At 41.7% G+C, this 237,486-nt stretch overlaps 8 protein-coding genes and 1 long non-coding RNA gene across 17 annotated transcripts; 2 read left to right on the forward strand and 7 right to left on the reverse strand.

The window, feature by feature from the left end:
• Nucleotides 1–11,127: 11,127 nt before the first annotated feature.
• VPS13D (vacuolar protein sorting 13 homolog D) lies at nucleotides 11,128–115,654 on the reverse strand. Of its 4 annotated transcripts, none has more exons than XM_064730926.1 (70): nucleotides 115,536–115,654; nucleotides 113,009–113,176; nucleotides 112,089–112,166; nucleotides 111,670–111,860; nucleotides 111,273–111,353; nucleotides 110,811–110,927; nucleotides 110,506–110,610; nucleotides 110,006–110,176; nucleotides 109,293–109,393; nucleotides 108,040–108,208; nucleotides 106,226–106,318; nucleotides 104,768–104,978; nucleotides 104,059–104,238; nucleotides 103,707–103,837; nucleotides 102,979–103,051; nucleotides 102,316–102,480; nucleotides 101,024–101,154; nucleotides 100,552–100,684; nucleotides 97,762–99,984; nucleotides 97,276–97,427; nucleotides 95,500–96,534; nucleotides 94,714–94,804; nucleotides 94,025–94,151; nucleotides 92,328–92,508; nucleotides 92,007–92,189; nucleotides 89,278–89,494; nucleotides 88,608–88,818; nucleotides 88,323–88,494; nucleotides 87,237–87,349; nucleotides 86,486–86,695; nucleotides 83,899–84,161; nucleotides 83,562–83,695; nucleotides 83,099–83,254; nucleotides 82,317–82,527; nucleotides 81,919–81,993; nucleotides 80,560–80,763; nucleotides 80,018–80,107; nucleotides 78,580–78,720; nucleotides 77,284–77,406; nucleotides 76,610–76,684; nucleotides 74,133–74,238; nucleotides 72,694–72,846; nucleotides 71,995–72,130; nucleotides 70,885–70,932; nucleotides 69,981–70,131; nucleotides 68,424–68,634; nucleotides 67,069–67,316; nucleotides 65,048–65,239; nucleotides 62,737–62,863; nucleotides 62,140–62,282; nucleotides 61,207–61,337; nucleotides 59,734–59,909; nucleotides 59,495–59,618; nucleotides 58,709–58,944; nucleotides 57,834–57,942; nucleotides 57,057–57,217; nucleotides 56,217–56,325; nucleotides 55,274–55,453; nucleotides 54,846–54,965; nucleotides 54,386–54,535; nucleotides 54,086–54,235; nucleotides 53,172–53,268; nucleotides 51,491–51,639; nucleotides 48,332–48,466; nucleotides 47,824–47,991; nucleotides 34,634–34,766; nucleotides 32,132–32,327; nucleotides 17,385–17,516; nucleotides 12,998–13,238; nucleotides 11,128–12,127 (listed from the first exon to the last, which is right to left on the reverse strand). In XM_064730926.1, exons 2-70 carry the CDS (start codon nucleotides 113,103–113,105, stop codon nucleotides 11,996–11,998), a joined length of 13,158 nt encoding a protein of 4,385 aa, XP_064586996.1. In that variant the 5' UTR covers nucleotides 113,106–113,176; nucleotides 115,536–115,654; the 3' UTR covers nucleotides 11,128–11,995. The 4 variants fall into 4 exon arrangements, with proteins under 4 accessions (XP_064586996.1, XP_064586995.1, XP_064586998.1 ...); XM_064730925.1 differs by having other exon boundaries at nucleotides 89,278–89,497; XM_064730928.1 differs by lacking the exon at nucleotides 76,610–76,684.
• An 858-nt stretch (nucleotides 115,655–116,512) lies between these two features.
• On the reverse strand, nucleotides 116,513–131,293 carry TNFRSF1B (TNF receptor superfamily member 1B). The gene is made up of 10 exons (XM_064730560.1): nucleotides 131,009–131,293; nucleotides 125,313–125,415; nucleotides 123,333–123,461; nucleotides 122,105–122,254; nucleotides 121,274–121,367; nucleotides 121,004–121,191; nucleotides 120,221–120,295; nucleotides 119,635–119,672; nucleotides 118,827–119,094; nucleotides 116,513–118,255 (listed from the first exon to the last, which is right to left on the reverse strand). Exons 1-10 carry the CDS (start codon nucleotides 131,120–131,122, stop codon nucleotides 117,957–117,959), a joined length of 1,458 nt encoding a protein of 485 aa, XP_064586630.1. The 5' UTR covers nucleotides 131,123–131,293; the 3' UTR covers nucleotides 116,513–117,956.
• An 848-nt stretch (nucleotides 131,294–132,141) lies between these two features.
• Nucleotides 132,142–153,883, reverse strand: TNFRSF8 (TNF receptor superfamily member 8). Its single transcript, XM_064730628.1, has 13 exons — nucleotides 153,770–153,883; nucleotides 152,631–152,717; nucleotides 151,820–152,029; nucleotides 144,712–144,802; nucleotides 142,353–142,475; nucleotides 141,310–141,459; nucleotides 141,120–141,213; nucleotides 140,359–140,633; nucleotides 139,997–140,107; nucleotides 139,349–139,396; nucleotides 137,688–137,713; nucleotides 135,308–135,515; nucleotides 132,142–134,203 (listed from the first exon to the last, which is right to left on the reverse strand). Exons 3-13 carry the CDS (start codon nucleotides 151,889–151,891, stop codon nucleotides 133,959–133,961), a joined length of 1,443 nt encoding a protein of 480 aa, XP_064586698.1. The 5' UTR covers nucleotides 151,892–152,029; nucleotides 152,631–152,717; nucleotides 153,770–153,883; the 3' UTR covers nucleotides 132,142–133,958.
• A 7,050-nt stretch (nucleotides 153,884–160,933) lies between these two features.
• MIIP (migration and invasion inhibitory protein) lies at nucleotides 160,934–168,776 on the reverse strand. 2 transcript variants are annotated; one of them, XM_064730574.1, is made up of 11 exons: nucleotides 168,648–168,776; nucleotides 167,123–167,272; nucleotides 166,839–167,010; nucleotides 165,839–166,300; nucleotides 165,120–165,222; nucleotides 164,580–164,691; nucleotides 164,332–164,390; nucleotides 163,771–163,900; nucleotides 162,882–162,978; nucleotides 162,067–162,174; nucleotides 160,934–161,169 (listed from the first exon to the last, which is right to left on the reverse strand). In XM_064730574.1, the coding sequence occupies exons 3-11, from the start codon at nucleotides 167,007–167,009 to the stop codon at nucleotides 161,098–161,100; spliced, it is 1,314 nt and encodes a 437-aa protein (XP_064586644.1). In that variant the 5' UTR covers nucleotide 167,010; nucleotides 167,123–167,272; nucleotides 168,648–168,776; the 3' UTR covers nucleotides 160,934–161,097. The 2 variants fall into 2 exon arrangements, with proteins under 2 accessions (XP_064586644.1, XP_064586645.1); XM_064730575.1 differs by having other exon boundaries at nucleotides 167,123–167,221; nucleotides 168,648–168,763.
• Nucleotides 168,777–170,177: 1,401 nt separating this feature from the next.
• On the reverse strand, nucleotides 170,178–182,446 carry MFN2 (mitofusin 2). Of its 4 annotated transcripts, none has more exons than XM_064730521.1 (19): nucleotides 182,384–182,446; nucleotides 181,355–181,509; nucleotides 180,680–180,858; nucleotides 179,881–180,016; nucleotides 179,383–179,545; nucleotides 178,763–178,887; nucleotides 178,359–178,467; nucleotides 178,160–178,267; nucleotides 177,657–177,810; nucleotides 177,304–177,371; nucleotides 177,046–177,167; nucleotides 176,592–176,718; nucleotides 176,317–176,421; nucleotides 175,813–175,915; nucleotides 174,957–175,177; nucleotides 174,669–174,818; nucleotides 174,242–174,438; nucleotides 173,758–173,892; nucleotides 170,178–173,118 (listed from the first exon to the last, which is right to left on the reverse strand). In XM_064730521.1, exons 3-19 carry the CDS (start codon nucleotides 180,852–180,854, stop codon nucleotides 173,049–173,051), a joined length of 2,268 nt encoding a protein of 755 aa, XP_064586591.1. In that variant the 5' UTR covers nucleotides 180,855–180,858; nucleotides 181,355–181,509; nucleotides 182,384–182,446; the 3' UTR covers nucleotides 170,178–173,048. The 4 variants fall into 4 exon arrangements, with proteins under 4 accessions (XP_064586591.1, XP_064586590.1, XP_064586593.1 ...); XM_064730520.1 differs by having other exon boundaries at nucleotides 182,266–182,399; XM_064730523.1 differs by lacking the exon at nucleotides 182,384–182,446 and adding an exon at nucleotides 182,080–182,096.
• Nucleotides 182,447–183,081: 635 nt separating this feature from the next.
• PLOD1 (procollagen-lysine,2-oxoglutarate 5-dioxygenase 1) lies at nucleotides 183,082–202,396 on the reverse strand. Its single transcript, XM_064730770.1, has 19 exons — nucleotides 202,209–202,396; nucleotides 197,744–197,835; nucleotides 196,306–196,442; nucleotides 195,505–195,668; nucleotides 195,187–195,299; nucleotides 193,856–193,919; nucleotides 192,689–192,786; nucleotides 192,274–192,375; nucleotides 192,038–192,169; nucleotides 191,666–191,787; nucleotides 190,906–191,010; nucleotides 190,340–190,465; nucleotides 189,386–189,527; nucleotides 188,341–188,454; nucleotides 188,004–188,069; nucleotides 187,586–187,690; nucleotides 187,061–187,207; nucleotides 186,041–186,166; nucleotides 183,082–184,849 (listed from the first exon to the last, which is right to left on the reverse strand). Exons 1-19 carry the CDS (start codon nucleotides 202,291–202,293, stop codon nucleotides 184,694–184,696), a joined length of 2,196 nt encoding a protein of 731 aa, XP_064586840.1. The 5' UTR covers nucleotides 202,294–202,396; the 3' UTR covers nucleotides 183,082–184,693.
• A 2,810-nt stretch (nucleotides 202,397–205,206) lies between these two features.
• On the forward strand, nucleotides 205,207–210,533 carry KIAA2013 (KIAA2013 ortholog). Its single transcript, XM_064730674.1, has 3 exons — nucleotides 205,207–206,247; nucleotides 207,223–208,076; nucleotides 209,550–210,533. Exons 1-3 carry the CDS (start codon nucleotides 205,281–205,283, stop codon nucleotides 209,574–209,576), a joined length of 1,848 nt encoding a protein of 615 aa, XP_064586744.1. The 5' UTR covers nucleotides 205,207–205,280; the 3' UTR covers nucleotides 209,577–210,533.
• A 543-nt stretch (nucleotides 210,534–211,076) lies between these two features.
• Nucleotides 211,077–218,217, reverse strand: LOC135456614 (uncharacterized). Of its 2 annotated transcripts, none has more exons than XR_010442582.1 (3): nucleotides 218,138–218,217; nucleotides 212,889–213,038; nucleotides 211,077–211,345 (listed from the first exon to the last, which is right to left on the reverse strand). It is a non-coding gene; the product is annotated as an uncharacterized LOC135456614 (long non-coding RNA). The 2 variants fall into 2 exon arrangements; XR_010442581.1 differs by lacking the exon at nucleotides 218,138–218,217 and adding an exon at nucleotides 215,011–215,141.
• On the forward strand, nucleotides 213,387–220,313 carry LOC135456613 (chymotrypsin-like elastase family member 2A). The gene is made up of 8 exons (XM_064730583.1): nucleotides 213,387–213,632; nucleotides 213,856–213,944; nucleotides 215,029–215,126; nucleotides 216,020–216,148; nucleotides 217,414–217,550; nucleotides 218,235–218,380; nucleotides 219,297–219,449; nucleotides 220,162–220,313. Exons 1-8 carry the CDS (start codon nucleotides 213,590–213,592, stop codon nucleotides 220,177–220,179), a joined length of 813 nt encoding a protein of 270 aa, XP_064586653.1. The 5' UTR covers nucleotides 213,387–213,589; the 3' UTR covers nucleotides 220,180–220,313.
• Nucleotides 220,314–237,486: the final 17,173 nt, after the last annotated feature.

The following is a 237,486-nucleotide window of genomic DNA, read 5'->3' on the forward strand; positions in this document are numbered from 1 at the left end:
TGGAGTTTAGGAAACTTTCTCCATGAATGAGGGTCAGAGTCAGTGCTGCCCTGGGGGTCAGGGCACTCCGGAGCAGACACAGAAATATTCCCAGTGCTCTCGGTTTCCACACGTACTGGAGAGGGCAAGGAGCAAATGTGAGTCCAAACAGCCATGATTAGGGATTCTTTGTGGGAAAACACAAGACTGGTGGGAATTCTGGTGTTTATTTCTCTGACTTCTCTTCTGCATTTGCAGTGCAAGTAAATACAAATAATTGCTGACAGATGTTGTAAAAACAGAGCATTATGCTAACCATTAAGGTTAATTTTTTTAGGTTAATGATAGATGCTGATAACTCAACATGGTGTACTTGGCTCGAGCTCCCATTACCTTGCTGCACTGGGCTCTGCTCCAGGTGCATGTGTGGAACCAAGAGCTGGATTTCTTCTCTTGACCCTTCCCTCAATCCCCTTGGTCTCCACTCCCTCCTCCCTAGGAAGCTCCAAGCAAATTAAAGTTCTGGGGTTTAAGGAGTTGCTCCACCACAATCAGTGCACAGTGGTGAGGCCTGAAGGTTTTTATCTTTTCTTAAATCTCTGGTTTGTCAGGTCTGTTGGAGAGCAGGACCTTGCATTGCTTCAATCTTGTGTTGAAAACCATTGTGTTGAAATTGCAGCTCCAGGGTTCTCTAATCTTCCTTTTCCCTTTTCTCTCATCATAGGTGTGGAAGGTCTGAGACCAACAGCAGCTCTCTAATGCACAATATTTCCAGGAGCCAAGTCCTGTATTTTATTCTGTGTGTGCCTAAATGCCACAAAAGTCCAAAAAGTAAAAAAAATTGCTGTAGAGCCCTCTGAAGAAGCTCCTTCTGGCAGTGAACTTCTGGATGGTGGATGGGAGCTGTGTCTGGAAAGGGAGGAGCAGCCTGGAGATCATCCCTGACTTCAGGAGGCTCAGAGCATCCTGGAGCACTGAATCATTTCAGCTTTGCCCCTGCCCTGTTCCTCACACAGGGATGGTTCCCATTCCCATTTTGGAGCTGGGAAGTTCTCTGAGCTCCCTGTAAATGTCTGTTCACACCCAGCTCCTCCTGCCAGCTGCAAAGGAGCATCCAGAAATGTGCCCACAGGTGAGAAGCAGGCATGGACTGGGTGATAAAGATTTTTTTTTTGTTGGCAGAAATGTCCATGGCTCTGCAGGTTGGGAACAGAGGTGTGTTATGTGGAAGGTGTGGGGAAAGGAATGAGGTTGTGATGTGGTTACTGCTGAATTCCTGAGCCTGCTGATGCTACTGGTTGTTAATCAAAGAGTTTTTCCTTCTCCTGCAGATGTTTAAGAAGTAAAAGGAGCTGAGATGTGCACAAGGCAGCAGCACCTCTGCTCCCCTTCCCCTGCAGGGCTGGGAGCTCCTGGGTGGGTTTGATGAACCCAGAGAGCAGATTCTGTTCAAACTCTCTCTGTTTGCTTGCTCTGGGCTGTTGTGGTGCTGTTCTGGTGTGGGTTTGTTCCCTCAGGATGGTTCTGCCTGGCTGATTTTACAACCTGCAGCTTCAAATCCAAATTCCACCCCTGGGGAGGGGACAGGGCAAGGACAAGGCCATCAGATAAGTGGGGCTGCTCCTTCTCCAGCAGTTCAGGAAGATTCATCAGAGCTCCAAGTAACACCAGGATCTTGCCAAAGACAAATTTGCCTGTCTGATCTGTCAGAGTGTGTACTCTTCACAAAGCCTGCTCCCTTTTGGATGTGTTGGTGAAGTTTCCCAGAGCAGTTTGGCCAATCACACCGTGGCTCCAAACCCCTGTCAAGGCTTCTGCTGTATTTTTCACTGCCCCTTGAGTGACATCATTCAAATGATGAGTCTCTGAGATGATTCATACCAAAAATAAAGATCCTAATAATTGTTACCAGTTCTTCAGATCACTGTTCCTGATTCCCAGCATCCTCCCACTGGTCCCTGGAGCTCCCTCCTCCACCCACTCCTTTTTCCTGATATTTCCCAGGCTCTGCCTGTGGGCTCAGTGTGCCCTCTCCTGAGGTGAGGTGTGAGTGTCTGAGTGTCTGCCTCTCCCCAGAGCAGCATTTGGGGCTTGGCTGCTGCATTTGGGGTTTGCTGTAGGGGCAGATGCAGCTGGGGTGGGACAGGGAGGCAGAGGGACCCTGGCAGCTCCAGGGGAGCTTCCAGGTGTGGGAATCCACAAAATCAGAGGGTTTTGGGAAAGCTGCAAAAGGCAGGCCCCAGAGACAGCAGAACTGTGATTAGAGCTGAGCAGCAGCCATGAGATTGGTCAGCAGAAAAATTATGTAAGAAGTAGAAAAGTAAGAACAAATAGAACAATGGTCTGTGTATTAACGCTTGTCTAGAATAACTCTCTAAGCTACAGAAAAGTTTATCTAGCAAGATATTAGCAAGTTTTAAGCTTAATAATGGAGCTCTGTGCATTGTGTTTCAAGGCTCCCAAGCAGGTATTGGATTTGAAATAAGCCAGCATTGTTTTTTAACCAAAGGTACATGTGCTTATAGTGGTTGGATAGAACTACTGTCAATGTGCTTTTGCTTTGTGTATTTGGCCAAAAAACTTATAAAGTGAGTTGTAACATTAAGTTCTTGTCTGCTGCCTGGGATGTGAGCTGATGGCATCTTCCCATTGTCATAACCATGGAATGAGACTGATGCTGAAAAATAAAAGAGCTCAAGGCAGTTCCCAAAAAGAGAGCTTTTAATTTCTGACTTCAATATTTAGAGATTTTTAAAAATATTTATATATATCTATTTTTATATATATATTTAAAAATAATTTTATATATAATATTTTAAATATTATATATAATATAAATAGACAATATATTTGTATTATATTAATATATTTATATAATATAATTTTATATTATATATTTATATATAACAATATATAAATATAATATATTTATATAAATGTAAAAATATTTTTATTTTTTATAGATTTTTCAAAGTGACAGAGGACTGGAGGGTGACAGTGCCACCTCTCCAATGACACTGGGACACCAAATTTCTTCTATAAAATAATGCAAAACAAGGAGTTATTTACATAAAGTGTGTGAGAAAGTTTGTTACGAGAATGTAAACATCAGAAGGCTCGGAAAATCTTAAAAAATCAAGACAACTGTGTTGGCTCAGCAGAATGAGCTCCCCAAAAGAGAACCCTGAGAACCTTTCTGGGCTGGGTTTCTGGCTGCTCTTGTGCAAGTGCTGGAGCTGGCACAGGGCAGCCGAGGGGAAGGGAAGCTTGGCATGACCTTTGCTGTGTTATTTATTAACACTTTGCAGCCCCCTGGAAAATGAACTTTGGAAAGGCCGGGAGAAGGCCGGGAATCAGCAAATCCATTGTGCTGCGCTGACAGAAAGATCCTGTTACAACACACTTCAGCTGCCAGCTTGCTGCAGTCACTCAATCCATCACGGTGGGCCGGGGGATCACAAGGCAGTGAAACTCAGCCTGGCGTGTTATTTTAGTCTTACATGGGCTGTGAGATAAACGGGGCATGAACCGGCCCCCTGGCAGGGGGGCGACCCCCGGCGCCCTCATTAAAGTGCCAATCAAAAAGAGTAATGGAGGGGGAATGGGAAACTCCTCCGGCTCCTCCAGCCTCGCTCTGTCCCGGCAGCTCGCACAGGCCAAGGGAAATATTTCTGTTCTGAGCAGGAGCCAGGCCCCAGAAATGCTCTCGGTGTGTCCTGGAGATCCGGGGCTGCTCTGGGGTTGTGGGGTGGAAACCTGGGCCTGTGGCTGGCTGTGAGCACAGAAACACCAAAGCACCAAAGCACAGAAACACCAAAGCACAGAATCACAGAGTCACCCAGTCACAGAATCACAGAGTCACCAAATCACAAAAGCACAGAATCACCAAAGCACAGAATGACCAAATCACATAATCACAGAGTCACTAAGTCACAGAATCACCAAAATCACAGAATGACCAAAGCACAGAATCACCAAGGCACAGAATCACGAAATCACAGAGTCAGAGAGTCACCAAATCACTGAGTCACAGAATCACCAAGTCACAGAATCATCAAATCACAGAAACACCAAATCACAGAATTACAGAATTACAGAATCACAAGATTGGAAGAGACCTTAAAATCATCGAGTCCAACCCAGCCCCAACCCCTTAACTCAACCCTGGCCCCCAGTGCCACATCCAGGCTTTGTTAAACACACCCAGGGATGGTGACTCCACAACCTCCCCGGGCAGAACGTTCTATAACTTTATCACCCTTTCTGTAAAAGCTTTTTCCTCATATCCAACCTGTATTTCCCTTGGCACAGATGAGAACTGTGTGCTCTGGTTGTGTCAGTGCTGCTGGAGAAAGAGCCCAGCCCCAGCTGAGCTCAGGCACCTTTCAGGAGCTGCAGAGAGTGACAAGGTCACCCCTGAGCCTCCTTTTCTCCAGGCTGAGCACCCCCAGCTCCCTCAGGGGTTCCTCACAGGGTTTGTGCTCCCAGCCCCTCTCCAGCCTCGTTGCCTCCTCTGGACGTGCTCAGGGGAGCTGGGAGGGTCCTCACTGGGTGCACCCTGGAAAAGGTGTGGATGTGGCTTCTGTGGATGTGGATTCTGTGGATGCCCAGTCCCTGGGATGGTGCCCATGGTCACCCAGTGATGGGTTTCTGTCAGAAGTGGTGCCCAGTTCAGGATTTGTGTGGGAAGCTTCAGTGAAACCTCTCTCAGTGCTGCCCTGCTCTGTGTGCTGAGGTGTGGATGTGAATCCCTGTGCTCTGGGGGGTTATTTCCACTGGAACCCACAGCAAATGGACACTGGATAACCTTGGGGTGAATACAGACATGAGCTGAGGCACAGGAGCAGAGCTGAGCTGTCAGTGATGCCCTGGGCCCTGCTCTGACCATGGGTGCTGCTCTCTGGGACTGGGAGAGCTCCCAGCACTGCTGGGGGATCCTGCATGGCCTGAGATGTGCTCTGGGTGATGGATGTCACAGACATCTTTTATGGAAAATCCTTTCCTTGGGATCTTTCCTCCTGAGAAGCTGAGAGGCCTCAGGAACAAAATGTAAACATTGATTATCTGCTGCTGTGGAATGCAACAGGTGCATCTGGGATTGGTCTCATGTGGTTGTTTCTAATTAATGGCCAATGACAGTCAGCTGGCTCAGACAGTCAGTCTGAGCCACAAACCTTTGTTATCATTCTTTCTTTTTCTATTCTTAGCCAGCCTTCTGATGAAATCCTTTCTTCTATTCTTTTAGTATAGTTTTAATGTGATATATATGATAAAATAATAAATCAAGCCTTCTGAAACATGGAGTCAGATCCTCGTCTCTTCCCTCATCCTAAAACCCCTGTGAACAGTCACAGATGTATTAATTCATGTTCTTCTGCATGTTGATCTCCCTCTGGTGTGTGCTCAGAGAGGGAAAAGGTGTCTGTGGAGAGAAAGGTGAGTGAAGTTGTGCTGTGTAATGTGGATTTTTATTGTTAGAAATCAGGAAGCTGAAAGTGGGGGAGTTGGCTCTTAAACCTGCTTATAAATGTCAGCTCTGGTGTGATCTCGCTGTGATTATGGCCTTGGCAGCTGTTTATTTTTGCTCACGAGGATTTATCAGCAGCACAGACTTTCTCCAGGTAGATACTGGTCTTATTTAAAATATATGTTTTTTTATGGGCAGGATCAGCAGTTGGGATTGGAGTTAGTGAAGCAAAATGTGTGAGTAATAACATCAAGGAATGGCAACTGCCACAAAACAGGGTGGTCCCACATGAAGGTGACATCTCATTGTCCACTGAGGCTGGTACAGATTAGAGGCACCCAAAACAGAGAGGAAGGAAATCCTGGAGCCCTCAGCTCAGGAAAATCATGGAACAGATCCAGAGAGGCCACAGAGATGCTCCAAAGGCTGGAGACCCTCTGGAGCCAGCCTGGAGCAGAGAGGGCTCCAGGGACACCTCAGAGCCCTTCCATTATTACTACAAAGATGGGGATAAAGCTTTTGGCAGGGCCTGCAGCTACAGGAGAAGGGAAAGTGGTCTGAAAGTGAAGGAGAGCAGACTCAGAGCTGATGTAAGGAAGGAAATTTTGCAATGAGGATGAGGCTCAGTCACAGGTTGCCCAGAGCAGGGGTAGATCCATGGAAATATCCAAGCCAAACAATTCTGTGAGTATAAATATCATGATTGGTGTCAGCTTTGTACTGAGCCGGGTCAGAAATTATGCTTATACCCATTTATACACAAAATTCTGGAACATTTGCTGGTCTGAACTGGGGGATGAGGATGTAAGGATTCTCTCTCTGGATAATCCTTTGAGGGATCATGAAAGTGCTGTTACACCACAAATAAAGATATCTTCTGGCATAGAAGGTGTGCTGAATAGAATCCTCACATTTCTGGGATGTTTACCTCAAATATTGTTTCCTTCATACTTTGAGAGTCAAAGAAATCCAGAAAAGGATGAATGGAAGGGCCTGGAATTGCCCATTGGCAGGGGGGAGATGCCAGTGGTGGTGGTGCTGCTGCTGGACCTGCTGTAGGGGCTGGGGCAGTCTGGCCATGCAAATGGTGAGTTAATTGTAAAAATTATTTTATTTCCCCCTCCCATTAAAGCTGCATGCAGGCACAGGTTTTTGCTCCATCATTATTTTGATACCCAGTGGTTTGTGGGGCTGGATGTCAGCTGTTTGCCAAAGCAGTCCTCAGGAATGGTGAGTCACCCTCCTGGGGCAGAGCAAATGTTTGCTTTTGTGGTGTCTGCAGGGCTGAGGGATAGCTGGTATGATGGATTTCTCCTTTATTTATTAGAATTCCTCTGCAGCTGCAGCATGCAGGGGACTTTTTTTTCTTTCTTTTTTTTTTTTTCTTTCTGCTGGCATTATCAGAACCCATTGTTCTGCAGCTCCCATCCACAGCCTTGTCCTCTGGGTGACCCAGCCATTTATCCAAAATGGAAATGCACATGGAAGCTGTTTACTTGGCCCATGGCCTTTCAGTGCTTTTGAGTCAGCCCAGAGCAGCCTGAGGTGCTGCTTTTACCCACACTTTGTGCTGAGCACAGGGCTGGGCAGTGCAGAGTCAGGGAGAGAAAACCCAAAAACCCAAACACACACCAGCCACCCCCTGTGACACTGTGCTATGGATAAATTATCTATTATAATACGCCCTGCACCCTATATATATATATGTGTGTGTGTATATATGTATGTATATATATAATGTATATAATAGTACATAATACACTCTGCACTCTATATAATTTATATATATAAATTATCTATATTATAATATATAATATATGTCATAATATATAATTTTATTATATACTATAATAAAATTATATAACATATTATGTATTATAACATATTATGTATTATAACATATTATGTATTATAATATAATATATATATTATACATAATACTCCCTATAATAGTATTATATAATATATAATATATAATATATAATATACAATATATAATATATAAATATATAATATATAATATATAATATATATATTATTTATTATATATTATATATTATATTATATATACAATGCATAATACTCCTTATTATAGTACCCTATATTATATAATATATAAGATTATGTATTATAGTATATAATATATATTATAATACGTCATACACCCTATAATATATAATAGTACCATATAATATAATATAATATAATATAATATAATATAATATAATATACCCTATAATATATAATAGTACCCTATATTATATATAATATAATATATAATGTTATGTATTACAATATATTATATAGAATACATAATACACCCTATAATACATAATAGTGCCCTTCACGGGGTGGGCAGGCCCTGGCACAGGGTGCCCAGGGAAGCTGTGGCTGCCTCAGAAATTTCCAAGGCCATTTCCATCCCTGGAAATGTCCCAGGCCAGGCTGGACAGGGCTTGGAGCAGCCCTGGGCAGTGCAAGGTGTCCCTGCCATGGCACAGGGAGCGTGGGTTGCTCTTTAAGGTCCCTTCCCACCCAAACCAGTCTGGATTTTGGGATTTTGGTGCTCTCTGCTCATCAAGAGTGTCCCCAGGCCCTGAGCAGAGCTGAACCCTCTAAGGGAACTGCAGTTTGCACCCACAGCATTTTGTATTTCTGGCCAAAAATGTGCTGTGGTTCTGCTAAGCAAAACAATATGATTATTTTCCCCCCAGTGTTTGTCAGTGGTTAATGAGTAACCTTTTCTTTCTGGCAGGAATCCTTGTCAGATTCTGCCCTCTCCTGCACCAAGGCTGCTCACAGACCCAGCTGGGGCTGAGCTCTCAACTCCAGCTCTCAATTCCCAATCTCCCACTCCAGAAAATCTGCTCTGGAGAGCCACAAAAACTCCACAGTTTGGTCAAACTGCTCTGAGTCCTGTTAACAAAATTTCCTCAGCCAGGGATGGTTGTGGCAGGGAAAGCAGATGGGTTTGAGCTGCCCTGAGCCCTCTGTCACAGCTCCCAGACCTGTAAGAAATGGGCTGCAAGAAAATCAAACCTGTAACACAAAGGGAGTTGGAAGTGCTTGGTCCCAGTCCTGCATTTGATAAAATAAAGCAATGTGAAGTAAGAGTGTGCTGTCGAGCTGGAATGCTGCAGCAATCCAAACTGGAGTCTGAAGCTCTGGGCAAATTTATTATTATTATTATTATTATTATTATTATTATTATTATTATTATTATTATTATTATTATTATTATTATTATTATTATTATTATTATTATATTTTGCTTTATGGTATGTATTTTCAGAAAATTAAGGTTGTTCTTTCTTTGCAGCAACCTTAGGAAGTTTAGGAGGGTGGAATAGAGAGTTTGGAACACAGCCTTTGCTTTTCAAGAGAATTTTGAAGTATATGTACATTTGGGGGTGGGTGTATATATTTAAAGTACTACAGATGCATACAGTGCACAGTGTTATTGTCAGGTGAAAATTTTATAAGTGGATTTTGAGCAACTCTTGACTTAAATATGCTTCAATTCTGCTTTGCTATTTTTTTTTTAATATCTGTGCAACAATCTAAAGAGAGTATATTCACTGAAACCTGAGTTTTCAGCATGAGGTACCCGAGGTGAAGTCATTGTGAGCAGCAAATCAAGGTGGGTTCCTCTGAGAAGGAAGAGAGAGCAAATCTGAGTGGGTTGTGCACTGGAGGAAGCAGGTTTGTACCAAACAGTGCTTTAGAGAGAAAAAGTTTAAAAAATATGAATAGTTGGGCTAAGATGTTGCAAAGTATTTTACGGAAAAGAGATAAATGTTGAAAAGCATCATGCAGTTCAGGAAGTGAGACAGTGGAGAGATCAAGAGGTCCCTGTCACTGGGAGCTGTCTGCGGATTGCTCTGCTTGGAGATGGGGCCCATTTGGCCACTCAGCTGCTCCCCACAGAAATGTAAACACTGCCCTGCTCTGAGAGCAGCCCTGGGGCTGGAGCTGCTCCTGGGATCACCCTGAGCTCCTGGGATCATTCTGAGCTTCTGGGATCACACTCTGAGCTCCTGGGATCCCTCTGAGCTCCTGAGATCCCTCTGAGCTCCTGGGATCACCCTGAGCTCCTGGGATCATTCTGAGCTTCTGGGATCATTCTGAGCTTCTGGGATCCCTCTGGGATCACACACTGATCTTCTGGGATCCCTCTGAGCTTCTGGGATCCCTCTGAGCTCCTGGGATCATTCTGAGCTCCTGGGATCACACACTGAGCTTCTGGGATCCCTCTGGGATCACCCTGAGCTTCTGGGATCATTCTGAGCTCCTGGGATCATCACTCTGAGCTCCTGGGATCATTCTGGGCTTTTGGAATCACACACTGGGCTTCTGGGATCACACTGAGCTCCCGGGATCCCTCTGGGATCACACACTGAGCTTCTGGGATCACCCTGAGCTTCTGGGATCATCACACTGAGCTGCTGGAGCTGTGGCAGGAGCAGAGGGCAGGGAAGGGTGCTGGTCATGTCTGCCCCATGCTCCCACCCCTGCAGGAGCTGTTGGGAACAGGAGCATTCCTGATCCAGCAGGGATGGATCAGGATGGATCCCTTCCTGATCAGGCAAGGAAATGGAGTTTTCAACTATGACCATGCCATAGATGCAGGACACAGAACTTCAGCCCTGGTTTTGGAACCTAAAATTTAATTTCTTTTTTTCCAGTTACTTCCATGCCTTGAGAAAGTGAAGACATTTTCTGTCTCAGGAGAGGGCAGCCAAGCGATGCCTGTCTGTCTGTCTGTCTGTCTGATGTCTGTCCTGGGGCTGTTTCCAGCAGGGACAGTGGGGACACACCTTTGGAGTTTTTCACCTTTGCAGGAGCACTGGAGTGAAACTGGGCCAGGGAAAAGGGCAAGGGAGGAGAGGGCAGGAGGAGAGGGCAGGACAGAAAAGGGGAGAAAAGGGGAATAAAGGGGAGGGCAGGGAAAGGGGGAGGTCAGTAAAGAGGAGGAAAGGTGGAAAGGTTGGGAAAAGGAAGGAAAAGGAAGGACAGGGAAGGATGTGATGGGTAAAGGGGATGAGAGCACTGGGAAAACAGGAAGGAAAGGGGAGGAGAGAAGGAAGACATGGAAAGGGGTCATTTCCATGCAGGCAGAGACAGTTCTTCCTTCCTGCCCTGCTGTGTTATTTCATCTACTCTTTATTACACCTTGAAGCTGGGCAGGATTTTTCACACAAACTGAGTTCAGAGCACCCCAAGGGTGTTCAGTGGCTGCTCTGGTGCTTCACATCATCTCCTCATGGGTGGTTACACACCCCAAGCTCTCCATCCATCCCCTGCAGTGCCCCACACAGCAGTGAGAACTGCTCCTTGCTCTCCCTCCCCACCTTTGGCAGCCCAGGATTTTACAAGAGCTCAGAAGTGGCTTCATTCTAACCTTCAGCAGCAAAATATTCTCATGAAGGGACTTCACCTTCAATTGATTTTACCTTTTAAAAGGTTTGCTTACATTGAATCAAAAGGTTTATGAAGTCACACTTTAAAATGCAGGTTACTCAGCAGAGAGTTGTGTTTCCATACCCAAACCTGGCACCTCCAGGGAGTAAATGTGACACTGAGGGCTCCAGTTCCTGTGGCTCAAGGTGTTTAAAGCACTCATTGCTCCCTCTTCAGTGTGGTCACAGTTAATGAGACAAATACCAATGTGCTGTACAACATCAGGGAAACAATTGTTGGTTTTTTTTATTTAGAAGTTTAGTTCTCAAGATATTGTGAAGTCCAACAAGCTGGTAATCTCCTCTCCCCCCACCCTTCCTCCACCTGAGGGAAGGAAAAATCTGAAGTGAAATGTTCAATTTCCAAGGCTGCTCACTTCAACTACTTCAAAAACAAGTCAGAAAAGAGGCTTTGAGATGCAGACTGTGAATGTAAAACTGAATCTTCCCTGTATTATTTACCAAAATACAATTTTTTTGTTAAAAAAGAGGCTGACATTTCAGTGCAAGACCAGGTCTCCTGTATTTACCTGTATTAGTGAGTTAAGAGAAAAAAAAAACCAACAAAAAGCCCACCAAACAACCCAACCAATGCCCCCATATCACAGTGTTAATGCACCCTATTCATGGTGTTAAAGCTCTAAACCACAGGACACCTGTGCTCCAAAAGCTGAAATTAATTCTTGATTTTATTTTTTAAAGGTTTATCTACATTCCTGTACTGTGAAAATCAATTTTCTCAAGGAAAAAAAAAAGAGAGAGAAGGGCTTCTGTCAGGTAGTGCAGTATGACTCAGTAGAGCTCCTTTAATTTCTTTACACAGTAAACAGACTCATATTTATACCAACACCCTCTGCAGTTGTATTTACATGACACTTGTACATATATACATGTTAGCAAAATACAGGGCTTCTCCCAGACCCAAAGCTGTGGCAGCTACACCTCTGGTGTACAACTAGTGCTTAAAAAAGAAAAGCCACCTCTTTTGTTTTCTCTAAATACTAAAATTATATTTTTTCCTTCTCTAGTCACACAGTCCTGGCTCCAGCCTGGTACTTGCAGCTCTTTCTGGCAGTGAGGAAATGGATTTTCAAGAGTCCAGCTCGAGATGCTCTTGATTTTCACTAAGTCTCAGCATCAGCTGCTGCTCATAATAAAGGCTCTTTGCATAGTTGATTTCTTGGGACACCTTTACTGCCAGAGCTTCTGATTTCACTTTCACCTGCAGAAAGAAAGGGGATTTTTCTTAATGTGCTCCTGCTGTCAGCTAAAACAGAGTAGATTTTAGATTTGAGGTAAGGGACAGAAAGGTTTCACTTAGGCTGGAGCAAGCAGGAGGGTGAGGGAGCACCAGGTACACACACAGATATTCAGGAACACGGTGCCACATCTGAGGGTATTTCCTTTGCCTCCCCTCCCACCTTTTATCTGGCTGCTCTGTTTGGAATGTGAATGCCCTGGGTCAGGGGTGAGCCTGTAAAACAGCCCCTGAGCAACTCCTGAAATGGCACAGAGCACAAACACTGCTGCCAGCACCAGAGACCGCACAGGAAAACTGCTGTGGGGAGGAGGAGACTGAACAGACAGCAAAGTGCCCATGTGGCTAAAAGTTAAAAACATGTCACAGGTAAATCCATGTTTCTGCCAGTTACTTTGCAGCCTGTGGGAATATTTTAGTGTTTTCCTTTCTTCAGCTTTCTCAGGAGTTTAGGGAGCCACTGAAACCTTGGCAGCAGCTGTTTCCAGTGCTGGCAGAACAAAACTTGTGCCTAAATCCCTTTGCTCCCAGGGGCAGGGTGCCTAAATCCCTTTGCTCACAGGGGGAAGGTGCCTAAATCCCTTTGCTCCCAGGGGCAGGGTGCCTAAATCCCTTTGCTCCCAGGGGCAGGGTGCTACCTGAAATCCTTTGCTCCAGGGAGCAGGGTGCCTAAATCCCTTTGCTCCCAGGGCAGGGTGCCTAAATCCCTTTGCTCTCAGGGGCAGGGTGCCTAAATCCCTTTGCTCCCAGGGGAAAAGATGCCTAAATCCCTTTGCTCCCAAGGGGTAGGGTGCCTAAATCCCTTTGCTCCCAGGGCAGGGTGCCAGTGCTCACCATGGGCCGCTGCTGCGAGGGGCCGGGCATGGCCAGCCCGCTGCTCGTGTTCACTGCCTTCTTGGTGAGCTGGATGTAGACGTTGCCGTGGTCCTTGGACACCAGGCAGTGGTACAGGTCATCGTACCTGACCTCCAGGAAGATGCAGTCCCTGTCTGTGAAGTCTCCACTCTTCAGGAAGTACACGGCCTTGGAGGAGATGAGCACGCAGTAGCTGTCGATGTTCTCCACTGCAATGAAGCTGCAATAAAGGAGAAAATATTGTTAGCTTAGAGCTAAAAATAGCAAATTAACAAGGGTCATCACCTGTTTGTGACCTTCAGAATGCCATCAGAAAATTTAGTGGTGCAACATGTACAATTCCTCTGTATTTAATTTAAATTGTTTGGATATGGAGCTTACGAAGGACGCTCTCACCTATTTATAAAAAGATTGTGCTGTAAATGAAATATTGGTGCAGCCTGCCTGGCCACCAGCTTTGGGCACTACAGGTACACATAAAAATGTCTTTTAGGAACAGTAATTTCCATGCTCTGGAGCACTGCAAATCCTAATGCTGAAGCTTAATTGCAACTAACTTCAGTAAATGAAATTGCTGTAAATGCTGTAAATGAAATATTGGTGCTGCCTGCCTGGCCACCAGCTTTGGGCATTACAGGTACACATAAAATGTCCTTTGACAAGGACATAGGAGCAGTAATTTCCTTGCTCTGGAGCACTGTAGTTCTGATATTTTCTGAAAAAATTTTTGTTTAAGATTTTTTCTCTTAGGAAGCTGAGAGACTTCAAGAACAAAATGCAAACAATGGTTATCTGCTGCTGTGGAATGCAACAGGTGCATCTGTGATTGGTCTCATGTGGTTGTTTCTAATTAATGGCCAATCACAGTCAGCTGGCTCTGACTCTCTGTCCAAGCCACAAACCTTTGTTATTCTTCTTTCTTCTTCTATTCTTAGCCAGCCTTCTGATGAAATCCTTTCTTCTATTCTTTTAGTATAGTTTTAATGTAATACATATCATAAAATAATAAATCAGCCTTCTGAAACATGGAGTCAGATCCTCGTCTCTTCCCTCATCCTCAGACCCCTGTGAACACTCACAGAGCACTGCAAGTCCTAATGCTGAAGATTAACTGCAACAAACTCCAGTAAATCAAATTGCTGTAAATGCTGTAAATCAAATATTGGTGCTGCCTGCCTGGCTTTGGGCATTACAGCTACACATAAAAATGTCCTTTGACAAGGACTTAGGAGCAGTAATTTCCATGCACTGGAGCACTGCAAGTCCTAATGCTGAAGCAAATTGTAACTAATTCAGTTCCAGAGCTGGCACATGAAAAGTTTGCAGACATTTATGACAACAGCTATCCTGTAATTCTCCTGTGCTTCTCTGCTCCCCACCCACACCTCCCTGCCTTCAAAACCAAAATCAAGCTGAACCTGCTGCCAGGATCAGTAGCAGAAAAGAGAAATTAGCTGTTTAACAAGGGGTGAGAGGTTAAGCAGCAAGCAGGTTTCCCCAGGGAGATTAGGCTGAGTGATGAATAGGAAGAGGGAGAGAAGAGTGAGTTAGGAATACTGAGAGTTATGATGGCTGAAAAGAATAAATGTAAGGTGCAAAATGGAAATGGAAGTTGAACACACAGATGTTTCTCCCCCACTTCTGGTTTACAAATGAAATGAACCTCATTAGAGGGGCTTTTAAAAAGCTGAACAATTCAGCATTGAATGTGGAATCATAGCTAAGCAGAGTAATAGAGCAGTGCTAAACAGAGTAAAAAAGCTCTGCCAGCAGCCCCCAGGGCTGTCAAGCATCTGTAAAGGAGGATTCTGCTGCTGTCAGGCAGGTTCCCAATTGCTGCCCCCTGAGCCACTGCTCACACAAACCTGCCTGCTGTCCTCACACCCTGCAGAATCCTCCACTGGCTCAGAAATCTGTGACCTCTGTCACCAACTCAGTGTTTCTGGTAAACAGAAGAGTTCCCAAATCTCCAAATGCACCCTTGGCTCTCCCAGTTAAATATCACTGCACACACAAGCTACTCTGATCTGTAGTTAAATAAACCCAGAGCTATAAAAGATATGTTAATAGCCAAAAATATGGCAAGAGGTCAGGCCATAGTTTCTTTTTGTGGTATAAAAGGATAACTGCAGGAATTCTGTATTCCAATCCTCTCAAAGACACTGCTCTGCACTTTCCCTCTGTGCCTTCACTCCCCTCACACCAACTCCAGCCCACACTGTCCCCACACTGTCATGTGCTGAGGACACAGCCTCATTAAAAAGGGTCTGGAAAATGCTTTGCCCAGCTCTAAGCTTGGATGAGGCTCCAGGAAGATAAAAATCTGTGTTTCTTCAAGTAAAACAAACTGGGAGAAAAGTGGAGTTTGGCTTAGAGGAACCCAGGTGAAAGACAACATGAACAGAGCTCCAGACTCAGCACCTGCCCTGCAGTTTTCCATCAGAGCTCAAACACTTCAGGGTAAAGTTCTGCCTTTGAAATGAGTTAAATAGGATGGAGAGTGACATTTTTTATGAAGTGTCACAGAAAACTTAATTTGAACTCAGAGCAGCTGCAGAAGAACAGCCTGGTGCCCTGGACAGGCACATCAAACACAGAGTTTGAGGGAGGCAGCAGATCCAAGCAGGTCAGGATGCCACCAGGGCCACCAGGACACCCATGGGGACAAAGGGGGCACTGAGAGCTGCTCCCAAGCCCAGGGGATGCACTGGGCACTGACCAAGGGCTGCATTTGCTCTGAAAGAGCAGCACACGATGCATGAACTTCTCCTTAAAAGACTTTTACTGGTGGCATGTATATATTCTGAGGAATGGAAACAGAGGTCAGTGAGTTAATGGAGAAGCCCAGAAACATTAGCTAATTTGTAGTTCAGGCTCTACATTTTGTTCTAAGTTTGAGTCATGCACCACTACCTTTGCTCTTGCCAGCTGTTTCTTTTTTCTCAGTGTCAAGTTCTTAAAACTGGTATTTTTAACCTTTTCAGATATTACTGCAAGATACAACTTTTTTATTTAAACCCATACATCTACACTATTAAAAATATCTCAAATTAATAAAATGAAAAATTAAATGAAACATGATCCAGTAGAACAAAGTAGAAGCAACCAGATCTCTGGAGAATTTGTGGGGTTCTTAACAACATCAGGAAGTAATTACACAATATTTTCCAGAAGTGAAACAGCGAGCCTAACTGGAAAAAAATGTGGAAACATTTAGTTAGAACAGTAGAGCAAGGTATTAAACCCCCTTTTATGGATTTAACTCTGAAGGAAAATATGCAAATAATCAGGTCTTCAAATGTGTTTCTGATTATGATACTAGGATAAAAGTCAGAGGCATAATTTTGTATTTATTTTCCATGACAAGAAACACTGTGTTCCTGCTGAATGATGTTTCTAATAGCCAGAGTCACAGTGAATGAACAGTGTGACTTGGTGACAAAGGCCACTGAAGGGCTATGGGCTACACCAGGGATTGGTTTTGGTCACAAATTGCTTTTTCCAGAGCCATCCTGAATAGGCACAAAGATCCTGAAAGGAGATGGAAACAGGATACCCCAAATGTGAACTCACAGGGTGACAAGTGGCAGACTGCAATCTCTTCCTGAGGCAGAACCTGCAGTGGCACATGGACACTGGTGACACCAAGTGACCCTGCTGAGCCTGTACCCCCCTCTGGCAGCCCCACCAGCAGCAATTCTGACCCTGTGCCTTGGCAGATGCTCTGGTGGGTGACAGACACAGCATCTCACACCCTGCCCTGACACAGCTGATCAGTAACTATGGTGGAGATCAGGCAAGTGATGAATTCTGCATTTAGACCCCAATCCACCAAACTGATATTCTCCCCCTGTAGAATCACAGAATAATTTGGGTTGGAAGAGCCCTCTGAGACCACCAAATCCAACTGTTCCCCCACCACTGCCCAGGCCAGCACTAACCCATGTCCCCAAGTGCCACATCCACATGGCTTTTAAATCCCTCCTGAGATGGTGGCTGCACCATTGGAAGCTGTGCCAGGGCTTTATGACTTTCCATGGATAAATTTACCCCAATATCAAACCTGAACCTCCCCTGGTGCCACTCCAGGCCATTTCCTCTCATCCTGTTCCCTGTTCTGTGGGAGCAGAGCCTGTCAGGGAGCTGTGGAGAGCCAGAAGGTCCCCATGAGCCTCCATTCCTCCAGGCTGAGCTCCTCTATCCAGTGCTCCAGACTCCATTCCCTTCCCTGAGCACACTCCAGCCCCTCAGTGTCCTTGCAGTGGTGAGGGCCCAGAACTGAACAAGTGTTTCAGACATGAAGACACGATGGCAGCAAACAGAACAGAAATGCTCAGGGCAGCTGTGGAAGTGGCTGGGTACTCACAACTCATCCTGGATGTTGTCTGTCAGCTTGAAGAGCTGCTCCTGTCCCTCTGCTTGGCTCTCCAGGTAGCGGGGCAGGAGCCCCTGGGGTCCCCTGCAGCACCGCGGCTTCCGCACTCGCTCGGCCTTGGTCCTGCAGCCAGAGAGAACAGAGAAATCACCTGCTGCAGCTTCTCCTGCCACTGACACTGCCTGCACACTGACTTCTAGGCTTCTTCAAATGCAAAGCCTTCAAAAATCCCAGGTCTGCACAAACACTTGGATCTGGAAGATGTGGTGTCTACTCACACATTTCTATGAGACGCAGAACCATACAATAATAAAAACAGAAGAACTTTATCCACAATGAAGTAGCTAAATTAGTAGGAAGAAGTGACCTAAGAAGTACACAATCTCTTAAGGTTTTGGGATATATTTATCAGCAGTTTTACTGATTTGATAATTTATTCTTACTGCTCTAAAGAAAGTGTGCAAAAACCTAGAGAGGGCTCTCATCAATGACAGTGCCAGGAGATTGCAAACTCTATGGTTATGGAAATAGGAACATGAAGAAGTAAAATCCTCATTAATTAGGATCCCCATAGCAGGGTTTAACACACTTTACCCTTCTGTGTGGCTATTAAAAATGACAACAAGAAGGACACACACTTGTGGGCTGGCAGCTTCACACATTTCTATGAGACACAGAACCATACAATAATAAAAACAGAAGAACTTTATCCACAATGAAGTAGCTAAATTAGTAGGAAGAAGTGACCTAAGAAGTGTACACTCTCTGAAGGTTTTGGGTTGTATTTATTAGCAGTTTTACTGATTTAATAATTTCTTCTTACAGCTCTAAAGAAAGAGTGCAAAAACCTAGAGAGGGCTCTCATCAATGGACAGTGCCAGGAGACAGCAAACACCATGTTTATGGAAATAGGAACGTGCAGTTAAATTAGGACAGAAGAAAAATCCTCATTAATTAGGGTCCCCATAGCAGCGTTTAACATATTTTACCCTTCTGTGTGTCTATTAAAAATGACAGTAAGAAGGACACACACTTGTGGGCTGGCAGCCATCAGAGGTTGATATTGGCCACAGCACTGCAGAACTGCAGGCTCGGTTCCTCCCTTAGCAGAATTTTGTTAAAAAATAATACTCTGAATTCCTTCAAGCTCCTGGAACGCCCTGCCCCTGAAGAATTGTGTTACAGGCTGCTGAGCCCTGCTCATTTTCCCTGTCCCTTCCCAGCAGCATCACTCTGGGGCTGCTCCATGCTATTTCACAGCTCCTCCAGGCTACTGCTGTTACAAATTTCCCAGCCAAATGCACCATTTTGGGTCAGTGCTCTCCCTTCCCACCCTGACTCTTTGTAAAACCCTGCACAAGGAACTCCAGCCTGTGTGATCCAGGGACAGGAGGAAGGTCCCTGGAGCATTACCCTGCTTTTCAAGCTGCCCACCATCAGGAGAGAGCACTCACCTGCTGGGGTCCATGCTCTGCAGATGTTTTCTCTGGAGCCTCATTTCCTTGTCACCTCTCCCCCTCAGCAGCCCTGACCCACATCTGAAGCCTGGGCACCCTTTTAAAAATTGTTTTCCTTCAAGTTTTTGACAACTCTTAATGCAGTGGTTAGAGCTTTGCTATTAATGTTCTAAGGCTCTAGAACATCACCTCTCCTGCCCCTTAAATTCCTTAGGATTCACCTGAACCATTCTTGTCTTTCTAAACCTACACAAGAGGTGAACAACACATGCCTGCTTTTACCTATTAGAGTCTTACAAAGTAATAAACAAAGGTGTTTGCCTCCATGAATGCAAAATGTTGAGACAAAAGTTCCAGAGAAATTAAAGAATTCCAACCAGTATAATTCCCACCTTCCTGTCTGTCCCACTTTCTAACTTCCAAAAACAGGAAAATGGCAAAAAATCACCAATCAAAGAAGCCCCTGTTGGGTCTTAAACCTCTCTATGGCACCTACTGACAAGTTCAAAGAGTGACTGCCTGCAGCCTTAGGTGGGTTTTAATTAACAGTGGCCAATCAATAATGTTTTACTGAGACTTTCCATCTTGGAAGGCTGGATAACAGGGACAGAGCAGCTACACTGTGCAGTGGGTTTTACATGAACCATCCTGCAGACAAACACTCCCCTGTGCCAGCATTTCTAATATTCTGTAATATTCAACACACCAGCCTCTCTAATATTCTGTAATATTCAACATACCAGCCTCTCTAATATTCTGTAGTTCTGTAATATTGAACACACCAGCCTCTCTAATATTTTGCTATTCTGTAATATTCCACACAGCAGCCTCTCCACTATTCTGTAATATTCAGCACACCAGCCTCTCTAATATTTTTAGTTCCTTGAGAACAGGGATCTGAAGCATTGCAAGCAAGACTACCCCAATGGTAATGGGATAGAATAGACCTTTTAATCCCACAGACACTGTAATTTCAGGGAACACTGGTTTCTAATGTTTGGCTCAAAGCAGGTCAGAGAAAAAGCACCAGTGCTACAAAGGGCACCACAATGGATTTCCGAAGGTTTGGCAATTTCTGAGCCAAGGTTTTATGTTTTGGTTTTGTTTTTAAAACGGAAGAAGCATTTCAGAGCACAAGTTCAGTGTTCACTGTGCCCTCAGACATGATCCTGGTGATAACAGATCACTCCCTTCCTGGTGATAAGGCCAGCAGTTCTCCAACCCAGTGCCACTGGTGCTGGGCTCAGACTGCATGGATTGAATCCATCTCCCCCTTGGCAAACTGCTTTGTTTGGTCTGCACAGCTAAAAAACATTCCACACCACTTGATTTTTTTTAATCTAAAAATTTGTTCTACTGTCTCAAGTTACGTTCTGTAAATAATAAGCAAGCCTGGTGAAATCCCAAAAGCTGCAGATTTGTCAAGCAGAGCGGGCAGCAGTGCCCACATCTGGCTCCCATTAGCCAGGCACTCAGCAGATCTGCTGATTCCTTTTTAATAAGCACACAAAAGCAATCCAAGGCAGGAATGGCACAGCAGGGAATGGTGCTGCTGGATGGAGGCACAAAGGGCTGGGAGAGGGTGTTGGGAGCTTGGGATGAACACTGCAGCCCTGCCCTGTGCTGAGCAGTTCACAGAATCCTTGGAATGCAGCTGCACAGTTTTAAGCAGAAGTTTTGTAATCAAACACATCACCAACCTGATGAAGGAAGTGGTCAGATATCAGTGAGGATAATTATTGACCAACTTAGGTTGAGAAAACTCTCCAAGAGACATCCCATGCCTTCCAGAATCACCTGCCCTTGCTGCTTCACTCCATGTTCATCCACCCCACCAGGTTCTACCATCAGGTCTGCAGAGCACAGATCAGGATCTGTGATCCCTGCACAACTGCATAAATACACTGTGGTTTTGAGAACAACAACTCTTACTTATCTCTGATGGTCTCTTGGACCTCAAAAGTTTCCCTGAAGTGTAACTTAAAACCAGCAAAAAACAAAATTTAGAAGGCCTCAAACTTTATATCAAAAGATGTTCTGCTAAAACAAACCATCCCTATTCTAAAATGATTTAGAAATTATTTACAAATTTACATCTTTCAGTTTCCTCAGTATCACACCCAGAATAATTTTTCATCATGATACAGCTTCAGGAAATGTAGCAACTTCTGAGAAAAACCAACATGGACAAAACCCCATGACCAACACAGTAATCACTGGATTTCATTTAAAATGTGTATCTGGGGGATTTCTCATCTGGGTGAGGGAACAGCAGTGGCAACAACAGATGTGTTCAAAAACCCAGCCTGAGCATGCACATCCCAAATCCTTCATTGTTATTTTGTTTTTTAAGTTAAGTTTTTTGATGTTTACATTTTTGTAACAGACTTTTTTATGCACTTCATGTAAATGACTTATTGTTTTGTATTTTTTTATGGAAGAAGAGGAATTTGATGGACTGTTGGTTTGTTTAGTGTCACTGGAGAAGCAGCACTGTCATCCTCCTATCCACTGTCACTTTTGGAAATCTATAAATGTTAGAGTCAGAAATGACTTGGTATAATGACTTTCAGCATGGCAATGATTTTTATCCCCTTGAAATAATTATAAAACAATCTTAATTCAAACAAAGGAAAACGACAGGTAATGTAAGACACAATTCAAGAGCTGCTGGTATTTTCAAGAAATAATAAAATCAAACTATTGCTGGCTCTGAAAAAAGTCTGCTTCCTAAATACAGGGAGTGCTTTGTCTGAGGAAGCTTCAGTGCATTTCAGACATTAAAAGTGACATGATCTGGTAAATTAAGGGCGGAATAATCTTTATTTTCCACCATAAAATCCACAAGTAAAATACCTGGTCCACTTGTTTGAGTTGCAGACCAGGCACATGATTTCCATGAAATGCAGAATGAGGACAGTGCTTGTGGCACACTGTGCAAAGAACACTTGGGAGTGCCAGAACCAATTAAATGCTGAACAATGTATGCCTTAAAAATGGAGCTGAAAACTCAGCCATGACAGAGACAAACTCAATGCTGCAGCCATAGCTTGAGAACACATGGATAACAAATGAAAACAAACGTGTGCCACTGGTAATGGGGTCTGTAGTGCACACTGCACCTCTGCACAGCACTAAAAATCCACTGTTCTCACAATTCTTTCCTCACAGATGCACTTAACTTTGTTTCATGTGCTGAAGCCATGTGATGAGCAGGAATATTCCCTGAATTCACTGAACAGAAGGGGAGAGACAGCAGGTTTTTGATGTGCCAGTTCTCAGCGCCTGAGAACATTCAATGCCTTGGGCCTAATTTCAGGAAAACATGTGGCAATCCAGATTCCCTATTCCCTGGTGATTCTACTGCTGCTCTGCTTCAAGGGGTCAGTGCAGTTGCCTCCCATCCTGTGCTGGACTTTGGGGTGCAGCCACTGATCCCAGAGATGCAGCAAAGCTCTGCCACAGGATGATGTGGAAACCCAGAATATTTCTGTGTCTGCTCTGGGGTGCCCCGACCCCCAGGGCAGCACTGACTCTGACCCTCATTCATGGAGAAAGTTTCCCAGACTCCAAGATAGACTGGAATCCACAAAAGTGTAAAGTAGATTTTTAGTATGTTGTGGATGGAAGCAAGATGGAGGGCACAGGGTGTCGTCCTGGGTTTCCTCTTCATGGGTTTGGGTGGCATTTTGTAATTGGGCAGAAAAATCTGCATTGCAGCTCTGTGGGATCAGTTATTGGGTTAAAAGGGAAAATAATCCAGGTGTCAGCTCTTAATTGGACAGTTTAGTCTGAAAAGCCCTTGTACCAAGAGATTGTGGCCATTTTTGTGGTGCTTTTCCAGCGCGCCGAGCCTGGTGTGGACAGCGTGCAAAACTTTAGATAATAATAAATAAGAACCTGAAGACTAAAATAATCCAGTGTGTCTCTCTTTTGTGACACAAAACCACTCCAGGAGGGTCTCCCCAAACAGGGGAGCCCCCTGGGAAGGCCCAGCCTGAGGCCCAGAAGTCAGAGAATCAACAACAGGTACCTGGCAGGATTCACTGGCTGGTCCCAGCACAGATGCTGTTAAGGTGTGTTAAAATGCACACATGGTGCAGTCAGTTGAGTGCTGGATTTGGCATCAGAACATCTCAGTTAGATGCAAGAATGTGTAAAATCACGGGCCAGACAGCTCCCTGCTGACTGCACATCTGAGGAAGCTCACATGCACCGTTTATTCCAGCAAACGCATGGAATATATGGTGCTTGTTAAACGTGCTCCCAAAATGCTAGTTTGAGGCAGAAACATGCAAATAAATGGTGCCTAGGGTTAAAACCTCCCACTTACAGTTAAATCCCTCCTCTTTGGAGGGATCTCCCAGCTCAGATGCTGCAGACCTTTAGCTGACCCGACGTGCCTTTAGGAGAGTACAGCATGCTCAAGGAGCAATTGTTTATCATGGAACTTGTTCCTGCCAGTTTCTTGGACATAGAGCTTTTCTCCCCCTTGCCTTTTCTTTTGTACACCAGATAAAAACAAAATTAAGAATTATTCCCTGGGTTTGCAATTGTACATAACCTCATCATGCTCCAAGTTCAAAAGGAATTAAGAGATTAATTAAGACACAATTTAATTGTGACATCCATATTACAAATCCAGCATCTGGACAAGGTGTATGAGCTTGCAGTATAGACAAAGCACTGACACCAGCTGCACTCTGGGCATTAACTTCTGGCCCTTGCCCCACCTGTGCCTGTAACAGCTGTAAACTCACACTTTCTCAAGCACTTTGGGAACATCAAGCTTAAGAAGTTGACAAAACACAACACTGCCATCCCAGCTTCCAATTCCCCCCAGACTCCTCCTGTACTGATTACAGGGATGAAAGCAGCTGTCACCTTCAAGGTTTCTTGTCAAACCAATGTGTTGAAAAATGCTCCCATTCACCTCCTGAGTGGATGTAAAATATGGTTCTCAGCAGGGATTTCCTGCAAACACCTGTCTGAGAACAGGAGCTGAGCAAAGTGAAACCAAAGTGCCCAGGAGCAGAACACTGCTCAGCCTCAGGGCACTGTGTGAGGGTTTAAAATATTAAATACTGTCTGCTGCCAGGCAGGGCCTATAGCAGATGGAGCATTGCTCTTATGTCTGTGCCCATGGAATCCCAGACTGATTTGGGCTAAAAGGGCCTTAAAGCTCATCCTGGGACCCAGGGACACCTTCCATTGTCCCAAGCTGCTCCAAGCTGGCCTTGGACACTGCCAGGGATGGGGAGTCCTGTTAATAATGGTCCCATCAATGCTGGTCAAGAAATATCCAGTTGCAGCAAATACAAACAAGGTCACTTCAAGTGTAAAATACTTCAATCTAACAGAAATGCTTTCACATTGTATTCCTGCCTTTCTGGGAAAGGAAGAAAAACCCAAATCAGGGGCCCTGCCCAGCATGGCTGTGCATGAAGGACTGTGTCAATCAACTCTAATTACTAACTTCTTCTCTTTCCAACCCTCCTTTTATATTTCTCAGTTACTACAACTAGGGCTGCAACAGGCACAGCTCTAGCACAAAGCTCACCCAACAAACAGCTGCTCACGAGGTTTGTTTTGATTTTTAAAGTTTGCAGTTGCAAGAACAATTCAGATCAACTGGCTGTACTTACAAAACTGATAAAGAGCATTCCACATGTTAACAGCAACATTAGGTGAAAAAATTATCTATAAAAATACCAGCCACATGCTAAATGAGGTGACATCAAGGCAATAAATAGCTCCATCTGTATGAAAGAGTTTGCAGAACAACCCAGAAGACATCTCTGAACAAAAAAAGTAACACTGGATGAAGTAGTGCTGAAATAAAAGCGAGTTGGGCTAAAAAAAAAAATAAAAAAAAGATCAGTTTTACATATTTTTCCACGATCACTTTATAAATCTGCTGCACATTAGAAATCAGACACACATGTACATTTTCCACAAGTACGGAAAGTTGAAGGTTTACATTTTAATAGCAGAGCGCCTGTTTGTGAATGGCAGCAGTGTATATTACAGGCAGTGTGAGAGGGTTAAACAGGACAGCCTCGACTCTTTATAAACTTTTGCCCTCTGGATATGTACTCATTGGCTGCTGTACAAGACTCGAGCTGTATTACACGCCTTAACGATATGGTTCAACTGTCGGTCAGGCTCGGGGCTGGCGCGGGGCCAGACCGCAATCAATGGGACACAAACCTCCCCCTTTCAGATCATCACGAAGGCTCACATTATCTCCTTTTTGTCGTGCTGGTTAAATTTATGGAGCAGAACCCCGAAGCTGCATTCCTTGGCCTGGGCCGGCCCACGCGGGCCTCCCTTTGTTTGGTACTGTAAGGAGCGTGCTTTGGAGGATTGCGGGGTTGTTAGTTCAGGCACTGACTGTTTGCTCATGACTGAAATGAAAAGAGTTCAGGGGAAGGGCAAAAGGACAGCACAAGTGTAAAACCCCATCCCAGCAGGCCCTGGGCTCCCATCTACCGCTCTGGTCTGGGACTGAACACAAAACCTGATGTTCATGACAAAGGGGAAAGTGTCTGCTAACAGGTAAACACCTGAGCAGCATCCGAGCTCTCCTGATTTCAGGCAAGCCTGTAATTGCTACATGTGGGGGTCCCAGTTGGTTTTTTTGGGTTTGGATTGAAAGCACTTGAGACAGTAATTTGTGTTCAAACTCGAATATTTTTTATTTTACTTTTTTAAAAATTTTATTATTTTTTTAAATTTATTTTTTGCTATTTTTATTAGTAAAATAGTCTCACTACTGTGAGTTCAGCAGCTTTTCATTAGAAGGCACAAAATGGCCAACAATCTCTTGGTACAAGGTTTTTTAAGACTAAACAATCCAATTAAGAGCTGACACCTGGATTATTTTCCCTTTTAACCCAGTAACTGACCCCAAAGAGCCTCCAATGCAGACTTTCCTGCACAGTTACAAAATGCCCCCAAACCCATGGAGAAGGAGGAAGAAGAAGAAACCCAGGACAGCACCCTGTGCCTTCCATCTTGCTGCCATCCACAACACACTAAAAATCCCAAAACCTCAATTTCTCACCAAGTGATACACCTACACTGCTCTCTAGAATCTATTTCCCATTTTTGTGGATTCTGGTCTATCCTGGAGTCTGGGAAACTTTCTCCATGAATGAGGGTCAAAGTCAGTGCTGCCCTGGGGGTCAGGGCACCCCAGAGCAGACACAGAAATATTCCCAGTGCCCAGAGGTTTGGGGATTTTTAGTGTGTTGTGGATGGCAGCAAGATGGAGGGCACAGGGTGCTGTCCTGGGTTTCTTCTTCATGCTTCTTCTTCCTCCTTCTCCATGGGTTTGGGTGGCATTTTGTAATTGGGCAGAAAATCTGCATTGCAGCTCTGTGGGATCAGTTATTGGGTTAACAGGGAAAATAATCCAGGTGTCAGCTCTTAGATAGATCGTTTAGTCTTAAAAGACCTTGTACCTTGTTCCAGATAGTTTAGTCTGAAGCCCTTGTACCAAGAGATTGTTGGGCATTTTGTGCCTTCTAATGAAAAGTTGTCCAACTCACAGCAGTGAGACTGTTTTACTGATAAGAAATAATAAACACCTGAGTGTGAACATGAACTGCTGTCTCAGTGCCTTCAATCCAGACCCAGAGAAACCCACAACTGGGACCCCCACACTTCCCTGCTATTTTTATGAAGTGAAAGTCCTAGAAAAAGGGTCAGAAGAGATGGTGAAAACTCCCAGAATGTGCATGAGATGTTTGTCAGTGCTGGGGCCTGAGCCTGACTCTGGCCTGCAGGGCTGTCCTGGAACATCCAGCAGGCACTGCTGGCCTGAATAAAGCCTTTGTTCCTTCCTGCTGGGCAGATGCTCCCAACTTATCCCACCTCATTCTGAGCAGGCAGATCTGTGAACTGGAACTGCAAATACTTTATGGCCCATCTTTGATGACTTTTAGCTGGTTCTGCTGATGCTCATGCATGAATATAATTATTTTCTTTTCCAAAGACTGTGCAATTCTATTCTAGGAGGCACCAATGCAGATTAATTAAATCTGCAGCTCTCTGGAACTGTTTCCCACAAAGCAAGTGTTACACAGACTACACCAAGACAGCAGTAACCTTTAGCAGAGATGCTGTGATCTAAAAATCACAGTAATGCCAGAAAACAGGAAACACACAAAACACTAAGAAGTGTTCCTTTTACTTTTTGGCCTTTGTGTCCTAAAGCTTTGGATGAAATAGAAGTTAGACAGAACATGCAGGCTCTAGAAATACAAATATTTCCAGAAGACATCAAACTTTCTCCCTGTCTAGCTGCATTGGAGTTAACAGTTAAATACTGTGAAGTGGGCACTCAGAATAAGAATTCCACTTTGTGAAGCAAATATTTCATGTCACACAAAATTTAGGTAGTAGAATAAATCTGTAGTAAATCCAACAAAGGATTTATCTGCTCTTTTCAGAAGGAGGTTCATAATTGCTTCTATTTCTGATGGACTATGCCAGGCCAACATTACATTGCCCTGGATTTAAGTGAATTGGGAAACATTAGTCACCTCCTACAAATGTCTGTGTGCCCCAGAAACTTTCCCATGGCCTCCAGAAGTGCTGCACTGGAAAGGGAGCAAGTTCTGTACCCATTTTCAGCCAGCTCTCCTTTCACACCTGACCAGACTCATGCCACACAATGCATTTCCCTCATTAACTTGCACCTTTTCCAGGCCACTTACTGCACACAGTAACATCAATCTGAACCCAGATTTCTGCACTGAGCCCAGCCCAGGCAGCAGCTTAACAGGAGCTGGGCATGGCTCAGTGGATGCAGCACCTTCCACCAGGAATGGAAATGCAGCTGCTTTTACCTGGAACATCATGGCACTGCTAACACGGCACATGTAACAGCATGGTGCTAATGAAAGAAGAATGTAAACCATAAAATCCAGTTGGACACTGGAGGTTGGGTTAACAATGAGGAAAAGCCCATGGCTACAGTTGTGCAACAGGGAGAGGAATGGACAAATCTGCTCAAAGAAAACAGATTATCATGGAGACCTGTTATCCCACAGGGAAAAGGAAGAAAGGATTTGAAAAATCACACTGCTCAAGTAATTTATTGATTAGACTCAGGAAGGGCTTATCAGGATAACAGCAACATCCCCTTGACCAGAAGGGCCCATACATGACTGACATTATTGTGAAGACTTGTAAAGTCAGACCTAGATCAAGACCAAGGTCAGGACCAAGTCTGGAGCACACACAGAAGTGTAAAGGTTCAAACAATATTGATGTGTTAAACCTGAGAACCTCATGGCAGTAATTGGCTGAGTTGGTCTCCACACAATCAGACACTCATTTCCTACTTCTGCTCAGTGTCACTGATATTCCTGCTCTCAACCACAGTGCTTTTGACCTCACAATGCAAATCACAGCTAACAGAGAAATGGATGCAAAAAGGCAAAAAAAAAAAACTGAGTTATAATCATCTGCTTTTGACATTGCATCAAACTTTTCAACCTCACTGCACAACTCCAAGTGATGAGCAAAGGAACAACTAGCACAGGTTGCTGCTTTCCACATGAAGTACATTTAAAATAATAAAATATTTACATAATTTTCTCTGATTATTAATGGCTTTTCAATCTCAAACTATTCTTTACTAATAACACTCTAGTTCATGGACAGAATTAATCAGAATTGAGGAGGTCACAGAATTATCTACTTCTAATTTTCACACTGTGACTCAGAAAAGAACACAAACTCTTGCAGTAACAGTCCAAGAATAATCTTAAACTTGCACTGATCTGGCAGAAGCCTGAGAGAAAGCCATAAAGGCACTTTCCTGCACTACTTGTTAGGTTAGACACACATCTAAATATAAATGTTCTTTACTTGTGCTGCACCAGGACGTAAAACACGTTTCTAGGCAAGAGCTCTCCAAGCATATCCAGAGACATAACAGCTTTCCTGTTCTGAACTGGGCTTTAAAACTTTTGGCAGTATATGAAAAATATGGAAATAATCAGAACTGTTGTATGTGACACTGGAGTACTTGGAACACATAAAACCCTCTCAATAAAGGTATCGAATCATAGGCATTAACTGTTTATAAATCAGATCTATGCTGTACTTTCCCCCACTGCTTTATGCACTCTTCTGCATTAAATTTAGAATTAGTAGGGCATCTTTATGATTAAATAATAAGTTTATAAGATTAGCCTTGAAAAAGTCCAGCCTAAAGTCAGATGAAAAAAATATTTCCTTGCCCTTTAAACCAATCAGCTTTGAAACTACACCCTTCAGGTCTAAAGCCTTCACCTGTGCCTCAGCCATGCTGGTCTGGCTCCGTGTTCCCAACTTATGCATGTGCCAGCTGCAGGAGTTCCAACAGAAATCAACACATCTGAAGGCAAAAAATACTCCTGTCCATGTAGCCTGATCACAGGAACACATGATGCAGACTGTTCCATTCCATTCAAGAATTTGATGAAGTGGATTTGCTGGAATCAGACTACGTCCTTTAGGAAAGCCAAGAGCCTCAATTAAAATTCCTCATCCCACTCAAACCTGATCCAATGGTTAAAGTCAAGCAGCTGAAATTCAGAGCTTTTTTTAAAATTCAACCATGTAATTAGAGAATTGCAAGGGGCCTGTAATTTACAGTTACGTATCCTGCTATTTAAATGCAACTTGCAATTAAATGGCTGAGTCAGCTTTGCAGCAGCACCAGAACAGGCACAGGGTCAAACAGCTCTTGTCACACTCATGAACTCAAACAGCTCTTGTCACACTCATGAACACAAACAGCTCGTGTCACACTCATGAACTCAGCCCTCAGGTGCTGGAATGTTGGGGGACACAAAGATAGATGATGGACTTTGGACTGGTTAACATAAGAGATTTGATAACAGAATGCCTTGGTAAAAGCAAATGGAACTTTGAACGTTAGACCTGGATTGCAAGAAGAGTCAATCAAACGGGTTTACCAGAAAAAGGAAATCCCATTAACTCTGCAAGCAAGAGATGTTGTTATATGCACAGGTTTGTGTATGGATTTTAACCTGATCATTGTAGTACACATTACTGGTCTCCCTGAAATAGTATATAAGTGTTTTATTGTGTTTTATTCCTATCCCACAATAAAATCAGATTCTGATCACCGAGTCAGTCTCCCCATCCCTCTCCATCGCCGACACTGCACTGGAGCTCAGCTCCTGCCTTGCCTTTCCAGTGCCATCCATCAGGGAAGGCTGCTCCTGTGTGCTGAGCTGGGGAGAGCCTCCACGGCCCAGCAGGCTCCAAGCAGAGCCAGCAGCTCAGGCTTGGAACGTTGCTCTGCTGCCATTCCAAACCACACATACTTGAGCAGTGACAAACGCAGTGAGGGGATAGCGGACACAGCAGCCCAGAAAACAGACAAACCCCGGGGCCTGTGGGGCTTTCTAAACCCCCAAAAGAACAATTTGGCTCCTTCTTATACAGGCACATAAAACCCACACACCAAACAAAATGTGAATGCAAGGTTGCTTACAGATGGAGGTGGCACCTCTCCCCACACCCCTTACACTATCTACATATTCTCAAGTACATTTTTTTAGCTAACAAAAGTTTTGATCAGACTTTTGTAGACTGGAGAACTGTGGTAACTGAGTAACCTGAGAAATGTTGGGGCTTTTTTCCCCATTTTTCTTTTCTTTCATCTTGTAAAAGGTTGTTGGGTCACAAACTTAACAGACTGTGTGCAGACACTAAAATCATTTCACAATACTCATCTGTGACAACTGGATTTCAAAATCTAGGGGAAGCAAAAACATGGTTCAGCTCATCTGTCTTAACCTCTTAACTGACAGTTAACAAGGCAAAGAGAAATATTTCCCAAAGGAAACACAATGCCAAAATCAGGCTGCCTGGAGATCTTCTTGCCCTCTCTCCCCCAGCTGCTGTCCAGTTTACAACTGTTGATAACACCCACTGTGTGCAGGCTTATCTCACAGAAGCATGTCAAAACATGAATTTTAAGATTCAAATTACAATAGACACCCAGCTCAACCAGAAATCCAGCTAACAGCATAGACAGGTGTGCTTCTCCCCACCTTTAGATAAATCAACCTGCACAGTCACAAAATTAAGACATGCACAAGTGAAACACTGAATTTTCTCAGGGATGCACTTTGATTTCTCAGTTCATTTTGTCCATGCAAATACACTTACTAAATTTCAATCCCTGACCTCTTGGTTTTACAAATCAGGGTAAGTCCCAAATATCTAAGACACACATGTACAAACTTCCATTTTCAGAACAAAGCTCACCTAGGGTAATTCTTCAGGCTTCCTGCACCTCACTCACACTTCATCAGACTTATTGTTTACTGAAACCCTGATGTAGACCCTTCAGAATTCCAAGAGTGGCATAATAAAACACAGGAAATGGAAAAGCCAAATGGGAAGACAAAACAAGCAGAAAACCCAACATTTTTCAAACATTTTTCTCCAAGCTTTCTGACACCAAAACCTGCTTAGGGCTTTCTTTCACTCCAGCACACAGGTCTCATGTACGTGCAAGAGGACTTGGCACAGTAATACAAAGCAAACTCTTGGCCACAAAGAGCACCAAGACTCTTCTCTCAGAGCAGCCCTTTCAGAAATTGGTCCTTTCCCTCTGCCACACTCACAGTCAGTGCTAATCAACATTTATTTTAAGCAAAACCATCATTACTTTGCTGAGCCCACATTACAACAGTAACAGACTACAAGAAGAAGCCAAAGCATCTGTCCTGATGTGCTGACACCTCACAGCCACAGGAGCATGGGCACATGCACATAAGGGCACACAGCCACCCCCTTTCATAACTGAGAACTTTGCACTGAATAAAAATTAAAACATAGTGGCACTGTATTGATGACAGAGCTCTCAAAATGTTTCAATAACTTTTTCTACAGTAAAATGGAAGCTGGAGGTAGAGCAGGGAGAACTTCATTTCAACTCTGTGCAGATTCAGTGGTAGAAGTTAAATTTTACTACATACAGCCTTTCTAAAAATTTTGCTTCATCTAATGGTGTAGGTGAATAATTCCTACTTTATGTTGCAGCTTTTCCAGGCAAATTTCACTCTTGTTCAAGTATCAGCAAATGCCATCTATTAAACAAAAAGCAAATGGAATGCAATGGGCTGGTAACAGCTTGTGCTAACTTTGCTTTGCCTGAGGAAAGAGAATCAGCTCAGAAGCTAAAGCAGGCATTAATAGACAGTTTTGGAGTGTTGTTGATGAGAAACCCCAGCTGGGGCTCACCTGGGGCCGCTCAGGGTCGTGGTGTCCCTCAGCGCCTGCGCGGTTTCCGAGGCGAAGTCCAGCGCTCCGGCCACGGGTTTGGTGACAGTGCCCACCAGCCCCTTGCCCAGGCCAGATATGAAACCACTGACCCCTCCTTCCGTCTTCACACCTTCCACTGTCGATGTTATCACACTTGTCAGTCCTCCAACGATACCTGCCAAAGACAAGAGCAGCAGAGAAATCCAAAATTAGGGGCTCTAGAACTTACAGAACCTCATCCACCTGGTGCTCCCTGCTATTGCATTGGGGGGATACCCTGATGAAGGAAGGAATGATAAGTGTGATTCCATGTTCTCAGAAGGCTAATTTATTATTTTATAATACTATATGACATTAAAGAACACTATACTAAAGAATGCAGAAAGGATACTTACACAGTGCTAAAAAGATAATAATGAAAACTCCTGACTCTTTCCAGAGCCCTGACACAGCTTGGCCCTGATTGACCAGAGAGTGAAAACAACTCACAGCAGAATCCAATGGCACAATCACCTGTGGGTAAACAATCTCCAAACACATTCCACATGAGCAAAACACAGGAGAAGCAAATGAGATAAGAATTGTTTCCCTTTTCTCTGAGGCTTCTCAGTTTCCCAGGAGAAAAATCCTGGGCAAAGGGATTTTTCAGAAAATGTGAATGCCACACTCTGCCTACAGGGTTTATTGTGCATTTAATTTAATACACAAACTCAATTACATTAACCAGTAACTTTATACTTTGTACATGTAGTATACATATGCATATGTACAGACCATATTATCCCACAGAAAAATATTTAATTAATCATTAAATATGTGTATTTAAAAGTGTTTCTATACTGGTTCATTTCCAGCTGCACTTACACCAAGAGTCCTCATCTATTGCACAGGTTAAGTGGTTACTTAAGATGTGATAAAATTCCATCACCACAAAAGCTGGTACAATTTGAGACAGAAAACAGTGTGCCTTTCTCCACTGGATGAAGTTAATTATTTTAAACTGGCACTTTAAATGTCTTTAAAGTAATTTTAAGTGACTTTAACTGTGATGCTGCTGACAGACATTTTTGTGCACATTTCCCTTCCAGAGAACTTCAATGCTCTGAGAAATCAAGCACCTCCTGAAGTTTCAAAAGACTTGGAACAGTTCACATTATGTGAGAACACACTTTGGAGATTTCACATCTCCATGACTAAAATATCAATTTCTAGTGCCCTGGCTGAAGCACTCACCTGCCCAGCTTCCAGCAGCCCAGGGCTCCTCTGAGGTCTGCAAGGACAGACCAGGCAGATCTGAACTGCCAAACTCAGGAAGCACAAAGTATTTAAATCTCTCCTCTTGAGTAACTATAGTTTATGATTAAATCCTGTCTGTTGAAATGTAGTAATTAGCAGTTTCTTTATTTTTTAAGAAAACAGAATGGGAAGCATTTAAAAATGCCACAGACTTAGGACTAGAAGAGTCACAGTAATTACTGGATAATACAACACAGTGAAGTGCTTTTATAATGGACTTTTCAGCAGAGATTCAGATAATTTGGATTTCCTGTGTTTCCCCCAATTTATGGCAGACTGTTCAGCACATGAGTGTGAGAGGAACCTTTCATGATTCATTTCACACCTACACAGTGTCTCTGTGTGACCAAAGCAAAAGGACTTTTCTCAGCACAGAAAAGATCCTCTTTTAGTCAAAGCCAAATCAGCTTTGCACAGGCTGCAACAGTTACATTTAACATTTAAATAACTGAGCCAAGATGATGCAAAATATAAATATTTGATTTAAACTTGGCTTGTATTGATTTAACCTTCTTCAAGAGATAAATCATGAACTAAATCGATGTGAAGTTCTGGCCAAATTAAAACTAGTTCACTACCCTTTACACAAATAAATGTCTCCAGTTCCTAGTACTCTGAAAAAACCCACAAAATAACCCAACTGGTGAAATGTAACTTTAAACTGATGTACTGATTCCAAGGAAACTCAGGTTCCTGGAACTAAAAGCAAATATAAGAAAGCTATAACCCAGTCATACTAATTTTTTTTTAATGTCTGGCCCTCAAAAAAAAAAGTTTCTGTGGGTATTTCATGTCTCTACAAAGAAATGGATACTTTGGATGAACTTTCTTTGTAATTCTCATTTTAATTTGAAAAAGAAGCTTTTACTTACATGTGAAAAACTCTGATTATTAAATGTAGTTTCTGTTAGTAGTATTAAATGTATTTTCTGTATACATTTAATAGTATACTTTAATTTAATACTACATTTTAGAGTATTAAATGTAATTTCTGTAGGTTCTGACCTGAAGACCAAAGAATGCCCCCACCCTGACCTGCCAGCATAAAGCTGAAAAGCAGAAATTCAAGCATAAAGCCCCTGACAGCTCCACTGCCCAGGCTCCCAGCAGTAACACCCACTGCTCTCTGCAATCTGATCATGCCATTTAGGAGAGAAATGAGTTAAAATTACAGCTAAGGGTTACCATGTGCAAGTCCATGGATTCCAGCCACCAGGTGCTCTCCACTGGTTGCAGCGTGGTACCGGATGTATTCCCGCTCTGTCTGGTGCCTGTTATCCATCATCTTCCCCAAACCATCTGACAGAGTCCCAGCAAACTGCAAGAGAAGATCATTTCTGTTACTGGAAGAACAGAAGCGGTTTCTCCTCAGTAAATTCACTGCAGAAAATTCCTGGATCCTACTTGAGAAATGCACAATTATACAACTCATTTTGATACACAACAGAATCCATCCAATCCTTCTGCCATGGAGAAAGCTCAGAATTGTATCAGCAGGTGCAACTGGAATGCTGAGGTGACAAAGAGGTAGCCCAGCTACTGTGGCCAATCCAAACCAAATCAAATCTGTGAAAGAGCAAATCTGAGAGCAAGAAAGAGCAAGTCTGTACCAAAAGCGGTGCCCATGACCCAACTGCAACCCCTCAAAACCTAAAAATAAATGTTATTTAGATATAAAGCTTTTCCTCTGCAAAGATATGTGCAAAGCCTCAAGGTAAATATGCCTGTCATGAAACTATTTCTAAGATTTCTCAGAGCTAATTAAATTCTTTTCAGTAACTCAGGGTAGAAGTGGCTGTGTTGTAGGAGTGGGAGCCAGGCCACACTCATGCACAATGTGGGGAGATCCCTGACAGGATTCCCAGCTGTGCTGAAGTGTTGTCCTGGTTTAAAGGACAGATATCTACCAAGGAAGGCAGGAATTGGAGAATGCAACACCTCCTTCCCTCCAAATTATTATAACTTTGAAATGACTGGACTTTCAGGAAAAGATATAGTATACTAGCATATCTTTTGCCTTTCATTATCATTTCTTAGGCAACAAATGGGAGAAAATTCCCTGAGGGAAAAAAAAAATAAATCCTAACCTCCAGCAAGTGTCCACAGGTACCAAACCAAAGGCTCAGGGGAACCCTGAGTGTGTGTGGAGCATTTTGAGTCCTTACACTTACCTTGAAAAGTGTGGGGGAGGACAGGAGACATGCTCATGGATTAAAGGGAACATTATGTCCAAACAGGATTTGTTCTGAGAACTCTGATCATTGCTGTGAGCAAGTCAATGAGAAAGCACCAAATAAAAATGATCTGTTGTGATCTGCTGACCTTTAGTCTCATGTAATCAGATAGAAACCAGAAGCTTGGTGGATGTAGGGAAGGAAGAAAAGGAGACAAAAAACCTGAAACCTTGCCTTGTATTCAGGATATTATTAGAGAAAAGGGCTCCTAGGAGGAATTTTCCTGGAATACTCTCCAAAAACGATCCGGTTTTTGATTATGTGTAATTGGACACTTCTTGTACCACTATCAACTATCAGCACTTGTATTTCCTTTCAAGAAATGAACAGCCTTCATCCTCTCCACCCCTGTGAAGATCATTTAAAGCTTTGCTGTGTGTTTGACAGGGGCTGGGGAATGGAGCAGGTGCCCCAGGAATGTCAGAGGCACTCAGGTGCTGATGTCCCCTGTCCTGCATGGCAACAGGACTGCAAAGGACCAGCCTGTGTCTCATGGACCATCCCCTCTGCACCCACAGCAAAACCCCTGCATGGCTCAGGTGCGCCCCACAGGACAACTGAGACCTGCTGGGAAACCCTGATACACTGAATATTAAAAAAGAACCAGACAAACAGTTCATTTATGGGCCCAGTGCCACAATGAAGTTCCCCTCCTTTCTCTGCTATTTCTTCTAAGGCTGTGTTTCTTTTTCACTAATGACACAATGTCCTGGTTTGAAACACTCATTTTCAGCTTAAAGACAAACCAGTCCAGTGGCTCCAATTATCTAAACAAATAGATTTTAACAACAGGGATGAAAATGAAATCCCATGACCTTTCTTGTGACTTCATCATATGGAGACTAAACAGTGATCATGGACTGAGATACTTCTGACCTTGGTATGAACTTAATGCAGATGTTATTTAAAAAAAAAAAATTAGCCCAGAAATACAAACTGACCTGAAGCTATCTATGAACTGTGCTTAAGGTTAGGGCTTTTTCCTAGAAAAATACTTTGCTTTTGTGGATTAGAGTAGTTGCTATAAAGACTGAAAGGCTCAACAGGTCTTCAAAATTCAAACCTCATTACAGAATCTCAAGACCTGAAAATGCTTTTTCAAGAACATGTTTTAGAAGTTACAGTAGTGCATGACTGGGCAATCAGCCTGAAGGAATAAACCAACTTATTGATGAGAACTGGTAATCTCTCTTTACAGCTTTCCCCCCACCTGCACCCACACTTTCCAGCTCCAATACCCCAGCTCTTCCTGTGAATACAATCCAGTCTTTCCTCAAATATTCCTTCCTCCATTACACAGAATCTGACACCTCATTGTCAATAGTAATCCTGTTTATATGTAGACAGAATTTTAATGTAATTGTGTATTTTTCTTAGTAAGGAGGAAAAAGAAAAAAAATCCCACGCACATAGTTTAAAAGTCAAACTCCATTAGCTGTAAACCCAAAGCTAAACAGGGACATTTTTGTTTGTGTTATTTAGAAAATAGCACTAAATTATAGATGTAAGCAAAACAATTTAAGGATTTTAACGTACCAAACGTACCATGAAGTGTTTCCATTCTGCCCTGACTCAGGTGACAAAATCCGAACTCAGCACACGTTAGTTACAAAATGTAAACTTCATGGTGAATTGTTGAATTACATTTTGAAGCAGCTCCTTCTCCCCCTGCCCTGGGACTGTTTGTTTCCTGGCCTCATCTAACACAGCCTGCAGCCAGACCTTTGTCAGCATCTGCTCCATGAGCAAACCAAGGGGATCCTCAGTGAGCAGTGAGAGGGCCCCTCCTCAGCCATTTCTTGCTCTCCAGTGCAGAGTTTGCCAGTTAGAGGTGAAATGCCAGAAAAGATAAAAAAAGGGGATGTTCCACAGGTATCAGGAAGGGCTGCTAGGAAATGGGGCAGCTGTGTGAGGTTTAGACTGGTATTTGAATAAAGGGTCAGACTGTGGGGTCAGAGTTACCCTGACTCCCGATCCGAGTCACCCCTACATCCATCCTCATCACCCACTACAGGTGACACCACCTGAGTGAAACAAATACCTGCTGGGGATCACAATCTGACACTGCTTTTTATCAGAAAGACTTACCCTGAAATGGTTTTTGAAGTCTGTTGCAGTTAATAGGATTGTATCTACCTATACAATATGGAAATTAAAGATTTCTAACATTAAAACCCCACAACTAACAAAACACCTGCACAACACCTCCAGCTCAGTCTATCTAGGTTATATAATCACTGTATAGAGAACAAGTTCCTCAGCTGTTACCTCATGATCAGAAACCTAAGCAAGCATTAGAAATGGAGCATAAGAAATGGAATTTAAGGAGTTTAAGTCCAGCTTAAGCTCTGAAGGGAGATTTAAACAAGCTGAAGCACAAAGGCAGACTTACCTTTGCCCCCTATGAGTTTTGCTTTTAGATGCCTCTTTTGGGGAGTGCAATATCAGCTGCTGAGGCTGAGGGTTTAAAACTTGTGAAAGAGCAGAGATGGTGCCTTATTGAGCTGTTAACCCAATCACACGGCAAACAGGCTCCAGATAAATGAAGGTGACACCAAAAGTGTGACCCACCCTTGTCTTCCTCAGCTTTTGTTAATAAGGTGTGACCTGGGAACTTCAAAGCTTACTCAGGACCATGTAAATGCCAACATAACCAAACACAACAGTCTGTGAACAAACATGAAACTAATCAAGGGACTTGTAAATATCAGCTCCCTCTTCTCTACCCTAATTTTCATGATTTCTTTGTCTACTTGCTGATGAAAAAGAAAAATAAAAATTAGTCACTTGGTGATTTATCTCTGCATTCTTCTCATTTCAGATACCCTGTGCCTTGAAACAGAACTGCACCATAATACATTAGTGTCAGCTAAGGGAAGTTACCTGCTTCTAGGGCAAAATGCTCCTGATGTTTCTGGATGAAGCCAATCTGCACAAGGCACATGCAGAAATGGGTATTTTACTTGGCAACTTGGCCTCTCCAAACAGAGGGGAATAGGAGCCTTCCAGACTACTCACTAAAAGCTCTGTCATTTCATGTACTTAAAATATTTCAACTTATCATCAGGATGTATTGTTTAGTGCTTTGCCAGAAGGAGAACCTCTCCTAACAGCCCCAGGCAGCTGAGCATTTGTGCACCTCCACTGACAGATACCCCCTGCCTCCTCTCACCCTGTCTGTCCCCAGAGCACATGGCTCTTCCTGCACTTTCCTTCTCCACAGGGACACTGATCTTTTCTTCCAGATCTACACTCTAAAGACCCTTGGATCCCTGGTTTCCATCCCACACCAGTCCATGCATGATATGAAGCTACTGACTGACATACAGAGAATAACCCCCACTGCACTTCAGCCTAGCTGCTGGAACACAAACTCATCCTCCTGAGGAAGGTGAAATCTGACATTTTCCCCAAATCCCAGGACATTGTGCTACTGTGCACACTATGTTTGGATGAGCAAGCTAAACCACTCTCAGCCCTCCACAACCATTGAAGATGTTTCTGCATTTCTGCAAGCCTGGGCCATGCTGGGCTCAGCCTCCTCCTCTGCAGGCTCAGTAAATCAATGATTCATCATTTCTTGTTTTACATTTACACAGTGTCAACAATCAATACCAACCATTCACCAAGATCTGCAAAAGCAGATGAAATACTATCTGTACAAGAAACTGATTTATTCGTCTTTGGGGTTACTTGGTCTTTTGTTTTTCTTTTTAAAGGCACAAAAATTAAGGAAGTTTTACCACAAAAACCTTTTACCACTGACTACATATCCCTTGCTGTTTCAAGCAATAGAAGAAAAACAAAACCACCCATATACAGTGTTTGTGAACCAAAGCTGGTGCCAAACAATTAAGGCTTATGGGGCACAAAAAGAATTCAAAGCAAATGAAAACTCGACTTTGGACTGCATGTTCCCTCTAAGCCAGATGCATGAAGCACACAGCATGGAAATAAGTTTTAAGTAATCTTTTAAAGTCTTTTTAAGCTCTTGGCAGTGCCTGGTTCTCTAAGGACATCCCAAAAGGATAAATACACAATTATGACCTGAGTCCAAACATTCCATTGTAATTCTAGCATCAGAGAACGGTACATCTACAAATATTATTGACTGAGCAAAGCAGAACATTCCAAGATGGAATGTTAAGGGAGAAAGTGATGAAATTAAATGTAGATCACTTAAAATTTCTGTGCAAACCTCACAATGAACTGTGTTTAAAAAAGAAACCAAAGGGTTTATTTGGTTCTTATCTTTGCTTTGCAGAACTCATTTAGGAAGGAGTTCAATCCTTCATGGTCATTTGTGTTGTAGCAACATCATTAAAAATCACTTTTATTCCTACAACTCTGTAACCTGTTAAAGGTATTTTAGAGGAAGCCAATTTTTATGCTGATGTCTGGTTTTATGCTGATATCTGATAAATTATAACAGTTACAAATCAAGCATTTGCCTATGGAGGCAAAAAATCCTCACAATGTACATGTTCCAGGCTAAGGAGACAAATGTATATGCTGTTAGGATTTGTGGTTAAAAAAGGTCATCCTCAAATCTTGCTGCTATTCTTTGCAAAGTGCAAAAATCAAAAAGCCCTGCCAGATTCTTGGATATACACAAGCACTGGGTGCAGTGGGACAGATAAAGCTGTCCAGTAAATTCTGCAGCCTAAATTCCCCTGCTTTTACTGCAATGTCTCAGGATTGATATGTAATATAGTTCTGTGACTTACCGTAAAAATAACTTTTAGAGCAGCTTCTTGGCTCATCAGTACACACACTGTTATAGAGTGGAAGCAGTATATATCCAATTTTACACATTAGCTATCAGGAGGCACAGACAACAAAGGTTCCTTGCTTTCTATCACTGTGGTCAATGGTGTGTTATACTGGGACTAAAAAGTAAAATGCCTTTATTTGAAAACATAACAGGTGTGTGTTTGTCAGGTTTCAAATGAAGCTGTTCCCCAAAGTACTTTTGCAATGTCTTTGGTCAGTCTCTTAAGAATTACTTGGGGCAGGGTAGTCTCTAAGAATTACTATTTCAGCAGGGAAGATGATTGTGAATTTAGTTATATTTATTTACTCTAGACTTTTGCACTTTCCTTGACACATCAAGACAGACCAAGCCAACTCTTCAATCCAGTCCTAACCAGAAAGGACAGTTCAGGCTGAGCCTCCAAGGCTTTTACAACCCAGCCAAGCCGTGCAGACAGAAACGAGTCCTGGCACTCTGAACAGCACCAACACACTCTTAATTTAGAAAACACCAAATCAGCAAAAAGCCATAATCAGCTTCTCATTTTCAGAGCAACATAAACTTTGACCCTCTCCAAATTACCGACAACCACGAGGAGCCGCCGGCTTTTCCTACTGAACAAACACCATTCCTTGAGATTCCCCACCCCTATTTAATGTCACACCGGCCAAAGTAAAGCAGCTTTAATTAGCTCACATCCCATCGTTAACCCAGCTTCCTAATGCATGCTGACAGGGGCTGCCGGCGGCCCGGGGACCCCCGATGGGCCGGCTGGAGGAGCCCGATGGGCCGGGGGTCCCCGGGGAGCGCAGCAGCAGCAGCAGCAGCAGCAGGTGCCCGCTGGCAATAGTTTTGTGTTACAAGGGCTTGAATGAGTGATCCCTGCAGGAACCGCCGGCTGTTTTCACAGACACACAAAGGCAGTCAAAAGTCCACAGCGTGAACTTGGAATGACCCCAATTGCGGAGTCACTGGCGGGTTCATCTGGAGGACAACTGTGCTTTATTAAACAACTAATACTCTTAACAGATAATTCCCCTCCCCCCGGCCTTAACTCTTAGCAAACCTGAAGCTCTTCATGTTTGTTTATTTTTTGGGAATGGAATTATTTGTCCTCCTTCCCCCCCCCTTCCTTAAACCCCTCAATACACTGAAAATCAGAGAAAAAGCCTCAAGAGATCCAGTACCTTGAGTTAATAGGTAACAACAAAGAGAGAGCACTTTAGGTTTGGTTTTAACATCATCTTTACCAGCTCTCTTGATTTTGATTTCCAAAAGCATTTCCATCTGCACTAACTGCAGCACTTCGGCTCTTTCCAGACAATTTCTTTTTCTGCCATGACCACCTGTGACCACACTTGGGATCTGAAAGAACCTCCTGTTTAAAAACTAACAGGCTTTCCATGTTTCTAGATATTTTGAAGGAAAGGCCATGCAAGCACATTAATTGGACCTGCCATCCTGTGTGTGTGCAAATAGTGAACATCTCTGAGCTGTGTACAGCTTGCCCTTCTCCCCTGCACACAGAAACACAATTTTCACTCCTCATGGATACACAGCTAAGGAGCTTCAAGTTTAAGTCTGTACTATTTAATATTCTACTCAACCCCACAACTTTAAATACACAGTAGGGAGGTGCAGTCAGCCATTAATCAAGACTGAAATGATGAATTTCAAACCCACACCTCATTTTTTCTCCTTCAGATGCTAATGGTGATATATGGGATAGATGTGCCTGTCTGCCTGACATGTAACCCCTCAAAAACTGCAGGTTAAAACTAAATTTCATTTCATTTCTGATAAATGCATATTTCCAGTGTCACAGTTTATGACTTGGCAACTCTTTGCATACCTCATTTTAAATTCTCCTTTGCTCACTGAATTCTCCAATGAGTCAGCAAAACAGGAACAGTACATTTTATTTTACAGGAAAATCAGCTGATAAACCTCTTTGAAATGAAGCTCTAGAGCTGGTGTAAAACCTGAAACTCTCTTTAATCTCTTTTTTTCAGTTGTCAGTGGTCACCTGTACATTCCTCTATCCAGCTGTGCATCTCCATGTGTGCAGTTGCTGCATTGTTACAGGACTCTCATGGTCAATTGAGCAATTTCTCCTGGGTAAGGCTCATCCAATGTGGAGTTTGCTTTGCAATGGGGTACATTTAGGATATTAAGTCCACATTAAACCAGTTCTTCCCACAGAATATATGTGTTCAATCTACTTATACCCATTTCTCCACATAAAAATACACTGGAGTAAAGTGTTCACTTTGTGCAAGAAAGGCTGAATTTAAACCAAATTGAGAAGAAAACTTTTAACCTAGATGCTGGCCACACACGTTTCATCCCATGGTACAAATGAAAACCAGGAAGAAATGCTTCAAACTTCTCAAAGATGATCCTTTATCCCAAAACCTCTTTCAAAGATACCAGTTACAGATACCAGATGTTGTGCACATTAAAACTGACACTTTCCATGGCTTTTGATTGCCACTAATTGGTCATAAAACTTGTTGCCTTTTCAAACTGGCAGGAAATGGGGAAATGGCCTCATTTGAAATATCCCTCATGTACTCAGCATTTTTGCCTGGGAATTTCAATTGCTTTCCACCTCATAATTGACACATTTTGATAGAGATTCTCACTGCTCATGTGAAGCTGCAAATCTGTGGATGAAATGCAAGTTAAACTGAAGATGATCTGCAGTGCCACCTGCACAGGCTGCAGCAGCCTCTATGCTACACTGGGAAAGATAAAGATTACATGGAAGAAAACACAAAAAAAGCTACATTTGACCCAAACTGTATAAATCACAGCTGGAATACAAAAAATTACAGTAAATCCCACTATTTCAATGCCTCAACTACCCTTTGTAAGGGATGACTGCCAGCTTTCCTGAAGGAAAACACAAATTCTAATCTGTAAGGTTGCCCAGGAAGATGAAATGTATTCTGGCCTTGCTCACCTTTATCCAGTGAGGCTGACACTAACCACACACATTCTGCTCTCAGGAGTTAAGGAAAAGAGCAAGGAATCAAACAAACACCATGGAAATATAGAGTGGTAGGACACTCAGCAAACTCAGAACCCAAAAACCACCATGACCTTTCTACAACATAATTTGATGATTTTGTTTAAGACTCTACTGAGGAAAACACCACCATGTATTTCTATTTCTTTCTCAGGCTTCAGATACAAAGGCTTTTGTTAGAAGTTCCCTGACACAAAGCTATGATTTTATTTTCAGCTACTTCCTTGGCATTTTGATGTTGCTAGAGCCCAGCTGCAGTTAGTCCCAAGATGGGAGAATGGTAGTTGTTCTTGCTTTTGAATGAAAGAGGAGTGATTAATTAAGTGAACAAAAAACCACTTTAAACAAAAGGGAATCATCAGCTTTGATTGTTTTAGAAACCTTTCTGTCTGGTTTTGGGTAGAGCCTGCTCAAACTGGACCTTCCTTCTGTGCTCTGGTACGGCCACTTCTCATTGTATTTGCTGCCAACTTTGTTAAACTTAACATTCATGCAAGTCAAACACATATTCAAGATTTGTTTTTAAATAATCCCTTTATTACTTCCTCTTTATTTTCCATTCAGTTATCTTTATCTTCCTGTCACTGCCAACCACTTGAGATTCTGCTTTGATTTATCTTACAAGGAGGGTTAAAACTTCCATTTCTCTTTGTGGTGCTTTCATGAAGGGTTAAAACTTCCACTTCCCTTTGTGTTGCTTTCATGCTCCAGTTCTACAAACACCTCCAGGCCAAACACTCACCTGGAGCATCCTTACTGCTCTTAAAGCTTTCTTATCTGGTTCTAACACCTCACCTCTTTTCCTATCTCTGCCATCAGTCTGAACTCACCTGAAATAAACAGATGGAATGAAAATCCAGGGCAGAAAGGTTCATCAGCCATAAAAGAAAACAGACACTCAAATGCAATTTGCTGCAACTCTGCTCTAGGGAAGTTTTGGCATCTCAGGTGCCTCCTTCTGGAAGGAAGCCTGGCTCCCAGAACCCTGCATGCTCCCCAAAAACCAACAGGGCAATGCAGCTCTGACTGATGGCTTTACCTTTCCTTAGGAAGCCTAATTAATATAGAAACTTCAAAGTTCAAGATGAAAATTAAGCTCTTTCATGAAGTCCATGACATTCTTTTTCTCAAGAGGAAGGGAGGTACACACCAATTATTTCCATCCTATATCCCATGACCTAACAGAGTCTTAACAGCTACACTACTATCTGCTCATAATTCCTAAGATAAGAGAATTTATGGTAGAGAGAAATCAGAGACATTAAATACAGTATTGACAAGCTGTGAATCTTTTCAATCCTTTACCCCCACTGTGTCAGCATAACACCTATTTGCCAGTAACAGATACAACCACACTTATTTTCCATTTGGAGAACACAAGCTACAGAACAGTTTTGTTCAGCTGCTAATTCAGTGTTCAATATTCATTTCTAATTGAAACACCTCTGAAACAGGGGAAATTTAGGATTTAGTTCTATCATGCCTAACGGGGGAAATAAAAAAAAGTGTGGATGCCAAGAATGTGAGACATTTCCACGCATATGGCAACTATAGAAGGCTCCATTCAGAGGGAATGTAATTCCCTCTGGTGTCTATATTTAGGATCAAAGAACTTTTTAAAATACAGAACTTGGAATCTCCAAGGGATAAAAACTACAAAACTGTCTGGAGTGAACTTTATTTAACCTAAGGTTTTGTGCCAATTTAAATACACTGCAGCTCTCCACTTGAAAGAAGGCATTACCCACTGCATGCTCTGAAATGCATGGAAAAGCCATTACAGGGATAATCAGCACAACTATAAAATAGAAAAGCAATAAAATGACAAAACCAGATACAACTCCTATAGCTTACTTCTCGATTCACTTGAGCAGTGGTACTTTAAAAGCCATGATTACAGTATTACTCTTTGTTTATCTATCTACTCACACCTCAATAGCTAACTCATCTTAAAATCTAGGATAGATTTTTATTTTAGACACTTCATAAGTCAGGTAGTCAGACAATCAAAATGGAGATTTTTTCCAGCCCTCAGTGCCTGTGCAGGACACAGGTTTCTCTAAGTTTTGGCTGCTTTAGTTACCAGATCCACAGAATTAGCTGCAAAGACAAGAGGCCTCTGTGGCACAGCTGAACCAGGTGAAAATTTATGCAGTGAAAATATACTTTAAAATACCTTCCTGGAGCACCAACAGCAAGATGAAAACGACCTATTGTTTCAGTTTTGTTTCTCTTGACTAACTCAAATTGTTTTTTCTCTCCACATAATTTTCTTTACCAATGCTTTACATATACTAGACACACTCATAAGGTACAAAGAAGGTAGAACAGAAAATAAAAGACAAATTTCTGTGTTGTACCATGAACATAACATATCCCAAACTGAACTTGAAATGCCAATTTTTTTATCCTGTGGACATTCCTGGCTTAGTTTTCAAGTAGATTTAAATGCCTGAAAGCAGTGCAACACACAAGGAAGAATTCAACCTGACTATTTGAGCCTTTTGTACCATTGTCTTCTATGCAGCAGAATTAAGATTCAACCTTTGGAAAGAGGATTAATCAAGGAGCTCCACAATGTACTACTAAACCTTTTTAAGTTATGGATTTCTCTCCTTGTTCCAAAAGGACAAATACATAAACCATGTAGAAATCTTGGAAAAGGGAACTGTGTGAGACTTGCATCACAGAGCCATTTCTGATATATCAAGGAGAAAGAAAAAATACCTGGGAAGACAAATAAATAGTACATGGGGTGATTTTCAAAGGTATAAATGGGAAGCAGGCACTCAGCTCCTGTTGAATTTTGAAAGGAGTTCAGCATCCAACTGCCCTTCAGCCTTTGAAAATCTTCCTTCACAAAGCCCTTGGTTACAAATGACTGCAAAGTTCAAAGAATGACCTTGCCCTTGTGGGAAACAGAGGAAGGCTCGTGCCTTTTAAAGGAAGATTTATGAGACTGTGGCTGCAGATGTGACTGCAATGAGGAAACACCACTTTGTGGAAAGGAAACTCTAAAGAAACACACTCCATTGGGTGGAGGGGATGGGTCAGCAGAGAGCACAGCCACGAGGACACAGCATGGACAGAAGGACTCATCTGCACACAGACCCAGCTGCCTTGCAGAAGCTCAGCAAGTCTTCTACCAGACTGCTTGGATTTGCAGTGCTGAGATTCACAGCAGCACCCACCAGGAGATTAAGGCAGGAATATCAACCTAGAATTTTCTTTGAGTTTCTTGAAATTGTGCAAAATAAGCTAATGCTGCAATCAAGGTAATTATGACAGAGAATGTGCTTGTCATCTTTGCTCATGGCTCAGCTCTCTGGGTCAGATCCAGCTCTGCACTTGGTGATGGACTAGGTTTGATAATGATAGTCTTGACCTCTCTGTAATTATCCAGGCTCTGCATTTCACATCTTCTGAATTACCTTTTTTCACTAAGGAAGGGAAAAATCAGATTGCCTTGTATACAAATAAGTGGGAAAAGTTATTAAAAGATGAAGCATGACAATACACATAAAATTACCTGTTAGGAAAATGAGAAAAACAGAAAGTAAAGAATTTTTACAAAACCAAACTTACCAACATGTCCTTGTGTCAAAAACATATTATTTTAGTTGTATCCATGAAAGGACTCATGCTGACACACCATGTATGTAACAAAACATTTCAAGAACATGTTTGCTAACTACCAAGTACAGCACCAACCATGATCCAAACTACTTTGTGTTTCTGACTCCTGCCTCAGATCATCCCTCTCTTGGGCACTAAATGCAGTTATTTTCACTGATATAATTGAATTCCTTCAGCTGTTATCAGGAAGGACAAAAGAATGTTCACCATGCAGAGACTTTGGAAATAAATTACAGATAAATACAGAGCAATCTGGAAATTCTTTAGTTTGTTGCTATGTGGCACAAAACCCCCAAAGCTCAAGTGTCAGCATAATAATTGCTGTTCACATCAGCTTAATAATTTCTTAAAAATAACAACTAACAACTCCTGTTATACTAAATAACCCCTTAAATACCCCATCTTTCTCTAGTGCTCTCTCTCTAGATAGATTATATACATTATTAACACAGCTTTGTTCATTTGCATGTAGAAGCAAATTATTTCTCCCTGTGGGTAGCTGTTGATTTAACTTGCAGGTATCTGTACAGCAGTAATAGGGCTTTGAGTGCTTCCTCACTCCTGTTATCCCTGGGATGTATAGAAAGCATTTAAGAAAAACAAAATCTACACTTCAAATGCCATTTTTACAAAACAAAGATCAAGCAATTCAAGCACGGTCAATAGTTCTATTTGACTTTTTGCCTATTTTTATAGCAAACTTAAATATCACAATTTTTACCTTTGCAGCAGAGTTTGATACTCCATGAGTGACATTTCTGATGAGGCCACCCACATTGCCATACTTTATAAGTCCAGTGACACCTTCTGAAACATCATTCAGCAGGCCCATAGGGTTGCCAAGGAAATCCACAGACCCTAGAATGCTTGCTGCCTGACTCAGAAGCTCCTGGAAAATCAAGAGGAAGAATGAAATATTTCTTATGGATCACATTTACACCAGCAAGGTTGAGAGGAAAAAAAAAATCCCACCCACAACAGAAGCTTATGCCAACCCAGGTGGGTTTATGAGAGAAATCAACACACAAATACCAGTCAAATTAACAACAATTTCATCTTAAAATGCAGTGTATTCTTAGATTTCTTCTGGGATACTACTTCTCCATAGACAAAGAAGCCACACAGCACTAACACTTGATAGTCAGGAAAGAGTTCCCACATCCCCAGTGAGAACTCCTCAACCAAGAGAAGCTCAGCCTTTGCCACAACATCATCTCAGCCACACTGACCTCCTGGAAGTGCTTCAGGATGTCATTAATGATGAACTCCTGGGTTTCATAGGGATGGACCCGAGTGAAAGGATCCAGATTAATCACAGCATCTTCAAATCGGATCAGAGGGAAGCCCAGGGTGCTTTTCAATGCCTGAGGAAATAAAAGATATTGTCACTGTAATTCTTCTCTCTGCTTCTCATTCACAGCATCCTTTCAATGGGTAACAAACCAAAATTCTGTGAAGCTGCTGGAGTTCTCAGCACTGCAGTGTGGACACTGATATAGAGAGCAGTCACCCACAAACCTTTCAATTCCAAGCTTCTGAGCACTGCATTTCTTCAATAACTCAAGAGTCACTAACTTCTCAATGCAATCTGCTTCCCACACTTGATAGGAATATTTCAAACCAAAGTATGTCTAAAATTCTATATACACCTTGGCTATATTGTTCTAATGTTCAATTAAACTCCAACCCTAAATGAATTTTCTTGACAAAACTGGCTATTTTCCACCCTGCTGAACTTCTGTGAAGGGATTAAGTGTCAGGATGAGCTGGAATAACATACATAATTTCCTGTAAGCCTGAGGCTCATTTCTTAACATTATGTGGTCTAAAAAAATTCTTTAAACTAGCATTTCCCATTATTTTTCAAGGAAGAAAACTAAGATTGCAATTAGTTCATAGGCCATCTGTACTTTGTACAATTTATACATAAAAAACACAGTTAAGGTGGACAGGCTATACATCCAAATAGAGACACACATAAATAAAATAATTTGGAAAAAAATATAAGAAAACTAATTTTTCAAGACTGAAAGAGGACCCTTCTTCTTCAGGTCTTGATAATGGCATCTGCACACTCACCAGCATCAGACACTGAAGAAGGCAAGAAGCTTCAGGCTGATGTTTTATCTTTACACATTAACCACCAAAGCTGCCTGCTCTAAGGAACACGAGTTTTTGTGCCATCTGCAGGCAATTAAGGCAAGTTACAGGTCTGAGTTAAGTTTGTGTGTAAGAAAAGAGCTATTTATTTTTTCAGTAAATGGATGGCCAACCAGAATAGTCCTCATTATTCACTTGGGTAGGAAGTAATTTCCTGTTTAACTATCAGATATTATATAAGACAACTTTGTTAATACTGGTACCTAATAAAAATAATCTGTCTACACCAAATTACCAGACAGCCATGTCCAAGCCAGAAACATTAGAGGTAGTTAGAAAAACTTCCACAAAGGCTCTACTGTGATTATTCTCTCCCTCCTACCCTGAACTCTCCTGGGCTACAGAACTGAATTGAACTCTTTCTGTGAAAGTCAATATACAGAATATGCAGGGACTGTTAGCATTATGGAGAAAAATGTATATGCCAAGTTTTTTCTTGGGAAAGCTGCCAAGATGGATCCATGTGCAATCCTATACCAAGGGTGGTAGAAATCCAAACAGAACAGTGCACAGTGCTGGGTTCTTAAAGGCACTCACCACCAGCTCTGCTTCCTCAGCCTGCATTTCAAATAATGCAATTACAAGGGTATTCATGTTGAAGCTGAAGTGCAACTACATATTCACTACAGGGCTGCTGTTACTGAGCAGTAAGGAACATCACAGCCAAGGAATATTCTAGCTAGGAACATCACAGCCAAGGAATATTCTAGCTAGGAACATCACAGCCAAGGAATATTCTAGCTAGGAATATCACAGCTAAGGAATATTCTAGCTAGGAACATCATAGGCAAGGAATATTCTAGCTAGGAATATCACAGCCAAGGAATATTCTAGCTAGGAACATCTCAGCCAAGGAATATTCTAGCTAGGAACATCACAGCCAAGGAATATTCTAGCTAGGAACATCTCAGCCAAGGAATATTCTAGCTAGGAATATCACAGCTAAGGAATATTCTAGCTAGGAACATCACAGCCAAGGAATATTCTAGCTAGGAACTCATAGCAAGGAATATCTAGCTAGGAATATCCAGCTAAGGAATATTCTAGCTAGGAATATCACAGCCAAGGAATATTCTAGCTAGGAACATCATAGGCAAGGAATATTCTAGCTAGGAATATCACAGCCAAGGAATATTCTAGCTAGGAACATCTCAGCCAAGGAATATTCTAGCTAGGAACATCACAGCTAAGGAATATTCTAGCTAGGAACATCACAGCCAAGGAATATTCTAGCTAGGAACATCACAGCCAAGGAATATTCTAGCTAGGAATATCTCAGCCAAGGAATACCCCAACTAGCTGTTGAATTGTCCTTGGCACAAGGATTCAGTAAAAAGAATACAACAATGTAGGACTGGTGATTTTCTGGATCATCTGGGTAAGACTCCATGACAGACATTCATTACACAACACTAAATTTCTTTAGAAGTTTACTCATCATGATGTCCTTAACATCAAGGACAGAAAAGCTCAGTTGGTGTCTCAGTTTTGGCTTTTTTAAAGGCAGCAGCTCAGTTCCTCCACAATGAGGAGGGTTTTTTATGGTTTGGGTGGTTGGTTTTAACTCTTCCACCTTGGAGGGAAGTAGTTTATTAGCTCAGAGAGAACTGAATGTTAAATTAATCATTTTTGAAGTGGCAACTGACTGCTGCCACTTGATTGTGTCCAGGAAGGTCCTAACACAAAATTTGGGAACACTGGGTGAGATTATGTTCTGGCCATAATCTGGAATCCCTGGTTCACTCCCCAGCTGTGCCAGATTTATGACCACATGAAAAAGACCAGACTTCCCACTGATTTTAAGTTCATACTCAATCTCAGTTCACTTGAATTTTCAACTATATTGCACAGTCCTCATGCAAATTCTTCAATTCCAATGAAACAACATTTTTTGGATGAAAACACTCAGAGTTGTCCTGTATTTGTATAAGAAGTTGAATAACTCTTTTAAGACAGTAAATTCCCTTTAAGCTTTTACACTTCCATCATTGTAACTAAGGTCCTTTGTAAAGCAGTGAGTCATTAGGTCTGTGGCTGTGCTTCAACTGAAATTACAAAAATGAAGGACTATTACAGAAGAGACTGGAAATTATGCAAATTCAATGTCAGAAGTTGCTGGAACTTTTATTATTTTTAACTTGGATAATGCAAGAGTAAATGGAAACTGAGAGTGTTAAGTTAAAGCATCTGTTCCCCTTGGAATCCACACTGGGAATGCACTGGTGTACCTTGAGGTCCAAAGGGAGCTTGTTGGAAGTGAAGACACTCAACTTGATTTGAGGCACACTGATTTTCAGATTTTCAAAGTAGTATCGTTTTTGTGCTCCGCCTTGTTCAACAACCTTCTCATGGAGGTTTTCATCGTAATTTTCAACCTCTGCATCCAGACAAAACACAGGAATCAGAACCAGTTAAAGATAAATAAATATGGGGTTAGGAATGCACACTGTGGTAAGAGTTAACAATCCTCTGCACAAATAAAAAGTATGTGTGACTGCTGGTGGAGCCAGCAAAATTACTCATGCCTTGTGACACCAAGTTGACCTCTGAGGCTCAAGAATTTTTGTCAGATCTCTCTGCATCTCTAAAACCTGTTATTTGAGCTTTTAATCTCACTTCTAATTTCTCTTTATCAGCACAGAGAAACAAGGAGATAACACATGATTATGCAATGTTCCTACTGTGCAGTCGTGCTCTTACAATCTGTTTTCCCCTCTCTGTAATTCCTTACACAGTTAACCAGGAATATAATGTACAAAGCAAGCTTTCAAATATTCACTACAAAATATCCAACATGCCTACGTGGAAGACATCCAATAAATCAATTTACATGGAAAGTGCCTCAAATTTGGTTGACATTAATAGGTTCATGTTATTTGTAAGAGCACCTGGGTGGTGTGAGGAAGCAGGGCAAAGATGAAAGATGACCAAGCCTTATGAACTCTGACTTATGGACAATAAAACATGCTGACTAAAAATAAGAAATTTATTTTTGTTTGAATCTAGGATAACATCAGCAGACAAACTACAAAAAAATGTACAGTAAGGAAAAAAGAGCAAAAGAACAGGGTAAATCAGAACAAAGGAGAGATTAGTTAAAAGGCTAAGAGCAAAAATCTCTCCAGATGAAGAAGAAGTACGAATTTTGAGTTAAGTCTGAAAGTCCTCTGTGAAATGCAATTGTGTCATTTTTCCAGAGACAATTCAGAGGATGCTGTGGATTAGCAAGACAGAACTCTGGAGCATCATTTGTAGGCTTGGCCCCATTTGGAATCATGCCAAAAATAGTTCTTTTCCTGTGACAGTGATTATGTAACAGTACACAGGCTACTGCATAATAGAAGTGACTTTTTCAACTGCCACTCCAAAAGAAACATTTCAGAAAGTTTCCAAAGCACAGATAAACACTAAAATAGGAGGATTAGAGTAGCACCTATGAGATCAGAAGATTGAAAAGGTCTGTCTTGCCTCAGTGAATGAAAGAAAATTTACATTACAATTAAAACCAGGGGTATGGATGCCACAACAAAGGTCAGACAAAATTTTCTTGCAGTGAAGCAAGAGGAACTGCCCAAGGAACAAATTAACACAGATCTTCTAGCCCTGGGTTAAACAAACAAACTAAACAAGTCACTAAACAAAGTGGCTTGCTAAATTAACAACACAATTTCTTTTATCCCAGTTCAGATGAATGCAGACACAGAGACAGGCTGGGCTTGGGCCATCACCTGAGCTCTGCCACAGGCACAACACCATGAGCAGCTTCACAGGGGCCACTGAGGCATTTCCAGCTCTGCTCAAGAGTGGGAGGTTCCTCACAGCCAAGAGTGTGCTGCTGTTTTCTACTTTACACACAAAGATCATGATATTGTACATTGTAAATCTGGGCTGTGCAATGTTATACCACACCTGATTCCGACTGGCCGTAGCCAAAGAAACTCAACAGCTTCAGAAGCAGCTTCTCCTCAATTTGAACTGTGAATTTTCGGGCAGTGATCATCAGATGCTACAGAGATAAACAAGTCTCAGTTTACAGCATTAACACCAGATACATAATCCATGTAAACCAATAAAAAGGACTCTATTTCAATGGAATATTTTCACTTTTATGGATTTGTAGCAAGATTCTCACCTTCAAAATGTCTTTGGTAGCTTTCTTTGCTTCAAGTCATCTACTAGTGATGATTATTTCAACTAGTGATGATTATTTCAATTTTCTGGAAGGCCTTGTGCTTAATTACCTAATCCTAACACTTCAAAATCTTAGCTGCATTTCCAGCACTAAAATCAGCTGCTTTTCAGAACAGAGTCAAAAGACATGGGTGAAGATTCCAAGTGAGAAAGTAAGTCTTGACAACCAACTCAGTTTTGCCATCACAGTATATTTATCCACAGTTGGTGGATAAATTTGCAACCAATGTTCCCAAATGACTGCAGTGCACAGAACCAGGTTTATGAAGCAAGAATTTATAACCTTGTATTCAACTCTTGAAGAGCAAAACATAGATATTCTGGTTCACTGTGCTACAGTTCTCAGGAGAGAATAACTGCTTTAAAAAGTAAGGTCAGACATGGACAGACAGGGGTCTGGACTGATTTGTCACATTTTTAAACATATTTATTACCCTGTTCATCACTCTACTATAGCTTTAAACAGTGTGAACATGAGAAGGTGGACACTGTGTCCTTTAAGCTTCAGAATTGATTCAACAAAGTGTATTTCACAAAGCACCGAATTCAGATTGCAAGTAAAAATTAAGAACAGGAAAGGTCATTAAAGCAAAGTAATACCTATGTTACACAAACAAAACATTGTGGTTTACCTTGTATATATCAGTCAGTGCATTTTTACTGGGAAATTTCATGGCATTGACTTGCACAGCAGGAGCAGGGTCCAGGGGCCCATTCTCAATCCTCCTGGGTGTCAGAAAGAGCATAAAAGGCTGTGTGGTGCCAAGAAGTTGGTTGTCCACCTACATAATGGACAGAAAATGGCATTGAAACTCCAGTGATATTTAGGAATGAAAATCTCAGTCATTGCTCTAAACATTTTTCAAACCTATTATGAGTCAAAAAAACTGAAAACCCATGAATAAATGAATTTATTTCAAAATGACAAATACCTGTATATCTTGCACACTGAGCTCTAGCACCTGACCAGTTGACAGCTGAGTGTAGTGGACATTAATGTTGGTGAGGCTTGCAAACACGAGCTCTTCAGGGACTTTGTTGACCAAAGACAATCCTATTCCACCTTCCAGTTTCACAAGCACCTGAGAAAAGAAGGGGGAAAAACCCACCACTAACAGAGCAGCACTGAAAAAACCTATGATATCACATACACATTTCTGCAAAGAAATTATTTTTTGGGATCACCTCCAGAGAGACTGAGCAGCTCTTTAACAATCAGTCTTAGACTCAGGAGGGTTAAGACATATTAACCCAAATTCTAAGAACAAGAAGCTGTAGCAGGAAAATCTAAAGTTCATAACACAAGGAAAGATTATTGACCATCATCCCCCTTCTGAAATCTAGAAAGGAAAATTAAAATAAAAAAGACAAGTACTGTTTGTCAGATCTTACTTCCAATTCCTGCTCTGTATCTGGATTTTTCAACTTGCGCAGATCTTGGTCAGAAACTGGAAGTTGTTCTCCTTCACTGAATGAACGATCACTTCTACGTTGGTTACAGTTATCAGTTATCTGAAAACAAGTAAATTACTGCAGTGATCCCTCTCATATATAAATATAATGATAAATAAATTACTACATGATCCCTTTCATATATATAAATAGCAGCTACACTGCCCTATCTTAGCAAATTATCCTTTTTAAAAATTAAGGACAAGGAAACTTTTGTACTAACTACTTCTGGTTTATGATATTCCCATCCCCTTCATGTCATTATAAAGGCAGCTTTTCATAAGGATTTAAAGATGTAATACTTATAAAGAGTATTTCCAGTATAAGCAAAGACTGTAACTAGATTCTAGGTAATGAAGGAGTGTCACCTGCAGAACTCTGGTTGGCCCATCTGGGATGACTCTCACAGCCAGCACTCCTGAGCCAGGCCTCATCTTCTGGTTTGTGAACTGCTGTTCAGGTGGAACTGGCCCCAAAAGTTCAAGTGAGTTTTCAGGACCTAGAACAACTTCAGCTCCATCATGAAGACCCTGCATTCCACCCTTTGCCTGGAGAAAGAAAAAAAAGGAAGGAAAGAAAATTAAGTAATTAAGCAACAGGTAAACATTTCAGATAACTATTTACATATATAATTTAAAATGGTATTTTACTTTCCTCTCCTTATTCTTCAGAACTAAAAGAAGAGCAGTCCAGCACCATTTTACTTGATATTACTAAAGTTTCTACTCACTCGTGTTTAATTAGTTGGCAGATAAAAGGAGCAGCCAAGATCAATAATTAAGTAATTGATAATTAGGCAGGTAATAGATAATTAAGTGGGAATTAAGTATTCCCACTGCACTTTTAAAACTGAAGCTATCACATCATCAAGGGACATTGGAAAATCCTTCCTGAAAAGCCTTCCAAAATGATAGGAAGCTTTTAAAAGATGAACTCTGGACCTGTACATGAGAATGTAAATCCTTACTGAGTCAATCCTGACTTAGTGCTGTCTAAAGACAGCAATACAGAGCTTTTTTTGGTTGTTTCAAGTAGCAACTTACTACACTGCAGTAAGTGATCAATGCAATATCATGGTACTAATTAAAATACTTTTCTAATTTCTAATTAATAGTGCAAGATCTTTAATAATTTGAAATTAATAAGAACATTCAAATATAAACTTAAAACACAGGGTGCTTGCACAAGTTTGTTTCGCTCTGTATTCTGAACTTGTCTCAAATATTTTAATTCCCTTCAATACTAAGCCCAAATGACTGTGATCTACATCAGCAACAACCAAAACAGGTTTGACACATGATCAGTACTGACCTGGACAACAAGGCCAGGGATGCCACAGGTCAGCTTCCCATCCTGGAAGCTCCACGTCTGGGTGGTGCTGCGCCGCCGGTCCGGCCGCCTCAGCATCAGCGGCTCGTACCTGCAGGGGAGGCCTCAGAGCTCACAGGATGCACCTCAGAGCCTTTACTCTGCACTTGTGCTAATGCTGAACATTTATTCTGCCCCAGTTAATTTGCCTAATCTCTCTTCTGAAGTGCTCTGTCAAGAGTCACCTGCTGAAAAGGCATCAGCCATGCTTTTACAAGTATTTCCAAGTCACACAGGTGACTGTGAGACTTTCTAATAAAACCAGACAAAATCCAGCTCTTTCATACTCCTTCAGAACAATTCTTTCTGTATTCAGAGACTATCAGATTAAGCATGTTTTCAGACATTGCTAGAAACCCTCATCAGTTTCCCGAGGAACTGTATTCAGTAAATGTATTTCAATGTTTGAACTGTATTCAGTGTATGTATTTCAATGTATGAACTGTGCTCAATGTACGTATTTCAATGTATGAACTGTGTTCAATGCATGTATTTCAATGTATGATTTGTATTCAATGTATGTATTTCAAAGTATGAACTGTGTTCAATGCATGTATTTCAAAGTATGTATTTCAATGTATGAACTGTGTTCAATGTATGTATTTCAATGTATGGACTGTGTTCAATGTATGAACTGCATTCAATGTATGAACTGTATTCAATGTATGTATTTCAATGTATGAACTGCATTCAATGTATGGCCTGTATTCAATGTATGGCCTGTATCCAATGTATGTATTTCAATGTATGAACTGTGCCCAATGTATGTATGCATTTCAATACCTGTTATTGGTGACAGCTGCTAGGCCTGCAATATCCAAAATCATACTGGAGTCCTCAGAGCGAGGGGAAGGTTTGTGGGGGTTGTGAGGAACTGAAGAACCTTCATGGCAAAGCATTCCTGAGTCTGTCATCCTCCAGAGCTGGGATCGCTTTCCTGGCTCCTGTTACAGAAAAATTCAACATTTAAATACAGTACAGAGCAAATATTTTTGTTCTGTTTTGCTATCAGAGGCTTTGAATTATAATTCTTGGAATGACTTGTATATATTTAACTTCAGAGCCCTGAATTAGAATTAGGAACTAGATTGGATAAAAGCTCCTGATTGAACCCTGATATTCAATGAATACACAACAGCAGCTAGATGAAGAGCAGCATTTAAAAGCTGTTTAATCTCAGCAATATTTAAACACAGTTTCTGTTTCTTAAGAGCTCCAGAAATAGATGACTTCACTTACAATGCTCCCAAAAAGGAAGCATGTCCTACCTTATAACTTCATGAGAATATCCAACACACAACTACCATATTCTGCTGTCTAGGAGGCATTTACAACCTTCCTTGCCACTTCATTCCAGTTCCCTGTCACCTTTACCCCTATCAAAGTTTTATACAGAAGCATCACCACAATCCAAAATAACCTATCCGTTTGGAGTCTTTCTCTACCCTTTAAAAGTTAGAACTTTTTTTTTTTTAATGTTGTCCTACTCTCAGCATTTGATTTTACTTCAGCACATAGCAACAGTATTATTAAAAAAAAAAATCAAATTTGTCCTGGTACCTTCTTTTTCAGCAAAACTCGTTGAGTCTTTGGAGAAACATCGAGGACAAGCTCTGCATTTGCAGCATCCTTATTTGAAGTAACTGGTCTTACACTTGGCTCCTGTGACCTGGAAGCAAGAAAACAGCATCATGTTTGCTCAGCAGCTTCTTCTGTAGCACAAATTAGAGTTGCATCAAAATTCAGCTGGAAGTTTACACTTCCAATACAGTCCATCACACTAACATTTATACTGGGGGTTTTTCACCTCCTGTTAGGAATTACTATGGCAAGCTGGTAACCTGAGTATATTCTTAAAAGGGGCTTTGATTTCTCACTGGAACTAGGAACTTCACAGGCAAAACAGATGAATTAAAAGACAGTTTCCTATCTCATTTTGAGAAAAGCAACAAAGCCCTGTATCAACCTCCCAGAGCTGTTTTCAGTAGCATATAAACCAGTGCAAGCCTAACCCTCACACGCATGTTGTAAATAGGTGTGACTTGTGGTAAAGAGGTAAAGTGTCCTTCATACACCAAAAAGCATTAAGTCCCCAGAGGGGCACCCCAAACATCCCAACTCTTCCAAGACTACAGAGTGGGGTCACAGCAGATGCCAGGTGCTAAAAATCCTTCTCACTGTGTGACAGAGTAACTGTCAATCTGCACCTCTAAAGCAAAGGCACTATGTCCAAATGAGGTAAAACACACAAATTACTAACAGCCAAATAGCCTCTGAATTTGGCATTTCTTCTGCTAGCTACAAGGCAGACAAAAGTTTAACTCCATGTGAAAAACTTTTGAATGGTAACCATAAAGAGAATAATAATTTGGTATTATTAACTAAAGCTTAATGTGAACATTAAAAGTATTTCCATCAAAGATATCAAGAATTACCCTGAGAAAGTATATGTAGCAGCAATATAGATGAAGTTTTCATAGTAAAGCAGTTTGCTGTCTTGGAAGTCATTCATGCAGCACATAACTTCTGAGGAGCCTGCTCCCTTCACTGTCAGGGTGATGTAGGGAGGCAGGATGGGCTCATCCCAGGCATAATCCAGGGAGGTCATGGGCTTCACATCAGTGGACAGCCTGGGCTCCACCACCCCGTGCTGCTTAAACACAACTGGGACCTGCAACAGTCAGCAAAGAGGAGTTTGCTCATACAGGAATTGTTGATCACACTGACTTTTTGCTATCATTTGCTCATTCACCAGGAGCTGATGACTGAAACATGTTCAGATCACTTCTTTTTTCCTCCCTCAATAATTTCAATATGCATATTCTTCCATTCAGGTCTCAAGTAAAGAGAGTCATAAAGGGATGATAAATATCATCTTTGCTTTTAACTGTGTGAAATGTCTGCAAAATGTCAGCAAAATCTCAAACCCTGCTAATCTAAATTACAAGATTAGAACAGATTAAATACCATCCCTCTCATTGATAATGCTTCTCTTCCTTGTAAGACAAAGCATTCATGCAAGCCACAATGTTACCACTATTATTTGAAAAAGATGATGTAGCTGTTACTACCAATTTTTACTACAACTTCAGAAAATCGCAATTACTACAGACAAATACAGATACTTTCATTTTATTTCATTACACAAGTTAGTCATCTCCCACTCGTAACACATATAGAAGAATTACTTTTTTGGTACAAATGGGGTTTGGTTGTTTTACCTTGGAGAAATTGTCGATGCGGAAAGGCGGCGGCAGCTGGTCGGTGTCGCTGAACGCAACGCGGTACGTGGCTCCCTGAAGGGTGATTTCTACTCTTAAAAAGTAACATTTTCCCAGGGTGTCCCTGAAGAAGATCACAGTACAAGACATGTCAGCTTCTGATCTGCGTTATCTGCAGTGTTAAACAGCTGCTTCTATCAAAACACAGCAGCTGCAGAGGATTGCCAGGTCACAGCTACCTCATATTAATGTGGAACGAATTGTTCTTGTTGACCTCAAAGCCCCCAGACCAAATGCAGTTTGGGACTTCCATCAGCCTCACACACAACAGCTGATCATAATCATTCCGTGGCCAGTGGAACACAACACTGGAACCAGGGAGGGTGGAGATGTAGCCATCAGGGTTGGATGCTCCCTAGGAAAAGAAATTGGGAAATAATTAGTAAATAATCCCAGCACTGAAGAATCCAGAACAAATTCCAATCAACTCTGTGATTAGTATACTATAAATATTTTCTTAGACAATCAAAAAAGATGTCATTGAAATTCAACATCTTCTTTAGTTTCCTATTACATATTTCTAGATTAATATTCTTAGCGTGTTAGCTGAAATTTCTCATTGATATTCCTAGGCACTCTGACCTTGAGATGTTCATCTGAACACAAACATTTATCTCAGCCTTGTCACTGTTTTAGCTTGTGTCTTATGATCAGTTCTCTTAGATGGGTGGATATCCATCACTTTGCTGCCATTGGCCTGTGTTGATTTATAGATGACATCTCAAAGCAACAGTTGTTTTGAACCATTCAATGCTTCATAAAATAAAGCAAGAAATTTCACAGTACTCCTGTGCTCTGGTAAATACAACTATTCAATATTTCTTCTAAAATACTAAATCCTCTAAAATACAAACACAGCCATTCTTCTGTCAGGTGGATGCTGCTATTGGAATAATGAGAAAGATCCTCATAACCAGCCAACAATACTTAGAAGAACAATGTCTGCTCTTGTTGGTGGACAGATGCTGTCACTAAATACAGTCCTGGGGTGACTTTATGATGTTTGCATCCCCATTTGTCTGCTTAGCCCAGAAATGAGTTTTGCACCCTAAAAGACTGGTTCTGAGAGCAAAGAGGGGGGAAGAAGGAGCACAGAGTGTGTTTTCAGACACTGCACTCACTCTTCCACGTTCCTCCTCCTGGTTGTCTGTGCATGGACAGGCAGCAGGACAGAGCTCTCCTTTGCTTTTAGTTAGTTTTTATAGCTAGCTGAGGCAGAGAAGTTCCCTGGATTGTGGTTTTTCTTTTTCTTTGGAGCTGTTTAAACCTGCTCTGGACTGAGCACTGGCAGCTCCCACCTAGAGCCCACCAGGCTGGGCTTAGGCTGTGGCATTTCCAGCACTGGAGGGGCTGATAAGAGACTGAGTGAGCTGAGCTACAGCCCATGGAGGGGCTTTCTGAGTTTGTCATCTCTTTTGGAGCAGCAAGAGGTTTTATTGGTTAGTATTGTTAATTTTTGTGCTGGTGAATGCTTTGCCTATTAAATAAACTGGTTTTTTCCACTTTTCTCCAAGGAAATATTTTCCCAAACTGGCTGAGGGATGAGCCACTGAATCTGCTTTCTAGAGGAACCCCTTTGGAGGTTCTCACCCAAATTTGCCCTAAACCAGGGCAGTACTGGACTACAAAGTCACCACCAGGAAGTTTCTTACCTGCCCTCTGGCAAACTCCCGCTGGACAAAGGCCAGTTTGTAGCTTGATTTATTGTCCAACAGGTACCGGGGAGCAAAGGTGACCATGCAGGTGTCAATGTAACGGCCTCTGCCTTTTTTAACATCAATACCTGGTCATAAAAACAAGGTGAAAATATAGCTATTATTTACAAAAGAAAAGACAGTCCCACAGTATGTTTCAGAGAACATCAGTTCTTTCTTGTGCTGCTGAAATGAAGCCTTTGTGCCATACAACTGCATTGCATTAGAACATCATTTTATTTTAAAAAGTTAATGTAATCTTATGCCATCTGTTACCCTCTATTTCTCAAGTACAACTTAGATACTGAAGACAAATGAAGATAAAAAACCCAAAACCAATTCCCAATCACGTAATTATTTCACTTTCAAACATATAAAAAATTCCTTGACAATCACTGCAGAGTAACTTCTAGACTCTCATTTAATTCAAAACTAAAACCTGCTTGTACTTTATGTGCACCAGGAGCACAAGGAATCCAGAAGCTGCACTCCTGCACATCAGCCTATGCAGGCACCACCAGGCAAACCCCAGAGAAGCAGCACATGGCTGAACAATTACACTCAAAATAATCAGAGTAATGTCATGGGATTTAGAATTAACATAGAGAGGCAATAAAAACACAGAAGCAGACAGAACAGTTTGACAACATAGTTATTAACACACAATGATTAAATGTAAAATTAAAAATAACTGAAAGCTGGTAAGATATAAAAATATATAAATATAAAAATACTTAGAACACTATATTTAGTTTAATGATTTTCTCTGGACCCTCAAAAGCCTTTCAGAAGATACATTTCCCTGCTGCAATTGTTCTGTTTCTTGTGTCACTGCCATTGCATCTCACCAAGAGCTCCACAGGGCTTTCCAGTGTTCCCATCACCACCTACCAATGTTGTAGATGAGGCCTGGCCTGTTCCCATGCTGGATCACCTTGAGGGCTCTGACACCACTGCCACCATCCAGGGAGAAGCCCTGGCACCAGCCAGGCATGCCATCAGGATGGATTCCCTTTCCAACCCGCATTGTACAACTGAGGGCGAGAAGAAAACACAAAGGTTTGGTCATTTAAATGAAGGATCAGGTAACAACACAATGCTGGTGATCAAACACATGCCCAGATGGAAAAAGAACATCTGTGGCTGGATGCAGAAGCATTTGAAGCCATGATAAATCTCTTACTGAGTGGCTCATTCTGCATTTTGCCATAAACCCTTTCAACAAGGAGTCAATGGCCATGTCCTGTAAAAAGCTTGGCAATTTCCAGAGTGATTAATCATGACAGCATTTGTATGTCTTTTATGTTTGAAATAAAAATTAAAATTTGGAATAAATTGAGACACAACAGAATTGGCCAACCAAGGAGCTTTCAGTAGGAAATGTCTAAGACCCCAGTATGCTCAACACAGTATAAAAACCAATCATTTCACAGGTCATCTTAACACTTTCATCTTTGTCAACTCCTCCTGATTGCCCTTGTTACTTACAAGTTTGGCTGTTCTTTATCAGCATAGCAGAAGAGCAGTGGGCTGAGGCTTCTAGCAAGCTCATGCTCCTCAAACTGACCAGCTGCATCTGTTTTTGCATTATCTTGTCTGAAGATAAGTGGCAATCCTTTAAATGAAAACAGAAGAAAAGAGTGTTAAACTACACATCACTTTAGTACAAATTAAAATGAGAACTGTAAAAATTTCAAATTAAGGAACCCAAGATATTTTTGTTGTAGTATTTTAGCCATTACTGTGCATGAATTCTCCTTCAAGTTGTTCTTAATCTTCTTAAAACTGCTGTTCACAGCTGCAGGTGAAGAGATTGGTCTGTGCAGACCTGAAGTGCCAGTGGAGCTCACACAGACTCACTGCAATTCACACTGCTGCCTTCTGAAAGCATTTCAGTCTTTGAAAATCACAAATTCTAACAGTGATCTAATCTATATTGATTTACTGAGAGGCACAACAGCTCATGTTTGAAAAACTGTCACACAGCAACTCAATGTCTAAGTTACCTGCTGTAACATGCATCAAACACTGGCTGCTGGCACTATTAAAAATATAAATTCTTACAACCTTTATTCCTCTTAAGTAGCATTTAAAAGCTTTATTTAGCTAGAAAGCAAATGAAAATACTGCAGGAAATCCTTATTTCCCACTTGATGATTACAAGAGAACTTGCCTGTTGATTAAGCAATATGGAGCTGAAATGAGTATTTGAAGCCATGATAAATCTCTTACTGAGAAATGATATAATGATAAATAATGATAGTGATATAAATACTATACATAAAAATAATACATCTATAAATAAATAATATATGAAAATAAAGAATATATAATCTATAAATAAATAATGAAAATTATAGTATAATGATAAATACATGATAAATCTCTATATCTATATTAAAACTATAAATTCTTATAATCTTTATTGCTCTTAAGTAGTATTTAAAAGCTTTATTTGGCTTGAAAGCAAATCAAAATATTACAGGAAATGTAGAATATATATTCTACATATATAATAGAAATATATTATATATATATATATATCCATCTCTATTTCCCACTTGATGATTACAATAGAACTTGTCTATTTTGTTGATTAACCAATATGGAGCTGAAATGAGTATTTGAAGCCATGATAAATCTCTTACTGATAAATGATATAATGATAATATAATGATAGTGATATAGATAATATATAAAAATAATAAATATATAAATATACAATAAATAATATATAATATAGGAATAAATTATGATAATGATAGTAAGATGATAAATACATTATAAATCTCTACTTATATGGAAAATATAAATTCTTACTTGCTAGCATTATTCCTCTTAAGCAGCATTTAAAAGCTTTACTTGGCTCAAAAGCAGATCAAAATACTACAGGAAATATAGAATATATAGACTAGAATATATATTCTCAATATATAATAGAAATATAGAATATATATCTCTCTCCTTATTTCCCACTTGATGATTACAAGAGAACTTGCCTGTTTTGTTGATTAAGCAATATGGAGCTGAAATGAGTATTTGAAGCCATGATAAATCTCTTACTGATAAATGATATAATGATAATATAATGATAGTGATATAAATAATATATAAAAATAATGAATAAATATATAAATAATATGCAATAAATAGATAATATATAATATAGGAATAAATTATGATAATGATAGTACAATGATAAATAAATGCTAAATCTCTATTTATATTTACATGGAAATATAAATTCTTATGAGCTTTATTCCTCTCAAGTAGCACTTAAAAACTTTATTTGGCTAGAAAGCAAATCAAAATACTACAGGAAATACAGAATATATAGACTAGAATATATATTCTCAATATATAATAGAAATATAGAATATATATCTCTCCTTATTTCCCACTTGATGATTACAAGAGAACTTGCCTGTTTTGTTGATTAAGCAATATGGAGCTGAAATGAGTATTTGAAGCCATGATAAATCTCTTACTGATAAATGATATAATGATAATATAATGATAGTGATATAGATAATATATAAAAACAATAAATATATAAATAATATGCAATAAATAGATAATATATAATATAGGAATAAATTATGATAATGACAGTATAATGATAAATAAATGCTAAATCTCTATTTATATTTACATGGAAATATAAATTCTTACGAGCTTTATTCCTCTCAAGTAGCACTTAAAAACCTTATTTGGCTAGAAAGCAAATCAGAATACTGCAGGAAAGTATAAAAATATAAAAATACTCCATTTCCCAGGTGCTGAGTGCAGGAGCACGTGCCTGTTTTGTTGATGAGCCAGTAGGGAGCTGAGATGAGGATTCTGAGGGAGCCCTCGGCGCGGCACACGATGCGGATGGTCAGGCTGAGCAGCCGCCGGTTGGCGTCGTACAGCCGCATCCTCACCATGTAGTTCTGCGTGCCTGGGGGAATCAGCAGCTCTTTGCAGATTGGGAAGTTCTCCAGCAACACCCCTAGGAAACAAAAAGCAGAGCAAAATAAAGCATCACCCACACAAACAGGAGTTTGGTAAACATTTAAGCTGGCATTTCTCATCACTTGATCTCCCTAAGTATTACACAGAGCTCACCGTGATCAACTTTTATATCTGCCCAGTATGGTGAACTCTGATTTCATGAAGAAATTCCTCAATTTAAGTCACAAACACCAAAACTAGTTCTGTAAGGGACCCCGTTTAGGGCTAATTATTGCTTTAGGCATTACCGGTCTAGCCTATGTTGAATAACTTCACTGTCACAGAGAAATGAGGGCCTTTGTCGGGGATGAGCCATTTGTCGGTGAGGGGAGACTCAGACACTCAATAGGAGTGATAGCAAATTCCGTTTATTGAAGAGAGCATCAGACACTTATACAGCGAGTAATAAGCTTATGAATATTCTGTAAGCTAAGCAATCTATTGGTTAAACTATACTATCAACTCTTCCTCATTCCTTAGGGGTTGCATCTCTCTTTTCTCATGTCTCTTTCACTGTTTGTTATCCCACCACAGCCAGGCCCAAGGACACTGCTGTCTGTGCAGGTGCAGGGCTTGGAATTAGCCATGGTTTTGTACTTTTCCATTTTCTAGCAGCTAAATTCCCAAAACTTCACGCTCTCAGCAATTATTTCTGTCAAAAAGAAAAAAGAAAACCACCCACAATATGAGGAGCTTATTCCCCTCTTTACCACTGTTCTCTCCAGTTTCCACTCTCAGGAAAATAAGAACTGAACAAGGAACATTCTAAGTGACAGCTTAGAGGAGGGACAAACCAGAAGTAACAATGGCAATACTGGGTTGCTTTTTTTCCAATGCGTTCACTTCATTAAAAATAAGAAGTTCTGCTGTTTGTGACTTAAATGGAGGAAGAAATTCCTCCATTTAAGTCACAAACACCAAAACTGGTTCTGTAAGGGACCCTGCTTAGGGCTAATTATTGCTTTAGGCATTGCAGGTCTAGCCTGTGTTGAGTAACTCCACATACACCCTCAAAACCAATTATTGGGGTCAAAAAGAAAAGAGCAAAACCACCCAAAATATTAGGAGCTTATTTGATTTATTCCTCTCTTTACCACTGTTCTCTCCAGTTTTCACTATCAGGAAAATAAGAACTGAACAAGGAACATTCTAAGTGACAGCTTAGAGGAGCACAAACCAGGAGTGACAAACCAGGAGTGACAATGGCAGTACTGGGTTGGTTTTTTCCCAATGCCTTCACTTCATCAAAAATAAGAAGCTCTGCAACCCAATGAAATAATAACTTAAATGCTTTCTATTTTTCTATTCTGTGCCACAATTCCTTGCAGAACAAGGCACCTGGTGGTACAGAGAGGAGCAGCAATGGTTCCTGAGCAGGAACCTTACCCAGCTCAATGTTCTGGGCTATGTAATACAACCCATTGAAATCATAATTTAAATGCTTTCTATTTTTCCATTCTGTGCCATATTTCCTTGCAGAACAAGCTCCCTGGTGGTAGAGAGGAGCAGCAATGGTTCCTGAGCAGGAACCTTACCCAGCTCGATGTTCTGGGCTGTGTAATGCAACCCAATGAAATCATCATTCAAATGCTTGCTATTTTTCTATTTTTCTATTCTGTGCCACAATTCCTTGCAGAACAAGTGTCCTGGTGGTACAGAGGGGAGCAGCAATGATCCCTGAGCAGGAGCCTTACCCAGCTTGATGTTCTGGGCTATGTAATACAACCCCTTGTAATCATAATTTAAATGCTTTCTATTTTGCATTCTGTGCCATATTTCCTTGCAGAACAAGGCTCCTGGTGGTCCAGAGAGGAGCAGGAGCCTTACCCAGCTCGATGTTCTGGGCTGTGTCAGCTGTGTGCAAGGCAGCCTCTTTGCCAGGTTTCAGTGTCCCACTGATGGGCAAACCCTTCACGTAGAACTCCAGCTCACAGGGCAGCAGATTGCAGATCACCACCGTTGGCAGCAGATAAATGGTGTGCCCAGGCTGCCTGAAAATCTGCTTAGCACTGTCAGAGAATATGCTGGAAGGCATGTAATCTGGGTAATTTTCTTTCTTTATAGCCACACAGAACCTGGGAATGAAGATACGTGTGAGAGTCAATGAATTTGACAGAACAATTAAACTCCATCTTTCTGTATTGCACTAAGTCCTCAAACTTCAGGATGAATAAGAAAAACAGCATTTAGAGTTGTTCTCAACATAATCACTTTGTAGGTTATTATAAGGTATTTTGGATTTATGTCTGACATTAAGACAACATGAGTTTTCTGATTTTAATCAAAGACTGAAGTTAGCTCCCCAAAAACTGATCTGTTTAGAGACCTAACAGAAAATTAGAGATTTCCACATTTAAAACCAGCTTTCATAAACTTGCAAAAGCATGCTCTTAACTGCTACTAAAAAGAGATTTTTAACCATTAAAGTAAATTGTAATCATGTTCTTAAACATAAATGCTGAATGTCTCCTTCACAGTAGATATATCCTTGCTCTAACCACTTGACATTTCAGTTTTTCATTAGTTAAGGTGAAAAATTGAGTTGGTAAACCTTCATTTTAAATAATTTGTTTATTTTGTTCCCTGTGATACATTAAAAAACAGCATATTAGGAAATGAATTATGAAACAGACAAACAGCAATAACTATATAGTGGGCAAAGGTCATTTCCTGACACAATTTCCATAATCCCTATCCTAGTATTTCCTAAATTCAGAGCAATAAATAAAAATAAAATCAATTGTATCAGAAAACTACAAAACTCCATTAAGTCCTCACTATGCAGAGACATTTTTGGCCTCAGAACTGAGCAGAGGACATTGAGGACAAAGAATGAATATTTGTGAACATTCTTTTGGAAAAACCACTCATTATCCTAAGTGAGACTGAGCAGTCAGTTTAATGCAAGTTCACATTCTATTTTCTGAATTTCCTTTTTTTTTTAACAATAATATTCATAGCATGCTTTGTATTGTCAGAGGTTTAGCAGGCACTGCCAGAGGAGCTTCAAGGAGCCCTGCAGAAACAGAGCAGCCACACCTCACTGCTTTCTCACTATTCAACAGACCCAATAAAACATCCCCCTAAACTGCAGCAGCTTTCATCTCCAGCATTTTCTTTCCTGTTATTTACTTTCACAGGATTTATCAGAGCTTACAGAAAAAGAATTAGGCTTTGATTACCTGAAAAATCTGCTGTTCTCAGACTCCATGGAATGACACTCCCTCTTGCTGCTGCACACCTCTGCTGCCTTCTGCACATTGGTCCAGTGAATGGGAGCCTTGGAGAAGAAGAATCCCATTCCTTTGGGCCTGGCCTGCAAACGCCAGGATGTGAGGTGCAATGGAATGGCAAAGGAATCTCCTGGCATCACTGCTGGAAGCACCACAGGCTCTGCAACCAGAGAAGAAAACACATTAAAAGAGGCTCCTTTACGGAAAACCATAACATTTTGAAGTAGTAAGTCTCAAATTTTTAAGGCAATAGGTTTAATTTTAATGTAAATCACTTCCTCCTTTATGCATGTTTCAAAAACCAACCCGTTATTTTCAGCTCTATCAACAATCTGGCAGCAGACTAATTTCAGTGTGTAAATCTGAAACAGCCTAAAAACTTGCTGGTACTCAAATTCTTCAGTGGAAATGCTTGTTTAAAAAACCTCATTCTTCAAACCTTTTGGGTACATTATCAAGTATCATTAGATTTCTACACTAAATCTTTGCATGGTAACACCAAAGGTGAATGCTTTGTCTATTAAATAAAGACTTTTTTCCCACTTTTCTCCAAGGAAATTTTTTCCCAAACCAACTGCTGCTAAAGACACAACTTTGCTACATACAGAAATAAGATGAAGTCTTTACAGAGTCTCAGCTTTTCTTTTTTATCTGAACAACAACTGAAAATCCTACTGGAATCTATCTCTTGTTGACTGTCTTCTTCTTAGCATGACCCATATCCTGTCCAGGGAGGTCTGTTCTGGTGTGAAGCATTACAGACAGTGGTGAATCTTCTTGGGGAGAAAGCTGGACTCCCCACAGCACATAAAGAATGACAGCAATATGAATCACAGTGTGGTTATTAATTGTTGTGGTGTTGTGAGGGTCCCAGGATGAGGTGAGAGATGAGAATTGACTCCAAGTTCTCAGAAGGCTGATTATTACATTATACTATAATATACTAGACTATACTATACTGCATTATATTATACTACAATATTTTATAGTATATTATACTATAATATATATATTATATATTATATATATATTATATATATTATATATATATTATATATATTATATATATATTATATATTATATTATATATTATATATATACTATAAATTCATTATATTACATTATATTACACTATATTATACTGTATTATATTGTAGTATATTATACTATACTGTATTATATTGTACTATATCAATATTGTATTGTAATATTATATTATATTGTATTACATTATATGAAAATTATATACTAAAACTATACTAAAGAAAGAGAAAGGAGACATCAGAAAGCTAACAAAGAATGAAAAATAAAAACTCATGACAGATTCAGAGTCTGACACAGCTGGCTATGATTGGTCATTAATTAAAAACAATTCACACACTGGGTAAACAATTCTCCAATTCGCATTCCAAAGTAGTAAAACAAGGAGAAGCTGAAGCTTCCCAGGAGAGGGAATCCTGGCAAAGGGATTTTTCAGAAAACATCCCAGGAGTGTCCAGCACGTACTGTCAGGGGCAGAGGGACTGTCCAGTCTGAGCTCCATTGGGATTTCCAGTTTGTTCTTCAGCATCAAGGCCGAGCGCACCGTTATCACCTTCCGGGCGCTGCCCTCCATGGTCACCTCAAACACCACACGAACTGGAGGCAATGAAGAAAACTGGAAGATATTTAAAAGCATTCAAAAGCTCAGGTAATGAATATATCTAGAAGAGGGACACCTCCATTATGAAGCACTAACTGCTGGAGAAAAACTTGCCAACTGAGTCCAACCATGTGTGACTATCAGGTGTATAAACAGTTTCATAATGGTGGTTTATAATCCTGTTCCTTCCCCTCAAAGCACAGTAAAATTATAAAAAAGCAATTCCACCTACCACTAACTCCATTATCTTTCTCAAAATAATCCAAGTTCAAATAAGAGCAATACAGATCCTAAGAGAAGAACTTTATACATCTTCTCACTATTACATTATTTAATAAATTCATGGACTCTGAAGTCTAAGCTTCATATAATTACCAGTCACTCATTCCTATCTGTCAAAACTGAAAAATAAGTTGGAGCTTTCTTAACATATTCATACTTTGTTCACTCAGAGCTGCCCTTCTGTTGTGGTGTTTTACCTTCTACATTACACAAAGTGATTGCCACTGTGATCCTGAAAACAACATTTACTATGTGTTTACATGCTAAAATTCATATACTGGAATTTAAGACCCATTCTTCACACATTTATACTGGTGAGGAATAGTAAATCATAAATATTTGTTCTGATTTGACAGTGCATTTTGTTTGCTTAAATTTTCTTTCCTTTCTATTGAAAAGGTTCTAGAAGGATGGGGAAGTCAGTTCTCTTGTAGTTTCCCTACTCTTACTTAAGTAGCTCTCAAAAAAATGAAAATATATACTCACGTAGACTTGTGGATGTATTATATTTGTTCTACTTATTGGGCTTCCAAGCTGAGAGGAAAGTAAACAAGAAGGTTAAAGTAGTTCAACTTTTAAGATACTGTTCTCAGCTTTAACACAGAGCTTTACTACAGAAGAATAAACTTTCATCACTTTGTGTTTTGATCTTCAGTACAGCTTGGAATCGTATCAGAACTGGATTAGCAAAGCCTGTTTGTAATACTGTTTTGCAAAAAATTGAAGCTTAAGGAGGGTTGTAAAGAAAAAGTCTACAGGAGATGCTGCTGAACAGGAGTTCTCATTAATTTATCATAATCTCATAATTGGCATCCTTTTCCATCAATATTCAACTTACAGAGAGATGATCCTTTTTATGCTTCAATACAAAAACATCAGAAAATTCAAGTAAGAGATCACTGGCTCTTGTCAGCAGCATTAAATCAAATTTAATTCTGCTTTATATCAAAAAGATCTCAACCTCCTATTTGCCCAGTGCTCAACAACTCCCAGTAGCAAGTCTCAAAACATGGTCTTGAAATCCACAAAACCATTTTTATCACTGAGCCTCCCCCAGATGCCAGCCTGCTCATTATTACAACTGCATTTTCCCTTCATGACAAGTATATTTTGTCTACAGAGCCACATACTTAAAAACCAATCTCTAGGCTTACAGGAAATTGCCAGTGTTGTTTATTCTAAGCAAATTAAATACATGAAAAGCATTCCTGCAATAAAAGAAATGAAAGTAGCTGCTGAAATGCTGGGCTGATTTAAAGCTCAGTCTCCATGAGTGCATGGCCTGTCATTAATACATTCATCCTGTCCCTGGAAGCTCTGCCTGCCAAGCTCACATTAACTGCTGGCTGCTCTGCCTGTGCTCTGGGTACCAGTTAAAAACCCAGCTTCTCCAAGCTCTCCCAGTCCAGGATCACTGGAAAGACGAAAATCTCATCCAGCAGATGCTTTGAGATCAAAATCCTGAAGACATCGTTATTCCTAATTTACAGATTCTTTTAAAACACTCAAAATCAGAATTTACAGTATTTTAGATCAAAATCTTGCAGACATCACTATTCCTAATTTACAGATTCTTTTAAAACACTCAGAACTTACAGTAGAAGAGGAGGAATTCTTATCTGGTGCAGCATATCGGAAAAATGTTCCAACTTTGTCCACAGACACTGGACTCACTTCTTCCCAGCCATTAACTCTCACTTGCAGCTGATGGATCCTTAGGTCATGTGTGTGCCTGCAAGGTTAGATCATGTTAAATTATTATTATTATGCATTATTATAGAGACTAAATACCAAACAGTTAAAACCACAAACATCCTCTGGATTCTATTTAAAGAATCTTACTGAAGCATTAAAAAAATCCCAAGAGTTTTCCCATTTCATGGATAAATGGACTTGGTTTTATGTTTATGTTTCTTTCCTAAGGAACATACACATTAAAAAATAAAAGCATGCTACATATTTGTTAACAAGCTCTAGTTCTTATCTCTGATAACAACCAACACTGCCCCAACAGTCCTTTAAAATAAAGGACATTGATTTGTAACTGAGGCCCCCAAGCTTATAATGATCCAACTCACATATAGGAACAGCTGCCACAACAGCAATATTTGCTGCTTTACCAGAGAAGTTATAATTTCACTCCATACAAGAGTATTAAAAATAGAAACTAAACATTAACAGTAAATTACACAGAAATCCACTTTTAATGTGACACCTGCCAGTGCCCTCACAACTGTGAACCTGTGAGTTCCATACAGGAGAGTGTCAGAACATCTCATGGCCTGGTCCCTTCACCTGTGTCTGAGTTTCCCTCTGGTTTCAAACTCAAACGGAACCTCTTCCCCAGTGATAACCTCCTGCCATTCACTGACATTATGGGCATCACCCAGCAGCGTCCCGTTCTCCTCAGGAACAACACCTGGACTCCCACTATGAGACAGCGCAGCCCTGGGGAGAGAATCACAGCATTTCACAAAATGACCTCTGGTGGAATTCACATTCTCTGAAATAATCCCTTCACCCAGGATTGTTTCTGCTGAGAAGCCTCAGAGAAAAGGAAAACAATTCTTATTTGCTTCTCCTCTGTTTTGCTTATGTGGATTGTGTTTGGAGATTGTTTCATTGCATTCTGGTGTGAGTTGTTTTGACTCTTTGGCCAACTGGGGCCAAGCTGTGTGGGGACTCTGGAAAGTCACGAATTTTCGTTATTATCTTTTTAGCATTCTGTAAGTATCCATTCTGTATTCTTTAGCATAGTATTCTTCAATATAATATAGTATTATGAAGTAATAAATTAACCTTCTGAGAACACAGAGTCAGATTCATCATTCCTGCCTTTGTCAGGGCAGGCCCCACAAATACAATAAGTACTTCAAGCTGCAAGTGCTTTTTAAGTCTGCCTCAGTCCTCATTCACACCATGAACACATGTGAACACATTCACACCATGAATGTGCTTGACTGGTTTCCACATTCTGCTAGGTCTCTTGAAAAAAAAGAATCTTTTTTGTTTAATAATAAAACTCTCTCTGTGTCAAAGAAGAGGCTCTTAACTGAGTAAAACTGGGAGTTGCCTACATGTGTCTGCAAACAAAAGCACTGACAACAACAGAGATTGGCTGCCATGGAAGAGGAGCCAGACAAATGTGTTTGAAGGGATCTGTAGTAAACCCCTCAGGTTTAGCCAGGGCCCCGTGGAGAATAGAATGCTGACACAGCGGCAAAGAAGTTTCCTGTCTCCAGGGACATCCGCCTTGTACCTCATCCCTATAGCCATGTAAGGCAATATTGTGTTAAACCCTACCATTGGTCACTTATGGTCACTCTAACACCTTTGCCATTGGTCAGGATTGGATCCAGGCCAAGGGTATAACAGTAGCACACTGTACCCCTACTAACTCAGAAGAAGAAGAGCTGAGACCCTTCACAGACCCTCCAATAAAGCCATACTTGTGGAACAGCCAGCGTCTTCTGCTTCTCCTCTCTCTACCATCTGCTGGAGCCTTAGGCCAAGGGAAAAGCTACCTAGCAAGCAAAGCTGAAATCACAAGAGCTGCCTAATCACTAAGAGCTGAATATCTCCCTGCTTGCTAGGGGCTGACCCACGGCCTTGGTCTGAGAGCGAGCTGGCTTCTGGCACCCAGTGCCCTTGGGGACTGAGCTCTGGAGCGGTAACAGCTTGCATAGGATATGACCAAGCAAGGCTCATTTAGGGATCCCCAAAGAGCTCCTTACCTGGTTGGGGTTGTGGTGAGGGTGGCAAACCAGAGAGTGCAGCCGGTGTGATTCCTCAGAGCAAAGGGGACAAACGGCTGCCTGCGCTTTGGGGTCTTCATTTCAGCTACAAAACACAACACACACTGTCTGAGTGCCCATGGAAAACGTTCATCAGATCTTTATGTGGGATGAGATACAGGGGCTGGAGAACCACAGCCTGCACTAACTACAAATAAACAGGATATCAGATTATCTGCAAAGCTTTTACTGATAATTAGTAACTGCTACAGAAATGGCACAAAACTAACAGACATTCCTCCCCTACACCAATCCCCCTTGAACTGAGCTTAATCTACACATTCTGTTTCTTTATATCAAGCCTCATAAAATACTACGCCTTCAGTTACACCTAACATGCAGAAAATCTAACTAAAAACCAATCTAACTAAAAACCCAAGCATAATCAGAAACCTTTTATGTACATCCAAATGCTCATGAAATACTAAACACACATTCACTTGTAATTAGGATTTATGCTGTATTTAATGTGACAAATACAGGGTTAGCCAGTATTCCCTTTAAAGGGACTTTTATTCTCAAAGCCTGAATGAAAAAAAAAAAATTCCTATTTTTAAAGCTACTGAAATAGGCTTTAAAATAAAGAATACTGAAGGATATTGAAGGATCCTGAAGGATCCTTTAAAATGAAGGATACTACTGAAATGTGGAAAATAATTTGAGAGCAAACAAAGGCAATCTGGTTTTGTTAAACTGCTGGGACAGCAAAACACCAGAAGAAGATACTTCTCCTATGTTCAGCTTTTTCTAAGCACAAATTTCTAACAGGCACACAAGTGCTACTCTCGTTTTCCACACTGCAGTGCATGAAATCTGTGAAAATACTTACTGAGTTTGGACACAGCAAAACCCCTGTCAAAGCCCAGTAATTTACTTAAAAAGGAAGATAAATGGCTGCTACCTCAATACACAACACGTTTAGCATGAGGGAAGTGGAAAGAAGGCACACACAATAAATCAGCTGCTGAAACAAAAGGCAAGACAGAAATCTCTTCCCCAGGCCTGATCTGAAGTCATTCCAAAAGGTTTGCAGAGGCAAGCAGGGGAGATGTGGGGAGGGCAGCAAAGTTTCTGAAGGAGTTACAGATCATGACAGATGACTTTCTGTCAGACCAACAAATCCCTGTGCACCTCACACTGCCCATGGAGATTTAAATCTGATCTGAAGCTTACAGAGAAAGTTATTTCCAATTAAACAGCAAGAAGATGAAATCCTTGAAAATTAAAACTCTGATTTTTCTGCCAAAAGCAAATACATGTTTTTAGTGTTGAGTTTCAGTTTATATAATGTTTTGGCTACCTCAGGTTCTACAAAATCAGACCAGAAGCCAAATGAACTTTTACTCTGGTGTTTAATCTATTGCCAGCTTATCTTTGGAGACTTCAAAAAAAGGATTTCTGGGACTATGGCCTGGTTTTCAAAAGAAATGTAAAAGCTGCATTTTGAGACTACTGCCTAAAAAAAGAAGACTCTCATTACCAGAAGGATTTTTTAATCATTGGTTTAGTAATTTAGCTGCAACCCCTACTAAAAGCCAAACAATGAATATTAGATGTTTTGCTGCTTGTTTGATTTTTGGGGGAAAAAAAATCCCAGAAAATATTTCATTAAAAATCAATCTAAAATTTTCCATTTTTTTTTTCCTTTAAGCTCAGAGAAAATATTTCTAATGGCACTTGGAACAGGAAACAGATGTAGATTTCTAGAAAATTCTGTCCTCCCATCCATTAACTTTTCCATAGGGCTATGTATTTATGAAGCATGTTCTTTGTCTTCTATAATGTCAAAAAATTAATATCTTACTTTATCCTGCATGGTTTTGCCCCAAAACCTGTCCTGTCAAATAGAACCCAAACAAATTAACAAATTATTTATTAGGAATGCTTTACCTTCTAAAGCTTACTGAAAACATCCTGTGCTTCTGAAGCATCTCAAAGTTACAGTTTTCAGTAAGTTTTAAGTACATAAATATGCTAAATTAAGTATAAATATGTATATTGAACATAATGGTGGATATTTTTCGAATATAAATTAAATATTGTGATATTATTACACAATTTTTAATTGTAAAAAAATTGAATTGTAAAAATTTTCAGTTGTAAAAAAATCTAGAAGAGGGACACCGAATAGTCAACAATTCACATAATCTTCCTCACAAAGACAGTTTTCCTTCTTTGGGTTGATTTCTCCATTCTTTCCTGAAGAACCCACAGAATGACAGGATGAAATACTAAATTCAGCAGACTAAAACAAAAATAGCTGTTGTATTATTTGGCTTGAGGGTTTTTTTGGGTTTGATTATTTTTAAATAGAGAGGCCAATCTAGCAGCAAGTCCCACATACAGCACAAAATTTATTGTGCAAGAGCCTTCCAGAGCAGAAAAGCAGCTTTAGTTGTCTGTGTGCTGTACAGTACCTCTAGCATAGATCTGGTGCTCTAGGTTAGTCAGACTGGCTGTACTCCTAGTTCTAAGGTAGACAAGAGGAAGGCCTGGCAGACAGGAAAGACAAAGTCAGCAGGTAAGAAAATCACACAAGCACAGGTCAATCTTCCCCTGCATGCATAAAGGAAGATACACATCATGCAATTATTAGTCTCTACTTGTTTGCTTACATTAAGCTGGGATTTGATTGACAAAGTTCCTTCCAGGAGGAACTTGGGGAGGAAATAAGCTGGAAAGAGCTTGGGTGATTATTTCACAAAGAATACAGTAATTTTTTTCCAGAAATTCATTTATTTAGGTCTTTGGGGTGCAGAAAGAAAAAGATCCTCTCTGAACTGCACACAGCCAAAAATCAACACTCTGACTTAATTCTTCTCATTAACTGAGAGTGGCAGACAGAAAGGAAGCAGAGTTAGCAGTGCAAAGCTCTTACTCAAAGCTAAGCACCCAAAAAGCTTTTTGTTTTAAAATAATTCAACATAACTGAACAGAAAACAGCTTTTTTGTCTTTTTTTTTCTTTGCCAAACATATCTAACAAATCACTGTATTCTGTGAAGTCAAAACTCTTATGTTTGTAATACATTAGACAGATGACCCTGTGTGTCAGGTCTGTTTCAAATAAAGTGTGATTAATGACCAACATACTCTGCCCAAAACATGGGGGATCCACTGAAGAACCCATCCAGTCTTCTGAGCTGATTACATTCACTTCTTTGTCCTGTTTACAGTAATCTTCCATCCACGACTGCTTGGTACATTTGTATTGCTCTGGAGGAATGTAAGCACAGACAGCCAATGTCTTCAAGGTGGCAGTAAAACAAAGTCATTGAAAAGTGTGTTAAATTCATCACACTCAAGTTACTCCACTTTAACAGCAGAAGTTTCATTTTGCTGCTTTTTCTCTGAGTCACATAAGTTAAAGACAAACAACAGCTCATAAAATCACAGCAGTGTCTTAAAAAAATACATATCCCTAAGATTTTATTTTTTAAAAAAACTGTCAGTGGAATTTCATGTTCTTAAGATACTGCTATGGCAATCTAAGAGCCCTCCCTGCTGAGGCAATTAACCTTAAATATTTTCATGTTAGAAACTGTTAACTTCCTGGGGGTTTTGGGGTTTGCTTCATTTTAAGAGGCACATACACATTCCTGCATAAATATCCAGACACCAATTGAGTCCTCTGGCACAGAATTAATCACAAACCAGCCTCACCACTAATTATCACTGCTTTTAAAAAGCACCATCTCAGGAATCAATGATTTGCTTCTCCTCCTGCCACCTTGGCTTCTTCTCTTTCTGCCAACCCCTCCTTGGGAGAGAAAGACCAACAAAGGCTTTTCTCTCACATCCACAAGCTCAGCTGCTGGCATTTCTTTTATTGTGCCCACCAAATAATTCTGAATGAGCAACAATGTTCCTGGGAAAGGCACACAACTGGAGCTCCACAGTGCAGAAGCTCACATGAAATTGGAGTTACTGATGGACAAAATATTTTGATTTCCAAAGGTGGATCATTGACAACTCAGGTGCTGAAGAACTGAAATGAGTAGCTCTCCACTACACCTGTCAATGTCCTGAAAAATGAGCTTATCAAAATATTGTTAAGTCCTATGAAAGCTTTAGATGAGAGCCTGTTTCTGATTAAAAATAAATTTCAAATCCCATACAAACTTGATAGAATTCATATGACCAGAGAAAGAATTCCTACTAACCTCTAACACATGCAGCTCATGTCTGAATTTTCACAACACCTGACAGAACAGAGGCTGCCTAAACACACACCTGGTACAGAATCCTGCAAAGCATGGAGGGACGTGGGCCAATCCCACTTCCTCCATGGGATGCCAGCAGCACTTTAATAATTAGAGATGTCAGTCATTTTGAGCAGTGAAAATGCTGAAAAGCAGAGTGCTGCTCCCAGGGAACATTCCCACATACCTATGAGCACAGAGGTGATGTTGATGTCCAGGCGTGGCTTGGCCTTCACCTCCAGCTTCAGGCGCGAGGGCTGCAGGCGGCTCGAGGCCTCTTGCTGCCAGGACACTGAGCATGGCCAGGGCTCAATAAACGGCTCCCACCCTGACAGAAACACAAACCAGCATCTCTGGAGGCCACTCTGGAATGCTCTTTATATATTTAATAAAGAAACTTTCATCATTAGGTCCTTTATTTTTAATCTGTCCCTTAATTTTAATCTTCAAGATGAAGTTGCAAGCCTATGGATTTAATTTATTATCTAATACAAATTTGGTCCAGCCCCTCCATTTAGTCCATGTATACTCATAGAAATATCTTAGTTCCAAATTAAAGCACTAGAAGGCAATTACTGCTCTATATTTAAGCTAGCTGGAATTAAGCTCTCAAATAGCTTTGACAATGATTTTCACACAATTATACATTAAGTTGGTGATTATTCAGTATCTCAAAAGATAAAAGTCTAGAAGCTATTAAAATAAACACCCTATGTCACCCTGATTTTTTAAGATTTTCTAAGCCTTCTGATGTTTACATTCTTGTAATGAACTTTCTCATATTCTTTATGTAAATAACTTATAGTTTTGTATTCTTTTATGGAGGGGAGAAATTTGATGGACTGTTGGTTTGTCCAGTGTCATTGGAGAGGTGGCACTGTCACCCTCCAATCCACTGATTCTTTTGGAAAACTATAAATGTTGGAATCAGAAAATAAACTTCCTTTTTCTTCACCTTGAGAGCAGCAGTGTGTGTGCTCGTGTTGTTTCATGTCCTACAGTGATAACTCTACATATTTTTAAAAACAAAGTGTTTTTTAAAACAAAACCAAAAAAACCCCATCCCATGTTAGCGACAGATAATTCCTGAGTGCTTGTCACCAGTGATGTAACAGAAAATTTATTTTCTAAGTTAAAAAAACCCCACACAATCAGGTTACTTCTTTTGTTAGTGTCTGGCCTGTATTGAGGCCTAACCTGCATTTTTGTATCTAAACCATAAATTGTGATGGTTTTCTTATGTTAATCCTTTGTCTTCAGTCTGCACATGATTCTCCTTCCTGAAATATGTAATAAACTGAATCCACCAAACAATTACAGAGAAGAGAATGCAGAGAGAGCTTGTTATAAAACTGTTATTTTGCTGGATAACCATTTTATGGAGTTCCATTTGAAAACCTGAGTGCCACTTTCAGATCAGCCAAATCTCCACTTTCCACATCCCTCCAGTGATCTCACCTCAGGATCCCTGGTCTAGGATCACACTGTCTCACACACACAGTCCCAAAAGTCAACCTTTCCCTATTCCCTTAGAGGTATTTCACAGTGGGTAAACTTCATGCTCCTGTGGTAGGAAAGGCTGTTTCCTAAACCTAAATAAGAAAACAACCCCCAAGGTATTTCACCTGAAAGCTCACGGTTGTAATAATCGCCAGAGAGGGTAAAATGAGCATAACCTTCAGGGCTGGTTCTCAAATGCTGGAGAAAATTCAAACCTGTGAGGAAAAAAAAAAGGAATTAAATTTAAACTAATGCAAAACAATCAAGCTTCCTGATTTTGTGAAGTGTCCAGTAAGCAATGAAAGGTTTTGTTTTGTCTTTTAAACTGAAACGGTACAAAAAAGCTTTTTATAATACTCTTCCAATAACATTTGCAGACAGCCACACCTCACAAAACAGAGCCTCCCTAGGATTCTGCTCAGGACAGATTTCATTTCTTAAATGATGTAAAAAGGGGAAAACAGAATCTTAACCCTACAGAGACTGTAATCTTCTTAACCAAAACTTAAACCAAACAGAAATAAAGAAAAAGGAACCCCCAATATCCCACACAACCACCACCAAGACACTGTCAGTTAAAATTTGACAGGCCCTGACAAACAAGAGCACGATGCTGAACCCACCCAGAACTGAATCATCTCATGCCAAGGCAGAACCAGACACTCACATGAAAAGGTTAATTCAGCCAGGGGAACGTCACAGTCCATGCAGTCATCTATGAAGCAGATGCAAACACTTTCTGCCTTTATTTCCACTCCAGAGATGAACTGGAAAGGCAAAATCCCCTGGCTATCTCGAGCAGAAGTCTGGGAAACTGATTTCAGAGGTTCAGCATTCTTAAACAACCAACTGGCTGCTTTCTTCAAGTCACCTTAGATAGAAGCAAACAACCAATCAATCATCACCTGCTTTCTCAGACATGTACTTAGTAAAAATCATAGAGAAGAAAACTAACTCCCTTTCTCTTAAGAAAATATTCTCAGCAGTACTTCAATATGCTTATTTTGTAACATAAATATGAGAAGATTATAAAGACATTGGTATATCCTAAGAGTGAGAAATTTTGTAGTTCACAAATGTAATAAAAATCTAATAACAAAATGTAATAAAAATCTCAATAACATTATGCATGCCTATATATAAGGTGGGAAGCATGACAGTGCTAAAGGAAAAAAGAATCACTTGTGGTAAAGCTTTGTTTTCTTTTCAGGTACTGCATGTAGAACTAGAGAAATATGATTTTAAAAGGGAAATATGACTTTAAAAGGGAGATTCTTTTAAAAAAAATAATCACTTGTGGTAAAGCTTTGTTTTCTTTTCAGGTACTGCATGCAGAACTAGAGAAATATGATTTTAAAAGGGAAATATGACTTTAGAAGGGAGATTCTTTTAAAAAATAATCACTTGTGGTAAAGCTTTGTTTTCTTTTCAGGTACTGCATGCAGAACTAGAGAAATATGATTTTAAAAGGGAAATATGATTTTAAAAGGGAGATTCTTTTAAAAAATAATCACTTGTGGTAAAGCTTTGTTTTCTTTTCAGGTACTGCATGTAGAATTAGAGAAATATGATTTTAAAAGGGAAATATGACTTTAAAAGGGAGATTCTTTTAAAAAAATAATCACTTGTGGTAAAGCTTTGTTTTCTTTTCAGGTACTGCATGCAGAACTAGAGAAATATTTTAGAAGATTTTAAAAGGGAGAGATGAAAACACATGCTGTCAAGAGGAAAAGATGTGGAAGAGCAAGAAATTGGTGCACCATAAAAATTACCAGCCTGAACACAACTAAAACTCCCAAACAAAAATACACTCAAGCACCCACACAATCCTTGGGAGGTGGAGTTTACACAGGAGCAGAACAGGAAGAAAAATGTTTAAGACCACAGAGCAGCACAGAGCCAGAGATGCTCTAAAGAAGGGAACAGTGCCTGTGCATGACCACCTGACAGTCTAAAGGCTTTACTTAATTGCAATTAAGGCAATATGAACAATGTGCAAACCCCTGCTAAGAACATCTGATGTTACCTTGGCAGATGAGAAGAGCTTTACGACAATCTTCCATGCTGAACCCCAGCTCCTGCAGGCGAGCCAGCTGGGCCTCTGGAATGAACAGTTACAGGCAGAAATCCTTCACAGTTAGCTACTTATTTCATTTTAAAATCAAGCTATATCTGCATGAAAAATGGGGGATTGTTTATTTAAAAAATGGGGGTTTGTTTATTTAAGATTGCAACTATAACAAAAGCACGATTCAGCCCTGCTTTTATGATTTTTTACAGCACCATCAGGACAATGCCATTATTAGGTGGTCTTACCCCATAAGATACCAACATCTTTTGTGTTCAGCACATAGATTAGCTTCACCTTGTAGAAAACCCCCTTAGATATAAGGAATGGCTTCACTCCAGCAGTGAAGAACATACCAAGAACAGGATCCAGCACACGCTTGGAGCCATCTCTGGTTTCATGAGCCAGGGAGTTCTCATGGCCCAGGGCTGAGCTGGAGGAATCAGCAGCTGAGGCAGCTGAGTCAGGCAGGGCTGCACTTGTCTGCTGGGGAATTGACTTTGCAATGGCCAGGAAGAGCTGAACATCATTGTAGGACAGCCTGATATCCAGGGCTTGCAACTGAATCTAAATGAAAAATTAGAATATAAGATTCATTTGCCTTTTTCTACACATTTTTCTTAAATACTTCTGATATTAATAAAGCTTTTCCCAAAGGAAGACAAAATTTAGTGTTACAATCTGATCACCATGCTGTTTTAAAGATCCAATAATTAATTTATCAAACTTGTTATTATTTACCAACAACTCAAAGCATTGTATCTCAGGGAAAAGAAGTTTTACTTTGATACAATGGTAGAAATCTTTAAATATAATTCCCCTCTAATATGTCCTAACAATTAGAAAGAGAAAATATAGAAAAATATTATTTCCTTTCAGCTGTTAGTAACTATCTAACATCATCAGCCTACATAATCAGCCCATTTCTTTCCCCCACTATTACTCTCTGTAACATGTCCCATAAATCACTTTTTCATTATCACTAAGAGCATTTTCTACATGCTTCTTTCTTTTCCTTTTACATCTCAGGAAAAAAGTTACCTAACTCTCTTCTTATGCATTTGAAAATCTTCTTGGGCATAAAAATATCTCTGCTAGCATTCTCTACTGCACAGTTTAATTCAGGTTTTAATATTACCTCTAGAATAGGAGGAAAATCTTCACTATTGAAAGCATCCAGCAGTCCTGAACCAATTGGATAGGAAGAATTCCCAATAAGTTCCATATGAATCTGTACTGGATCAATAATTGACAGTGCAGTCTCTTGCTCATTTCCTAACCGGCATGAAAACACCTAAAAATTGCAAATTATTTTTAAAAAATTATGAACAGAGATAACAAGCCTGGCAAGAGCTAGTAATATTTTGAGGCTACAGTCAAGTCTTATGTTGTAACAGAAAATATAAACATAAATATATTTATATAATATAAATATAAAACTATTCTCAAAACTGCTGTAAAACGAGAGCATTTGATGAGAAACCAACAAACTTCAGAAAGCATCTGAGGACTATTTCTTTTGTATATATGTTTATAGTAAAGTATCTTCACAAACTCCTCTAATTTTAGATGTTATAAAGAAGAAAATTTATTTTTCTTACCTCAATGCCAAACAAACTGCCAGAGAAAGGACGATCTATCAGCTTGGGCTTGTAAGTGAGCACAGTTGTTCCTTTTAGAATAATTGCATTGGTATCAAAGCAGGACATGTCCTCCACAACCACAAATTCAGTTCCTTAACAAAAAAATGACAAATAACTAACAGGGCAGTTGGCAATATCATTAAGGTATTTTGGGTATTTGTAGCAAGTTTCTTGATTTCTTTTGATGGAGCTCTCTTTACACCAGCACACAGCTTTTAATGAGAAAAACTCCTCAATGAGAACAACAAACTTCCTTAATGAGAAAAACAAAAGCATCAGAGAAGAGCACATTTACCTGTGACATTAACCTTGACTTCCAGCTGCTTTTCTGCTGTCACAGGGAGTGAGGAACGTTTGGTGACCACTCCCCTTTTGACAGCTTTGGGAAGCACACTGCTGTCACTGATGCACGATCGCTGCCGGCAATGGGCATTCTCCCTCTTTCTGGTGTCCCCAGGAGTGCACAGGAAGTCATGGACCAGTAACAGCCAGTCAAATATCAGGAACACACGAAGGTTGTTCAGAACCACTGTGAAACTGGAGGAATCCTTAGTAGACCTTTGAAGAAGAGAGAATCACACAGGTGAACTTTAAAACCTGTAAATATTTAAAATCGTGCTGACAACTATCAGTATCTAGTAAGACTCATGTGGCATTTTATAGGCATGGACTTGGTTTACAGTGTCTGGCCTTTAAAATACATACATACATTTTTATATATATATTTATTTATATATATATATATATATATATACACACTTATTTTTATATACATACACATTTTATATATACGTTCATATATTTTCATATATACACATTTATATATATAAAAATTTATATATTTTGTATAGCTATACATTTATATTTAAACTCCTATATATATATGAGTTTGAACTCCTATATATATTTTATATATATCTATATATATATACACACATACATTTGATATATTTTTTTTTAAACAGACTGAAATTCAAGAATTTGCTATACCCACAGAACCCCAATAGGTCTTAACTGCACAAATTCTAAGCCATAATGATACAAGAGATGAACTGAAAAACTACATGACAGGAAATTTATAAAAGCTCCTTTAACACACTTATATTATCAAGATTAATTTTCAAAATCTCAAATTTTAAAACCTTTTTTTATTATCATTTATATCTTTGTTTTATTATCATTTTGTCTTATGTTTTTATTATCGTTTTATGTCTTCTGTTTTTATTATCATTTTCTGTCTAACATTCTGTGTGTGAAACTCAGATCTGGCTCTGAGATAAGAGGTAGAACATGAATTTCCTTTCCTACCCTGCCACCATTTTGCAGCACAGGAAGCTGCTTTGTCACTCAGAAAAAATTTTATATTTATATATAATTATATAATATATAAATATATATAGAATATAAATATATATATATTTATATATATATTTATATTCTGCCTGAGCTTCCAGCACCCCATTGTGAAGGTCTGGCCAGCAGGGATAAAGTGTTTGGCTTTGTGATCTGGAATACCTCTTCCATTTGATCATGCTAACTGGAAAATCATCCAAGTGCTTAAATAGCATGAAACAATTTTCAATCCAGCACACTGTGAGCTATAAAATCTCCAAAGAACTGTGAAGCCTTAGTGGGGAGCTTCCAACAGCAAAGCCGATAACCCTGCCTGGCTCTCCAGGATATTTCACAGGCACCAGGCTCAGCACCAGCACTGAGCTCTGCCAGCCCTTGCATCTCCTGCCAAGGATGCTCTCACCACTAAAACCAGCCCACATGCTGCTGCAGCTGAAACTGAAAATCACAACAGTTGGGAAGAAGATTCCTGAAACTCTCACTCCTAGAGCAGATTAGGCTGTACTGTGCAAGCTCACTGACTGTGTCTAAGCTGCCTACTGACTCAACAGTTCTGTGAAAACCATCTGGGGTTTTTTTAGGGTGTATTTTTTAGTAAATCCCATTTTAGTTTTAGTCAAATTGAAGTGTTGGCTTCTTTCTGAACATATTTTTTAGGTACTTAAAACTGTAATGCAGCATCTAAATCATAAAAAAATTCTCTCAGTTGCCAAGATTCTTTAGCTGGTTTTTATGAAAAATTGTCTCTAAAATTTTCTACTGGACTAATATAATCCTCAATTTTTTTTCTACATTACTCCTGCAACTGTTCCAGAAGGCATCACACTGAGAGAGGGAGAAAGCTGAGCTTGGTCAGCAAATCAGATCAGAAGTGAAAGCAGCATCTCCAGACATCTCACTTCACCCTCTTTTTTGATAGTCAGCATTCCTCAAAAAACCACCATACTGATACAGGAAAAATACTGACATTATACTTTATATTCCCAATTTCAATACTAAATTAGATCAAAACAGATAAGAAAAAACAAACAGGGTAAGAAAGAACAGGACAGGATGTAGAAAAGAACACAGAGATTGCTTTTGCAAGAGGTGCTGTTTCTGTCTGTATCTGATGCTCTCAGAGAACCACGTGTGACACCTGCTGGGAAACAGCTTTTGTGCCTCTCATATTAAAATTCTACAAACTGGTTTTATGCACACACACAAGTGACAGGCCAGACTTATCAAGCATTAAGCACTACTGATTTTAATAGGTCAAACCTTCATCTGATCCATTATACATTCAAACCTAAATTTTATTGCAATAACTGAAAAAGGGAAAAAAAAATCCAACAATTTCCAGAGAATTAATAACTGAAGATTTCAATCTATCAAGTACCATTGATCACCCCAAAATACAGTGAATTGAAATAGAAATAGATTGAAATACAATGCCCCCAAGTTTATCTACAATAATAATAGATGTATTAAAATCAGGACAATACTGATGATGTCATCATTAAAAACAAAAAAATCCCAGAATTACCAACCTGAAATGCAATTCAATCTGGATTGCTCCTGGGCTGCTGGTGTTCTTGGATGACTGGAAGATGCAATTGAAGACATTTGGGGGGCCTGTGGCATATTTCTGTCCAGCATAACGAGTGTCAAAGGCCATCATGGAATGAGAGACCAGATTTACAGACTTGGTTCCATCTGAAGAGCTTTCAAAAAGCAACTTGGATTTCTTAAAATCAAACCTGGGAGAATAAAAAGAAAAACATCACACCAAAAAGACTTAAAGTTTGTTTATTCCTTGGAGTCACTTATTTTACAAGTATGGCACACTGTTGAAATCTTTCATTTAGGTATTTTCTAAAACAACTACAAACATGTCATAGAGATAGAAAATAGATCTGTACTAAATGTAATAATATTTTCCACTGATAAAAAGCCTTCTGGATTAAAAAAAAATCCAACATGCTAACATAGCAAAAATCTGCTTTTTTTAACCTTCCCTTGTTTTGCTTTAATTAAAATACTATTTCTTTTGGGCAAGTACTCATTGCTGGACTGTTATTTCAAGGACAAGTGGAAAGACAGACTTTATCTTTTGAACAGTGTCATTCCCTTTTATCTTTCAGAGAAGCTAAAACTCTCAGTTTGGACTCTAATTAAGAAATTCCATTTCACTGCATTACTAAATTGTAATTCCACATATTATTTTAATTCTTCTCCTGTATCTTTCACATGGGCACAGTATTTAGGACGAGGTATTCAGTAAGAGAAGAACATTCATACCTGGCTAAAGAGCTGCTTCCATCTTTTCCCTTTGGATCCATCAGCTCCAGGCTCACATTAACCATGTCAATGAGGAATGACATGGAAGTATACACTTCCCCACTCAAAACTGTCTGAAAGTGGAAAACACCAACATTGTTTATTAGAGCATCTGTGTAAATTTGATCTCTGAATAAACCTGCATTTCAGAAAATGCAAATAGCTTTTGTGTGATGTCCTTCTTCTCCAAATGGTTTCATTAACCAGTGCTGGGGAAATGTTACATTTCACAACACTGTGGCCTTTAGCTTGAAAAATGACCATTAACCCATTTTCACAGTACTGGTCCAGAGCTTCTTTGTCCTTAAAATATTGCTGCCATCAGCAAAATCAGCAACTACCCTGTTCCAGACTGCAAGGCAAGATGTATTCTATTACCACCTGGATGGCAGTTGTCTTCTGCTCAGTGGGCAGTTTTCCTTATCTCTCTCTGAGTGCTCACAATCACTCCTTCCTCAGGAGGGGACATTGCTGATAACAGCCATTGAATGTCCCTGGATGGCTGATAAGAACTGCAGCATCCCATTGGGAGATGTGAGCCCAGGGGGAGGAGCCAAGCATTCCTGCCTGGATATAATCTGGAGATTCTGTAATACCAGCACAGCTTCTGCACTGGATTCCCCAGAGGAGCAGCAGCTGCCTCTGCCCCTGGACCTTCAGAGGCAGAGACTGCACCTTTCTCCAGGATCCTGCTCCAGCAGAGCCAGCCCTGACACTGCAGGAGGGCTGAGCCACAATTCCAATGGCACTGCTGCCAACAGCCTGACCCACAGGGTGTCAGGTTGGGTTCTGACTCTGCCAGTGTTAGTTTAGTTTACTGCATTGTTTATTTTATCCTTTTATTTTCCTCCCTATTCAAGAACTGTTATTCCTGCTCCCATATCTCTGCCTGAGAGCCCCTTAATTTAAAATTCATAGCAATTCAGAGGGGTTTATATTTTCCATTTCAGGAGAGGCTCCTGCCTTCCTTAGCAGACACCTGGCTTTCCAAACCAAGACACACCCCCAGCCATCTCCAGAGAATTTCAGGTGCACAGAGATGCTTACAAGAATTCTTGGATCCTGCAGGTCGTAGGGGCGCATGAACTCCTCGATGGGCTCGCCCAGGTTGTTCTCCAGCAGCCCCCGGATCAGTTTGTACTTGTTCAGATCCAGGGAGCAGTGCACTGAGGACAGGTTGCCATGGATTGAAATGTCTGCAACTGCATGACTCAGCTCTCTGCAACAAAAAGAGAAAACCTCAGAGCTTCCAGGAGCTCCAGCAGCAGGCAAGACCTTTAGGATAAAAACACCACTCTAGGTGACAGCATAAGTGACTCTGTTTAAACTCACTTGTCCAAATTCCTCTCTACTTTTAACTTCAGTCTGAAGGGTTCTGTCAGCAGGCTCCCTCCTGTCTGCCTCACCAAGTAGGATGGAAAGCTCAAATCTGCACTGCTATCTTCCACAGCCTTGGAATATTCTCTCTGGTATCTTTCAGCAGCAAAGATGTCCATGTCCTGCAGATCAACTACAATGCAGTCTAAGAGGCAGATGTGATCCTCTGCAAGCACACAGGAGGTAACACGTTAAGAAATAAAAACAGAATCTGTGCAAAACTAATGCAACCTACTTTTAAAAAAAATTTAATTTAGTTTTGATTTTGTTCCACTTTTTTTTTTTTTAATTCATGTTCAATATCTGTAACTAGCAGATACCAAGCTCATTCACAGGTCAATCTAAATTCCTAATTAGGAGACCAAGCACACTCCTTGTATGTGTGCAACATGCATCTCAAAACACACCCAATCTGCAGGACTGTTCTTCCAGAAACTGAACCACAACCCCTTAATCCTTTAAGCTTCAAAAAATCACCCTTAAAGCTCAGAAGTCATTCATTCTCCAATCTACAATCTTCAGACCCAGAGCTTCATATCTTTTCAGAGTCACACAAGATGAAAGCAAAATGTCACTGCGCTATTTCACAGCAAAAGCAGCTCCATGGGTTTCCCAGAGCTCTCACCTGGGCTCTCAGGGTTTGGGACAGCAGGCAGCTTTGGGGGCTGCCCCTGCTGCTTATTCACTGTGCTCACTGCAGGCTCGTTCTTCAGCCTAGAAATGTTTGCTCCTGATGGTTTTTTCATGACCAATCCTTCTATTGCTGATCTGGACTCATCAGCACTTGTTTTCTTCACACTGTGTTTTGGGGTTCCCATAGGAGAGGAAAATTGAACAGAATCCTGCTAATGAAAGAAATTTTGTAATTAATATCAGATTTTTGACTTGAATTCTAAGGAACCAATGCATCAACGTTCAAGCTGTAACAAATTACTGGAATGCCAGTATCTTCTGCTGTAGAAAGTATGTGACTGGAATGCCAGGATTCTCTGCTGTAGAAAAATGGCCAAACTTTTCTCCTACAGCCTTAACAGCAGATGAGAACATTTTCTTTGTAAAAAAAAGTTTATTTCAGCAACCTTCCTCAAAAAGCTGTAGAATCTTTTCAAGGAGAAACTAATTCAAAAGCAGAGGGTTTTGCATAAAACCAAAATATTCTCAAATTAATTAAATTAATACCAAAGTGAAGGGGTAAGACTGTGACAGTATTAAACATTTCTGCAGAATAAAGACTGTTAAATATTTAAAGCTGTTTTTCAGGTGATGAAAAAAACATTTACCATTATTTCTGCAAGATCATGTCAGCAACTTCATATTTTAGTACAATATATGAACTAACACAGCACATGCACATTTTATGCACTTCAAATACTTCAGTTGTCACAAATGTGTCCCAAAATTCTCCTGCAGTTTAAGGTTGGATAAATCCCTACATTTAATGTTAAATTCCTCACAGGTGAAGAAAGAAAAATTCATTTATATTCATTTAAAACATTTTAGACATCTCCCCACCACCACAAATCCAGTGGAAATCCATGAGCTGTCTTGCACCAAAAACCTGCAAATTTCACTACACAAAAGAGTCAGATCAACATCAGAAATTTATTTTCTCAAAAATCCTGCTTGAGCAACCTGACAGCCTTCTGTGATGGAATGGCCCCAACCACTGTGGGATCTGTCTGGTGGGAGAGGTTTGCACACCCCCTTTATAGCCCAAAGGTACTTTTGGAATTAATCTGTCAATCATTTCACTTAATTAACATCATGTTCTACATACAGGTAGCAATTATCTTCAGTGGTTACTATCACTTAGTGTTACCATCATTTCCCATCTTCCTTCTGGATCCAGCTTCTGATGTCACATCAATCCCTATCACAAACTTCCCTTTCTGGTTTTAATTGTTAATATTTTATTGCTTTACATGTTTTTTAAATATTAGAAAAAATTGGAAAAATTAATTGTAAACACAACCAAGGATTTTAAGAAAAAAAAATTTTGAGGACATGAACATTTAACTTCATACTGTAAAGAAAAGACTGAAAAAGACATGCAAAGGAAAATCATCACATCATCTATAAATCTATGAATTTATGCAATTAAATCCAAATTAGCAGCTCCTCAGACATGCATAAAGAGCACACCACAAAAAGTTTACATCCAATTCTTATAGAATTCAGCAAAACCTTTAGAACAGACACATCGTTTTTAATAAATGAAGTAGCTTTTTAAAGTGCTGAATTCCAGAAGAATACTTTTTTTTTTACAGAATGAATGAGGAGCACCTGAACACTGCCATAAGGATGGGAAATACCTCAAATAAAACAGGATCCTTGTATGCATTGCCTTGTAAAATCCGATCCTCAAAAATAAACATAGGACAGAGGAAAAATGAAAACAAAACCAACAAAAAAAAGCCAAACCCCACCTAAGTCCATTTCAAACACCTACATTTCTACAGTGCAACATAATACAGTATTTTTAGGCTGAAATAAAATTATTGTGCACAATTATTTTAATTTATAATGTTAATGTAGGTGTTTACTGCTTACAAACCTGTATTTGTATCAACACCCTACAGTACAGAAAATAACATCACAGTCACTATTTCCTTACAGCAGATACCAACCAGATGAAGGCAACACACACACCACAAATCCAATTTAGTCCATCTAACTTCTAATCCCTTCAAAATGGAATTAGAAGGGATTCTGTTAGGTTCCCAGACACCCCCTTGTTTTGCTGAATGGGTTCGATATAAAAAGCCATCCAAGATGGATCTTCCTTCTCCCAAATTTTGTGGCTGCATCCTGGAAACCTTTCCCATGGTTTCACCCCATCAAAGCAACTACACACACTCAGTTTTCACTGAGAGCAGAAAATCAACCCCAATTTTATTCTCCAGTGTGTCAGAGCAAGTCTCAGCCAACAGAGATTCCTGTTTTTTGCTGTTCACACTGTAGGAAATTTTGATGGTGAACAGGTGGAGTAACCAAAAAGGGTGAGCTGAGAGCCCATCCTGGTCCCACACTCAGGTGTGCACCTGGGTGGGTCCTGATCCTCACCAGAGCAGCTGGAGTGAGCTCAGCCTCCTTTATTCCCTCTGCTCTCTCCAAACACTCAGTTCAGTCTCTCCTCTGCCCCAGAGCCTCAGGCAGTGAGCTCAAGACAGGAAGGGCAGCACAACATGAAAATCTCTAAGATTTGTCCGCACGCTAGCATAGACTCTCATTAGCAGAACTATAAAGTCAATATATAAAATAAAACTTAAGAATCATTAAAAATTTTTGATTTAGAAATAAAACACAAGAACTAGCAAAACTGCAAGCTGCTAAATGAAGAAGCAATGCTCCTACCTTGTTCTTTAATGAAAAGGTGCCTGGCATTCCTGCAAACAGGAATCTGTTCTTCACTTTCAGCTTCCCCAGATTAGCTACAATCAGGCTGTTGGACTTGGAGCTCTCAGGTATAAGCAGAACAGGAGCCCCAGCCTCAATATCAAGAAGAACTCTGGAAGCTCTCTGGGCTTTATCTCTCACCTGGAAAGAGCAAAAATACATTTTATATATTGCAGGAAGCAGGTGATTATTGTCCACTGATTAATACTGAACTCAGGATCATTACCCCTTGATTACCAAAAGAGGCTGGGAAAGAATAGAAAAAAGGCCCAGACATACTGTTTGTCCTTCAATTGCTGCTCTCTGCCTGCCCAAGACATCTTGGAGCTGAGTGAAATGCTGGATGAAGGAAACCACCTCGGCCTGGAAGCGCTGGGTGTGCACGTACTGGACAGAGGCCATCCTCAGGGTGACACGGATGTCACACTCCCTCTGCAGCAGAGGGTCTGGCCTCCCATACCTGTGAGAAGGGGTGAAAGTAACATTTATCCATCTTAGCTGCATTCTAGAAGCAGCACTAGACATTTTGCTGCATTCAAAATAGTAATATAGAGGATTTTGTGGAAACCCAGGGCACTGGGAATATTTCTGTGTCTGCTCTGGGGTGCCCTGACCCCCAGGGCAGCACTGACTCTGACCCTCATCCATGGAGAAAGTTTCCCAGACTCCAAGATAGACCAGAATCCACATAAGTGTGAAACAGATTCTAGAGAGCAGTGCAGGTGGATCACTGGGTGAGAAATTTGGGTTTTGGGATTTTGAGTATGTTGTGGATGGCAGCAAGATGGAGGGCACAGGGTGCTGTCCTGGGTTTCTTCTTCATGCTTCTTCTTCCTCCTTCTCCATGGGTTTGGGTGGCATTTTGTAATTGGGCAGAAAAGTCCCCATTGCAGCTCTGTGGGATCAGTTATTGGGTTAAAAGGGGAAATAATCCAGGTGTCAGCTCTTAATTGGACAGTTTAGTCTGAAAAGCCCTTGTACCAAGAGATTGTTGGGCATTTTGTGCCTTCTAATGAAAAGCTGCCCCACTCACAGCAGTGAGACTGTTTCACTGATAAGAAATAATAAACACCTGAGTGTGAACATGAACTGCTGTTCAGTGCCTTCAATCCCAGAGAAACCCACAGCTGGTGCCCCTTGTGAGGATGGAACTCCCAACTTTCAGATTATCAGACTGATCCAGTCCCAGGACAGATGTAACAAACGCTCACAGCGTGTAATTAACACTATCTGAGTTGCAGACATGAAAAATTTGTTTTGTATTAATTACTTCTAAATTTTGTACATGTAAGTGCTGCTGAGTTTTAAATAAGTACATAGAAATATTCTGCATTTGGAATCTCTGCATAGCAGTTAGACCTTTGGTGATGTTATACCAAAACAGTGGCTTTTAAGGTAACCACTCCACTGCAGGATAACGGGTACATTCAATTCTGATCAGTGTGCTGTCATATTTGATATTAATTCCATGATATTACTTGGATAATTTCTAATCTGATTAATTGGAAAAACAGAAAACATCACAAGATAAGACCTATTCCTTAAAACATAACAAAGAAATTCATATTTACATTATGATAAAAGCAAACCCCTTCTTCCAAAATCAAGAAGCAAAGGAAAATCTATTTCGTCAGTTGAAAACTTCTTCCAACTTTAAAAAAAGAATCATTTTAGATAGGAACAAACTATCATATAATACTACTAAGAACACCTTTAGAGGTAAATAAAAAACTACCTTTCCTTTTCCATTTCTTCATACATTGCAAGACAAAGATAAGTTAGAATATTTTCAGTTATAAACTTAAGATTTTTAAGTCCCACATAAGTCCCAAGAGGCCAAAGCAGAATCATGCAGTCATGACACTTGTGGGCTTGGGTTTACTGGGTTTGTTCAACTTTTGGGGGTTTTTGGAGGGGATTTGGAAGTTAATGGAGTAACAAGCTAATAGTGAGTAACAAAAAGTTTAAATTCATACTTTAAGATTTGAAAAATGAGAGCCTCTTCACCACTTGTAGTGAAACGTTCTCTGTAGAATTCTCCATGAGATGTGAGGTCACTCAAGGACAGACTTCCAATACTTCCCTGCAAGGCCAAATCTCCCTCTGGAAAACAAAGGACAGACAATCAGCATCCTCAAACACAGATCAGTTACTAAACCCCAAAAGTTTCTATTACTGGAACAGCCTCACTACAAGTAATTAAATAAGTCAATTCAATTAAATATTAAACCTCATGTTCAAAGAAAATAATGTGTTTCTGCTACAAAGATTGTATTAAGCCACACATTACCATAGGATTTACACACATCATGTGATCACACCACTTTGATTTGTGAAACTTAGTACAATTACTTTGTTTCCTCTAGAACAGTAATAAAAACTATTGTACTATTCTGTGAAAGTGAAGTATTAAAATCACAGCCAATCACAGCTAAAATGATGAAAGGTTTGACAACTGGGAGGAATGTAAAGATTTAAAATAAACCCTAAAAAACCAAAAGAAGCAGTGGGAGGAGAATGTACATTTTGCCCAGAAAAAAATACACAAACCCCAATGAGCACCAAAGGAAAAATCACTTAAAATCATAATTCCAGTGCCCATTTTACTCATGTACACTCATTTTATTTTAAGCTGTGAACAACCTGAGCCCCTCAATCTACTCACCAATCACTTCCAAGTGAGCTGCCAGCTTTGCCACACTGGCTTTAGCAAGCTCACTGGTTGTCTTGTTCAGGACTAGGGATAAAGAATGGACCTGGTCAAATAAAACAGGAACAAACTGGTATGAAAAACATGACTTCAGAGCTTGTTTAGTTTTTTTCCAAGACAACTGCACTGTAATACACGAATAGCAAACAATAATTATCTGATTGGGAGAAACTGAATGAGAGCAACATTTTTACTGCTTTGTTTGCATATTAATGGGTCTCCCAAGCAATTCAGAATGATCAGATCAAGAACAAATCCCAGCACTGTTACCTTCATCTTCTCTTTTGTCCCTTGTAAGTTAGACTGCAGGGCCTCTGGGCAAAGACTGTATTATATACACATACAACATGTGTTTTTTAAAAAACATGTTTATACATGTAGATGTATAAACATACATGGATATATATATTTATAAAATATAGACTTTTTGCATAAATAAACTCCACAGTACCTAGAGCAGCACAGTGCCAATTGCAGTATGTTAGCCCTTTAATATTGAAGCAACCTTTTCATCCAAGAGAGGGTCACAGAGCAAGGGAGCCAAGCATTTTACAAATGTTCTGCTTTTCTACAACTCCTTTTTTCTTTAACTACATCTACACACATTCTAATTCTGTTTCTGCATTTATGTACACTCCCCACCAGAAAATAAAACACATGATGTAAATGTCACCTTAAGTTGCTATAAACCAGATGCTTTATGACAGACAATCCAATTACTGTTTTCCATGTCAAGTATACCTTTAGATCCAGCTTAGTGTTTACAGGCTCTTGGACTTGAGAGGCTGACAAGGAATTTATTTCTGCTTTGATTGTCTGCTGAGTATCTTCAGGCTGCGGCTTCATAGCATGGTTATCAGCAGTGGATCCAATCCCAAAGAAATCCAATATTACTACCCAAGTTTGCAAAGTAATTAACACATCTAGACAATTAAAATCAACATCTACGCTACGGTTAATTTTGTTATAGCGAGAAGAAAATTCAGGATGTTTCCTATCCACTAGAAATATATTGATATGAACTAATGAATCATCAAAGTTACTTTTTCCACAGGGCAACTTGGATCTGTCTGCTGATGGAGAAGGAGGTGGAGTCAGAGGATACTCAGAATCAGCATCTTCTTTTTGCTTCTTACGGGAGGCACAAACTGGTCTTTGGTACAGCTGAAAGACATTGGGTGCTTCTTCCATATGGGAAGGGAGGGAACGTGGCATGTCTGGATATTCTGCATTGGACATTGAGGGGCAGGACTGGGAAAGATATTCCTTATGGGCTAAACTGGAGGGTTTGGGTGCTCCATGGGACACCATGAGGTTCTTGTACTTAGAGTCTGGTTTCTTTTCCAAGAGATCTTCCATCAGCAGGGAACGCAAGGCAATCTGAATGGACAGGGTTTGAGGGTGGTCTTTGGCAAACTCAACATCAAAATCCTGAAACTTAAGGCTGACAAGACCTTGTGCTCCAAGTGTGAGATCACCACTTAACTGAACCTGGAGCTCTGAGATGTGAAAGTTTGCTTGAATTTGAGTAAAGGATTTTGTTTCCCTGATAGCTAAGGGCTTGCTTGGAACAGAATTAAAACTAGAGTGGCTGAATAAACCATTTTCCTTCCGTTCACTCGAGAATTCTGAGCCTGTACTATGAAGTGATGCTGAAGGAGAACTAAGACTGGCTGGAGATACAGAAGTGGTTGAAAATTTGTTCAAGTCTTCACTGTAAATTAAATTATCCAGAGTCTGAAGGACTTGTTCATATACATGTTTTGCTAACACCACCTACAATGTAGAGAAAAGGAACAATCATCACACTGGAGCTCTCTGTATTAATGGAATCAATACATATAGTCTAAAACTCGTAAGTGGAATTTCAAACCACACAAATTTTAAGTTCATCCAAGATAAATAACAATAATAACTCAAAACAAGGTACAATGCAAAACTGAAGCAAAACAGTTCTTTTGTATGAGCTCTGCAAAATGACACCACCCAGAAACACATGGGATGGGATCCTAGAACAGGATACCTTCTATTCCTGGGCAAAAAGCATCCAGACAGAGTTAATTAAAAATAATTAATCACCTGAGCTTACACAGTAATTAATGAAACAAACCTTCTACATAGCCATCATGGTTTGTTTCCCAAGTGTTACAAGTTCCAGTTCTCTCTATTTAAAACCTCTGCTCTTGCACAGATTTTTTCAAGATAATGGCATATTAATTCTTAGTTTCAACTACAACTGCAAATAAACTTGTTTGGACAGAGTCATTTGGATAGTGACACATTTACTTTTCCTTCTGTATTCAAGATAAGCAAAAGTTATACTAATTCATAAAGATGTTTAAAATGTCCCCAAACAAGGTAAATATTGCTCATTATTATTATGACTTAAGACTGTCTCTTCTAACCATGTCTATAAGGATCTGATTTCTAAACTACTAACATGTTAAACCTGAAGATACTGAAAAATGCTTATCTTCTATGCAGGGAAATATTTTTATATTGATGGAATTTCTGTACCTGAAGAGGGTTCACAAATTTCCCTTCAATTTTCATAATGCTTGATATTCCCAAGTCTTCGTTACACAGAGGAAAAGTTAAATCCAAATCTTTCTCTAGTGGTATCTTTTCCAATTTAAACTGGATCGTGGTGTTATTCAGAATGTGGAAAGCTGTAAGAGAAATTAAAGCAACATTAGAGCAAGTGAACTGATCAGCCCATAAATACTGAATGGAAGAGATAACACAGGAGCTACTGAACTTGCTCAGAATCTGAGCAATGCTGGACTCAGGTTCTGTGGTTATGTTTTGCTCAATTTCTGCTTACAAGGCACCATTCCATTTTTGGTTAGGAGACTAAAAATGGATATAAATACAGTAACTAACCCATTGTCATTAAAAGTAACCACAGTGTTTTAGTAGGATGGATGAAGCAGAATATATTTTATATTTTTAACATACATACTACTCATATTATAATAATTAACACTCCTCTAATTAACATACCATGACCTTTATGCAATGATTCAAAGAAGTCATGACGAGTAAAACGAGATTCTTCCTGGCTGTTCATGCTGGCAGGACCTGATGAGGAGTGGGACCCTCGGGGTATCCCACTTGCAGGCTCCTTCTTGTTTGTAGACTGACTACTATTTAATGAATACATCTTAATATCTTTAATTTCAACTTGCAGCCTATCACTTGTAGACTCATCTTCTCCTGGAACAAAATTCTGAATAGATATTTGTCCTAGATGACCTACAAGCAGTTCAGAGCTACCAGGCTTTCGAGGTATGGAGACAATTGGGGATTCAATGTTTACATTTAATATAAGTTTGATAGTATCAGCTTTGAGGGACTGTGACCCAAATGTGCCACCTTCATTATCTTCTGCACTGCCAACATCTCTTGATCGTGGTGTGGTATCAAACAAAGAAACCATTTCACTGTATTCAGCAGTTTTAGTTGCCAAGACTGTTGTAACTTTTGAAGCTGCACTTTTCAACATGCTGCGGAAATTCTCTTCCAGCTCATCCATGGTCAAAGTCAATTCTTTCAAAAATTTGGCTGAGTGGTTGTAGTGTAAGGAGGCCATTTTGAGGTTGAGAGAACACTCCTCTTTTGACTTTTCTGTGAAAGTGAAACTTAAAGCATCTGGAAGGTTATTTCCATCATCAAGCCTAAAGAGCAAAGATTCAAAGAAATTCACATCACCAATGAGATTTTCAGACCTCCCTGTGCTCCCTATGCTCACCACATACTGGTTCTTCACATTGTCCTCAATCAGATCCATCAGGTGAAGGCATCCTAGAGAGCCATTCACATCCAGTTTACTGCACATGGACACATTGACCTTGGTGCCACCAATACTGGCTGTTGCAATTTTTCTGCCATATTTTTCTCCATTTGTCATGGCAACTGTCCTGAGGAGGAGAACATTTAACCAGTGGATATCAACTGCTACCTCTGTGTTCTGTGCATAAGTAGACTGGAATGTTTCCTGTTCCCTCCAATCTCTCTCCAGGTCAGCTATTAAAGGCTGAGGACTTGAATCTTCTTTCTCCTTGGGGAAAGATTTCTGGAGAAACCCAATCAGTTCAACAATAGTCTCTGGGTTCAGGATGATATCCAGGTTGTTCACCTGCAAAGAGATCACCTGCAGACTGCTATCCAAGTTCATGGATGGGCATTCTGCACTCACAAACTGATACTCCAATTTTATCAAGGACTCTTGATCTTTTCCATTGTTACTGGGTGAGGTGGTGGAGGATGTACTGCACCTCTCTGCCAAACCAGCAACATCAATGGGATGTGCATCTTGTGGTCCAGACACTGGGGACTGAGCCCTGCTGTCTCGAAGGCTTCCTGTTGGTACACAAAAGCTCAAGTTCTTATGAGAAGCCATCAAAAGATCAAAATCTGTTCCATATGTTTGCATAGTATCAACCAGTAACAGGCCATGGACAGTCAGGGACACCTCTGCATCATAAGGCCTTTTCACAAAATGGGCATTGGTGCCAAAAACCTTGAGCACAGAGATGTATCTCCCATTACTCTCAACACCCAGCTGCATACAGTTGACTTTGAACTCAGCCAAAAGCAGCTGGGATTCAACAAGAACTTCCCGGGTGTGCTGCTCCAGCATGACAACACTCTGGGTCAGATTCATCACAGAATCGTGCAAACTGCCAAACTGGTCAACCTCTGCAAAAATCTTGTCTTTCCCTAAATGCAGGGCATCTGAAGACTTAGCTTCAGATGTACTCAGCTGTGTCAGACAGTTCCTCAAAGCCAGCACTTTGTCTTCATTGATGTGAATTTTCAAGTCTGGCAGGTTGCCAGACAAGACAGCTCCTGGGTATTTTGGGTCAGATGTGTAGATCAGTCTGTGCTCCAGCTGCAGGTGAACATTGAATTTTTCTACCACGTGAGTTGGACCCACATCACTATCCTGAACGTGCTTCCAGTTGTCTTTCACTCGGCCCACCATGATCTGAAGGTCCATAAAAGAAAGTGTGTATCTCTCATACATTTTTTTACTCATCAAGTGTGCCTGGAGCTGCTCTTCACTTATTTCTACTCCAGTAAATTCAGACATTTTGATGCCGCTATTGGTGTTGGATTCTGGTGGTGGAGTATTGGGAGGAGTTGCAAGAGGTGTTTTATATTCCTCATCACTCAGCTCATTGACTTCTGAAGAAATGGCACCTGTACTCCTCTTAGAATCTTCTGTGGATTAAAAAAACAGTAAACAAAAATAAATGAAAGTATTCTTCTCAGGTGTTTCCTATGATTATCTGATCATTCTGTCTGAAGTTCTATTTTTTTTAACACAGAGCATATCTGGTACTGCCCTTGCCTCCTGCCACTTCCTTTTTCCTCAACAAGAAACCTACTACACTTCTACATTCACAAAGGTGTCAGTCACAATGCAGTACAGAAGCTACTAAAATACACTATTGTCTCATTTTTAACCCACTTCCTGCAAGATTCACTTTTGACCAAGCTGTCAAAAAAAGAACCCATTACTCTGCCCACACAATTCTTCTGATCCTCAAAACTAAATGAAAGACGAGATACTTAACTACAGTATTTTTATCATCATCAGCTTTTTTCCAACTGGCTTTCCTGCCTAATATTAACTTTCATTTTATTATCTTAAGGAAAGGGGTTTTTTCTACTTTACAAAGCAAGAGCATCCCCCAAAACTTCCCTGTACTTTTTTTGCCCCTTTTTTTAAGTTCTGACTTTCTGAAAAAGACAGAAAAGGAAAGCTGCAATATTTCTAGATCATACCTTGAGAATTTGTGAGTAATATTCTTCCCAGATCCACAACAACTAAGACAGGATCCACAAACTTGAAATCATCGGGAAAGATCACCTGAGGGGCAGAGATATCAAGGCACACGGACCAGCTTTTGCTGTTTTCCTGAAAGTTTAGAAGAAAGACATAATGGCCCACAAGAAAACAAACCAAAAAAAGCCATGTGAAACATCTGATCTGTCACTTTTTCTCCTGATGAGCTGATTGTCACAAACTCCAGCCACACTCAGGTTTGGTACCTTGTTAAACCCCAGACTCTCACATGGCTCAATAAAACAGAACATTTTCAGCAGGTGAAAACATGCCCTGCACCTCAATCCTGGAAAACTCCCCTCCTGCTCACAAAGACCATCACACAAACAACAAACCTCACTCTTCAGAGCTCTAAATCCTAAAGCAAAAAAGGTAAAAGTCTACATAAACATTCAGGGGGCAAAACCTTACAATGAAATCTCCAACCAATAAACGATCGATGGTTTGTCTGATTTCAGCCTTTGTCTGCATTTTCAGCTTGTTGTATTGTCTTCTGGCAGCTTCAGCCACTCTGGCCTCCAACTCAGACTGATAACCAAAACCTGCACAAGAGAGGCAAAACTCACTAGGTGTAACTTTGTTCACCCTTCATTGAATCAGAACAAAAAATGAAAGAAAAAAAGATAAAAGATTTCTTTTAAATTTTAGCAGTAAAATACAGAACAGGAAAACAAAGCAGGTGAAAGTCACTGTTCTGTGCCATCACCAGGCTGCTGCACAAAAAAAAAGGAAGTATTTCAGCAGAAAACAAATAATCACCCTAAAAAAATACTTCCCAATCCATTTTCTGGTCTTTCTCTGGAGGTCTATCCTCTCACAGACCTCCAGCCCAAATAATTAAATTTGAGTAATGCAGAAAGGGTGCTAAGTATGGCCACAGAGGAAATTCTGACTAAACATTAAGATGTGCATGTGTAGGCAGTGGTTTTTTGTTTGCTTTGTTGGTTTGTTTGTTTTAAATTTGAATATTTATGGAATATTCTCACCTTGTGATAATAGATGCCACATGCATCTTTATACAAGGTAACTTGAATGTTTTGGTATTTATGATAATCAGCAGAAAAACAAACTGGTATTTCAAGAATATTTTCATGTTCCTAATGTTACTTACTGTCACTTCTCATCTCAGAAACTGCAAAGGTGGCCACTTTACAGTGTTACAGGCTTAGGTACTAGAACCCTAAATCCTGTGTTTAGAAATTTAAGGAACAAGTATGTTCAAATCTAAAAATCAAGGTATCAAGATGCTGTAACAAAGGGCAGCCTTAATCTCATCAACAAAAAAAAAAAAATACACCAGGAATTAGAATATTATTTCCTCTGTATCATTACTACAGAAATAATATAAAACTTTCAACTGAAATAAACTCCATCAATTGCCAGAAGAGATTACAGGAACAAATCCCCTCTCCTTATTTATGCATTTTAATTTAGGGGACATGAACATCCACCATGGGCTGTAACACCAACTTGCAATTTTAAAGCAGAAGTTGCCATGAGTCTACCAAAGCAAAATCCCCGATTTAATTAAACAAAGAACAAAACAAAGGAACAAAACTCTCCAGACAAGACTTGGAGTATTGTTAAACTTAAAGTGAAGATTTTTTGCTTTATATTTCTAAGAATGAAAATCAAAGACAAGAAAAGATGCAATTCCACCAACAAAACCCCAACCCCAGCAAAAAAACACATTAAAGGTTAACCTGAGGTATGAACCCTTCCCTTGTAGAAGAAGTCTGCTACTTTCTTAATGGCTTGTGGATTGTAAATGATATTTAATGGTCTGGTACTGACTTCCAGGCGCCTCTCAAAAGTGCTGTGAATTGGATTTCTTTCATAAAGCATCTCAAATACTGGGGCATCAGGGTCTGCAACAGAATAAAAAATTACTTTAAAAAAGCAGCTGTAAAAAAAAACCAAAATAAACAAGTAAGACAAAAGCAAAAAACAACTCCCACAGTATTTAATAACTGATTTTTAACTGGCACTACTGGGAAAGTACAAGTGTCTAAGGATTCTTCAGTAATAGAAAAGGAAATAATATTATCAACTTCTACAATCAGCAGAATTCAACAAATTATATAAACAAAAACCTTTGTATAATTGGGGTTCTAATGTTGAACTCCTACTTCTTTTTAAACCACAACAAACAGTAAGTGCCAACTCCTGTTGTCCTGAAATACATAAAATACATAATTTCTTCCTTTTTTTAAAGACAACCTGCATGCACCTCACATCTTGAACAAAGCTTCTATGATTTTATCTTTACCATGTGCAAAAAGCATTTGCATTAATTCAAACTCTTGGTATTTATTTTCAAAATTTCTGGTTTGTAGGAATTATCAAACATAAAATGAAATCTTTACCAGTGTTGTGATTATTCATTTCTGAGGACAAACTTTGGAGTCCAAAGGAAGACATGCAGCCAACCTCTTTTTGCTAATAAGAATTTAAAAGAAAAAGACTGTTCAGATAAAATCAACCAAGCCACCTGATAAACATAAAAATCTTTTCTGTTGAACTGTATGTATAGTCTGAGATTATTATATGCATTTTTTCCCCTGACATGGTCAAGCAAAAGAAGAAAATATAACTAAATAGCAAACACCCTCCACTCCTGAAGTGCAAATTGCAGTCGGTACAAAGTACAAAATACATGGGAAATCCTCATGGCTTTAGATTCAAATTTTGTTCACTCAGAAGAGAATTTTGAAATCTTTTCTAGAATTTATCTGTGCATTTAGTTCACCAGCATACAGGTGCAGAATCATTACTTGGGCCACGCAGCTTTATGGAAAGGAACAATCACTGATTAAGCAGCAATGCTGATTGCTCCAAAAATCAAATGCTGTTCAACAAATTTTCTTCTTCTCAACACATAAAACTGAAAGGTTGAAATCACAAGCATAAAGTAAAGCAGAACAAATGATATTTGGAAGGAGAGGGGAAAAGTAAATTCAACAGGTGGAAACTTTTCCTCAATACTTTTATTTTCCCTTTCTGCGATAAGAAATGTGTTGAGTTCTGGAGTATGGCTATTTTCATACACAATTATGCATCTCACACAGTAACTTATAGGGGTTTTGTCACCTACAGGATTTGGAAAAACAAGAACAGGAAATATGGTCCCTTCTGTTGCCAAATCCCTCAGGAAAAGACCACCAAGCTGAACTTTGAGAAGGGAAGACTTTCTGCGAGGAAGGGATTCTGCCAACACCTTTACACCTGGAATATAAATACATAAAATTATTTTGTTTCTTTTAGTACAGCATACATTTTATTTAAATGTTACAAATAAAAAATACTGTCCAACAAACAAGTATTTTTGAAGTCTTTATATATATTTACTTCTACTAAAAAATTTAAAATGGAAATTTGTTATACAGTACAATGGTTGTGAGACAGCTCTCATCTTTTTTAAGAAAGAACAGAAATGGGCTTAATACCTGAAAACTCCAGCTGCATAAAAGCAGTCTCTTCAGCATGCAGTACCTTTTTCTTCCTATGCAACAGAGTGAAAGAGCCACCCTGCAGCTGTAGATTTAATTTAGCAAAAACATGATCTCTCTTGGTAAAGGTATTCATGCTGGAAGCATCTGCAGCAGGATCAAAAAATTCATCCGTGCCTAACAAAAAACAAAACCAACACATTAAATAAATGAAGTTTCTGGAGGGCTACTGAAGAACAAGTATGAAAATGAAAATAAAGATTTCTCTAGCTTTTGGGGGGGGAAAATAGAAACAAAATTTAGAGCAGATAGACCTTTTTCCTCTTAAAAGAAAGAATTTCATGGAATATTCTATTTCAATCAGGGTAATGTAAGCCTGAATTAACAAAGACCCCACAAGTCAGTACTATTCCTATTACACTCAGCACATGACCCACACATACACTTGAACAGAAGTCCCAAAACCCTTTGCAGAATAATAATAATAAATGAATTTGCACAATTAAGCAACAGTGACAGCAAATCTATTCCCTGTACTGCTTTGGAAACCAGCAGGTACCCAGGCACTGACACACTGCCCAGGCTGCTCAGCCTCAGGCAGGCTCTGCTGCCTGGGCACATCAGCTGGCACAGAATCCTTTAACAGAACAAGCCCAGAGCTCTCTCTGCCCACCTGGAGCAGGTACCAAACCCTGTGTTCCCATACCCAGTAGATCTTCTGGATTCCACTGCTCCTTGGGGTCTGGCAGCAGCCCTTCAAAAGGTTCCCCTTCATATGTCTGCTGAGCATATCCATACCAGCCTCCCCAGCCAGGAAACCAGGACTGCAGGTACTGCAGCATCCCAGAGCTGCTGTCACGGGCAGGTTCTGCAGGAGGGGAGCCTCCAATGGAATCAGGCAAGGGCTCTTTAACACTCTGTGTGAACATTCAATGCATACACGTTACTGCTGCTGAGTGAGAGTGTCACAGTGAACAAAACACCACAATAAAAACACAATTTCATCTTCTGTTTACTCAGTGATATTCTCAATCCATATTCAGATAAACCTCCAATGGAATCAGGCAAGGGCTCTTTAACACTCTGTGTGAACAATCAGGACACACATGTTACTGCTGCTGAGTGAAACAATATCACCAGTGTATAAAAACACCACAATTTCATCTCCTGTTTACTCAGTGATATTCTCAATCAATATTCAGATAAACCTCCAATGGAATCAGGCAAGGGCTCTTTCACACTCTGTGTGAACATTCAATGCACACACGTTACTGCTGCTGAGTGAAAATGTCACCAGTGTACAAAAACACCACAATAAAAACACAATTTCATCTTCTATTTACTCAGTGATATTCTCAATCAGTACTCAGCCTAGAGGAGAGCAGCAGCAGAGAAGTAACAAACATTTCATCACTTAACTGCATATTCATATAGAAATATTCATGTGATTATGCACATATGAAGTCATATATCACCATTTAAATCTTAGCCTAGAAACACTAAACTAAAGAAGTCATTTGAAACTATAAGGCACAGCTCTACATTTTAGCATTTGTATTTGCAAGAGATTATGTTGTGTTGTTAGGGAAATTAGTCCATATTTAATGAGGTGTGGTCCCCAAGCTATTTCCATGAGGCTCACTTCTGTCACGTGTTTATTTTGGGAAATATTCATTACAGGCCTTCATTTCTGCTCTGTTTTTAAGATGGAGAGTGGAATTGATTTTCTGACTGGGATTTTCAGACTGGGATTTTCCATGTGAACAAATTCAGAACCCAGCTGAGGTGGGGAAATACCTGAAAGGGAGGTGGCCAAAGCTCTACCTCTACACTGCTCCATGGAAGGCAGCCAGTGCTCTGTGGGGTGGCTGCAGAGCTGGACAGAGGCTGATTGGCAGCACAGAGGAAAACCAATTTGGGTTTTCCTGACCTAGGAATTCTGGCAAGGATCCTGCTGGGGAGCATCATCATATGGTGAGACAAGATTGCACTGTGCAAGTGACACAACAGCAAAAACTGCAGGAACTGAGCATTTCTGCAATTTTAGCATTAATGCCACACTTTTAAATCAACAGAAATATATGTTCAGGCTCTCCAGCAGAACAATACCTCAGATAATCACTTAAAGATTCCAAATATTACCCTGTACAGAGAATGTTCTCACCTCAGCTAAGTCATGAAATTTATTATGGACTATCTCATACAGAACCTTCAACTCCTCATAAGTCAGCTCATCCTCAATACGATGCATTTCTGCCTGCAAAGACAAAAAAGGTAAAGGACCTGCATTAAAGGAGTACAGAATCTTGTTCACAAACATGCCAAGTATCTCTGCACTGATTTACAGACTTGTAGAAAAAAGTAACATGGCATTAATGATCATATCCAAGTGCCTCAGCATATGAAAATTAATTAAAGTCATGTAGGTAATTGAAACATTGACATTCCTCTGAATTATAAATAAAGCTTATTTGCATTGCAAAATACACTATTTTAGCACTGTAAAAAATTCAGAACTGTATCCCCCTATTACAAATAAGAAGTAAGATTTGCAGCACAAAAATTAAACCAGGGAAAACTGATTTAAGAGAATGCCTTCCTTAGCTAGGAGCAAAAACAGATTCTATCTTGAGTAAAGCAGGTGGAGGAAATGAACTGGGTAAATTAGGACAATGTAGTATTGATAGTCAGTTACTCAGACATGTTGTCTGCTTTGTACTGATTAACAAGTTGTTTGAGGGAACTGATGATTCACCCAAGTCTAAAAAAATCTATCATGAAACAACAAAGCAAAAGACATTTTTCTAGTCCATTGCATTACCCTTGCTACATTTCACAGCTCTGCTGAACACAATATGTGCTCTTTAAGACCTGTCTTTGCCAAGTACTATAAAAATTTTCTGTACATTAAGATACTCCTACAGTTCATACTCAAATAACAAAGGTAAAGATCACATCCAACTTAAAAGTATCAATAGAATTCCTTTAATCCTTTAATACAGGTGTGGTACAAGGTGCCCTAAACTGATTTGAAGAAAAAGTTCCAATACACCTAAAGATAAAAAGCAGCTAATTATAGTTCATGGGTTTTTTCTTTCTGAAGTAGGTCACAGGTTCATTATCAGGGGCACTAAATTCTTCATCCTCAAATAAACTTGGAAAAACAAAACTAATAAACAACCTCAACTGTCAAATAGCCACAATTTTCCCCAATTATCTACCCAAGCATATGGGCAGCCACATTTCTGGTACTTAAATACCTTCTGGATCTAGAGAGAACATGAGTTAAGAAAGCATTTTACCAACTGTCACAGGCATTCTGCAGCAGTTAATGCTATTTTTGGTGAGCACTGCTTACAGATCAAAAACCAGACAGCTTTTTGCAGTGCAAAACAAAACCACATGAACCCTGCAGCTCCCACATCTCATCATTAACATCTCAGCAGCAGACAGTTATTACAGTGACCTTAGACGGTCACTGGGGTGAGAGAAGGACGAGAATTTTGTTTCTTGATCAGAAGGCTTGATTTATTGATACATGATATACAATACATTATAACTATACTAAAAAGAATAAAGAGAGAAGTTGCAGAGAGCTGCTCAGCTAAGAATAGAATAGAAGGAATGAATAACAAAGTTCTGTGTGCAGGGAATCTGTCCCTGAGCTGCTCCTGTGATTGGCCTTTAATGGTACACATGGAAGATGAGCCAATCACAGGGACACCTGCTACATTTCACAGCAGCTGATAACAATTGTTTACATTCTTCTTCTGGGGCTCTGCTTCCCAGAACATGGACAAATGTGAAAGAAAGGATTTCTATGAAAAAATGTCTGCGACAGACAGTCAGTTCAGTGAAAAGCCTGCAGTACAACTGAAGATGTTTCTTAACTCATCCAGGTTTTAAACATGGAAAGATGAAACAAACCGAGAGTAATACCATGAACCATCACTGTAGAAGAAACTCAGGTGTAAATACCTGGTCTGCAGCAGACAGTGGCTCTCCCTTCAGCTTGCTGTAGTACATGTCAGTGTAGGCCACGGCGTCCCGGGCCCGGTGCAGCGCAAAGGCCCAGGTGGAACGCTGCCGCTGCTCCCTGATCTCCCACAGATTGGCATTCAGGGCAAAGATCCACCATTCCCGGCAGCTGAAACAATGTTTAATTACTGTAGTATCAGTATTTAATTAAAAAAACCTAAGGCAAGTGCATGTCCAGCTGGTGAAAGGTCCAGGAGAGGCAGTGAAAAGCAGCGGGCCAGCAGCCAGGAGCAGCAGCAGCCCTGGAGCCAGCACAGGGCTGCTCCTACAGGACAGGGCTCCCCAAGGCCCTGCCAGCCCCTGGGACTGACTCCAGCTGCCACACAGCAGGCACAGACAACAAAATTCAGACTTACACAGACTGACTGAAAGGCTCAGGTAAGGATAATTTTACATTTGAATTACATCTGAATATTTTTAACTGATTTCTGAGGTGTAAGAGCCTAAATGAGAGATGCAGGACTCCAGGCAGCTCTTCCAAATGCAGTTTATTACATCCAAGATGTTACAGCAGCCCAGGTCATGGGTGACAGAGCTGTGCCTGTCAGCTCCAGCTGCAGGCAGGCCTGGAGACCCTTTGGTTTTGGTTACAATGCATTATTTACATTTCTTTGCTGAGCATCTTAATACAGTAGAACCAATCTATACCTTAACTATTCTCTATAGCCCATCATAACTACTGTAATTACCATATTCATGTTACTGTTCTCCAATCACTAAAAGTCAGTACATTACAGTTTAAGCTAGAAGTTGAAGCCTGCAGTAGAAAATTCTGAGAGCTTTTTTCCACTTGCAACATTGGCAGGCTTGTTTGCCTGTGCTATCTTTCTGCTTGGCAGAAACATCTTGTCTGAGGTGGGTTTATCTTTTGCTCTAAGCCATAAAAGCCCCTTCTAACTAACACACCCTCTGCTTCCTTGGTTATCCAGTGAGACTGGCTCAGCAATTCTTTTCTTCTATATCAAAACTTGCTTTCACTTCTATTCCTTCATCAGCCTCTACATTTAAAAATCCTTCTGCTAAGCACAAATATCTGTGAGACTTTCTTGTCAAACTTTCATCCTTCCCAACACTGAGTTAAGGAACAAAACATGAGAACTGAATCTTTAACATTTGATTATCATGTATGTTTTTGTATTTCTCTCTAGTTTTTCTAATACAGCTGACAACACCACATATGGAGATGTACTTACTTTTCTGTTACTGTGACCTTTGGTTTCCACTTCCTGTATTTAAGCTGTCGTTCCTTTCTATCCAGCTCCTTTAAAAATCCTATGATCTGCTGATACTGCATCTTTTAATGAAACAACACACAGATCAGTGAGGTGGTACTGGAGTGTTTTCCCAAGAAAAGAGGAGAGGAAAAAACCCAGCCAGAAACCCAACCACAGGTTTGGTTTACTGGAGGCAATGGCCTGTGCAGAATTAAGATTATTGTTAATTCACTATTTTGTTCCCCAGTGTGACATATCTACTCCCAGTCACTTGTAGTTCATGTGTGACATTCCATTTATGGCTTTATTTACAAATAGAATGAAATCTTCCATGGCAGGTTATCAACAAAACATCAGCTGCTTTTGTACACTGTACAGAGCAACCCTCCCCAACATGCACCCTCCCTATTACTACAATAAACAATTTAATTCTTTTTGCAGTAATCTGTTTCTGTAAAATAAATAAGTAATTCTGAATGCTTGACTTTAGAACAACTTATTCAATATATCTCTTTGAGCTGCCTGTCAGACAAAATCTTTCAGACAGTATTAATTCTCAGAATAATCATTATTAATAATAATGAATGCAGAGAGTATCTATGCTACAATAACAGCATTTCAATTGGCACAAACACTGCCACAGTTTTATGATACCTGTTCCAGTTACTGGCAGGTAAAAGGTTGGTATTTACCTGGGAAAGCTTCAGGGGTATTGTCTCCAGCTTAATGTCACACTCCAGCCGTGGAGTATGGCGGGACCTCAAAGGCTCCTTTGAGCAATTTCTCTTGAGGAGAGCAGAAGTGCAGACAGGCTCCATGATGTAATTGTGAGCACGACTTTCCATACTCCTATCCATTGCTTCCTGGGGGTTACAAGCAAATTACTCTCTAAGAAGTGAGTGTACAATATTCATTAGGATGCACTTGTTTCTTGGACTAGAATGTACTTTATTAGCAGGCCAGTCCATTGGAAAAAACTTCTTGAACATGTTCTCCCTTCAAAAGGAAAACAAGCTATTTCACAGCACAGCCTTTGTGGGTTGCACATGTATCCTGTCAGTAAAGCATGCAACCATAGACTTCTTTAGCTCTTAAAAGACAAATCCAATAAACTCTACACCAATCAGGTCTGTAGTGCAGAAAGGAGACTAACAACAACCTCTCTTTCATATACAAAACCTCCTTCATGTACCTGGAGCTGAGCAGGAGGCAGGTCACCCAGTAAAGTGCAGTTGGTATCCCAATAAACACTGAAATCAGCAACATCCATCTGCTTTTTCCGCATCCGCTTCTCCACCTGCAGCAGAAGTGGAGAAAAGTCAAGATCACACAGCACGTGCCATTTAGTTTTTAGTTTTACACACCCAATAAAAAACATTAAATGCACAGAGTCAATTTATTACAACAACCAAAAGATTTTTAAAATGCTGTATGTTTTCTTGAATATTTGCTAGCACCCCATCTAAGCTGCTCTTGCACACACAAGTTTGCACTTACTGGTTCAAACACTGCATTTTGCATTGAGACGTTTTTGATGCAGACGCCAAATGCAAACGGCTGCGAGGGATTTGTGACACCATCCTCAAACCTCAAATGCACATCCTGGATTTTTAACTGGACAGAAAAAAAAAAACCATTACTATCATTACTAGAGATATACTATTTACATCATTATAGCCAACAGTAGTATTTTCACCAATGCTGGAACAATTTAATATTTAATTTCTGTAATTTTCCAATAAATATCTACTAGATATTTACCCTACTAGAAACCCTATTCCTCATTTCTGATTTGTACTCCCTGGTTCTACCTTCTCCCCAGATACCAGCAGTCCCTGCCCTTTTCCCCATAAATGAGTCACTTTCACAACACACTGTACTTTTTTTTGCTATCCTACAATTATTCTCCATTTTAAAGGCAAATGTGTAAGTGCCAAGCACTCAAAAGCAAAGACTCACTTCAATGTTTTCTACAATTCTTGTGACTACAGATGCAGTAACTGAGTACCAGTAAGACTCCCCTTTCTGTTGTTGTTCTTTCTGAAAGAGAAAACAGGGATAAGCATTACTGCAAATGTAAAACCTGGTAAGGAGACAATATAATTTGTTACACTGAAATCACTGTTAACAAAGAGAAAGAAAAACTAAACAAGTTAACTTAAGAGATTTATGGATCTCTGACATATGTGGGACATACCACATAATGGTGAGGGGTGGTAGGACAGAAACTGCACTATGTCAGCATGTGAAAATCAAATTTCAACTCCATCTCCCGTGCATTTGTTCTGTCTCTTGTTAGGAGACTTAAATACAATCCACAGAGGTTTCTTCATCATGAAACACAGGTGTGACTCACCTTCCATTTTTCTTCAAGTGCCAGCAGAAGGGCTTTCTTGTGTTCCCTTTCTTGCAACTTTTCCCTTTCCTCATCAAACTCTTCTCTTTTTTCTGGTGCACCAATTAAGTGCAGTTTTGAGACAGAGATCACCCATGGATCCACATGTGGACGATAAAAAGGGATCTGCAGTGTTATTTTGCCAATGAAACCTGAATAAACAAAACAGAAACACCCTCAGATTCCTGTGAAAGATTACTTTATCAACCTTGAAAATCCCCAAAGAAAAAGTGGTATAAGAAACAAACAAGCTAGAACAGAAATAACCTAAAAATCAGGCTACCTCATTTGTTCAAGCCTCTGACTCACAGGTACTCTAAAACAGGCAGTACTTCCTGCTTAGAAAATATCTGTCCTGCACACACAAGCAAAATACAAACCTGCCTTTACTTCAAATGGCAATTCCAGCTCCTTTAAGGCATCTTTTTTTAGTGGCAAGTTCTCCAATTCAACAGCACCTACACAAAGCAGAAGAAAAAGACAAGTCTGCTAAACAAAACCATGTTAAAGAAAGCCAGCTTGAACACTGGAAGCCTAAAACAACTGGCATTGGTTTGTTAAAAAATTAAATGGGATTTAATAAGAACAGCCAACCAATCACTTCAGGTTGTGTTAAGATCACAATGGTTACTTAATGCACTTGTTAATTTTCCAGTGTCATGTGCTCAAATTATTTCATGATGTCATCCAGAATAATCACCTGTGGGGTTTTAGAACTGAACTTTGTGGTAGCCACAGACAAAACCTCTCCCCATTGTCTTTTCAAAAGGGATACTTATTTTCTTAGTATTGTGAAAAGCACACCCAGAAAAGCCTTGCACTATTACAAAACATTCTCAGCAGCAGATAACAGCAGCAAAGGGTGGACACAAAGCATTGATTTGAGGACTGTACAAAGTACAAAACTCGTGGATGCAGCATGACACAAAGCAGAGCACAGGGGAGCACCTGTGAGCACTAAAAGGTAAGAGGCTGCAGGACACTTCCTGCCATGGTCCCTAGGCAGGAAAGTTACTGAACATTTTCAAGAAAAAATGACATAAATTCAACATGCTAAGGTAGCTAAGCATAGCTTTGAAAATTTATGTAAATTGCTTTAAGAGTGTAGATAAAGAACATAAGATCATTTACTGTTCATTATAAAGTCTAGTACCAAACTCTATTAAAAGGGTTTATATAGATATTAAACACAATATTAAGTGATTATTTCTATTCCACCTTTCAGTTATCACAAAAAAATAACACTTTTCTAAATCACAATATGAAAACAGAACAGAAGATGGCACAAAGGCTCCCTCACCCTTCAGAAGTGCCACTGAAAGTTGGTCTGTGTTCAGGTTATTGACATATTTGCCCAGGTAGGTGTTGAGGACCCAGGCTACCAATCCTTCCAACATGACTGTCCTGGAAGAAGAAACTAATGCTTTTCTGTCATTTTTTGGATTTCTCTTCCATAATTAGTCTCAGTCTGAAAGAAAAAAAACCAAGAAAATTATTGTCTGAAATAAACACTCAGCAGAGCTGACATTGCTGTCACTTCAGTTCTTACTGTGATCTATCTAAAGAGAAGTAAAAGCACCAAGGTTGATTTCTACCTTTAAAAAAGCTTTGCCCCATGCCCTTTAAGTGTCAAATCAGCTTCAGAGAGAGATTTGCACATAAAGTTCATCTTTCCATCCTTTATCTAACCAAAACATTATTTTTGGTGCAATAATCAACGCAGGGAATCCACAATCCTCCTGCAGAAAAGGAAAGGACAAAACTCCACGTTGATCTGAAGTTTGCACCGGCTCCTTGACCTCTGCTGCCAACATTTCACCACGCTGGCCTTGGCAGCTGCTCTGAAGTAACAGCCTGAAGCCTTCTGGATTTTTGTAGAATTCTTCCACGCCACCTATGAAGCAACTCACCCTACTCAAAGCCCTTTTTGGGAGAGCGGGTGTGTGGGCAGTAATCAGATCCAAGCCCCAAAAATAGCTCATCAACAGTTACTGCAACAGGTTTTCAAAGTGGCAGCAGAGATTATTGCACTGAGGAGGGAAAAAGCTGCATCAGAGAAGCACCACACTCCAGAACGTTTCCCTTCCCTCTTCTCCAGTCACTTCTGTTTCACCTCTGTGGCAATCAGGGCAATAAAATCCCAAAGTCCCTGTTCAAGTTTTTAACCACAGAATTACAAAACCACTCACAGCTCTTGCAAGGGCAGGGTGAAGCCTGGTACAGTAAGGAAAAAAGCATGCAGGCCACTCCTTGTGATTAGAATGGAATAAATGTCTTGATTTTGTGTTTAAAAAATTCTCCCAATCCCATATACCTGCCTAAACCATTGAATTCTATACAGCAGAAAAAGCAAGATACATCCTTTATTTACAGCTGACAATAGAAGGGAACAACAGCTTCAAGAGTCCCATTTTAAAATTTACATTAAGAGTTAGAGTTTTCTTATTATGAGATTTGGTTGATTTTAGGCAACCCCATTTAAACTTTTATTTCTTTCTTAAAAATGCAGTGAAAATATTTAACTAATAGTTAAATTAACTAACCAGAATTAAGAAAGCAATGGAAGGCCTTTTCTAAAGGCTGAAAGTGAAACTGTGCTGTCCTGAAGAATGAAACAGAAAACAGCACAGGAAAGTTCGATTCAATTCAGTCACATGACTTCTTATAAAATGTGTTTTAATAGTTTTGCCTTTGTAAGATTTCTCAACAATTTTCAAAAGCAATACTAATAAATAAAGCATTTGTGCTCTTGGGCCGCCAGTTTACATTATAGCTTTTTATTCTAATGAAAGTGACAAGAAAGTCAAGATCAAACAAAAGTATATGCACTCATTTTTGTTACACTGTCATTAAAAAAAAAAGTAAATAAAAGAAGGAATCTACAGGTGTTTGGAACCAAAGCAAAGGAAAGACTTTGTAGAAACATTTAAGCACAGTTCAGCATCCCAGTGACTGAAACGCTCTGGTGCATGAACCATGCCTGAACTCACCCTAAGAGCTGTAAATGAAGCACATCACAACCTTAACCTAAACTCGTGGGACATAACTAACCATACACAAACCTTTCAAATCCTTTAAGACTTTTATATTTTTAACTCTCCAGTGCACTGCTGTGCCCTGGGGAGAAAAACGCGGCATTTCTTTCCTATGGCAATGTTTTAATTTCCTTAACGCACACAGTACAAGAACTGTCAGGGTGAGCACCAAAGCCCAAAGCAGGCCCTGGCTCCAAGCGAAATTAGGATGCAATTTTCCGCAGGGGGAGACAGAGCAGGCCCGGGAACGCCGGGGCCAGGGCAGGTGCCCGGGCAGCGCTCAGAGGGGCGGGGGGCCCCTTTATCCAAAATCGGGAGGGAAGGAGCCTCCGAGCCAGCCGGGACACGGGGGATCGCCAGCAGCGGGCTCGCCCGGCGTGCCGGGGAGGAAGCGAAAGGTCACCTTGCCCGGCGGGGCGGGAGGGACCCCGGGCAGCCCCGGGGAGCGTGAGACGGCGAACGGCCCGCGCCGGGCGGGGAGGCCCAGAGGGACCCCCAGGCCCCGCCGCCGTGCTGAGCCCCCCGCGCCCCGCGGCGGGCGCGGGCACCGGGACACACCGGGACACTCCGCGGACACACCGCGGACGCACCGGGACGCCCCTCGCCCACCCTTCCCGGGGCGGGGCGCCGCGAGGGGCGTGCGGCAGGGAGGGGCCCCTCAGGCCGGACCCGAGAAGCGGGAGCGGCGGCTGACGCAGAAGGGAAAAGGCAGCGGGGCCGGGGGTGCCCCGAGTGTCCCCCCCGTACCCCCTCGGGACCAGCTGAGGAGCCCCCCGGGAGCCCCGGGCTCACCTGCGCGGCGCTAAGGGCGGGCGGGGGGCGGCGGGCGCGCGCCGGGCGGTCGCGGGGGTGCGCCCGAGTGCGGGAGCGCCGAGCGATCGATGGGGCGGCGGCACCGCCCCCTGCAGGCGGGGCCGGGCAACGCCCCTGGGCTGGGCCCGAGCCGGGGCCTCCGCTCCGCCCTCACGGAAATGGGCACAAACGGGGCGGGTTTAGGATTGGACACGCCCCCACGGAAATGAGCTCGAACGGGGCGGGTTTGGGGTTGGAACACGCCCTCACGGAAATGGGCACAAACGGGGCGGGTTTGGGGTCAGAACACGCCCTCATGGAAATAGGCTCAAACAGGGCGGGTTTGGGGTCGAACACGCTCTCACTGAAATGGGCTCGGACAGGGCGGATTTTGGGTCGGAACACACCCGAGGTCTCTGTGCTGCCCTCACAGAAAAAGACTCAAACTGGGTGGATTTGGGGTCGGAACACGCCCTCATGGAAATGAACTCAAACAGAGCGGGTTTGGGGTCGGAATACCCCCGGGATTTCTGCACCGCCCTCACGGAAATGGGCTCAAACAGGGTGGATTCGGAGTGTGAACACGCCCTCACGGAAATGGGCTCAAACAGGGCGGGTTTGGGTTCGGAACAGCCCCGAAGTCTCTGTGCCGTCCTCACAGAAATGGGCTCAAACAGAGCGGGTTTGGGGTCGAACACGCTCTCACAGAAATGAGCTCAAACAGGGCGGGTTTGGGGTCGGAACAGCCCCGAAGTCTCTGTGCCGTCCTCACAGAAATGAGCTCGAACAGGGCGGGTTTGGGGTCCGAACGTGCCCGCGGCCTCCGCGCCGGCCTCACAGAAATGGGCTCAAAGAGGTTCAAAGAGCTGTGAAAAATGAGGTTCTTACCTAAATCCTTCAGTTCTGTAGTAGTTTCAATGTGCCCATTTTCAAAGTCTTTACTGAAAAATGCCTTCAAGTGTAAGTTTAATACAGATTTGCAAACGGCTTCTTCATAGAACTACAGACCTGTTTGTCCGTTCCAGAAATAATTACAGTTTATATAATACCATGGCTTTTGTCGAAGTTTAAAATTTGTTATTTTTAGAATCCGAATACTCCTTTATAGCAATTTTATTCCAAAAGATCCTTTTACATCTCAGGCCTCACGAATAACCACTGTGTCTGACTTGAGATAGATCAGGACAGTTCAGTGGAAGTACAGGGATTAGGATCACATAGCCCAGCAGTGTTTTTATGGCATAACACAAGGGTTATGTGTCACTGAATGACTTCACTCCCATGGAATTCAGACTCTGGATTGCAGATTCTGGTTGAACACAGCCACCACAATTGACAGTTAAGTCACAGATGTAAAATATAATTATGGGAAGTGGGTTCTTAAATATTGGCTTCCAAACCACTTCATTCAAGGAGAACCTCCACTAATGTTCTGTAAGAGGTGGTTGGAGCTGCAGCATCATCAAACAGTGAGGGAGAACAGGATTTTCAGGTTCGGAGGTTTGAGTAAATTCCATTTATTACAGATGATGCTCTGCCACCTGAGGGCAATGAGCTCTCTGGCAAAGATAATCACAGGGATCTGCTCTAATAGTCACTGAACACAGGGAAAATATTTTGGATTTATGGTTTACCTCAACAATGAGGTCAGGATCAATTGGGGAAACATGTTACCTCAGCCAGGACACAAAGGTGACAAACTCTAGGGTTGTCAACAAAAGGAACTTCCTTCCCCCAAGATAAAAACAGTTCAATCTGGATTTTTTCCCTTCTAAAACAAAATGAACTATGTACAGGCAATGAAATGCTGTTGGTTAGACATAACAGTTGTAATTTTAGTTGTAAAAAAGAGCTTGTGTAAAAGATTTCACTTCCTGATATCCTAAATGTTGTTAAGAAATTTTGTCTGATAATGAGAAAAAACAAACTGTAATAAAAAAGAAATATCCAGGAGGATGAGGGAAAGTATGACAACTAAAATACGGGATAGGAACTGATAGCTTTAAAATTTAAATCAAATGGATGATTCCTGAGCATTGAAAGAATGATATTTTAACCTCAGTCCCTTAGAAGTGCTGTCACAGCCATGTTCTTGACATGTGGCAGACCTTGAATAAAAATCATCATCACAAGAAGTCTCAGGAGAAAATTTAACAGCATAAAGTTTGAAAAATATTACTTTTCAAGTCTGATAAAGGTCCTCTTAGAGTATCACAGAAGAAAGGGAGTTGGCCATTCAATTTTAAAAAGTTTCAATGCTTTTAAACTGCAAAGCAACAGAAGACACTAAAAAGCATCAGTGTCTATATTCATCTGAAATTTCAAATCTCTGTGAGAAAGCTACATTTCCCATAATGTTTGTTTTATAAGACAAGAGGTTGTTTGATTATCAGTCAATCTGCATATTATCTGTAATTTCCTTTAACTGGTTTTCATCCCAGCATCTTGAATGCCCAGAGGAACCTTCTTTTCTTCTGGAAGTAAGTCTTGAAGTAAATTGTCCTCATTTTCCACAGCGATGTGAATTTCAGTTTCTTTGTTCAAGGCATTTTCTTCTTTTGAAGGGAGGGTTTCTTCCCCTCTTGGGGAACCCCAGGGACTGTGCCCATTATCCCTGACAGTTGAATTTATCTGCTCAGGGCACTGGGAGCTGCAGTCTGGTCTGCAAAATTTCACAATGCACGTCACGTTCACCTGCGTGCCTCCATTACCAGAATGTTCTGTGAAATAAACACAAAACACAGAAGAATTAAACCAGAACAGGGCAGCTGGATTCTTTATCCAGCTCTTTGAGTTACAGATAAAATAGACAATAAATATCTTTTAGCTTCACTTAATTCAGTCAAGCTGGTTGAGTTGGTTCTGTAACATTTTGGTGCCATAAAATTCATGTATCTCCGCAGAAATAAAAAGGCTGCCAAAATTAATGCAGAGACCTGGACTGCAAACAATTCCTTGCCCATCTTGCCCATTCCTTACCATTTGTTGTCAATTCAAATGTTTTTACAATGTTCTTTTGTAACTGCTCCCTTTGGCTCCTACTCCCACCCACAGGTTAAGTGCCAACCACCTGATCCCCCAGCCCCTAAATCCCTGTTTGTCCACTGAGAAAACTCTCTTTACTGTCTCAGGATGGCAACTTAAAACAATCATTTTTTCTTTTCAAAAGCTACTAAATTTTCTCTCTGCTGAACAGGACTCAGATGTTTTATCCTGCCATTTAGACTTCTGCTAAAAAGACTCATAATTTATAATTTCAGGAGGTTCTGGATCATTCAGAATCATTACTACCTGAACTTGCAGAGCTGTGTCTGTCTCCACTCAGGAATTTAGAACCTTCAGGAGGTGAATGCTGCTGCTGAAATCCTCCTGAGTTTTTATTTTCATCATTCTCTTTACTTATTACACTGCTGGTTGCAGATCCAGTTGGATTCAGGATACTGCTGCTGGACCCAGAAGTTTCCAAGAGATGCTGTTGTTCCTGTTCAAAACTCCTGGAGTTCTGCAATTCTGCATCTCTGCCTTTTTTGTCACACTGTTTTTCTGGAGGGGGAAAAGGCTGGAACATTTGCAGAGAAATGCAAAATGTTAATATTAAAAAAAAAACCAACAAAAAACAAGCAACCCACTAGCAAAGAACTGGTCAGTATTTTGGCAGCTGAAGAAACCAGTGATGATTGGAACTAGAGGAGCTTTAATGTCCCTTCCAATCCAAGCCATTCTGTCATTATTTTCATTTGCATAGTGATGGGTGCAAGTAAAGTCCATAACAGCTCATTAGGGGTTCAACAAAATGAACCCATTTCCTCAAGGCACACACAGCACTGCTCTCATTACTTAGGGACCAAATTTAGTTTTCAAATTTAGTTTTCAAAACCCCACCTGGGTTTTAGTGCTGTTTTCAGCCTCACATAAAGTGAGGGTGGGACATTATGTGGGATATATAAGATACATCTTACACCCTGGATTGGGGGCCAAACCACCCTGTTCTCACTCCAGATTTCTTGCTGCTCTGCAGTTTTTTCTACTGGTAATTAGAGTTTATGATTTCTGTGTAACTTTTAAAGAAATGGAAGAGATGGAAAGAGAGGACACTCACCAAACCTGCCTCTGTAGCTGCTGCAGAGTACACAGGGGCTGCCAGTGAGCAAAGACAGTTTGTTAGCACCCAAACCTGTCCCATTTGCAACAGCTGCACCCTAAACTAGGCTGTGATCCCCTGCTCCTGGAATAAACTTCAAATATACATTTATTTCACAAAGTTTGAACACATTGGAACCTGTATTGCATTAATTTCGTGACTTAATTAGCCAGGAAGCAAAGAGAAGCCTCAGCATTAATTCATCATTTTTCTTGTATAGTGTCAGTGAGAAAAGGTATGGATGACAATAAACCACATTCATGTCTGTTTAATTATAACACTTGAAATTGTCTAATATTTAAATGATGAGGTACCAAAAATTTAACAAGCTCCAGCAGAAGCACAACTGTTGCACAGTTGTCCAACTCTAAGGCTGTTGTGTGTTTAGACAATTACCTAAAATCTGAGGTACAAGACAGATTTGAAGAAAGCTGGCGTCTTCTTAGACACTAATTTCAGTCAACCACCAGGCTCAGGTAATGGGAAATCAGGCAACACTTCACAGTTTTTACAGATTTGCTTGTTTTCACTTAATGAGTCTTACCTTTTTTTTTAGAGACTAAGCAATACCCCAAAATAGCAATTACCAGGACCAATAACAATGGCCCTGCTACTGCTCCTGAAAATAAATAAAAAGAAGAAATTATTTAGCAGCTTGATCTAATTAGAAAAAGGTAGTTTTGTAGTTTCTGTGCCACACTACAAAAGCTAAATTTACAGGTGTTGTGTATGTCTGACATTCACATTTGATGCCTCAATTGTCAGACACCAAGGTCTCATTTCAGTCACCACCACTTCATAAAGCTGAATTCTCTCATGAAAAATGAGGACAGATTTTTGGCCTTGGTCCCAAAAGGTATTTCTCCAGGCAAGCAGGAGTTTGTCACATACAAGGCCAAGTAGCTCAAAGTGCTCCTAAACATCTCTGCCTGCTCCTGTGAACAGGAGAGAGCACATCCACACCCAGGAATGCTGTCAGGACATTCTGTCTGACAGAAGACTCACAGACCTCTCACCAGCTCAGGTTTGCCTCAATCCAGAATTTAAGATACAAACTTTTCTACCAGCTATAGCAGCAATTATCAGGAAATGCCTTGTATAAACTAGTTTGTGGTTTTTTAGAAATATTTCCAGATTTACAAGGACCATAGAATGCAGGTGTACAGGTAAAAATGCAGTTCACTACAAGCTGTGTCACATTGAATTAATTGAGCTCTTCTGAGGTTGTTTGGTGACTGGTTTTGGAAAGACACTGAGAACTAAATATAAACTAAATATAAACTTGGTTCCAGCAGACAAAAGTGACTTTAAATGAGTGAAAGCTCACCAGTGATGTGGGACAGGTCAGGTACAGAGTTTAACATGACAGGTTGAGTTATTATTTCAGCTTTGTGGGAAGCTGGACTTTGGGTCACAAGTAGCTTCCAAATGGTGTGAGGCAGAACTGTGGCTGTTCCTGAGTCACTGCAAACAGTGTCATTCCTGCTGGTCCCAGGGACAGCCACTGATTTACAGCTGCAAGAGACAGAAAGAGAAGTCAGGAACAGCAGAAAGCCCTGCACAGCTGAGGCTGCTGTTGGACAGAGCTCTGGCTCACACGGTATGGGGCGTGCAGCTGGTGTTGTAGGATTCCTCAGGGGAAAACGTGCCAGGAGGACAAGGTTCACATTCTGTGTCTGTGCTGTCTGTCCCTTTAAACAAAGAGGAAAACTCCAGTTACTTATCTGGTGAGAAACAAGGATGAATATTCAGGGTCTGCAAGAGAGATCCCAGCAATGATATAGAAGCAGTGCAAAAATGCAGTCTGTGACTGTCACAGCAGACATTCACTTGATGCACCCAACCCAAAAAGATTAACCAGCTGTAAGTTTGGTGCCATTAAAGGTTCAAATGTGGTGCTTCAGACAAAGCTTTTCACCGACTGACTACCATACTGGTGAGTTCTGCATCTTCTCAAAATGATTCCTCATTTTTTTTAATGTTTCTCATTTCAAGTATTTTAAAATTATTTATCATTTTGACACAGATGTATTATCAGGGCGGTAGATTCCATCAACCAATAAAACCAGATCAATTCTGCAGGACAGCATAGAGTCATCATTATTTACTGTACCCAAAATTCCACCTGAAGCCCTTTTTCAAGGATTTTAAGAGTGATTAAGTGGTCTTGTATTTCACAAGTCACTTTTACAGAATAAATCACCCAGTAGAGCAAAACAAAGATTAAGTTGGATTGGGAACTTTTTGATATATGACAGTAAGAAATTGCAATGTGTTGTCACTTTGAATATACCTCTGGAGAACACTGTTACTCTGGTTAGTGCCCACTTGCTTAGAATGTAAAAATAAACCCTAACAGGAATGCACAACTGTAGGGAATTAGGCCAGAATAAATGTGCAGTATGCAGAGTGTTCAAAATCAAATTACCTTTTCTGGAAACCCGGTAGCCTTTGCCACATTTTTTGTGTGTTCTACAAACTTCACAGTACTCATCCAGCTTGGAAACACAGTACTTGTGGGGTGGGCAGCTACAGATCCTGTCCTGGGACCTGGTGCACGTTTGATTCTGTACAAGCCCTGGTTTTAAAACAAAAATAAAGCAGCAAGATGTCATTGACAGCATTTAAAATCACAGCCTGCAATGTTTCGAGTGAACATGAGTTGATGTTCACGTACAAGTTTTGTATAGCACCATAAACCAAATGTGTTATATGCCCCAATATCTACAATTTCAGAAGAATTTTCTCTCACCAGGCAAGGAGAAATTTGCACCTGCAGAGTGCCCATTTAAAACTCTGTGCCTGCAGTTATGTTATATTTTGTCATCATTCCAAACGTGGCCATTTGTGTTCACCACTGCCATACCTGGGGGCCACACTGAGATTTTCAGTCTGAGCAGATCATGTCACTGTATTTAATGTGTTTGGAGATTTTACTTCAGATATTTTCATATTGTAATTAACCAGCTTTGTAAGATTATCTATTTAGACATGACCAAGGGTCCTTTCAATTTAGACTGTATCCTTAAAACTTACTTCTCAGTGAATCAAGTACATAATGTTCTACACCAGTTTCTATTAGAAATGATGGAGAACAGCATGACTGAGTTCATTAATGCAGGTGATCTATTAGCCCAAAGTACAGGTGTTGGTACACTGTTCTACCTTAGGTACTGTTCAGCTGCTTCAGTGAACAGAACCAGTGTGCTCTCACTGACTGCTGCTTTGCAAAATAAACCAATATCTATTTTGCAAAATAAACCCATGTTTAGTGTTGTCACTTCAGCAGACAAAATGAGAAATGACAGGATGCTGGAAATGTAATTATCCATTTACCCATGTCCAAGTCAGGTATTAAAGTCTCTTGATGGGATGTTATAAGCAGGAGCTTATTCTACTGATGGCATTTGGAATATTTTAGTGATGTAGTGCCTTAGCTTTTAATAATAAGTCCTCATTTTTAAGACTTAAAAATAAAAAGAGCCAGGGCTCCCTGCAAGATTTTTTTCCTTGATTCCTATCCCTAAATCTTACACATTCCAAAAGCATGAGGGCTATACAAGTGATTGACAAAATCTCCTGGGTTCCTTAGGAGAAAAGACAAGGTTCAACCAAGCCCAGTCTTTGAGCAAGCCCCTTTCCTAACCCAGGCCTACCTTTCCTGCAGGGTGCTGAGCAGGCAAAGCACAGTGGAGAATGATTCCAGATGGCTGTGTAGGTTTTAGGTCTGCAGGGGCTGCACTTGGTGTCCGTGGTCCGACTGCAGCTCCCTGTCCTATACTGACCTATTAAAAGAAAAAAAAGCCCAAACCAAATCAGAGTAATCATCTCACTGGAAAAGATCACTAGGAATTAAGTCTCATTCTGAGCTGTGGAATCCTTTCCCTTCACTGACATGATCAGGTTGGTATCATACACCATGCATTGATGTAGAGAACTGCATGTCTCTACAGGGAAAGTCTGATTTATGTCCATCCATGTTTGACCCCTTTTCCTACATTCAGTTCAGTGGATTCCAGACCCATTCAAAACAAGACAAACCAAAATCCCTCAGCACATACTTAGATGCAGCTACCACAATAAAAAACCCAAATATTTTACCTTTGCAGAAGCTGTTTTGTGGTGAACACGTGGAGGTGTTTCACAACCAAAGTCAGGCATGTGCTAGAATGATGTGCCTGAGTGAGACCCTTTATTACAGACAGTGGGTGGAGAGGGCAAAGCTTCCCAGCACCAGCAGAGTTTGTACTATTTCTCACATTTACTACAGTGATGGGAGCATGTGAGTTCCAACATTAATTTTGGAGAAAACACCTCACTTGCCATTTCCCTTTCATGTGAAAGGGGAAATAAAATAAAAGTCAATGTCTCATATCCTTTAAAAATATCCTGGAAAACATAATCGGGAAGCAGGAATAACACTGAAAAATTTTTAGAGGTGCTTGGAGAATCTGTTTTTCAAAAGAAGAGGCCCTGGAGGTGAGCCAAATTAATTATTTCCAAAGACTTTGTTTTCCCCTGTACTTAATTAAAGCTTTACATTCTGCATCCTACATCTTGCTAATGATCTAGGCTGATTCAGTGAGCACTACATAACACAACTGAAAAGTTTTATTTGTGAATTCTCATCTTTCATCTGTCATGAACAAAGGAAGTCTGACAGATCTATCTAGATAATTTCAGTTAATTCAAGAAACTGCAGCTGTTTCAGCAAATACTGATTTCCTGTTTGAACTTCCGGATCTGACAGACACTCAGCATTTATGGAGACAAGTTTTCTTTGCTCAGCATGTAATGAGAAAAAAAAGGCAGGTTTTTTCCCCTATCTAATATAATAATATGGTTGCAACTTCTTTGCTCAGCATGTAATGAGAAATAAAAAGCAGGTTTTTTTCTGTATCTAATATAATAATATGGTTGCAACTTATTGCATAAACTCTACAACCAAAATCTCCAAAGAACGTTACTATCCCCTCCAAAAAAACAATCCCAAAGCCCACAGACAATGACTTTGGCTAACTACAGGTCACTTATAATCACTCCTGGAGTGCAGGATGTGACAGCTCAGAGCAGTGTCTGCAGTCCTGTCCCCAGCGTGACAGTGCTCTCAGTGTCTGATTTACACTAAAAGACAACAACTCCCTCAATGAGCAATGACAGACTGACCTGTCCAATGGAAAGCCCGTTAGATAAGTGATATTATCATAGCACAGAAACCAAGCTTTACTTCATGCCCTGTTTTACAACACGTATTTTTATTAATGGGCTAGGGTCTGTGTTGCCTATTTTTTGTAATTTCCCTAGTGAGTGTTGCTTCCCCTCCAGTGTTGACTAAAATTACTTTAATTACCTTAATGAAAACCTCATGGAGAACTGTGCTTAGACAAGCTCAGAAGCTACCTTCTGGTAAGTCTTAGCCCAGTTAACCTTGAAGGAGAATTCCAGTTCTGATGGACAATGTGTCTCTTTTGCAGGTGTTTTGCAATCATAGTGTTTTGTTGTCTTTGTTGAGGAAGAATGCATTACAACAGCAAAAATCTGATTCACTTTATATATAAATAATCAAAATACACTATGATCATCTGAAAACTGAGTGAATTTGGCTGTGTAAAGTAATAGTTTGAATGATAACCTACCTGGAGGGCACTGGCTGCAGCATTTATCAAGTTCTTCATCATAGAATTCAGTGCTGGGATCGTTACATTGTGCAAACTGCGGTGTGTAAGGCAATGAATACTCCTAGGAGAAATCAAGGGCAAGTCATGAGTCACAAATCCATTCTGATCCTGAATTAGAGACTCAAAAGAGACAAATACCTAAAGAGCAGTGCAATTACAGGCACCTTTCCTTCCAAGGCACCAGTGCAGCTACAATGAAACAGCACAGAGCAGATGCCAGGAGCTGCAGGGCCACGAACAGATAATGAGCTGCATGTGACCCTTCTGAGGTTCCTTTGTTTTCCAAAGATGCACCACAAACCAAGTGATTTCTCTAGGTTTAGGTTCAAAAGAGTGCAGTGGAACCAAAGCGCTGAGTGCCTTATCCCCAGCTGTCATGGCTCAAACAACATCTGACAAAACCCCAGAGAAACCGAAATTCCGACCTGTGGGTTTGTGGGAGAAACATTTACTGTAAAGTGGCTCAAAAGCTTCAGTCAGTCTTTCCAAAGAAAAGGGAAAAAGGCTTTTATCTTTCCAGACACTCTGTGATTCCTTCCTGAGCGAGGAAGGCCTTGATGTTTTGAAAATGATGTCTCCAAAAACTTCTGAGAAGCAGCACCTTTGCAGAAGGTGCAGACAAATATGCAGGTTAAATGCATTAGAGACAATCACGAAATAAACACAGGGTGCCTAATTTCAGCTCACACTGATCAGCACAGCTCAATGAACAAGTGTCAAATTATTTAATGACTTACAGACTATTTTCAAAGGGAAAAATACACTCACTTAAAAAGGTTCCTGTTAGGTAGGACAAGTGTAGGAGTTTCCTGCTAGACCAAAAAGGCACTTAAAAAAGGATGTTAAAAAAGGATGTGACACTGCTCAGCTTTAAGGCATCATTGCAGTCTGAAGAGATTGCTCCATGTTTAATCTACACACATTTAGAGGAATCATTACTAAAATGAAAAATCAAAACAGGAACAAGATCTCGGGAGGCCGGTAATGAAAATATCCTTCCTCCTTACTGAAAAACATCTTGAATATCTATTGTGTCTTCATATTACTGACAAAGGAAATTAATGATTCTCACCCTCAGCAATTGCTTAAAGGGAATTCAGCATTTTCTTATGCAGCTCATAGAAATATTCTACCTTTTATTTAGCTGTGATCAGAAACAGGATTTTGTCAACCAACTCAAAAAAACCCTTTTCTGAGAATGTGAAGACAGAGAAAAGTCTAGATATCATAGGATGGACAATGATAAATTATCCTGTTTGCAAACTTGAGCTGACACTAAAATTTGATAAAGGAGAAAAGGGCCTGCTCACACCAAAAATATTTTTTATTAAGTCACTTTTTTATTAGAAGAGGAAAGATCAAGTGTTGTCATCTCATTTTTGCAGTCACTATGATCAACTTCATTAAAAATAGCAGTTGAGAGCCTTTTCAAAACATAAGGCTTCACTGCAAGAGCAGACACAGGGGGAAAAAAAAGCAGAAATACAATAAACCACATCACACATGACCCTGCTGGTGAGGTTTCCTGGCTAAAAAAAAAAAAATAAAATATCTCATGCTCTTCCCTGTCTGTTGTAAATCCTGCCCTGTGAGCTGCAGACACAGGAAAACCTGTCAGTTGCTGGGTTCACACCTGTTTCTCTGAAGTTGTGCTTGGAAGGATCTCTCTGCTGTCTGATACCATCTCCTGAAATTTTATCTGATGAGCTCTCAGTGACTTACAACTGACAGTTAGACACAATTTACACACACACACACACAGAGCCACACAAACGTGCCCAGCTTGGTTTGCCCAAAAAATCCTTCCAATTCCCAATTGGAAGGATTCAATTCATTTACTAGACCCCAATTTTCTAGCAATTTCACCAATCCTAAAATCTGAGTTGGGCCATATAAAATTTCTGTCTGGCATCCAGATGCACTGGCTACTTTGGACTGAAAGACTGATGAGTAGAGGCCACATTCTATATTTCACAATCTTTGCATTTTGTTAGCGTTCGTATCTCTCACAAGACTTCATTTTATCCTGTTTTTACTGTGATTCAGTGTTCTACAAGCAGATTGTGTGAAGGGAAACTAACCTGATGCTGCACATTTTGCATTACAGGCTCAGAACTTCTCAGTCTAAATAGCAGTGCCTAATGGCAGCTGATTTAAAAGAAATTTATAAGGACAAAATAAAGACTTTGGAAGATTTCATTTAATTTAACAGGTGCAAGAAGAAATAAAATGCCTCATCTGTCCATCAGTAGAGGCACAAACATTCTTAAACATGAAATTTAGTGTAGCTCTATGCACATCAAATTAAGAAATACATTTTGGCATAGAAATGGGTAAACTATGTTTGCCTTTGACTTCATAACTCACTAGGGAGATTCTTGCAATGCCTCTGCATTAAGCAATAACCAAGAAGTTACACACACAAAGTCAGTGATTCCAGACTCTCTGGAGTTCCTGCATTGTTTGGATCATTTTCCTGTTTGCACTGCAGATATTACTGTACAGGTGGCATAATTTGTCCCTGGAGAGGAGTGAGAGGAGTGGGCTAACAGTAATCTCCACACCAGCTGAAAGAGCTTTATGTGTAATTAAATTTAAGCATCTTAACATAAAATAAAACATGTTAATACAATGGATGAATCTATATAAATCCATTCATATAACACTCATTTTCATTTTCACTCAAGGCCATTTATACAAAGATATATAAGCATATATTTTAATCCTAATTCACATGTCTACATTTCTGTTGATCTCCTTTTCAAACATTTGCCTTCAAACCCAAGCTGTCAGTCAGAGGACCTGCAGAGGAATTGCATTTGTGTGCAGTGTTCTTCACGCACGTGAAACCACAATGAAGTCACTGAGGTCTCTGGTGTAAAATCTGTTTCTATGGAAAGGACGTGACATACAGAGACACTATTTGCTGAGCTAGCAGACTTACTGGAGGCAGGAAAAAACAGAATTCTGTCTGAAATATTTAAACTTCTCATTTTAAAATGAGTTCTGTTGAATTTCAGTTACCAGATGCAGCGTCACCCAAATCAGCTGCAGTTGTGTCAGCCTGTACCAACTTCACTCAAACTATAAAGTTTCTTTCAAAGCTGTTGTGCTGCACATCTCTCAAAGATTATGGTCCATTATGTGAATTATTCTCCCATCCTATATCACCCTTTATTCTGTGAAGCAGGAGTCCTTGCACAGCCACACACCCACAGATTTACAGTTCAACATTTCCCCTCCCTGAGGAAACAGTGTCCCTGATTTCTGCCAGGAATTCTGCTTCATTGCCACTCACCACCAGCATATGAAAACATCTTCCCAGAACTGGAAAGCAGAATATGGAAGCTGTTCACAACAGGCAAAAATTATAGTAGTCCCAGTTTGTAGGAAGAGAAGGTATATTTTATTATATATGTATTTGGGAAAACATACATATGTCACCAGTTCTTCTCTTTGAAAACTTCAGGTTATTACTGATAACCTTGGTGATTCAATTGTTCAAAATGGCAAAAATAATGTTCAGTTCCTGTGTCTAACACAGGGACTGAGGCTGGGAACTTTCAGACACTTCCAGATGAATGAGATAAAACCCAAGAAGTGTCACTCAAGAACTATTGCTTTGCCACTTTGTCTCCCTCAAAAATAAAGTTTTCTGTAACAAATCACTGTTAAAAATTGATATAACAGGCATGGGTTTTTTCCAGCTCTGTGGCAGGTGTGGTATTACTGAAACTACTGTATTTGTTTTTCTAACTTTACATATAAGCTTTTCCTTATTTTGTCACAGTGCAAAAAGTGATGCTGAAAGTTTCTGTCATTATTTCCATCACTATGTTTCAGTCATATTTAGGGTGAGCGGAGAGCTAATTCCTTTTGAACCAAAGCCCCTTGCTCAGCATGAAACATGACAAACTTAAATTCTGGTGGTAAGTTCTGCTACAATTCTGAGATTATCCCTTCTCTGTCTGCTTTATCCTATCCACTGCAAGGTTCAACACACTCTCACCTTAAAACCAGAGCTGAATTAAAAATTAGTGAGAAACAGTTAAAATAATTATTTTAATATATTATCAGCTCGCTGTAGCACCCCATGCTCCTTAAAAGACCACAGTGTAATTCCAGGTTCAATTCTGACATCCTCACCTGATTTCACTGAACCTTTGCTTATCCAGCCTCAATTCCTATGATTAAATAAACATGTAAATAACATAAATATCCCATAAGAACACAGTGACCTGGACATCTCAGCAACATTTCCATATTTATCTTCACAATCCTGAACATCTTAAAACCAGACAGAAAAGTGCTATCAGAAGGCAAACAGATCCCACTGAGCTCTTTGGCTGGCACAGTTACAAACCCTCACTGCCAAACACAATGTGCAGCAGCTGGGTATGGAATAGAACAATAACAGCTGCAGCACATCAGATCTTCATGCAAATTCAAAGGTTTTTCTATTTTAATAGGGAAGAGTTCTAGGGAACCAACGGAGCAGAACAATTCTTCCTGTGCAAACAATGGCATGTAGATACGGGGTTACACTCTGCACTTGCCAGGATGCTCACCATGGGTTTTACAGACACTCAAATAAGCCTGCAAAATCAACACATTTCCGCTGAAAATCCAGGAAAAGTTATTAGTCATTCCTTTGGGAAGCCAAGAAGTAACAACAGCACAGACAAAGGCTGAGCTTTGAAGTTTTAAAGAGTAGGGCTTGAGATTGCTGTAGAGATCACGGTGAATCCAGCCCAAGCCCGGGGGCACGGAGGTGACAAGGGACAGGAGACAAGGGACAGAAAAGTGACAAGATGGAGATGACAAGGGGCAGGAGACAAGGAACAGACAGGTGACAAGGGGCAGGAGACAAAGGAGAGGTGACAAGGGACAGGCAAGCGATAAGGGACAGGAGACAAGGGACAGGTGGAAGGGACAGACAAGGGACGGGTGACAAGGGACAGACAAGGGACGGGTGACAAGGGACAGACATGCAACAAAGGGCAAGAGACAAGGGACAGACAAACGAAAAGGGACAGGTGACAAGGGACAGACAATCGACAAGGGGCAGGAGACAAGGGACAGGTGACAAGGAACAGACAAGCGACAAGGGGCAGGTGACAAGGGACAGGTGACAAGGAACAGACAAGCGACAAGGGGCAGGTGACAAGGGACAGGCGACAAGGAACAAGTGACAAGGGACAAACAAGCAACAAGGGGCAGGAGACAAGGGACAGGACATGTGACAAGGAACAGACAGGTGACAAGGGGACAGGTGACAAGAAACAGGTGACAAGGGACAGACAAGGTGTCTGTGACAAGGAACCGATAGGCAACAAGGGGCAGGAGACAAACGATAGGTGACAAGGGACAGACAAGCGACAAGGGATAGGAGACAAGGGACAGGTGACAAGGGACAGACAGGCGACAAGGGGCAGGAGACAAGGGACAGGTGACAAGGAACAGACAAGCGACAAGGGGCAGACAGGTGACAAATGGAGCGCACACACAGCAGTGGGACGCTGCCTCCAGGGCTCCATCACCCGGCGATGCCCGCGGGCGTTTCCCCCGCGGCGCTGCCGCATCCCCGGAGCAGCATCCCGGGAGCAGCGCCCCTGCCCCGCCCGGCCCCGCTCACCCAGCCCGGCATCGCTCACCCGCCCGGCCGCGGCGCCCATCAGCGACGGCATCAACGCCAGGATCAGTGCCGGGATCAGCACCGGGATCAGCCCCGGGATGGGCCCCGGGAGCAGCGGCCGCCTTGGCCCCATCGCCGCCAAACGCCCCGGGCGGGCCCGGCCCCGCAGACGCCGCCCCGGGGCCGCGGCTCCCCCGCCCCGACAGCGGCGCCGCTCGCACCGGGCTGATTGCGGAACAAACAAAGTGCACAACCTCTGTGGAACCGCTGCCGCCGGAGTGTTTATTACAGCGCTGGACGCACGTGGGCATCGTTCCTCCAAAATGACATGCGTACCTCCGGGAACTCCAGATGCTTTTTTATCTCCCTCTCTAATCCATATGCATGCAATTTCACAATGGATTCATACATATTCATTTTACTGATTTTGCTGCTAATTTTTGCTTTATCAGAAAGAATTCCTGGGTCATTTTGACCTTGCTTTCTGCAGCAGCCTCTCTGTGTATCCGTTTCAGAGTTCAAGGGGCTTCTCCTTTATCTCTGCCCTTCCACTGAAGCAGTTCCTTAGAGCATAGGTTTTTTGTGAGAAAACAAAGTCACACCAAACAGCTATGTTTGCAAGCTACAGACTTAATTCAAAGATGTACATTTCACTTAAATCAAAATGGATTTCTACTCTGGAAGATTTCCACTCTGTCTCACAGTGTGTGTGGAGGGTCTGTCTCTTCAGCCCCACTCATAGAATATTGAGTTGGAACATTGAAATGCAACTCCTTCACCCCACAGTACAAAGTTACCTTTGCAGCCTTCCAATATTCATTAATACTCATTAATATTCATTAATACCAGTCACTTGTGTGTCACATACAGCCAGGATGGTACAGACGGACTTTACAATAAATTCAGCCCTGCTCCTGAGAAAAACTCGAATCCACTAAGAGCTCCATGAGCTTCAAATGGCTTTCTTGCAAAAATATTCCTTCTGAGACTGAAATTATCAACAATTTAACATTTGCATATCAAACAGGAAAAGCGTGGCCATGGCTTAAAATCCATGTAATTTTTAATTCAAAGATTACCAGCATTATTAAACCAACTAATTATAGCACATCCAGCAGGTTGCAAGGCATATTGTTCCTTTAGAAAGCTGTTCTAGTGAAAAAGATTAATTCATATACAGAGTGGAAATACACAATTACAGTCATTGCAGAACAGCCCCAAACAATCACAGCCAGGTAAATGTGGTTATTCAGTTTGTGGATTCACAAACTGGTGTTCTGTAAAATGAAGTGTGTAGTGAAGTTAAAGTAGATGTGGAAAAGGTCAACTAAAGTAACCAAGTGGAGCATCAAACTTACATGAGTAAAAAGAAAAGGTGGGACTCAACCTGGAGGTTTAGTTCAATCAAAGCTGAGATACAATCAATCACTAAAGCAACTTGGTTGAAAAAAAAAATACAAAAAGCAACTCACTGACTTCTATAAGGCAACAGCTAGTGACATTCACTGAAATAAAGAGGCCAGTTCCAAAGTGCTAAAATCCTTTACACAGTGCATGATAGCTGTAATCTTTTGCCACAGGAATCTGCTTATGGAGGCAGATTGTACTTGGAAATTCAAAAGAGAGAAGAAAAACTAATGGTGATCTAAGAGAATAATAAATCAAACTCTTTGACATCCTCAACCCAATGCCAGCTGCACCTGCAGCACCATGATGAATGCAAACAGCAGCTATGGTGTTCCTAACTAATCCAACTGTCAGAGCTGAAATGTTGGGCTCAAGCTCCAGTCTGGCCCAAGAAGGTGATTTTGTGCCCTTGTGCTCACTCTGAGACAGAAGTCACTGAGCAAGCAATGGGTTTTGTGGTTCCCTTTTTTGATTATTAAGACACACTTTGTCATATTGCTCATTTTCCATTGGTCTGTGCAGAAGGGTAGTCAGCACTATTACATTTACAGTTACTGAACAAGCAGCACTGAAGATTTAAAAATAGCAGAACACAGGCCAGTTGGCCACCAAAGAGGTTTGTTTTTAAAGGATATGCAAATCAGTGTCACCCTGATGGTTAGGAACAATTCTAAAACAAGTAGATTTTAACAATGTTCTAGGAAATAACTGCTGTGCCTCTTTTTTCAGTAGAAAAATGGTTTCTTTTCTTCATTTCTCTTTTTACAGGCTCCACATTGGGCTTAACCCATAGTTCATCCAATTGCCAGATGCTCAGCCAGTTTGGCTTCCATCAGAAGAGGCTGTTTTGTACACTTACTAATGATTTGATGTAGTAAAAAAATATGAATTTGACTTCAAAACCTAGAAAGAATAGCCTAAAGTACAGTGGATGTCAACTGGTTTTGTTTGCCTTCTATTTTCAGAGCCTGTGTGGCACCTTTTGGTCCTAATTCCTCAAGAAACATGAAATCCACAAACTTGAGAGTTATGTTTATGCTAGGGAAAACTGAGATTATTATCATTTTCAATCAAAAGATGAAGCCTTGAGTAAATGCCAGAGGTTGCAAAATATATTACAAAATTGAATGTATTGGAGTAGAAACAACATGGCTGAGTCTCAAGCTTGACTCAGAATCCTGGCCAGAATTTTCACAGCTAATAGCAGTAACCAGACATGGATTTCAATCCATTCCTTCACACTGAGAAAGCAAGCTGTGAAACTTCAGCTGACATCCAGATGTCCTCTAAATTAGGCAGCTTTGATTCAAATTTGTTGTCAGTATGATACTGGAGATGGGGAAATGGGAGTATTTGATGCCAGCTATGAGGGCCAGCAGTTTGGAAGATCCTCTCCTTTGTGAGATGAAATAGGTTCCAACTCCTTGTTTGAATGTGTTTCAGTGTTTTCCAGGAGTTTCCCAATAATCCAAGGCACACTGTGTGTACCTCCCTTGTCACAAATTCAGCCTTAGTGTCACCCTGGATGATTCTGTGTCTCCCCACACCCTCTCTGTGGGCTGTCACTTCTCAGTGGCAGTGGTGGGGTGGTGAAATTCCTTTCCCTCCTCTTCCACAGGCACCATGACATCATTCCCTGGAAAAGACTCTGTTTCCTGCTCTGGGTAGTGCATTTCCAGCTCCTCTTCTGTGTTTTCCTGGGCATCAAGGGCACTTTCACATCCTTTGACAGCACAGTTCTTGCCACTGGGCACCTCTGAGACAGAGCCCACGATAACAGTGTCGGCCTTCATGATGTAGAGTTTTTCTGAGGAAGGAGAAAAGTAATGCTGAGCATGATGAAAAGTCACTGCTGCCCCAGAAATGGCTGGTTTTTTATGTAAAATTTTTATTAGCACTCTGGACATTTCACATCAAGTAGATTGTGCTTAAGCCACTGAGCTAGAGGTGGAGCTACACAAGGAAAACCAAGTGGAAAAGACAGAAGATATTCACAAGAATCTGTCAGAAGAAGCAACTAATTGGGATCTAAAGAATCCAAGGTTTATGCTCCTGCTGTTTCAAGAAACAGCACCATGTAAAAGAAACCTGAACATAAGTTCTGGGTTCTTAGGACCTGCAAAGAAATTAGTTTCTTTCTAGCTGAGAGTAAACTACAAAGTTTTCTGAATCTTGGGTCCAGCTTGTTGTTGTACTCCTTCACAGAAAGGTAAATAAAGCTTTTTCAATGGCTTAATTCAGAAGGATGCTGCACATCAGACACTGCAGGTTAATTGCTTGGAGATATTTGGATATGGTAAATCAAATAATCACATTCATCCCAATCCATCATTCACAGTAAAAAACAGGAAGAGTGTTCAGTAAGGAAAGGTCAGTTTTTGTAATATGAAAAATAACCTTCAAATAACCTCAAATTGGGTTTGGAAGCACTGCCAGAGTATCCCAGGTAAGAATTCACCCCCTGTGAATGAGCTCCTTGCCTGAATTTATCTCCCACCCTGTGCCATGATCAAAGCCTTCATGGGAGCACATGGGAGATACATTTCAATCCATTATTATGAAACCAGGGAAGAAATTTACAGCTAAGTACAATTCTCATTCAGTATGACAGCATCACCTTCCTGCTGACATATTCAAATTTCTTCTGTAAAATCTACATATTCCAGAATGAAAAGGAGGAAGAAAGGAATTTTCTGTCAAACTCGTAGTGACTAAGACAAAGATGAAAAAAAGAAAGCATTATATTCATATGAATAGGTATTTTTGGGTCAAAGATCTGGAGATTCAGCACAATCTTTGTTAGGAGATTTGGATACTGAAATTCACTAATAATCTTGGGATGACAGTATGTGCCATGTTTGAAAATTTGAAAAAAGAAGATGACAAAAGGAAATATAAAAGCAAGACTCACCAATTCTGTTGTTTGTGTGGTCTCTGACTCGAGGATCCACAGGGCACTCTGGGGCATTGCCAGTGCTTGGTGCCACCTCAGCCACACTCCAGGGAGGACTCTGGGCTTTTTCTGGGCTGGACACCAAGTTATTGTTGGTTTCCAAAGGAACAGTTCTCTCAATTAACTCCTCCTCTTCCAGCCCACTCTCAGTGGTCAGAATGATCTTCTGCCAATAGAAACAGGAGAGCAGAAGTGGGGTGAGTGTAAAAGCACCTTGGGCATGGCAACAGGTCCACAATAACAGAATGTCCTTCTTGCAGGAGCAAATTAACTCCTACAAAATCAGGGAGCAAAATTCAGCCTCAACCTGAGGAGTGTCTGCAGATAAAAATGTGATTTTAAAGGCAACGGAAAAAGCAAAAGTTCTTTTTTTGTGTTTGTGATTTTTATACCTGATATTTTATACCTGTTTGTGATTTTTATGTCAATGCCTTTAGCATCCATGTCCTTCTTATCCTCTTTTATTTCTTTTATTCACTCCTCCTGTTTGAGACTCAAAATAGACCAGAAGCTGGATTTAAATACTATCAGTGTTTAAAATCTTCAGGAGATTCTGTGTTGCCTCACTCAAAAATAGCAATGTTCCAAAGCACCCAACAGGTGTGGGAACTTCAAACTCCCTGCATCACTCAAGACTATATTTCAAAATAGTGTTTCTAAGCTGAATTCACAGATTTCTGATGGCATTTTCAGGAATATACCTCATTTCCACTGAAGAAAATATGTTTTAGTTACCTCTTGGACTTTGCAAAGACCTATCATGTTCCTATGGAAGAATAGAACAAGCCAGAGGCCAAACTGATTTAACTTCAAAATGTAATGTCAGATAGAAGAAACAAGCTCAGAATACCTAACACATGAAGAATTAATTACAGGCAAGAATTAATTACATACAGGAATTAAGAACAAGCAGTTCTTTAAAAGGGGAACCAAAATCTGAGAGAGGGTAAAGGTCCTGCATCACAATTTTCTGGTGGTTCTGATCTTCTGTTTCCACAAGGGTGGGAATGAAAAAAAGAGACTTTGAAATGTGCACTTTATAAGCCTTCACATTTTTTCACAATTTTCTGCATCGCAATTTTCTGGTGGTTCTGATCTTCTTCTGTTTCCACAAGGTTGAGAAAGGAAAAAATTATTTTGAAATGTGCACTTTATAACCCTTGCTTATGTCTGACTCTCTATAGAGGCAAGAACTGAAGCTCCTCACCATTCAGGAATTCACAATTACACACTGAAATTATGACAGCTGATTGCAACCAGAGTGACTGGGAAAAGTCACAGACAGTATCTTGTGTGTGTGCAGACACACAACTTTTAAAAGCAAACTCATTTAAAACAAAGCAAAAAAAAAATTAACAGTCTAAAGAGTGATTTAGCAGATCTGGACATTTAAAGATAAAAAGCTTAATAAACTGAGAAGACTCAGAGAATGAAAGTGGCTGTAATTTCACCGACAGAGGGGAAATTAAACAAACAGTGATGATTTCAGCAGCTTTCTGTTGCCATATTGACTGATGTTTGTCCTGTTCACCTGCAAACTGTGCTGGAACACCTTTGTCCTGAAGGAATGGCAAACCAAACCCACTGTGCACCCACACCACAGCCATGCCAAACCCTGCAGAGGGAAGGAAATGTGGAGGGATGGAGAAGAAAAGCACAAATCCCATCTGTGGGACTGGAGCAGGAAGATAAAATGGGAGTGACACACAAGAGTTCATCCAGAAGGAAGAAAAGGCATCTTCATCTGTGATTTCAGATCTTGTACCATGGAATGCACCATGAATGGCTGAACACCAAACCAGATCCACTCACAAGCAAGGCTGGCAGCTGTGGAAGAGGTTTTACAGCAGCTTCTGTCAGCCAGAGAGAAGCTTGATAAGAGGATCCATGTTCACCCCTGAAAGAATTTTCTACCAAGGTTGTTGACATAGAAACCAAGAAAGAAAGAAGGATAAATTACAGAAACCTGCAACTGCCTGTTCCAATGAGCACCTTATTTGTCTTTCCTGACCAATGAGTAAAGTGTAAATTGATGAGTTTTGTAAGAATGTATAAAAAGCATGCAGGCTAGAATGAAAACAGTTTGAAGCCTTTTGAAAATGGAGAGTTGCTTTGTATTGTGACCATCTCAACTATGACATTATTTAACACCACATCAACCTCAGCTCAAGGCATGACAATATCAAGTCCTAATACATCTCATCCCACCTAAATTATTGCATATTGTAGAGGGAAGTCCAAACTAAAAGGCTGGCACTTTTTAGACAGGACATTTGAAAAGAACATGATTTACTTTGGCATGGAAAGTTATCTGTTGTGGAATATTGTTCACACTTACTGCACATTTGTTCACGAGATCTGAACCTGCAATGGAAAGGAAAAACATTATCAGAAGAAACATCATAAATATTTTATGAAGTAGATAGTAATAATAATAATAATAATAATAATAATAATAATAATAATAATAATAATAATATGCTCTGAAAGATCACCTAGCAATGTACTTCCTGAACCACCCCATGTGCACGATGGTTTTCTTAAACCATCTCAGGGCACACTGAAATGAAAACTCAGGTTCACCTCACACTCCTGAGGTGAACCAGCAGCAGGTTCCTGCCAAGACTGTGATATCCTGCTGTCCCCAAAGCCTCTTGAATCACTGTCCCCACACCACAACTGGTACTCATACTATGAAAAAATGAACTGATGGAACTGTCTAGATAAGAACAACACAAGCTTATTAAAAAGAAAAAAAATTAATAACTTTCTGCTGGATTAACAAGTTTGGTCAGTTCATGAAAATGTCAGAGGATTATTAAGGGGGTGGGATTTTATGCACAGTTCCATTAACAGGGAGCACTGGGCAAAGAGGAGAGGTGAGAAGGAGGGAGTGTACAACACTTGCAGCACCATGAAGGTAGATGGGCTCAGATTTATTCTCTAATTACACCCTGATGTGCAATCACCTTTATTTTCAGAGCATCAGCTCTGTAATGCTGCACAGTAACAGCTTCTATTGTGCAAGGCAAGTGAGGGAGAAAAAAATCCCATTTTGAGAAAATTAAGCTGCACACAAGTTTTTAAATTGTATTCCTGAATGAATGAATATAGAAAGCTCTGCTGTGTGGTGATTAGAGTCTGACACAACAGTGGCAGTGGAATTGCTGAGAGGGCATCAGCTAAATGGGTAAAATGTTTGCACTTTATGGGATCTGGGCAGGTTTTTTAATGAGCCATCTCCCATATCTGACTGATTGAAATCAATCAGGCGTTTTCCAGCACTGACACATCACCCAGCCCTCAGCAGCAGTGGGGACAAAGTGCCATCTGCTGGCACCTGCTCACACCCAGCTCAGGAGCAGCAGCACTGGCCCCTGCATGGGACAGCAGCAGGGACGTACATGGGACATGAGAAGCTTCCACTTTTCATAAAATTCTATAAAATAAAATCCCACGTTAAGCTATCTATATAGTAGATATTTTTGCCCCAACAAAGGAGAGGAATGATGAGGAGGATTCCATCTTACAGAAAACTAATTAATTACTTTATTATACTATATTAGTCTATATTATATTACACTATATTATATTACATCTTAACTGAATCTGCCAAATGATCAACTGCACAAAATCTCATGACTGTCAGCCCACAGTCCCGACACACACACACCTGGATCCAATTGGTCAGTGAATCAAAACACTCACACAGAATCCAATTAAAAATTCCCTTGAGGTAATTTATCAATTCTCTTCAGGTAATTGATCAATTCCCTTCAGGTAAACAATCTTCCACCATGCAACCCACTTGTGAACAACACAGGCACAGCAAATGATAAGAATTGTTTTTCCTTTCTCTGAGGTTCAGAGAATGTGAAGCCCAGAAATATTTTTGGGAAGAATTGTGCCTTGCTTTTCTCTGTGAAGAGAAATGTGGTGACAACTGTCTATTTATTCTTCAGACACAAGGATGGCCCTGCTGGCCCCTCAGTCACTCACCTGGAGGCTTGAGCACGTATTTGTGTGCGATGACCGAGTGCAGGTGTGCTGGTGAAAGAAACTTTCATTTAGTGCAAATCACCATGGAGCCTGAGGGCCCCAACAGCTTCACCACACCCACAGATCTACAACCAACCTACAAAGGTGCACACCCTGCTTTCTATAAAAGAGGGAATGTGGTTCTGCAGACACACCCCACGTGTAACTGCAGGCAAAGTCAGAGTCAGTAAAAATCGCCCTTCCTCTCATGCCCAAAGCCCAGTTCTGTTCCCAGAACCAAAAACTACTCACACAACACTTCAGGTATCATTTAATACTAATGTCTGAGGTAATAATACTAATTTATACTACTGTTAATACTGTCATTGTCATCTGACAATACTAATACTAATTTAATACTAATGTCTGAGAGAAGAAACAGCTAGTTACCTTTTCCCCTCTTGTAGGTCACCCACCTGCTTCCCTCCCTAAATTCACAGCTGCTTCCATCTTTCGTGTTCTCCAACATCCTGCACGAGCAGCTTGCCCTAAACCTTTACCTGGCCTGTAGAGAACATTCTCTTCCCCAATGACCTCCACAAATATCCCCATATCTGAGTTTCCCATCTGCTGTTTGGCAGATGCAGTGTTACAGCTTGAAAAACTCACGCTTTCTCCTGAGGACCAGGATCCTCTTCTTGCAAACCTTCCACTTCCAAAACACCAGCATGGCCCCAAGCAGCACTGCCAGGGAGAAAACCACTGCCCACAGCACCACACCTGCAGCACAGAGAGGGAGCACAGGACAGGCTGAGAAAAGGCAGAGGGAAAGCCCTGAGCAGATCCATGGGTTTGAACATAGGACCATAGGCATCACAATTCAGAGGGGATTTGCAGGAAGTTCCCACATAAAAATTGTGTTTACCAAAGATGCTTCCAAAATAAAAAGTGCTGGAGAGAGTAAATGTTAAATGAGTAAAGTCAAAAGAGTTAAATGACTTAAAAGAGACTAAATGCTGTGCCTGTGTTACCTCCTGTTGTCATCTCCCCCTTGGCTGAGGTGGGAGCCTGAGCTTTCTCCTCAGGAGTTGAGCTGGGATTTTCAGTTGTTGTGACACTTAGAAGGTCACCACTAGCTGAGGTTACCAGGTTCTCCTTTAATATCCTCAGGTCAAAGTTCTTTGTTTCATTGCTGAATCTCACGGACAAAGTGCTTGGGGTGAGGTAAGTGGGCAGCTGCTCCAGGCAAACTTGGTCGTGGGTGGCATTTCCTTTCCTTAGGGTGACTTTGTTCAACTTGGCACAGCTGGGTGCGAAAAACAACAGGAACAAGGCACACGTGTTTGCCATGTCACAAACATCCCCTTGGTCATTTTTGTACCAACCACAATTATTGCTTTCTGTGTAAAAGTCATCATTCTTCTCATCCCTGTGGCACTAATTCTTGGCTTGTGCAAAGCTGCTGCTCACACGGGTGTGCAATTCCACTGTACTTAGTAACTAAAAATGAGGCAAGCAGGATTCCTTTTTCCTTTTCCCTTTCCTTTTCCCTTTCCTTTTCCCTTTCCTTCCCTTCCCTTCCCTTTCCCCTTTCCTTTCCCCTTGCCTCTCCTTGAAATTTCCTTTCCTTGAAATTTCCTCCTTAAGAGAGCCCTTCTAACCTCTGCACATGAGCCCACAGTGATTCCCTTGCTTCTAAGATGAATTTGTGTACTTTGCAGTGACATACCCTATTTCATCCTTCATTAATTTCACTCAATTAGCCAGTCCCATTAAGGAAGCACAGACTTACTTGGTGTGGGGTTTGCAGGTGTCAGTGCTGGAGCTTTGATCAGAGAAGGTCCCAGGAGGGCACTTTTCACAAGTCACATCATTTGTTGCGGTGCCTGAATAAAAATCACGATTTAGAACCAAATCAAATGCATCAGGCCAGGCCTGTGGCCAGGAGCAGGACAGGTAAGGTGCACAGGTGGGATTCCTACCCCTGATTTTGACCCCAAAGCCGGGTTTGCAGGCAGAGTGCTGCTGGCAGCGGGAGCAGCTGTACTTCACGGACACCTGGCAGAACAGGCCGGGCCGGCACTCGCACACACGGCTGGAGCTGAGGGAGCACGGCTGCTTCTCCACCAGGTCTGGGGACAGCAAACACACACAGGGACAAAACACAGCCATGTTGTGTGATCTGATCAGGGTTCACCTCAGAACCTCGGGTCCCTGCCAGGTGTGTCAGTCACCTCTCCTTTCCCCTCCCAGTACCGTCTGTCAGTCCTGGAATTCCAGAGTGATTGGCAGAATTCAAAAGATGCCCTCTACCCCTAGAGAGACATTAAGCTATCCAGGTGTCCTTTGTCCCTCAAGACCTCCTCTCCTGCACCTGGTTGGGGCTCCCTGCCCCTCTCCCCAGGGTTAAAAGGAACAGCAACCACGGGCTCAGGGAGTTCTGTTGGAGCTGTTGCTGCATTCAGAGGCCTGTGGGCCAGAATAAAGCTCTGGATCCAAACCCTCCATCAGAACCAACTCCTTTCCTTCAGCATCACCTTAAAGCTTCTCCACCAGAGGTAAACCTGAGGAGCAGACCCTGTTATGGGGGGAAGCTCCATCCCAGCACCACCAGAGCTCCTGCAGGCCTGGACTTATCTCCATGTGCCAACTGCAGCACCCAGCCAGCCAAAAGTGTCTGGGGTGAAACACCACACACCCCACAGCCAAAAGTGTCTGTGGAGTGAAACACCACACACCCAGCTACCCAAAAGTGTTTCTGGGGTGATCCAGCTACCCAAAAGTGTCTCTGGGTGAAACACCACAGTGCTGCTGTTTGGTCCAGCAGCAAGGGCCAGACAAGCTCAGGCACGTCCCATCTGCAATACTGGTAATTATTCCAGTAGAGCACCTTGCAAGGTGCTCTATTGGAATAAATGTAAATTTTGCTGTGAAAATTCTAAATGAATAAAACACACAAATAAAGTGTAAATAAAATATACAGAGAGAGAATGTAACTGTGAGGCATGTGTGGAGAAAAGCAAACCTTTTGAGCATGACACACAGGCGTCACATTGTGGCTTTTTGGATTCATTGTTCAGATATTGATCAGGTCCACATGTCAGGCAGTCTGCTGGATCCTGAGGACATGCTTTCTTTTCAACATAGCCTGGAGGAAAAAAAAGCAAAAGATACAAGATAACTATCAAAAAATGGGCAGAAAACCATCCTGAAACATTCTTGTCTGCTTGTTTACCTGTTAGACACATTCCCACAGTCTTCTCTTAGTTATTTGGTTTCTCTGGGACATTTTTATTTGGTTTCTCTAGGGCATTTTTGCCTTTCCCATTCAAGTGTTAAGGAATAGGGCCAGGACACAATCCCAGCTGGAATGGACTGCTGCAGAATGGGCAGTAACAAGTGATTTGCTGACAGAAAAGACAACCAAAACTCCATGAGGGCCACTGTCCTGCCACTACCAAATTCCCAGGGAACTGGGTTTCATGTTTCCTTCTTTTCTTCATTTTATTAAAAGGACTTTTAGAAAAGCTCCTCTTTCTTTGCAGTGAGCAGCTGAGTTAGCAGCAGATTTGAACAGGTTATTGCATGAAGGAGTAGTGGATAATTAAGGTGCAAAGGGATTCTTATAACTTTTATCATGGAGGAGTCCAGGACTGACATGGGGATGTAGCAATAAAGAACCAGCAAAGGTGAACTCATTACAACCTGGTGTAAATAACTCATTACAACCTGGTGTAAATAACTCACTACAGCCTGGTGTAAATGAGATCTCTGCTTCTCACCCAATCTTACTATGACATCCCTCATGACAGGAGCTTTGGTATTGAAGAAGAAAAGAGCTTTTCTTGGGACTGTCAAAGTCACATCCCCACCCATTTTTTTCTTTTATTGGACCATTTTTTTTTTTCTTTTATTGGGACATTTTCTCCATCCCTTGCTCTGATTTACATATTCAACTTCTGAAGGACTCTAGTGGTGTGCCCAGGATGTCCCAGTGGGAATCCTGATGGAACTGGATGCAAACACAAATATTGGATGCAATCAAACACTAAATTTAGTCCTCTGTGTTATCAGAACACAAATACAGGTCAGAAATTTCCTTTAAGAAAAACGAAAGAAAAAGACTCCTGCAAGAAGATACAGATGGTGGTGAATAAAATACCCACCCACTGAGGGGGTTTTGGCCAGTGGGGCAGTTTCAGACATTTCCAGAGCTCTTGTCTCACCAAGATGTTTCCTGTTGCTGACCTTATGTGCCTCTGAGTCACAGGCAGCCTCTAGCCCAGCAGAATGTGTCCCCTGACAAGGGACTGTTTCCTCCCTCATTTGAGACACTTTACAAACTGTTGTGACTGTGAGAATAATGTCAGATTTTCCATACCTCCATTTTATATTTTTTTATCTCTGAGAAGAAACTCATTTAGCCTAATTTCACTGTGCTAATTCACACGCAGGGGCAAGTGTTGGGAAGGATGAAGGTTTGGCAAGAAAATCTCACAGATATGTGTGCTTGGCAGAAAGATTTTTAAATGTAGAGTCTGATGAAGAAATAGAGATGGAAGCAAGTCTGAATATAGAAGAAAAGAATTGCTGAGCCAGTCTTACTGGATAATTAATATGTTAGTTAGAAGGGGTTTTTATGGCTTAGAGCAAAGGATAAACCCACCTCAAACAAGATGATGTTTTTACCAAGCAGAAAGATAGCAAAGGCAAACAAGTCTGCCAATGGTGCAAGTAGGAAAAAGCTCTCAGAATTTTCCAGTGCAAGAAAACTGAAGAACAACTTCTAGCTTAAACTGTAATGTACTAACTTTTAGTGATTGGAGAACAGTAACATGAATATGGTAATTATAGTAGTTATGATGGGCTATAGGTAAAAGTTAAGGTATAGATTGGTTCTACTGTATGAAGATGCTCAGCAAAGAAAAGTATATAATTCATTGTAACCAAAAGAAAAGTCTATAATGCATTGTGACCAAAACCAAAGGGTCTCCAGGCCTGCCTGCAGCTGGAGCTGACAGCTGTGGGCACAGGCTCTGGATAGAATAAACTGCATTTTGGAGAGCCCCTGGAGTCCCACATCTCTCATTCAGGCTCTTACAGGCAAGTTTGAAATGAATTCTTTGACCTGGCTACTTCAATGTCGAGTGAAATTATAAAATCCCATAAAAATTCGATCAGGTTGTCTGGTTTGCATGCAGACTGCACAGGGGCAGGACAGAGGAGAGGAGATTCACATCTGGAGCCACATTAGAGAGTGATTAATGAAACTGCTCCTTTCTTCAGGGACAAAATACAACTCTGCAGATCCACAGGGGTCCTACTGTCTCCATGAGAAGGGCTCCATATAAATTATATCATTATAAATTGAATTATAAACATACCTGAGGGACACTGGTAACAGCAGTTTTGTGATGTTTCATCATAGAACCAATTCTCTCGTGTGTCACAGGAATGAGATGGAGTTAATGATGTCTAGAAATTGAAAGAGACAAAAGACACAATTAGAAAACAATTAATTAATTAGAAAACAATTAATTCTATACTAGAGCAGATCCCAATGCCTGTCTCAAGCAATGGTGGTTGCAGATGGTAAGGAAAAGCCCACAGTTTTTTTGAAAATTCAAGTATTCCCAAAGCAACTCAATTATTGTCTGCATTTCCTTTAGAAACATTGCAAAATTGCAATGCTAATTGCAGTTAGCAAAAACAAATTGTCCTAAAATTGAAAAAAATAAAATAATTACTTCCCTAAAATTATCTCATGTTAATTGGAGCTAAGGATTTGGTGTAATCCACAGAGGTCACTCCTGTTTGCAGTATCCAAGTTTTCTGTTATTTATGCAGTGACACTGTTTGAATTTAGCAACCTACGTTTCTATTATAAAGCAATAAATTATTTTACTTATCATTTAGGGACAAATCCTGCAAGAGGATTTTGCCTTGAAAAGAATGCAAATGCTCCCATGATGAAGCCCTTATTCAAATAACTAATCCCACTTCTGTTGTGAGTGAAGGTTTTCAGAAATAACCTATCATCACTACATAACTAATATTTATTTAGTTTAAAAATAAAACATTAAATAGTTTTGATTTTAGCTTACAAAATGAGACCCAACTGCAATTTGTAACATAATAAGATTTAGTTTTTGTATGGCTGGGCCACTACATGCTCTGGGAAATTACAGTGCTACAAGTGTTCTGATGAAAAAATTTGATTTTTGAACTTGGTATCTCCCTTAAGAATCCCCTAAAAATGTTGTTATCTGAAATTCATTTTGAGTATTTACTAGAAGATATGAATAGTGATTGTTTTTGTGGGGGGGTTTGGGGGTTTTTCTGTTAAGAATTGATAAATCCCCTGGAGATTTTCCCACACGATACTGGTAGAGCAGTTAAATATTTCAGAAACTCCACATCTCACTTTCTGCCAATGAATTTCCCACTGGCCTTTGAAACAATACTTGCTGTCCCTGTGCAGAATCTCATGCCTAACTCATTCCACAGCCTGTTCTCCTATTTAACACACATAAAATATAAAAAATTACGTAATTTCCATCAGAAAACAGGAGCTTTCGGTCAAGGAGGAAATGAACAGAAGAACAAGAAATAGAAACACATCGAAACCATTAAATTTCATCCAAGCCCAGTAACAGAAGTGAGACCTGCTTGAGAGGAGCAGGAGTTTCTGCCTGCTCAGCCTGACTCAAACCCCCTCGAAAGGGGCACCTGGTGCTTTCCTGCTCTGAGGAGGAAGCCCCAGACTGGAGGAAAGGGAAGCGGCGTCTCCTCATCACCTGTGCCTTTCACATCCTCTGCAATAATCTGAAATAATCCCTTCACCCAGGGTTTTTCTCCTGGGAAGCTGAGAAGCCTCAGAGAAAAGGAAAATAATTCTTATTTCATTTGCTTCTCCTGTGTTGTGCTCATGTGGAATGTGTTTGGAGATTGTTTTCCCACAGGTAAATGCCTGATAACTCCAATGTGAGTTATTTTGGCTCATTAGCCAATTTCAGAAATAACCTTTCATCACTACATAACCAATATTGTTGTGTTGGGACTCTGGAAAAAGTCATGAGTTTTCATTATTATCTTTTTAACATTTAATAAGTATCCTTTCTGTATTCTTTAGTATAGTTTAGTATTCTTTATATATAATATAAATAGTATATATATATATTTATATATATATATATAGTATATATAGTGTGTATATATATAGTATATATATAGTGCATATATATGTATATATATACATATATATACATATATATATATACATATATATACTATATATATACATATATATAGTGTATATATATATAATTTATATAATTTGTATATAAAATATATAAATTATAAACCATAAAATAATCTATATAATATATACTACACATATTATTTTATAGTTCATAATTTTTATATATTTATATAAAATAATTCATATTTATTTTATGTATTTTACATAAATATATAATTATAGTTTGTATAAATATATATTATATAAATAATTTATAATTTTATATATTTATAGAAAATATATAAAACACTATTTTATATAGAATATAAATTTATAAATCTATAAATATAATATATATAGTATATATTTATATCTGTAAATATAAAGATATATTTTATATATGAATTATTTTATATATTTATATAAAAATAATTTAAAATTGTATATATTTATATAAAAATCTAAAACATTTTATATAGAATATAAATTTTATAAATATATAAATATAATATATAATATATAATTATAAATATAAAGATATATTTTATATATAAATATATTTTATATATTTGTATATAAATAATTTATAATTGTATATATTTACATTAAACTATATAAAACATTATTTATAGATATAATATAGTTTTTATAAATATATTAATATAATACATATAATATAGTATAGTATAATAAAGTAATAAATTAGCCTTCTAAGAACATGGAGTCAGACATCATTCCCTCCTTTGTCGGGGCACCCTACAAATCCAACACTCCCCTCTGTGTGCGGGGCTGCCATTGCCACACAGACACTCCCAGAAATGACCAGTCACTCCTCAGTTACTTTGTGAATTAACTGTTGCTATAAAGAAAATCCAAGAAACAGCACCATCCTGGCTGTGGCTAAGTCAGCCTGGATTAGTTTCTCTGCAGAGCTGTGGGAAGTCACCACAAATACCCAATTTTTTCTTCCTGGCTCTCCTGAGCAACAACTCTGGCTGCAAAGGAAGCTGAATTATAAACAAGAGTACAAACCTTTGAATTATTGAGTTACTAATGCAGCACATAAGCTTGCAGCTTATTTAATTGTCTGGTTTGGGGTTGAAATAGAATAGTGTCTGTGTAAAAACCTGAGAGATCTTTTTCAAATGGGTGAGAGCTTTTTTTAAAAGTTACCATGCCAAGAATATGAAAATCAGGAGTTTAGTATTAAATTCTGCTCCTGGTTCCAACAGTGCACATTCTGATTATGGATTTGACCTGGTGGTAGCGCAGGGATAAATCAAACAGGCCTACAAACTCAACAGATTGTGCAGATATACACATGAGAGAGTACTCAAATTTATTTTCCCCCTTTCCACGGGAGGGCAGCTCTGCTCCACAGCCACCCACAGCACACAGCTCATCCCTGGCACCTCCACAAATGCTGCTCCCAATGGCCCAGCTACAGGCACAGCTTTGTACCCACCTGTGCTGCTACTGAGCCAAACCCAAGGTGCTCTGCTCTGAAAGAACACCTCTCAATTACTGGTAAAAATTCATATTTTATGATTGGCTTTTCGCAAATATTCAAATGAATATTATATGTGTTATGTTAGAAAGTTAGGCTGTGTTAATTCTCTTAAGTATTGTGTTAAATATAGTTTAGATTATAACAAAATGTTAAAGCAGAAACTCTGCTATATATTTTTTTTAAGAAAGGACACACACCGAGATAGCGGCCACAGGACACCTGAATCTTTCAGAGAAAGAGAATTTATTGCTCCATTATCAGGAGAAATGAACTTCTTCCTGTCTCGATGACCTCCGGCCCCATCAGGATTCAGAGGAAGAAGCTGACACTGCCCAGACAGAATCCTGTGTTTGAATGGAATTTATGCATCATGGATGAGCTGTATGAATATGCAACAGGCTGTTGCTTTTAAGGGTTAATCCTCTGTTAATGTGGGTCCTTTTTCGGGCTTATTTTGCCCAGAAAGAGGTACCTAGACTGTCCATAACTCTTTGTTTTTATTGTCTCATATTGTCCTAATCCTAATTGTCCAAATTATTATTACTCTAATTTTATTACTATTTTCATAACTATTTTATTACTATTAACCTTTTAAAATTCTAAAACCAAGTGATTGGCATTTGTCACAATTACCCTAACTCTAAATAAAAAAAAAAAAAACCAAAAAAAACAATCCAGCAGAAATTCATTATAACAAATCCCAGCAGGATGTCTGTGACTGGGAAACCACCTTCTGAAGACCCCATCACATCTAATCCATAAGCAAAATGCCTGTAAGTCAGCATCTGCTCAGCAGAGGTGTTTCATGAGTATAAAAATTAGCACAGATCCTTTCAGTGATAAATAACATTCATGTCAGTGCTCAGCATCAGCCACCATGCCCCCATCCTCGTCATCTTTGTCCCTCCAAATTCTAAAGCAGTTTGACTCCTAACGTGACCTGTAACAGCAACACAATGATGCAAAGTTCTGCTCTTAACTCAGCAGGAAGGTTGGTCCCCATTGGTCCCCTGAGAAATACCAGATTTATTGCAATAACATCTGCTATTGCCATTAGAACTTAGCCTTCTGTTCGTAAATGTGTATTATTTAAAAAAACCCTTTAACTCTTTAACACTAACCCCAGCACTCTCCTCCTCTAAGGCATCAATGAAGAGGTATCAGTTTTATTACAATAATATCTGTTATTGCCATTAGAACTTAGACTTCTGTTTGTAAATGTGAATTATTAAAAAAAAAACCTTTAACATTCCAAGATCACACAGATATTGCAGTAAGGCATGTGGCTGTGGTGGACAGTAGGTCTTTATCCTTCTCTCTGAATTTCTTGTCAAACAAAGGCTTTGGATTCAGCAGGGGCTGGAACACATCTTGTGAAAGGAAAGATGACAATTCCTGCCCTGCTTGGGCTGCTCTGGGACAGCAGGCACTGGTTTAGAGCTTTCAGTCACTCAGCAAGTCAACAATTATTTTTTTCTTTTCTGTATGCATTGCAGATCAAGGACCAATTAAATAAAGCAAACATAGAGATCAAAAGTATTTGGGTTTTTCAGCACTTGCTTGAGAGAATTTGTTTTAGGAAATAGGCTATTTATAGCCCTTCTGACTTTCTACAGAAATGTTTGCTATTCCAATTTAAATAATGGAGTTGTAAAAGTGGCGCTGAATTCAGTGGCTACTCTGCAATTCAGTCAGGACAAGGTTTGACTCATTTATTTATGGTTTTTTGAACTCATAGAGAAAAAGTGACTGTGAGGCAGAGTAAGAAATGGGGCTTGCTACAAATGAGCTGTAAGTCAGGAAGAAAGCATATTACGGTAAAAAAGAAAAAAATCTACCAGCAGTGGCTATTCTAGAACTGACTAATACTGCAGCAAAACAGTTAACTGTCTGTCAAGCCTCTATCCAAATTCTGACAGCACAGAAAAAGCTGAAAATCTACAGCTTCAAGTAGTCAAGCTTCATTTGCTGGATAGTAAAGACATTATAACAAGTGAGAGTTCTCTGAATATAAAAAGAAACAAAACCCAAACTGTGGACTGAGGTAAGATGGAGCATGGTTTAGAAATATGACCACTGAACAGTGACTTGCTCACATGAGAAAGTATCACTTGTGCTGCATTAGCAGTAAGAGCAAATGTTGCTGCAGGAGAGGCAGTGCAGGACAGGGCAAAGCCAAATCCTCATCCCAGAAATGTCTGTGATCATTTTACACTGAGTCTGAATATTGACAATGAATAGTAGAAAACCAAATTTTCTCCCTGCCCCATTCATTTTGTGAACAAATTATTAAAAGTGATGTCAAAGAGAAAATATCATCTTTTTGTTTCTACTGGCTTTTCTCCCAAAGCAGTCTGCATTCAGCACACTGGACAAGCTGATCTGAATGCATTCCCAAGAATTCCTCTGGGGAGCAGGAATTCCAGACCCCAACCCCACAGAACTCTTATCCCTCTGTGCCTCAGGGAGCAGACAGTAGCAGGACAGATAATGTGGGGAAAGTAAACCAAATTTACAATGTGGGAGGGGAATTTACAGCAGAAGACACAAGAGCAAACTCCCACTCCTACCAAAAGAACCAGGGGGATCTTTTTCAAATGTCTGAAGAGAGCACAGAACTTGGGTATTTTCAAAGATTTAAGTGGAGTCAGTGTCTTGTAAAGAAATCTGGCAGCCCAGGTGATGTGCTGGATTTTTTAGTTCCCATATACTGACAGGTGTTTTAGGCTAATACATGCCTGTATTTCCACTCTAAGGGAATTAGCTCATTTCTCATCCAACACTCCATGCAAAACTCACCTGCTTGACCTCACCTGGGCAGCCTCTCTGTGCCTGACCTTTCTGCTCTTTAAATGTGAATTTTTCATTGTCAGCCAGGGAAACCACCTGGATTTCTGCCAGGTGCTGAGGGCCCATTGCCGTGTGAGCCACGGGAGGAGGGGACCAGTGGCAGTGTGTGGGTGGAAGCAAACCCACAGAGAGCTGATACCATCAGAGCAGGGAGCTGCTGTGCATCTACAGCATCAGCTGAGCACAGCTAGTGGGTTGTGTCTATTTGAAGTGATTTTTGATTCAGAAATAGTAGTGGATTCATGAGGAAGTCAGTGTTAGTAAGGCAGGGAGGTGTAAAGGAGAAGATCTATTATTGTTTGGCCTCTACACCTTTCAATTCACAAATAGTAGTGGATTCTTGAGGAAGTCATGAATGTCAGTAGGGTGGGGGGTGTAAAGGAAAAGATCTATTATTGTTTAGCCTCTACACCTTTCAATTTGCCTCTCCTGACTTGCAGCAGCCCTCTGACCCAAGCTCTGCAAGGATGTGCCTGTCACCGAGCACACAGGCAAAAATAAACCCCCCAACCCTATGAAAAATAAAACTCCCCAGCCCTTTCCTCACTCCCAAGCTGTTTTGTTCCTTTTTATACTCAGAGAACTCTCACTTGTTGATAATGTGCCTGGAGCTGCAGCAGCTCCAGCAGAGCCAACCAGATGCAGATCCCAGCTCATATCCCACTCTCCCGCCTGCAAAGATCCCAGAGAGGGCAAATTCCCCTGGCTGCTCTGCTTTGTGCCTTTATCTCCTGAGAGCTCTGCTCACCACCTTTAACCCACAGGGCTGCACAAACCCTGCTTCTGTACCCATCCCACACCCACCTCAAGGGCTCTGCACCCCCAGGATGGCTCTGCACCCCCGGGTGCCCCAGATTTCACCATGCAGGCTCCTGCTGTCCCCCTGCCTTACCTGTGGGGATGTCTGGCTGTCCTGGAGCAGCAGCAGCAGCCACAGTCCCAGAGGAAGGCTGCAGGCAGCCATCTGAGGGGGTGTTAGATGTCCCTGGCTGCCAGCACTGCAGGTGACACAGGTGGGCTGTCCCTTCTGGAGGCTGAGACCCTTCCACAGCCCCACCAAGTCATGCTCCTCGCCTGTTCCTTCAGTCCAGAGTCATCCCAGCTGCTCAAGGCAAGCAGGCTTTGAGACTCAGATTGAGCTGAGGAAACAATTCAGAAGGAAGGGGGAGGGGGGCTGCCCCAGAAGAGAAAAAAGTAAAAATAGAACAAAACAAAACTGCCTCAGTGCCCAGCCCTGGCGCTGTCGGTTTCTGCCAGTCGGTTGTGAGAGCCCAGGTTGTCACCCAGGGCACAGGGCTGGCTGTGCTCAGGCTCCTGAGTCATCTGGGCTGCCCTGAGAGCTCCTCAGCACCCCAAAGCCCTGGCCAGGCACTGGTCCAAGCCCTGCCCCAGCCAGCAGCCACTTCTTCAAGAGCTGCAAGCAAGCCTCAAGGAAGTTCCCAGTCAGAAACTCTAATTCTTTCAGCACAGTCATTCTACTCCTGTTTGGATGAGTGGGTGCAGAGTCACAACCAACCGTGGTGACTTCTCTAAGATTCAGGCTTTGCACGTTGCCACTTCAAATACCAACACACTGCAGACTTCCCCTTGAGAAAGCTTCCTTTTCCCCTTGAGAAAGCTTCTCTTTCCTCCAATCCCAGGAGAAAATAATAATTCCTGGTGATGACAATCATCCCTAAGACTGCACTCATCATTTCACTCACTTTCATTTGTTCCTCTGGATGGTTTTTGCTCTGATGCATGGAAATGTTTCAGTTGGTTGAGGATGTCATGAAGCCTCCTTATCTGCCCTAGTAGAGTCAAAAGTGAAGGTTAGCCACTTCAAAAAGGCAAAGTGTCTTGAAAAACCTCTGAGGTACACAGGAAAATAATGACAATTTGAATTCTCACACCTCTGGGTTGTTTTTTCTTTGCTTCGCTCCCTTATCAACAACAACAAAAGAAATGAGAAAACACTGAAAGTCAGATAAATTATTATTATTTTACTAAAGACCTGCAGCCACCTCACTGCCATCACCACCAAGCCCCAAAGATGAGCATTCCACAGGGACCCTGTGTAAATATTTTCACAGCTGCAGCAATTTCAATTACCTCAATTTCTTTCTCCAGAATTCCATCATACAAACCCCAGGAATTTTCATCCTGGCGTGTGTCACACACACAATGCATCTCTCCCCTCTGCCAGGGCACTGCTCAGTTTCTGAGCTCTCTTAGCCACAGAAGCTCTTGGGGTAGATATGCCTTATAGATCTAGACACAATTAAGAATTTCAATGCCAAATCTTGATTTTTCCTGATTACGTAACGGGCTAGAACACACCTTAATCTTCTGTAGTAATATGCCATTAGGCAATTATCCCAATTTATTAATGCAGTTTCAAATAACATAATAATCAGGACAATTGATGAGATCTGTTTGTATTTTTTCCCTCCCTTCTGTGTTTTTTTTTTTCCTCTTATCAATCCCTATCCAAGCTTTTCTAGCTAAAGGACAGCACCAACATCAGAGAGCCTGGAAGGTTTAAGTTACACTGCTGAAGTCAAAGTATCTGATGCAACAATTACTGACATGAGCACAAAAATCTGTGTGTAAAAGACTTTCCCAGAATTAGTGCAGGGAGAGTTTTCTGGCCTATTTTCCATAGGAAAACCAAAACGAGCATACCAAGGATTTTTATATATATATGTCTATTCATTCCTTTTTAGTGAATGATATCAATAATTTTTAACCCATTGGATAACTTAATTCAAATTTGTCTGAGAGGGCAATGCCATCCAGTTTTACAAAGGTTCATGGAACAAGATGATGTTGGATAAAGGGACAAGTGGCTGGTGGCACTCACTGAGGGAAAGGCTCCAGGTGCTCCTGAGAGGAAAAACTCCACTCACACCTCCAAAGTGAAACTGCACTGCCCAGCTGCCATTCTTCCTTGAACATCTTGATCATTCAGTTCTTTCTTGATTGAACCAGATATTCAAAAGGATAGGAAGTGAAAAGTGCTTATTGTTGCTGCTGGCTTTTCAGAAAGGCTGTTACAGGACAAAATGTTATTACAAGTGTGCAACAACAGCAACACAAATAAAGGGGGTGAAGAGGTTGTGCCACAGGAGCATCACAGCCTCTGTGCATTTCCAAGTGAATGCATTTTTTCAGACTTGGTGTATTTTGATTTCAAATACAACAAAAGGGGCTTTCCAAAAGAAGCCCTATCAGTAACTGGAAGAAGCACCTCCATTTTATAACAAACCCACGCTGCTGTTCTCTACATGGTGGCTCTGTTTCCTAGAAAATAACCTCCTCTGTTAATATGAAAAAACCCCACAAACAGAACAAATAGAAGCAAATAACCAACCCCTCATTTTCTGGCCTTCCATCATAGGACAGTGTCTGTCAGGAAAAAAGAGGAAGCCCCTGTGAGCATGCTGTTATTAATTATAATATTTATTTTATATTTGATGACACACATCTGTCTCTGACACCTGGATCACTTTTTGCTTTAGGTGTCAAAGGTAGTGATGCCCTCACACAAGCTTTCTTGGCATTTTCTATTTTAATTCAGAAAACCCTGTAAGTCAGGGGTTGTTCAAATGCCACTTGGTGCCTGGAGCAAGAGAATGCAGAGACCCAAATAAGCCACAAAGGAAAATCTCCAGCACATGCCCAAAACATCCTTTCAGCAATGTCTAGAGCCTGGCAGCAATGGAATACTCCAGAAAGATCATGGGTACACACACACATGTGCTCAAGCAAAAGTACTCATGACATTTTCTAATTTTGAAATAGCTCATGTTGTACTTTTGCCATGGTTTCTTCTGCTTTTAAATATGTATGTTCTGTTAATATATATCTAGATGTATATGAGGAAAAAAAAACCCACCAAGAGAAGTGTCATCTCTAAACTTCTGACAGATAAAAGAGACCATGAAATTTAAAAGGATACATGTTAAAATACCTTGTCTAAAATCTGTATTTCAGTGTCTGTCAGTGTTGCTATTCAGAGTGATGCCAAATTTATTTTTGCCTTTATATATTCTCTATTTTCTTTATTTATATTTGTGTAGCTCTGTAGCCTATTATTGTATTCAAAGCTAGCATTTTACCCACTCTATTAGACAGAAATGAATTCCCTGGGGGCTCCAAGCCCTGAGGATCCAAGGTTTGGGTCTCTGGGAGCCAAGGTTGAAATCAGCTCCCTGACACACATTTTCATAAAGAAAATTCAGCTCCTATCTAAGAGGGTGGAGGGTTTCAGAAAAGGGTAGAAGCAGGGAGGAGTTACTTCATCACCTATGCCCCTAATTGGGGATTCTTGTCAGTTATGGTAATTTGATAAACAAATAAAAATTGTATCTGCTTTATGTTACATGTAAATTTTGGCACTTTCCATCAAGTGTTCTGTGTGCTATAAGGATCCTTATAAAGGATAATCTTTATCTATAAGGATATATCTATCTATCTATAAGGATAAATTTATATCTATCTATAAGGATATATTTATCTATCTATAAGGATATATCTATCTAATCTATCTATAAGGATAACCTTATAAAGGATAATAAAAAGAATCCCTTACAATGAACCCCTAGCATCACCTAACTCTGTCTCTCTTGTACTTTTAGGACCACTGAAACAGCATCAAGAGCATTTTGCCAGCAGTATTCTGACAAAAAAAAATCACCAAATTCTTGCCCATTACCAGATGAAATTTCAAGCCAAATCTTGAAACTTCATGAGGAGCCCCAGGAGCACTAAAGGCAGGGTTGGTTGAGATACACATTACACACTTTGGGGTGCAAATTAAAAAAGAGAAGAGAAATGAAGGCATTTCCTGCAATGAGGAGTGCAGAGAACCTCCTGTTTAAGAAGGAGAGCAAGAAATTAAGAAAGCCAAGAATTACTTTCTTGCTGCCTTTCTTGATCTATTTAGGCATTTTAGCCACGGGAGAGCTCTGTGCCTGGGTGACCCAGATAGAGACACTGTGGTAACAGCACACAGGTCTTGATGATTTTATATACACTGAACTTCTCAGTAAACATATATATGTACAGATAAAAAAAATAAATAACATGATATATAATATATATCTATATATAATATATAATATACAATATATAATATATAATATATAATATATAATATATAATATATAATATATAATATATAATATATAATAAATATATAATATATAATATATAATATATTTATACTTTATATATTATATATTTTTAAATATATATACTGAACTTCTCAGTAAATATATCTATAAAATATAATATCTAGAAAATATCTATATCTATAACATATAAATATATAAAAATATGTATTATGTATATTATCTATTATATATATCTATATATCTATATATCTATATATATATATATATATATATATATATGCACATTTTAAATTTTTTTAATATATATACTGAACTTCTCAGTAAATCTTTCCACAGAGGACAGAAGGAGGGAGAGCAGCACTGGTGCAATGAGATCTCACCAAGATCCATCACTCAGCCACTCATTGGGGTTTGAGCTGGCTGTAGCTGACACAGTATTTGAAATTGCACATGGAAGAAACAGAACCTCATTTATGCCACAGACTGACAAAATTCTGTCCCTCTCTGCCACTCTGGAACTGATATTTATTTAGTGACCCATGAAATTCTCATTCTTGGTATTAAATATTTGTTAATCCATTCAATTATGTGACTTTAATGGATTAAATACACTGCAGGTACTCTTGAGAACATGATCTGAGAGCTGTCTTGGTTAAGCAATGGCTTAAAACACAGTACACTTAGGAAAAAAAATGTTACCATATTAATAATAAAGCTAACAGGTCTTAATTTCCACTTACACTCCTTTACATGTCATTTAGATAACTTTTATGTGGACAAAAAAATCTTATGCCTTTGTTTTCATTATCTTAACTAATACTACTGCCTTACATAAAGGGACAAAATAACTAATGTAACAACAAAAAATCTGTATTAAATATCTTTTACTGCCCCATAGTAGCCTCAAAACTAAAGTACATTTTGAGTCAGACTGAAAAATGAGAAGAGCTGACAGAGAATTCAGTTCTCTTAAGAAAGCAGGGGCTTCCATGAAAGAAACCAAAATCATATCACAGAATTACTGTCCACAGGCTGAGAGAGACAGAGAGGGAGAGAGAAATGACCTTAGATGAGAGATCACACCATGTCTGTGCTTTCAGTAATTCTGACTGCAGCTTCTGGAATGGTGGGACAGTTACACATGGTCACTCTCCATAGCAAAAGCTCTTGGAAAAGTAATTTGGAAAAGCACCAAGAGCTCCAATTCTGTGCATTTTAATCCCAAATGAAAAATAAAAAAGTCTGGGGAAGACTGGCCAGGGGGTTAAAACACAGAAGTTGGACTCATTAATTCCCCACAGTGTCACTGACCTTTTGGGTAACTCATATCCTTTCTTGGTACTCTGCTTCTCCTCATCTAAAAGCTGAGTTTTAAAGTTTACCTAATAACAGAAACCTGATGAAATTTCCTTTGTGGACACAAACAAAAGAAACTTGGGAAATGTTAAATATTTTTTGCAAAAGAATCAAATGGGAAGATTTTCAGGATGTAATTTTTCCAAATACTGTAAAATTTCTTTTCTTTGACTTATTGAGCATCTCAGCCCTAAAAATTTAGGGTGTTGTTTTCCTCTTCCTGGAAGTTTTGCTCTGCAGAAACCAATGGAAGGGGGAAAACCAAATCCTTAGTTCTGGTCAGGCATTATGCAGGGAGCTGGTGAAATTGAGGGGTTTGACTCCAAAGAGAAAGGGCAGAACTTCTCTTGTGTTTTCAAATTTGAGACACTCTGAAAACAAACCCTTATGGGCTTTGAAAACACAAGTTCCAAAGAGATGAAAGCCCCCAAAAATCAAAGTTTGCAAATGATTCAAAAAGCAAGTTCAAGCCACATGCAGCTGTTTCACCTGGGTGTTCTGGGGAGAGTCACTGCTTGATGTGCTGATAACAAAACAGAACACATAAATCAGAAAACTCTTGATATTAATTCTTACTGGCAGCGAGAAACACCTGATCCTGAGACACCACAAAAATTATCTTAATAGGAGAAGGCAAACAAACAGCAAAGACCATCTAACACAGGTACTGAGAAATAGGTGGGAGCTGCATTTTAACAGCTGAACTGCATTACTCTGTTAAAGCAATCACAAACACATCATTTACTGCATCTAATTTGTCTAATTAGGCAAAGCTGGATTTCCCATCTCGTGAATCAGTGTTATATATATGAAACACAATCAGAAAGAGGAACTAAACCACCAGTTTTACTACCAAAACATCAGGCAGAAGAGAACTGACACACAGAGCCAGCCATTAACAGAATACACAGCTGCCCAGAATAAATCAGCACGTTCCTAAGTGCTAAATATGGGAAAAAATATAAATCCAGGTCAAGGCCACCTCCAGGAACAGCAGACAAGCTATCCCATACTTCTGTGCCTACACAATCAAGTCCAGTTTTGTATTATTTTGAGGCTTAGGAAACTCTTGGCCTCAAAACATTTCAGTATTCCTGAACCCCACAATCTCAACAAACCCCACACACACCTCCCCACTCCCTGTTTTCCCTGGAAATGCAGATCCAGCACTGGCTCCAGCACAGAGTCACTGTCCAAGTGCAGAAGCTGCTTTAACACTGGCTGAAATGCAAGTTTCCAAGCAGTGAGTAGATGTGTTCCTTTACAGTGTTGTACCCCCAGGTGCCATCTCAGTCCCCTCCCCTGCATGGAAGGTTTTGTTCTCCAGGATTGTGTAAGGTGCTGCAGGACAAAGGCACCGTGCAAACCTCGTTACTGCAGAACAAAACATTCCTGTACCCACTTGTTCCAGATTGCAAGGCAAGATTTTTATTCTATTGCCATCTGTATGGCAGTTGTCTTTTGTCAAGTGAGCAGTTTTCCTTATCTCTTCCACAATCACTCCTCCCTCAGGGGAGACACCTGCTGATAACAGACTATTAAATGTCACTGCATGGCTGATAAGACATCTGCTGATAACAGCTACTGAATGTCCCTGCATGGCTGATAAGAACTGCAGCATCCCTTTGGGAGATGTGAGCCCAGAGGGAGGAGCCAAGCATTCCTGCCTGGATATAATCTGGAGATTCTGGAACACCAGCACAGCTTCTGCACTGGATTCCCCACAGGAGCAGCAGCTGCCTCTGCCCCTGGACCTTCAGAGGCAGAGACTGCACCTTTCTCCAGGATCCTGCTCCAGCAGAGCCAGCCCTGACACTGCAGGAGGGCTGAGCCACAATTCCAATGGGGCTGCTGCCAACAGCCTGACCCACAGGGTGTCAGGCTGGGTTCTGACTGTTTTAGTTTACTTCATTTTCTATTTTATTTTCTTATTAAAGAACTGTTATTCTTGCTCCCATATCTTTGCCTGAGAGCCCCTTAATTTAAAATTTATAGCAATTCAGAAGAGTTTACATTTTCCATTTCAGGGGAGGCTCCTGCCTTCCTTAGCAGACTTTCCAACACTCCAACTGCCCCTCACAGCAAGTTCACCTGTGCAGGTCTGCCCTTACAGCACTCCAGATGCCATGCAGTGGAGATGGGAGGAGAGGACATGAATTTAAAAGAGAAGCTCCACAAACAGGAGCATTTCCAGGCTGTTTGAGCTTGCAAATGAAGGCAGGGTCACACAGGCCAGAACCAACACACAGAGACAAACATCAGTGAGCATGGGCAGCATCACCAACTTCTTTCATCTGTTTCTAATGGAGGGTCATAATCACACCTCCAACACTTCCACAGGTGTGAAAGACTGAATGTATTCCCATCTATCAAGAGACATTTTGAATTCAACGTTGGTTCCAACCTGCATCCACCAGAGAGATCTAACATAGGTTACTCAATCTACAGCATTACCTTTTCTCTGTTTATATTGTGGATCAGGCTTGCTGTAATTTATTTCAGGATAAATTAAGGAAAGGTTTATGATGTCTTGAGTTTGAAGGCAAGGTATTAAAAATTTTGAATTTGCCCTATTTGGTATAAAATTTGGCACCTAGTGTTCTATAGTCACTGGATTAGTTTATTTTTAAATTAGTATTTATAATAATGGAAATTATGTGACCAATTCCATTCAGTTGACCCTACAGCTACCTAAACCCAAGTTAAGCCATGCTAAGTCATGCTTGCAATATTCCTCTCCTTGTTTAAAAAAGCATTTTCATGCATTTGATTTAATAAATAATGTATTTCATATAAAATTAAGTGAATGCCAACAAGCTGCACAAACCAAATTCATTCTCTCAAGTTCGCTCCCTAAAATACATCTGAGGTAGGAATTTTTGTTTCAGAAAATTCAAAGTAAAATAAAACATCAGTTTTATTGTTTTCAGACATGGAAAGTAAGATCAGTCTATAAAGTTCAAACAAATCACTCTATGTGAAGTAGTTTTGGTACAATTTAAAAATTTTTAAATGGTTTTTGGCTTATCTCCAGAAAACTTGGAAAAGTAGAGGTAAGCAGAATATACAACCATTTTACGGCATTATCTAGCTCATTGATGAATAAAATCTCAATTTAACTTTTTTTTCCACATTCAAAGTTACTCTGATGTACTACACTCTGTAGCTACACACATTTCACTGAGAATAAACTGAATTTTAAAAATTTTTACAAATCATTGAGGAACTCAAGTTTAGCACACTAGAAAACTGCGTGTCATGTTTCAAATATTTGGAAATAAACATATTTGTGTCACTCCACTGAGCCAGGCCCTTCACAGGCCAACTCCTCACCCTGGCATTCAGAGTTAGTGCTACACTGGGGTCACTCAGTTGAGGATGCACCAATGATCCTGCACTCATGACTTTATCCAGCCCTGGCTGGGACACTTCATGCAGCTCTCAGCAGCTGTAAAAGGCAAAAAATGCAAAGTGAACTGTACAAACTCAGACCTGTCTATTGGCTGCTGACATAAGCACATGACTATGAAAACTGGGGAAAATCTGTCCAAAGCTTTATTTTTATCCAAACTGCTTTGTTTCTGAGTTGTTTCCACGTGCTGTGCTCATCCCTTCCCCAGGGCAGTCACGATCCAGAGTGTTGAGGGGGTCTGAGCTGAGGGCTGCTGCCTGCTGTCCTGCTTTGCTCTGCCAAACCTCAGGTGTGCCAAGTGAGGCAGTGCAGGAACTTGTCAGTTCTGCCTTCTCCTGACAATCTGGACACCGGGTCCTGAAATCCAAATAAAGAGGATATTAATCAAAGAATGCCAAAGGGACTTTTCCCATTTTGATGAAGACTGGTGAGCTGAACTCTTTTGCCAGGTACTCAGCTCCATTTGCTTTTTTGTCTCTGTGCACACCAGTCAGAAGAAGGAAAACATTTCCCAGTAGTGATAAGGAGATACTCCTCCAGGCATTTTTGTTTGCTCAGCCCTCAAATAATCACACCCTTTAGAGATGGGGCTGCAATTTCCATTTGTGCAATTCCCAACTGTCACCATCATATTTTCTGAAAAATCCCTTTTTGTATAATTAAATAAATAAATAATTAAAAGAAAAAGAAACTGTGTTGAGCTATCTGGGAAAATTCAGGAGGTTCTTCTGTGTTCAGCCTTGGCTGTGAACTCTGCCCATCTTCAGGGTCTGTTCTTCAGCTCAGGCTACAGCCAATGTCTGGTGCCACCATTTGTGGTATTTTCAGGGTTCCTCGTGGCAGGAAGGAAATGATAAATCTGACTCCATGTTCTTAGAAGGCTAATTTATTATTTTATGATATTAAAGAATGCTATACTTAACTATACTAAAGAATAGAGAAAGGATACTGAAGGCTAAACAAGATAATAATGAAAACTCATGACTTGCCAGAGTCCCCAACACAGCTGGACTGTAATTGGTCATTAAGTAAAAACAATTCACATGAAAGCAATGAAACAATCACTTGTTGGATAAACAATCTCCAACCACATTGCAAAGCAGCAAAACACAGGAGAAGCAGATCAGATAATTATTGTTTTCATTTTTCTCTGAGGCTTCGCAGCTTCCCAGGAGAAGAATCCTGGCAAAGGATTTTTCAGAAAATGTGATGGTGACCCCCAGCACCTCCTGGGACTCTGGAGGCTGTGCTTACCAGGTGAGGGTAGGGAGAAGGTTTCTCTTCCAGTGAGGCTCTCAGATCCAAACTGCTGAGCAGGGTGCTGCTGGAAGGAACCATCTTTTCCCAGCCAGCCAGGCAATGCTGTAAACAAAAATGGGAATGTTTTTCCCTTTTTTATCTATTGTGGCCTGTTATTATTTAGAAGTAACTTCTGCATAACTGAGTAATTAATCTATTGTTTTTTATATGACTAACAGGAAATAAATGAAATCTCAAACAAAAGAGAACTAAAGAGTTCTCTTCCACTTTTCTAAACTGATCTTTCACTCTGAGAACTCAAGCACCTGACCCCTCTGAACCTGTCTCAACTGACTCATCCAGCTCCCTAAACCACAAAACTGAGCTTCCTCCCACCTCTTCCCTGGAAATCTCCAGGCCAGGGCTAGGTTAAATTAACACTGCCTGCAGCACTGACTGGAATGGAACACAGGACCAGCAACACAACAGCAGTTTTAAATCCACCCTTGCCACTACTGATTTTGTCAATACACTTGCCTTTCAGACTTATTAATGTCTGTGGAAACAAACACAGGTACTCTTAGCTATGTTGAGAGGCCAATGCCTGAAACAAGTCAGCCAAATCTCCACGTGGCATTTCCTTTTGTGCAGTGTAAAGCACTGGAAATGTCACACACCAAGGGATGAACTCAGAACACACCAAAGGATGTTCTGGCTATCACACTGATGCTTATCAAAAATTTTAGTGGAAACTCTGCCAAGGGAATGAGTCCCAGATTCTCTTCAAGGAGAGCTGGGGTTGTGCCTTCAGCAGGAAGGCAGTGACTCACCGAGGACAGGGCAAGGTCATCTGCTGGCTGGAAGCTGCTCCTGCGATGGGCTCGGTACTTGTGGGCTGGCAAAAGGGCCCCCCTGGGAATGCTGACCCTGGAACCACACAAGGGAATCACAGAATCACAGAATAATGAGGTTGGAAGAGACCTCCAAGATCACCAAGTCCAACCCATGCCCTAACACCTCAACCAGACTACAGCACCAAGTGCCATGTCCAGGCTTTTTTTAAACACATCCAGAGATGGTGATTCTATCACCTCCCTGGGAACAGCATTCCAGTACTTTATTATTCTTTTAGCGAAATATTTTTTCCTAATATCCAACCTATACCTTCCCTGACATAGCTTGAGACTGTGCCCTCTGGTTCTGTCAGAGACCAACCCCACCTGTCCCCAACCTCCCTTCAGGAATTGCAGAGAGCAATAAGGGCACCTCTGAGCCTCCTCTTCTCCAGGCTGAGCACCCCCAGCTCCCTCAAACATTCCTCACAGGGTTTGTGTTCCAAGGAAGTAGGAAGTTGTAGGAAGTAACTGCCCACACCTCCGCCAAGGCACAGGGAATCTGCATGCCTTCCCACTCAGGATCCAAGGTCTAACCCCAGAGTGAACCAAGTGAACCATTCTGGATTAGGGCAGTAGACACTTTACATGTACATTCAGATTCTGGATCAAATTCAGACAAAACATGCATTTCTCATTGATTTCAAGACTGTTCATGCTTATAGAAAAAATCAGTAAGGAGTTTTTAAGCAAGAGATCTCTGCTTTGAAAACAGCAACCTTCTACAGAACTGTTGGGATGCTCTTTTCTCCTTCACCTGATCAGATTTTCTTCTCTATTTTTTTCCTTGATTTGTGCACATTACAAAGCAGGAATTCTTATTTACCTGACATGGGTTGGCTCCTTCAGAGTCCCTGGGGGCTGGTGGCTGCGTGGGATCTTACACACAGGGCAGGCAGCTTCTGAATCCACAGGGATGGTGAAGAGACGCTCGTTCAATCCATAGCAGTAAACACCTGCACAGAGCAACAAACTTTCATCAGGGTTCTTGTTTGTCACAAGGTCCCTGAACCCAGCCACAAAAGCTGTGTTCTATCACAGCACCACATCTGCATTCTATAAAAAGAGCTGCTTTTCCTGAAATATCTTATACATTTCCTGTCCCCAAGTAAGTTCCTAAAAAGCAAAACCAAAACTTCAACCTCTTCAATTTAGAAACAGAACATCAGCCAATTACAAGAAACTCTAACACAGTAAAATGACACTGAGAGTGGATCCCTAGAAGACTCAAGTATCTTTGGTATCTTTGAATCTGGTTGAAAAGCTGCAGCTGAAAATAACACATTCTTGCTGGTCTTGCATGACGTGGTGCTCTCTCAGGTTAAGAGGTAAAGACTGCTTAGTTCTTTATTCACAGAAATTGAATTAGGAAGAAATATGATCTTACACTTATGAGAACCAATTATCAAATCCAGTTCTTGTTCAGGACCTGTGTAATCCTCAGGCCTACAGAAACACACAAGAAAATCAGTTAGTGACAGAGGGCTGGCTCTCTGAACAGCACTGCAAACGTGACTGAGAGGTAAATAAAGACCCTCACAATGTCCTGCTCCAATCAGATTATGCTTATCATTCCTACAGGGATTACTAAGGGATTGAACTTTGCTGCTTCAGCCCTTCCCCATCCCCACTTACTCCAGGTGCTGCTGGTGAATGCAGGTTTCTCTGTTGGACTGTCGGAACTCCTGCAGCTCAGCAAAGTATTGCTCAGATTTTTCTGTTACTGGAGACTTCGTATCAAGAAGCCCTGAGAATACCAAGGAAAGAGAATGATTTAATGATTTTCAATGATTTACAAAATTTGGGAAAGTACCAAAGCAAGCCTCACAAGATACAGTCCAAACAAAATAATGACAATGAGAAGGGCAGAACATCAGGTCAAGCCAGAGATTTCTGTGTGGTTTGGGTCCCTTATTGCATTAATTCATTCCAGGTATTTGCTATCCCTTCTGACCTCACCAGGCTTTGCCATTTGCTGCCTGAATTCCCATAATACTGCCCCTCACCTCTAGTCTGGAGAGGGGCCTCAGACAAAGCTGCAGCCCCTCTGCTGGGACCTGCTCCCTTGGCCCTAGGACAGCAGCTCCATCACACCCCAAAAGGATCATAAACTGTGTTTTAACTCTAAATATCACCACAACACACTGAGAGCTTTGCTTCAGAGTTAGGATTCACCTGCAATCCAGTCATAGCCCAGCAAAGGATGGGCAGACCAGCTGCTGACAGGTATGGCATCTTCTTCATGGTCAGGCTGGAAAGTCACACGGCGAGTTTCCTTCTGAAAGAAAACAATTCATAACAACTTCTAATCACCTGCCAGGACGTTCAGAGGCACAGCTGAGGAAACAACCAGAAGCTGTTCAGATGGGACAGCTGAGGCTGAGTTTGAGACTGGATTCCATCTATGCCCCTCCCAGTAATTTGCTCACCAGCTCTTTGCCTTGTCAATAAATAAAACAGAAAGAGGAGACAGGGACTTGCCCAAATAAAGCAGGATTTTTCAGAGCTTTAAACAAAATGCTGAGCTGCATCACACATCCCCAAAGAGAGGGCACCTGTGCTGCCATGGAGGATGATCACAGGCAGGGCCTGCCCCTCATGCCCAAGGAGACAAACTGTGGAACAGCAGCACTGCAGCTGCCTGCTCTCCCTCAGCATGGGGATGGCATGTGCAAAAGTGAGACAACACTTCCCAGTGAAGTGTTACAGATTTCTGATCTTTCAGATCACTGAAAAAACTGCCAACAGCCCCTGGCTGCTACAGCTGGGAACAGCTCTGAACCCAAATTTCCAATTCATACAGTGGGAACAGGGGAAGTAACATTCACCCAGCCCTTCCTCCTCATCATTCTGCTGACTCAGGAAAATAAGAAAAGCATTGGTTTAACATTTACCTTCAAGTCTTTGGACTGAGGCACCAGCAAGACGGATTTAGGGCCGTGGGGCTCTCTGATGACCACATGATGCTCACCAGTCTCTTTATTTTGCACTCTGCTCAGTGATGGCCCTGGATGACATTTCTCATGGAAACCATGCAGCAGAGCAGACTGTTTTCTGTTCTCTCCATGCCCCAGGAAGGAGGACTCTTTCTCTGGACTTCCTTCAGCACCACCATCCCCATTCACTCTGGAGTTTTCTCTGCCACACATGACTGCAGACACTGGCACAACATTCTTCTCTTTCCCAGGGAAGTTGGAATCAAGACCTGCTCCTTCCTGTGTCTTTGCTTGTTGTTGCTGCACCCCTCTGGCACTGCTGCTGTGTTCTGGAGATGAACTGAGGGCTGGGCCAGCTCTGGGCTCCACAGACACCTTTATTCCAGGCTCAGATTTTACTGCATCAGCCCGATTTTCCTCCTGTAAGGACAGACTCTCTTAGCACTCTATCACCAGTCAGACTACAAACACCTTTTGTAAGAACATTTCACTCACTAAATCAACCTCTCAGTCTAGTCTGTTCACTCCTTTAAATTCCTGCAGGGGCAAAAGAAAAATCCTTATGTTCTGGAGAGTGTAAGAAAGAGATCCAGTGGAAGAGATCCACTTCCAATGGAAGCTTTTCCCTAAATGCAGCTTTTCCCAATTCCAGGAACCATTGAACGTTCAGCCCTTGTGCTTAGAAGAAACAAAAGGATTTTGTTCCACAATGCTCATTCCTATCTTAGAAGAAGAAACTTGCCTTTCTTAGGCAGGAACTGATCTCCAAACCCAGGAGAACAGATTGAGACCACTGAGTAAACAATAACCAAGGGACTTTTCTAACAGACTCCATATTCCACATACCACTTTCTAAGAGCTCGTCCATGTCCAAATGTCTCCTTGACCACACCAAACCACAGACAGAGCTGCTGTTTGTCATGCAGGCCCATTTGCTCCCTGAATTTCTAGCACATACCACTCTCCTGGACAAGAGGCTCAATCTCTCAGCAGATGCAGTGCCATGATGAGATGCTGGAAGGAGCTGCTTTCTGGGAAGTTCTTTTCTCATCTTCTCCTGCTTCATTCTCAGCCTCTGCAGAAGGTCCTGGCTGGCCTGGCGCAGCCTCATCATGAGCTCTAAGTCCATCCTACAAAAATATTTTAATGTAAAGTCAGAAGGAGAGTGAACTACATAAATTCAACTATATTAAGTGAAGCAGCAGACACACTTTCAGGGGATTTTTCCTAAAAAATACTTACAGCTGTTGAAATGTTGATTCTTGCTCCTGAGAAATCAGCCAGTCTCAAAACTCTGGATGCTCAGAACCAGCACAAGATGCTTCTCTCTCCTTGGATAAACTGCCAAATATTTTGCAGTCAGAAACTGGGAGCTGACCAAATGAAGAAACTCTGACAGAGGAAACAGTAAACATGAAAAATTCACATCAAAAACCTAAATAAGAGACATTTGGCTTAGAGGCTGTTATTTAGGACATACTTATGCAATTCTACTGTAATGTTCTTTTGAAGCATTGAAATTTATATTGTGATAACACCAGGATGCTTGTAAGTTCAAAGTATAACTAATTAATGTGAATATATCTGCTACATCCAAAAGAAATACAGAGTCAATGTATTTCCATGTTCCCTGGGCAGGAAGGCTCCAAAAGGCTCAACTGTGACACAGGACTACAGTTCAGGCAATTCCAATCCCACAAATTAATTAAATTAAATCCCACAAATGGATGCCCTTTTATTAGAAGAGGGAGTTAATATTCAGATAAATAAATAAAGCCGAGTTTGACTGAAAGGCTGTCACACTGTTCAACATCTTTACAATATCACAAGTGCCTCTAAATTCGCAGAAAGTGGATTTTTAAATAAAACAGCTGCAAACCCTAAACCCAAACTCCCACATTGCTTTTGGCTAGACTGATAAATTATGTTCTCAAGAAGACTTTGTGTTTCTCTGTGACCTTTTGTTCTAAAGGATCCCCAAAACCTTCCGCAAAGCTCATCTAATTTGTGTTTGCATCTGCTACCTTGGCAACTGGACATGAGGAATCAAATGCACATGTGATACAACAGCAGTGAGAGGAATCAAGAGCACTGCTAACTATCAACAAACTACAACATCTCTTTGGTACAAAAAATAAGGGAGAGGTGCATTACAAAACATAAAATAGAAATATCAGTGTTGAAGCATTAAATTTGAGACAATTTGAAAAACCAGTCGTTCTCACAGCCTTCACAGGACACAGCTAATAGATTTGATGAGCAACTCATCATTGCTTATCAGAAAGCAAATACTCGGAAAATAACATCAGTCAAGGGACTTTCTGGAAGGGTTTTACCAGATGAGGTCCACTCTTGGCATAATCTACAAATCCTTCATGTCCAGCCCCGGGGGATCAGGTTTATGGACCTGCTGCAATTTGAAATCTTTCTGAAAAGGAGTTTCACCTCCCTCAGTTAATACACAACGGTTGTGCGGGATCTGAGAACCCTGCGAGGGGGGTGTTTTAAACTGCGCGCTGTTTCTGCACAGATGCGCTGGTTCGGACCGCCAATGCTCACAAGCGAGAGCCCGAGCACTGTGAAATCGTAAAATTGTGAAATTCCCCTTTCCTATCCGAGAGGCCGGTCCGGCAGCGGCAGAGATCGGTGAACTCTTCCTTCCCTCCCTCCCCGACAGTGCGGGGAGCCCGCGGGTCCCGCCCGGCCCTGCGGCCCCGGGGCTGAGGCGTTCAAAGTCCCCGCGCCGGCCCCGCGTTCCCCGGCCCACCTGCGCCGCCCCCGCCGCTCCGGGGCTGCCCGCCCGCTCCGGGAGCCGGGGGATGCCCGCCCAGCTCCAGCCGCCGCCGGGATTCCCCCGGGCGGCCCCGGCGCGGCCGTTCGAGCAGGCGGGTCCGCCCCACGGCTCCCGGCATGCGCGGGGCCTGCCCGGCCCGGCCGCGGGCCGCAGGAGGCGGGGTAGGGCTCGGGCAGAGCCTCGGCCCGGCCGCGGAGTAGAGCTCGGGGCAGAGCCTTGATGTGACCCTGAGGGGCCTGTCCGGCTCGGGATAGAGCCCCGGCCCAGCCCGGCTGCGGGACGAGGGGTAGAGCTCGGGACAGAGCCCTGGTGCGACCCTGAGGGGCGTGCCCGGCTCGGGACAGAGCCATAGCACGATCCTGCGGGGCCTGCCCGGCCCGGCCGCGGGCCGCAGGAGGCGGGGTAGGGCTCGGGCAGAGCCCTGGTGCGACCGTGAGAGGCCTGCCCGGCTCGGGACTGCGCCCTGGGCCGGCCCAGCCACGGGCAGAGCTCGGGACAGAGCCCTGGTGTGACCCTGTAGGACCTGGCCCGGCCCGGACAGAGCCCTGGTGTGACCCTGTAGGACCTGGCCCGGCCCGGGACAGAGCCCCAGCACGATCCTGCTCCCAACGCTGTGTCGGAAGGGTTGCATACCCCCAGCATCCCCATAGGCCAAAGGAGTTGTTTTTGAGAGGAACAGTGGATTTGTCTTTACAAACAAGCTGTGGGTTTGCTGGTAGATAAAACCAGCACTGGGAGAGAAATAATGGGAAGGATTTCACTGATGGATGAGTGGGAAAAATATTTGCCTTTACAAATAAACTTTACAAATAAATGAAAATAGACATTGAGAGATGAAAGAAACAATGGGGAAGAAAAACCCCTAAATTCTGTAAGAATTAAAAGGGAGGGTTATACATTAGAGGGAAATCTTTGGGATCAGGTATTCTGGGAAGTCTGAACCTCTCAAGTGCCTCAGAAATGGGGAAAGAGAGAAGGGAAATGTGGCTGGGAAATTGGGATAAAAAGGAGGCTGTGTCCTCCAAAACTTGGAGAGATCCCAGGGGAATGCCCCATGGCCTCTCCCTTTATTGGAATAAAGCCAAAGGACTCTTCTGTCTCTTTTTTGGACATAAACCTCTGGTGTTTGTGGATTAATTTTCCTGACATTTTGAAACCTCATCACGGGAAATCTGGCCTTCTCTAACTTGCCTGATGTAGCTTACCAGCTAATGCATCGGTTTCAGGCTACCAACTCAGTAGTTGCTCATTATTATTTCCAACAATATTCTCAAGAAGTCATTGATTCAATACTGACAATTTGAGTGCAACTAAAACTTCCTATCAGGCAATTCAGTACCATTGGTCTCCTTGTTAATTTGCAAAGTAAGAACACAGAAAAAGGTCACAAGTGTCCAACATGCAATTCAGTAACACAAAGCAACAAAGCTAAACATACTGATGTAATCTGATATGCTTACACTGGGACACTGTATCGCAACATGCAGGACACAGCAGGAGAAATGTTTTTCCAATTCATTTTTATTTTGGTTTCCATTGTTTACAGCACTGTTACAGGACTAACTCATGCAAATTTATCACCTTAAATACAGCAGAGAAAACGCACTGGTAAGAGTATTTCGAAGAGCTCCATCAACATAATACAACAGGAAAAGTAAGTAGCAGCAATAAGATAAAAGTGCATTTAGCTGACCTTCTTTAAATGGGAGTCTGGGGAAGACTGTTTCTAGAATTACCTGTTTTAAGGAATAGTCTAGCATTCTTTATGAAAATCAGAAGAGAACAAACTCATGATAGTGTTCATTCCTCCACCCCTCTCAGTTAAAGAAGTACAGCTGTAATTTGTTTCCGAGGAATCCAGCTTATAGGCCTGTCTGTTAAAGGTTTGATTCTCGGTCACTTGGGCTTCCAGGACAAGGTTACACTCACACACGTTAGCAGTTTTGCTTCTGACAAAGTTCAAGTGGTTCTTTCCCCCATTCTGTAGGTCAGGCTTCAGCTCTGCACTGAGAATGCCAACAGCACCCAGGTCTGAGCAGCATCACACACACAGCAGCAAAACACTGGGTTCTAGGAAGCCAGCAGCCTCTTTTCCCTTCACAGATAAGACACTGGCTTAAAGATCAGCTCATTTATCAGATTTCCCCTGAAGGCCTGAAGAGATAACACTACCTCGTCAAAATAAAGTAGTCATGAGCTGCTGAGCAGTAGAACATCATCCTCTGCCTTGACCTGGAGTTGACAATATCCTTGTGTATTGAGGACTCAATAGAACAGAACATGGCTGTGTATGTGACAGCTTGAGAGACCAAAGATGCAAATTTATTCAACCAAGACCTGCAGCAGAGTGAGACTAGATGATTCCACTTACTCCAATATACTTCACCACAAGCTCAGAGTAGCCACTGCCAAAAGCAAGGAGCTGAATTTCTTTCTTGCTCGTTCTCAGATTTTATCCATTCTATGTTCCCATCCTGGTGGATACCTGAGGAACTCAGTCAAGGTAAAAAAACCTTCTGATAGAAATTCTGAGCTTTTCAGTTTGAGTTGGAGTCAAAGCTTTCTACTGGAAGGGAAAGGTTTGTTTCCTTTCTGCATTCTAGGGATGTCTCACTGCCAGCCCCTACACAATCAAGATACCTCAAGTCTTTCTATAAATCTCAGTACAGCCTTACCTAAGAAGTACTTACTGATATTTTCACTCCCTCAAGCATCAGGCAGCTTCTTTCTGGAAGTTCCATGATATGAAAAACATGTGACTTATCACAGGCACATATATTCACACCTGAGCATTAATGAGAAATCCTAATGCCATTTTCAAGGGAAAAAGTCTCTTTGTCAGTATGAAGAACATCCCACTGCTCAGTGGTTCAGAATTCAGCTGGGACCTGCTCAAGGACAGCCCATATTCTGTGTGTGTGATGCTGAAGAGATACAGGTTGTCACTAACCTCAGGACTACAGGATCTGATTCTGGATTCCTCAGATATTTTGTAGGTAACAGAAAGATTATAACCAACACATGGCAAAATACTGACCTACAAGGAGAGAAAGAAGCTTGCAGTAGAGGAACTTAATCCTACTCAAGCTCCTAAAATCAGCCAGAATTTCTTCTCTGCCAATTCCAACTGGAAGAGACTCAAATCCTTACAATTCCCAATTATTATATTCCCAATGCATCAGAGCAAAACTCAACAATTAATTTAATGTATTTGCAAATAAAGAATGTATTTAAAAAACTAATTTGCTTTAAGCCATTCTTGCCCTGGCATGAACTACAAGAGCCACAACTCCCCCCACCCCAGAGGAGTTGTACTTGCCAGCATGTTCTGATACTTTTAACAGAAGATAAAAATACCAAATCCTATTGCTGCCCAGACTGTACATCCTGTGGGAACTCTACACGAAGCAACATCTCTTACAGCGTGTCATCCACATGCTGTTCTTGTGGCCAAACAGTGGTAATGGAATTCCACAGGCCTGCTTCCAGAAAGACAGCTGTGCTTTTCCAAAAAAAACCCCACATTCCTCAACTGAGCTCATCATGCAGTGCTTTACATTGTGTCAACTGGCTTCTCTTTCCTAGTTTTCTTCTTCAACAAGCTGCCAAATTATCAGCACCACCTCCTTCACAGGAACTAGCTCTGTCTTTGCAAACTATTCATCCATGATGGGAAGTGGGCCAGACTGTGTTATTAGAGCTCTTAAGAGGAAGAAACTAACTCCAAATTCACTAAGCTTACCAAACCAAATCTTAATCCCTCCTGCTCCAGAGAACTGGGTTTTGTTCACAGGTTTAAGCATCCTGAGAGCAATAAACCTTTCTATGCAGTGACACTGTGATTTTGTTATGTTCTAGAATAACGGAATGTTAACCTCAGACAAGCCTGTGTGGGCTAGAAATGCTTTGTGAAACCACCACCATGTCTGTGTGCGTGGGATCTGTGTTTAGTCAAACAGCTGCTTGTCACACATATGTCAACCTGGGGCTTCAAAAGTTCTGTCTTTATGGAGTCATTTGTTTTACTTCATAAAGATGGGTCAGAATAACTTTTAACCTGATAAACATTTGCTTGATTGCTTTAAATTTGTTTAAAGCAAAATGAAGTACAATAAAAGCCCCCTGTAAATGTATAAAGCACACACTCCTCCTGAAGTAGCCTGGTCTCACAAGGAAAAAGAAGAGTTATTAACAGGTAGTGTTTGGAGGTGGGACACAGAACAGGGAAGCAGAATCCTACTGTTCACACAGCAACTGGAAACACAGCAATTTGCTCTTGCTCATTCCCTTTAGGGAATTCCATCACCCACCATGTTCTCTGCAGTAATTAAGAGAGCACTGAAGGGAAACTGTTGTTTTTCTCTTTTTCTCACACTATCTGCTCTGCTGCAGGTACTGGTGTGTGAACATGTTGAGCTCGCTGTCAAGCCAGCCTGCTTTGTTCCTGCAAGGACAGAAAGTTTTGTTTGGTGAATGAAACAGTGAAGGAATTCTTTGTGATTTCTCAAGCCAGTCAGAAAGAACTGCAACAAGAATAAATACACAGCAAGGCATGGAGTGCCAGAGATTCATCCAAAAGGCTGCTGCCATTCCTTTGCAGGTCAAGAATGCTTGCCTGCTGTCAGTCCCTAAGCTTTGAGAGATTTTGGACACAACTTCACATTGGTCTTACTGTGTAGGTAAGGAATGTCTGAAAAAGTCTTCCCAACATCCTCTGCAGGGTAAAGAAAGCAGCAGAAAACTGAGTACAAAGGTGAAGGCAAGACTTTTTGCATAATTTTATAAGGGCCTGACAGAGCTTGTAGGAGTGGAAGACTGTATGGTTTCATAAATGGGAAGGAACTGTAATTCCAAAAAAAAAAACAGGAAGAAAAAGGTGCTTTGTGAGACAGAAGCTTTAAATGACTGTCAACAGTCCATAGGAAAGTACCCAGTGAAAGGGAACATGACTTGGTAGGGAAAAGTGCTGACACCTGCACATCAAGTGCTATGACTAAGACAGAATGAACTCTAAGCCACAGCTCATATGAACATCCTGGGGCAATCACATGAAAAACAATTATATGGAATAATCAAATCTCACCTGAGCAGTTTTGCTTTGCTCTGCAGTGAATCCAAAACTTCTATTTTTTTATTCATGGCAGAAATTTCTTGCTCAAGATTGTCCCGTGTGACATCCACTTGCTGACACAAATGAGCAAACGTTCCAGCAAGTTCTCTATGAAACAACAAGAGTTGAACATAATGAAAAGTAAGATCAAATAGCACATTCAAGAAATAAATCCCTTTGATGTATAGGGATGATGGTATCATGATTCAGACACTCATCTTTCCACTTCTGCACAAGAATATATCAGAGCATTTTGATTTGAAACATGGAAGTATATTAAGATTAATGCCTAACAGCACCCAAACACTACATATTCAAAATAAAAGTAATATTATTTTAAAACATGCATCATTACATTTTTGCAAATCTGGAATTCAGCACGAATAGAAGGAATAGCACTAAAAAACCCCAAACAACAGAATTTCCATAAAGTCTGAGCTGAATGCAGGGAACTCACTGCTGGACTTGGTGGCTGCAGTTGGAGCCCGTGTAGCTGACGATGAGCTGCAGTTTCTCCCCAGCATACTCCACAAACTGCCTCTTGAAAGCTCTCTCCTTGGCTTTGGTGGTCCAGGTGAGGCGCTCGTACACATAGAGCAGCCCATAAAGGCCAAAAGAGAGAGCAATCAGTCTCCAACCCACAGCCTTCCAGACCTAAAGAAGCACAAGGATAAACAAATTGCACAATATTACTGATATTCACTCCCAACAATGGTGCAGACAGCATTGCAAAATCAGCTCACTGTACTCAAGTGGAAGATCAAAGGAGAAAATAGAAAATCTATCTGTCAATAGCAAATATCTACAGGATTTGGCAGTGCAAGTGCTTTTTACATCAGTGCTCCAATGAAAGTTATAAAATACCACCTAGAATGCACACATACCACACCACCAACCACGATGATCCCCATGGAAGTCCGGGAAGTTAAAGAGGCCAGTCCAGTCACCATGGACACCATGAGTTCTTCCTGGGTCATAGAGCCCTGAGGCAAAGGAGGCAGACTGGGATTCGCTGGTGTTAAAGGGCGCTGAACCTAATTAGAAAAGCAGGGACAAAACAAAATCAAAGAAGAGAATAAAAGGAGGTGAACTGCTGCTCTTCCCACCAAAGGAACTTCAGCAGCCATTGAAATAATGAATATCTACCCCAGTCACTCAGTGAGGCACTCTACCTGGTCATTATAGCCCATCAAGGCCCGACGACCATTCTTTGGTCCCAAAAATCTGTTCACCAGCATTGTCCATCCCAGAGAGAAATGGAATTCTATGTCCTCCTGGAAGTCAGCACAGAGCTTGTCACAGTTCAGGTCGTAGCTGAGCCTGAAGCACTGCCTGGGAATTAACAGATCTATCTGGCCCCGCACAGACACTGGGAGGAGGGGTTTTAAACCATCTACACAGAGAGGAAACAAAAACATGCAAAAAACTGGTGAGTTCACAAGAATTGACTGGTCTTGTACTCTATAATCAAGGTGCTTATGGCTTGTTTCATCCTCTACAGTCAGTTTGCTTAGTATGTTAAATTTCATAAGCCAAGCATGTTACAAAGTCAGAGATACATCATCAATTATTGTTCAATTCTTGGTTCTTCAGACCAACCCAGAAGGAAATCTTTCCATGGACCCTCCAAAATCCTTACAGGTAGCTGGTGAAGTTTACAGATTAGCAAGACCTTGGAAAACAAAATCTGAAACCCATTTCTTTAGGCACCATATTCAGACAGGCACCTAGTTCCAAGTAATTTGTATTTAATTAGGATTTGGTTTGAGACTCTTCCAGACTTTGCCACAGTTCCACTCTGCCATGAGGATTACACTGTGACTGTACATATTCATTAGGAAATCACTGCCTAAGCTCAGACACAGAACTAGTCACTCCACACAACAGCATTACTCATCAAGATGGAAACTAAGATGGTGTCAGCTGCACGTCAGCCACTGGATTAATGAGAAACCCAGAACATGTACCTAGGTATTTCAAAATGCAATTCAAGGGAAGAGAAAGGGCAGTATTGCCTGTGGAACTGACCTATCATTTCTTGCTGCACTGTCTGCAGGGAAGTTGTGATAGCACTGGAGCAACGATCTGACATGTTACGGCCCAGGCCTTCCTCGATGTGTTTATGCAGCTCCTGACAAACAAAGAAAGGGTTAAGATTAAATTGTTAAGATTAAAATAAACATAGCTAAGATGCAGGCTGAAGGTGCTAGAGCTTGCTAGTTAAAATGACCCTCCCAAAACAGGAGCACACAATCTGTCTGCCCAGTTTTTTAACATTAATATCATACCTCCCCCCATTTTTCAGTGAAGGGGATGAAAAGGCAAATTAAAAAAAATTTCACATAGACTCTAGTTCAGGGAAAGTTCTGTTCAATCTATATAATATCATATATAACACCTATCAATTCATTATAAAAATCTAAAGCTTTAGCTCATATCCTAGCTGGAAGATTGAAATGCCTAACAATGAGCTGGCATTATTACTCAGAGCTAAAAAAGGTCTCTTAAATTGCTTAAGCAAACATCACTTACAGTCTTGTACACTTTAAGAACTACTTGAGATGGGTGGAAGTCTGCTTGGTATTCATCTACCAACACTGAGAGCCGTCTGATTTCTTCTGCCATTGCATTTGACACCTAGAGAAACAGCACAGGAGAGAAAATGGAGCTTCTGAAAGCTTTTCTCCTCTTCCCATATGTAACTCCCACATTTTTAGTACTTCAAAGCTTTGTCAGCACTGTGCATTTTCCTCACCATGCTTGTAGCTGTTTCAGACAATCAGTTTTCTGCAGACACTCCTCCTTACCTGCCTCTCCACCTCTTCAGTGATTTGTTTGATTTTCCTCTTGTAGTCTTGAGTAAGGAGCTCCAGCTGTTTGTCAATGAAACCCAGACGATCCTGACGGTCCTCTCGCATTTCCAGACAGTAAACTCTGGTGAAAACAAACCCCTGTCCATCAAAATGCCAAATAAATGCAGTTTTGATCTATAAATATATTTGAGTTCCAGAAATAAGACAGATTTTCCTGCTCAGTAACAAAGCATGGTAATTTCTGCAACGCATTACACAGTCATGGCACAGGACAAAAGCAAGGTCCTTTTCCCAATACTTCCATCATTCACTAGAAGCAACACCACCAATCCATGTCCTTCCTGCTCTCAAACATGCTGGATTCTGCTTTGCATTTCAGATATTCATGTTCCCTAACATTTCTCCCAAACACAAACTGCAGTTGTGCAGGCACCAGCAGAGTTCTCACCGCTGTTCCTGGGCAGCAACGTGCACGGAGTCCATGATGAGACGAACGTCTTCCGCAATCTGCTTCGCTCTCACCGTGTGCTGCTCGAACTTTGTTTTTACTGCTGACTGTGAGATACATTCCTGTACACAAAAAGCAGCCCAAGATTAGCAGATACTAATACAATTTCTCCTTCCTGTACAATCTATTTCCAAAATATGTCCCCACAAGTGTCAGTCTTTTGGGAGTAACCAAAAGGTCGGCACACATAATACTCACCTCAAACCTTCTCTCGAAGCTTTGAAATTCCAGCATTCTTACTTGAAATCCATCTGCCAATGCACCACCTGAGAGAAGGAATGCACAAAACAGCCATTTAAATCTTGAGAAAGCAATCAGATGTTAGACATCAAGAAATGCTCTTGTTTTACACTGAAGCCAATGTAAAAGTGCTAAGTCACCCCTTCTGTTGTGATCGCCTTATTAATAATTTGGCAATTAATACCAATTAATTTACTCCCCAATTTACTACCCAATTAATTTAACTACCCCAATTTTATACATTTTTTTGAAACAAGATACTGTCTATTTTCATCTCTATGAAATGGAAAGTTTCTGCTAGTTTTCCTCACCTCCTTCTGGCATCCCTTGAGCCCTCTGAATCCTGGCATTCAGCACCTCTTTTGCAGACACAAAGAAAATTCGATCCCCTGCCTGGGCTCGGTCCACCACACCCAGCTCATCCACCAGGAAACTGGTGCAGCGCTCCATGTGCTGCCGGCGCACCTGAGTACGGCCATGAGAAACCACACATGCAGTTAAATCCACATTATCCATCTCTTGAAGGTTACACCAGGCACCCCAATGCCCTCTGCTGGTCTAAGCTACCAAAGAAGCATTGAAGAAAAAAAATTTGCTATTTTATGGAATTTTCCAGAGTTTTCTAAAGTGATCTAACTTTTGTGAGACTCTTGATTTCTGAGCGTCTATGTTCCCTCGAGTCTCCACACTAAGGTGATAAAAATCCAACCTGTAAAACCATCACACACAGCACTGATTGTATCCCCAAAGACCAGAGTCAAAACAGACTCCATGACATCCATGCAAAGAGAAGCAGTTTAAACACATCACAAACCTCTTCCATGTATTCTGGTTCAGAGGCAGATGCATCCCAACGATTATTTAAAATAAATATATTGGGTCGAGACAGACGTTCATTCACCTTGTGAAAGAACTGCTTCTCCTAAGGAAAATGAAACAAAACCTCTTTAAATTAAAATGTCAAATAGTTTTAACCTATAGCCAAATTCATTGAACAGGGGACTTGCACATACAGTTTGCATCAATGTTGATTCAGAATTTGCCACCAGAACAAATACATCGGCATCAAGACAGAATTTGTCGATCCAGCTGTCCAGCTCTGTGGTTACATCAATGCCAGGACTAGAAATAAAAAGAAATGAGATATTACTGTGCTGTGAATACAGCAAAAACAGAATTTAAAAAGTTAGTAAGAGCTTTTCAAAGCATTAATTTCCCATGCCTGAGCTACACTACCCTGAGGTGACAGAGTACAGGCTAAAAGGAAGTAATGACCAAAAAAATCTCCCTGTTAATTACAGCAAGGGACTTTGGTCACTGTCTTAGATTAGAAACCTTGAGGTTTGTTAAATATATTTGAAAACATTTCCATAATTAGCTTGTGATAAGCAGGAAAGGAAAGAAAGCTATTTCTCACCTGTCCATCAGCACCAGGTCGTCCTTTAAGAGGGAACACTTGGAATTGGGCCACATTACACTGACCAGGCTGCCAGCATTCAGATGTTCATCCTGGTGAAGGGCATGAGCCAGCTGGTTCACGGTCTAGGAGGAGATGGAAGTAACATTTCCTGTTTGCCAAGACCCACTAACACAGTTATCTCCCTTCAGGGCTATTCACAGACAATTTGAGATAAAGCCCAAGTTCAAATTATTTTCTCTCTGGAAGGTTTTTCACATAAAACCTTCTTGAGTGTCCTAGAAAAAAGGCAACTGCTAGTGAGAATTTATGAGAGATTTTTCCTGTCAGGAAAGGATATTGAGGAATTCCCAGGAAGTCTGTGAATCTGTCAGTTACACAAAGCTCAGAACTTCCTGAGTCATTGTCCCCTGCTATCAGTAATACAGACATGTCATCTCTTCCATAAAATGAGCAAGTCCCCATTCTGCAACTTGCTTCCTACATCTAATAAAGACTCATTCTTCATCTCCACTCATTTAATGATTAAAATCCTTAACTGTGAATATTTTTTTCCCCTTTCCTTTTCTGACATTTTGGAAGAACTCTTATCCTTAACCTTATGTTTAAGGAGATTGTACCTTTACACTCTTCTTTTCCTCTGAACCTTCAGTGAGCAGGAAAGCCTCGTGTCCATCTGTCCCTTCCACACGCAAGAAGCAGTTAGTGGTGTGTCCAATTCCTGAAGGGAGCACCTTGTCCCACAGCATGGCATTTATCACAGTGCTCTTCCCATTGCTTGTCCTGCAGTCACATTAAGGACAGGGTTTCAGGCTTCCAAGAGCCAGGTGTGCTCATTTTGATGTTACAAAAGCAAGTTCTCTACAGACAAGTTGTAACAATTTAGGTGCCAGAGGCAACCTGCAAAAAGATTTTTCTATTTCTCTGTTTAAAGAATTCTTCAAATTGAAGAATTACATGATATAATACTTGTTTCCAATTTACAAGAGCACCTGTATCAGGGACATTACAAGCAAAAGCTAAAGCATATAAAAGTTTATATAAATATTTTTTACTGGCTACAATGCTCAAATGCTTTACTGAATGGGGAGCAAAGGCAACACAAGCATGTGACTCACCTCCCAAAAAAAGCAACTTTCATGTGTCGTCTTGCCAACACTTCACTAATCCCACTGACTTTTGACAGGTAGCCTTTGACTTCCAGTACCTGCTCTTCTGTGGTGACAGGATCAAGCTCTGCATTCTTGTGTGTTTCTAAAATCAAAATAGATCATGTCTCTGAATGCCAGAAGCCATCTGGGTCAGACTGGGTGAAACCCTCTCTGTGATGGTACCACTTAACATTTATCTGTGTCCCACAGCTTGCATGGGTGTTCCTGCACAGGCAATGACACCCTGAAGCAATTTTACAATAGGATTTATCCAATGGACTCTTTGTGTATCTCATAACTGTTCATTCTTGGGACTGCCTTGAACAGAACAGAACAGCCAACACTGCAAAGAGGCCAACACCCTTAGAGATAAAATCTGTCTGTGCCTTAAGCTGTTAAAGCCAATTACTGGTGTTTGTTACATGTCAGTGGCAATGATGTGTCCAGGCAAGAATAGTGAAAGGATTATAGGCAAAAAATACCTACTGGGGTTGTGTAATTAATTCAAAATCTCCCAAACATAAAAACCAAGCATAGCCCCCTAACTAGCTTCTTAACATGCACCTGAACCTGAACTCCACCCAAACTCAACAAAATAATTTTTGCTTTTTCTTACAAACATGAATGCACAAGCAGACATGCATGTATAAATAAACACAGATTTAGCAGTGCTGTTTAACTGACTGAGGGGGCTGGTGTGTGTTTTGGGGAAATAATAAGTAGGTAGAGCTTTGTTACACACTCATAGTCCAAGAACTCAAATTACCTTCTAGGAATGAGGAGCTCTCGTTGATGTATGCAGCCAACTGTTCAAAGATACCATTGATTTTCTTCTTTGCAGTGACAAAATGTTTAAGTGGAGAAGCATTTACCTCAGCCATGTGTCTTTTATCCTTCTTCACTGCAACTATTGAGTTGGAACGAGTAAACAGCAGGGACATTGCGCTACAGGGGAAATTCAGCAAAGAGCAGTGTCACCAAGTGTCACCACCTGTCCAAGGGGTGACAGGACAAGGGGGAAAGGCTTTCCATGTACAGAGGGCAGGGTTAGATGGGATATTGGGAAGGAATTCTTCCCTGTGAGGGTGGTGAGGCCCTGGCAGAGGTTTCACAGAGAGGCTGTGGCTGCCCCATCCCTGGAAGTGCTCAAGGCCAGGCTGGACAGGACGTGATCCACCCTCTGTGCCAGAACATGTCTGTGCCCATAGCAGGGCGTGGACATGGATAATCTTTAAGGTCCCTCCCAACCCAAACCATTCCATGACTCTGTGATGCCACCAAGCATCTTTACAAGAACTAGATAAATCTGCATTTAAGGATTATCTTCTGTCTTTCATAAAGAAATTGTTCTGCTTTATCAGGAAAAAAAACCCAAAACTCTTTCTTTCTCCCTTCCAATAAACAGGCTCGCAGCGATCACTCCTCCCCATCCTCTGCTTACTTTCAGGATGAGTTACGTTCTCACAAGTCACGCATGGCCAGCTTGAGGCCCTCTCGAAGACAAACGGCAGCAGCTTTCCCTGCCTTCTCCCTCGCCCCGGCCGCACTCGGTCCCGCAGCTCCTTCAGCGACGCCGAGCCCAGCCGGTCTCCACCCCTGTGGCAGAGTGACCGGGGATGACGGACAGAGGGCACCGAGCTCCGGCGTCCCGGTGTGCACGGAGAATGTCCCCGGCTCTGCTCCCCCGCCAGCCCTGTGTGCCCGGAGAATACCCCCGGCTCCATTCCCTCACCATCCCGGTGTGCCTCAGGAATGCTCTGGGCCCTGCTCCCCCGCCATCCCGGTGCCCGAAGAACGCCCCGGCTCTGTTCCCCTGCCATCCCTGTGTGCCTGGACAATGTCCCCGGCTCTGCTCCCCTGCCAGCTCTGTGTGCCTGGACAATGTCCCTGGTTCTGCTCCCCTGCCAGCTCTGTGTGCCTCAGGAATGCCCCTGGTTCTGCTCCCCTGCCATCCTTATGTGCCTCAGGAATGCCCCCAGCTCCATTCCCTCACCATCCCGATGTGCCTCAGGAATGCTCTGGGCCCTGCTCCCCCGCCATCCCGGTGCCCGGAGAATGCCCCGGTTCTGTTCCCCTGCCATCCCTGTGTGCCTGGACAATGTCCCTGGTTCTGCTCCCCCGCCATCTCTGTGGGCCTCAGGAATGCCCCCAGCTCCATTCCCTCACCATCCCGATGTGCCTCAGGAATGCTCTGGGCCCTGCTGCCCCGCCATCCCGGTGCCCGCAGAATGTGCTGGGTTGACGCCCCGGCCGGACGCCGCCTCCCCTCAGCCCTCAGGGGCGGGAGAAACGGGCGGGAAGCGCCCCCCTCGCGCCCCCTCAGAACCCTGCCGCAGCGGGTCCGACACTCACCCGTCCCTGCCCTTATCCCTGTCCCTATCCCTGCTTCTCCAGAGACGGCCCTCGGAGAGTCTGGGCAGGCCTGGAGCAGCTGTCGGGTCCCCTCGGCCCGGCCCCGCCCGTGGCTCACCTTCACCGCCGCTCCCGCACGGCCGCCATGTCACCCCGCGGCGCCGTCGCCCGGGCGGTGCGGGGTTTGCGTCATCGCGGCGCGCCCGGCGCGGGGCACGCTGGGAGTTGTAGTTCCGGGCCTGATGGCGGGCGGCGGCCTGGGCCCAGCTGAGGAACGGAGCCCACAGACCGGGAAAGGGTCACGGGAAAGGTTTAATGAGAGAACCCGTGCTCAAACCGTACAGCTCGTTATCGCCACCACCGAACCGGCCCGAGGAAACACACAACAAAAGAACAACAACGAAAAAAAAAACCGAACAAAAACAACCCCAACATTCCCCCCTCCTCCCACAAAAAAATAAAAACAGAAACTAAAAACCCAAACAAAACAAACCCCAAAACCAAACACCCAGGAAAAAAACCCCACAAAAAAACCCCAAACCAAAACTGAACAAAAAAAGCCCTCAAAAACCAAAAAACCCAAAACCAATAAAAAAACCAAGAAAAAAACCAACAAACTAACAAAAACCAAAACAAAAAAAGCTCCAAACAAAAAAAACCCCAAAACCACCCCAAAACAAAACAAACCCCCCCCAGAAAAAACCCAAAACAAAACAACAAAAAATCCCCAAAACCAAAAAACCACCCCCCAAAAAACCAAACCAACCAAACAAAAAAACATTAAAAAAACCTAAAAAAAAAAAAAACCCAAGTCAAACAAAATAACTGCTGCAGAATAAATACATAATACACATTTTGGACATCTCTGACATGCTGATCAATCGTTTGGTTACAGGCAGTTCTGCATTTCATGTAACACGACTTTAAGTACAATTTTACTTCTCAAATGCTTGCCCCTGCCTGGATTTTTCTCTCCTGGGCACAGGTGAGTGTATGGCCTCAAAACAGACCTAAAAAGCTCAAGGAAAGCAGTTGGGAAATCTGTCTGTCCCCTTCCATGTCTGAAGCTGCTCTGCCCCATTAGAGTGACCCATCCCAGAAGAAGGGCTCTACTCTGACAGTCAGGCAGCAGAAGCTGGAGACACACAACTAAAAGGCACATAATTATTCTTTTTTCCCTAAGGACAATCACTGTATGAATTTATTGCTTGTGAAACACACTATTCTGGCATAATGGTGTCTGATAAGCAGAGCAGGTATCCCACAGGCACAGGCAGAAAAGGGTTCTGCCCCTTCACTCTCTAACCACAAGTCTAGTGTAGATATATTTTTATAACTACTGGCTCACCCCAATCTCTCAGCACTTCCCAACCACTTATTTCTATCAGCCTTGACCCCATTGGAGAAGTTTCTGCAATGGAGTGTTTTGGTTTTCAATCTCAAATAATAAAAACACTGAGTAATTATTTCCTCTAAGAACCAGAGAGCAGCTCTTTCCATCTAAAGTGAACGGACCATCAAAGAAAATTATTAAAACAATCTCTGACAAATGGAATGAGGCCACCAAAGACCTCTGGGTTGTTATCTAGAGACTGATCAGAGCTTTTGGCTATTTTAACATGGTATAGAACAGACAATTCTGAGAGAAGCCCCCCTGACTGATGGAGCTGCTCCCAGCCTTCCCTTTCTTAGATTTAATCTACATATTGATATGGCACGAATTTGTGTGGTTATGCCTGCTGCTCTTAGCTGGAGAAACAGAAGGTAAGGGAGGTTTTTAATCTCTTCAATCTAATCCCAGAGGTAAAGCACCATCAGAGGACCTTCCCTTAACTAACCAGAAGCACCTATGTTGCCACATTGAACTTTGTGATTTGCCTGCAAGCACAGCAAAGAGGTAAAGAATCAGATGATCTTCAGGCTCTTCCAACTCAGCTTCATTTGGTGTAACTGTTATGACTCCTGGAGTCAGCTCCCTGATTGGTTTATATTTGGAATAATGTCCAGGAATTATTGTGTAACATCCAGTCCTGTATATGCTGTGGATGAAATCAGGTTTCCAGCTTGTAACTTGCCTCGAAAAAGCTGGATTTCCATTCCAAAAAACCATTTTTTAAAGCCAATGAATCACTGATGAAAGTTCAAGTAAACAGCACTTTCAAGAAACAGTGGATGAGGAGCAGAATCAAAAATGAAGGCACAAAATCTCCTTTGGACTTCTACAGCAATATTCCTAGATATTACCTGCAGTATCAGAGAGTGAAGTCCTCCAGCAGTGGAGTCTTAGAATATCATTAAAAATCACATTAAAAATCATATAAAAATCGAATCCAAATTACTCTGAACAACACCTCAGGAGCTTTCAGCAACATTCCCTGTTTCTACTCAAAGTCAGCCGTGAGCAGGACCAGGAAAGAGGAGCAGAGCCCTAGGGGTCGATGAAGGACACGGCAATGTAGCGGGTGCCCCTGGTGGTGGGCAGCCCCTCGTGGTAGTGCGTCAGGCGGCCCGGGTGCATCAGGCTCCAGCCCTTCCTCGGGGCTCGGATGGAGCAGTTGTAGCGCAGGAAGCGGCAGCCTCCGCCCTGGGGGACACAAGGGACAGTCAGAGACACATCAGTGTCCTTCCTGGTGGGACACCAGAGACACATCAGCCTCCACAAGGGACACCAGAGACACAGCCTCCGCCCTGGGGGACACAAGGGACACGTGAACCTCCACAAGAGACACAAAGGACACGTGAACCTCCACAAGAGACACCAGAGACACAGCCTCCGCCCTGGGGGACACAAGGGACACATGAACCTCCACAAGAGACACAAAGGACACGTGAATCTCCACAAGACACATCAGCCTCCACCAGAGAGACACATCAGTGTCCTTCCTGGTGGGACACAAGGGACACATGAACCTCCACAAAGGACACAAAGGACACGTGAATCTCCACAAGAGACACCAGAGACGCAGCCTCCGCCCTGGGGGACACAAGGGACAGTCAGAGACTCATCTGCCTCCACAGGACACAAGGGACACATGAATCTCCACAAGGGACACCAGAGACACATGAACCTCCACAAGAGACACCAGAGACACAGCCTCCGCCCTGGGGGACAAAGGGACAGTCAGAGACACATCTGCCTCCACAAGGGACACAAGGGACACATGAACCTCCACAAGGGACACCAGAGACACAGCCTCCACCCTGGGGGACACAAGGGACACGTGAACCTCCACAAGAGACACCAGAGCTACAGCCTCCACCCAGGGGGACACAAGCGACACATCAGCCTCCACCAGAGACACATCACTGTCCTTCCTGGTGGGACACCATAGACACAGCCTCCGCCCAGGGGGACACAAGAGACACATGAACCTCCACAAGGGACACATCAGCCTCCACCAGAGACACATCAGCTTGGAAAAAGCACCTCAGGGAAAGTGCTTAAAAGTCTCCTGCCATGAAGTATCGCCCTCTTTTTTCCAGCTTGGGGGGGGGGTCACCTGGATGATTTGCTGTCTCCTAGCAAGGAAATAAAATAGGACTTTGTCCCCACATGGAGAAGAGTGCTTCTTGTGTGGGCTGGGGTCCATAGCAAGCTGGATTAGACCCAAACAGCCCCCCATGAATTGTTACAGTCAATAATTGTAATCCTTAGTGCCAAGAAGCCTGATGTGGATCAGGGCAGGGTTTGTGTGCAGCCTGATGTGGATCAGGGCAGGGTTTTCAGCTGCTGCAGGTGCTGTGCTGCACTCCTGAAGCCCTGGCAGGCACTCACCTCGTAGTCAATGCCCACCCTGTTCAAGGCAATGTTGATGGTGAAGGTGGAGGCGTCGTGGTGGGGCACCAGGGATGGCTGCTCGTCAGGTTTGTAGCGAACCACAAAGGCCAGCTCAAACTGGGTCTGAGAGAAAGGACAAAGAGCTCTCTGTTAGAGGGCTACAGTGGTTTGTGGCTTCTGAGCTGCAGAGCAGGGTGTGCACTGAAATTGCATCCACTGCTAAAGGAGGAAGGCAATTTCTCAATGACATTCTTCTGCCTGATTTTTTTGCCTATCTCCTAATGCACATACTTGGGTCACACTGCAGGGTCAGCTCCTCTGTACTGGGAAATAGTGTGTGTATTCGTGGAGGATTCTTGTCACAAAGCTGCAGCTGGAGGAGCTGACCATGAGTTTTGCTGTTAAGGTGGACATACTGTGGCCTCAGCTCTCTTTACAGAGGGCAGGCACAAGCCTTCCCAAGGATTTTTCCTGGGAAAGCACTGAGAAGCACAGAGAGGAGAAGAGAAAACAATTCTTATCTCTATTCACTACTCCTATTGTTTTTGCACACGTGGAATTGTGTTAGGAAGATTGTTTACCTGAAGAGATTTGGTAATTGGATTCTGGTGATGGTTATTTATATTAATTGGCCTATTAGGTCCAAGTTGTGTCCTGACTGTCTGGAGAGAGTCACAGGTTTTTCTTTAGTATCCTTTTAGTATCTCTTTAGTATAGTATCTCTTTAATATAGTATAGTATTTGTATATATTTAATATATATATATTTAATAGTATATGTATATATACTATTAAGTATATATACTTAATATATATATAAGTATAGTATATATATAGTAATATATATACTTAGTATATGTAAATATATATATCTAATATGTATACATTTAATATAGTATAGTATAATGTAATATAATATACTTTTAATAAAGCAGTTGTTCAGCATTCTGAATCAATGATGGAGTGAGTTGCCAATCATTCCCAGACTTTGGGGTTGCCCTGCATACAACAGACATACCTTGGTGTAGTATCCTGGGTACAGCTTCTCTGTGATGGGTGCAATATAGTCCAGAAGAAACTTATACCATTCTCTTTCAAAGCCTATTTGGTTCATGTGTATGTCAATAGTTGGGACATTCTCATATCCTCCTTGTATTCTGCTGTCCTGAAATGGAATCAATAGAAATGCCTGTAAACATGGAAACCTTGGAGTTCAGGAATGAAAAGTACTTGTTCCTGGTAACTACAAATAAATATGATGTCTGTTTATCAGAATTTGCAGGATGGAAAGCTCATTTCAAACCATAATTAAACCCTAAGGGAAGCAATATTACCATCAGAGAGGCTGAACACTGGAACTTCAGAGGACATAAAGAGGACCTGGGGAAAAATCAGAGTTAATCAGGAGCAAAATAAAGTCTTGTCCCTACTTTTCTGGTATAATTTAGGATCTAATACCTTCCCACAGGAGGCACTGCTATCACCAGCTATGCACAGAAAATGGTGTAGCCCAGAACTCAAATGAACTCCTGACTTTACTCACCGTGTTGTCACCTGTGGACCACTGGCCATAATGTTCCATTTCTTCCACCAGCTCATCACAGGCAGTGTCAGTGAAGATGGGGAACCAGTAAACATCTGGGCAGGGCTGCAGACAGCAGACAGGTGAGAACAGCAGAAACAAGGACAAAAGAAGTTTGTTTAAGGCAAAAGAAGTAATGCTAAAATGAGTGTAGACTGAGGAAGTGGAAGGAAACTAAAATATTGAGGATAGAAATTTATCTTCTGATTTATGTGCCCCACTCCCACTTAAGAGGGCTGGAATGATTTGGCTCTGAAAGTATTTCAAGGTCATGTTTTCTATGTTCAACTGCTTATTCCTGAGAATTACAATAATGATGATAAAGCACTGTCCTAAAGCTCATTTCCCATTCTGATGGATAAGAGTGATGTTTTCTTACCATTTCTACCAATTTCCCTTTCAGAGCTGCTGTGTAGTTTTCATGGATGTACTTTTCTCTCCAATCCTGCAATTAGAAGATAAGCAAACCAGTAACTTCTGTGGGGCCCTTGCTTAAAGAGGTAATAAAAGGCTAGGCACTTGTGCAAGCAGTATTTCACAGGCTTTGAAGATCCATGTGTTATACATCCCAAAATTTTCTCTTCAAATTTTGTGCCTGTGCTCCTCATCCCACCTGAGAGTCACCATTATTACAAAGCCTGGGCTTCCCACAGTGATGAAGCTAATATCAGATTTTCCCACATTGCTGTGCCTTGTGAGTGTGCAGGTTATCTCACCTCAGGATTGCTGAATATTTGCCAGAGGTCATTGTGGAGGTGACTTGTCTGGTAATTCTCCAGGGACAGTATGTGCCCAAACTGATGCTGGTTTGTCAGGTACATAAAGACTCCCTGCAGGATGGAAAGAAATAATAAAGGCCTCACATTTCTGAGAGCCACTGTGAAATCAAGCACTGGACAGTTCTCCAAGCTGTTCATTTATTCATTCTTTCAGTTTTATTTCCACCCTGGATATGAGAAACTCTGAAGGGTTACAGAGACAGTAATTCTGTGTCCTGTCAACCAGGCAGCTGTGAGATTAGGGTCTTCCTTCTTACCCTGTCAATCCCATTTAGAGCAGTCCTGAAAAGGCCTAAGAACCAAAATGTTATCCACATTTAGTGGTCCATGGCTTCACATGCTTTCATAGCAAGATAGAAATCCCAAGCTGTTCCAAAATCTGCATTGTACTGACTAGTAACAGTTATTTACATTTAGGGGTGCATGGCTACACAAGGTTTCACAGCATGACAGAAATCCCAAGCTGTTCCAAAGTCTGCACTGTACTGACCAGTATGAGTTATTTACATTTAGTGGTCCATGGCTACACATCATTTCACAGAAATCCCAAGCTGTTCCAAAGTCTGCACTGTACTGACTAGTAAGAGTTATTTACATTTAGTGGTCCATGGCTACAAATCATTTCACAGCAAAACACAAATCCCAAGCTATTCCACAATCTGCACTGTACTGACTAGTATGAGTTATTTACATTTAGTGGTCCATGGCTACACATCATTTCACAGCAAAACAGAAATCCCAAGCTATTCCAAAATCTGCACTGTACTGACTAGTAAGAGTTATTTACATTTAGTGGGCCATGGCTACACATCATTTCACAGCAAGACAGAAATGCCATGCTGTTTTAAAGTCTGCACTGTACTGACTGGTACAAGTTCACCCTCTCCCTGCCCTGGCAGAGCTGAATGCCTTGAAACTGCTTAATCCTGTCCCCTTGAGGCTGGCAGGCAGCTCTCCCCGGCAGGCTCTCTCCTGGACTGACCTGGCTGCGAATGTTGTGGCACAGAGCCATGTCAGCATCCAGCTTGCCACTGTGGAACAGATCCCCCTGCTCCAGCTCCGAGCGCAGAGCCTTGCCTTTAACCATGTAAACACTGCTGATGTAGGGAACGTTCCAGAGCCCACTGAAACACAGCAGAAAAAAGTGAGGTAGCACTAAGGATGACAGGCAGCACTGCAGCATCAGCCAGGCTTGCCTAAATGAGCCAGCTCAGAACAGTAGGAAGAAATCCATACCAACAGAGATTGGCATTCCAGAAAAAAATCACTTATATTGCAGCTTTTAAGCTGCACAAATACTAGTCCACCAGGAAAGCAATTAATTGCTACTGTGTGTTTTTGCTAGGGATGTAATTAGTGGCTTGAATCTCTTCCCAGAGAGATCAACATATTTTTTGCAGTGATTTAAAGAAACTGAACCAGCCAAAAGTGCATAAGCTGATTTCCAGCATTTACTGGCCTATAAAGAAGAGGGTCTCTCTTTTTTATAGGCCAGTAAATAAAAAAAATTATAGTGGCCTATAAAGAAGAGGGTCCTTCAAGAATATGAATGAATCAACAACTCAATTTTGTGAATCTTCCATTCAAAGATCACCTGAAAATTGATCTGACAGAGATTAAAACAGCACTTTACAGGACTTTAAGGATCACACTAACTATAATCCCCACGTGGGAAAACATGACATGAGTAAGATGAGATGATTTCAGGAGTCAGCACTCTCAAACCTTTACTCTGATCATAAGTCTGCCCCAAGTATGTTATTGTCTCTGCTCAGGGGAGAATATAAAACTTCCAAATGGGAGCAGAGATTTCCTTTCCTATACACAAAGACATTTGCACTCTCTGGTTCTTGGACATTAGTTTGATGACAATGTGCTGCAGCAAGCTTTACATTTGAGGGGTTTTATCAGTGAAAAGCTCTTTTTGCACACTCACACTCTCCTCCTTTGAACAATATCCACATAATCCTCCGAGCGGGCGTAGTATCCATCGGGGCTCAGGGCTCCCCAGAAATTGGACCACAGCTTCTCATGACGGCTTACCAGCGGGGCAATCACCAGCCTGGGGGCATGAAGGAACAAGGAATTGCAGGACAGGATGTTACCCCAGGAAGAAAAGGAAAATATTTACAAACCACAGTGCTGTAAGAGCTGTTTCCTCCCTCACTTACAGAGCTGCTGTTTTGTTAAGTCTGTTGGAATGAAATGCCACGTAAGAAAGGGTAAATATGGTCCCAATCTCCTCTCTAACTACACCAGGTCTGTTAGAATCCAATTTCTTCTAGTGACTATATAAAAAAAAAAGCTAAGGATGATTTACATCCCCTGCCTAAAATCCAGGGATTACAATTACATGTAAAAAAAACCCCAAAAAACCATGTAAGAGGTGTTTGGCTAACATTCCACCTCTGGCACAGCTCTCCTGAGACAGCTTACTGCTCGTCTCACATGAATTCCTTATGTGAGATGAGCAGTAAGCACTGCTCAGAGCAAAGAACTCACTTGTTCTGTTCAATCAGGATCCTCAGAGTCTCTTTGTTCTTCAGAACTACCTCAGCATCCAGGCTAAAATAATAGTCACAGTCAGGATCCTTCCTGCACAAATCCCTGCAGGCAGAGAAAAGGAAAGTCACATCCTAAATCAGAGGAAGACAACGACAAGAGCACCAAGAATTCCTTCACTTTGTAGTCTAAAGGTCTTCTGGATGCTCAGAGAAATTTGGTTTAATGTAACAACCTAGAAGGCCAGCATAGTACAAGCACATCAGATTTAGTATCCAATATCAGATACTGAGACACAGCCAAAATCACATTTAGCAAACTAAATGTTTCTTCAGCTCAAACTGAAGAGGTTCCCATTTACAGCTGGCCTAAATCCACACCTCCTGATCACAGACAGGAAGATACCCTCCCACTAATTCTTAGTTTTGCCACAGCACTCCTCCTCTTCTGAGATATGGGTGCATACCCTTTGGGCTCTGTGTCTGGGTATATAGATGAGGGCAGGAGATACAGGGCTATCCTTCTGTCAGAACAAAGGATCAGTGAGAATTTAGTTTCTGAAACTGGACAAAGTGAGCTGGTAGGGAAGTTGATTTTTTCCCAATATATAAGGGCATCAGAGTTAATGCTAGAGAAACTGAAAGGGTGACTGAGAAAAGAAGAGCAATCACTTGATAGGGATGATCCTGAGAACAAACAGATGCTTTAGTTTGGACACAGGCTGTCTCTGCCAGCTGTCATGTATGGCCTCTTCACTTACATGCCCAAGTTACGTGCCTCAGCATTCTCCACCTCATCATCTGGCCCGATCACTTTGACAGCGAGATATTCCTTGCCATGCTCCTCTACAAAGGAGTCCACCTCCATCAAGTGATGTTCCTCCTATTCCAAAAGTAAGGAAAAACACTTAAGATGGGTTCATCCAGGCCACTCAGCCTCTTGCCTTCAAAATGAGTAGCTGGGCCACAGCTCTTAAGCCCACTTCCACAGGTTTACAGCTGAGTGGGTGTCACTGCAGATAAGTACTGTGATTACACAGCCTGGAAGTCTAGCCCAAGGCTGCAAAAGTGCCTAGAGTAGAGGATGAGGTGTCCATTTTCCCCACATTTTCTAAGACCATCACTTCACTTACATGGTTGTGAATGAAGAGCTGGATTCGCTGCTTTGGGTAATGGAGGTTACGAAGCCGCAAGAAGAACTGGGAGAGGAATGGGGTGGGCTGCTCGATGAAAATGCCAATCAGAATCATTGGCAGTGCCTCATCCTGCATTCAGGGACAAGAGGAGAGCAGTGGTGGGTCATGTTCAACATCAGACACAGAACTGTAAGTCTTGTTTTGAGAGTTTGGAATAAACACTGCAGCCTCACCTTAAACCCCGAGAGGCTCCGCAGACCCTCATCACACACCGTGCAGCCAGTCTCAAATGTCCAAACCTGAGGAATGTAGTTTCCCAGGTAGTTCAGCTGCAGCTGCAAAAGGAAGTTTGCCAGATTATGCATTAGAGGGCAGGAGAGTTTCTTTGTGTGCATCCCCACTGTGGGGTCATATTTGAACTTTGTTTACCTTCTCCATGAACTAAAGAATCTGAAAATCCAACTACATGTGGGTCTTTGAACCACATCCATCTTGCTCCTAAGGGCCTGGACTGCTTATTGCTTCTCAAATATAAATCTACACAGGGAAAGTGAGTCTATGTGGAGGCAATAACCTGATCCATCGAGCCTAAAGGGTCACTTTGCAACAAACACAGAACAAATCTGTCTCTCAGGACAGTCCACTTACCTTGGTGGGTCCATTTCCATGGATCACCACAGGCAGAGTGTCATATAACAAGTTTCTTGCTCTCACTCGTGCGTTTTCAAACTTCAAAACTATCTCATCTGGAAATTACATTACCATCATGTTAAGGATTTTACTGATGATTAGAAGCACAATGCCTCATTTATACAGAAAAACTGCTGAAAGACGAAAGTGTGGACAATGGATAACCGTGCACAAGTAGTTTAAGGGCTGCAGACAAAATCTTTAAAGGAGAAAAATTTTCAGAATGATTCTGTGAAGTAACAGGAGGATGTCTGGGAAGCTGGACAATGACTGGGAATTGCAGAAGCCATACTGAAAGGTTCTTTCAAAACTGGCAGTGAGGAGCAGCTACTGATGACAGGGACAGCTGTTGATGGGAGGACTCAGCCCCTTCTCACCTAAGTGTTCTATGCACCTGATGTCTCTCTCTGTCACCCCTCACAAAAGTCCATCCTCCTGGCAGAGATCATTGAGGACGTTGCCTCAACACAACCATACAAAATCCTTTGGAAAAATGACTAGCAGAGACACAAGCTGCAGTCTGTCACTGATATAATGAGCCAAAAACTACACTGCCATTATCACTTTTCACTTGACCAGAATAAAGGTGGAATGGTGCAAGACTGAAAACATTAGGCAGCATTGATAGGAAAGTAAGTGAATGCCTCTTGCCAGGACTAGCAAAATCAATGAGCAGGTCAGGTCAGAAGCCTGGTACAATCAGTGAGTGCTCACAGGCATATCTGGCTGCCTCTCACCTCCCCTGGCATTCCAGCATGGCTCTGAAGCAGAAAGGCAGGCAGCCCTAGGCAGGCTCTGTGTTATTACTTGCACTGCAAGTCCCTCCCAGTTTCAATCCCCAAGGCTAATGCAATCCGACATGCCTGGAGATCAAAGTGCCTGGGAGGTGTGAGATGAAAAACCTGACCTGCATTCCCTCAAGTGGAGAAGGAATTGCAATGAGAACGTAGTTGGACTCAATGGAATTGCAAACAAATCCCAGAACTCTGGCACAGACTTTTACTAAAGCTTTTTCTGTGGGGACAGCCATTTCTGAAATACAATCCCTTCAGCCACAACTTTATTTCTGGTGTCAACATGCAAATTGCATTCCAAGGAGAAATTAGCTCCTTCCTTCCATCTCACCTAATGCTCCATTTAGGTTTTGGAAGATCCGGCTTCTGTGGTCTAGAGTGATGTTGATACTTTCCTTTAAAAGAATTAGATAAACAACCTTAATTAGAACACAAAACCCTATGCTCATTGAAGATATATCCCATTCCTATAGTCATTTGTAAACTCTCCAAACTCTGCAGCCTTAAACATTGCCAGATAATCATAATTTTCATTCAAATCTGGGACAATTCACCATTTTCAAGAACAAGTTAAATATATTCTATTGGGCAAAACTATGCAAACCCCCCTCCCCCTCTTTTAAAGCTGCTGTGGGTGTGTCAATAAATCTGCATCATATGAATGAAGCAGACTTACACAGAGTCATACAAACCCCAGAATACATAAAATACACAGGAATGCCAGATAGAAAAACCATCTGCTGTGAAAAGTTTCTTGCCTTCCATCCACAGGGCAAGTGTGACCCCCAGGCACCAGTGTCAAACCAGAGGACAGTAAGGTGCAAGATCAGCTTGTGCAATCTTTGTTTTTATCCCCTGCTGCAAGTCACACTCTGACTGAGTGGGACTAAAATGCAGCTCTGACTTTACAGAATTCTGTGTCCCTGCAGGCATCTGTAAGACTGATTACTGGAAAGGACAGCAGGGTGCTAACATCCCCTGTCTGAGTGCCAAGTCAGGGGAATTACTCAGCCCTTGCATGGCACAGGGCCAGAACTGCAGATGAGAAGATTAAAGGGACTGCTCATGTGAAAGTATCACAGGCCATACTCAGATTTGGGGAACTAAAAAAGTTCTAAATTTTCTACCAGCCTTGCTGGCAAAAAATTTCAAGTGTCTCTCTAGTCTGATAGCAGTTCCCTATTTCAAATGTTCCCTCTTGATTTAATTGCTGGTACAGTTTGAGTTCTCCAGGGACAGACTGGCCTCTGTAATGCACAGCTGGGCAGGGACACCAGAACCAGAATGACCTGCATGGTCTGGCCAGTGCACCACACAGTGCTGGAATCGCAGTGCTGCTTCCAGGGTCCATTCCAGGCTTCTGTAGGATGTTATATGGCATTTTCTAAAAGGTACTTCAGTGCTAGACTGGCTGTCTCTAAGGCAGCACTGCACTCTGCAGTTTCACATCCCCTGGGAGGAGGCTGCTTAGTTCCTCCACACCCAATAGCTTTAAACAACAGCACCTACAGATAATGGTATGAGCCTCCAGTAAGATTTGTTTTCAGACATCTCTCTCCCCATTCATATTTTATGCTTAGATATAAAAACTGCTAATAACAGAAAATGGGGGTACTGGCTAGAATGCAAATTTTCACAAACCCAGAATCTTGATACACCTACTCTTTTTTGTGGATCCAAGAAGATTTTTGTATAGAAGAGCTGGTCACTGTCATCATCCTCTCCTTTCCAGTCCTCTACAAGCTTCTTCAGGTTTGGAGCATAACCTATGAAGCCTGTGGGAATAAGGATGAGGAGGTGTTTCCACCCAGATGACCAAAAAATAGAAGTACTCCTGTATCCACGTACTTTCACTTCTCTCACATGAAATCTCACTACACTCTGTTGCTGCAGAGACTCATCAACTCTCAGTTTGCTTTGTCTCTTCTCCCACAGAGGTCAAGCAGGAGGAGAAAGCTGAAAGCAAGCTCTGTGTCTCACCTCCAGAACCCAGGAAGCGCTTTCCATCTCGCACCTGAGGGTACTTGGCTTCCAGCTTTCTGTCAGGATAGATGTAATTCTCTGCTGAGAAAACCACCTTGCTTTTGGCTTGTTTGAACTTCTTCAGCAGTTCTGTGGGGCCTGAAGCAAAGAGCACATCGTAGCTAGAGAGAGACAGACAAAAAAAAGGACAAAAGGAAAGGAGTCAGAAAAACATGTCATTGAGAAAAGTTTCTAGAAACTAATTCTTTGGGAATCCTTTTCTTTCAGTTCTGTTTAACAGTATTACATTTTTGGTTATGCAATTAATTAAAGTGTAGTTTTATTTGTATGCTGGGCATATGAAAAGACACTGAGACTCCAACTCTTCCTTTTCTCTCTTTACCTCTCTGGAGACTAATTCTTGGCTCTCAGGATGTGCTGCAGCCTACTTCACCTTATAAAACAAATAACTCTGGTAAGAAAAGCCTGCCCAGTTCCAAAGGAATTCTCTGCTCATTCTCTGCAGATGGAGGCCGCCAAATTCCACTGTGGCAGAATCAGGTACAACACTATCAACTTCATAGTTGCAGGAATTGGCATCAGCCTGTTCAGATCAGCCCTTCCCAACTGCCACGGATGCAGCTCTGAGTAATTCCCAAGAAACCACAGAGAATTCAGGGAAGAAAAAAAAAAAAAACAAAACAAAGATCTGGACACACTCTTCTAAAGCAATTGATTTCACAGCTCATTTCTTTTCAGTGAGAACCCATCCAAACCACTGTAAGATTCAGTTCATGGCAAATTCTTTGCAAGCATTACCTTTCCACAAAAAGGATGATCAAATCCTCCTTATCCCCATGCTGCTTCAGAGCTGACTTGAGCAGACGAACCTTCTGCCCCCCTCCAGCTGGCTGCTGGTCATCTCCACCCTGCCACTCCTCCTCCAGCCCCAGCACCTGCACAGCAACAGGCACAGGGTTATGGGATTTGCATTATCCCAGATGATGGAAGGAATGATAAATCTGACTCCATGTTATCAGAAGGCTAAATTATTATTTTATGATATTATATTAAAGAATGCTAAACTAAACTATACTAAAGAGTACAGAAAGGATGCTTACAGAATGCTAAAAAGATAATAATGAAAACTTGTGACTCTTTCCAAAGCCCCAACACAGCTTGGCCCTGATTGGCCAAACAGTGAAAACAACTCACAGCAGAATCCAGTGAAACAATCACCTGTGGGTAAACAATCTCCAAACACACTCCAAAGCAGCAAAATACAGGAGAATCAAATGAGACAACAATTGTTTTCCTTTTGTCTGAGGCTTCTCAGCTTCCCAGGAGAAAAATCCTGGGTGAAGGGATTTTTCCAATAAATTTTCCAGAAGGCCACACAGGGTCACCTCAACAAGGCACTTTCCTAGCAAGGCTCACAGGAAAGAACCAGAACCCACAAATTTAGTGGTTCTGATAACTCCCAGTGCAAATCACAGCAAAAATAACAGCCCCAGGACAAATGGACTGGGCAGCCTTTGATCCAGTGTCTGGGCTGGACAATCAGTGTCACAAGGTAGCACAAAGCACTCCTGGCCACAGGGACAGGAGCACACTCTGTACTGTGTGTCCTGGCAGTGCAATGCAAAAGTGCCACGAGGCTCCCTTGAGCAGGAGTTATGGATCTCTCCCCAAGCCAACACTCAGGACACTGCAGAAATGACCCAGTCACAGCACTTTTAACCAGCTGAGAAGATGTGTGTCCCCTTTTGAGCTTTTATTTAATCACTGTGGGCCCAAGTCTGATCCATTCCACAATTTGAAATTCCCTTTGACCAACTGTCGCCACATTTCTCTTCACAGAGAAAAGCAAGGCACAACTCTTCCTGAGAATCTTTCTGGGTTTCACATTCTCTGAACCTCAGAGAAAGGAAAAACAATTCTTACCATTTGCTGTGCCAAAGTAGAATGCAAAATGGAGATTGTTTACCCAAAGTGATGGTGTTTTGTTTCCTTGGCCTATCAGGGGGTGTGTGTGTCAGGACTGTTGGCTGACAGTCACAAAATTCTGTACAGTTCTGTGGAGTTGAGTGCTTGGCAGATTCAGTTTATATATAATACAATACAATATAGAATAATACAGTATATTAAAGTAATTAATTAGCCTGATAAGATGGAGTCAGATGCATCATTCCTTCCTTCATTGGGGATTTCCCTGCAAATGTGATAACCAACCCCCATGGAAGGTGCTAGACATCACCTGGATTTTGTAGTTGAAGAATTGGGCTGATCTCCTGAAGCGCTGGAATCCCTCAGTCTGCTTGGTGGCCACAGTCAGAACCAGCAGGTTTTCTGCACACAGGGAAAAGCACAAGAGATACTCAATGTGTGTGGTTTTCACAACCTAACTTGATTGTGGGTATAAAATGAGAGATTTTGTAAAGATACAATTTCATTGCCTGAGTTCTGAGCTAAAAAAAAAGAAAATAAAATGTATTTAGTGGGGTTTTTGCCCTGCTAGTGAAAGCTACAATTCTCTTCTCTCACATAGAGCACAGAAGAAATTAAACTTGAAGATCAAAAATAGAACTACTACAAAATGCCCATCTGAAAGTCATCAATTTAATGCAGTTTTGACTTTCTGCTCCCCACAGAGCTGCTTTTTTGTCACTCAGCATTGACTGGATGTAGGGAAAAGAAAAATTAGACTAAATGCTATTTTTCCCTCTCCATGGCTGCTTCAATTTTCTACTCCATTCCTGAGGCATTTTCCTGTTTTTCATACATATTCAATGTGAGTTTAATTGTGCTATAATTTTAATTTACATTCCCCTCCCAAAATTGCTCTTCATTTCTAGTCCCTTAAAAACTATAAAACAACTTAATCCTGAAGTTTTCTTTCAGAAGTTTCTCTGTGATACCCTGGAATATGATTTTTACGTGGAATTTCTGCTTTCCTCATTGCAATGATGAAATGTTATACTTCACAGTTTCGCTGAAGCAGGAATTTGTATAGGTTCTGGCAACAGAGCTTAAATGCCAATCCTGGCCATCCGTTTTAAACATCAGAAAATACCAGGAAAACTGAAAGGACATTTTCTTGGCCTCAGCAGGCATTTTTTGGAACAATGATTTTTTTCAATGGATGTACCAGATGCATCTCCCTCATGTACCCAAACTGATATTCTGTCAAGTCTTAGAGAGGAAGGATCTAGAAGTTTAGGTGGACCTCACAAAGGGAGCAAAAGTGAAAAATAAGTGTAAGACTCCAAGTCAGGAGGAAAGAAGATATCACCAAAGAAATTCCTCAAATCCTTTACCTGCATCAGAATAAAAAAGAGAGATCGAGAACAATCAATAGGTCTAATTGCATTTATTAGACAAACCTCAAATTCTAGTATATGAGGGGAGAAAGCATATGATAATGGGAAAGGGAAGGGGAAAAGGGAAAGGGGAAAGGAAAGGGGAAAAGGAAAGGGGAAAAGGGAAAGGGGAAAAGGGAAAGGGGAAAAGGGAAAGGGGAAAAGGAAAGGGGAAAAGGAAAGGGGAAAAGGAAAGGGGAAAAGGAAAGGGGAAAAGGGAAAGGGGAAAGGGAAAGGGAAAGGGAAAAGGGAAAGGGGAAAAGGGAAAGGGAAAAGGAAAGGGGAAAAGGAAAGGGGAAAAGGAAAGGAAAGGGGAAAAGGAGAGGAGAGGGGAAAAGGAGAGGAGAGGGGAAAAGGAGAGGAAAGGGGAAAAGGATCCTGACTGCTCTGCAATTATTTCAGCCCACAATCTCACTCCTCTCGCATTAAATAAATCACTAATTCATTTTCGTGCTGCCATCCCAAAGAAGCCACACGCTGTTTATGACTTGACTGCCAAAAGTTTGCTGGAGAGGATGAGTGCTAAAGGCTCACACAGAACAGGAAGCGGTGTCCTGTTTCTACGACAGAAAAGTTCTCCCCATGCAGTTTGTGAGCTCAGAGGAGCACAAAAACCAGCACAAAGACCACTCTCATCCCCAGCAGAATGCCAAGTTACAGATTCCTGTGGGGCAGGACACAGAGACACCAAGCTCAGTTTCTGTTCTAAGAACTGTGCAGTAGCCATAGCTTTCCATCCCAAGAGACATTCCTCCAGCCCAGCACTGAAGTTTGTGCTATGTTGCCTCCAACTCCTTCTGCTTTAACTCTTTCCTCTCTTTCCCAAAGATTTTGCTGAACACTCATGCAGCTGATGGATACTTTAAAGGACAGAGCAGGAAACCCTCTTACTTTCAACATCACATGCAAACTTTTCAAAACTCCCTAAACAGATTGGTGCATCCCTGTTTCCCATATCACACTCAATTTCCACATGTAGAAATGCAGCTTGCTCTGCTGAGCCAGGCTCCTGGGCCCAGAGGCTCCCTGGGCCACACTAACAGCTAGGAATTGTAGAAATACATTTAATAATGGCATGGCTGCAAAATACAAAGCAAGCACTGGACTCAGAACCAGGGGAGCTGGACTGTATTGCTGGTTCTGCTATTCAACAAGGGGCTAATCCTGCTATCCCTGTTTTTCCATCTGTAGAATGATAGAAGAGGACATTTACCTCTTTTGTGAAGGTTTTAGAGCTCTACAGATGAAAAGGATTCTGTAAGAACAAAGCACTGGATCAGGAACCTCGATACCAAGATCACAATGAAATGATTCAGTAAACATCTAAGTTTTTATAAAGAATAAAAATCAGAGACCAGATGAGTTCAGAAACAAAAAAGAAAAATTAAAGTTATTTACTTCTGCCCTAAGTCTACAGGGAAAGCACAGCTGCAGCTGCATTTCAGGACAAGGAATGAATTTATCCTCAGGCTGTGATTTGGGAAATCTTACTGTGTCACTTCCTGTTAAGACAGTGTCTAAGAAAATAACATTAATATGGGGATCAAATAGAAAGAAAAACCAGTGCACAATTTAACAGTGGATAATATAATCTCTGTATTATATTTACAGAAGAATTTTTAAAATTCTATCAACTACAAATAACTATGTTGAGAGCTTTTGCACAGATATAAAAGAACACCCAAGAGGGAAGACAGGTATCATTACTCTCACATTACTCTGGGGAAGCTGAGGCACAGGAAAGATGAGGCATTTTCTCTTTGAGCCATGCCAAAAGTGATGGTTCAGAAAACAGCTAATTCCAAATTCTTCTTCCTAACCAATTCACCTCATTCTCTTTCCCAGCCCTCAGTTTTATATCTCTAGTGCATTCTAAAACCATGGAAAATTTAGGATGTGCAAAGAAGGTAGGATAGCACAGAGATTCTTTGTTTTAATTATGCCACTATAGCCAAAGAACTTCCAACACCCCCATAGATGCACACTAACTGTATTAACTAATGTACATAGTTATACCAGAATCACACTGTGAAGGGAAATATTACACACAACAAGACGAAATCTCCTCCTAATTGCCACTTCTCTAATGAAGACAGAGATAATTATCCAAACCTCTTGGCAGAGTGACAGTGTATGAACCACTCTGTCAGTGCAGCTGACATTGTGAAGCTGCCCTAATCCTGTGCTGTTCTACCAACCACTCTAGAGCTTCTACTGAATGTTTACAGAGGGGAGACACAGACTGATGCTATTTTAGGAGCATCCCTGATCTTGAGTCACAGCGTGGCCAGTCTGGAATCAAACACTCTCCTGTAACCCAATTCTTGAACCACCTAAGTTCAAAATTCTTGAATTCTTGAACCATCTGAGCTCAAAACCAAGGAGGGACTGACCCAGGTGGGATGAAGGACCGAGAGTCCCTCACAGGGTTGGAATGATGCTGTCTCACCACAGCCAGAAGCTCCAGGTGCTGCCCAGGGGCTCACAGTGCCTCAGGCTCGGCTCGGGCAGTGCCGGGCAGCCGGGGCAGGACACGGAGGCCACAGGGGCACCGGGGCGGCTGTGCCCGTCCATCAGCCGGCTCCCGGTGCTGCCGGTATCCCCCGTGCTACCAATGCCCCCAGTGCTGCCAATCCCTCCCAGGGCTACCGGTGCCCCCAGTGCTGCCGGTGCTCCCACTGCTGCCAATCCCCCCCAGTGCTGCCAGTGCCCCCGGTGCTGCCAATCCCTCCCAGTGCTGCCGGTACCCCCGTGCCCCGAGCATTCCCTCCGTGCCCCCTAGCATCCCCCAGTGCTGCCTGTGCCCCCCCAGTCTGCCAATCTCCCCCGGTGCTGCCGGTGGCCCCCGTACCCCGAGCAGCTCCCAGTGCTGCCGGTATCCCCCCGGTGCTACCAATTTTCCCCCATACTGCCAATCCCCATAGTGCTGCCGGTATCCCTGGTACTGCCAATCCCCCCGGTGCTACCAATCCCCTCCCCGTGCTACCAAAGCCCCCCAGTGCTGCTGGTACCCCCCAGTGCTACCAATCCCTCCGTGCTGCCTGTCCCCCAGTGCTGCTGGTACCCCCCAATGCTGCCGGTGCCCCCCAGTGCTACCAATCCCTCCCGTGCCACCAATCCCCCGCAGTGCTACCAATCTTTCCGGTGCTGCCGGTGCCCCCCAGTGCTGCCAATCCCTCCCGTGCCACCAATCCCCCCCAGCGCTACCAATCCCCCCCAGTGCTACCAATCCCTCCCAGTGCTACCAATCCCCCCCAGTGCTACCAATCCCTCCCGTGCCACCAATCCCCCCCAGTGCTACCAATCTTCCCGGTGCTGCCGGTACCCCCCAAATGCTGCCTTTCCCCCGAGCCCTCCCCGTACCTTCCTGCGGCGAGGCACGGCCGCCGCCCGGCCCGAGCAGCGCCAGCAGCGCCCCGAGCAGCAGCAGCGCGGCCGGAGGCACCATGGAGGCGGCTTCTCCCCCGCGCACGGACCGGGAGCGGTGCCCGCGGCACGGAGCGCGGCTGCCGGAGCGGTGCCACGCACCAGACCCGCCCGGGAGGAAGCGAGGAGGAGCCGGCTCCTCCTCCCGGGCAGCCCCCGCAGGAGGCGGGAGGGAGCCGGGGCAGGGCTGCGAGATCCTGGGAAGAGAGGGAACAGCGGGGCGAGCTCGTGGGTTTGATCCTGGAGCTGCAGCGGATTAAAAATAATAGTTTTTTAATAATAAAATACGCATTTTTATACTTATTTATTAATAAAATAATACTTATTTAATAATAAAACACGTATTTTATTATTAGCTTTTTTGCAAATATTAAAGTGAATATTATATGTGTTATGTTAGAAAGCTATGCTATGTTAATTCTCTTAAGTAGTGTGTTGACATGCTGAAGCCAGGAGCATTCCAGACAACAACCCCAGTTCTCGCTAAGATGATGATTTCAGAAAACTTCCTTTGCAAAGCTGCCAGTTTCCCTAAATGAAAAAAGTAAAAGAACATACTTTCACTTTAGATTTCTTCAGAACTTTGCAGGCTCAGACAAAGCCCATGATAAATCTGTAGCAATTCAACAGTTTAAGGCAGGAGCCACAGCATAGATGTTCCCTTCTTCACCTTCAGACCTCAGACTGAGATCTGCAACTCAACGTGGATTTTTAAAACTGCAACTTTCTCATTTTAATGAAGTTAAATCTCTCCAGTCTAAAACGAAAGCGGTTTTGCACACTCCAAACCGTGAATGCCTCATTGTTTATGCTGCTGTATACCCTGGCTGTCTCTGTTTGACAGCTTTGTATTCTGTAGCTATGCCAGCCCAGCAAGCACATTTACCCCTCTTTGTGTGCTTTGTGTGAAAAACGCCAATCACTTGTTTTTAAAACTTTAAAAGTTTAATAGTAATAAAATGGTTATAAAAATAGTAATATGAGTAATAATAATGTGGACAATATGGATTAGGAGGAGACAATAAAAACAAAGAGTTATGGACAGTCCGGGTACCTCTTTCTGGGCAAAATAAGCCCAAAAAAAGACCCACGTTAACAGAGGATTAACCCTTAAAAGCAACAGCCTGTTGCATATTCATACACCTCATCCATGATGCATAAATTCCATTCAAACACAGGATTCTGTCTGGGCAGTGTCAGCTTCTTCCTCTGAATCCTGACAGCATCTTCAGGGCTGAGTGAGGCAGGAAGAAGTTCGTTTCTCCTGATAATGGAGCAATAAATTCTCTTTCTCTGAAGGATTCAGGTGTCTGTGGCTGCTATCTCACTGCGAGTCCTCTCTTCAAAAAAGTATCCTACATAGCATAGTTTCTATTTTAACATTTTGTTATAACCTAAAACTGTATTTAACACACTACTTAAGAAAATTAATACAGCATAACTTTCTAACACAACACACACAATATTCACTCTAATATTTGCAAAAAGTCAATCATAAAATATGCGTTTTTCACATCTGTGTGCTGGCTGCAGCCTGCTGCCTGTCTTTTTAAGCAGAGCCAGCTGCCAATGCAGATGTTCCAGTGAGTACGTGCAACACGTGCTCCAGGGGGAGCAGCAGCTTCCTGAAAGCTGGAAGGGCCAGAGCTCCGCTCTCACAGCAGCCTCAAAGCTGACACCAGCAGCCTGTTTTGGTTTTTTAAGTTCTTCTAAGCCTTCTGATGTTTAAATTTTATATAATACATATTTATATGCTATGTATTATATTATATTTATATTATAATTATGTATTTTTATATTTATGTATTTCTGTAAATACTTCTTGTTTTGCATTCTTTTCTGGAGGAAGAGGAATTTGATGGACTGTTGGTTTATCCAGTGTCATTGGAGAGGTGGGACTGTCACTCTCCACTTTTCAAAATCTGTAAATGTTAGTCGGAAATTAAAACACCCTTCTTTTTACCTTGGAGATTCCAGTGTCTGTGTCGTTTTGTGTCCTTAAGTGACACCAGCCCATTAAAACCTGCAGTGAATGGGGTCTCATCCACTGTTTGGGATCCCAGTGCTCTCCCCACCCACCCCCAGTCAAACAGCTCATTCGCCGGAAGAAATTAAGAACGTGTCTCCTCTGCTTCCTTTTTTTTTTTTTTTTTTATCCAGTTCATTGCCTCAACATGGTTGAGATTTTCCCATTTCACCTTAACTCACAGTTCTTCTGCCTGACTTTCTTGAAACTCGTTTTGTCTTTCTAGCACTGCTCTGGATACAAAACTTTCCTTTGCACATCTAAGACACCTGAGAAAGTTTGTTCCTCTATTTACGACACAGTGGGACAGAGTTTGACAGAAAAAACTTCCTTTCCTGCATAGTCCGTGGTGGCAAGCCACTAAACCGCCACGGGAATTACGGAAAACCCCTCCAGGCCTTTTCGATCGGTGCAGTGACCCGGGGAGGAGACAGAGAACCCCAGCGTGGGCTGCAGCTGCCCGAGGGCACCCACGGACACCGCAGACGGAGCAGGGCAGGGGTGCCGGGGGGATCCCGGTGCCGGGGATCCGGAGCTGAGGGGGCTCGCAGCCGAGAGGGGTCCCGGTAACGGGAGGGGTCGGGAGCCCCGAGTAAAGGGGGACCTGGAGCGGGGGGGTTGGAAACCGGGAGCTTGGCAGCCGGGGCTTTGGCAGCCGGGATTGCTGACGGTTCCGGGGTTCTGCAGCCGGGATCCCGGCGGTTCGGGGCTTGTTGCCAGCCGGGGTTCCCGGCGGTTCCGGGGCCGTTCTCAGCCGGGATCCCGGCGGTTCCGGGGTTCCCGGCGGTTCCGGGGCGGTTCCGGGGCCGGGCCGCGTCTCCCGGCCAAGCGCCCCCTGAGGGCCGGAGGGCGCGGCTGTCGCAAAGAGCCGCCAAGCGCCGCCAATCGCTGCCTGTGGCGCGGCGGCCATGGCGGCCTAGGGCCGGTGCGGCGGGGCCGGGGCCGGGACGGGCTGGGCCGGGGCTCCCCCGCCGCCGCCGCCCATGTGGCTGCAGCAGCGGCTGAAGGGGCTGCCGGGGCTGCTGTCCAGCAGCTGGGCGCGGCGCCTGCTGCTGCTGCTGGTGCTGCTGCTCGTCGCCTACTGGTACCTGGGCGCGGCGCGGGCGCGGGGCGCGGGGCGCGGGGCCGAGCCCTGGGGCCCCGCCGCGCTCTGCCTGCAGAAGGCTTCGGGCGCCTGGCGGGAGCAGACCCAGCGCGGCGATGCGCTGCCGCTGCCTGAGGAGGCGGCGGGCGCCGGCGAGCCCCCGGGGCTGGCGGTGGCCGGGAACGGGTTCCTGCTGCTGGACGTGTCGGCCGGGCGGCTCTGGGTGCGGCCCGCGGGGCCCGCTGCGGGCGCGCCGCTCGCCACCGAGTACCCGGCGCTGGTGCGGCTGAGGGCGCTGGGCGGGCGCGGCGAGGCGCGGGCGGCGCTGGCGGCGCTGCGGGACGGGGCCGTGCGGAGGTTGCGCTGCGTGCAGACCGGGCCCGGCTCCGGGGACTGCGTGACGGTGCGGGAGGAGGTGGTGGCACACCGGAGCCGGCCGCACCTCTACCTGCAGCGCATCCGCATCGCCAACCCCACCGCGCGGGTGGCCGCCTTCGAGGCCTCGGCTCCCGCCGCCTCGTCCGTCCCGGGCGGGCGCTTCACCACCAGCCTGGAGAAGGTGGAGGAGCGGCAGTTCCTGCTCTCCTCCGGCCGCCTGCTGCTGGCCGGCAGCCCCAAGGTGGTGCTGGTGGTGGTGGCTGCCAAGAAACTCGTGAGCCGGGTGCAGGTCGCGCCCGAGTCGCACTTTGACGAGACCCTGCTGTCCGTGGTGTACACGTCGGAGCCCATCGAGGTGTCCAGGCTGGAGGAGACCTTCAGCAAGCTGAGGGAGGCGGCCAAGAAAGAGATGCTGGAGGTGATGCAGATGGGGGTGGAAGATCTTTTCCAGGAGCACCAGCAGACCTGGTCTGACTTGTTCATTTCAGGTAAGGAAAGTGATGCTCGGCTTCCATGGAGTTGCTTTAGAGGGTGTCTGAAAGCTCCTGGTTGCTGTAAAGTCTCCAGAGGCTCTCATCTTCCTGATGGGTTGTGGGGTAGTAAAACAATGTTTCTGGTTTGGAATCCAGCTTATCTTAAACTGGAGTACACCTGACTATGTATAGAAAGTGATAAAAAAACATTTATAATCATTATTCTGTGTGTGCTGCTTTTCATGGCTTCAGGAACTTCACCGATTTGCCTGAATGTCAGTTGGGAATAAAGTGACCTTTAGTGATAGCATAAAAGGCAGATCCTGCATGGAGATCAAGAGCTGTTCTACAAAGATGCTTTTTCTTGAGATTTTAATGTCTTACATAAAAGAGTAGCTGACCAAATAACATAGAACTTGTTATTTTATGAAAGGATTCTGTTCTTTTGACAGATCATTCTTGCAGAGTCATGATGACAGGCCTGTCTGTATATTAAATTAGCTTTGTCTTTAGTGAGAGCTTGGCTCTCAAACTGCCAAGTAGCAGAGAGAGTATCTTCTTAGACAAACACAAGGAAACATTTCACTTTTGTTACTATGGGACAGGAAACAACAGGAGTGCACACACTGCTGCTCTCAAGGTGAAGAAAAGGGAAGTTTATTTTCTGACTCCAACATTTATAGTTTTCTAAAAGTGACAGTGGATTGGAGGGCAACAGTGCCACCTCTCCAATGACACTGGACAAATCAACAGTCCATCAAATTTCTCTCTATAAAAGAATGCAAAACAATGAGTTATTTACAGAAAGGGTGTGAGAAAGTTCGTTACAAGAATGTAAACATCAGAAGGCTTAGAAAATCTTAAAAAACCTGGGCAACACACTTTGGTGTTTTATGTATAAAGAACACCCTATTGAACATCAGTGTGCATGCTTGATCTTCTTTTCCTCCTAGTTAATTCTTGATTATTGGTTGTTTTCTTTTGCTGCAGGGATTGAAATGAGGAAGATCACAGATGCACACACCCCATCCAGTGAGACTGTCAACATGACCCTCTACTACGTGCTGTCAACTGTGCCAGCCCCCCTGCTGGACCCTCTCCTTGCTGGTGAGGACAGGGAGAGGATTGAGGCCAGCCTGAACTATGCTGACCACTGCTTCAGTGGCCACGCCACCATGCACGCCCAGAACCTGTGGCCACCCAGGCTGACCAGTGTCACCCAGATCCTGCAGCTCTCAGACCTGTGGAAGCTGACTCTCCAGAAACGGGGCTGCAAGGGCCTTGTGGCAGCTGGAGTGCACGGGCTGATGCAGGGAATGGTGCTCAGCTTTGGGGGTCTGCAGTTCACAGAAAACCACCTTCAGTTCCAGGCTGACCCTGACGTGCTCCATAACAGCTACTCCTTACGTGGCATCCATTACAACAAGGACTTGATCAGTTTAGCTGTTCTCCTGGATGCTGAAGGAAAGCCCTTCTTGCATGTGTCTGTGAAGTTCCAGGAGAAGCCTGTCAGACTGTATGCCTGTGAGGCAGGCTGTATGAACGAGCCCGTGGAGCTCACCTCAGAGGCACGAGGCCACACCTTCCCTGTCATGGTGACCCAACCCATCACACCACTGCTTTATATCTCTACAGATCTGGTCCACTTGCAGGACCTAAGACACACACTCCACCTAAAAGCTATTCTAGCTCATGAGGAACACATGGCCAAGCAATACCCAGGCTTACCCTTCCTGTTCTGGTTCAGTGTGGCCTCCTTAATTACTTTGTTTCATTTGTTTCTGTTCAAACTCATCTACAACGAGTATTGTGGGCCGGGAGCCAAGCCCCTCTTCAGGAGTAAGGTATAAAACTGCTGCTTTTGGCTGCTGTCCACTGAGTGTTGTCAGCCTGATGTTGTGTCAGCTGTGCCTGGGCAGGCTCTCTCTTGGACTGTGAGGATTTTCAGTCTCTCTTGAAACAAGCAATCTGTGACCTCTTGCAAGGAGGATTAGGGCAGGGATTGGAGCAGTAGGGCTCAGAATCGTTAGAAAAGATAAAAGATAAACTCATCATCTGTCCTTAGACATTTGTGAGTTGCAGGTGGAGGCAGACACAGCTTTCTGTCCTTTTCTCACACATCAGTGTAGGACATGGCTTGTTTCTGTGCCAGCAGTTGCAGTTGTCATGAAATGATGATTCTTGTTATCCAGAAAGCACGTGAGAGAGCTGCTGTACTTGTCTGTACTGCTGTGTGGAGACCTGCACACCTGCCTGCCTGCTCTGAATGTGTGAGGTGTCCACAGCAGCACCCAAAGGCAGGCTGGTGTTGGAGGTGAAGCTGCTGACTTGCTGGGACTCATGGTGGATGTTCATATTATAAACACTGTGCAGCCCTCCATCACACCACACTCACCACCAACATTTTGGGAGGATGCTGATTTGGTGTTTCTCCCAGTCAGACAAAATGCAAAGCTGTGTTAAGGAAAGTCCTGAGTGCTTTTTACTGTGAGTTGAAGGTCCTGGCTCCAAGCTCTGGAGCCAGAGCTCCAAGCTCATCTTACCTGGGTGTAAAGATTTCAAGTTGTTCTGAGTTGCCTTGGAAAACTTATTTGCTGTAAAAGCTTAGCACAGAATAGACAGTAGATGGTGAGTTCTGCTCTTAGTACTGGGAATTTCTGATTGTGTGTTGATATGAAGTGGAAATGCAAGACCAGACTGGTTTGCTGTGTGAGCTAGTTGTGCTGTTCAGAGGCTTCCCTCCTGAGGGCTGAACTGAGTTAAATGTAGGTTTCATTTAGAAAACAAGGAGATGATAGTTAAACAGCTGTCAGAGGAAAAGTTCTAGCTATAGATTGTATTATTACTCCAAATTATAAAATCAAATTTGATTTTTGGATAGCTAAGGCTGAACAGAAGGTATTGAACTAAACTTGACAGCTGTAAGGGGTCTTTAAAGTGAGCTGGAAGTTTCCCTGTCAGCTCACTGGTTTTGTCATTTTGAGCACTGGAGTTCAAGCCTGATCCCAAGCAGGTCTGAATACTTTTGATCCAATAAAAGATTGAGTGGGAGGTGCTTGTAGCCAGACAAACTGACCTAGGAAGAGGTAGGATAGAAATGTAAATCAGACAAGTGCAGTTAGAAGCCTCTGATCATGATCAGCACCTCAGTGCAAAGGGAGGAAGGGGTTAGGAGGTGATGTCAGTTATTGTGTAACACCCCTGAAATGTGTCCTTGGAATTATGTGTGTCCTTTCACTGTTGTCTATCCAGTTGCCTTTGTCATCTCCAAGATTTGCCTTCTGCCTTTACCAGTGACCTGTTAACCCTTGCTGCAGGTGGCTGTCCCCGACTCTGCCCGCTGAAGTGCCCAGAGGCTGCACAGCCACAGCAGGGCTGACCTGGCTCCTCATCCTCCCGGGCACTGCAGAGCACACAGCTCTGCTGCCTCCTCTCAGCTGGACCTACTTCAAATGAAGGTGATGCAGAACTTCATTCCAGAGACAGGGAAGAGGTGGGAAGCAGCTGGAGCTCAGAATCTGTAGCAGTAAGCAAGATAGATGGTCTTGAAATAACACCCTGTTCCATTCCTTGTCCAAGTGAACTTAGTCCTGCTTTCAGCCTCCATTTGCACAAGACACCTGGCAATACTGCAGCTGAGAAGAACAAGGAGCATTTGAAAGCAACAATCCTTCTGTGCCTTGCTATTACAGGAATCTGAGACTTGGAAGGTGTGGTGATTCAACTGTTTATCCCAGAAGCTTGTGTAACAGATGTGTCCTTCCCTGTAAGCTGTTCAGTTCCCTAGGAGTAATCTATTTGGTGAAAATACTTGAAGATATACTAAGACCTTGGATATTTTGATCTGTTTGGTTTTGGTTTTTTTTTATTTCTACAGAAAAATAAAGGATAATGATTCCCTTCTGAGAGTTAACTAGAAAACTTTGGTGTAACTTCCTTTCTGGTATACAGTTTGTAATTTATTGCTTGGGGGGAGGGGGAGTATGTTAATTTTTCCTCCACTTCAGTAACAGTCAATTGAACTGTCAATATCTAACAGTCTTAACTGTCAATAAGTTCTGGTAACAGGTTTTTCAGCCTTTATGACTGTAGAGTGCAAAATCAATTTAATGAAATTGTTTTCTGGATATGCACTTGGAAATGCTGATCTGCAGGTCTCCTATTCTAAGCCTATTGAGACTTTGTGCATTGATTTGTTTTTGGCTATGGGGGAAGACACCCCACTTTCTAGTGACTTACAGGTTGTTTGGTTTTAAAATACCAAAGCTGTTGTTTCTAAATAAATATCTTTCAGTCTAATCTGACTGCTCAAGTGTGGTTGGGGTTTTTGTTGGGTTTGTGTCTGTTCTCTCCTGCTGTTGCTCCCCACCCAGCTGAGATAAGCAGGGCCTTATGTTACATCTGTGGCCAGTATTGACTAAAATACAGTGTGGAAAATAATATATAAATGGATATAAGACAATTTGGAAGGCACAACAAATGACAGAAACACACAGGGTAAATCTCATCTCCATTTCCTTGCTCAGTATAACCTTGTTCTGTCCTGAGGAATGAAGGCCAAGCTTTACTTTGAAGAACACAGAAATGATCCCAGGGAATCATCAAGCAGCAGATTTAACACCCACCCTGCAAGTAATAAATGTGGCACAGTTGGTGGTCCCAAGATAAAACTGGGTCAGAATTTAACTTCAGATTTTCAGAGGGGTTACTCTCAGGTTGCAGATGAAAAACATCCCTCAGGAAAGCAGATTTCAGTGTCAAACTTTTCTGCAGAAAATTCATTTACTAATTAGTAAAACAGAGTTACTGCCCTTCAAGGGAATAAAGATAAGGAAGCACCAGAGTCCATTTCAGTTGTACACTGTACATTGTGTATTGAGGGAGATATTTACTGTTTGCTTTAACAGAACATACCAGAAGCTCCTTCTCTCTCTCACCAAAGTTCCTTGAGCTGATTAGTTTCTGTGAGATATCTGGCATGAAGATGATAAGAGCTTCCAGGGGGTTCTTTCCAAGCCAACATGGTATCAGCTGAAGGCTGAGCCATTTGATATTTGCTGGCAGAATTGCCAGCAGCCTGACGCCCATGGAGCCCAAGGAAAACTGTTCAGGCCTGGAAAAGATGGATAAAGCATGAACAGAACAAAAAACAAAACACAAAACAGCTTTGAGAGTGTTTTACATTAAATAAATTAGGATTCCTATGAGAATTTCCTCCATAACAAAAGAACTGTTTCAGAATTCCTCCATGAAGAAAGGGAAAAAGAGTTTCTCTATTTATAGTATGCAAGAGAGCAGAAGGTTATATTTGTGAAATACATTAAATATATTAGGATTCCTATGAGAATTTCCTCCATAACAAAAGAACTGTTTCAGAATTCCTCCATGAAGAAGGGGAAGAAGAAACACTATTTATTTACAGTATGCAAGAGAGCAGAAAATTATATTTGTTTACATTAAATATATTAGGATTCCTGTGAGAATTTCCTCCATAATGAAATAACTTTCAGAATTGCTCCATGAAGAAGGGGGAAAAGAAAGTGTTTCTCTATTTACAGTATACAAGAGAGCAGATTATATTTGTGAAATGCAGAAATGCTTAAAGAACTAAACAAAATTCCACATTTACAAGCACACAACAAAGCAAGTTAAAATAGTAACTGACCATCTGAAATTTATACTGTTAGTTGGAATTCATGAAAATGACAGTGACATGGAAGATAAACTGAGCAGCATAACATTGTTTAGCTTATAAATACAGACACTAAGAAAAGAGCCAACAAATGAATGGAAAAAAATGTCGAATCTCAATTCTGCACTGTTAATCCTGGTTTCTGCTTTTGTCAGATAATAAATACAAGATGCCAGAACAGGGTTTGGTTGATCCAATTTGCAATTCAGAATGCAGCTTCCTCAAGTGCCATTGTCTGGGTAGGAAAATACATTATTGAGAAGCAGATAAAACAGCAAAGCATTCTATATTCCTGCCTTCCACATGTGTGCTCCAGGCATCTTTCATCCAGCTACTGCTGAATGGGAGCTCTGGAAATCAGGTTTTTCATAATGCTGCTTATTAATCCTGACATTAAACATTAGATTTATTTCAGCATTTTTGAACCCCTTGTTTGGTGTCTGTGTACAACACAACTCTGGTTGTAAAACTGGCATTATGATATTTGTTTCCATTCTAGTAAGTTGGTTTTCTATGAGTGTCCTGGTTTATGGGATGGAGATGTTTGTTTTTTAAATAACCAGAGAATGGTTGGTGGATGGAAAGGTGACAGAGGATGGAAAATTCCTGCAGTAGAAGATAAAAAGAAAAAGAAAAAAGAAAAAAAGGGGCAAGAGAAATCATTGCTATCTGGTCACTGATCTCAAATGTCAGTAATGAATTAGGACAGTTCTTTTTGTGGCAGCATCTCTGGAATTGTGTAAATGCTGCTCTTGCCTGCTTTGTCCTGTGAGTGGAAGTGCTTTGCTCTTCTCTTTAACAAGCTCACAGTGTTTTATAGTTCTGCTTTGGGGGTTTTATAGTTCTGCTTTGGGGGTTTTATAGTTCTGCTTTGGGGGTGCACAGGCTCACTTGCAATGCTGCAGGGAACCCTGTTCTCTTCAGGGAACAAAGGGAAATAGGGAAGGAATGGAGTCTGACTCACCACAGCATACCAGCAATTCAGCTTCTTCATGGACAGCTGTTTCTTTGTATGGCTTGAAGCATTGCTTCAAAGCTTGAAGTTCCACTTCAAAGTGGTTGGAGCCTGGTTTGCTGAAGAAGTCTGGCATGCTGAAGCACATTGCAACTTGATCTGGGAAAGAAAATACAGGTTTTCAGTCGTCAATGTGGTAGCTAACATTCAGTTACACACAAAACTAAACAAAAGCAAACCAAGATCCCAAACCAAAATAAAATCCCAAGGAGTTGTATAATTGTACAATAACTAAGGTATGAGGGGAGCCTCTAGAGATCAGCTAATGCAACCCCTACCAACACATCCAAATCTGTCACTGTCCCAACAGATCAGAACTTACTGCTGACTTATTCAAATGTTAGAATAATTAATCTAACATTGTCCTTCTGTGAACACCTTGTTTCAAGGCAATGGAAATTCACACAGCTGCTACAGATAATAAGCATCACATTTAGAATTATCTTTAACCAAGTTGTTTATATAGCCTGTATCCAAGGTCCATCTAAATGATGATTTTATGTACATGAAGAATTATCTCACAGTGATACAAGTTTTCTATTGGTATTGGAATAGCTCTGCACTCGAAGTCATGTGTTCCAGAGATAAAAGACACTGTATGAAATGGAGTGGAGCTGAGCCTGCAGCCTCCATCACCAGGAACTGGCACCATGCTTGGAGTCCTCTTTGCTGTGTTAGCTCTGGCCTCTGCAGGTACGTGCCCAACTTCTGCTTTAATTTTAAATGATCAAGTTAATTAAAATCTAAAACCAACTTTCCTTTTTTAGACAAATTGAACATTCTGCTTCAAAGGAAAAAATACAGCAGAGGATGTTCATTACAAGGGTTTCTTGAAAGAATAACTGGGTGCTGTGCTATTGGATATGTTACAGATATTTTTCTAAACCTTCTTTCATCCTATTTGTGTGTCTTCTAGCCTTTGGCTGCGGGGTTCCTTCCTACCCACCTCTTGTGACCAGAGTTGTTGGAGGGGAAAATGCAAGGCCATACAGCTGGCCCTGGCAGGTTGGTGATTCTGTGCTTTCCCTGCAACTGCTGGGGCTGTGCTGCCTCTGCACAGCACAACTGAACTGAGCAAAACCACCTCTGAAATCCCATTTGATGCATCTTGCCTGACACCTTTTGTCTCTTCTGTTCTGATCCATCCTAAACTTTCCAGTTTTCTTAAAAAAGCTCTGAATGTGCTGCATTTTGCTGGTAATGTGCAGGTGCTCAGTTTGTGGTCACTGGGAGTGGGGCTGCTGCAGAGCCTCATCCCCCATGGGCTCAGTTGTGAAAAGCAGGTGAGCAGCAGTGAAAGCAGTGAGCCATGGAGTGCCCAGGGACTTACAAACCACCAAAGGGAACAGAGGGGTGCAGTGCATGGACATGAGGGTGGTAAAAGTTTGGGCTAAAGAGCAAGAAGCTCGAAGCTCTCTGATGTGGTATGGTGTTACTGTGTATGGGCAGATGCTTGAAGTGGAATGATGTGGAATGATGTTACTGTGTGTGGGAGAATGCTTAAATCTCCTGAAATTCTGTGTTGTGGCCCTACTGACAGGGGAGAATGTTTAAATCTCCTAAAATTCTATATTGTGGCCCTACTGACATGGGAGAAAGCTTAAATCTTCTGAAATTCTGTGTTGTGGCCCTACTGACAGGGGAGAATGTTTAAATCTCCTAAAATTCTATATTGTGGCCCTACTGACATGGGAGAAAGCTTAAATCTTCTGAAATTCTGTATTGTGGCCCTACTGACAGGGGGGAAACCTTAAATCTTCTGAAATTCTGTATTGTGGCCCTACTGACATGGGAGAATACTTAAATCTTCTGAAATTCTGTATTGTGGCCCTACTGACTGCAGCATGTGCTGTGACACTCCTGCAGGCTCTCATTTTAAGTCAAGTAGACTCGGGCTATTTAAGCAAGATGTATTTTAAAAATCAAGCTTTGGATGATAGGGAAGAAGGAAAAACCTTTCTGTGGCCCGGAGTTGGGAACTCCAAAGCCTTCCACCATCAGCAAGTTGTGTTCTGGGTGCGGGAACAAAGCACAGTGATGAAAAATGAGTAAGTAAAAGCTTGAACCTCACTTGTTTCCTTGATCCCAGGTCTCCCTTCAATACTATTCCAATGGCAAGTGGAGTCACACCTGTGGGGGAACCCTGATTGCCACCAACTGGGTGATGACAGCTGCCCACTGCATCAGGTGAGTAAAATGAAGGTAAATCTGACCCAGGAAGCAGCACTTGAGCAGAAAGAGATGAGTGAAAACCATATCAATGTCAGTTCTCCCTTTCCCAGTTGAAAGCTCTGAGTTTTGCATCATATCTTTTGATTAAAAGTCAGGAGAATGACATCTCTTTATTTTCTTAATGTAAAAGGGGGAAAAAACCCCAGGATATATAATTACCTGAATTATATATTCTTAATTTCCATAAACAAACTACAAACATCTTTCTCTTTTCAAGTTGCTATTAAAATTCAGCTGTGTTGCCTGTTTCTGTAATATATGTCAGTGAGATCCACAAGTTAACTAATCAATCCACTCCCTGAAGAAATAATCACAAATATTTTGAATATGCCAATCATTTTCAGTAAACTTTTCATATTGTGTAACAAATAAATTATCAGGTACAGCAATGTCATTGCATTATCAAAGCTGCTTCCACAAACACAGCCCCATTTTGCTCTGGGGTTATTGTAACATTAAATCGTAGCAAATATTATAAATATATAATATGAAACATGAAGGATTGGCTGCATGTTATTATTATAAATCCTGCATATTATATCTGTCATGCAGTTATTTATTATTGAAGCTATTTTTAAAAAGTCCAAATTGTTACTGCATTGAAGAATGTGAGCTGAATATTGCAAAGATTGGAGGCACCTTGAGTTTATTAAAGAAGCCTTGAGCAGGAGTTGAGAGGACAGCTCAGAGATTAAATAATTATCAAGTCCAGAACAAAATCTTTGCCCTTAGCAAATCACTGGCTCAGCTCCAGACAAACCTGTCTGTGATGAGAGATTGATAAGGGTCCCAGGAGCCAAAGGTGCAGCTGCATCACATAACTGAGTGTTCATCCTTTCCTTGCCCAGCTCTACTCTGACCTACAAAGTGCTTATTGGAAAATACAACCTGGCAGCTACGGAAGCAGGATCAGTTGCAGTTTATCCATCAAAGATCATTGTCCATAGGAACTGGAATTCAAATAATGTTGCCAATGGGTAAGCTGGTGGAAGGTATTTTTTCAGTTTTTAGGTGGAGGGTAAAAATCAAACTGCCTGAATCCCACCCATCTGGAGTTATGGTAATTAAATTCATGTTTAGAGCCTCCTGTTCAAGTCCAGTTTCTACCTTCCCCCTCAGAGAATACAAAGCAATTAACAATATTGATTTTTTACTAATTAATAATGTTTCCAGAAGCCTTTTCATGTTCATGCTTGGGTCAGAAGCTGTTACATGCAGTGATATCTCTTGTACAATGAAAGGGAATGAAGGATTTTATACAGCACTCTTTGAAGCCCTCCTACCAGCAGCAGATACACAGAATTATGAAAATTAATATCCATGTGGCTGAAGGACCCCTGTGTCCTGCTGCAGGCTAAGGGCAGTAACAAAGAAATCCCCTCAGTTCCAGTCCTTAGACTGGAGTCCTAACATGGTTTTGGTGAAAAAACTATAAAAGACAGCTCTCTTCCATCAGGAAAACAGGCAGTTCTGCAGGGAACAGCCTTCCAGTCCATGAATTTCCCATTAATTGCTTTGGGGTGCAGGAATATTTGCTGTTTGTGCACTGCTCCTTTTGCTCCCTTGCTTCTCTTTTGAATAGGCCTGTGGTGTTTGTGAGAGATGAGAATCTGACTCTATGTTCTCAGAAGGCTGATATTGTATTATATTATATTAATATAATAATATATATTAATATCACATATTATTAATACATAATATATTAATAATGCACTATTATATTATATTATATTATATTATATTATATTATATTATATTATATTATATTATATTATATTATATTATATTATATTATATTATTACTAAAATTATACTAAAGAAAGGGAAGGATGCATCAGAATTATCATCCTTGTTAATAATCATTCCCATTATTAACAAGAATGATAATGAAAGCGCGTGACTGACTCCTCAGAGTCTGACACAGCTGGACTGTGATTGGTCATTCATTAAAAATTTACATGGAACCAATCAAATATTCACCTGTTGGTAAAGAACCCCCAGCCACATTCCAAAGCAGCCAAACACAGGAGAAGCAATCAGACAATTATTATTTACATTTTTCTCTGAGGCATCTCAGCTTCCCAGGAGAAGAATCCTGGCAAAGGGATTTTTCAGAAAATACCACGGTGACATAGGCCAGGTGCTGTGTAACTGCTGAGTACTCAGGCTGCTGTGTTTTAATCCATTTTTTAAACCTTTTCACCTTCCCCTTCTCTCCCCCACTGTGTGCATGTGACCACAGGTACGACATTGCTCTGATCAAGCTCTCTCAGCACGTCACCCTGAGTGACAAAATCCAGCTGGCCTGCCTGCCCGCTGCCCAGAGCATCCTGTCCTCCAACACTCCCTGCTATGTCACTGGCTGGGGAAGACTGCAGAGTGAGTATTTGGCCATTTGCAAAACCATGAAATAACCAAAAACACCTTTCAGAAGCTCCTTCTCATCTGAGGTTGATGGCAAAGATTGTTAATGGTGTTCAACTTCCCCTCAAAACTCAGTGTAGTGAGGTAGTTTATTATATTAGGCCCCACTTCACTCACACATTATGATTTTTCTTTTTGAAATTTATTTTCCTTGTAACAGAGTTGGTAATGCACCTGAGGGGCCTTTATTGAGCTTTTAGGAGCTATCGTAATGCAAATGTTAATAGTGTGCAGACAGGTGCATTTGCTAATCCCAACACACCTGATGAATATCTGAAGGCACACAGGGGAATCGATGTGAAGTGAAGGAAATCCCAGAGTTGAGCAGAGGTGTCAGCTTAGCTCAAGGGGGAATTCCTTGAGGGATAAGTAAATTGCAAACTCCTGAAAATAGAGCAGCTCTTTGTTTCTCTAACAATGAGACATTTTTTAATGGAATGCAAATTTTTAGTGAGTGAAGGTGTATATGAAAGAACGGAACTAAGGGACATTCATACCTATAACAGCTTCTCCTTTGATACAGCCCCTGTGGAGTGCCTTACCTGGAGTGATGGCACCCAGACACCATTTAGCAGAGCAGTTTGATTCTCCCTTCAGTGCCAGCTGCCACCATGACTCTGTGTTTCTGCTCTCTCTCAGCTAATGGACCCCTTCCTGACAAGCTGCAGCAAGGCCGTCTGCTGGTGGTGAATTATGCCACCTGCTCCAGCGCTTCCTGGTGGGGAACCACTGTGAAATCCACCATGGTTTGTGCTGGTGGGGATGGAGTCATCTCCAGCTGCAGCGTGAGTCCACTCTCAGGGCTTGGGTTTAGATTATTGAGTTTGGGATCTGTCACAGACATCTTTTCATTAAAATCCTTTCGTTAGGATTTTTCCTGCTGAAGCTGAGAAGTTTCAGCAACAAAGTGTAAACAATGGTTATCTGCTGCTGTGGAATGCAACAGGTGGATCCACGATTAGTCTCTTGTAGATGTTTGGATTTACTGATCACTCACGGCAGAGCTGCTCTCGCTTTCTGCCGGGACACAGATCTTTGTTATTCATTCTTTTCCATTCTTAGCTTAGCTAGCCTTCTGAGAACTTTTCTTTCTATTCTTTTTAATATAGTTATAATGTAGTATATATATAATAAAATAATAGATCAAGCCTTCTGAACATGAATTCAACATTCTCGTCTCTTCTCTCACCCTGAAAACCCCTGTGACCACCGTCACAGGGATCCCTGATGAGGGGAGAGAATGATGCATCTGACTCCATCTTATCAGAAGGCTAATTAAGTACTTTATTACACTATATTATTCTATATTATATTACATTAAATCTAAACTGAAGTTGCTAAGCACTTAACTCTGCACATACTGCACAGAATCTCGTGACTGTCAGTGACAGTCCTGACACACACACACACCTGGCCCTGACAGGCCAAGGAAACAAAACACCATCACTGTGGGTAAACAATCTCCATATTGCATCCTACTTTTGCACAAACACAGGCACAGCAAAAGATAAGAATTGCTTTTCCATTCTCTGAGGTTCAGAGAATGTGAAACCCAGAAATATCCCGGGGAAGAATCGCGCCTTGCTTTTCTCTGCGAGGAGAAATGTGCTGACACTGAGCAAACAGGCCTGATGGGAAGGAAAGGTTAAAAACCCCACAGAGGAGCTGCTGACACTCTGACTCTGTTCCCCCTCCTGCCAGGGTGACTCTGGTGGCCCGCTGAACTGCCAGAGGGCTGATGGCACCTGGGAAGTGCACGGCATCGTCAGCTTCGGCTCCTCCATCAGCTGCAACTACTACCACAAACCCTCTGTGTTCACCAGGGTCTCTGCCTACAACAGCTGGATCGAGCAGGTGAGCAGCTGCTGCACAAAAACTTCAAAAACAGGGTGGCATCCAGACAGCTGGCTGGGCAGAAATCCTCACTGGGACTTCTGCCCCCAGCTAGGGGAGCTGTGTCACTCCTGATTCAACCATTAGCAATTCAAAGTATCCTCCTCTGAAACAGATAAAATTTTTTTTTTCATTTATTCAAATAAGTTTTAGTAGTAGGAATGCATTCTTCCTTTATCCTAGAGCTATATTGTAGTCATAAAAATTTACCATATATTTCAGATACCTGGCTGTGCTGGGGCTCTCTCACTGAGATTTCTGCCCTGTGCTAAGGGAGCTGTGTCACTCTTGATTCAACCATTACCAATTCAAAGTATCCTCCTCTGAAAGAGATATCAAATATTTTTTCACTTATTCAAATAAGTTTTGGTAATAGGAATGCATTCTCCCTTTGTCCTAGAGCTCTATTGCAATCACAAAGATTTACCCTTTATTTCAGAAGTGATTTCTCAGATTTGCATTCATCAATGCACTGATTGTTGCAATTGCATCCTAAAGGGTAGAACATGCAGCTCAAGTCTGGAATGTCAAACATCTTTTAATTTAATATGAACTTTAGGAAGCAAAAATCTAATTTCACTTATTTAAATCCTGTGACTTGGACACAGCACATACTGTTCACGAATTTCTGCAGCTCATGATCTGATTTTTCAATTGTTTTACATTTTTATAGGTTATGGCAACCAACTAATCCACTGAGACCTGGATGACAGTTACCAAATGACCTTTGAATCAAAAATTCCTGTGAAATTACACTTTTACCAATACAGTTATTAAATCAAATGCAAGTTAAATAAACTGCATTTTTTGCATGATAAAAACAAATGTGTCTCTGTCATTTTTTCCTGACTGTTGGCAAGCCCAGAGCCCATATCTGGGGATAACACTGGGTATTTTCCCTGTCCTGCTGAGATCTGTTTGGCACCTTGGTTTGTGGCACAGTCCCTGCCCTTGGGGTGGCGTTAAAAACTACGTGTACTTTATTTACAATAATTTTCCAATACCTATAGGAGGAATTGTGGATTCGTCTTTACAAACAAACTGTGGGTCTGCTGGTAGATAAAACCATAATCTGGAAGCTAAAGGAAACAATGGGAAGGATTCCACTGATTGATGAATGGAAAAAGATATTTGCTTTTACAAATAAACTTTAGGTTTGCTGATAAATGAAATTAGACACTGAGAGATGAAAGAAACAGTGGGGAAGAAAAATCCCTAAATTCAGTTAGAATTAAAAATGAAAAGGAAGGGTTATACATTAGAGGGAAATCTTTGGTATCAGGTATTTTGGGAAGTCTGAACCTCTCAAGTACCTCAGCCAATGGGGAAAGAGAGAAGGGAGATGTGGTTGGGAAATTGGGATAAAAAAGGAGGCTGCATCCTCCAAAAATTGGAGAGATCCCATTGGAATGTCCCATGGCCTCTCCCTTTATTGGAATAAAGCCAGAAAGGGACTCCTCTGTCTCCTTTTTGGACATAAACCTCTGGTGTTGGTGGATTAATTTTCCTAACACCTATCGCCTATGTTAGACACTCTGCCTCTGCTCTAAACCGAACCAGAAGTGCCACCATCACAGCAGAAGATGGAGAAGAAGGAGAAGAAGAAGGAGAAGGAGAAGAAGAAGAAGGAGGACAGGATACACCCAGATTCCTCCATCTTGCCTCTTGAACCTCCATTTTAAAACCCCAAAATTCTACTTTTTCATACTGTGACAAATTCACTATCATTCTACTCAAACTCTTGGGACTTGTAAATCCTCACAGAAAGTTGGTAATTGTTTCCATGGGTTAAAATCAAAGGCACAGGTGTTTTTGACTCTGCGCCAAGGTCTCTGAGCCCCTTGCCAGGGTCTTGAATCACGCAGGGCAGCCAGAGGAATTCCTGGGTTCTGACACCCCTCTGCAGAGGGTGGGCAGGGGGAAGGGTCAGAGCATCACCAAAAACACCTGCAGGGGCTCGGGAGGAGGTGCAGGGAGGCAGCAGCAGGAGCCTGAGGCTGGGGTGGCACTGCTGGAGCTGGGGATGCCCGCGGGGAAGGCAGCAGAGCAGCCCGCGGCTCCCTGCAGGTGAGTGTGATGCTTTTACAGAGAGCTTTTACACCTGGCATCTCGGATCTAGCAAGGGCAAGCTGTTGTATTTGTATGGCACTAAATAGTTATTTAGTTGTTCGCGCTGGGTGTTTGGTAATTTGCGCTGTTCATATGATTTGTATCCTATCGCCACACAATCTTCCCCTTTTTACCCCAAACAGCCCCTCCAGATGTGGATTCTTACAGCAAGAGCCAGCTCTGAGGGCTGACCTGTCTCCCCCAAGGCCCTGCTGTGCCTTTTTTAGTCATTCAGGTGAAGAACTCAGCTCCTTTTTTAGTCATTCAGCTCAGAGTGGGCACTGTCAGCTGCCACGCTGGCACAAACCTTTTGCTTTGTTTCAGAATGCATTGAAATTGTTAAATATCACTGTTAGTGATATATAAAAAAACACAGTTGTGGTTACAGGAGCTGGAAGAAACACTCTTAAGATCAGACAATGCCACTGGTTTCTTTAAATATTTTTTTTAATTCTTTTTTTTTAGGTGTTTTCCCTCTTCCAATGCTGGCGGTAGAAAAACAGTTCAAAGGATTTTGACAGCATGCGTGGTCTCCCTCTGCAGCCTCCTTGGGGCCATTTCTTTTGATTTGAGCAACAGCTTGGAAATGTGGAAAGACACAGGCAAAGCCCTTGAGGAGCTTTCCTCCTGTGAGAAGCTTTGGGCTGCTCACCTCATCTCTGTCCTGCAGGAGGAGAGGCACAGCTGGCTGCTCCCGGGGGCAGATCATCCCATCCCAGCAAGGAACACATCACCCCATCCTCACCTTTTGGGCAATTTAAACTCCCTCTGCATGGCAAGTGAAGCACAGCTGTACTGTGAGGATTGCCAGTGCAAGGAGGAGAAAATCTCCATCTGTAGGTTTTACACAGCTGGCCTGAGACACAAATTGAATATATCAGGGTTTGCTGAGGCCAGGCAGGTGCTGTCCAGAGCCATCTCTCAGCTGCTGGAGCGTTTCAGGAGCCCCCATGAGGATGTCCAAGCCATGAGACACAATCCTGACTGGGCAGACACGGTGGCTTTCAAACTCTTGCTCCAAATCAGAGAAGCTGTGCTCAAATCTCAGCCAGTGCCAGCCCCTGTGAGCCTCCAAACCACTCTGCATCAGCATTTTGCCACTCTGAGCTATGCTCTCTTCTCCTCAGAGACTGCACGTAAGTGCTGGACAGACAATGTCAATCTGTCCCTGCATTTCACCCATTTTGAAGGAATCCCTTCCTTTAGCCCATTCCTGGGTGATTTTGTGTCCCTGGAAGCCACGGCGAGGGGATTGCATCGCGCACAGAGCTGTGTGCTGCAGGAGGGGCAGGGAAAGCTGCTCAGGAAATCCAGGGAAATCCTGTCCACAACCAGCCTCAAGATCAGTCTGCTGGTGGTTGCCTGCCTCATTTACCCCACTGTGCTGGTGTCCTTCAAGCAGATGACAGATTGGATCCACAATTATGCCAGGAACCTCAAGGAAAAGACAGAAGATTTGAAAAGGGAGAGGCGCCTGGCTGAGGACCTCCTGCACCAGATGCTGCCAAAGTCTGTGGCCAAGCAGCTCAGGAAATGCCAAAAAGTTGAGGCAGAAAACTATGATCAGGTGAGAAAATGCAAAGGATGTTGCCACCAAGGGTAGAAAAGTATTTATTCCCCTAAAACAGCTCCTACCTTGTCACAGTTCTGAGCATCCTGGGGCTGCAGCCGGAGTCGGCGTGGATGGAAATCCAAATATTCCCAATGGATTTTGGAAAGAGCTGTGCAGCGTGCCATGGAGCACCCAGGCTGGTGGGGAAGGAAGAAGAGCTGAATTTCCAAATTCATAGCTCTGGACATCAAACATCCTGTACTGGCAAATTGTCCTGGTGTTTAGGAGCCTCCCACAACAGCCAGCACCACTGGATCATGAGTTCATAGGAGAAAGAAATTAATCTCCTCCTTATAAAATATCAAGAATAAAATAATTGCTGCTGTCAGTGTTGAATTTAGCAGCTGTGCCCTGAATCCTCCTGCTACAATAATTGCAATTCTATTCTCTATTTTTCCCTGGACACCCCCTTATTTCAGCTGTGAAACACAGTATGAAATGTCTGCATTTAATCTCTAGGTGTCATTATCAAAACAACAACCTGTAATTGCACAATTAATTATAATCCACAATAGTCATGACATCAAAAGTGCTGAACCAAGGCAGAGTGAAAAGGTGGCCCCTCCAGATTAATTGGTATTAGCAAGGATGATTTGAGTTTAAACACTGACACAATTCAGACAGCACAGAGAAGAAAATTCTTTGCCAACAGCTGCAGCACACATTTCTCTTCCTCAATTCTATTCTTTCTTTTATGTTTGATTTTTTAGTGATTTTTTTTTTCTGTAAATTACTTGATCATGACAAACACCATTTGAAAATGAGACAAAACCCAGTTAATATTTTCTAATTCAACAAGAGCGGAGCCAGCAACTGAGATTTTATTTCACAGGGTTCTTTGGTATCTAGTTTTATCCCTATAACAGTTTAAATCACTTTTAAAGGAAAATGAGACCCTGCTTCTACAAGAAGTCTCTTGATTGCTACTCACAAGATTCAAAGCATTTGACTTTTAGTCAAATGAGGTATTCACAGAAGTGCAGCTGCTAAGCTTTGGAGATAAGAATAATTTTATCTTTCAAAGTAGTAGAGAACAATTCAGAGTCAGAACTTGTTAATTTAGGTTTGTTTTTACTTAGCTGTGCGAGACTGGTGCAGACTGTGGCTTAGGCTCAGGATTTCACAAATCCCCAAACTCCTCATGCTCTCCTTCTCCTGTGACAGGTGACCATCTTTTTCTCTGACATCGTGGGCTTCACAAGCATTGCTGCCTCCTGTACTCCCCTGCAAGTGGTGGAGATGCTCAACAACCTCTACGTCTGCTTTGACACCAGGATTGAGTCTTATGATGTGTACAAGGTGAGTACAAACCCACAGGAGAGGGATCTGCAAACTGCTGAAATCTTTCTTACTCTGTTTTCTGCTGAGTACCAAATACGCCAGGCCAGGAGTTCAAATCCATGAAACACAAGACCTGCCATCCTACACCACATTTTGGCGAGTGTTGCTTTGATTTTTTAAGTTTTTCTGAGTTTTTTGATGTTTATGTTTTTGTAATTAATTTTCTCACGCACTTTATAAAAATAACTTATTGTTTTGCATTCTTTTATGGAGGAAAATGAAATCCTTTCTTCTATTCTTTTAGTATAGTTTTAATGTAATATATATCATAAAATAATAAATCAAGCCTTCTGAAACATGGAGTCAGATCCTCATCTCTTCCCTCATCCTAAGACCCCTGTGAACACTGTCACACTTTCTAACTCCCCTGAATATTCCATGATTTTAAAAACATTTTATCCCTATCCTATCAAGCTCAGTGCCTGCCACTTAGTGTCACTGTCCCTTCCTACCAGGTGGAAACCATTGGGGATGCCTACATGGTGGTGAGTGGCCTGCCAGAGAGGAATGGCAGCAGGCACGCCGATGAGATCGCCAAGATGTCCCTGGACCTGGTGGCAGCTGTGAGGCAGGTGGTGATCCCTCACATGCCACAGGGCAGGCTGGAGCTCAGGGCTGGGATCCACACAGGTAACACAGGGCTGGGGTGAGGGCAGCAGGAAAACACAACCGGGCACAGTCAGTTAGAATGTCGTGGCCTGCCAAGCAAGTTGTGTCCTGTTTGTCATCTGGATGGCAGTTGTCTTCTGTTAGGTGGGCAGTTTTCCTTATCCCTTCCACAATGGGGAGACACCTGCTGATAACAGCCATTGAATGTCACTGCATGGCTGATAAGAACTGCAGCATCCCATTGGGAGATGTGAGCCCAGAGGGAGGAGCCAAGCATTCCTACCTGGATATAATCTGGAGATTCTGGAACACCAGCACAGCTTCTGCACTGGATTCCCAGAGGAGCAGCAGCTGCCTCTGCCCCTGGACCTTCAGAGGCAGAGACTGCACCTTTCTCCAGGATCCTGCTCCAGCAGAGCCAGCCCTGACACTGCAGGAGGGCTGAGCCACAATTCCAATGGCACTGCTGCCAACAGCCTGACCCACAGGGTGTCAGGTTGGGTTCTACTCTGGCAGTGTTGGTTTAGTTTACTGCATTGTTTATTTTATCCTTTTATTTTCTTCCCTATTAAAGAACTGTTATTCCCTGCTCCCATATTTTTGCCTGAGAGCCCCTTAATTTAAAATTTATAGCAATTCAGAGGGGGTTTACATTTTCCATTTCAAGGGAGGCTCCTGCCTTCCTTAGCACACAGCTGTCTTTCCAAACCAAGACAATTGGTGGTGATATTACCAATACTAAATTGCTAGATCTGGTGTTCCAGAACTCAAGATTATATCCAGGTAGGAATGCTTGGTTCCTGCCCAATGGGATGCTGTAGTTCTTATCAGCCACACAGTGACATTCAATGGCTATTATCAGCAGATATCTCCCCAGAGGAAGGAGTGATTGTGGAAGAGATAAGGAAAACTGCACACTTAGAAGACAACTGCCATCCAGATGGCAAACAATACAATTTGCTTGGCAATCCAGGACACTAATCAAATTGAGACTTCTCTCACTAGGTGAATGCTGTGCAGCCAGGCCACAGATGCACAGAGCACTCCCAGTCACCAAATCTCTCAGAGGATGCAGAGTGACTGGCCAAGGTGCTGGCAATTGACACTTCCCTGCACTTACTTCTCACTGCTTCTTTCCACTTGCTCCTTTTTGGGGTCTCTCGTGTTTTCCCAGGAGCCTGTGTGGCTGGAGTGGTGGGGTACAAGATGCCTCGTTACTGCCTCTTTGGGGACACTGTGAACACGGCCTCGCGCATGGAATCCACCAGCCTGCGTAAGTGCCTGGGCAGGACCCCCCTCCAGCCAGACCCACACCTGCCCTCTGCACCTCCGGGGCTCTGCAGGGCAAGGAAATCCCCAACACCCTCACATCAGGCACAGCCAAGTGGGAAATAAGGTCTGTGGAGGAGAAGGAGTGGCACTGAGGGCTGAGAATGGCACAGGGACAGGTGGGAGGCAGGATTGTAGAAGGAGCAAAGAAGGGTTTATTCAAGAGAACCACATGGTTTTTATAGTGACAGAGGAACAGGTGAGAGGCAGGATTGTAGAAAGAGTAAAGAAGGGTTTATTCAAGAGAACCACAAGGTTTTTATGACACAGGAACAGGCAAGAAGGCAGGATTGTACAAGGAGCAAAGAAGGGTTTATTCCAGAGAACCGCACAGCTTTTATAGTGACACAGGAACAGGTGAGAGGCAGGATTGTAGAAAGAGTAAAGAAGGGTTTATTCAAGAGAACTGCATGGTTTTTATGATGACACAGGAACAGGCAAGAAGGTAGGATTGTGTTTTCTCTGGGACTCAGGGAATCATCAATTCCTGCTCTGCTCTGAATCCTAGCACAGAAGATCCACATCAGTTCTGCTACGTACGAAGCCCTTCTCACAGATGATGCCTATGAAATTGAGCTGAGAGGAGAAATTGAAGTCAAGGTAACAGATTTTCTGTAACTTTACAACAATAAAGGCATTTAATGGGATAGGGAGGAGATTATAGGTCTGGCCATTGCTCTTCTGTGAACAGCACATCAATTTTTAACTGTGTCCCCAAGGTTCTTTAGCTAATTCAATTGGAAGTGGCTGCACAAATACTCCTCAAAGTTGAAGAAAAAATGTTCTGTGTGCTTTGAAATATGCCTGCTGTGTCTGCACCTGCATGGAACCACAGGAGTGTGGCCCAAAGTGTGAGGATTCAGTCAAAGACACAGTCAAACCCTTTAACAAAGTGTTAAAGCTTATTTTAAACCCTTAGCAACACTGCCAGTGACCAGCAAGGCAGTGACCTCTGAACAGAAGAGATTATTAGCATTCAAACTGCACATAAATTATAATATAATTTATAATTTATATTTTATAATTTAAATATATTATCTTTGATATATTATATAAATTATGTATATTATAAATATATTTTATATATTATAAATATATATAAATTATAAATATGTATATTATAAATATATTTTCTTTTATAATTTAATTTATAAATAATATTATAGCAAATATAATAGATTATAATAATTTTATAAATAAATAATATAAAATATATTATTTTACATATATATATAAAATATATATACATACATATATATATTTCTATATAATATATGTATGTATAATGTAAATATTATTATAATAAATATAGTAATTTATAAATTATAATTTATAATTTTAAAATAAATAAAAATATGAAATATATTAAAATAAAAATATATTAAAATACATAAAATATATGAAAATTATAATTCTTTCCCTAATCAGCAGCCATTTATGAGAGGAGAGATAACAAATGCAGGTCAGGGAGTAGCTCTGGCTATAAAGATTCCTGCTCTGCTTCACTCTGCATGAAAACAGCTTTTTCTCCTCTCTCCTTTTCTTGTCCAGGGCAAAGGGAAAATGAAAACCTACTGGCTCCTTGGGAACAAGAACTACAGTGTTCAAAATGACAGCCTGGTGTGCCACTGGAACCCAGCAATCTCCAGGAAAAAACAGATGGGAAGCAGCCAGGGATCTGTCCAACAAGTAAGGAGGAGAACATCTGGCTGGGGGAGATTCCTGGAGAACAAAGCACTCACTGCAGGCTGGGGATGTGGAAATTGGATATTTGCCTGGAAGGAGGGGGCTCTGCTGTGTGTGAAACAGCTGTAATGGGTGTGAAACAGCTGTAATGGGTGTGAAACAGCTGTAATGGGTGTGAAACAGCTGTATTGTGTGTAAAACAGCTGTAATGGGTGAGAAACTGCTGTAATGTGTGTGAAACAGCTGTAATGGGTGAGAAACAGCTGTATTGTATGTAAAACAACCCTAATGTGTGTAAAACTGCTCCTAAAGTATGTAAAACTGCTCCAATATGTGTAAACCAATTCTGCTGGGTGTGAAACAGCTGTAATGTGTGTAAAACAGCTCCAATGTGTGTAAAACAGCTTTAACGTGTGTAAAACAGCTGTAATGTGTGTAAAACAGCTCCAATGTGTGTAAAACAGCTTTAACGTGTGTAAAACAGCTTTAATGTGTGTAAAAGTGCTCTAATGTGTGTAAAAGAGTTGTAATGTGTGTAAAACTGCTCCAATGTGTGTAAAACAGCTTTAAGTGTGTAAAAGAGCTGTAATGTGTGTAAAACTGCTGCAATGTGTGTAAAATAGCTCTGCTGTGTGTAAACCAACTTTGCTGTTTTAAAAACAGCTCCAATGTGTGCAAAACAGCTGTAATGTGTGTAAAACTGCTCTAATGTGTGTAAAACAGCTGTAATGTGTATAAACCAGCTCTAATATGTTTTTCTCTCTGCCAGCAGGCTGCTGTGGGAGCAGCTGGAGCTGCACAGAGCCCTGCCCTGTCCCGGGCTGAGCTGAGCCCCAACATCCACAACACCCAGAGCAGCTCCAGAGCAGAGTGGAGCCCTGGGAGTGCCACCCTTGGGATGAGCCAAAAGCAGAGGAACAGCTTCCATCAGAGCTCCCAGCTCAGCCCCAAGGAAAACCAGCTTTCTCTGGGCTCTCCCGCTCTGGGGGAAGGCGACAAAGCTGACAATTTAGAGCACAGGTCTCATGGCACTGAAACACCATGGATAAACGAGCTTCTTCCAGGTTTTGTAGATGAGATGTGACAGTGGGAGAAGTGACTGGGCTGTCCCAGGCACACACAGCTCCTTTAAATACCACTCTCCTCTTGCTCCTAGCCAGAATTGGTATTTTTAGATAGTGGGAACATAAAACACCAGTGGAAATTTAGGAAGGTGTCTCCAAACAAGGAGAAGCTGCTGAAGTGCAGGCGGGGTTCCACCAGGAGCATGACTGGGAGGTAAAATATGTACTTTTGATTATTATTTCAGAGGTACCAAGTTTCTGTAGCACTTTGTTGTTGCAGGCATCTTTTATGAAAAAATCCTTTCTTTAGGATTTTTCCTCCTGAGAAGCTGAGAGGCCTCAGGAACAAAATGTAAACATTGATTATCTGCTGCTGTGGGATGCAACAGGTGCATCTGTGATTGGTCTCATGTGGTTGTTTCTAATTAATGGCCAATCACAGTCAGCTCAGACAGAGAGCTGAGCCACAAAGCTTTATCATTCCTTCCTATTCTATTCTTAGCCAGCCTTCTGATGAAATCCTTTCTTCTATTCTTTTAGTATAGTTTTAATGTAATATATATGCAATAAAATAATAAATCAGCCTTCTGAAACATGGAGTCAGATCCTTTTCTTTCCTCATCCTCAGACCCCTGTGAACACAGTCACACTTTGTCTTCCCAGTTTCTCTCCCCTGCAGTGGAATCTCCTCTCCATACATGTATTTTTTCCATTATCAGTCTCCTTGTGAGGCAAAGATCAGTCCAGCTCTGTGGAAGATATGAGAGAGAGAAGCTCCTTCTCCCATTAAACTGAAATTTGCCATTTCCTTGTTGGAGGAAGAGCCTCTAGTGAAGAGCAGTAAATTCCCCTTCTGTTTATGACTCAGAGAAATCAAAGCAAACTGAATTACTTCCCCATTTAGTAACTCTGTGCAGAGTTCAGTTCATTTGCAAGAGAGCTGCACATCTAATTAACCCCATCCTGCCTGCTGCCCTCTTTCAGCAATTCCAGGAAGAGGGAAAAGCAGTACAAATGTGGGGATAGGGTTTGGTCTGTCTGTTCTCCCAGCTGACAGGTTCAGGTAGAGCAAAAGAGATTTAGCAGATTAAAATTCTTTCTAAAGGAGGCACGGCAGTGCTTAATGGTTGCAAGAGGCAACACAAATTCAGGAGCGAATTTCAGAGGAAGTCAAGCTTGAAAAGCTGCAATTCGTCTTGGTTTTAATAATCTCTTGGTCTTTGTTTTTAATTTTTTTTTTCCTAAAATAAAGTAGCTTTATGAGTTTCAAAGGAAGTTGGCTGGAGTACAGCTCATGTAAGTTACTCCTTGCAGAGTCAAAGCCAAGAGCTGTTCCTTTAAGTCAGGCCAGGAGTGGGTGTGTGGCTCCAAGCTTGGCCTGAAGTGAGATCTCTGAAGGTTACCTGAAGAACTGTTTGCTATTGTACAAAAGTAAATAAAATTGGGGGCTGGAGTCCTCATGATAATGTAACGTGCATATTTCTACACATGAGAAAGGAAACACAGAACTAACTCCAGCATTGGTGCTTTATGAATCAAGGTCAGGTGTTGTTCTAAAAATATATTCACCAGTTCAAGCAAAAAATATTTCAGGAAAATTCAATTCTTCAATTAATGCAGGACTTTGCCTCAATGGCCACAAGGATCACTCCAGGCTTACAGCTTAATAAAACAACCTAATAAAATATTTCACTAATCCCAAGCACAACTTTCCCTCCCACCTCCCAAATCTCAGAACCTGTCTACATGGGGTATTTACATCCATGCAAATACAATTTAATTTCTGTTAGAAGGTATCTGCAGGCACGTGGTTCAGATTTTTCCATTCAGGTAGCTTGGAAGTTGCTCCAATACTTTCACACCAAAGAAAACAAAGGTAAATCACATTACAGCATGCTGCATCCTGGAAATCCACTTCCAAAACAAACAAAAACCAAACAAAACTCCCCAAAATCCCTCTTTTTAAAATCAGTCTCTTGAATGCAGGGACATGGGGGTGTTGTATTGCATTAAATTCTTACAATGGGGGTGTGGTGTGTTTTTAAGATGCCTGATGATGATATTACTGGAGATGTATGGAACCTGCACAGGTGTGCTCACATAGATTTAGACACACAATTCCATGTCCTCAAACATATCTAAATCTGGGTTGGTGTCCAGCATTGACTGAAAGGCTGGAATATTTTCATCTGGTTCCTGTCAGCACTCAGGAAATGGGATCAAATGTGGGAAAAAAATCCCAAAAAACCAGGAAAAGGAGACAGAAATAAATGTGTTTGAGGATGATTTTCAGCTCAGTGAAGGAAAATGTCTCAGGTGCAGAGATCCCTTCAGAGGCAGGCATGAAAGGAGCCCCATGGGAGAGGGACAGCTGGGCACTGGGGCTCAGACACACAGCAGCCCCAAGCTGCCTCCAATTGTTATGAAAATCCTGGGCCGAGATCAGAAGCAAATTATTTGCATGGAAAATTGAGCCTGTTCTGATCTTCACCTCTTCAGAGGCTTCAGTGTGGATTTTTAAATTAGAAAAAATGTGCATGCTTGATAGACAGCAATTAGTGCTTATTAACAAAACATGTTTTGGTTCAGCTCTGAGCATCCCTTTGCCTTTCTCAGGCAAGAAGGAAGTGATGGAAGTGATGTGCTCCTTGCTGATGCTTTGATGTGGTGGCTTGCTCCCAAAGATTTTTGTATTATTTATGTCTAACATATAGCAAGGCTTGGACTGATGAAGGTTAAGGCTGTACCAGGTTGTGTGGCTTAACTCTGAGACTGACTTGAAACATATTCTGGGCTGAAAAACTTGCTCTGAGGGATAAGTCAGAGTCTCAAATTTATTCTGGGGGATTTCAGCCTAGCCAAAGGCACAGATATATCCCTTCAACGAGAGGAATCCTGCAGGAATGAAGTCTGACAAACAGAGTCTGACAAACACAGACAGCTTCTCAAAAGCTGCATTTCCATAAAGACCAGACGGGATATTTTAGCCATACAGCTGAGACACTGGGGAAGGAAGTGCCCGGCTCCGCTGGCCAGATGTGGAAACGCCACAGCTGGATCCGCCCTGGGGCAGCAAACTGCGCTCCCCTGAGCGGCCGCCAGGTGGCGCTGCGGGCCCGAACACGGCGGGGAAAGGGAAAAGGAAAAAGGAAAACGGAAAAAAGAAAAAGGAAAAAGGAAAGGGAGAGGGAAAGAGAAATAAGGGAAATTGAATAGGGGAAAGGGAAAGGGAAATAAGGGAAAGGAAGAGGGAGAGGGAAAAGGAAAGAGAAGTTAGGGACAGGGAAATAAGGGAAATAGGGGAAAGAGGAAAGGGAAAAAAGGGGAAGGGAAATAAGGGGAAGGGGAGGGGAAAGGGAAGAAAGGGAAGAAAGGGAAGAAAGAAGAAAGGGAAAGGGAATGGGAAATAAGGGAGAGGGAAAGGGAGAGAGAAAGGGAGAGGGTGAGGAAAAGGAAAAGGAAAAGGAAAAGGAAAAGGAAAAGGAAAAGGAAAAGGAATGGGCCCCAGAAGAGCTGGCACTGCAGGCACACACAGCCACAGCCAGGGAAAGGCAAAGGGGACACCACTGAGCCATCACAGCATTTTCCTCTCAAGATGAAGGACAGACAAGCTAAAAGGCCCAAACAAGTCTTTGTTGACAAGACAAATGGGAATGGGCACTTGAAACCAGAGAGCAGGGGAAAGAAAGAGGAAACTTGAAAAGATTACATAGAAAAGAGCACATACATGTTCTGGAGTATTTGTCAGCTTCTAGCTGATCCTTATTCCCAAACCCATTAGTAAGCTACCCAACCTGCAAACTCTGCTCCTTCTCAGGGCATTAAGAAGCTGGCTGATGAAAATATGTCAAAATGAGAGGAGGATGGGAATCCGGAAACAAAACCAGCTCATTGAAATCAATCAGTTTGACAAAATTCTTGCCAGTGACATTTCAAAGGTCCCGGATTATTCTGAGAATTGCTGCTTAGAAAAGGCCCCATGGGTCTGGTGGGATCCACAAGGGCTTTTTGCATTTTTCTATTTATTCTTTAAGTCTTAATGAACTTAAAATGACAGGGGGTTCATCACCTGATCAATTGACCTGCAGGCACAAGGAGTTGCTTAATTACCAGGTCTGGGTTTGGGTGATGTTTTGTAATTGCACAGAAAAATCCACATTGCAGCTCTGTGGGATCAGTTATTGGGTTAAAAGGGAAAATAATCCAAGTGTCAGCTCTTAATTGGATAGTTTAATCTTAAAAGCCCTTGTAACAAGAGATTGTGGCCATTTTGTGCCTTCTAATGAAAAGCTGCAGAACTCACAGCAGTGAGACTGTTTTACTGATAAGAAATAATAAACACCTGAGTATGAACATGAACTGCTGTCTCAGTGCCTTCAATCCAGAGCCAGAGAAACTCAGGATGGGTCTGACAGTGTGACAGCATTTTTTGGCACAGGTTCCTGCTCCTTCCCACAGCTCTGGACCCTATGGATGAGGCATTTTGTTTTCAAGCTCTCAAGTGCATGCACAAGGCAGGAGACAGTAAGAACTTATTTCAGGAAGGTGTCTGTGGCAGGCAGGTTAAAATTAGACCATTTGTTCCTAAAAAGTCTGTGTGGGACGACGAGGACCTGGCAGGAGGCACTCCAGAGGGGAATGTGACACAGGAAGAGCCTCTGCGGTGATGTCACCTGGGTAATGCATGGAAGGGTCCTGGGAAGCTCAGGGATGGAGCCCTGGAGCTCGTTCAGAATGAAGCAAAGTGAAAATTTTCCAGGATAGAAATCCATTTTAATTTAGGTGAAATGTACATTTTTGAGTTGAGTCTGTGGTTAGAAATCGTAGTTATTTAGCCAGGCTGCAAGGCCTAAGCTCAGTGAAGTTACTTCAGCGAAGGACAGAGATAAAGGGGAGGAGGCAGAAGATGATAGAGAGGAACAGGGACTGCTGTAAGGGCAAGTCAGCCTGACCTCGGAATTCTTTCTGATAAAAAGGAACTAGTGGTAAAAGTCACACAAAACCCATAAAAATGAGTATGTATGAACCTATTGTGAAACTGTATGCATATGTATTTGAGAGGGGGATAAAAGGAGACCTGAAGTTCTCAGAGGCACGCATGCCTTTTGAGAATTTTCTCCGCATGTGTCCGGCGCCGTAATAAAACATACCGAGCTTTACAACTTTATAAAAGTTGTGAGGTTTCTTCTTTTCTCTGCAAAACAAGGCTCAGGGATGGAGCCCTGGAGCTCGTTCAAGGCACTCTGTATCTGGGGGCAGCGGGAAAGGACCAGGGTGTGAGGCAGACGTGTGGACAGGACCCACCACCCACACCCCCAGATAAGGGAATCTGGGGCCAGGACACACAGATCTGCTATTCCTGCACTATTGTGAGGGGCTCTTCAGCAAAGCATCAGCCTCCTCTTCCTGTCATGCCCCCTCCTCTCAGTGCTGCAGGAATTCCTGTCTTCTGAGCTGTCTGCCTTCCACACATGGCTCAGCAACTATTGCATTGCTGGGAGTGTCCTCACAAAGGCAGGAATGATGAATTGGGCTCCATGCTCTCAGAAGGCTAATTTATTATTTTATGATACTATGTTATACTAAAGAATACAGGAAGGATATTTACAGAATGCTAAAAAGATAATAATGAAAACTCGTGACTCTTTCCAGAGTCCTGACACAGCTTGGCCCAAATTGGCCAATGAGTTAAACAATTCACACCAGAATTTAATTAAATAATCACCTGTGGGTAAACAATCTCCAAACACATTCCACGTGTGAGCACAACACAGGAGAAGCAAATGAGATAAGAATTGTTTTCCTTTTCTCTGAGGCTTCTCAGCTTCCCAGGAGAAAAATCCTGGGCGAAGGGATTATTTCAGAGAATGTGAATGCCACAAGCACCAGCTCTGCTTCACATCCTCAGGTTGGCAGGATCATTAGGGAATAAATTGGTGGGCAGCAGGCCTAGAAAAGCTCAGCCTGAAGGGTTGTGATGTTTCCTTTCCTCAGTGAAGGTGCTTGCTCTGAAGCCAAGCTAAGGAGAACCAGACCAAGCTCTCAGATCTGCACAAGCAGAGATCTGTTCTGAGGTTTAAGGTCCCCTATAGGAATGTGCTGCTTGTTGATGGAGTGACAAAACCCTCCTTTGTCCCCTTAAAAAGGAAAGGAACCCAGAAGTTTCTCTCCTCAATCAGAAAAGACACCTCATAGGACCTGGGGGACTTCACCTCAAACTTAAGGATAGCTAATTGGACAGGAGCCAGAAAGTTCCACCTGAGCAATTTACTAGAAAAAGAAAAGAACAAAGAAATGAATCACTCTTGTGAGGTGTTTTACCAGGAGCAAGAACCTTTTGCACCTTGCTTGGTTTTTCTCTGTTTGTTATTTTGCCTTTTATTAAACCTTTTTTTTTTCCCAACACTGCAACAAAAGCCATCCTGCTGATTTTATGCCTCCAAAGGTAGCTGCGCTATCTTGGGTGAGTAATAGACCACAAAAAGATATCAGACCTCACTTGAGGAAGCTCCTATCACTGTACAGTGATTGTGGATGTGTGAAAAATAGCTCTGGAAAGCCACTCAGTGTTACAGTGGGGGAGAATGAAAGTTGGAAATGCAGACTCTCTCTTCCAGCAGAATTTTCTGGTCATGAGGCAATTTCTGAGTACCTGCAAAAGGAAAAACTCTTTTCCATTCTCACCTCTGTAACTGTAGAGATGCAGAAACAACAGCCTTGGTTTGTGCCACAGGGGTGCATCATACACATTTTTGTAGGGGAGAAATACAAAGAGTTCTTTAGACTGCAGGCCAGATCATCACAGTGATACCCATTTCCACATCTCAAAGCAAATCCTTGGCACAAAAATGTAATTATATGTCCCCCCTTACAATTGCAGCATAAAAGGCCTAAAGAACTTAAGTCTTAGTTTAAGTGATCCTGCTCTCAATGCTTGATACTTGAAGGTGAAGGATGAACAGAGTGATGTGTGCTCCAGCAATTCAGAGAACAGAGGACCTACAAAACCAGCAGCAAGAGAACATGAGACTCACCTGCAGCTCTGTTTGAGCTTTATTGAAGGTTTCCTGTGCTATGGGAAAAATGAGTCCAAATGAGGCAGCCCATTAACCCACAATTCATCTTGGCTCTGACTTCAGTGATCAGCTCATGGAACCTTGGACCATAGAGCTGTAACATTTATAACAGTGGAGATTTTAGTCCTATATTGGTTGAAATCTTTCAAGGTTTGGACTGAAACAAAAAAAGCCCTCAGCTTTGTAACCCAGTCAGTCAAACCTCACAGAGAGTTTAGCTTAAAAACCTCCCTGACTCCCTTGTAAAAAATTATTTTAAACTGACTAAGCAGTTAAAAATAGTTGAATCTATTCAGATTATGAACCAATATTTATAATTATTTATTTTTGCAAAGCATCATTAAATTTTCTATGAAATATAGCTTGCTGTTTTTCTCCTATTGTCAGGAGACAACCTTCCTTTCCTTCTACCCCCCAAAAAAGCCATAGATAACCATTAGTATATTTTATTATATGATATATATAGATATATCATATTATTTTATTATATTATATATATAGCCATAGATAGCCATTAATATATTTTCTTTTATACATATTATTAATATTATGTTGATATATATTATTTTGTACTTTGTACATATTATTAATATTAATATATATGTTAATACATCTTATTTTGATATTAATATATTTTATTTGATTAATATATTTTATTTAAATTCTTTTTAATACCATTTTCTCACTGGTAGTTTTCATATATCTGGAGGGGAATTACTGTTCTAGCTGTGTTTGGAAGTTGGGACCCAGAATTTATTTTAAGCCTCCTGAAGTTAAATAAAGGTCAGATTTGGAGTTATTCAGGCCCATATTCCCTTTACTCATCTTGTGAGAGCAGCTCTGCTTTATTAGCATGTCATCCAGAGGATTTGCACCCTGGTTCACCTCTCACAAACCATCTCTCAGCACTAAAATATCATCATGTGCTACAGTGTGAAAGATCTCCCTGTCCCATTACACTTGTCAGGTGCATCTGACCTATCTGGGCTGAAGAATGTTCATTCTTCCCATGGCCAATATTTTTGGCCTTCTTGGTCATTTCCTGTTCTGCTCTGGCCTGAGATATGATGTCATGGCTCACAATGGCCCTGACACTTCAACACCATGCAGAAAATGTGCTGTTATCCTCAGGGAGGTGACAGGGTAAAGCAAATCCTCTTGGTCAAACATCA

The sequence above is a fragment of the Zonotrichia leucophrys genome, chromosome 21 (assembly GCF_028769735.1).
Source record: "Zonotrichia leucophrys gambelii isolate GWCS_2022_RI chromosome 21, RI_Zleu_2.0, whole genome shotgun sequence".
NCBI lineage: Eukaryota > Metazoa > Chordata > Aves > Passeriformes > Passerellidae > Zonotrichia > Zonotrichia leucophrys.

What these genes read in the sequence shown, in the direction of transcription:
- VPS13D (XM_064730925.1), bottom strand. Translation starts at nt 113,105, where the DNA reads ATGTTGGAAGGATTGGTAGCCTGGGTCCTCAACACCTACCTGGGCAAA. An exon ending in GCACCAGATCTATGCTAGAG is followed by an intron (nt 74,239 to 76,609) that starts GTACTGTACAGC and finishes TGTGTTTTGTAG; the next exon opens with CTGAAATGAAGACCCCAAAG. An exon ending in GCAGCTGTCACCAATAACAG is followed by an intron (nt 56,326 to 57,056) that starts GTATTGAAATGC and finishes CCTCCCCTGCAG; the next exon opens with GTACGAGCCGCTGATGCTGA.
- TNFRSF1B (XM_064730560.1), bottom strand. Translation starts at nt 131,122, where the DNA reads ATGGGGCCAAGGCGGCCGCTGCTCCCGGGGCCCATCCCGGGGCTGATC. An exon ending in CTTAGTCTCTAAAAAAAAAG is followed by an intron (nt 119,673 to 120,220) that starts GTAAGACTCATT and finishes GCTCACTGGCAG; the next exon opens with CCCCTGTGTACTCTGCAGCA. An exon ending in ACACAGCTCTGCAAGTTCAG is followed by an intron (nt 118,256 to 118,826) that starts GTAGTAATGATT and finishes TTTATTTCACAG; the next exon opens with AACATTCTGGTAATGGAGGC.
- TNFRSF8 (XM_064730628.1), bottom strand. Translation starts at nt 151,891, where the DNA reads ATGGCTGCCTGCAGCCTTCCTCTGGGACTGTGGCTGCTGCTGCTGCTC. An exon ending in CTGTGTGTCATGCTCAAAAG is followed by an intron (nt 141,460 to 142,352) that starts GTTTGCTTTTCT and finishes TGCTGTCCCCAG; the next exon opens with ACCTGGTGGAGAAGCAGCCG. An exon ending in CTTTGGGGTCAAAATCAGGG is followed by an intron (nt 141,214 to 141,309) that starts GTAGGAATCCCA and finishes ATTTTTATTCAG; the next exon opens with GCACCGCAACAAATGATGTG.
- MIIP (XM_064730574.1), bottom strand. Translation starts at nt 167,009, where the DNA reads ATGGACTTAGAGCTCATGATGAGGCTGCGCCAGGCCAGCCAGGACCTT. An exon ending in GCCTCTTGTCCAGGAGAGTG is followed by an intron (nt 166,301 to 166,838) that starts GTATGTGCTAGA and finishes CTGTCCTTACAG; the next exon opens with GAGGAAAATCGGGCTGATGC. An exon ending in CTTCTCCCTACCCTCACCTG is followed by an intron (nt 161,170 to 162,066) that starts GTAAGCACAGCC and finishes TTTGGATTTCAG; the next exon opens with GACCCGGTGTCCAGATTGTC.
- MFN2 (XM_064730521.1), bottom strand. Translation starts at nt 180,854, where the DNA reads ATGTCCCTGCTGTTTACTCGTTCCAACTCAATAGTTGCAGTGAAGAAG. An exon ending in GAGCTCCTCATTCCTAGAAG is followed by an intron (nt 180,017 to 180,679) that starts GTAATTTGAGTT and finishes TTTTGATTTTAG; the next exon opens with AAACACACAAGAATGCAGAG. An exon ending in AGGAAAAGAAGAGTGTAAAG is followed by an intron (nt 178,888 to 179,382) that starts GTACAATCTCCT and finishes ATCTCCTCCTAG; the next exon opens with ACCGTGAACCAGCTGGCTCA.
- PLOD1 (XM_064730770.1), bottom strand. Translation starts at nt 202,293, where the DNA reads ATGGTGCCTCCGGCCGCGCTGCTGCTGCTCGGGGCGCTGCTGGCGCTG. An exon ending in GGAGCCTCTCGGGGTTTAAG is followed by an intron (nt 192,170 to 192,273) that starts GTGAGGCTGCAG and finishes CCCTGAATGCAG; the next exon opens with GATGAGGCACTGCCAATGAT. An exon ending in AAATATTCAGCAATCCTGAG is followed by an intron (nt 188,070 to 188,340) that starts GTGAGATAACCT and finishes TTCTAATTGCAG; the next exon opens with GATTGGAGAGAAAAGTACAT.
- KIAA2013 (XM_064730674.1), top strand. Translation starts at nt 205,281, where the DNA reads ATGTGGCTGCAGCAGCGGCTGAAGGGGCTGCCGGGGCTGCTGTCCAGC. An exon ending in GTCTGACTTGTTCATTTCAG is followed by an intron (nt 206,248 to 207,222) that starts GTAAGGAAAGTG and finishes CTTTTGCTGCAG; the next exon opens with GGATTGAAATGAGGAAGATC. An exon ending in AGCCCCTCTTCAGGAGTAAG is followed by an intron (nt 208,077 to 209,549) that starts GTATAAAACTGC and finishes CCCTTGCTGCAG; the next exon opens with GTGGCTGTCCCCGACTCTGC.
- LOC135456613 (XM_064730583.1), top strand. Translation starts at nt 213,590, where the DNA reads ATGCTTGGAGTCCTCTTTGCTGTGTTAGCTCTGGCCTCTGCAG. An exon ending in TCAAATAATGTTGCCAATGG is followed by an intron (nt 216,149 to 217,413) that starts GTAAGCTGGTGG and finishes ATGTGACCACAG; the next exon opens with GTACGACATTGCTCTGATCA. An exon ending in GAGTCATCTCCAGCTGCAGC is followed by an intron (nt 218,381 to 219,296) that starts GTGAGTCCACTC and finishes CCCTCCTGCCAG; the next exon opens with GGTGACTCTGGTGGCCCGCT.